The 288,358-nt window shown below is 35.8% G+C and overlaps 1 protein-coding gene across 1 annotated transcript; it reads right to left on the reverse strand.

The window, feature by feature from the left end:
• Nucleotides 1-2,761: 2,761 nt before the first annotated feature.
• On the reverse strand, nucleotides 2,762-148,447 carry LOC150104956 (transmembrane protein 184B-like). Its single transcript, XM_090395435.1, has 10 exons — nucleotides 147,955-148,447; nucleotides 100,771-100,986; nucleotides 86,327-86,489; nucleotides 77,451-77,541; nucleotides 67,570-67,645; nucleotides 52,606-52,697; nucleotides 32,768-32,937; nucleotides 20,504-20,748; nucleotides 9,947-10,231; nucleotides 2,762-3,950 (listed from the first exon to the last, which is right to left on the reverse strand). The coding sequence occupies exons 2-9, from the start codon at nucleotides 100,981-100,983 to the stop codon at nucleotides 9,980-9,982; spliced, it is 1,302 nt and encodes a 433-aa protein (XP_090251561.1). The 5' UTR covers nucleotides 100,984-100,986; nucleotides 147,955-148,447; the 3' UTR covers nucleotides 2,762-3,950; nucleotides 9,947-9,979.
• Nucleotides 148,448-288,358: the final 139,911 nt, after the last annotated feature.

Raw genomic sequence — 288,358 nt, forward strand, 5'->3', positions numbered from 1 at the left:
TACAAAATTCCTATATGTTCCTCTTTATCAATTTACTGGACACACACAAGGGGAGGAGGAAACAACCTCAATGTAGTTGAAAGAAGCAATATTTTCTAAAAAAAAAAAGGTTTCAGCAACATCATAAATTAAAATCAGTAGAGAAAAAGAATGAAAGACAAATTAAAAAGTGGGGGTGGTGGTCAATTTGCCCGATGTAAATATCAATAACACTGCAATTAACAGAAGGAAAATTTCTCTCCATAGTACAGTCAACAGCAACAGTGCCATGAGTAAGAAAAAACTAGGCATGAATTCTAAGATGCAAGAAACATAAGTTCTTCAAACTGAAGATGAGTTAGTTGGTCTATTTGCTGACTGGTTAGCATACCTGCTCTCCAACCAAGAGGCTGTGGATTCAAAACCCACTATGGATATGGTTATTTGTGATTGTCTTCAGGTGGGAGATGAATTCATCAACAGGTGAAAGACCACTGCACCATTTATTGGAAGAATGAAGTGGCTTTTGTGACAACCGTTTGTGAGTGAAAGCAACAAAAACAGAGATGGCAGTGTCTCCTCCCAGAATATTTTTCTTTTTGTAAAATATACAAACTTGGCCAGAAAATACAGATATTGACAGACAGTAAACTAAAGATTAACTGCACTATCCAGTAACAACAGGTTTATGAAAGTCAAGTTTATTTATTGAAACAAGTGTTTGAACCTACTTAAAGGAAGCAGATTTAACTATTTTGTTGCATATGTAAGTTGTGAAATTAATTTAAATGTCTAGTGCACATGTTCCACCACATATTTAACTATCTCAGAAGATGAGATGGGAACTGAAACTTATAAAATTGCTAAGTGCAGAGAAAATATTTGGTAAACACTAATAAATAAAAAAAAAATGGTTGCATGTATCTGTTACAGAAGGAACTGAGTTCCAAATTGGAAAAACACACTGGAAAAACAAATGAGTTGCTGTGGTTACCTCATCTTAAAAAGTTAAGCTTAATGACCTGTCATGGGCAAGTAACTCGACTTCATAAACCTAATGCTCTGATGGAGCAGTTACTGCTACCCGGAAGTGAGGAAGTACTTCATTAAAAATTTAAGAGGCATTGTTTCATGTTGCAAGTTGATTCACAGTATCTCCTTATGGTTTAAAAATCTGATGATACATAAACACTGTTTCCTCTCATTTAAGTCTCTTCTGGATAACTGAAAACTGCTTGCATAATTCCTTGAAGATGGACATCTTTAAACTGATTTATTCAAAAACAATCAGTTTTATCTATTTTGTCAAAGATACGCATTTTTTTTTTAACTATGCACTAGAGACCTGCATTATAGCAGAATAACTGCTCCATAAAAAGCAACAAACAGAACTGAGGTCACTTATGAACTAAATGGTTCACAGAGCTGAATAATAAGATTTTATTTTTTTTCATACAGTATTATTACATTTCATAGTAAGATGGTTATAATAATGAAAATGTAGCAGCAGTGAATGTCATTAAATTAAAAAAATTAACTTCCTATTTCAGCATGTTGTTTGCAAAGAAAGGCACTGTGAAGATACTCAATTAAATATCACTGATTCAAAAATCTAAAATTGCACCTTGAAGCAGATTGAGCTTAAAAGAAATTTTTGAACTCTGGTCATCATTCTCTCTCTATATATATATATATATATATTCTCACAATAATAGAGAAATATGTACAAGATTTACTTCCCAAGAGCAGATCTACTTATCTAGCTCATGTTAGTTTTTAAAGATTCACAGTTCTAAAGCCACAGTAAGCAAATCACTGTCATATAAATGCCTAAAACTATACATAAAAGTTTTATATATGGTTTTAGGTTAATTTACTGTATATCCAAAATAAACAGATTTGGATGTCATTTCATACCACAAATATTATCAAATGTTCAAAAAATGTGTAGAAATAAAATTCAGTTAAACTGTTCATGTATTATTGCTATAGCAACGCTCAAAAGGATAATGGTGCTGAATTACATCTTGCATTTTAAAGATATTCATATTACATTTTCAATGCTAATGAAATTTATGATTTTCTGTATGCTAGAGGCCTATACATAGAGTGAAAGTGGCATTTGCATCCTCTGCACTAGGCTGTGTGAGGAATGACTTAAGTTCAAGTCTAGTCATCAACTAGAGGAGCTTTTCCTAAACCTTTCTTCAACCAGTTCCTTAGTCAATTTCTGGCACAGATAAGCAATGTTTTTTTCTCCCAAAAACTTGTTTTTGTCCTGTAAACTCAAGAAAATCAAGCGTAGAACCCACACTAATTCAGACAATAACACTGTGTTAGGATTAGGAACCATGAGATGGTTCCTTGCCAGTTATCTTATCATCAGATTCCACTTATAATTAGTGATGGTCTTGGGCCAGTTATCTCTGAGTTCAATCAGAGATAGCTGGCCTTTTGGAGACTGAGTGTGTAATTCAATCTCTGGTGGAGATTGAATTACGCACTCAGTCTCCAACAGTTAGATAGGACTAAAATGGCTCGTCTACTCCCTATAAGAGAATAAAAGGCATTAGCTTTTTTTTTTTTTTTTTTTTTTGAATGAGTGAGTTTTTCTCCTTACCTTTTACTGTACTGATGTGCAACATGATCAATAAACCTTTTACTTGCTCTAGGATGATATTCCTATTTAAAACTGTTAAATTAAAAAATGCATTCATAAGATTTAATTGATGTGTTTTGGCTTAATGGCTTAAACACAAATTTCAATAACAGAACTAAAACAGCAAAAATAATTGCTATATATTTGTCTTTCTACAACATTTTTTAATGGTACATTTTTCTCTTTTAATACAGCCTGATCTTTGTACAGCATATACTTGAATATGGAGCTATAATCATCTGCAAAATAAGTACAGCAAAGAAGTCTAAAATAAAAAATTTTAAATACAACCTCAAATAAAATGGAGTAACAAACTTATTAAAGTTACTTAAAAAAATTAAAAGCAACATAAATGGAATTATATTTTTCCTCCTACTGTCCCACTTTCCGAAGTAAATAATTTTCAATTAAAAGTATCTACTCAAAAGCAATGCATCTTCTTCAGGCACTAACTGCCAATTCATTAAATTATTAATATTCATAATTAAGTACTTTTTTTGTGGTAAGAAAATAAGTAGTATGCTAAATTAAATGATAATGCCTTTGTAGGAATTCACATAATAATCCAAGACCATACTTTGTTTACTTTTGTAGGCACAATGTACAACTTCTAAAAATATAAGAAAATGGAAATTATAAATCAAAACAAACAATCACTGATAACATTTCTTAACACTCTTTACCAATTTACATTCATAATGAAACACTGGTATTTCTATACAATATTATTAGAAGCGAGATATAATATATATTTATGCATGTGTATATATTTATATATATATATATTTATTTATTTATTTATTTATTTATATAATATTTTACAACAGCACAAAATACATTTTTCCAACAGTATGTAACACTTTTACAGTCAATTCTTGGAAGATTCAGAAAAATGGTAAAACCTTTGACAATCTTAAACAAAAACTAGACGCAAATTAAGTCAAAGCTGTTTAAAATTTTTCAAAAATTAAATCTTTGAAAATATGCAATTTCAGAACACTGTGCTACACTACTAAAATGACAACAGATGGCGGTATGTTGCTGTGGTTTGCCTAGGAAACAAAAGCAAACAACTAAAATGTAGCAGGCCAATAACTTTTGACTTGGTCCAAAGTTAAGGTATTTGTAGCAAGAGTTCATTTTTAGAGAGCTTGGACTTCTGTAGAATGGCAGAACTATGTCGGGAAATGCATTAAAAAGTTGAATATTGCATTCACATAATTCTTTCAATCACTGGTAGCAGGATACACTGATGAGAAGTAATATCTGCTGTGGCTTCAGTTACCTTGTACCACTGTGTTGACAATCAAAGCTGTAAAATAAAACAGACATGAAAAACTGTGAAATTTTGCCACTTTCTCTACACCATATGTGAAATTAAGTTAAAAACTATTTTTCTTTAGCGTTTAAACAGCATTCTATCAGTTTAAATAACACTGAGATACTACAAAAAAATAAACAATCAAATTATTCAGCATACTTGACTTCATAGTGATGCACACAACTAAGATTATTCAATATTTTATGCCTGTTAACTTTTTTTCTTTGACTAGTTTTTCAGTTATATTGTAGGAAACCATTTTGTTTCCAAGTAGAACTGGTCAACTTACTTTAGTTGAAAAGCACTCCACACAGAATTCAAACCCAGGATTTTCTAGCTGAAAGCCAAATATTATGGTGTCCTCACAACTGTGATATGGAAGTGCTTTCACCATATACAAGAGATATTATAAGAATTTTTGTTTCAGATAGAGTGAAAGTATCAGTAATACCTGTAAATCTGAGTTCTTTCAAATTTGGTGGATGAAAAAAAACAATATACTTAAAAATTTCTATGATTATAATCGAGATATTAGCAATATGACTCAGCACATTGATATTAACACACAAACAATACTATTAAAATATGTGTATATGATTTAGAATAACAATCATAATAAATAGTGGGTGAGAATGATTAGATTAAGGTTAATAAAGGAAAGATCTAACTTTTTTCCCCTCTATTTATCATCATAAAAAGTTGAACGAATTCTCTTTTATTATATCAAAGAGAATGCTTCTTCAACAAGTATCACTAATAATCTTAGGACAAACCTGTTGATCTAAGACCGTTTTAATTTTTTAAATTCTCAAATCATTAGCTCTTTATTAAGTCTTACTGCTTATTAAGACGTTTGGAAGGAAAAAGTGAAAATTTAATTCAATTAAATCCTGTGATTTAAATGAGCTGAAAGATAACACGGTTCAAAACAAACATTAAGACAAGACGAACTTTCATTCACAACAAGAAGTATACTTTTGACCAATAAAATCATGAAAATGAACTGATTTTTCCATTACAAGTATTATTATTATTGCACAGGGACCTCCATGGAGTCCTAAGACTCATTGTGGGAGACCCAAACTATCAACACAATATCTATCATTCCTCTCCTTGAAACCATTAACAGACAACATGCTCACAATTGACTAAGGCAACCCATTCCATTCAATCACCAAGTAAAAAATCTAGTTGGCACGCCTTTGCTGATGACACTCTCACCTGGATGATTCCAGGGAAAATAAGATTCTTAGGACAAATTTAGGACATTTTCCTTGATTAAATCCTATAATCTTTTAACTTAAACATTTCTATCATATCCCCCCCCCCCTTTTACCTATTAACCAAGTTTGCAATCCACAAACCCTCAAGCATTCCACTGACCACTTGCCTCTGGACGTACAAATATCTGTACATCCTCTTCACCACTTTCTCATTTCCGAGAAACTCGAGCGACCATGATTGCCTTAAGGTTTTATAAAGCAGAATGATAACTTCCTTATCTCTGCTTGTTAACTAAGTAATCCTGTGAGCTATCCTGGCAGTAATATGCACTCTAAACTTACCTACTACTAGCCCCAAATCACTGGCTTCAATTTCTTGTCTTGGAGTACAGTTCCCTCAATGTGATACACAGCTTGTAATCTTTGTATCCCAAAATGCATAACTTTACACTTTTCTACATTCAGTTGACATCCACTATGTTTTGCCCATACTGTCAGCTTATTCAAATCATCCTGCAAGCTCTCTACATCTATCATTTTGATTAAAAATTATCCTTTGGCAGCAAGTGCCAAAGAAACAGGAGTCAAAAAGCACACAAACACGACGTCAACATACCTGGAGGTAAACACGTGATGAGTTCGAAAGGCACGCAAAAGTAAAGACAAAGGAAACTAGACACACATAAGGCTCCCAAGCAGTAAGCAAAATTATTACAGGATTCTCAATGCTTACTCTTGCCTGTAATGGCTGACCATCCCTGGTTGACAAAGAAAGAGAAGGCTTCGTGTGTCTGCTTTCCAGATTCTCAAGACGTATCCATGTTTGAAGCATTTTATCATTTGTGATCAAAGGGAATAGAAGAGAAACTTCGCTATTGTCTACATGAAGGAGACTTTATAACAAGACATCTTGTTATAAAGACATCTGTGAGGTGTCAATGCACTATCTCCAAAAAAATTCCGAACCTGCATGCTAGTAATGTTTAAAATTTTTATGTAGTTACCACGACTGACTGAAAGGATAAATTTAAAGTAAAGCAGGGAATGCAAATGCGAATTCAGAAACCTGTAATGTATTTTAAGTCTTACACTCTCATTCTCAAATTACAATCTAGCTGGCACAGTCACTAAACAGTCAATAAACAAATAAATTTTCTAGACTATAGAGCATGAGAGATAAGCCAGAGTAAGCATAGTCTAGTTCAGGGTTTCCCAAACAGTGTTCCGTGGAAAGTGAATAAGTGTTCCGCGAGAAGTTCTCCTGGAATTTGTCATTTTAGTTTTCTAAGCATTTTTCATGAATAAATATTTTATAGTGGAAATATTCTGAGGAGAATAATAATCGTGAATATGTCGAAAAGCTCAGACCCAGAATGCCTTATAACATCTGTGTAGCAAATGTTAGTGACCAAGCCGTGTATTTTTAAATGTGGAAGTATTCATGAATTATTGTTAATTTTCACATATCGAAACCTTTTAACATTTGGGAAAGGGAATACCGATGTTTATGACCAGTCATAAAAATTGCATGCAAGTGGATTGTAACAATGGGAGGCATATCCTCTGTTCTCAAAACTGAAGGAAATGACATCTGCGTAGCAAATGTCAGTGACCAAGCGGCATATTTTTAAACATGGAAATATTCATGAATTTTTCCATGTTTAATTTTTATCGTTAATTTTCACACATCAAAATCTTTTAACAATTGGGAAAGAGAATACTGCTGTTTATGACTGATCATAAAAATTGCCTGCAAGCCGATTACAACAATGGGCGGTGTAGCCTCTGTTCTCATAACTGAAAGAAATAACATCTGTGTTGCAAATGCCAGTGACCAATCAACAAGGAAGTATAAAGAAAATTTTTCCACTAAAATTGAAGATCAAGGTAGTCTGTATCCAGTTCTCAAATCTAGTAATACTGAATACTTTCTTCGCAAGTTAGTATTGTAGGATGAAAGTTTCGAAACCGTAGTGCCATGATTTTTTAAAAGTAATAGGCCTGCAGATTTAAATTTGGTATTAAGAAATCTCTTACTAAAGGATGAAAGTTTCGAAACCGTAGTGCCATGATTTTTTAAAAGTAATAGGCCTGCAGATTTAAATTTAAATTACAAGGGACTTGGTTTAATTTTGGTATTAAGAAATCTCTTACTGAAGGTGTTTGTGACACAACAGATAGTGAGTCATCCACCACCAGGCTACAAAGCGATCTCAAGGATGTACAAAAGGAGGGGAAAACTATCCGCACACAGGAGAAAAAGTCTGCATTCACTTGTAAATACTTATAATGATATAAATTTTTGGTGATCAGAATGGGATATGTCAATGAAAATCAGCAAATTAATTTAATGATGTTAATGTTTAATTGATCTTTAATTAATTAATAATTAATAAGCAATTATTAATTAATAATAAAAAATCAACTAAATTAACAATTAATTAATACATTACAAAATAACCAAGGTGTTCCGTGAAAATTTCAGGATTTGTGAAGTGTTCCGTCGTAGGAAAAGTTTGGGAAATGCTGGTCTAATTCAAGACAAAGACAAGACACGATAGATAGACACGGATAGAAAATAGAGATTAAGATTTTTTTTACAAATGGCGCAGCCGAGGATATAAAATATAACATTTTTTTACTGCTTAGAGTTTCTGTTGCTCAGTCAGTATAGATGAAGCCTTTTGGTCGGAAAGACCTGGGTTCAAAAAGTGAGGAACCTTTATCTATTCTCTTTTGACTAAAGGTGAGTTAGTCAATCTCATGGTGAGGTTTTCCTCATGGGAACTCGGGTTTTTCATCTCTCAGAGCAGGCAAACTGGCCCCATGAACACGTTTCTACAGACAAAAACAAAAACAAAACAAAAACTTTGGACCAACTGTTAAAGCCTATCTTGAGCAAAACAATCTGCCTCTAAAAGCCATTTTAACCTTGGATAACGCACCTGGTCATTCAACGGGCATACAAGAAGAGCTACCAGAGGAATTAGATTTTATGAAGGTGATTTTTCTTCCTCCCAAGACTACATCTCTGATTCACCCTATGGATCAGCTGATAATTGCAAATTTTAAAAAACTTTACACAAGGCACTTTTTATCAGGTGCTTTGAAATGTGCGAGGCTACCAACATAACCCTAAGAAAATTTTGGAAGGATGAATTCAACATTGTCATAGCAATTAGGCTAATTGTAAAGGCTTGGCAAGAAGTAACAATGAAATGTCTCAAAGCAGCATGGAGGAAACTGTGTCCTTCCTTTGGTAATGAAGAAACTTCAGATGAAGGACACAAATTGGTAAAGGATATTGTGGCAACTGCTTATGATCTTAACTTGGAAGTGGAGGAGGAAGATGTTGAAGAATTATTGGAGATGCATAACCGAGAACTGACGAGCTAAAAAACTTTTCAAGCAGCAACGTGAAGAAAAGGAAATGGAAATTTCATCTGAAGATGAGGATGGAGAGAAAGAACAAATTACGACTGCTGAAATCAAAAATGTTTTGGCAAAGTGGGAGGAAGTTCAAAATGTTGCTATGAAATGGAATCCAAACAAATCTGAGTTTATCAGAACTGAAGATCTATTTAATGAAAAGTCCATGCAGTTTTTCAGAAACATTTTAAAAAAGAGGCAGAAGCACTAAAAGCTTAAAACACAAGAAATGAGAAATAACTCAAAATAGTATATTCTATGATGTTATGGCTGTCTAACTGTTCATTAAATTAAATATCCGAATGTAAATTCAGTGCAATGCTAAGTTTGAACAATGCTGGATGCTGTCATGTTCTGTTGTTCACGTTCACATTGTCCGAGGTCTGACTTGGGTATATTTTTTATCAATGATGACCAAACTTGGTGTAGAATTAAGCCCTGGATTTTGTTGCGTTGTGTTGGAATTCTAAGCATGTTTGCAGCTTCTTTATATTTCCTTATGTAACAATTTTTTTCAATGTAAGACATGTTTGTTTTTTGCCAGAGTACATTATGATCAGTGGAAGTTGTATGGTATGCTAGGCCTGATTTGTGTTCTCTTCTTTTTTGCATGTCTTTTTGGTGTTTATGCAGATTTCCCCTGATTTTCCCGTCTGGCCTATGTAGCAGATGCCACAGGAACAATGATTTGTTACATAAGGAAATTTAAAGAAGCTGCAAACATGCTTAGAATTCCAACGCAATGCAACAAAAACCAGGGCCCAATTCTACACCAAGTTTGGTCATCACTGATAAAAAATATACCCAAGTCAGACCTCGACAATGTGAACGTGAACAACAGAACGTGACAGCATCCAGCATTGTTTAAACTTAGCATTGCACTGAATCTACATTCGGATATTTAATTTAATGAACAGTTAGATGGCCATAACATCATAGAATGGACTATTTTGAGTAATTTCTTATTTCTTGTGTTTTAAACTTTTAGTTACCTTTCACCCCTGAAGATGTAAGTCAAATGACTTATGAAACTTGTTGGGTTTGTTTTTTTTTTTATTGTTATTTATCTTAATAAACATGTGGTCCAATTATCGGAATCTTTCTTATGAACTGCTAAACCACAGAAACCTACCCCTACATATTTTGTCTTGTTTTGCTAACTTAAACTATTATGTTCATACAACAAAAATGATAAAATAAAAACTTGTATAAGAATTTTATGCTTGTACTATAGTTGAATATGCAAGATACATTTCTGTAGAATTCACACAGGCAGTACTTTTTAAAAGAATGCTCAATTGCCAATGTTCATAAAGTGCATAAAAATCGACAAACCTCTTTGGCATAATGTGTGGGGCAAAACTTTATTTACTGGAATTCATCATCTGAACTTAACAGCATAATTTTCTCACTGTATGGAGTAGCAGTTGGAACCTGACGATTTGGAGGGTTAACCCCATTTCCTGAGGGGTGATCTGTATGCTCATCATCTACATTTCCAGACATACCAGCATGCAAGTTTGATGCTGGTGGTGGTGCAGTGTACTGAGTGTACTGCTGGTATTGAGGGTGGAAGTTGTGAATAGCATCATTCATAATATCCTTAGGATTCATTGTTTCCTATAAGAAAAATAATTTACTTTTATTGCAAATATGTAGCTTTGCTTTAGATGATACTGCACATAATGGTTTAAAATTTATAGCCTTTATTTATATTTATATAAAATTTATACAAGCAGAAAGCTTTTCTAAAATGGCACAGGGCGCCAAGTTTACCTAGGGTACCATGTACAGAAATTAATACATTATAATTTCCAAAATCCCTCTCAATAATATTTTCAAATTTATTATGAAATATTTTAACATACGTTTATTTAAAGTTTTGTAGTGCACTGTATAATTCTTGGGCACATTTTTGATTAGTGTTAATCTCACTGATGAAATATATTACATAGCTATCATTATGTTAATTCTTTGCTTTTAATTGTTTGTGAGAGATTAAGATATGTGTTGATGAAGAGACCACAGACTTATATACTGAATTATGAATAACAATTTTAATTTTACATTCAACTTTCTTGCAGGTATCAAAAGGGAGATGATAGTAAAATATAAGTTACATTTATTGAAAGATGATAAATAAAATGTTAAATATATGAATAAAATTCCAGATGGAGATCACTAATATGATCGTCATCTGGAATCATATCAGTGATTCATAGATCAAGCAGAAATCTTGTTTAAAAAGACTTGGACATATGCAGTGCCTGAAAATGCATTAAAAAAAGTACATTTATCTAATGGCTAGTCTTAATAAGGGTCAAAGCTGTATGAGAGGAGACACGCCTTTAAAGTTGTGCTCCACCCTGTTGCATGCCTACCTGGATACTGAATGAATGAGGATGGGTTGGCAATTTGGGATTTAGCTAACCAAATTGTATTCTTATTGGCTTAAACCAAAATACAAGATGATGGTAAAACATGACAAAATTTCATGCCAGCTAGGGCATCGCTCGGTTAAACAATGCCCGTGTTGTTTTTGCCAGTGAACCAGGGCGAACAGTGAAAAGTCAGCTACTGGAATAAATCTGAATATACACTACAACTCAACATTGCCAGAGTTAAAGATTGGTACTATCAACATAAGAAGTCTGAATGGCAAAGAAATGGAGCTAACTGAGGAATTAGATAAGTACCAGATCGACATAAAAGGGGTGACTGAAACAAAAAAGACAAAAATTGGTGAGATATTTCTGAGCAATAAATACAAAATGTTATATTCAGGAAATGAAACCAAGGAAAAGAAAGAGTAGCCATAGTATTGAACACTAAATACGAGGTTAATCTTCTTGAATGGCAGGCAGTCTCAAGTAGAGTGATGTGGAAAATATCAGAATGGGGAACTGGACAATGAAACTTATTTGTGCCTATGGTCCCACAGAAGGTTCTACTAAGGTAGTAGTGGAGGAGTTTTTTGATGCTCTAGAAAAAGCAACTGACACAATGAAAAAGGAAAACTTGGTCCTTGTTGGGGATCTGAATAGCATAGTAGGAAATGATTGTCAGACATACAAAAATATTTTGAGGAAATTTGGAGAAAAGAGCAAAGCTAATAATAATGGCAAATACCTGTTGGATTTCTGCTCAGGACATGGACTGGTTATTAATAACACCATGTTCCAACATAAAAATGTGCACAAATTCACATGGAGAGAAGAGGCAAGGAATAAGAAAAGTCTCATTGACTATGTTATTGTTGATAGTGATATTTTATCCCTGGTGCAGGACACCAGAATGTACAGAGGATTTGAAATTGGAAGTGATCACTATTTAGTCTTGAGCAGGATAAAATTGAATATCATATTGAAAAGAATAACATTATTCAGTATTATTCAGCAAGATAAAATTGAATATCATATTGAAAAGAATAACATTATTCAGTATTATTCGTGACACCTCCAAGGAGTCCGAAAACTCATCGCGGGAGGCACCTATTGTACAACTCTCCGTCTCCACCACTACACCGAACCTCTGCTACCAATCATCTACATCAGTACCATCTACTGCCCACCACAGCTAGTATTTTTTGTCTGTAAATTGCATGTGTTCTGAAGGGCCAATTTGTCTGTATGTGGGATGAAAAACCCAAGCTTCCAGGAGAAAAAAACTGCTTCCACCGTATGAGATTGGCTAACTCACCTTTGATTGAAAAAGTCCATATAAAGATTCCCCTGTCATGAAAAGCTTAGGCCTTTTCGAATTGAAGGGCACAACGTACTGCCGTTCTTCAAATTGTGCTACAGAGGCACTTCATGTAAGAAAGGTTTAAAGCAAATAAAAGTTGAGCAGCTCTCAGATGTGAACTGTAGACTAAAATACACAAACATTATTGAAGAAAAAATAAAAGCGTTTCAGAACAGGAACCAAACCTTGGAGATTCAGTGGCAAGTCTTGAAGAAAACCCTGATTCATTCAGCCAGAGGCATGTGGTGAGGTTGTCTGCAAGGATAGAAAAATCAGAACTCCAATGTGGACACAGGAAGTTAGAGGCAGTGAAGGAAAAGAATAAAGCATATCAAAAGTTCCTGGCAAATAAGTAAGAGTTTGCTGTTAGAGAATAACGAGACAAATGTAAGAAAGCTAAACACTGTGTTAAACTCGCTAAACAAAAGTCATGGGAGGACTTTGGCAAGAATAGAGAAAATAAATATCAAGAGGGTGGCAAAATGTTCTGGAGGTTGTTGAAGAAGCTTAGAAAAGGAGCAAAGAGTGCTGTAAAAGGAATTAGAGATGATAAAGGTGACATGAAAACGGGAGAAAAAGATATCCTTGAAGTATGGAGTAATTACTTCAAAAAAATTGCTAAATGAAACAAGCAGTGATAGCACAGTGGTGAAAAACACTCAACAGGCATACAGTCAGGAATACATATCCATACTTGAAGTAGAATAAGCCATCAAAGGCTTGAAATGTGGAAAGGCAGCAGGATTAGATGATATTCAACCAGAAATGCTGAAGTATGGTGGTATAAAAGTCTTGCAGTGGCGCTGCACTGCATAGTGCAAAAAGCCTGAACAGAGGGATGAATTCCTGATGAACGGAGTAGAGCTCTCATAGTACCCATATATAAAAAGGGAAAGAAAACTGAATGTGAGAATTACAGAGGTATTTCCCTACTGAATGTTCCTGGCAAGATCTATGCAAGTATACTTGAGAAATGGTTGAGAAGAATTGTGGAAGAAAAGCTTGGTGAAGAACAAGCTGGATTCAGGCCAAATAGAAGCTGTGAGGATCAGATCTTCACTTTATGATAAATAGTGGAGAAATCATGGGAATATACAAAGATCTCTATTTAAGTTTTGTTGATCTGGAAAAGGCATATGACAAGGTGCCAAGAGAGAAGCTATTCAAAACACTACAGTTATATGGTGTCAATGGGGCATTATTTGAGTTGTAAGTTAGTAGTTAGAATTGAAGGAAGTACAGGAAGATGGTTTAATGTTAAACCTGGTGTGAGACAAGGATGAACATTATCCCCTCTGTTATTCATTATCTATATGGATCACATTATGAAGGAAAGTGGTATTAAACATGATATCAAAATTGGAGATGTTAATTTCAGCTCTTTGCTTTATGCAGACGATGTTATACTTAGCAATAAATCCACTACAAGTCTGCAAGATTCTCTGACTAACTTGAATAACTGTTGTAATAGATATGGTATGAAGGTCAGCAATAAAAAGACAGAGACAATGAAAATAGGTAGAATTGTTGAAAATATTAACTGTGTTGTGAATGGAGAACCTGTGGAACAAGTAAAACATTTCAGCTACTTAGGCACGATTTTTAGTGAAGATGGTAAATTAAATATAGAAATAGACAACAGAATAAGCAAAGTTGGTATGGTGGGAAGTCAATTGAATAAATTCATATGGAATAAGAAAGAAATTAGTTGGGACACTAAATTAGCTGTATACAAGACAGTGTTCAAACCAGTTTTAACTTATGGATCTGAGAGCTGGGTCAGAAGTAAAACACTTGACCAAAGACTACAGACCGCAGATATGACAGTCCTGAGAAAGATTATAGGCGTGAACAGTTGGCATCAATGGCAATATCATATTAAAAATGAGGATATTAGGAAAGAACTTAACATTGTCAGCATCCAGAAATGCATTAGCAGAGCTAATCTCAGGTGGTATGGTCACTTAAACAGAATGGACGAAGAAAGATTAACAAAATAAATGTTCTCTGCCAGGTTGATAGCAAAACGACCCAGAGGAAGACCAAGATATAGGTGGATTGATACGGTACAAAGTGCCTTAGATGATAGAAATATAATATCTGATAATGTTGGAGTCTTGACAAATAACAGACTGGTTTGGAGGAAAATTGTAGATAGGAAGTTAGTAATGATGTAATTTTTTTTCATATAGTACTATCATATCCTGTACACCCCTTGAGGGTACATGGCAGGAATTTGATGATGTATGGTCCAATTAAATATATTGCTTTGATACATTCTATCAATTGTATCAGAACACTCAATTACCTGCCTGGTTAAAGTTAAACGAGTGTTCTGTTCCAAAAAAAAATATATATATATATAGTTACTGAGAATGAAGTCGAGCACTTCTGCATTTCTAATTATGCAGATAATATGATGATTGAAAAATATTAATTATACATCAAGTTCAAGGGAGGAGTTAGGCTAGGAGTGAGGAACCCTTAGGCAGTGGAAGGCACCATATCACTTCATGGATTTCTCATAAGGCAGCACACTTCATATATAATCAAGTTTACTAAAATTATAAAGTGGTCACATGCATACAGTATGAATATCAATATGACAACATTAAAAATCTATTAAACCATTCAAAAAAAAGTGTTTTATTTATTTACAAAATAAACTACAACAGCAGCTGGTCCTGAGAGAATTCCACCCATTGTGCTTAAGAGACGTGCTCCTGAACTAACACCAGTTCTCTATCATCTATTCATTAAACTGCACTCAGCTGGCATCCACCCTCCAGCATGGAAGAAAGCTTATATACAACCAGTTCCCAAAAAAAAAAAGATGATAAATGTTTACCATTAAGCTATTGCACTCATATCAGTTTTGTCTAAAGTAATGGAGAAGGTTATCAACAGTCAACTTTTTCAACACCCTGAGAACTCTAATTAGTGATCACCAGTATGGATTTTGCCATTCTGGATCTCTTTCCCTACATCACTTACATTTGGACACATTTCATGGAAAGGTTTGACGAAAACTGTGATAGTGCTCTTAACATCTCCAAGGCTTTTGATAGGGTCTGGTATTGAGAGCTTCTCAACAAGTTACCATTTGGACTGTCTTTGTTCTTGTGGAAATGGATTGCCAATTTTCTCTCAGATCAATCCTATGTGTAATAATGGATGATGTTCTCTCCTCAGACTTTTCTATCAATGCTGGTGTCTTTCAGGGCTCCATCATTTCACTTACCCTCTTTCTTATGTATATAAATGACCAGCTCTCATTGACTTCAAATCTTATTCATAGTTTTGCTGAATAGCACACTTCACTTGTCATACTCATATGACAAACCATGGTGTTCAAACATCTGAAGCTTCAAGATCATATACAACAAGTGTCCTGAATACCAATTCAGGACACTTGCATTCTTGATCCACAGCATTCTTGACTGGGGTGAAAACAACCTAGTCAACTTCAATGCTTCCAAAATGCAGTTTTGCTTGTTTTCCTATAAAATAGGCCTCAGATCTTCTCCACTTACTTTTGATAATGCTTAGCTCAACAGTCAAGACCAAATTCTTCCAAAAAACTTGGCATCCTTTTCTGGTCAAGATAGTACTTCTCTGCCAAATGGTTACTTTATATAAATCCCAAATCCGACCAACTTTGGAATAATGCTCTCATGTATGGGATGGCGCACCTAAAACTTCCTTCAAAAATTTTGATGCTGTTTAGAAAAACGCAGTCTGGATGATTGATAAGTGACACCTCTCTCAAAGACTCTCTTCAATTACATTCCCATAAAAGTTCGGTTTCTGCATTGTCACTTCCAGGTATTTCTATGGCAATTGTTCAGTAGAACTAGCATCCATTATATCTCCTACTTCTGCTGCAGCTACTAAATACCCTTTTGCAATTGAACTACATACTCACCAAACCTGCAACTCCCAGTCATCTTTCATCCCTTCCACCTCAATTCTGTGGAACAGCCTCCTTCATGAAGCATTTCCAAAGGATTACAATCTTCAGTATTTTAAGAAGAATATCAACAGATTATTCCTAACTCTGCCCTGAAATGGCATCTGTTTGCTATAGGCTCTTCTGCCTTTTGTGTGTGGGATATATATATGTACGTGCGTGTGTGTGTGTGCTATTCTAATAATGCACATGGAGACAACTTGTGACGGTGATTTTAATTGCTTTAAGGAAATGGGAACTACTTAAATCAAAAATCTCACATTTTTGGATTTTTCCTTGTCAATGAGAGCTATGTGCAAAGTTTCAGCTTCTTAGTCCCATGGAAGGTGGGTATAAACATTTTCATCAGTAATTCAATCACTTATAAATATGTTTATATATAAAAAAGTCTGAAAAATTGACAAACATAAATGTAGACTTTAACATATTACAGGTGCAATAAATACAGTATACTCCAGGGTGGGCCAGTGGAGGGAGTTGGTCTTTGGATGAGTTGAGTAAGCTTTTCAATTTTGCAGGAGGTTTAAAGGTGGCTTTGAGGTTGTATTTTTGTAGTATTCTGTTTATTTTATCTGATGTCTCTATAATGTAAGGAATGGTTACAGTTTTATTGTAGTCTGGTTTATCTTTGTTTTTTATTGAGGTCTTGTAGACAATTCTGTTAATAGTCTAGTAGCAAGGCTTATACGTTGGTCATACATAACTGGTAATTAGTTTACGGAATTAACAACGCATATAAAGTATATTAATTAAAGGTAACTTTAATAAATAACTTCTATATTTCGGCAACGTCACGTTGCCATCTTCAGGAACATAAAGATATGGTATGTGCACGCAGGCACTAACAAAAGCAAATGAGGAAGAAAGCAAGAAACTAATATTGTTCCTAAAGTCCTAATGGTGCCCTCTGGTGGGCTAATTTGGTTGACTTGGCAGTTGGGCTGAAGTTCTCAAAATGTAAGTCTCCCAAATTTGGGGTAGTTTCATGCACCCAAATTTGTTGAGGTTAGGAACGTTTTTTAGAGCTGCTGAAGATTCCTTGAATAATCTTTCGTATTTAAACTTGCTGCGGTGTATTATTTTTGTTTTCTTCCAACGAATTCTATGGTGGGTATCTAAGGCATGGTCTGCCAGCCCAGAGCAGCTGTACTGGTGAAACCGGATGTAGTCTTTGTGTTCTGAAATCCTGATATTTGTTGTTCTGCCTGTTTGGCCAAAGTAGGACAATTTGCAGCTGCAAGGGACCTGGTATACACCAGGTAGGTCTAGGGGAAGTGGTTGGTCTTTGGTAGAATGGATAAGGGATGCCAACTTTTTTATATGGTCTGTAACAAGAAGGTCATATTTTCTGAGGATATTGGTTATTTTCTCAGAGTTGCCTTGGATGTAGGGGATGGTGATAGATTTGGTGTAATCTTTATTGTGGAGGGGGAGGGTTGTGGTTTACTGGTTTGAGTATTTTTTGGATTTTTTTGGGGTTATAGCCATTGGCTAAGAAGGTGTTGTGGATGTGGTTTAGTTCAGTAGTTAGGGCCTTGTCATCTGAGCAGATTAATTTTGCCCTGTTATATAGTGTTTTCATAACCCCATATTGTTGTGAGGGGGGGTGGGATTGCTGGTGAATGTATCTGCCAGTATGGGTGGGTTTTCTGTAAACAGAGAAAACCAAAGATCCATCAAGCTGGCAGGTGATTAAAGTGTCTAGGAAGGGGAGGGTGTTGTTTTCCTCTTTTTCTAAGGTGAACTGGACTCTGGGGTATTGGTTGCTTAAGTGTGTTAGGAAGGAGTGGAGTGAGTCTGAACCATGTGGCCAAATAGTGAACACATCATCCACGTAACGAAGCCAAATAGTGGGTTTTTGTGGGGGCGAAGTTTAAGGCTTTCTCTTCAAAGGTCTCCATAAAGAAATTGGCCAAGGGTGGGGAAAGTGGTGAACCCATGGCTGTCCCCCTCTATCTGTTTGTAGAACTTTCCTTGCCAAACGAAATAGCCCGAGTTCATTGTGAACTGAAATAGGGATGAGATATCGGGAGGAAACTTGGCATGGATGAGCTCTAGGGTTTCTTTGAGTGGGACATTAGTGAATAGGGAGGAGACATCAAAACTGACCATTATGTCAGTGTGTTGGAGTGAGAGGTTTTCTACACTGGCTTTAAAGTGGGCTGAGTTTTTATGTGTGATGGTGTGTTGCCAGTATAGTGTGTGAGTGTTTTGGCTAAATGTTTGGCTAATTTATATGTGGGGGAATCAATGCCATCCACTATGGGATGTAATGGCACATTTTGTTTATGTATTTTTGGGAGTCTATATAATCAGGGGGGGGGGGGTCTAGAGTTATAAGGTTTTAGTTTGTTAGTGACTTCCACAGGCCAAGAAGTGACTTTCTTAAGGAGTCTGTGGAGAGTTCTAATCTGAGAGCTGGTAGGATTACATTCAATAGGGAGGTAAGTAGTACAGTCTAGTACTAAAGCATTAAGCTTACCTTCGTAGTCCTTTTGATTTAGCACCACAGTGGCGTTTCCCTTATCCGCTTTGGTGATTACTATTTTTTTGTTATTCTTCATTTCTTGTAGGGCTGCATATTCGTCTTTGGATAAGTTGGTTTTTGGACGTTTGGCTTTAGTGAGAACACCGACTACATCCAGTCTGACGTTGTTGGCGATATGGTTTGGCAGGTTGCGAATCCCACGTTCTATTTGGATCATGATTTCTTTGGCAGGTATTCTTTTAGGAGCTAGGGCGAAATTGTGACCACGTGCAAGTGCGGTGAGTGCCTCAGGCTTTAAAACTACAGACGAGAGGTTGACTACTGTGTTGAGTGGCGGCTGTGGTAAGGAAGTAGAATTCTTTGTCAGGTTTTCGTATTTTTTGGGCTGGCAGACCATGCCTTAGATACCCACCATAGAATTTGTTGGAAGAAAACAAAAATAATACACCGCAGCAAGTTTAAATACGAAAGATTATTCAAGGAATCTTCAGCAGCTCTAAAAAAACGTTCCTAACCTCAACAAATTTGGGTGCATGAAACTACCCCAAATTTGGGAGACTTACATTTTGAGAACTTCAGCCCAACTGCCAAGTCAACCAAATTAGCCCACCAGAGGGCACCATTAGGACTTTAGGAACAATATTAGTTTCTTGCTTTCTTCCTCATTTGCTTTTGTTAGTGCCTGCATGCACATACCATATCTTTATGTTCCTGAAGATGGCAACGTGACGTTGTCGAAATATAGAAGTTATTTATTAAAGTTACCTTTAATTAATATACTTTATATGCGTTGTTAATTCCGTAAACTAATTACCAGTTCTGTTAATAGTGTTTTGGCTATAACCATTTTTTAGAAAAGTATTGCTGATAACTTTAAATTTGTCTTTCAGCACATGTTTATTGGAGCAAATCTTCAAAGCCTTGTTTTTTAGAGTATTAATGACACCTAGTTTTTGTTTTTGGTGAAGCTGGCCTTTCTGATCATGCCCTGAACACTTTACACAGAATTGACTGGAAAAGCACCACTTTTTTGCATCACACCAAAACATGGTATGAACGCAAATTTAAGGAAGCCTGTGAGATTCTTATCAACCACCCCAATCTGAACGATAATGATAGTCTAAAAATCTCAAGCATATGGAAGGCACATATTCTACCCACGGAACCTTTCTCTCTAAGAGTAAACTATAAACAGGACTGTAGATAATCCAGAATCCTAAATCTAAAATAACAATTGTAATGTTAAAAATAGGGCATCATTGTTGCTGAAAGAAGACTATCTATAAGAAAGAAAGAATGTTTTTCTCATGTTATCTTAAATAGAATTTAGTTTTGATGTAGTTTCTAAATAATTAATTAATTCGTAATTTTTTTATTTTTTCATTTTTTCCACTAGAGGTCATGCCAGTAGAATAACCAATGATCAAATCATTGTTTCTTTAGCCTACTGTGTGTAATATAACTCAGCTTGTCCTTGTATATACTCCAGATGATGATCTTAATATGAAGATCAAAACGTCGGGAAATTAAAAGTTATTTATAACACGGTTGTAAAGTCCATAATTTCTAAAATGAATGCTGATCACCGTGCAACACTAAAATAAAGGATTATCAACAATCTTTCAAATATCTCTAATTCTAATTAATTATTTAATTTTTGTTTATACAAGTGGCAATGTTTTATACCTACTTTCAAACTACTTGAGATGCTCTGCATTGTTACGGATCGACCCTGAGCATCAGCATGGAATCCATGCATATAGACCTGATAAGGAAATGCATAACGCAAAGCTAATGAAGCAAAAAACATTTCAATACAAATGAGAAAATTCTGATATCCAGCTGAAACTGTTCCAGCACTTGCTGTAAATATTCCATTTGTAAAATAAATAGGAGAAATTACCCCTGCTTTCTCTAAAATGGCCAGAATGACTCCTAAAAATAAAAAAAAAGAGGTAAATGTTTTAATAGAAATATCCATTGCATATATTATACAATTAGAACTGCCAAATACATAAAGACATACGTTTAAAGGCTACTTTAATCATTTTAAAAGCATGAAATCCAACAGTTGTTAGCCCAACAGCCCAATCAAGCTAGTATGTAAACATTATACAAAATCCAAATATAATTAAGTAGACTTATAAACATTCATAATTAAATTCTAATATACTAGAACCCCCCCCCCTCCCCTCAAAAAAAAAAAAAAAAAAAAAAAAAAAAAAAAAAAAAAACTAACAGACATTTGGTTAAAACTAAAATTATCTACATAGAGATTTAAAAAAAAAAAAAAAAATTAAATATATACGAGGTATGGCAATTAAATAACGAGACTGGTTGCAAAAATGTGGTTTATTATTACAATTGTACAACTTAATTGTTATCCCCTTCAACATACACCTCCTCCTCAATCTACACCGTTGCATACGAATTTTCCATTTTTGGAAGCAGTGTCACAAGTCATCAGATGTTATCTGCTTCAGTAGCGTTGCCATTTTCTTCTTCACGAACAATGCTGATTTTTTATATATATATATATATATATATATCAATGGCATGCTAATGGTTGGATGGGTACCAGAGGGGCAGACAGTTAACCAACATTATTACCTTGAGGTTCTGCCCAAGCTGAGAGAACGAGTGAGGAAGAAGAATGCCTGGATTCTACATCAGGACAATGCTCCAGCTCACAGTGCACTGTCTGTAAAGCAGTATCTGGCTGAACAGAAGATACCAGTGTTGGACCATCCACTTACTCACCAGACTTAGCTCCATGCAACTTTTATTTTTCCAAAGTTGAAATCTCATTGAAGGACATCCATTTTCAGTCAGTGGATGAAATAAAAGAGAAAGTGGCAGCACTACTGAAGCAGATAACACCTGATGACTTGCAGCAGCACTGCTTCCAACAATGGAAAATTCATATGCAACGGTGCATAGATAGAGGAGGGGAGTATATTGAAGGGGATAACAAGTAAGTTGTATAATTGTAATAATAAACCACATTTTTGCAACTAGTCTCATTATTTAATAGCCACATCTCGTATATATTCAAAATATGCATTGTGTAATATTTTCAGACTAGTTCAAGGCACAAGAGTATATGTATATATACAGGAGATTTGAAAGAGGAGCAATCACCATCTAGTTTCAAGTAAAAATGAGTATCACAGAAAAAGAATGTATACACAAGATTTAGAAAAGTCAGAATTTAGTGTAAATAAATTTAAATATAATAAAGTTACTGAGGAAGAAATGAAACAGCTTTTTTTTTTTTAAGTAATTTCACACAAACTTTTTTTCTTCGTGTTAAGTAATAGATTTAAAACAGAACAATTTCTTGTCAAGTATAACTTAATTTCTAACAAACACTTGCTACAACTATCTCCTCCAAAGTAATATAATAACATACTATTTTGTTACTAGGATATGGAAACTATGACTTCTGCATAGATTTAATTCTCGATATCTTCATGGTTCCTGCTTCCACTCACCATTAGTAGACAGAATTCAACTGGGCTCGAGAGAGAATAATTCATGGCAATATACATGTTTCATGTTTGTAAAGGAGTGTGCTGTGTACTATGAGGTAGTGAAGTGATCTGATGTAAACAGCCTTGACATACAAGTAGCCTAGTCATGAAGATACCTAAACACAAACTTTCATTTGCTCATGCTTGGATAAAGGATCAAAACATAGTCTGAGAATAAGAAAACACACCTTGGAGACCCAGTGCCAAAATCTGAAAATGTCCAGTAATACTCTGTACATTCAGAACATGCATGTTGCCCTGATCACTAGATAGTAGTATTGATAAAGCCAATAATTAATTTCCCTCCTCCTTTTCCAAGCTTAATTTCCTATTATGATACTGTGCTTATTATTACAATAAATAATTTAAGGATGACACTTGACAATGATTTACTAGTAGACTGAAAAACAGGAGATTCTTCCAAAGAAGGTATAACAGCATAGAAAAGACTGAAGATAAAGAATAAGACCACTGATGTAGGTGGAGAAGGGATAATAAAGAGGAAGTTCAGGAAAAGAAAAAAAAATTAAGAGAAAATAAGAGAAAGAAAGAGAAAGCCAGAAAGGAGATGCATTAAGAACCAAAAGTAATGGTAGGAAAAGAAAGTAAAGAGTAGAATGAACAGCTTCCTTTTATTTTTTTCCGGGAAGCCTCTCTATCAGTCAATATCGACAATGCGCTTTGGTTGGAAAGACATAAGTTCAATCCCACTTTGGATGTGAATGATACTTTATAAGGTCTTTTCTAGTGAAAGCGAGTTAACCCATTTCATATGAAGGTGGAAGGATTTTCCCTCCTGGAAAAGGGAAAAACTAGTTTCCCCTCTTTATCAACCTGCAAAACAGGAAAAATGGTGTCAGAAGAACATCATTAACAGACCTAAATACACTGGCTTTGTAGCTTAGTTGCTCAGGCTGAAATTCAAAACTCAACTCTTGATTCCTGTCTTTCTCTTCAAGAATCTGTTCTAGCATCCCATCCTCTTTTCACTATATTCTTCAAGAGAGCTTTCTTTGTTTCAGTATCTTCTTCAAAGTCTTCCCTACACCATTGCACTTTCTTCCCACTATCAACATTTCCAGTAATATTTCTGTAATTTTCAAGAGATGCCCTGAAGAATCACTGACTTGCAATCATCTATTAAATAATTTCCCAATGTCTAATTATTAAATTAATTAGTGTAATGGGCAATACAGTATATATAATTTAGAAAATTAAGCTTGAAAAGGGAATATCTCCATTCATCATTATGTTTTACCTATACCTAATTTCCAAAACAAAAAAATAAAAACTTCTGCAAGGATAGAAGCACTAGAACATCATCTGTGAGAAAGAGAAACATTATAACTATGTGGTGGACCTAAAACGTTAAGGCAGTTCAGGAAAGAAGAAATAATGAGGGTTTCTAGAGTGTAAACCAGTATGTGCCAATTCAAAGTGCACGCACACACACATAAAGTAAGAAAACTAAGTTGTGTAAAAGTGACCAAATAAAAGTCATGGAAAGGCTGAGCTCTGAAAAGACAATTCTATAGAAGATCAATACAATAAACACAAAATTCTTAAGGCTACTGAAGCAACTCACAAATGGTAAAACTGACCATAAAAACTGAAGAAAGGGATTGTTTGAATAACTGGATACTTACTTTAAGAAATTTTCAAGTGAGACAACTATTGGCAAAAATATCCAGGAGGAAAGGAGTTGTGAATATAGTTTACTGCTAGAGAGGAGGAAACTTTTTCTGCTTTCAAATATGAAAGCAGAAAAAGTTTTCAGTGACCTACACATTGTAATTCAGAAAGCATTATCCAAAGGTCAAGGATAGAGGAACCTGCTTAATAGAGGAATTTCAATATTGAGTGTTCCAGATAAGATTCATGTAAGCACATATGAAAGGGGACAAAGAAAAATCTAGGTTTCAGATCTGATAAAGTTGTCACCAGGTTTTTATTATCAGAAAATAGTCAAGAAATCATCAGAATATAGAAGAGATCTGTATTTATATGTTGTAGATCAATAAAGCATATAACAAAGTGCCAAGAAAAAAAAAAGCAGTTCAAAATACTGCAATTACATGATGAGATACTATCCCATAGTCCTTAATGGACCGTTGGGTCACTCATGGCTGAGCCATGAATGTCTACTGGGCGATGAATTAAGACAGATGGCACTCATCTTCTCTTCTGTCTTCATCTATATGTCCTATGGCTGTATCCTGTATGTTCACGGTTACGGTTTGCCTGTTTGTGGGATGAAAAACTCCACGATAAACTGGGGAACAAACCTGCTGTCCACGCCCAACACCGGCTAACTTGGCTGAGGAAGATCCTTCAGCTATTTGTGTCTCCGACGGAAATCGAGCCTAGGACACTCCTTCCCCAGGCATATGGTTGCGAAGCTCACAGCCACTAGGCTAACTGCACGGACTTCATGAGACACTACAGAGAACAATTTTTGTATTCAGTTCTATACTAAGTTAGAAGTGCAGGAATACAATGGAAGATGGTTTTATGTAAAATGAGGTATAAGGCAATGGTGCATACTATATTTAATGTTATTCATTATCTACAGAGATAATATAAAGAAAGTGACATTAAATATGATATCAAAATCAGATATATTAAACTTAGTTCTTTATTGCAGATGACATTCTTAGATAATAATTATATTAGAGATAATATAAAGAAAGTGACATTAAATATGATATCAAAATCAGAAATATAAGTAATTTTTGACACAAGTAATGTGGGCAAATATGAGAATGGGGAACTGGACAATGAGACTAATTTGTGCTTATGGTCCCACAGAAGGTTCTACTAAGGTAGAAGTGGAGGAATTTTTTGAGGCTTTAGAAAAAGCAACTGACACAATGCAAAACGAAAACTTGGTCCTTGTTGGGGATCTAAATAGCACAGTAGGAAATGATTGTGAGACATACAAAAATATTTTGGGAAAATTTGGAGAAAAGAGCAAAGCTAATAATAATGGCAAATATCTGTTGGATTTCTGCTCAGGACATGGACCAGTAATTAATAACACCATGTTCCAACAAAAAAATGTGCACAACTTCACATGGAGAGAAGAATTGTGGAAGAAAAGCTTGATGAAGAACAAGCTGGATTCAGGCCAAATAGAGGCTGTCAGGATCATATCTTCACTTTACGACAAATAGTCAAGAAAGCATGGGAATATAAAAAAGGTCTGTATTTAAGTTTTGTCGATTTGGAAAAGGCATATGACAAGGTGCCAAGAGAGAAGCTATTCAATATGCTACAGTTATATGGTCAATGGGGCATTATATCAAGCAATACTTAGCCTTTATTTGAGTTGTAAGTCAGCAGTTAGAATTGAAGGAAGTAGAGGAAGGTGGTTTAATGTTAAATCTGGTGTGAGACAAGGATGTACATTATCCCCTCTGTTATTCATTATCTATATGGATCACATTATGAAGGAAAGTGGTATTAAACATGATATCAAAATTGGAGATGTTAATGTCAGCTCTTTGCTTTATGCAGATGATGTTATACTTCTAAATAAATCCGCTACAAGTCTGCAAGATTTTCTGATTAAATTGAATAACTGTTGTAATAGATATGGTATGAAGGTCAGCAATAAAAAGACAAAGACAATGAAAATAGGCAGAATCATTGAAAATGTCAACTGTGTTGTGAACGGAGAACCTGTGGAACAAATAAAACATTTCAGCTACTTAGGCACGATTTTTAGTGAAGATGGTAAATTAAATATAGAAATAGACAGCAGAATCAGCAAAGCTGGTATGGTGGGAAGTCAATTGAATAAATTCATATGGAATAAGAGAGAAATTAGTCGGAACACTAAATTAGCTGTATACAAGACAGTGTTCAAACCAGTTTTAACTTATGGATCTGAGAGCTGGGTCAGAAGTAAAACACTTGATCAAAGACTAGAGACCGCAGATATGAGAGTCCTGAGAAAGATTATAGGCGTGAACAGATGGCATAATGGCAATATCATATTAAAAACGAGGATATTAGGAAAGAACTTGACATTGTCGGCATCCAGAAATGCGTTAGCAAAGCTAATCTCAGGTGGTATGGTCACTTAAACAGAATGGACGAAGAAAGATTAACAAAACAAGTGTTCTCTGCCAGGTTGGTAGCAAAACGACCCAGAGGAAGACCAAGATATAGGTGGATTGATACGGTACAAAGTGCCTTAGACGATAGAAATATAATATCTGATAATGTTGACAAGTAACTGGTTTGGTTGAAAATTGTAGATAGGAAGTTAGTAATGATGTAATTTTTTTCATGTAGTACTATCATTTCCTGTACACCTCTTGAGGGTACATGGCAGGAATTTGATGATGATGATTTTTGACCCAAGGTTCAAGGAAAGCTAGTAAATATCATTGATTCGTAACATTGTGAAAAGTACTTTTTTTTTCCAAATTTTGTCTAATGATACTGAGTTAATTTATTGTATTTATTCTTTTAATAAGTGAGCAAGATAGACTGAGTTATTTAGACGTAAGTAAAATGTTATATTTCCTTAAATTAGATACTGTTGGTATGGCATCTATGCATAGCAGAATAATGGCAGCGAAGATATCTTTGCTGGGCAAACTATATTTGTGTCATTTTGTGCAGTGTAAAATTGGTGAAATGTATTCATCACGAGGTTGAAAGATTTGTGGAAGGAGAATGAAACTGGTGACAGAGTGCAATAAAAATGCTTTGAAAGTGAATGCAGAGAGAACGAATTACATGAGAGTACAGTGGAGTAGAGTAGAGCATGTTGATACAAGACCGGAAAATGTAAATATTAGTGAGAATACTGAAAGTGCAGCAGCAGAAGTTCAGGAGAACATAGAAGAACTGAATAAAGAAATTGCATGCTTGCAGTTGTAGTCCTTTAGAGGGCAAAGCACGATACTGAAAAGGCTGGGGGGGAAAAACAAAAAGAGAGAGAGATCAGTCGAACTGAAAATAGAAGAAAAAAAGAGGTCTGACACTAAAAAGAAAACTGTAAGAATTATTGAGATAATAAGCAAATGCTTATTTATGCTGATTCTATGATAAGGCGAGTTTTTCAGGAAAGAACTATAAAATCTTGTTTCCCTGGTATGAAAATTAATAATATTAAGAAATACTGTCATTAGTGAGACTTGGCTAACAGCAAATGACATAGTTACAGGGGTAGAATGTGATGGATTCAGTATTTTCAGGAAGGATAGAGTACACAGGACAGAGAGTGGGATACTGCAGATGAACTGCAGCCAAGAAGATGGCTTGGTCAATCTAGTGTGCGATTGAGGCCAGCAGGACAAAATATAAAGCTGGTTGCTGCTATAGGCTGGGATTGCCAGGGATGATGTGAAAGACATGCAACAGCAGATTAATACAATGAATGCAATCTAGTAATTATGAGGAATTCAACTTATTTGACATAGATTAGAAGGAGAAAAGATTACATGGCAGAAAGAAAATGAAATGTATACACTTACTGAGAGATGACTACTTGAGGCAGGATGTGACAGAGGACACTCGTGTATGAGAGTGTTGGATCTTGTTATAGAGGACAGAAGACCTGTCTCTAACTAAGGCGGTTACATTGCCTTCAATTTGGGAAGGTGATCATATGGTCGACTTGGGAGATAGCAAAACATGTGGAAATTCCAGTTAAGAAGGGGGGGGGGGTGTATGTGTGGAACTATAAGACAGGCGACTGTGATATACTTAGGAGGCAGTTTGAATCAGTAAAGGGATAGTCAAGGGATATTAGGTCATCCCAAAAGTAATGTCATTTTTACCATTAAGTTTAGAAAGAATATAAAAGATAAATCACTTGCTAATTTAATCAAGTATATATTCTCTATTTGAATCAATGCTCTTCCAACATTATGAAAGCTTCATAATGACATTTCTATAGAATTCAGGAGGTTTGGAGACAAAGAAGTTGCATAGACTCAATTGCAGTGCCTCTAATGTATCATTTGTTTCTCATTAATGAAATTGCAAACTTCAAAATAAGTGGTAATCTGAAAGTGCAAAATCAGAAGAGTACGGAGGATGTGGAAGGTTTTACCAGTCGAGTTCCTCAAGCTTGTGTACAGGTGATTCTTGAACTATTAGGACATGCGTTACATGGTGAAAAAACAACACCCTTTTGACTGACCAGAGAACGCCTCTTTTCTTTCGGTTTTTCATTCAATCAATCGAGTTGTTCACAGAATAAGTCAGCTGTGATTATTTGGTTTTGTGGCAAGAGTTCAAAGTATATAATACCAACCATATCCCACCAAACATTTAACAAAGCCTTTTGAGGGTGAAAGTCTTGTTTTCGCTGAGGTTTAGCCTGTTCCCCTGAATGAATCCACTGCCTTTGGCACTTAACATTCTTGCAAAGCATCCACTTTTCATCATTGGCAACTACACAACTCAAAACCGGAGATTGAACCTCTCAAGAATGAAGGGCAGTGCAGATGTCGATGAACTCTCTTCAATTGTTGTTTGTCAGTTCGTGAGGAATCCTCTTGTTAAGCTTAGACACTATTCCAATTTCTTGCAAATGCCGATGGATGGTCAATGACGATGAATTAGGATCTTTTGCTAAATCTTCAACTGGTGCATTGGCATTTCTTGCAATAGCAGCTTCCAGCCTATCATTATCAAGAGAGATGGTGCCCAGAGCGAGGGGAATCTTTCAAGCTAAAGTCTCCTTGTCGAAATGTTTAGAACCATCGCTAGCGATTTAGCACATTCAAAACATTATCGGCATACACTTTTTGCACATTTTTTACAGTGTTATCAGCGTTGCCTTTTTTGAACTAAGCATGATGTGTTCTTCAATGACCGCCACAGAATTAAAAGGTTATTTAAACAATAACTTATGATGTTCTTGCAAGGTAGAATTCCTTAGACGGCAGCTGCCTCAGCTTAGCGATACTTATAAAGCTATAAAAATTCATGTTTAGACAAGCTGAGACACATTTGAACAAGTACAATATAAAAAACGACATTATGTTGGGGATAGCCTAATATCAGGAGGAAGCATTATTATGCCTTATGACCAAAATCAGGAGGGTAAATCAGGTAGGAGTTAGATGGATGAGTAGTATTATTAAACATGAGCTGAAGAAAAAAAAAAAAAATGTGGAGGGTATATAAAGAGAAAGATGACCCGCTAGCTCATTAACAACACAAGGATCAGGTAAGAAAGGTGAATAGCATCATAAGGAAGGTAAAATCAGATTATGAGAAGAAATTATCCAAAGAGATGAAAAGAAATCCCAAAGAGTTTTTTCTGACCATTTCTGCAAGGGCATATCATCTAAGTGAAGATACTGTTATGGCAGAGGTGATGGGGACTGATGTAAGAACAGAGGTTGATGAATTAGAGATATTTAGGATATTGCAGAATCTAAATACAAATACAGCTGTGGGATTAGACGGAATATTGGATTGATTTTAAGAGACGTGCAAGAGAAATGATGATGCCTTTGACTCTAGGCTGTTTAATTTAAATCTCAGCTCTAGCAAAATTCCAAGAGAGCAGAAGGAGCAAATTAATTCCTTTGCATAAAGGGAGATCTAAGTCTATGGTAGCAAATTAGAGACCAATCAGTATTTCAGGAGTGGTGGTAAAAGTAGTAGAAAAGTTGGTCAAAAAAAGAGAATTCAGGAATGGGTGGATAGGAATATGATAATACTCTATGAGGGACATCATGGCTTTCTGAAAGGTAGATCATGCCTTAGTAATCTAACTTTTTATAACAGGTTGACAACTGAGTTGGATAAAGGGAATGGCTGCAGGATGATACTGTTGGATTTTGCAAAGGCATTTGACAAAATACCACATGGAACTCTATTATGCAAACTGCAACAAATGAGGATGGTCATGTGGATAAAAAGGTGGCTGATGGACAAATACCAAAACAATTAGTACACAGAGGAGCAGAATCAAGGAAAAGGAAGGTGACTAGTGGTGGGCTGCAGGACTCTTTACTTAGACTGCTGCTGTTTAATTTGTACATGAATGATATAGGAAATAATTTGAAGGGAAATATTCAGTTGCTTGCTAATGATGCAAAGTTGGGTAGGTTAATATAATCAAGGTGATCGTAAAGAGCTTGCAGGATTTGAATAGGCTGATAGTATGGGCTAAACATAATGGATGATAATTTAATGTGGAAAAGTGTAAAGGTATGCATTTTGAGATACAAAGATTACAAGCTGTGTACCACATTGAGGGAATTGTACTCCAGGAAATTGATAAAGCCAGTGGTTTGGGAGTAGTACAGATTGACAGAAGAATAGAATAGAAGATTGCAGAGATCTACAATTTTCTATTCTATTCTTCAATTCTTCTATTCTAATTAAACTACTCACCAACTGCCATCACCTCACTCCTCTCTATACAAAATAATGGATAGTCATTAACAGTTAACTTCTCCACTACCTAGAGAACCACTACTCAACAACACCAATGTGGATTCTGGCAGAGCTGACTTCTTAGCCAATATCAGTTAACACTGGACATATGCCATGGAAAGGTTAAGAGAAACATGTGCTTTAACTGTTGATATTTCCAAAGCTTACAATTACATCTGGCATTGAGGCCTGCTAAGCAAACTGCCATCCTATGGTCTACCTGCTTACCTCTCAAACTGGGTAGCCAGCTTTCTCTCTGATAGCTCACTACATATCACATATGAGGCCCTCCTGCATCGGAGGGCCCCATACACTGCTCTGGATTCTGTTCCATCACATCCTCTTTTTCTACTATACATAAATGGCATACTCTACATCACCCCACTAAGCCTATTCACAGATTTGCTGATGATTTTCTTTTAACAAACCACAAAATGCTCAGACATCCCAAGCTTCCAGATCAACCAGTGCCTTAAACATTGATCTCCATACATCCTTGAAATTGGGCAAGAACAATCTGGTCACCTTTAATGCCGCCAAAACACAGTCTTGCCTTTTCTCTTGCAAAAGGAGATCTCAGCTCACCTACCCTTATCCTTGGTAATACACATATCACCACAAAGAACCAGATCTCTCTCTCTCTCTCTCTCCTTGGTCTAACATTTACTTACAGTCTCTCCTGGCATCCCCATCAATCGCTTCCTCAATATTTAAAACATTGTGTTTCCCACCTATGCCATTTTTCACTCATCCAACTCTTAACTTTATACGAATCCCAAATCTATACATCCTTAGAATACTGCACACATGCTTGGGGTGGTGTACCTAAAACTTCCCTTAAATTCTTGATGTTGTCCACAGGAGAGTAATTTTGCTCATAGATGATTCCTCTTTTACAGATTCACTTCAACTACAGATGCAATGTTTCAGCTGTATGTCTATTCTGCAGGTACTTCAATGATCATTGCTTCACTAACCAGTAACTATCATTCCTCCACTTGTTGGGTTTTAAAACATGAGTAGCAAATGCAATTGCATGGTTATGAGCATAAGTCTACTCAGCTCATAACATTCAATTGCATCAGTCTGTTTTTCAGCTAAATTTCAATCATGAGGAATCCTGCACATATTAAGAAGACTAATGTAAAATTTTTGATGTTCACAATAGCACTGCAGATTGTGTTGTTGAAATCAGTATCCAATGAGAAAGAATGTACGCGTCAACAAGATGAAGACATGTTAGACTACTGGATAAACCTTTTTCACCTTTCAAGATATACAGAATGAAAAAAAGGCACCTGTGTAGCCTGCAGAAATGACTTGTTTTCATAGCACTAGGCTGCCTGAAGAAAGACGTTATAGGTTTGATTCTAATTGCAGAGTAACTAGCTTTTTCTAGGCCTTTCTTTGGACAGTTCTCAAGTTAGTCAATCTTTGGCACGTGCAAGTAAGTTTTCATCTGGGAAAGATAGGTTTTTAATCCTGAAACTCAAAAAATAAATAAAATAAAATAAAATAAATGAAAAAAAAAAAAAAAAAAACAGAACTCACTATTTCAGACATATACCCATTAGGCACCACAAACAAGATGGGGCTTGTCTGCCATAATTTCTCCACTGAAAGTTTTGCTTCATTAATATTCTCACTATCCATGACAACTGAAGAATGGAGATTGGCCAACCGTCGATCTTCAAACAGTTAGTGCAAAAGGACCTTTTGCCTCCAACCTTCAGGAATGAAAGGTATTGGGAGGAACAAAGAGAGCTTTCTGGCTCAATAAAGGAAGGAAGGAAGAAAGAAGCATTAATTTATCCAAAAAGAAGAGAAATTTCACTTTATTGTATCGGAAAGATCTTATAGGCAGGAAAGACTAAACTAAACAATTTTAAATTACTCTATATCATCCATATACAATATTTAATATTACATGAGTTTAGGATGTTGTTAATATGTCTTGAAAAATTTTAGAAAACAGAAATAAAATATAGAACAGCACAATCACCTACCTTGCCAAAATGACAAGAAAATAACAGACTTGATAGTGCAGAATTTCCAGACAGGTTCATATGGGGATAGCAGATCTTTTGTTGCAAAATAAAACAGCAATAATCCATACAAAGCAAATGTGACACTTATGTTATAGATAATAGTAATGTAAAGATATCCACTGTCAGGTCTGAAAGAAATATTAAAACATATTTTAAACTTTCAGTGTACATGACCTTATTCTAATATAAGTTAAACAAAATTAAAAGCCAAATTAAAATTTTTCAGTTGCTTGTGCATTAATAGAGTTAAGAAATGAAATCTTAACATCTGATTAGATATTCTTTGGAAAACATTGCCAAATACAACCTCAAAAATGACTGGATTATTTAGAGCTGTTGTTGTTGTTGGTGCTGCTGCTGCAGATACTATTATCAGATTCGATGCTCTCCAAAATTATCAACTATACATCACAAATAAACCAATAAAATAACTGCAATAATCTGTAATGAGATGATCAATAGTTAACCACGTAGGTGTACTTCTACACAGTTTCATGCTGTAACTATGTATACTTCTACACAGTTACAGCATGACTTGCTCGTGCTATAATTCTGTATGGAAATAAAACAATTAAGTGATATCATACTGAAATGGAAGTGCAGGGGGTCAAATGCAAGTGCTGCCTACAGTGGACAACCCACCACCCTCACTGAATGTGATCATAGGATGCTATGAAGGATAATATATAAAAACAGTCACTCGTTGGCTGACATATTGAATGCAGAATTCTGGGCAATGAATGGAACATGAATTTGCACAAAAACATTCAGAACTGAGGCTCATAACATAGGTTTATACACTGCTTGGAAAGAAGTCAACGGACACCCCCCCCCTTGGGCAAGGTGCATTGTGCCATGTGATGAAGCACGTGTTTGTAGCCAGTATAAACTGGAGAAATATGATGTTCCCAAGTAAGTGCAACTTTGTCTGGGTGAAAGCTGCAAGAAGGAAGCTGATGGAGTTTGAAAGAAGTATTGCATCCTCTTGCAATACTTCTGTTGCAAGCCTATCTGTTCAGCAAATTGTTGATAAATTGGGCAATCCCAGGTCAACAATCAGTGATATCATACTGAAATGGAAGTACAGGGGGTCAATGCAAGTGCTGCCTACAATGGACAACCCACCACTCTCACTGAATGTGATCATAGGATGCTATGAAGGATAATATATAAAAACCATCATTCACTGGCTGACATGTTGAATGCAGAGTTCTGGGCAACGAATGGAAGATGAATTTGCTAAAAAAAACATTCAGAACTGAGGCTCATAACATGGGTTTCCATGGCAGGACTGCAATATGCAAATCCCATATTACCTGAACTAATATGTAGCATCATCTTCAGTTGTGCAAACAACATGTATATACAGTGAGATGTGGAACTTTGAAAAGCTGCATTATGAAGTGATGAATCATGCTACATCCTCTGTCAAGCAGATGGATGGTTGTGGGTGTGGCAGATGCCCGGTGAACGTCTCTTACCAGAGTGCATAACACCAATTGTAAAATTCGGAGGTAGCAGTGTGATGGTATGGTCCTGTTTTTCTGGTTTAACCTTGGACCTCTGTTTGTGGTACCAAGAACGCTCCGAGAGATATCTGAACATTCTAGACAATTCAATGCTTCCTACTTTGTGGTGTTTCTACAGAGCTGACCACTTTTTACATCAGAAAAAACAATGCAATGTGTCATAAGCTGCTGCTGTAACTGCGTAGTTTGTGGACACGAACATTGCCACACTTGACTGGTCTCCACAGAGTCTTGATCTCAACCCTACTGAACCTGGAGAGTCAGATAAGGTTATGGGACATCCACCCAACAGTCCAGGAACTCATTGCATGCCACTAGGAAGAATGGCCTGAGTAGGCCTGTGTAGCTCAGTGGAAGTGGTGCTTCTGTGCCAGGCCACCCAAAGATAGACTTATAGTTCAAGTCAAGTCACCAACTGGAGGAACTTAATCTAAGCCTTTCTTCGACTGGTTCCCAAGTTAGTAGATCTCTAGCACAGGCAAGCATGTTTTTTCCAGCAGAAACTCGGGTTTCTCATTCCGTAAAAAACTCAAGAAAATCGACCGTAGAACCCACATTATTTCAGACAGTAACATATCCTGTTAGGGTTACATACCAAGAGATGGCAGTACTTGTTTGCCGGTCTCTTCATCAGTGACTGCCTATAATTAGTGACAGACATGGACCAGCTATCTCTGATTGACTAACAGTGGAGATTGAATTGCCCACTAGGTCTCCAAAAGCTAAATAGGGTTTAAAGGCCTCGTCTATTCCCTATAAGGGAATAAATGGTGTTAGCTTATTATTTATTTATAGGAAGAATGGTGTCCAAAATTCCTAATGATTGCTATCACATACTTGTGGGAAGTATGTCTTGTAGGACTGCTGCAGTTATCAAAGCAAAAGGAGGTCCTACATCTTTTTAAGGTTGGCACCATGGCTGTTTGTACCTCACACCATGTTGACTTCTTTCCAAGTAGTATAGAATACAGTCAAGACTAACTACAGCAAACACGATTATAAGAATTTGTTCACTATAACAAACCACTGAAAAAAATCCCTTGTTATTATCCTAAGAGGAGACAGAATCTAAACCAAAGGAAATTCACTATAACAAAGTGCCCACTATAAAGAACTATTTTTGTGGTCTCTCTTTGCTACAGTGAGAGTAAACTGTACCTATTTATTGCATGCATTCTTTCCACGGAGTCTGTTCTGCAAGGATAAAACCTCTGTGAAATGGCTATTTAAAAAACATAGATAATTCTGGCCTTTTACCAAGAAAGCTATACAACCATTAGGAATAATTATCATTCCTGAATTTAATGCAATGTTGAGATAAAGAAATAATGAATTAATATCACTCAGATAAATATTTCTTTCAAAATTTTAAACCTAGTATCAAGGCCATAATCAGCATAATGAGAGAGGTTACGACATAGTTCAAAACAAGCACTGATGTTTTAAGTTAAATAATGATAAATAATAAAAGCAAGCAAGCTTGATAGGACTTAAACAGACAGGCATTGTAAGAGACAAACAATGCAAAAAAAAAAAAAAAAAAAAGAGCAGTAATGTTGAGAGTTAAACAGAAAAGGTAGTCATTCCTGTTTAAATTCAGTTTGTGGAGCAGAGAATATACCTCTTTTGGTGTAGTCTACTGAACTTTGTGAAATTTGCCGAGTCTCTTGGTACCCCCCCCCCCCCAAGTGAATCCAGAAGGAAGCTGATCTCACCATTAGGAGATGAAAGTTATCCATCACCCTGATATTTTTCTAAGCTGACAAAATGGTGAGATCCTATGTGATGAATACAGATGATACATGATTAAGATGTCCATTAGTTTGCTCATTTGCCCAACTACATATCTCTAAACAGCAAACTGCAAGCTTTCAGAGCTCTCTGGTTATCTTCTGAGAAAACCTTGGATATAAGGAACACAAGTTATACACATCTTCTTGAGGAAGCAGCAAAAAGAAAATTGTTTCTTTTTTTTCTAAAGAGAATTATCCTAACCAATGTTAGGGGGGTTTCAATTGCTTATTTTTATTAAATTCTTTATTTACATCATACTGTGGTCTCAATATCGGAAACTTCCCACAAATCATCCTAACCATCAGAAAATTATGGATTTGTTGAACTCTAACTCAAGCCTGTAAAAATTACTGAACACGACATTAATTTTTTTGCTCTGATTCAAAATTTCTTTGACCAATTCATTACAAGTCTAGATTATGATAACCACTGACATTTTTTATTGCCTTTTTTGAAGCTTGACTTCTGCAGTCTAAATACCCAAACAGTGAAAACATTTTCCTTGGTAACTTCATTATTCATATACCCAACCTCTCAATACCCTTGATCTCTTTCTTAACCAGTTAAGAAGAGAACATTCTGTTAGATCCTGAATGAAGGAATCTTGCAAAGAAATCATTCATTCAGAATCTAACATACTAAACTACACAGACAAAGAGAAATACCTGCACATCAGCTGAAATTAAAGTGAAACTTCTTCACATATGTATAAAATTGCATTCATTTTATGTACCATGTATTTAATCTATTGTGATCATATTAAGATCAAATTAGAGAATGTCTTAAAAGGAGAATAATTTAACTTATTTTAAGCCTCACTTAAGCTGTATAGAATGACTGTGAGTCACCAGATATATATTAAGTAACAATTCATAGAAGGCATACCCACGTCAAGCGTAACACCGGCGGCAATAGGTTATGCGGAAGGTACGTGGACGTGAATACAAGAGTATAACAGCAAAGGAGGGAGAGCAAGGGATGAACCCAAGGGGAGAAAAGATATATGTCGTGTGCAAAGGGGACTCTGAAAAAAGGGGGCACTCAAATGAAGAATATAAGGGAATGAGCGCTGTATAGGCTCTCTCTTGTCGTATCGTTTTCCTGGTTCATGGTTCAGAAGTTAGCCGGTAGTTCAAGTGGAGGGGGGGGGAGATGAAGCGTCAATGCTATGATGTCAGACGGCAAGTTTTCCTGAGAATGCTGTAGGATTCCATGCAGAGCAGAAGGTGAAATTTCCAGCCTAGCAAAATCGAACCCTCGTAGAGAAGTCCCATCGAAAGGAATAGTGATGTTTCCTAAGACACAGAGAATTGAGTCTGTGATCGGCAGTAATTATGAAGATAGTGTAGCCCCTACGCTGGCATAAGGACAGCCAATAAACAAGAGGTAACCAGACGTACACGCGGTGCTGAAAGACGTCGGAAAAAGTTCAGTAAAGTAGAATTGCTCTATTATGTGTTTAGAATTCCTTAGAAGAGAGAAAATTATTTGTGAATGTAAATTATGAACATTATTCTAAAGAACTTTGTGGACAGACTAATTAAATAGTTAGCCTCTTATTGAGAATAAGAAGAATTGTTTAGAAGAAATCTTTTGTGTTGTATGTGATTGAATTAACATAATGAGATTAGGATTTTAGATTTATGGCAACTGAATAACATTAGAATGTTTGTCATGCCATCTTATGAATAGCTTGAAGAAGGGAATTTTAGCTTAACATAGCAATTGCAATCTATCCCATTTTCCAGTTACTGTGTATTACATGTTTTATAACCTTTGATTTAATTTAGAGATTTAATCTCTTAACTCGAGCTTCCTTATTTAGTATTGTTACATTGTTGCTCTCTGTAATTTATCTATCTTATTCACTCTATAGGGCTTCTAAGGTTATCTACTAACTTGATTCCTGTGAGACACCCCCTTTTTAACTCAGGCAAATTTGTTTCATTATTGCTGCGCCAGCCTAAGTCTAAAGATAGAAATATCTTATCCTAAGGAAAGTTCACAGAGATCAAGTGTCACCAATAATATTAAATTAGATCAGGGAGCTGTGGATACCTTAGCTTTGCAGTTGTAGCCCTTTACTCTTAATTTACTTTGGATATTCCCTGCATGAATAGGTTCGATATTTTATGAGTGGTGAAGTCAGTCAACATGCTCAGAACCCACATAAGTATAAATTAGAAAACATGTTTATTTTACATCTAAAGATTACATAGAAAAACACAATATTAAGTTAAACAATTCTAAGATAAAGAATTGCTTAGAATCTCACGCACAACTCTCTCACTTTAAATATACAACTCATTGTTGCATTAAAGAATCATTGTTAGCAATTCTACATTAATTACACATTCTCTGGTGCATATTTGACACAAAACATTATTCAGGTTCTTAGATCATTCAAGTTCTAATATCAGTTTCATTACAATAACTGCTGTAATCACACAATACTAGGATTCTCAGACAAACAGTCCAATGAGATTTTCGAGTGTCCCTGACTATTTTAAGTCAAAGTTCACTTCCCTTCAGAAAGGATCTAAATTTCTTCCATTCACAAATATCTAAACAATGTAATAAGATATTCACAGTACTTATATACGCTGCTAGGTCTGCATCGAGATCTTTTCGTCTGTCGCTTCTAGTGGAATTTCACTGTTGTTACAACACGCTGCCACGTGAGAATCACATGCACGATACGAATCTGGCACTCGTCTTTGCTATCTAACATCGGCTTGCTCTCGCAGATGGCCCTTGATTTGGATCTGCTGTTATCTAATGCATCGCCTCACCGAGACTTATGATAGTCAGCTATGGGAACTTAGAGACTCGACATCACCACCTTAGCACAATGATATCGCCGGAACAGAGAAATAAACAGGGGGGATTCTGACCTGCACTGCTGTATTTATTTCATTTCTCAGTGCCCTCTTTTCGACTTCGAAACTCAAACACGGATGCCCCCTCCTTCGTTCTGACTGGGTGACATCATTCTGCCACCTAACGGAGTCTTGTATTTTCAGGACGCTTGTCCCCGAATGTCTTCCACGAATTCTTCAGCCTCAGTCGATGCGTTATAACCGTGGTATTTCTGCAACCTTTGACCTTTCGTTGGTAACGTGTTAACCTTCTTGCATGCAGTTTTAATTCTAATGGTTAAGTTTTAACATATATTCAAATTACATTATTCTATTACATCGTTTTAGATTGCATAAAACCTCAGATTTAATACTTCTTCTTCTATCTTATTCTTTCTATGTTAATATGATATTATTTCCTCGGTGAATTTTAAGTTTAATTGCTAAAAGGGGCAAGTATGTTTATTGAGTTAAGCACATTCTGTTAGATCCTATATGGGTGACTCTTTTGTGAATAGAGTTTCCCATTCTTGATCTAACAGTATTGAGATAAATTGAATGTATGAATTCCTTTAGTGTATTTTGCTTTGATATTCCAATAAAAATGTTTTATTTACCTAAACCTGAGTCATGCCTGACTACGATTCTGATTTACCACTTATCAAAATAGAACCTATTTTGGCAGGAAGGAATTAGAATGTGTATATAATTATAGATTTAGGTCACGACTGCAGTCTGAATCTATACGGTCGTGTAAAATAAATCATTGTGTAAGAATGCCTCAGAATCTAGTACTGTCTCCCTGAACAAGGATCTTTTCTGCTGTAGGATACTGGCTGGCACATCATAATATAAATTCGCCAGTATCCGAAGAGGAAACAATCCTAGATGTAAGTATATTAGGCCCAATATCTGAAGAAGTATATTAGCAATTGAAAGATAGAATAGGAAGATATAAATCAATAAAATATAGAGAAAGAAACAACGTAACAATGGTGCAGCCGACAGGATATGATTAGGGCCCCTAAAATTTAAGGTTAATAGGGAATAATCACTATAAGTTGGTCTTGGTTTCGTATCAGACAGTCAGGCATTTGTTGGAATAACAGAGAGTGTGAAAAAAGGGTAAATTATTAAGTTTGTAAGATGAATGCAGGTATGTCTCAACCATCGAGCTCAGATTTAGATGACTCTAAATTCTTTAGGATGATAAATCCTCAACAGGTTTTTCCTCAGTTTTGATGGGAGGAATCTGATGACGTTCTGGCGTTTTTTTGAGTATACAGAAGAACTAAGAAGAATTAGTAGATGGAGTAAGTTCCATCTGCTAATTCTGCTCCGTAGTAAGTTCATTGGGAAGGCAAAAACTTACTTTTACTCCTCGCCTGTCTTAAAAGAGACTCGAGATTACAATAAATTTAAAGAGATCGTAACATCCAAGTTTTCTAAAGTAAGGAATGTGGGACCAAATTTATGGAAGCTCCAGAAGATGGTGCAAAAAGACAAAGAAAGTGTGTCAGACTACCACAACCGAGTCTTAGCTCTTGCCAATACGTTAAGTGTCTCTGACAAAGACCGGCACCATCTTAACTGGGCAGTCTTCAAACATTTTAGGGTGGGATTGAGACAAGAACTGAAGGAAACAGCATTTGGGAAGGACATATCAAATTTAGAAGAATGCTTTACAGCAGTAAAACAAAAACAAATTGGAGACATTTGCCCCGCAGCCTCAATTGGGTCCGTCAATGTCATTAGAGAAGAGAGAAACAGCATTAGGGATCAAGATGCTAAGGTAGAACATCCAGAGAGGAAAGAAAAGCAGAGAGCACAGAAAGGATGCGAAGAAAATAGACGTGAGACAGTCTACCAGGTTGCCACTAGCAGTCCAAGTCTTAGCGAAGTTCGCCCATTGATTAAGCAAGAAGTGGAGAGATTACAACAGCCCATCATGGCGCATCTTGATGCTGTACTTAGCCAACTGATATCAGCTTCTATGACAAACTATAAGAACTCCTCATTACCAGAAGAAAGAATAAATAACTTGATCCACCAGGAAGTTGAAAGGATGTAGACACCACTTCTTGAAAAAAATGGACACAATGATGCATAAGCTATCAGAGCTGTTAGCCAAATGCAGTACCAATTCTCCTTCGTCCCCGGAATGGGGATAATTCTGAAAGTTATTTCCGGGAGCCCCAAAATGCTATAGCTGCAATAAGTTGGGACATCTAGCCAGTAACTGCTTTAGCAAATAGGGAAATTCATAAAAGAACTATCATTTTGAGGCCAAATCACATGTGTGTAGCAAGCAGGAGGAAGGGAAAGGAGGACGAAATCAAAAAAACACACGGAATTAAAGTAGAAGGGAGGATCTGTGGGAGAAACTTTAGGGCACTAATAGACACAGGCTTCTATTATCTCCGAAAACTACTTCAGGGAATATCCTCCTCTATTACCCAAGCTACGAAGTTGGTGAGGCTGAGGGTGAACTTGCCAAAATTTAGAATCCGCGTGGCACAATTTTATAGTCCTGCCGAGGAACTCTCTTCCTCATTTAAGATTGATCCTAGGGAATGATTTCCTATCTAAATTCCGGTTCTCTTGTGATGAATTACACTAGAAGGGAAGTTTGTTTTCAGGGAAGAAAAAAGGTGAACACCGGAGGCGAAAAGGGATTGCAGGCTAAAGGGGAGGAAGACAATTGGGCTTAACACACTCAAAAATCCGAAACTAAGTGAGGTCTCACCATCAAGGATCCCGAGATAATCAAATCAGAGGAAGAAAAGACACAAACTGAAGAAAAGGTAACAAACTGCAACAAGAGTGAGAACAGCAAGGACACTCCAGAAATTAACTATGTGGGTGTTAGGCAGACCATGATTAACCCTTTTGAAGAATTCAGGCCCAGAAAGAATGGAAGGTTCATCCCCAGAGGATTGAGGGAGAAGCAAAAAGTTTTTATAAAAGAATTAGAAAAACTTTTTATAAAAAGGGAGAAGCCTTTGTTAGAGCCTGAATGAAGGAATCTTGCAAAGAAATCATTCATTCAGAATCTAACATATTAAACTACACAGACAATGAGAAATACCTGCACATCAGCTGAAATTAAAGTGAAACTTCTTCACATATGTATAAAATTGCATTCATTTTATGTACCATGTATTTAATCTATTGTGATCATATTAAGATCACACTAGAGAATGTCTTAAAAGGGGAATAATTTAACTTATTTTAAGCCTCACTTAAGCTGTATAGAATGACTGTGAGTCACAGATAGATATTAAGTAACAATTCATAGAAGGAATACAACTACACGTGTCCAGCGTAACACCGACGGCAATAGCTTATGCGGAAGGTACGTCGACATAAATTCAGTGAATACAAGAGTATAACAGCAAAGGGGAGAAAAGATATAGGTCGTGTGTATAGGGGAAAAAAAAAAGGGGGGGGGTGCTTAAATGAAGAATATAAGCGAATGAGCGCCGTATCGGCTCTCTCTTGTCATCGTTTTCCTGGTTCATGGTTCAGAAGTTAGGCTGGTGGTTAGAGTGGGGGGGGGGGGATAAAGCATCAGTGCTATGATGTCGGATGGCAAGCTTTCCTGAAAATGCTGTAGGATTCCAAGCAGAGCTGAAAGTAAAATTTCCAGCCTAGCAGAATCGAGCCCTCGTAGAGAAGTCCCATCGAAAGGAATAGTGATGTTTCCTGAGATGCAGAGAATCGAGTCCGTGATAGGCTGTAATTATGAAGATAGCGTAGCCCCTACGCTGGCATAAGGACAGCCAATAAACAAGAGGTAACCAGATGTACATGTGGTGCTGAAAGATTGGAAAAAGTTCGGTAAAGTAGAATTACTCTATTATGTGTTTAAAATTCCTTAGAAGAGAGAAAATTATTTGTGAATGTAAATTATGAACATTATTTTAGATAACTTTGTGGACAGACTCTAATTAAATAGTTAGCCTCCTTTTGAGAATAAGAATTGTTTAGAAGAGATCTTTTGTGTTGTATGTGATTGAATTAATATAATGAGATTAGGTATAGTTTCTGGGAAAATTCCCATGTTACTCCTCTTAAACACTATTAATATAATTACAGCTATTATAGCCTGTTTTTGTTTAGGAGTGTTCCTTATTTTAATACATTGGCTAACATTACTCAAAATAGGGGTATATATATATATTTTTAGGGCATTATGTGTGAGTATAGAAGGCAATATGGCAGAATAAAAGAGGTGGAAAAAATTTTGTACATACCTTGTTTTTGGTTCTATGATGCCTTCCAATTCCAAGATCTTGCTGAAGGTTGTTTATAAACTGGGGGGGGGGGGATAATATATATATTATTTTGTTTAGGGCCGCATTTTTTATGGGGGGAGGAGGGGGGACAGAGGGGAAGAATATCCTTATGTGGAAACTGGGACAAGGGTTAACATCAACTGACATCATCATCATCATCATCATCATCAAATTCCTGCCATGTACCCTCAAGGGGTGTACAGGATATGACAGTACTACATGAAAAATTTACATCATTACTAACTTCCTATCTACAATTTTCCTCCAAATCAGTCTGTTACTTGTCAAGACTCCAACATTATCAGATCTTATATTTCTATCGTCTAAGGCACTTTGTACCGTATCAATCCACCTATATCTTGGTCTTCCTCTGGGTCGTTTTCCTGCCAACCTGGCAGAGAACACTTGTTTTGCTAATCTTTCCTCTCCCATTCTATTTAAGTGACCATACCATCTGAGATTAGCTCTGCTAACGCATTCCTGGATGCTGACAATGTCAAGTTCTTTCCTAATATCCTCATTTTTCATATGATATTGCCATTGATGCCATCTGTTCACACCTCTAATCTTTCTCAGGACTCTCATATCTGCGGTCTCTAGTCTTTGGTCAAGTGTTTTACTTCTGACCCAGCTCTCAGATCCATAAGTTAAAATTGGTTTGAACACAGTCTTGTATACAGCTAATTTAGTGTTCCGACTAATTTCTTTCTTATTCCATATGAATTTATTCAATTGACTTCCCACGATACCAGCTTTGCTGATTCTGTTGTCTATTTCTATATTTAGTTTACCATCTTCAGTAAAAATTGTGCCTAAGTAGCTGAAATGTTTTACTTGTTCCACAGGTTCTTCATTCACAACACAGTTGACATTTTCAATGATTCTCCCTATTTTCATTGTCTTTGTCTTTTTATTGCTGACCTTCATACCATATCTATTACAACAGCTATTCAATTTAGTCAGAGAATCTTGCAGACTTGTAGCGGATTTATTTAGAAGTATAACATCATCCGCATAAAGCAAAGAGCTGACATTAACATCTCCAATTTTGATATCAGGTTTAATAGCACATTCCTTCATAATGTGATCCATATAGATAATGAATAACAGAGGGGATAATGTACATCCTTGTCTCACACCAGATTTAACATTAAACCATCTTCCTGTACTTCCTTCAATTCTAACTGCTGAATCACAACTCAAATAAAGACTAAGTATTGCTTGATATAATGCCCCATTGACACCATATAACTGCAGCGTATTGAATAGCTTCTCTCTTGGCACCTTGTCATATGCCTTTTCCAAATCGACAAAATTTAAATACAGATCTTTGTTATATTCCCATGCTTTCTCGACTATTTGTCGTAAAGTGAAGATCTGATCCTGACAGCCTCTATTTGGCCTGAATCCAGCTTGTTCTTCACCAAGCTTTTCTTCCACAATTCTTCTCAACCGTTTCTCAAGTATACTTGCATAGATCTTGCCAGGAACACTCATTAGGGAAATACCTCTGTAATTCTCACATTCAGTTTTATTTCCCTTTTTATATATGGGTACTATGAGAGCTCTACTCCAATCATCGGGAATTCGTCCCTCTGTCCAGGCTTTCTGAACTATGCAGTGCAGCCACTGTAAGACTCTTATACCACCATACTTCAGCATTTCTGGTCGAATATCATCTACTCCTGCTGCCTTTCCACATTTCAAGCCTTTGATGGCTTTTTCTACTTCAAGTATGGATATGTATTCCTGACTGCATGCCTGGTCAGTGTTTTTTATCACTGTGCTGTCATCACTGCTTGTTTCATTTAGCAGTTTTTCAAAGTAATTACTCCATACTTCAAGGATATCTTTTTCTCCTGTTTTCATTTCACCTTTATCATCTCTAATTCCTTTTACAGCACTCTTTCCTCCATTCCTAAGCTTCTTCAACCTCCAGAATATTTTGCCACCTTCTTGATATTTATTTTCTATATTCTTGCCAAAGTCCTCCCATGACTTTTGTTTAGCTAGTTTTACACACTGTTTAGCTTTCTTACATTTGTCTCTGTATTCTGTAAGAGTAAAAGCTGACTTATTTGCCAGGAACTTTTGATATGCTTTCTTCTTTTCCTTCACTGCCTCTTTAACTTCCTGTGTCCACCAGGGAGTTCTGATTTTTTTATCTTTGCACACAACCTCACCACATGCCTCTCTGGCAGAATCAATCAATGTTTCCTTCAGAGTTTGCCACTGAATCTCCAAGGTTTGATTCCTGTTCTCAAACTCTTTCATTTTCTTTTCAATAATATTTCTGTATTTTAGTCTACAGTTTACATCTGAGAGCTGCTCAACTTTTATTCGCTTTAAAACTTTCTTACATGTTATTCTTTTCAATATGAAATTCAATTTTATCCTGCTCAAGACTAAATAGTGATCACTTCCAATTTCAAATCCTCTGTACACTCTGGTGTCCTGCACCAGGGAGAAAACATCACTATCAACAATAACATAGTCAATGAGACTTTTCTTATTCCTAGCCTCTTCTCTCCATGTGAATTTGTGCACATTTTTATGTTGGAACATGGTGTTAGTAATAACCAGTCCATGTCCTGAGCAGAAATCCAACAGATATTTGCCATTATTATTAGATTTGCTCTTTTCTCCAAATTTTCCCAAAATATTTTTGTATGTCTCACAATCATTTCCTACTCTACTATTTAGATCCCCAACAAGGACCAACTTTTCCTTTTTCATTGTGTCAGTTGCTTTTTCTAAAGCCTCAAAAAATTCCTCCACTTCTACCTTAGTAGAACCTTCTGTGGGACCATAGGCACAAATAAGTCTCATTGTCCAGTTCCCCATTCTCATATTTGCCCACATTACTCTACTTGAGACTGACTGCCATTCAAGAAGATTAGCCTCGTATTTTGTGTTGAATACTATGGCTACACCTTCTTTTCCTTGATTGTTATTGCCTGAATATAACATTTTGTATTTATTGCTCAGAAAGATCTCACCAGTTTTGGTCTTTTTTGTTTCAGTCACCCCTATTATGTCGATCTGGTACTTATCTAATTCCTCAGCTAGCTCCATTTCTTTGCCATTCAGGCTTCTTACGTTGATAGTACCGATCTTTAACTCTGGTGATGTTGAGTTGGGGTTTGTTTTCAGATTTGTTCCAGTAGCTGACTTTTCGCTGTTCGCCCTGGTTCCCTGGCGAAAACAACGGGGGCCTTGTTTAACCGGGCGACGCCCCAGCCGGCATGAAATTTTGTCATGTTGTACCATCATTTTTTATTTTGGTTTAACCAATAAGAATACAATTTGGTCGGCTAAATCCCAAATTGCCAGCCCATCCTCGTTCGTTCAGTATCAAAGTAGATACCCAACAGGGTGCACCACGAGAAGGTGAGGATTGGACATTAGGTCAGAAGCCCTGGTCGGTTCTCCGCATTCCTTTAAAGGCTATGTGGAGGTCTCCTCTCAGTTATACAGCTTTGACCCTTAAGCACCCCCTATATATATATATATATATATATATATATATATATATATATATAATAATATATATATATATATTATTATATATATATATATATTATTAACATTCTGAACTGATAATAACAGGCTATAATAGCCGTAATTATATTAATAATGAGATTAGGCTTGTAGTTTTATAGCAACTGAATAACATTAGAATGTTTGTCATGTCATCTTATGAATAGCTTGCAGAAGGGGATTTTAGCTTAACATAGTAATTGCAATCTATCCCATTTTCCAGTTACTGTGTATTACATGTTTTATAACCTTTGATTTAATTTAGAGTATGTTAATCTCTTAACTCGAGTTTCCTTATTTAGTATCGAGATAAATTGAATGTATGAATTTCTTTAGTGTATTTTGCTTTGATATTCCAATAAAAATGTTTTATTTACCTAAACCTGAGTCATGCCTGACTACGATTCCGATTTACCACTTATCAAAATAGAACCTATTTTGGCAGGAAGGAATTAGAATGTGTATATAATTATATATTTAGGTCAAGACTGCAGTCTGAATCTATACGGCCGTGTAAAATAAATCATTGTGTAAGAATGCCTCAGAATCTAGTACTGTCTCCCTGAACAAGGATCTTTTCTGCTGTAGGATACTGGCTGGCACATCATAATATAAATTCGCCAGTATCCGAAGAGGAAACAATCCTAGATGTATGTTAGGCCCGATATCTGAACTGATTATTGATTGAAAGACAGAATAGGAAGATATAAAGCAGTAAAATATAGAGAAAGAAACGACGTAACAATCCTCATACAAGTTTCCATTTTCTAATGTCCTTCACTCAACTGTCTCATCAACATGAGGTAGCTCGTGTCCTCTTGCACTACAATGGTGAAAAATAAAAACCATAGTCCTCCATGGTGCTAAAGATTTATGTTTTGTCGGTGAGAGCCAAAAAAAAAAGTGATGACCTCTGTGATTTCCATTTCTCTTTTCTTTAGCTGATTAGTGTTACTCCTGAAGACCATATTTCATTCAACCCAAACCCTACATCCCTATCTAAAGTCTTGGTTTTCCAAAAATGTGCCAGTACTCTCCAAGAAAAACTTCTTGCCTGAAACCAGAACTGTAGCTTCACATTAAACCTGCCCTGAACATGAAAAAAAAAAAAAAAGCTTAGCAGTAAATCCAAATCAGACTTTGAAATGACTAAGTAAAGAAACCTTGTCTATTGCTCAAGAGTCTTCTATTCTCTAAGGCCACTAAGCACAGCTTTTATTCATTTTTTTTAGCTGGATGTGAGAGGTATTTAACCATCTCTCTCATATCCAGACAGTACTATCCTAACATAGGCTCAAGACAAAAGTGACCTCCAACACCATTATCCTTCTCCAACTCTTGCAGATAATCAAGGCAAAGTATCCACTCTACCAAGAACAGTTTACATTGCATACTCCTCCGGTCTTCCACCAAGTCTTCCTTCTCATCCTGATGGTACTCCCCAAACCCTGTTTAAAGTTTGTGCCTCACAATTAACCCTCCTATATATCTTTATAATCCTTCACACTTATTTGGCATCTACCCTCCAGCATAGAAGCAAGAATATATTCAACACATCCCAAAGAAGAAAAATAAGTCAGCCATTAAGCTATTACTCTCATACTCCACTTCTCTCAAAAATAACAGAGAAAGTTATCACCAATGAACTTCTTCACCACATAGAGACTTGCAAATTAATTAGCAACCATCAATATGGATTATACAGTATCTCTTTTCCATTGCCCACCTCGGGTAACATGTAATGGAATGTTGTGAAGAAATTCAGGATTGCTCTTGATTATTCCAGGACATATCAAGTGTTACACAATCTTAAGGTCAACTTCTCATTCTTTGCAAATGAATCACAAATTCCTCTACAAATGTTCACTATGCATCATGGTAGATGAATTTCTCAGACTCTTCTCTAGGGCACTGCATCTTTTCTCATCATTAATGACCTATTGATAATCTGAAATCTTTCTCACTTTTTGGCTGACAACACTTCATTCCATTTCTCTTTGTTCACTTGACAAACCTTGCAGTGCTCAAATATCCCAAGCTACAAGAGCCTAATGCCTTAAATACTATCTTGTAGTTTGGGATATTTCAGCAGTCCAAGCTTAGATCCAACCAATCTTTAAAAACTCTAAACTATGTATTCTTGGAGTTTATGAAGGTTGGTTGGATGTAAGCCATTTGGACTGAGTTGGACTTTACAGATGTCTGTCATTTGATAGGTAGGTTGTTTCCTCTATGGACAGTAAATTGCAGGTGCTCTAGTTTTTGCTGATACAGAGACAAATGTAAGAAAGCTAAACAGAAGTCATGGGAAGGTTTTGGCAAGAACATAGAAAATAAATATAAGGAAGGTGGCAAAATATTCTGTTGAAAAAGCTCAGAAATGGAGGAAAGAGTGCTGTAATAAATAAATATAAATGCTGTAATAAATAAATATAAGGAATAAATGTAATATGAAAACTGAAGAAAAAGATATCCTTGATGTATGGAGTAATTACTTTGAAAAAATTGCTAAATGAAACAATCAGTGATAACACAGTAGTAAAAAACACTCAACAGGCATGCAGTCAAGAATGCATATTCATACTTGAAGTAGAAAAAGCCATCAAAAGCCTGAAATGTAGAAAGGTAGTTGGAGTAGATGATATTTGACCAGAAATGCTCAAGTATGGCAGTATAAAAGTCTCACAGTAGCTGTACTGCATAGTTCGTATCTCCTAATATATCTCTTCATTCCGTACTGTGTGTGAGGCTCAATGATCTGTCAGTCAAGTGAATTAGCTTCTTTAAATATGCAGAATGCTCTGGTCAACCATGCATGTTCTTCTAGATTATCTGCCTATTTTTGCAGGATATAAAACTCAAGTTTCTGGGAGAGAAAACCTTGCCGCATCCATCTTCATATCCTACATGGGTTTTTTGAATTCAATTCCTATTGTTCATTAGTTGTACTGATGATATCTTATGATACATAAGACAAAATATTTACATAATAAAAGAAAGTTATTTACTATAGCATACGTGTTATTCTATAGTTATGTTAAATCAACAGTTAATTATCCCTTTTTTAAAAAAGTATTGTGGCTGATGTCTTCCTCCACTTTATACCTTTTTTTCACCTTTCCATAAATCTTAAGTCTCTTGTAATTTGGGAAAATAATTCCATGTTTCATTAGATATATTAGTTTAGTTTTTAGTTTAAAGCTGCCAAACAATCATTTCAATCCCGAATTATGAGAAGCTCAAATCAATCTGACAGGGAAATCATTTATCCAAGGGAATTTTTCGTATTTCTTTGGTGCATCAACTTGTACCATGGAATCAAATATGCTAACCACAGGATGCAATGGCAAAATGCCAAGTTAATACACACATTTACATATAAACACAAATGTTTATATCTTCATTTGACATTTTCCCCTCTTACCTATAACATTTTTTGGTATATTTCAATCCTATTTTCATCCTTATTTGCCACATCCCTAAATTAAGTGCTAATCTATTGTTAATATTGGAATAACGTTGCTAATCACCCTTCTCCATAAAAATGTACTGATTATAGAAACCAAGAGGCCAAATAATCTAGTATATATACCATGTTATGCCAGCCTGGTTGGCCGAGTGGTTAGCATATCTGCTCTCTAGCCAAGAGGCTGCGGATTCGAATCCCGCTTAGACATGGATGTTTGTGATTGTCTTCTCCCAATATGGACTGGATCACCATGGGAGTAGTAGACCCAAAACCTCCTGCAATGGGAGAGGCCTATACCCTGCAGTGGGAAGAAAAATAGGATGTTAATTTTTTTATCTACCATGTTAAATGCAACAAACTATTTTAACTCACCATGGTGTGTCACATGGTAATTCGTGAGATTCCAGTACATGAAGTATTGAGAATAAATGTATATAGAAACATTTGAAGCAGATAAGATCCCAAATTTCACTAAAAAAGCTCATCATATTTAGAGAAGAAATTCGGATGGCAGTTAGATATCAATCCCAGAAAGAAAGAAGAAGGAAACAAACCTGGTTAAGAATGTTAGACAGATTTCAGTCATTCTTCTGCAATAGGAATATAAGAGACAGAGATGGAATCAACTACAAGAGACAGATCAATGAATTCAAACCTTATTTATCATGGAGGATGAAGAAGATAGGTAAGTAATAGTATCTCTGTAGTTTATGAACATGGCATTCATTGAATTGTCATTACAAAAATGCCACATTTATTTTTTAATTGACATATCAATAGAATATTTAACAACCCTATTCAATAAAATACTACAAACAGGAGAGATCCCAGATGACTGGAAAGATCATCACAATATACAAGAAAGGAGACAAAAGAGACTGCAGAAATTACAGATCAATCAATTGACTCCCTCACACCTATAAAATATTCATAAGAATTATACAAAATAGATTAAAAAACACCTATGAAGAAATGATAGGCATAGAACAAGCTGGTTTCCGAGGAAACTATTCAACAATAGACCAAATTTTCACATTGCACCAACTAGCAGAGCTCAGCTGGGAAGACCATAAAGAACTATATTGTTGTTTTGTGGACTTTAAACAAGCTTTCGATAACATCAACAGAGAAATCCTTCTTAAAATTCTACTAGAAAAAGCAATAGACAAATATATAATACAGTTTCTGATAAAATGTTACTCTAAGACAAATGCAATAATTAAAAAGGACACACTCACAACAGAACCCATAGAGATCCAAAAAGGAGTAATGCAAGGATGCCCATTATCCCTATGCAACATATATCTAGAAGAAGTTGTAAAGAAGGCAATAGACAATGAACCTGGAATCAATGTCAATGGTTTAAACATAAATAATATCAAATATGCAAATGATCTTGTCCTTCTTGCAAGAACCCCAAATGAACTACAAAAGTTGATCAACAAGCTAAACGAAACCTGTAAAACATATGACATGACAATAAATATACAAAAGACAAAAGTGATGAAAATAGGGAGGAACGGAACTACCGTCTCAACCACCCTAAATGGAGAACAAATAGAACAAGTAGACAACTTCATATACCTTGGATCAAAACTAACAGAAACAATAGATGAAATCAAAACAATCAAACACAGAATAGCGATAGGATGGACCACTATGGGAAAATTACAGAAAATCTGGAAAACAAAAGATATCTAAGCAAGCCAAAATTAAATTATATGAAGCAATAATTATACCAACAGTCATCTATGGAGCAGAAGCGTGGACAGTTAAAAAAAAAAAGAGAGGAGAAAAAACTGCTGGCATTTGAAATGAAATGCTTAAGAAAAATAAATAGAACAAGTTGGATAGAAAAGAAAACAAACATCACAGTCAGACAAGGACTATAGTATAAAAAGACAATAATAGAAAAAATTAGAAAACAACAACTGAGATGGTTTGGACACACTGTACGCATGGACGCAGACAAACTACCTAACGTCCTAATCAATACTTTTCCAACTGAAAAAAGAAGACCCGGAAGACCAAGAATTACCTGGCTGAAATTAATAAAGAGCATCTCGGGATGCAGAACATATAAGGAACTTTTTCGAACAGCAAGGAATAGAGAAGACTGGAAGATCCTGCTCAAGAGAAGACTCAACCCGTCTTAGACGGAAGAGAAGAAGACTCTGTGTTTACATTTTAAGGAGTGATCACAGAATCCAATGATGTGCAATGAACAGATTATGATGAAACATAACAAATAACCACAGCTATTCAATTAAAATAAATTTTTAATAAGACTGAAATGTATTTCACTCACCTCCAATCTCCATCTGAATATTTCCCAAATGGCTGAAGAATTAAAGTAATAACAGACATAAGGGGTTTCACAGCACAAAACTGAAGAGTTGCCTATATTAAAATGATAAAAGTTGCACTGTAGTTAGAACTAAAGAAAAAAAGTATTAATAACTTTTGTTAAAAACAATTTATTTTATAAATAGTGACTAATTCACCCAGTGAGTTTCATGCTTTTTAAAGAAATGTGACCGCCCACTTTTCATAACACAATATTGATCTACAGCACATATGGGCAACCCTGGCACTAATCTATTTCAGCGAAGTTTGTCTGATTCATGGTGGGAGAAAACATGGCATGTTCTACTAAGTCACATTAATATGATTTGTGCAGAACACACTATGTTTTCTCCAACCAAGGTCTCTTTCTCACTTTGACTAGCGGCGTGTGTGAATGTGTTACAACGTGTCAGTTCGGTACTTGTGTTGGTGTTGTGCTTTATTTAGTGCCTGCATTGATGTTATGTTCTGTTCGGTGCCTGTGTTGATGTTGTGTTCTGTTCAGTGTCTGCAGTGTAGAAGACAGTTTAGTTTGATAGTTCTGAATATCGCTTATAAATTTGGGACAATGTCAGGGGTTATTGAAAAAAAAAAAACTAGATGCAGAGAATCGTCAATTTCAAGACAACTGGAAGGAGGATTATTATTTTATTCTGAATAAAGGTTTGCCTGTATGTTTGCTGTGCAATAAATCCGTATCCATCAACAAAGAATACAAGTTGAAGAGACACTTTACTTCGAGACATGCGGATCACCCAAAAATTTATGGACAACTATGAAAAGAAGAAATACAGAAGTTGAAGAATTTGGATACCCAACAGCAAATGTTCAACAAGAAAAGAACGCAGCAGTAGAGCATTGTCAAAGCCAGCTTTGTGGTAAGCGAAAAAAATAGCTAAGCATTCTAAGTCATTTGGTGAAGGAGAATTTATCAAAGAATGTCTGCTGGATGTTGCAAGTATATATGTTATCCGACGGATAGAAATTATGGCTGATGATATCAAAAAAAGTTTAAAAGAGAAGATTGCTAGATTGGAAGCATTTTCAATTGCTTTGGATGACAGCATCGATGCCTCCAATACAGCACAACTAGCAATATTTATTCGAGGAGTTGATGCGGATTTCAACATCACAGAAGAATTATTGGCGCTTTGGCTGTTAAAAGGAACAATTACTGTGAATAGTTTTTTTCGAGGATGAAATACAATAAATCAAAAATTCAGACAAGAATAACAGACGAAAACCTTGAAAATTCTATGCGATTATCCTTAAGTAATATTAACATCAATATTGATAGTCTCGTAGTTGAAGTACAAGGCCAATCTTCACATTAAATTATTATGTCGTTCATTATATTATAAAATTTATGTAGAGCTTTATACCAAGGCATTATAATTATAAATAAATGAAATATGAAGTAGCAACTTGTTTTAATTTATTTAATATTAATTTATTATATTTAATAATTTGGTCCAGTCCCTTACTCAAAGAATGATGATTTGGCCCTCAAACTAGGAAAGGTTGCCCATGCCTGATCTACAGTTTTCTTTGCATGCATTTTTCTAGCAGAACTAAGATGTTTTTAAAGTATCTTGACAGTATGCAATTATATTTCAAGCTAACTAAATGCAAAATAGCATGCAGAGATATTTATTTTAAAAATGACAATTTTTATATTTCTTATTCAGATATTAATGACAAGTGTTTTTGATGCTATGATTGACGAATGTTTTGTACCTCCTAAAAAGAATCTCATACCTCCTGGGGGGGGGGGGGGCACATCCCACACTGAGCTAATCACTCCATTTAGCTTACATAATTGGAGTCTCTTGTAATTACTGCAATTAGAAATACCAAATGGTCCAATTACTCCTGACCGGTATTTGGAACCAGTGCCAATGTTGGCACTGGTTCTAACTACTTTTTAACTCTTTCTCTCCATTCTTAATCCTTAGAAGGAGAGTAGCAGCTAATTACATTCAGAGTTTAATTCCAGTTTTAAATTTAGCAGTTAGGAGGTTTGCATTAATAGTTATATCCAAGAAGAGCACTACTAGAATTTCTATTAAGAAATAGTCTTACACCTTGTTGATATTTCTCATCCTCATGTAATGAGTATATGAATTTAGTGCCACACTACTGAATGGTACTATGTCAGGCTAATATGACAGCATACATGATTAAGTTAAAATTATTATCTCTTATTCACAATTTTTCTCCAAATTAGTCTATTAATTGTCACCCTCCAATATTGTCATAATTAACATTTCTTGCTTCTAAGGCACTTCTTCATTGAATTAATCTGCCTAGACCTTCAAGAAAGAAATGCAGAGGAAGACCTTGGTCTTCCTCTGGATTTCTTTCTTGCCATCAAACATCTATTTTACTAATCTTTTCTCACCCATTCTATTTAAGAGGCCATACCACCTTCGATTAGCTCTGCTTACCATTCTTGAATGCCAACATTGTGAAGTTCCTTTCTAATATCTTCATTTTCAATGATTCTGCCACAGTCATTTCAATGATTTCAATGCCATCTGCTCACTCCACTCCCCTAATTTTCCTCAGAATCCTCATATCTGTGGTCTCTAGTCTTTGATCAAGTGCTTTATTTCTAACCCAATTCTCAGATCCATATATCCATAACTTAACTGGTTAGAACACTGTATTGGTATATTGCTAATTTGGTGTTTTGGCTAAATCTTATCTTATTCCATATAAATTTATTCAGCTGATAACCCACTATACCAGCTTCACTTATTCTATTGTTCATTTCAAGATTTAACTGGCCATCTTCACTAAAAAATGTGCCTAAATAGCTGAAATAATTTACAGGTTCTATAGGCTCTCAAATTCAGAAATTTGTCTTTTTATTGTTGATTATCATACCAAATTTGTTATAGCTGTTATTCAATTTAGAGAATCTTGGAGTTGCACCATATGTGTTTAGGAGTGCAACATTACCTGCATAAAACAAAGAGATAAATTTCACATCTCCAATTCTAATGCCACTTTCTTTCATAATGTGATCCATATAGATGATGAATAAGAGTGGTGATAATGTGCATCATTGTCTTCTTCCTGATTTTACAACAAAATCTAACTGTATTTCCTTTAATTCTGACTGCTGACATCATCATCAAATTCCTGACATGTACCCTCAAGAGGTGTACAGGATATGATAGTACTACATGAAAAATTTACATCATTACTAACTTCCTATCTACAATTTTCCTCCAAATCAGTCTGTTACTTGTCAATACTCCAATATTATCATTATCAGATCTTATATTCCTATCGTCTAAGGCACATTGTACCATATCAATCCACCAATGTTTTGGTCTTCCTCTGGGTCTTTTTCCTGCCAACCTGGAAGAAAACACTTGTTTTGCTAATCTTAACTCGCCCTTTTGAGTTATAAGTTGGCAGTTAGAATTGAAGGAAATACAGGAAGATGTTTTGATGTTAAATCTGGTGTGAGACAAGGATGAACATTATCCCCTCTGTTATTCATTATCTATATGGATCACATTATGAAGGAAAGTGTTATTAAACATGATATCAGAATTGGACATGTTAATGTCAGCTCTTTGTTTTATGCAGATGATGTTATACTTCTAATTAAACCCATTACAAGTTTGCAAGATTCCCCAACTAAATTGAATAACTGTTGTAATAGATATGGTATGAAGGTCAGCATTACAAAGAATATGAAAATAGGTAGAATTGTTGAAAATATCAACTGTGTTGTGAACGGGAAACCTTTTAATTGACCATACCACCAGAAATTAGCTCTGCTAACGCATTCCTGGATGCTGACAATGTTAAGTTCTTTCCTGATATCCTCGTTTTTAATATGATATTGCCATTGATGCCATCTGTTCATGACTATAATCTTTCTCAAGACTCTCATATCTGCGGTCTCTAGTCTTTGGTCAAGTGTTTTACTTCTGACCCAGCTCTCAGATCCATAAGTTAAAACTAGTTTGAACACTGTCTTGTATACAGCTAAGTAAGTGTTCCGACTAATTTCTCTCTTATTCCATATGAATTTATTCAATTGACTTCCTACCATACCAGCTTTGTTAATTCTGTTGTCTATTTCCATATTTAATTTACCATCTTCAGTAAAAATTGTGCCTAAGTAGCTGAAATGTTTTACTTGTTCCACAGGTTCCCCGTTCACAACACAGTTGATATTTTCAACAATTCTACCTATTTTCATTGTCTTTTTAATGCTGACCTTCATACCATATCTATTACAACAGTTATTCAATTTAGTCAGGGAATCTTGCAAACTTGTAATGGATTTAATTCATCGTCTGCACAAAGCAAAGAGCTGACATTAACATGTCCAATTCTGATATCATGTTTAATAACACTTTCCTTCATAATGTGATCCATATAGATAATGAATAACAGAAGGGATAATGTTCATCCTCGTCTCACACCAGATTTAACATCAAAACATCTTCCTGTACTTCCTTCAATTCTAACTGCCAACTTACAACTCAAATACAGACTAAGTGTTGCTTGATATAATGCCCCATTGACACCATATACCTGTAGAGTATTGAATAGCTTCTCTCTTGGCACCTTGTCATATGCCTTTTCCAGATTGACAAAACTTAAATACAGATCTTTGTTATATTCCCATGCTTTTTCAACTATTTGTCGTAAAGTGAAGATCTATTCCTGACAGCCTCTATTTGGCCTGAATCCAGCTTATTCTTCACCAAGCTTTTCTTCCACAATTCTTCTCAACCGTTTCTCAAGTATACTTGCATAGATCTTGCCAGGAACACCTCTGTAATTCTCACATTCAGTTTTATTTCCCTTTTTATATATGGGTACTATTAGAGCTCTACTCCAATCATCGGGAATTCGTCCCTCTGTCCAGGCTTTCTAAACTATACAGTGCAGCCACTGTAAGACTTTTATACCACCATAGTGCAGCATTTCTGGTCAAATATCATCTACTCCTGATGCCCTTCCACATTTCAAGACTTTGATGGCTTTTTCTACTTCAAGTATGGATATGTATTCCTGACTGGATGCCTGGTCAGTGTTTTTTACCACTGTGCTGTCATCACTGCTTGTTTCATTTAGCAATTTTTCGAAGTAATTACTCCATACTTCAAGGATATCTTTTTCTCCTGTTTTCATGTCACCATTATCATCTCTAACAACTTTTACAGCACTCTTTCTCCATTTCTAAGCTTCTTCAACAACCTCCAGAATATCTTACCACCTTGATATTTATTTTCTATGTTCTTGCGAAAGTCCTCCCATGACTTTTGTTTAGCTAGTTTTATACAGTGTTTAGCTTTCTTACATTTGTCTCTGTATTCTCGAAGAGCACAAGCTGACTTACTTGCCAGGAACTTTTGATATGCTTCCTTCTTTTCCTTCACTGCCTCTTTATGTCCACCATGGAGTTCTGATTTTCTATCCTTGCAGACAACCTCATCACATGCCTCTCTGGCTGAATCAATCAGGGTTTTCTTCAAGGCTTGCCACTGAATCTCCAAGGCTTGGTTCCTGTTCTGAAACGCTTTTATTTTTTCTTCAATAATTTTTGTGTATTTTAGTCTACAGTTCATATCTGAGAGCTGCTCAACTTTTATTCACTTTAAAATTTTCTTACATGTTATTCTTTTCAATATGAAATTCAATTTTATTTTGCTCAAGACTAAATAGTGATCGCTTCCAACTTCAAATCCTCTGTACACTCTGGTGTCCTGCACCAGGGAGAAAACATCACTATCAACAATAACATAGTCAATGAGACTTTTCTTATTCCTTGCCTCTTCTCTCCATGTGAATTTGTGCAAATTTTTATGTTGGAGTATGGTGTTAGTAATAACCAGTCCATGTCCTGAGCAGAAATCCAACATGTATTTGCCATTATTATTGGCTTTGCTCTTTTCTCCAAATTTTCCCAAAATATTTTTGTATATCTCACAATCATTTCCTACTCTGCTATTTAGATCCCCAACAAGGACCAATTTTTCCTTTTTCATTGTGTCAGTTGCTTTTTCTAGAGCATCAAAAAATTCCTCCACTACCTTAGTAGAACCTTCTGTGGGACCATAGGCACAAATAAGTCTCATTGTCCAGTTCCCCATTCTGATATTTTCCATATCACTCTACTTGAGACTGCCTGCCATTCAAGAAGATTAGCCTCGTATTTTGTGTTGAATACTATGGCTACTCCTTCTTTTCCTTGATTGTCATTGCCTGAATATAACATTTTGTATTTATTGCTCAGAAAGATCTCACCAGTTTTTGTCTTTTTTGTTTCAGTCACCCCTATTATGTCGATCTGGTACTTATCTAATTCCTCAGCTAGCTCCATTTCTTTGCCATTGAGGGGTTCTTATGTTGACAGTACCGATCTTTAACTCTGGTAATGTTGAGTTGGGGTGTGCTTTCAGATTTGTTCCAGTAGCTGACTTTTCGCTGTTCGCCCTGGTTCCCTGGCGTAAACAACGAGAGCCTTGTTTAACCAGGCGACGCCCCAGTCGGCCTGAAATTTTGTCATGTTTTACCATCATCTTGTATTTTGGTTTAAGCCAATCATCATCATCATCATCATCAAATTCCTGCCATGTACCCTCAAGGGGTGTACAGGATATGACAGTACTACATGAAAAAATTACATCATTACTAACTTCCTATCTACAATTTTCCTCCAAATCAGTCTGTTACTTGTCAAGACTCCAACATTATCAGATCTTATATTTCTATCGTCTAAGGCACTTTGTACCGTATCAATCCACCTATATCTTGGTCTTCCTCTGGGTCGTTTTCCTGCCAACCTGGCAGAGAACACTTGTTTTGCTAATCTTTCCTCTCCCATTCTATTTAAGTGACCATACCATCTGAGATTAGCTCTGCTAACGCATTCCTGGATGCTAACAATGTCAAGTTCTTTCCTAATATCCTCATTTTTAATATGATATTGCCATTGATGCCATCTGTTCACGCCTCTAATCTTTCTCAGGACTCTCATATCTGCGGTCTCTAGTCTTTGGTCAAGTGTTTTACTTCTGACCCAGCTCTCAGATCCATAAGTTAAAATTGGTTTGAACACAGTCTTGTATACAGCTAATTTAGTGTTCCGACTAATTTCTTTCTTATGTTTAAGCCAATAAGAATACAATTTGGTTAGCTAAATCCCAAATTGCCAGCCCATCCTTGTTCATTCAGTATCCTGGTAGATACCCAACAGGGTGCACCATGAGAAGGTGAGGATTGGACATTAGGTCAGAAGCCCTGGTCGGTTCTCTGCATTCCTTTAAAGGCTATGTGGAGGTCTCCTTTCAGTTATATAGCTTTGACCCTTATGCAACCCCTGACTGCTGACTTACAATTTAAATATAGACCATGTGTTGCTCTGCACAATGTTCCATTTACCATGTATAATTGTAGTCTTTTGAAAAACATTTCTCTGTCAAATACTTTTTCTAAATCACAAAAAAGGCAAAACAGGAAAAGAAATCATATTCATGATTTTTCAATTGCCGTAAAGTAAAAATTTGATCTTGACAACCTCTATTTGGCCTGAATCCAGCTTGTTCTTCTCCAAGTTTCTCTTCCACAATCTTTCTCAACCTCTTTTCAAGTATGTTTGCGTACTTGAAATACATAAATCTTACTGGAACACTTAGTAGAGAAATTCCTCTGTAATTCTCACATTCAGCTTTATTCCCTTTTTTATAGATGGGAACTATGAGAGCTCTATTCCAATCATCTGGAATTCGACCTTCTCACTAGGCTCTCTGAATTATGCAATGCTAGCCACCAGTGGCAACTTGTAAGGATTTGTAGTGGTGATGGTGGTGGGGCTGCAAAGCTACCAGCCCAAACTGCACATAAATCATGCATTATCCCCACTAGGCAGAGGTTTGGTGCAGTCTGAACTGAATGCAGCTCCAGCATTTAGTATACTAGCCAGTAGTGATACTAGCCCACCCAGCACATTGACTATTGCAAAATACAACTATTGCTACAAAATGAATTATATAAACAAGAAAATAACAGTTTTTAGATAAATATATAAAAATTTAAGAACGGTGATAATTAAACAGGAACTTTCATTTTATACTGGAGGGACTGCAGCCCTGCAGCCCTTATGGATGAGCTACCATTGCAAAACATTTATACCATCATACTTGAGCATTTCTAGTCAAATATCATCTACTCCAGCTGCCTTTCTACATTTCAAGTTTTTGATGGCCTCAGGTACCGATATGTACTCCTCTCTGCATTTCTCTTTAAAAGACTCTAGTATGGTTCTCTCACTGGTTGTTTTGTTTAGCAGTCTTTCCAAGTAATTACTCTAGACATCTAAGATATCCTTATCTTCAGTATTCATGTCGCCTTTATCATCTTTGATTCCTTTTACAGTATTCTTTCTTCCATTTCTAAGCTTTTTCAATGGCCTCCAGAACATTTTGCCACCTTCCTTACCAAAATCTTCCCATGACTTTTGTTTAGCTATTTTCGCACATAGCTTAGCTCTCATACATTTTCCCTTGTATTCTTTTAGGGCATTTGCCAATTTATTTCCCAAGAACTTTCGGCATGCTTTATTCTTTTCCAAGACTGCTTCTGTAACTTCTTGTGTTCACCATGGGATTCTTCTTTTTTTTCTATCCATATGTCTTCTTCAGAGTTTGCTACTAAGACCCCAAGGTTTGGTTCTTGTTTTCAAACTGCTTCAAATTTTCTTCTATAATGTTTGTATAGTCAAGTGTACAGTTTACCAGTAAAAGCTGCTCAACTTTAATTCTTTTTTAAAATTTCCATTTTGATCCTGCTTAGCACTAAGTAATGGTCACTTCCAATTTCGAATCTTCTATACACTCTTGTATCTTGAACTAGCATGAAGATATCACCATCAACAATGACGCAGTCAATGAGGCTTTTCTTATTTCTCGTGTCTTCTCTCCATGTGAAGTGGTGCACATATTTATATTAGAAATTGGGGGTGCTTAAGGGTCAAGGAGTGCTTAAGGGTCAAAGCTGTATAACTGAGAGGAGACCTCCACATAGCCTTTAAAGGAATGCGGAGAACCAACCAGGGCTTCTGACCTAATGTCCAATCCTCACCTTCTCGTGGTGCACCCTGTTGGGTATCTACTATGATACTGAACGAACGAGGATGGGCTGGCAATTTGGGATTTAGCCGACCAAATTGTATTCTTATTGGTTAAACCAAAATAAAAAATGATGGTACAACATGACAAAATTTCATGCCGGCTGGGGCATCGCCCGGTTAAACAAGGCCCCCGTTGTTTTCGCCAGGGAACCAGGGCGAACAGCGAAAAGTCAGCTACTGGAACAAATCTGAAAACAAACCCCAACTCAACATCACCAGAGTTAAAGATCGGTACTATCAACGTAAGAAGCCTGAATGGCAAAGAAATGGAGCTAGCTGAGGAATTAGATAAGTACCAGATCGACATAATAGGGGTGACTGAAACAAAAAAGACCAAAACTGGTGAGATCTTTCTGAGCAATAAATACAAAATGTTATATTCAGGCAATAACAATCAAGGAAAAGAAGGAGTAGCCATAGTATTCAACACAAAATACGAGGCTAATCTTCTTGAATGGCAGGCAGTCTCAAGTAGAGTAATGTGGGCAAATATGAGAATGGGGAACTGGACAATGAGACTTATTTGTGCCTATGGTCCCACAGAAGGTTCTACTAAGGTAGAAGTGGAGGAATTTTTTGAGGCTTTAGAAAAAGCAACTGACACAATGAAAAGGGAAAAGTTGGTCCTTGTTGGGGATCTAAATAGTAGAGTAGGAAATGATTGTGAGACATACAAAAATATTTTGGGAAAATTTGGAGAAAAGAGCAAAGCTAATAATAATGGCAAATATCTGTTGGATTTCTGCTCAGGACATGCACTGGTTATTACTAACACCATGTTCCAACATAAAAATGTGCACAAATTCACATGGAGAGAAGAGGCTAGGAATAAGAAAAGTCTCATTGACTATGTTATTGTTGATAGTGATGTTTTCTCCCTGGTGCAGGACACCAGAGTGTACAGAGGATTTGAAATTGGAAGTGATCACTATTTAGTCTTGAGCAGGATAAAATTGAATTTCATATTGAAAAGAATAACATGTAAGAAAGTTTTAAAGCGAATAAAAGTTCAGCAGCTCTCAGATGTAAACTGTAGACTAAAATACAGAAATATTATTGAAAAGAAAATGAAAGAGTTTGAGAACAGGAATCAAACCTTGGAGATTCAGTGGCAAACTCTGAAGGAAACATTGATTGATTCTGCCAGAGAGGCATGTGGTGAGGTTTTGTGCAAAGATAAAAAAATCAGAACTCCCTGGTGGACACAGGAAGTTAAAGAGGCAGTGAAGGAAAAGAAGAAAGCATATCAAAAGTTCCTGGCAAATAAGTCAGCTTTTACTCTTACAGAATACAGAGACAAATGTAAGAAAGCTAAACAGTGTGTAAAACTAGCTAAACAAAAGTCATGGGAGGACTTTGGCAAGAATATAGAAAATAAATATCAAGAAGGTGGCAAAATATTCTGGAGGTTGTTGAAGAAGCTTAGGAATGGAGGAAAGAGTGCTGTAAAAGGAATTAGAGATGATAAAAGTGAAATGAAAACAGGAGAAAAAGATATCCTTGAAGTATGGAGTAATTACTTTGAAAAACTGCTAAATGAAACAAGCAGTGATGACAGCACAGTGATAAAAAACACTGACCAGGCATGCAGTCAGGAATACATATCCATACTTGAAGTAGAAAAAGCCATCAAAGGCTTGAAATGTGGAAAGGCAGCAGGAGTAGATGATATTCGACCAGAAATGCTGAAGTATGGTGGTATAAGAGTCTTACAGTGGCTGCACTGCATAGTTCAGAAAGCCTGGACAGAGGGACGAATTCCCGATGATTGGAGTAAAGCTCTCATAGTACCCATATATAAAAAGGGAAATAAAACTGAATGTGAGAATTACAGAGGTATTTCCCTACTGAGTGTTCCTGGCAAGATCTATGCAAGTATACTTGAGAAACGGTTGAGAAGAATTGTGGAAGAAAAGCTTGGTGAAGAACAAGCTGGATTCAGGCCAAATAGAGGCTGTCAGGATCAGATCTTCACTTTACGACAAATAGTCGAGAAAGCATGGGAATATAACAAAGATCTGTATTTAAGTTTTGTCGATTTGGAAAAGGCATATGACAAGGTGCCAAGAGAGAAGCTATTCAATACGCTGCAGTTATATGGTGTCAATGGGGCATTATATCAAGCAATACTTAGTCTTTATTTGAGTTGTGAGTCAGCAGTTAGAATTGAAGGAAGTACAGGAAGATGGTTTAATGTTAAATCTGGTGTGAGACAAGGATGTACATTATCCCCTCTGTTATTCATTATCTATATGGATCACATTATGAAGGAATGTGGTATTAAACCTGATATCAAAATTGGAGATGTTAATGTCAGCTCTTTGCTTTATGCGGATGATGTTATACTTTTAAATAAATCCGCTACAAGTCTGCAAGATTCTCTGACTAAATTGAATAGCTGTTGTAATAGATATGGTATGAAGATCAGCAATAAAAAGACAAAGACAATGAAAATAGGCAGAATCATTGAAAATGTCAACTGTGTTGTGAATGGAGAACCTGTGGAACAAGTAAAACATTTCAGCTACTTAGGCACAATATTTACTGAAGATGGTAAACTAAATATAGAAATAGACAACAGAATCAGCAAAGTGGTATCGTGGGAAGTCAATTGAATAAATTCATATGGAATAAGAAAGAAATTAGTCGGAACACTGAATTAGCTGTATACAAGACTGTGTTCAAACCAATTTTAACTTATGGATCTGAGAGCTGGGTCAGAAGTAAAACACTTGACCAAAGACTAGAGACCGCAGATATGAGAGTCCTGAGAAAGATTAGAGGCGTGAACAGATGGCATCAATGGCAATATCATATTAAAAATGAGGATATTAGGAAAGAACTTGACATTGTCAGCATCCAGGAATGCGTTAGCAGAGCTAATCTCAGATGGTATGGTCACTTAAATAGAATGGGAGAGGAAAGATTAGCAAAACAAGTGTTCTCTGCCAGGTTGGCAGGAAAACGACCCAGAGGAAGACCAAGATATAGGTGGATTGATACGGTACAAAGTGCCTTAGACGATAGAAATATAAGATCTGATAATGTTGGAGTCTTGACAAGTAACAGACTGATTTGGAGGAAAATTGTAGATAGGAAGTTAGTAATGATGTAATTTTTTCATGTAGTACTGTCATATCCTGTACACCCCTTGAGGGTACATGGCAGGAATTTGATGATGATGATGATGATGATGGTGCCAGTAATGACTAGTCCGTGTCCTGAGCAGAAATCCAGCAAATACTTACCTTTATTATTAGCTTTGCCCTTTTCTCAAAATGTTCCTATATGCCTGGTGGGATTCATTTCCTATTCTACTATTTAGATCTCCAAGGACCACTTTCCTCATTTTCTTTATGTCAGCTGCATGTTCTAATGAGTTGAAAAATTCTTCCACATTTTCCTTAGAAGGACTTCTGTAAGACAACGGCACAAATAAGTTTTACTGTTCATTTCCCCATTTTGAAGTGTGCCCACATCACTCTACTTGAAACTGCCTTCCAATCAAGCAGTTTATCATCATCATGGTGTTGAATGCTATAGCTACTCCTTCCTTTCCTATTATTTAGTAAGATCTCACTTTTTTTTGTCTTCTTTGTCTCAGTCATGTCAACTATGCCCACATGGTACCTTAACAATTCTTCTGCAAGAATATTAATCTTTCCATTAATATTCCTTATATTGATGGTTACTATCTTCAGTTTTTTTGATTGGTTTATTCATCTTCTTCTAGATGTTGAGTTGGAGCTTGTTTTTCTGTGTGATTTAACCAATAGAGAGAGTACAGTTTGATCAGTTAAGTCCCAAATTGCCAGCCCATCTCCTTCATTCAGCACCAATAGACATCTACTAATGGGGTGCACCACATGAAAATTAGGACTGGACATTAGGTCGCACCACATGAAAATTAGGATTGGACATTAGGTCAGCAGTCTCAGTTGGTTCTCTGCATTCCTGACAGGCATGTGGAGGTTCCCCTCCCAGTTTATCTGGCTTTGACCCTCAAGTGACCTCCTGACTTGTACCTGTGAAATACTTTTGAGGACATCAAGTAATAAAGTTTTGGTTCAATCTTGTGTCAGCCTACCCAAGTCAGTTAGCCAAGGCAAACAGAAAGAAGGTGGCTTCTCTTTCATAAAGGCCTATCAGTGCAGTGTTTATTCCATGTTTATTGGGTATATAATAGTTAATTAAGGTTATGTAGAGAGCTTGAAGGATGATTTAAATAGGCTGACAGCATGGGCAAAACATAATGGATCTCAATTTAATGTGGAAAAGTGTAAAGTTCTGCATTTTGGGATACAAAGATTATAAGTTGTATATTACATGGAGGGAACTGTAATCCAGGAAAATGATAAACCCAGGGATTTGAGGGTAGTAGTAGATAGAGAATTGAAGTTTAGAGGGCATAATGCTAAAGTAGACAGGGTAGCTCACAGGATTACTGTCCGACCACAGAAACGAGAGCTGTCATTGGCAAACTGCCAAGAAGAGTTAATTCATGTTGAAGTGGAGAAAGAAATAAGGCGATGTACGAATTGGTCACCAACACGGGAAATCATGTGCTTTGTACATAAAATTTTCCAACTGTTATACAAGCAAAATAGTTACCAGTTTAAAAACTACGATGATCATAAAAGAGAAGTTAATTTTTCTATGTGTAATAATAAACAACTCATCCCACAATAAGGATGAGTTCTTGGCTATAGGGAGCAGAACAAAAGTCATCCACTCAAGTAAGAGTGTAGTTAACAAGGGCATGAGGACTAAATTTTTCACTTGGAGAGTGGGGAATGAATGGAATGGATTGCCTGAGTCATTTGTGAGTGTTTTGTATGTTAATGGTTTCAAGGAGAGGTATGATAGATATTGTGTTGATAGTTTGGTTCTCCCACAATCGGTCTTAGGACTCCATGAAAGTTCCCAGGTCCCTATGGAAAGAAAAGTCTTGACTAGGTCCATAGAAAATTGATTTTTTGCTCCAAGACCTAACAAAATCAGTCCTTTAATCACAGATATACAGCAATTAACTATCTTCGAGCTCCTTTAGTTTAAACCACATAAACCAATTTGCTAATGACAGGTCAGTTGAAGTATGGTGATACTTCCAAAAGCAGTGGAATCCAAGCATCTGCAATGGCCTCTGTTCCTAATTAGTTACCAGCTGATATTGAAAGAGCATCCTGTGTGTGTGTGTCTACCCAAATCAGGTGGCCAAAGCAAACAGGGACACAAGGTGACTTCTCTCTCACACAAAGGCCTATCAGTGCAGTGTTTATTCCACATTCAAATTCAAAACTATAATCAGATCCAGTTAGTTTAAATGGTCAGGTCGGTTCCCTATGATGCTGACTACTCAAGCAAAGTGTATTAATAAGACAGTGGTAGTTTACATTTTCTTCTACTACAGATATGTTATGCTTATAACAGTCATTCACCCTTTTTGTGATCAAAGGTCATACAACTAGAAGTCAGGATTGTCAAATGGCCAAGAAAAGTTATATTTTGTGCTTCAATGATCTTTATGAGTTCTCACAGAACTCATACAACTGAATGTGAGAATTACAGAGGAATTTCTCTCTACTGAGCATTTCATCATGCCTGAACATCTGTATATGATAATGACTCAATGAGCAAGGTGACATTAAAATTATATATTTATTATAACTTAAAATCTAACAATAATTATAGTTTTTTCATACAAATTATTAAAATCACAAAATCACTTAAGTCAACTTAAAAAAATTATGTGAAACTAACCTGTTTGCAAAATCTAAGGAAACCAATGGTGTAGGTCTTTCCAGCTAAACAGCATGTACCATACAACCAACTTGACCTTTAAATAAATAAATAAAAAACACAAGAATTAATAAAGAGTTTGAATTGATTTTTTTTTTTTTTCCATGACAAAATTTTGCTATATTTTCAAACTGGTATTAATTATTCTACACTGGACAGAAATGAAGGCAATCTGGTATTCAGTATATATATATCAAAATTTGTCAATTCAATTTTTGTTCAACTGGACCATTTGTAATTGAAATATCAGAGCAAAATAAAATGATATAGTCAAAATACCTAAGATAAAAAAAAGGATCGATGATTCATGAAGTAGCTAAAAATTTTGAAAAAATGGAGGGATTTTTTTTTTTTTTTTTTTTTACAAAAGTATCAATATGAAGCTCTTTGACCATAATTATGATAGTTAGTTCAAGTAAGAACAACAAACATATCAATAATAGAAAACTTAACCACGAACAACTTCAAATTGTATCATATATAAACAATTATAAGGGAGTGTGAAGCCTATGCATATTTTGTCATAAGCATATACAGTCATGCAGTTATTTTTATTCTGGATCACTTCTTGAGTTCAATAGTGATTGATGAAAGATTTACTACTACTTATTTTTAATCTGCTTTTATTTATAAAACAACTCAAAATGATGTAACTATAACTAAAATACAGAACTTACATTGGAAATAAATATTTAACACAAGCAGAATTTTTGGTCACATTTCAAAACCATTTTCAGAACATATTACAAAAAAAGTATAACACTTAATCTGTAACTATCAGAATTCAAAGAAAAGACACTAAAATTAGGGTCAAAGCTGTATAACTGAGAGGAGACCTCCACATAGCCTTTAAAGGAATGCGGAGAAGCGACCAGGGCTTCTGACCTAATGTCCAATCCTCACTTTCTCACGGTGCACCCTCTTGGGTATCTACCTGGATGCTGAACGAAAGAGGATGGGCTGGCAATTTGGGATTTAGCCAACCAAATTGTATTCTTATTGGTTAAACCAAAATAAAAAATGATGGTACAACATGACAAAATTTCATGCCGGCTGGGGCGTCGCCCGGTTAAACAAGGCTCTCCTTGTTTTCGCCAGGGAACCAGGGTGAACAGCGAAAAGTCAGCTACTGGAACAAATCTGAAAGCACACCCGAACTAAACATCACCAGAGTTAAAGATCGGTACTATCAACATAAGAACCCCTCAATGGCAAAGAAATGGACCTAGCTGAGGAATTAGATAAGTACCAGATCGACATAATAGGGGTGACTGAAACAAAAAAGACAAAAACTGGCGAGATCTTTCTGAGCAATAAATACAAAATGTTATATTCAGGCAATAACAATCAAGGAAAAGAAGGAGTAGCCATAGTATTCAACACAAAATACGAGGCTAATCTTCTTGAATGGCAGTCAGTCTCAAGTAGAGTAATGTGGGCAAATATGAGAATGGGGAACTGGACAATGAGACTTATTTGTGCCTATGGTCCCACAGAAGGTTCTACTAAGGTAGAAGTGGAGGAATTTTTTGAGGCTTTAGAAAAAGCAAATGCCACAATGAAAAAGGAAAAGTTGGTCCTTGTTGGGGATCTAAATAGTAGAGTAGGAAATGATTGTGAGACATACAAAAATATTTTGGGAAAATTTGGAGAAAAGAGCAAAGCTAATAATAATGGCAAATATCTGTTGGATTTCTGCTCAGGACATGGACTGGTTATTACTAACACCATGTTCCAACATAAAAATGTGCACAAATTCACATGGAGAGAAGAGGCTAGGAATAAGAAAAGTCTCATTGACTATGTTATTGTTGATAGTGATGTTTTCTCCCTGGTGCAGGACACCAGAGTGTACAGAGGATTTGAAATTGGAAGTGATCACTATTTAGTCTTGAGCAGGATAAAATTGAATTTCATATTGAAAAGAATAACATGTAAGAAAGTTTTAAAGCGAATAAAAGTTGAGCAGCTCTCAGATGTAAACTGTAGACTAAAATACAGAAATATTATTGAAAAGAAAATGAAAGAGTTTGAGAACAGGAATCAAACCTTGGAGATTCAGTGGCAAACTCTGAAGGAAACATTGATTGATTCTGCCAGAGAGGCATGTGGTGAGGTTGTGTGCAAAGATAAAAAAATCAGAACTCCCTGGTGGACACAGGAAGTTAAAGAGGCAGTGAAGGAAAAGAAGAAAGCATATCAAAAGTTCCTGGCAAATAAGTCAGCTTTTACTCTTACAGAATACAGAGACAAATGTAAGAAAGCTAAACAGTGTGTAAAACTAGCTAAACAAAAGTCATGGGAGGACTTTGGCAAGAATATAGAAAATAAATATCAAGAAGGTGGCAAAATATTCTGGAGGTTGTTGAAGAAGCTTAGGAATGGAGGAAAGAGTGCTGTAAAAGGAATTAGAGATGATAAAAGTGAAATGAAAACAGGAGAAAAAGATATCCTTGAAGTATGGAGTAATTACTTTGAAAAACTGCTAAATGAAACAAGCAGTGATGACAGCACAGTGATAAAAAACACTGACCAGGCATGCAGTCAGGAATACATATCCATACTTGAAGTAGAAAAAGCCATCAAAGGCTTGAAATGTGGAAAGGCAGCAGGAGTAGATGATATTCGACCAGAAATGCTGAAGTATGGTGGTATAAGAGTCTTACAGTGGCTGCACTGCATAGTTCAGAAAGCCTGGACAGAGGGACGAATTCCCGATGATTGGAGTAGAGCTCTCATAGTACCCATATATAAAAAGGGAAATAAAACTGAATGTGAGAATTACAGAGGTATTTCCCTACTGAGTGTTCCTGGCAAGATCTATGCAAGTATACTTGAGAAACGGTTGAGAAGAATTGTGGAAGAAAAGCTTGGTGAAGAACAAGCTGGATTCAGGCCAAATAGAGGCTGTCAGGATCAGATCTTCACTTTACGACAAATAGTCGAGAAAGCATGGGAATATAACAAAGATCTGTATTTAAGTTTTGTCGATTTGGAAAAGGCATATGATAAGGTGCCAAGAGAGAAGCTATTCAATACGCTACAGTTATATGGTGTCAATGGGGCATTATATCAAGCAATACTTAGTCTTTATTTGAGTTGTGAGTCAGCAGTTAGAATTGAAGGAAGTACAGGAAGATGGTTTAATGTTAAATCTGGTGTGAGACAAGGATGTACATTATCCCCTCTGTTATTCATTATCTATATGGATCACATTATGAAGGAATGTGGTATTAAACCTGATATCAAAATTGGAGATGTTAATGTCAGCTCTTTGCTTTATGCGGATGATGTTATACTTCTAAATAAATCCGCTACAAGTCTGCAAGATTCTCTGACTAAATTGAATAGCTGTTGTAATAGATATGGTATGAAGGTCAGCAATAAAAAGACAAAGACAATGAAAATAGGCAGAATCATTGAAAATGTCAACTGTGTTGTGAATGGAGAACCTGTGGAACAAGTAAAACATTTCAGCTACTTAGGCACAATTTTTACTGAAGATGGTAAACTAAATATAGAAATAGACAACAGAATCAGCAAAGCTGGTATCGTGGGAAGTCAATTGTATAAATTCATATGGAATAAGAAAGAAATTAGTCGGAACACTAAATTAGCTGTATACAAGACTGTGTTCAAACCAATTTTAACTTATGGATCTGAGAGCTGGGTCAGAAGTAAAACACTTGACCAAAGACTAGAGACCGCAGATATGAGAGTCCTGAGAAAGATTAGAGGCGTGAACAGATGGCATCAATGGCAATATCATATTAAAAATGAGGATATTAGGAAAGAACTTGACATTGTCAGCATCCAGGAATGCGTTAGCAGAGCTAATCTCAGATGGTATGGTCACTTAAATAGAATGGGAGAGGAAAGATTAGCAAAACAAGTGTTCTCTGCCAGGTTGGCAGGAAAACGACCCAGAGGAAGACCAAGATATAGGTGGATTGATACGGTACAAAGTGCCTTAGACGATAGAAATATAAGATCTGATAATGTTGGAGTCTTGACAAGTAACAGACTGATTTGGAGGAAAATTGTAGATAGGAAGTTAGTAATGATGTAATTTTTTCATGTAGTACTGTCATATCCTGTACACCCCTTGAGGGTACATGGCAGGAATTTGATGATGATGATGATGATGAGTCTTACAGTGGCTGCACTGCATAGTTCAGAAAGCCTGGACAGAGGGACGAATTCCCGATGATTGGAGTAGAGCTCTCATAGTACCCATATATAAAAAAGGGAAAGAAAACTGAATGTGAGAATTATAGAGGTATTTCCCTACTGAGTGTTCCTGGCAAGATCTATGCAAGTATACTTGAGAAACGGTTGAGAAGAATTGTGGAAGAAAAGCTTGGTGAAGAACAAGCTGGATTCAGGCCAAATAGAGGCTGTCAGGATCAGATTTTCACTTTACAACAGATAATTGAGAAATCATGGGAATATAACAAAGATCTGTGTTTAAGTTTTGTCGATTTGGAAATGGCATATGACAAGGTGCCAAGAGAGAAGCTATTCAATACGCTACAGTTATATGGTGTCAATGGGGCATTATATCAAGCAATACGTAGTCTTTATTTGAGTTGTAAGTCAGCAGTTAGTATTTGAAGGAAGTACAGGAAGATGTTTTGATGTTAAATCTGGTGTGAGACAAGGATGAACATTATCCCCTCTGTTATTCATTATCTATATGGATCACATTATGAAGGAAAGTGGTATTAAACATGATATCAAAACTATACACCCCTTGAGGGTACATGGCAGGAATTTGATGATGATGAGATATTAAGCAGGATAATTTCCCCAAACTGAGGAAGCTTAAAATTTAAAAATTTTTTTTTAAAAAATTCCTTGCTCATGCAGTCCCTCATATTATGGGGACTGCATGAGCAAGGAATTCTGTAAACTCCTGGATAAGAAAGTGAAAGATATTTATCCTTTGGAAAGTGCAAGAATGAATTCAGTTTAGAAACCAGATAGGAGATTTGAAGGTTAATATCGCATAGAAGTCAGGCAAATTTCTCAGACACCTCTGACACATGAAATTGAAACTGTAGAAACTTCTAAGAACTGAGATGAAGGCTAAAACTATCAATAACTTCATGTTGTTCCAAAGTTTTGATATGCCCAGCTCTTGCAATGGATGATGAGAAGCAGCATAATGTACTTGTTTTCTTTTTCTATACAATACGGAAATTGCTATTAAGTTGTCTTTGGATAGAATGAATTAATTTCATGAAGAAAAACTGAGCTCAGATAATAGTTCAGACCTGCAAAACACATAAACATCAGTGAAAGCCATAGAGAAGACTTGGGGAATGGAGGAACTCAAGTATACGTTCTAAATATTCCATAAAATAGTTGGCTAAGGTGAGAGACTAGGCAAACCTACTACAGTTCCTTCAATTTGTATAGTTGATCTTGGCAGGAAAAATATCTTCTGTTCATAGCAAACATGAACAATTTTATAATATTTGGAGGAAAATTGTTATGTAGTATCTGTGCCACATAAAATGTGAAAATACATCTAAACTAATTAAAATATTTGTAGGTTTTAATATAATTCCAGCAATCTTTTTCTTGAAATCCGAGTTTTTAACAAATGTTCGAGAATTTCCAATAAATGATAAGAAAACTTTCGACAGATGTTCTATGTCAGATAAACCTTCAAGTCTCCTTCCATCCAGTTTACAAATTACATTCATTCTTACAATGACCAGAGAATAAATGTAATCATCTTTCCAAGAGTTTATGATGTGGTCTCAATCAATCTGCTTATCGCTCCTTGATTCTGATAAATCAGGTCTTGCCAGTCACACCACGTTTACCAGAGAATTAAATAGAATCAGATTCACATTTCACAAAAAACAGGTTAGCCTCTATTTCAGCATTTCATCTTTGAATTCCAATAGCTGTCCTCCTGCATTTAATATGTATTATACCACACACCCACACACAGCAACTTTCAGCTGTCATTCTATTTTATTTTCTCTTTAATTGTATGTATTGAAAATGAAATGAGATCATATTAAATTTACTTCCAATGTAAGTGAATCCCACATCTTAACTCCTTATAGTTATGTCCACTAGAATACAGAAGTATTCTGCAAAATTCAAAATGATATGTAATAATTCTGCTCTTGCTCATCGGAATTTAATAATTTTTTAGGATCACTTCATCTCGATGAGCCAGTTAAATGGCCAAATTAAGTAAATAAAAGTATTTCTGCTCTCCGCGCGGTTAGCCTAGTGGCTATGCACTTCGCAACCATATGCCTGGGGAGTTAGTGTCCTAGGTTCGATTCCCGTCGGTGACGTGAGGAGCTGAAGGATCTTCCTCAGCCATAGCCAAGTTAGCCAGTCTTGGGCGTGGACAGCAGAGTTTTTTCCCAAGTTTATTCTGGGGTTTTTCATCCCGCAAAGCAGGCAAACTGGCCTTGAGAACTCAACACTACAGGCCATAGGATAAACCGGGGCATAAGGCTGACCACCTTATCCTGTAAACGGAGTGAGGTCCGATGATCAATGGACCCTCGACACCGCAAGGTAAAAGAGGGTATAAGGAAGATGAGATGATGAAGTATTTCTGCAGTAACTAAGACAAAATTAATTACTTTAATAACTGCTACAATAACAAGAATGTTAATACAATATGCGTTTTCATACTGACCACTTCTTTACTTGTTCCAATGAGAGTGATCTTAGCAGGAAGTAACATCTGCAGTAGCAAGAATGATTTCAAAACTATCATACTGGTCAACAAGAAATTTGTAACTGAAATTTTTTTTTAAAAAAAATTAACATTTCCAGTGGATCAGATTTCTTTTTTTTCTTTTTTTCACAAATATGACAAATGACATAACTGGGCATATGACAAATACACTTCTTGGAAAGAAGTCAACAGACACCATAGTATGAAAAACATATAGTTATGGTACCCACCTTAATAAGATGTAGGATAATTTCGCTGCGATGACTGCAGCAATCCTACAGAGTATACTTTCAACAAGTCATACGATACCAATTAATGAGAATTTTGGACCATTCTTCCTGTTGACATATAATGAGGTCTAGATGGTTGTGGGGTGGACATCCCTTGATCTCACCCAATGCTCCAGTTTATATCACAAATGTTCAATAGGATGAGATCAGAGCTCTGTGGAGCCAGTCAAGAAATGACGTTCATGTCTACAAACTAAGTAGTTACAGAACTAGCCTTATGACACAGTGCATTGCAATGCTTCCACAAAATAGGAAGCATTGCATTGTATTGTCCAGAATGTTCAGATACCTCTCGGAGTTCAATATTCGTGGCACCACAAACAGTGGTCAGAAGCCAAACCAGGAAAAAAAAGACCATACCATCACATTGCCACTGCGGAATTTCATAGTTGGGGCTACACACTCTGGTCAGAGACATTTGCCAGGCATCTGCTACATCTAACTATCTGCTCGGTAGTGGTACGTCACTCCATAATGCAGCTTTCCAAGTTTCCACATCCCGCTGTACACGCTCTTAGCACCACTGAAGATGACACTGCATGTTGGTCCGGGTTATGTGGGGTTTGCATATTGTGGTCCCGGCACATTTGTGAAATTACTTGTCTGCATATAGGAATAGAGTAAGCAGCATAAATTCATTCAAGGAAAATCTGTGAATGTTAAATCACTTTAGTAAGATCTCTCAGATGGAGCTGCTAATATTTCCTTTTCACAAATCTTATATTTGCCAATGAGTGCAGGCAGTTCTCACTTTGTGAGTTCTTTTTTTCAAGTATCAAACATCAACAAAATTGAAACTATGTAATTAAAAGAGAAACGCTAGACATTCATAAATTCTTGCTAGGAACAGATTTACTCGTGAAGTCAGCAACTACATATTCACCATTCTACTGTTGTTGTTTTTTAATCATTATTAAATTCTTACCATTATCTACAGTAATTATGCACTACAAGGGTTGTTTGAAAAGTTTGGTAAAAAAATAAGTTAAACACATTTTTTTTGGAAAAAATCATCTTTATTTCTCAACATAGTCTCCATTGAGGTCTACACATTTAGTCCAGCAAGTTTCCAATTTTTTCATCCCATCTAAAAAGTGGGATTTGTCAAATTGTGCAAAATAGTCACTGATAGCCTTGTTCAAAGAAAAATATTTTCCCACCGAGTCAAATTTTTAAGTTTAGGACCAAGTCCGGAGAAAACAGTGGATGTGGAACCAATCGAACCTCAATTCATGCAATTTTGCCATTGCGACGCCCGATGTGTGGGATGGTGCACTGTCTTGATGAAAGAGCACTTTTTTGGAGCACCAATCTTGGCTGTTTTTTCTTCAGTTCTTCTTTTAAACGGTCCAACAATGACACATAACAGACTCCTGTTATTGTCTTATCCTTTTCCAAATAGTCTATCATGATAATTCCTTGGGAATCCCAAAAACAGTGCCATCACCTTCACAGCTGACAAAAACGGTCTTTGCTTTTTTTGGTGCTCTTTCACTGGGCACTGTCCACTGTTTTGATTGCTGCTTGAACTCAGGTGTGTAGTGGTGGATCCAAGTTTCGTATACAGTCATGAATCGATGCAAAAAATCCTGCATATTGCGATTAAACATCGCCAAACACTGCGTTGAAATGGCTTTTCGAATGCATTTTTGATCAACAGTCAACAATCGCAGAACCCATCGCACTCACACACAGCTTTTTCATGTGCAATTTTCGTGCAGGATATTATAAACCTGTTCAGTTAAGATGCCTACAATCTCAGCAATCTCACTCGGCAGTCTTCCATAACGATACCATGGATTTTGTCAATCATTTCCTTCGTAGTTGACCTTAGTTGGGCATCCGGAGCACACTTCATCTTCGATAGACTTACGACCATGGTTAAACTCATTTATCCAAAAATAAATAGTCTTTAATGCTGGTGCAGGGATCTCCATGAACTGCATCTAACTGGACTCTGATCTGCATGGCCGTCCACTTCAAATAAAAGTATTTTATCACTGCACGAAACTCGTTTTTCTCCATTTTTATGAAAAATGCAAACACGGTAATTTTAAATGTTTGCCAAACGAGAACTATGCATTGCACATGGCAAAAATTTTGCCAGGGGGTCATGAAAAAGATTATATGTGCTGATACTGGTACTCTGTCTATTGGAAATTTATCAAACTTTTCAAACCCACATACCAAAAAAAAAAAAAAAAAAATTATCACAACATTAAGTTAAAATATTACTGGATGTCAGTAATTCATTTATCAGCTTTATGACTGTACAAAGCTAAGAAATGAATGTTGCAATTCATGTTTGGTACGTGGGTTTGAAAAGTTTTCCGTTCAACCATAAATTAGTTAAGTGTGAACTAATTCTCAAACAGAAAGAATAAAATAAATATGCTTAAAATGAGAATGCATATATTTAACAATTCAGCCATCAGCAGAGAGCAACACATGCAACTCTTATTACAGCAGTCCTATTACATTTAAGATCAAAAGTGGAATTAACAGCACAGCCCAAAATCAAAGCCAGAAATAAGCAACAGTGAGATAGAATATGGGAAGATTAACTGATAAAAGGTCTAATGTTACATAAATCATAGTATTTTCATCAAGCATTACTCTACAGCAATCAAAAAAATCAATATCATTCTTTTTACCTAACAAACTAGAAATAGGTAGAAAGAAGAATTACAAACATTGATAGTTAACCTCAGCAACAAGGGAACATGATGAGTGTGATACGTTTCATTTTTAAAATGTAAATTCAAATTTACTGGAAAATATAATACAAATATCTATCAAGTTATTTATTAGAGTTGGTAGCTCTTAATACTTACTTTATTGGTTGCCCCCTTATTTCTGCCATTATGTTGCTCTCTCCACCAAGATATTCATAGCACAGACTAAGGAAGTTGTAAATAACAAAAGCTGCAAGAAGTTAGAAAAATGTTATTTTAAGGGCTTCTTCTCTCTTTCTTATATATTATATATATATAAAAAACACATCCAAAGACATATCTAACCTGATTAAGTGTAATATACTCTACTTTCAAGGGGTATAGCATAAAAAGTTTTTATTCATCACTACTGCTTATTCTTAACTATAAGAAACTATTACACACATACAGCATCCTTATATACCACCTGGGGGGGGGGGTGGACTGAAGAATTGGTGAATTATTATATAAACTATGAATCCTTGTTATTCAAATAAGAAAATTTTAGCAAAATGGCTAGCATATTTTCAATGCAGGTTCAAAAGTGCCCATTTTTCAATGAGAACAGTGCATCAATGATTATGTAAGATTTTTGCAATCTTACATAATCTTACAAATCAAAATCAAAGATATTAAACTCAGCTGTTTACTTATGCAGATGATGTCATGTACTCTTAAATAAATCTGCTACAAGGCTTCAGGCTAACACATTTGGTATGAAAATCATCAATAAAAGCTTTTTTTTTTTTACAGCTGCATACCTCCCAGAATCTCCAAATTTTTTGCAGTATGCTGCTTCCTAGAGAAATTCGTATTTTAGAATGCAACACTATTAGCAGGTTGCTTGATCTGAGAAATAACAATTCTTGTTAATTCACAATAACTATCAATAAAACTCTGGCTCTACAATCCATATGGACATGCAGCCAAAATTCATTGAAAAATATGGCAAAATCTAATGTCAAGAAGCAGCTGAGCAGATCCTATTCAACCATAAATACTCAAAACGAAAGTTATAAAAGTTTTTACAGCAGCAATGCTGCATAATTCAGGTGAGTCAGAAGAATAAATTCCAGATGAATATAATAGAACTTGCAGTAAATATCCAAAATAAACCAAAATTAACTAAATGTGAAAATTAGAATGATTTCCTTACTGAATGTTCTAGAAAAGAGGCTAATAAAAATGGAAGCTATTAAAGAAAAACTTGGAAAAAAACAAGCTGGGTTTGGGTCAAATGGAGGGCGAGGAAGGGGAGGGGGTTGTATGGACCAGTTTTTACTTTACATTTAGAAATAATGGAAATATGGATCTGTATTTAAGTTTTGTAGATGTGGGAAAGGCAAAAGAAAAGCTCTTTAAAATGCAATAATTATACAGGTTTTAATGGGATATCATAAAGTGCAGTATATAGCCTAGACTTCAGTAAGTTAAGAAAGCTACAAAATTGAAGAATGTACAGAAAGATGGTTTGATTTAGCATCAAACCATCTTTCTGTACATAATGTAAGACAATGATGTACAATTAACCCCATTATTAATCAACATCTATATAGAAAACATTATAAAGTTGCATCAAGTGCAATATCAAAATGAGAGATATTACTCAGCTGTTAACTTATACAGATATCATGCTCCTAAATAAATTCCTTTTTATTTAGGAGTATGATGCATGATATCTGTATAACAAATCTATCATGAAAATCTGCAACAAAAATACATAAAAAGACAGAAAATAAAAATATAAAATAAGCTAAAAAAAAAAAGAAAAAGGGACATAAAAAAATCTATATGAGTTGACAAGTGTTACAGATCCATAAATTTAATTTATGGATCTTCTTCTTCTTCTTCTGCAGCTTCTCCCACTTAAGTGGGATCACTGTTTGTTATGAGTCTCCTCCACACCTTCCTGTCTTGGGCTGTCACCACATCCAAGTTCTTCATCTTCAAGTCCTCTTCTACCAGCTCCCTCCATCTCTTCTTTGGCCGCCCACGCTTCTGCCTTCCTTGCACATCCATCTGCATGACCCTTCTTCCCACATATTCGTCCTCCCTCCTCATCACATGACCAAACCATCTCAACCTTGCCTCCTGTATTTTCGCTCCTAAGTTCGTAACTTTCACTGTTCCCCTGACATAGTCATTTCTCAGATGATCCTTTCTGGTCACACCGCACATCCACCTAAGCATTCTCATCTCTGCTACTTCCATCCTGCTGATGTTATTTTTCCTCAGGGCCACAGTTTCTATAGCATATGTCATAGCTGGCCTCACTACTGTCCTATAAATTTTGCCTTTCAGATTGATCGGCACCCTCTTATCACATAACACTCCAGCCATCTCCCTCCAGTTCCTCCAACCTGCTTGTATCCTGCCTCCCACTTCCTTCTCACCTCCTCCATCTTCTTCCACTGTCGAACCTAAGTATCTAAAGTCTCTCACCTTCCTGATGACATTTCCTTCCAGCTCCAGGTCTGTCTCCTGGCCACCGCCCACTGTGCAACACATATACTCTGTCTTACTTCTGCTCAGTCTCATACCTCTCTCTTCCAGTACTTTTCTCCATCTTTCCAGTTTAGTTTCCGCTTCTTCTCTTGTATCTACACACAGCAAGATGTCATCTGCATACAACATTGTCCAAGGTGCATCTTCTCTCACCTCCTCTGTTACCACCTCCATCACAATATTAAACAGAAACGGACTTAATGCTGACCCTTGATGCAAGCCAACTGTTACTTGAAAACTTTCTGTCTCAAACAGGTCCGAACACTTGTCTTCACATTTCTGTACATTTCCTGCACCAACCTGACATATTTCTCCGGCACCTTCTTCTCCCTTAGACACCTCCAGACTTCTTGCCTTGGCACTCTATCGTATGCTTTCTCCAGATCAATAAATACCAGATGTAGCTCCCTTTGTTTCTCTCGATAATTTTCCATCATCTGTCGTAACCCAAAGATAGCATCTGTTTTTGATCTACTAGGCATGAAGCCAAATTGTTCCTTTGCAATCTCCACCTCCTCCCTCAATCTACCATCAAGAACCCTTTCTAGGATCTTCATTGTGTGGGACATCAACTTTATTCCTCTGTAATTTTTACAGTCTTGTGCATCCCCTTTACCCTTGTGGATGGGAACAAGAGTACTCTCCCTCCATTTAATTTATGGATCTGAAAATTATTAAAAAATGAAAGTTGAGAAAATTTAGAGAATGAAAGCATCAAAATCATTAAAAATGGAAATATCAAAAAAAGGAACTGGACATTGTTAAAATAGAAGAATGTTGTGTGTGCAGAGATAATTAAGCTTGAACAGAATACATACATAGTTTATTCACAATATGATACAATGAAAAGGGAAAAGAGATTTATGTTAAAAATTAAATATTGCAAATTATGGTCTTCCAAGTCTCTCTATCTTGAGCTAACTGGTAGATGTCAGATGGAATTTTGCAGTTCAGCCTACTGATGGTTTTGCATATGTATTGCCAAAATTGTTTGCATGGGTCTTCCTCTACTGTGTTTGCCATCTTCTGGTTTGTACAGTATGAGGGATTCCAAAATGGGCAAGACTTCAGGAAATCTGAGTTGATGCCCAAGTCATCTGAGTTGTAGTTTTTTTACTATACTGACAAGTGGTTCTTGCTTAGCCAGATTTAGCACAGCAGAGTTAGTGATGCGGTCCATCCAGGTGTATCCAAGGATCAGTCTGAGACATGCAGTTCCAAAGAAGTTAATTAGATCTGTAGTTTTTTAGGTGCTTATTGTCCAAATTTGAGAACCATACAAGAAGATGGATCTACTGGTTACATGGTATAGGTCTTATTTTTGTCTTTAATGATACTAATGAAGATTTCCAGATGGGGCGGTGTTTGTTATGGAAAACTAGAGCCAGCTGTTTACGTTTTCTGATATCATTTTCTGTATTGCTGATGTATGATCCAAATATGGAAAATATTGAAAGTACTTTACTCTTTTTAAGGGTTTATTGTTGATATGAAGTATAAACAACCTATTGAGAATAATTTGGACTTTTGGATGTTGATCTGCAGACCAATAAGTTTAGCCTGTGCCTCAGGTAGACCAGGATGTTTTTGTGCATTTATTGGTTCTGTATCAATAAGTACATCATCATCAGCAAAGCTAAGATCAGTTATTTGCACGGTGTGGGTGGATGGTCTAATGTTAAAACCAAGATCTTCTGTGTTGATGGTCCAGAAGATGTGGTCAAAGAATAAAAGAGGAAATTACATATTTGGTTTAATCCTTTATCCAAGTGTAAGCAAACAAAGTTTGCACCTGAAATATTTTCAGGACTGGGGCAACTCATGGTAAAGGTGGTATAAGTTCTGATCAGTTGCCTTAGTATCCCATAATGCAAAGCACATATACTTATGGGTATATATAATGCAATGCATTATGGAAAGGATCACTACCCAGACTGGTTTCTACCTTTATTGAGGTCTCGTCAGTGGGAGCTAGACCCAGAGGTGGTGATACTAAGGTGGAAGTAATGCAAAAGTATCATCATATACTAGTTGCCAAAAGGTGTCAACACCTCATTATTAAAATTCTCTGGATTAGTGATAGTTGATGGAAGTTTTTCACTTGGCTATGCTACCAATTACATATTTGGTTTAATCCTTTATCCAAGTGTAAGCAAACAAAGTTTGCGCCCAAAATATTTTCAGGACAGGGGCAACTCATGGTAAAGGTGGTAAAAGTTGATAAAGGATTAAACCAAATATATAATTGGTAGAGCATAGCCAAGTGAAAAAACTTCCATCAACTATCTCTAATCCAGAGAATTTTAATAATAAGGTGTTGACACCCTTTGGCAACAGGTATATAGTGATATGACTTTTGCATTACTTCCACCTTAGTATCATCACCACTGAGTCTAGCTCCCACTGATGAAACCTCAATAAAGGTCGAAACTGATCCAGGTAGTGTCCTTTCCATAATTCATAGCATTATACATAAGGATATGAGATACTAAGGCAAGTGATCAGAACTTATACCACCTTTACCACGAGTTGTCCCAGTCCTGAAAATATTTCAAGCACAAACTTCATTTGCTTACACTTAGATAAAGGATTAAATGAAATATATAACTGATTGCATAGCCAAGTGAAAAAATTTCCATCAATAAAAGAGGAAAGGTTAAAAACAGGTGTTTAATTCCTGGATGCCATGAGGAACGAGGGTGGTTTGAAAAGTTCTCAGCCTCGACCACAGATGGCAACACTATCGGCAAGATTTTTTTTCCCCTAAGTTGGTACATCTGTCATAAGCATCCATGTGAAATTGTAAGTCATTCTATCAAGTAGTTTGTTTTATACAGCCGTCTGAAGCAAAAATGTTGTCTGTATACCTTGAAATGGATAAAATTGAGTATCATTCAGTTATAAAATTCTTTGCAAAAGAAGGTTTAACGCCAAAAGAAATTCATTCGATGTTCATAAAAGTTTATGGACACTCTTCTCCTTCATTTTCAACAATTAAGAAATGGGCTGCCGAATTTAAACGTGGCCATACCAGCCTTGAAGATGATCCACGTGAAGTACGTCCAATAAAGTGTAACAACACCAGAAATCATTGATCAAGTGCACGATATGGTATTGGATGACCCGGCGAATCAAAGTGCGTGAAATTGCTGAGACTATAGGCATTACAAAAGAATGTGTAGGATATATTTTGCATGAAGAATTGCATATGAAAAAGCTTTGCGCAAGATGTGTGCCATGCTTGCTCACAGCAGGTCAAAAACATACTCCCATGAAAATCTTTAAACAGTGCTTGCAGGGTTTTAACAAGAATAAAACTGATTTTGTGCATTGATTTATTAGTATGGATGAGACTTGGATTCACCATTACACCAGAATCCAAACAGTCACAACAGTGGACAGAAGCCAGTTGTTCAGCACCAAAGAAGACAAAGTCGGTTCCATAAGCAGGAAAGGTCATGGCATCAGTGTTTTGGGATGCAAAAGGCTTTTTGTTTATTAATTATCTTGAAAAGGGTAAAACAATAACTGGTGAATATTATTTCGATCTTTTAACCAGACTGGATGAAAAAATTCATGAGAAAAGACTCGATTTCCAGAAGAAAAAAAATCATCTTTCATCAGGACAATGCACCAGCCCACAAAGGCGTTTTGGCAATGGGAAAATTAAGGGATCTGCACTATGAATTGTTGAAAAATCCACCCTATTCCCCAGATTTGGCTCCCTCTGACTTCTATCTCTTCCTGATACTAAAACTCTTCCTCGCTGGTCAGCATTTTTCTTTGAATCAAGAGGTGATTGCAGCTGTAGGGTTTTTTTTTTTTTTATACGGATCTTACTAACAACCACTACAGGGACAGGATAATGGCGTGGAGCATCGCTGAAATAAATGTATTGGTCTTAATCGAGATTATGTTGAAAAATAAAAATAATTTTGAAATTATAAATTTGTTTTTTCATTGTTAAGCCAAGAACTTTTCAGACCACTCTCGTATGTAGTATTACCTCACTAATTTGTACACCCATGGAGGACTTATCATTTCTTGATATTTACCATGATATGATGTGTAATGTACATATTATGTCTCAAGGCATTTTCACCAGTCTGAACGTTTAAGGCAGCAGCTTACCTCAACAAGATTAAAACTGCTGCAATGCCTTGACTCCTATGTGATATACATATAGTCTATAATAACATCGGGAACATATATTCACGGTGGGCATTGCACATCCATGGAATAGGAATATCATCGATATTATATTTTTGCATTTATTTCGGTTAAATAATCCCCTAAGTGTTTGCTGGCTTCACATGATTCCTAAAATTAAAACACAGTTACTAATGCTTTATGAAGAGGAGGCATTTCAACGTGTAAACATTGTATCACATTTGCATTAATAGCCCGCCCAGGTATGCGGTCACAAATACAGACACCTTTAAGCCCTTTAAAACAGACTTACAGATGGCACAGTGGTTCCAATTCTTAGTGTTCCAGTGGTTTTAAACCATCCAGAAGGCAAGGCAGGGTGCGTGCTCTTAGACAATAGTAGCCAGAAGTCATTAGCAGCTGTGATTGGTGATTGTTGTAAGCAATCTAATTGAATGCTGTCACTTGTCATGAGTTGCTGTTTTTGTTTTATGAGTTTCATCTGTTTTGCAAGTAAGTTTTTATATATTTATAATTTTATATAAATAATTTATAACTTTTGCTCATATTTACAATGTAACTGAATCCCACATTTTCTCCCGGAGCTTTCGCAGATTATATGATTAATAATCAAAGGAGGTTGGAGAACTTGTGTATGAATAAATAAAAAGAGTTATTTCAGCCTTTCTTTGGTTCAATCCAGATTTTCCAAAAGATTACTTCTGATTTCTGTGCATATTATAAGGCTGTATTTAAAAATCTTATCGCAATTCAAATTATCCTTGTCTCTACTCTAGTATTTGCCAATAATAATCTACTCTTACCATGAAGATAAAATCCTTTGTTCTTCTCACATAAACGGCACGTGTGAAGCATGGCTATGTTCATTTGACCTTCATACTTTCCATATTTAAAATTATATTAATTGATAAATTAAAGTATTTAAAGTTATCCTACAATTAATTGAACTGAACCAATTAAGATGAGCTCTGATATGCTATCCACTCTTAAAAACTTTCATACATTGATAAAAATGTAACCATATGGTCAAATTGATGTGAATTTTGTAGGGTGGATTGCATAAGCCACATGATAGCACATCCAAACTAAATTTGCATGCAATGCCACTGAATAATACACTGTCTTCATGGGCAACAGAGTCCTCTTGATGACAACTATTAATAAAGCCAAAAGAATTCAAAAATAGCTTAGGCAGTATGATAGCAGTTTCTGACACATCTTTGTTGGCGTAATCCTTTTACTTCAATCATATTAAACACATTTGGAATATTCTGGAGAAGCATATGAGACAGCAGGAGCAGCTGCCTGCTTCTATCACTTGTGAGCTATATTGCTGGTAGAGGAATCTTAAAAAGGTATTCATTCTTGTGGTTCCAATTCATTTTTTGTGACATGCAAAGCATCCTATTAGAAAAGGTTGAATATGTTGATTCAGCTAATGAACTATTTGTTATCTATTTCAGTTTCACTACTAGATGATTGACTGGTTCAACTATTATTATTATAATCAGAACTGGGATAGAAACATTGCAATGGTTAGTTCTTTTCATCTACTGACCGTTTTGGAACAGCTCTGCCCTAAACTTATTTATGAACTGAAAAATAATGAAAGTGAAATAATCATAGCTAGTGAAGCAATTTATTGTTGCATCAACCTATACCTATCATTGTAAGACTTCCCAGAGAGTGCACAAATGTATGTTTTTTCTTTTGATAGAAAAAAAAGATTTAACAGAAATTTTTGCATGATCATACAGAATCAGAAGCAACCATCTTCGAAACACTGAAATATTATAAGATGCTATTTGACATCTTATAATATTTCAATGAATTTAAAATGAGTACTTTCATAGTATTTTTACCAAAGACATCATTATGATTTTATGACATGTGACATTAACATACAGTTATCCCCCAATTATCTGATCACATTAAGAAAGCAATTTGCTGGTCAGATTATTGAAAATACAATTAACCAAAGTCAAATGACGTGTTAATCCATTCAAGGGATGGTTAACTGAAGGTCTGTCATTTGATGGTTCGATACTTGAGATCACTGTAATATGTATGTAATGACATACATATTACAGTGATTTTACATATAACTTGTTATATAATATATAACAAGATTTTAAAATATGGTAACTTTATATACTAGTAGCAATCTTATCAAATATAAGTTAAATTCAAAGCAATAACATAACTTTTGTCTATTTTCATGATATTATTATTTAAATTTTTGTTTGATGATGTTCATTCAATGGTTATTAAACACATAACTTTATTATGTTTCAACAAAAATAATTACTTTAATCACATACCTTCATACCAGTTTCTAACACTGTCAAAATATACATAGTAGCTGTCGTGGAAAAACAACAAGCTTAGCCAGGAATCAAAAGCATATATAGGCACAATGAAAAGAATACGCACAATCCACCGTTGTTCAGAAGGTCGAGTATAGTAGCTCAAATGTTGGTATATCTAAGGAAGGAATAATTTTAATGTAATAAATTGAAAAAAATACTTTTTTCCCCCTTAAGACATTTTTTTTTTTAAATGACAATAATTACATTAATTAAAAACAGAAAAGCTGATATGAAGAGAAGAAAAATGAGATAGTTGAAGCAATGAATAAATATAAATGAAGTTACCCTAGTAATTTATCTATATATAATTTGATGCTATACACAAGTTTTAGTAAGGCTTCTTATAAAATATTAACTTTTACCAAGATATATAAAATAAGCACTTAAAATTTAATTGAGTAATGATGAAACTTCAAGAAAATAAAATAATAAAATAAAATTGGATAAATTAAAAATATCTCTTCTAAGCATAAGGTAATAAAAGCAAATATAGAATGGAACAAATAAGATTTATTATCAATATTTTTTGTTGACTAGTTGGTACGACATCACGCTATGGTTATATTTACTGCTGAAAATAAAAGAAAATGAAAAATGGCAGTAACAAACAAGATGATTATCAAAAGGCTTACTAAGCATTCTCTTTTAAGGAACAGCAACTTGTAATTTATTTATTTGTGTATTTAAAAAAAAAAAAATACTCTTTTCAAATTTCAAATTGAAAGAGCAGGTATAACTTAAAGCTGGGCATGAGTAATGGTGATTCACAGGGTCTTTCCAAACAGGGTCAGAAAAACCACTTAGAAGACAGCAGAATTAAGAATAGAAATGGTCAGTGAAAATCAAAAGAAATGTTTGTTCCAGATACTATAACTTCAGTTTACAGTCTTTTGTAGAATCAAACTTTTTTTTTATAATTTCAGTTTGTTTTGCCTAATTCTGGGAATTACAATAAACAGATTTTAACGAAAATTGGGATGGCTCAACAAACTTTAGTAAAGATTGCAAATACCAAATTTCATTAAAACTGTTCATCCAAAATAGAAATGTATATATATACAGATAGATGAACAAAACAAAACGATAGAATGCTTACCTACTTGTGAAATGTAAAATGTCTCAGAATCAGCTGTAGTTATCCAAAATATGCTCAACCTAAAAAACTGTTTCAAAGTTAATGGATGATAACTGACTACATCATGAAACTTAGATGTGGCTATTGATACTCATGTAATGAAAGCAATTATTAAGTAAAATTTAAATATAGAGTTTGATATTTCATCTTGTCAAAGTTCAAAGTTAGCAATCAAAGTTTTACTTTATTTATTGTTTACTTTCATTACATATTCAATATGATGGCCTAATGAAATTACACCCGACATAGCATGCCTGCTGATGGCAAGTTTTGCAAACATTGCTGTCCAAAATTTAGATGTATTGCTAGCATTTTTTTGTTTCTCCTTGACTGAGATGAGCTGATATCGTAACTTATGATTCCTTGAATGGGCTTTTAAACTTTTTCTAATTCCGTGTATAAAGAGGAGGTTCTAGAGCTGATGCATAAACTGAGTACGAATTTGGCAATAGGGACTGATGGGAAATCAGATGCTAAAAGTGTGTTCAGCAGAACTGGCTATTCCTTTGACTAGGCTATATAATTTGATTCTCAGAACAAGGAAGATTCCATGGAGAATGAATGCCAAGAAAGGAAAGAATGCATGGTAATCCCATTGCACAAGGGTGCGGTAAAGAATGTGATCTATCCAACTATCAACTGAAGTGGTGGTGAAGATTTTGGAAAAGTTGGTTAGAGCTACAAAAATGGGTTGACAGAGAAGCTATACTTTGCAATGAAGAGCATGGGTTTACTAAGGAAAGGTCATGTTTGAGAAACCTCCTCACATGGAGTTAGACAGGGAAATGGACAAAACCATGATAATTTTGGATTTGGCTAAGGCTTTTGGAAGAATACAGCATGGAAGACTGCTGCATAAATTGGAGAATATGGGATTGGATTATAAAATATTGGCATGGATAAGAGGATGGATGGATGGATGGATGACAGATACCAGAAAGTGGTATATGAGGGATGAGAGTCTGAGAGAGTTAAGGGAACCAGTATTGTACCACAAGGATCAATCCCTGGTCTATTATTATCAGGTAGAGTAATATGGTTTACATCCAGTACTTGTAGAATGATTTTGATGGCCAGGACTGTGGGCATGTGAATGCTATCAATTAAATGTTGGTAAATGTAAAATCCAGCACTCTGGTGTGATTAGATATCAAGTGCCATATTATATTAGTGGAATTATGCTAGAAGAAACTGAGCAAGCGTAGGGATGACGGAGTTTTAGTAGGTAGGAAGTTCAATGCTGAAACGAACTAGGACATCTATAAGGAGGTCATTTTGCTTCTTTACAAGACCTTAATAAGAACTAGCTTGGATTACTGTGTGTGTGTGTGTGTGTGTGTGTGTGTGTGTGTGTGTGTGTGTGTGTGTGTGTGTGTGTGTGTGTGTGTGTGCGCGTGCGTGCGCGCGTGGTCTCCCAGCTTCTATGATGATGTTCTGATATAGTGTGGAGAGTGTTAAAAATATCAGACTGTAGAATATAGATTATGAAGACAGATTGAGAATTTGCAGAATGTAGACACTAACAAACAGGAGAAAGTGAGATGATATGACAGACAAACTTCTCAAAGGGTTATACAGAATATTAGTAGATGGAATTATTCATTTTATGGAGGGTGAGCAAAGGACAAGAGGGTATCCTTGGAAGTTGAAAATCAAGGAGGAGGTGAGAGCTCAATTTTTCTCTCATACAGTGGTGTGTGATTGGAATGGATGTGGTGAGTACAGGTAGTGCAAGCGAGTTCAAGAACAGGTATGTGGCCTCCCTCAATGAGTCCCTGACTTCCTGGAGGTCTCTCTTAATAATAACTTTCATTTTCTCCTGTCCTAATTCCACATAGTGGATGATGCAAGAAATTACAGCACTTTTTTTGTTTAATCGATGTTTATCAATGTGCCTATCCAAAGTGGAGAACTGGACAAAAACAAGGGATCACTTAAACTTTTAAACTTCATTAAGACCAATCTTATAGCTACACCCTTACTGTGAGGTAGAGTTATATAGCCAATGTAATCATATATGATGAAAAATAGAGAAGTCAGTAAGGTACAAACATAAAATAATCAAAGTGGCTAAAGCAACTCTGCAACATTACAAGAGAATTAGAAGCCTCGGTAACTCAGTGGATATCAATGATGCCCTTTGGTTGGAAAGATCTGGGTTTGGGTCCCATCTAGGATGAAAAGACCCTTTATCAGGGCTTTTCAATTCAAGGTAAGCTAGTCAGTCTCTCTCATACACAGGTGGTAAGGTACTCTCTCTCTTTCTATGCCCCTCCCCACCCAGAAACTTAGGTTTTTCATGCCACAAAACAGGGAAATTGTCCAAAAGAACGCATGCAATTTACAGATATAGTACACCGGGCTCATAACCTTAGTTGCTTTATCCATAAATCCAAAATAAACACTTAACAGAATCAATATTTCCTTGAAGAGGCATCCTCAGTGCAAACTATAATGGTGGATTAAAACAAAGTAGAAGGGGGATAATTAAGTACAACAAGTGCATGCAAAGTATGGAGGAATGCCCAATGCATATTATTATTAAGAGACCTCCAAGGAGTCGGGGACTCATTGAGGAAGGCCACATATTAAATAAACCAACTATCATACTTGTTCTTGAATTCATTCAGGCTGCTTTCACACACAACATCCAATAGCAATCCATTCCAATCACACACACACACCACTCTATGAGAGAAAATTCTATATCTCATCCCTTCTTGGTGGAATTCATTCTCAGACTCCAAGGATGCCCTCTTGTCCTTTCCTTTGAGAAGTCTCAGTCATATCACCCCATTTTCTTCTGTTTGCTAGTATCTACATTCTACAAATTCTCACTCTATCCTCATGTGTCTTCTACAATCCCAATATCATTTTTAACACACTCTGCACTATATCAGAATCACCATACAAACTGGGAGACCAGATCTGCACACAATAATCCAAGTGAGTTCTCATCAAGGCCTTGTAAAGAGGCAAAATGACTTCCTTATCTTTAATGTCCCAGTTTGGCTAAACATTGCAGTTATCATCTGAGTTGTATTTGCTATCTTTGCTGTATGGCCAATGAACTTGAACTTCCTATCTACTAAAACTCCAACATTCCTAGCTTGCTCAGTTTCTTCTAGCATATCCCACTACTTTAATATGGCATTGAATATCTGATCACACTAAGTGTGTGACTTTACATTTACTGACATTCATTTTCCCATACCCACAATTCCAGCCTATTCAAATCATTCTTTAAGTACTGCATATCTGCTGAATTCCTGATCACCATACCTATCTTTGCATTATCAGCAAATAGCTGTATGTCACCTGTCAAATCCCTCCCACTATCATTAATGTACAGACTGAATAACAGTGGACCAAGGACTGTTCCTTGTGGTATACCACTGATTAACTTAAATCTTGCCAGACTCACACCCCCCATATACCACTATATTATCAGAGACATAGGCATAAAGCAGTTAAATTGATGCTGTTGTTTAAGTTTAGTGGGCTAGGAACTTATAGATTATATCTCAAGAAATCTAACAATCATCCCAAATTACTGGATAAAGTACCAGGTGAATTTATTCCTAGAGTAAAGAAATAACAGGATTTTTCTTAATTTCAACAAAGCTCCTAAAATGTATGGTATCCCTAAAGTGTATTAAATAAAGTTCCTCTCAGACCAATTCTGTCACCAGACCTATTTGAAATTAACATCTATCTGTCCATTGCCCTTTCTTTGTAGGTACTACTTCTCACATCAAAAATTTAAAAGATTTTAAAAACCAAGAGACCAAGAGTGGCTGCAGGGGGAACTGTCAAGGCCATGTATGGACAGGACATTGGGTTGCTTCTGTGTGAACAGAAAGTTATGAGTGTAACCCCCCTCACTGCTTTGTTTCTTCCTCACCACATAGATCACAACTCAAGGAAATACAACTTCATTGTAGATCACAAAAATTCTCAAAAGTTCAAAAAAAAAAAATCATTAAAAAATAAAAAAATAAAAATCCATAAAAAAAACCAATTCTTACAAAAAAAAAAAAGTTTCTGTATCCATTTCAGCAACATCATCCATTGCCTAAACAGATATAAACAATGTGCACACCACTACCTACAATCATCTAAACCAGAATTACTATTCATATCAGAACCCTATCTGACAACTTCAACAACCACTGTCCACATCAACCAACATATCATGCCAGAGATTGCACAACCTTGAATCATCCCCCCCCCATATGGTCTGCTTTGGCTCAAACTTCCCCTACCAAACTAACAAGCCCTTTTCATATGCTCTCTCTCTCTATTGCTCTCCAAACTCCATTAACCACTTCTGACCACTTTTCAACTATCTCTCTCTAAAGCTCAACTTTCTACAGTTGAAGTATCCTAATAGTGAAGTTATACTTCTTGTGGACTTCAATGTCTAAAACTCAAACTGACTTTCCTTTTCCAGTTTTACTGATCAAGCAGGCAGGGATGCTGAGGTGTTTGCTATTAGCAAAGACCTATTACAGATCATCAATCCCTACCATAATACATGACAATCCCCACTCCAATTTGTCAATACACTTGATCTCTTCCTAACAAGCTTCCCTACCAAGGATACTGTGGATGCCAGTTCTCTTGATAACTCAGATCAGAAACTCATTCAAGTCTCTTTTGCCACAAAACAACCTCATCCACCAGTTCTCTTGATAACTCAGATCAGAAACTCATTCAAGTCTCTTTTGCCACAAAACAACCTCATCCACCAGTTCTCAGTCTCATGTTCTTTGGCACTGCAAAGGTGCGAAATGGGATGACCTCCATGACTTCTATTCCTCCTTCCCATGGTCCAAAAACTACTTCAGTTCTTCCAATGCAAACACTTGTTTAGAACAAATAACAGAAATCATTCTCACAGGAATGAAGTCCTTCATTCCTTATTCCACTCCAAATTCACAATAACTATCCAAGCCTTGGTTCCCAAAAACGTGTGCCAACACACAAAAGAAAAAACCTCTACATATCACAAATGGTTCAAGACCAAAAAGAATCATCACCAAATCCAAATCAGACTTTGAAATGGATAAATGCTGCAAACTTGCCACTTGCCCAGGTGACAGTTGCTCCTTCTGGTCCTTTGCAAAAGGCCACTGGGCACATCTTTTGCCCACCCAGGTTTTCACCACACATCTGAATGTGTACTGTAGTCACCTTACCTAAAGACAAGGCCAACTTACCAGCATCATTCTTCCAATTTTCTGCATTAATGACATGGACAAAGTTCCCTCCACCAAGAACTGCTCTCTGCATGTCTTCTGCCAGAAAGAAATTCAAAGAATCCTTAATAACCTGAATACAAACAAGTGGTATCCCATCCTATCGTGTTAAAAACGTATGCTCCAGAAACTAACACCTATCTTGTATTGCCTCTTGAATCTATTCTATTCAACTGGCATCTAAAATTCAACCAATGAACTACCATCAAATTGCTCTCACCTCTCTAAAATTATGGAGAAGATCATCAACAACTCTTGCACTGCCTAGAGACCTACCAACTAATCAGTGACCAGCAGTACAGATTCCACAACTCACAATGTGCAGCTGATCTAGCTTTCACCACTCACCTCTGGAATCAAGCAGTGAAAAAATTTGGAGAAACTCACATGGTTGCCCTCAACATTTCAAAGGCATTTGATCGAGTTTGGCACAGGGCCTACTAAACTGCCATCCTATGGTCTGCCTTCCAACTCTGCAATTGGATCACCAACTTTCTTACTAGTCGCTCATTATGTGTCATGGCAGGTGGTTTTTTTCTCCTCAGCAGGAGAAAAGGTTCCATTCTTTCACCCACTCATGAAAATTAGTGTTTTATAGTATATTAGTGGATTTTTGTGTTTCTCGAGTATTTAGTGTTTTAAAACATCTTTATTAAGATATTGCAATATTAAATATAGTTTAAAATGGTGCCAAAAACAGCTTAAAATAGTACCAAAAATGCACAAGAAATGTAATGCTACGAAGAACAGCGAAGTCAAGAACAAGAAGGCTTGCCCCACTAAGGAGATAACTGAACATTTTGAAAATAATTTAATCTTCAAAATTGTGAAGTTAAAGTAGATTACTATACAGACGATGCAGGAATTACAGAAAGTCAAGCAGCATTTAAATGAACATAATGGAGGATAACAAAACTAAGCTGCAAAATAAGAAATAAAAAAGCACAGAATCAGGTAAGTTGGTATGGTGACTATCATAAAACATGCTATTGATGAGCAGGTTACATGCTACACTACAAGGCAGGGAATTATGACCAACTGAAGAGTATGCTGGATTATGCACCATGGAACAGTTGTTAAATGGGAAGGATATTGACAGTGCATGAGCAGAGTTTAAAAAATACCTAAATGATGCAATATCAAGATGTGTCACTAGAGTTCAAAGAATAAATAAGAGTGAAATGAATGTGTAATCTTATCAAGCAAGAGATTCGTAAGAAAAGGATGATGTTGAAGGAATACTGTGTCCATAAGCATGATGTTCATTATGAAAATTATAAGCAGCTGGCCAGAAGAGTAAACTTTGGTACAGAAAGCTAAGTATGAGTATGAAAAGAAACTGGCTCTGCAAGTTAAAGACATTCCAAAAGAATTCTGTCTTTATGCTGCAAGTAAAAGAAAGAAAATATAAAAAACGAATATAAAAGAATAACTCTACTAAATGCAGATGAAGGTGAGAGATGCAGAGGAGGTTGTTCAACAAATTAGTACCCATTTTTCTAAAAGTTATTAACCTGGTGTTGGATTCTGATTATGTAGAGATTAGAGTAATTATTATTTGCTTCAGAATCCAACATGATCTTCCATCACAAAGGCTAGACTTGTAAATATTATTTAATGTAAACAACTTATTTTACAATTTAATATTCATATAACTACCTTTAACTTTATTTAGTATTTAATTATTTAATCAAAGATATATGTATTAATAGCAATAAGACTGTATTAAATATTAAGCTATTTTAATTATTACTATGTTAATATTATAAGAACTTGTATTTGATAATTTAACTGTGCATTATTTGAAATGTAAATATTCTCTATTTATTCCTGTTTGTAAAGTTTAACGTTACTTAATAACTCAATTTTATTATATTTTGTTTTGTTGTCATGGAAACGTATGTAAGTGAGCGAGCACGTTTTGGAACACCACGTGAGGTTTATTGAAAAGAGAAAGAAATCACGAGAAGAATTTAGGCAGGAAGGATGGATATAAAAAGCAAGGAACGCTGAAATTATTAATAAGGAAACAGAGAGAGAGAGGATTAGCATTAGGTTGGAATCGGAGCATTCGGCATTCGGAAATCACAGTACGTTAATAGCGAGTCGGCAAGTCACTCAAGCAGCTAAATAAGCTCTACTAGTCGAGAGGCGGTTAGCTAATAAGTTGTAGAATAACAATTATGGCTACGGAAGACAGCCGAGTGACTACTAAATAGACTAGCGATATTTGAGTTGAGATTTAATTTCAGGGCCGACCTGTCAAGGACACACAGAATCTTGAAATAAAGCATGGAGTTACTAGAATAGAAGAGGCTGTAAAAATTGAAGTTTACCATTAGCTGTGCTTAGAATTATAGTGCCTAAAGAATTAATCGAATGCCGGAGGAATGAACAACTGTGCATATAAAACCTCAAGTTAAGGAATTATTGTGTATTGCCTTATTTCATGAGTGATCAGTAGTACTTTATGCAACAACGTTTGTTTATGTGTATTGCGATGGGTGATTAATTCAGTTACTTAGAAGAATTATTTTAATGAGTGCCGTGTACCATTTAAGTGTTTACAGTTATAAAGTGTTTGTGTGTAAGTTAAAGAAGAAAAAAGATTATCGGTAAGATTATTCCAACCTTTAATAATTCTATACAGAGAAGCGTGTGAGTTTCATCCTAGAAATTCCCTATACTAACAGTAACTGTTGCGGAGAATTAACTGAAGTGTAAAATTAAAAGTGTTTGTTTGTAAAGAGGTGTTACTGAAATTTTATTGTATTTAAAACTTGAACTATGAGATATTGATGTGAATGATCATTAAGGAACTTTATTAAATAGATAAAAGGAACTGTGAGAAGACTGTATTACAGATAACAGAATTACCATTGTCTGAGTTTGCATGACTTTATTATCAGAAAGGCTGAAGTGTTTATAATAACTTATTTAGTATTTTGATCTTAAGTGTATAATTTGTGATTTTAAAATTAAATGTTTGTTTTTGTTTATCTAAAGTTGTATTTTGCCTGAATCTCTTTTACTGCACCATTCATAAAATATTCGGACCAAAGCGGGTGAATTAAGTTAGTTAAATATACTCGGCCAGTATATATATTAACATATTAAGAAGAAATAGTTGAGAGTTGATTTTTCTTCAATTCTTGAACTAATTCAGATATAGAGTGGCGCAGTCTATAAATATACATTTTCTCTATATTTGAATTAGAAATCAACTTACAACTTATCAATCAGTTAAAAACATCGTAATAGTGATTAACATGTCGGATCCAAGGTAAAGATTTAGAAGAAGTAGGATCCAACACTGGTATATGCAACATTGAACAAACTGAATAAGAATTTGGCAATAGGGACTGATGGGATATCAGCACATGGGCTAAAAGAGTGTTCAGCTGAACTGGTATTCCTTTGACCTGGCTGTTTAATATGAGTCTCAGAACAGAGAAGATTCCACAGGAATGGAAAGAATGTAAGGTAATTCCATTGCACATGGGTGGTGCAAAGACTGACATATCCAACTACTGACCAATTACTATCTCAGGAATGGTGGTGAAGATTTTGTAAAAATTGGTTAGGGCTCGCATTTAGAAATGGGTTGACAATGAATCTCTACTTTGCAATGAGCAACATGGATAGAATGTCATAAAACATAAACTAGTAAATTAAACAAATCTTTACATTAGCTATTTATCACAAACTGATTGTTTAATGGTTTTCTTCCTTTGTGTGCAAACATTCATGCATATAAGTTTTACAGTCAAGCTACAGTCTTTATAATCACTGTTATGTTGCTTTTATTGATGTTTGTAATAATAATATTAAGATTCCCTTATAACAATAACATCGCATTAATTTTTTTTCTGTGAGATACTGCATTTATATAGCCTTGATTTATTTTTCAAATAACATTTGTGCCCAAAAAAAGGCTGCAAACTTTTCTAAGTGATCCAGATTAGATAAACTGGAATACTGCTTAACAAATTAAACATGTTTTTTTTTTATGCTACTTCAGACCTCAAATGAGTAGTGGGATGGTGTCCTAGAGGGCATCATCATGTGTCATTTCTATCCAGGTGGTTAACTACCATGATGTGGCTCATTGTTGACTACAGACATAACGATAATGTGGTGAGGACACCATCTCTTCCACACTGTTGTAAGTATTCATGGCTGTAATCCATGTGTGTTCACAGGGCCAGTTTGCCTATTCTGCGGCATGAAAAATCGGAGTTTCTGGGTGAAAAAAAACCCTAGAGGGCATACCTTTAGACAGTACCATCGACAGGGTGTAGCACAGAGGCAGCCTGCCTCACAGCACGGATTAATAAGGGCACTGGTTCAGTCATATTGCGGTAGGCACCGTCACTATGCTAACAATTCCTGTTAGCGTAGCAAGTGCGGAAAGAAGTTTTTCAAAGCTTAAACTGATTAAAAATTATTTGCGAACAGCGATGACCAAAGAAAGATTGGTGGTCCAGCAACTATATTGATAGAGGCGGACATAGTTTATAATTTAAATTTAGAAGAGCTTATAAAACAGTTTTATTGTGCAATATCCCTGTAGAGAAAAAATGTAATTGATATTATTATGTAATCAATTTTGCATTAATAATGCAAAATGTAATAAAAGCAAAATAGCAATTGGAGATTTTCTTATATTTTTGTCTTATAATCCATCAGGAGGGTATATAATTGTTTGCCTCAGGGCATGATTTAATCTGGCGACCGCCTTGCCTTTAGACTTTTCTAAACACATATTACTGAATTCAATTAGATAGCATGTGGGCAGTAAGAAGAAAACCTATCTACTAGCTGCATTAGCAATCACAGTGAATAAAGAGCACAAGTTTCATATTAATTCAAACTGTAGTTAGACAAAATCTGATTCAAAAACATAATGTTCTGTCTGGTAAAGGCAAGAGAGAACATTACATTTTCTTTGGATGGATGAAAGATTTTTTTAGCAAATAGTTTATACCTTTAATGCATTTAATTTTTTTTTTGTTTTGCATAACACACCATCCAACTGTGTTTGAACTATGTCCCAATTGCTGTCTAACATTTTCCTATACTAGGGATCGTTCATGCAATAACAGAAGGTGATAATAGTCATGTTGCCGCCAGTAATCATGTGGTTTTGACATGGAAGGTGCTCAGACAAATGTAAATTTCACTGAGGAAGACAAAGCAGAATATTGAGACAAACTAGTAATCTATCTTGATAAAAGAAATTAAGAGAGCATATTCCTAAAGTTAGAGGGATAAATCTAATGGGAAAGGGGGGAAATGGAGTAATCATGAAATTAATCATCAGCAGAAGAGTACAGTGTGCAGGCCAGGAAAGTGATGAGTGGGCAGAGAGGAGAAATTATTATATAAGAAGAAATTGACAGGGGAAGCCAAAATCAAGAAGCCCTATTGTACAAACAATAGACCAGTTTTGTTTTAGGTATGTCCAGAGCAAGCCTTTTAGAGGAGGAGGAGAACAGTCATATAATACAAAACTGGACATAACAAAATAGAAATTTTTATAGAGAGTAGTATGGTTTGTTAAATAGTGGTCCTGTTTAAGTGATCTGATTAAGTTTTATAGCAAGTGACAATGGTAATGGACAGAGAAGCCACACATACAGTACTACTTTTTTTTTTTTCAGATTTTGAAAAGGCATTTAAGAGAATATCACATGACAGTTATAGATAAATAAATGGGCATGGATATAAGAAAAGATGCAGAGATAGCTGAATAACAGATAGCGTAATGTATGAGGGAGTACGATGCAGCAGAGAAGGATAGCAAAAAATACTACAGGGTTCTCATCAGGAGCCACTGTTGTTTATTTCATATATTGATGATGTAGTTCAAGATATTGGTTTGAGGGAAGATACCATGATTTCTCAACTTGTATAATTCATCCAGGTTCTAAACTACATACTGAAGGCTAAAAGTGGCTTGAAAAAATTCCATGTTTGGCAACTAGAGAAGGATTTTTAAATATATATAACACTTAGTCCACCCACAGTAATAATGAACCATAGATTTTCAATCTATGGTTCATTATTGACAAAATCTATCTTGACATATGGATGAATTTCATATAAAAAAAAAATGCTCATATGATAAACTTATCTTATCATATGAACTAAAACTAATTTCTTTTTTTTAGATATTTCAGTAGTATCAATACCGAATAAAAAAATTAAGACAACTTCTTTGCTTTAGTATACCTTATTTACAGAAATTAGCCTTCTATGGTTCACTAACAATTTCAGTACAATGAGACCCAATACCTTTATAATACTTCACTTTCCAGCATGAATGCGAAGTATTATAAAAATGTTATGAAATGCTTTCCTTCACAAAGATGACATTTTTTCCAGAATGCCTATAAATTATACAATGATTCGCCTACCTGACTGATTAAATGGTTAATGTATTATCTGCTCTCCAAATGGCTGTTTATGTTTGAATTCTGCTATGGGTATGGACTGTGATCATCTTTACATGGGAATGAATTTCATCACTCAGTATGAGAGCCCACTTATTGTAAGTCTGAATAGGCTTGAAAAAGTTCCATGTTTGGTCTCTAGAAATAGGTGTTCACCATTTTGTAAAATTTAATGGAATGAACAGCACAAAGAGAAATTATTAAAGTCTACAAAATACCATGGTGCACCAAATGAAAAAAAAAAAAAAAATAGACAATAAAAAAGAAAAGTATCCTCAACTCTCAGAAGACATAATCTGCTAACTCAATAAGCATATTCATTTTATAAAAACATTATGATTATTACTAAAATAAAGAGCCAAAAGGCTTCAGTTCAGCAATGCAAAAATTATAAAAATCAAGTGGATATTAGATCCAGCATTATTTCAAAGCGAATGTAGAAACTATGAAAGTTTTGTAAAAAATAAGTTGACCAGAGAGCTTACAGGAATTACTGGAATGTGCTGGCAGGCATATTCCCATAAGCTCTTTATTTTTTATAAAACTTTCATAGTTTCTACATTCAGCTTTGAAATAATGGTGGATCTAATATTCCCCTGAATTTTTGCATCACCAAACTGAAGCCTTTTGGCTCTTTATTTTAGTAAATACTTTTACTTACCAACCGAAAGTTCACTTAAGAAAAATACACCTTTCCGACGTTTCAAGTTCTTTAGTATTGAAAGGGAGATTTTGCTCTCTTAAGGTTTCTGCCTGGTCTCTGGCAAGAACCAACCAGTTGGAAACAGCTGTCAGGCCAGTGAAACCTTAAAAAATGGACCAAATTAGAAAGCAAATATATGGATGCCTGGGCAGCATGCATGTTTTCTAAAGTGGTCTGTGCTAAGGCAACTCGTAAATGCCGGTGGGCATATTCCCATAAGCTCTCTGGTCAACTTATTTTTTATGAAACTTTCATAGTTTCTACATTCGTTTTGAAATAATGCTGGATCTAATATCCACTTGATTTTTATAATTATGATTATTATTTTGACTTCTTATTTTCTGGCCACAAAGATCTTCTATGGAAAGTTGATGGCAGCCAGAGACTATAACACTATCACAAAACCATAAAATCAATATAATTTTACCTTCTCTGTAAAAAAAAACATGTAGATGAATGGATTTTTTTTCTCTTTAATTCCTTAAAACTTAAACATCACATTCTCTATATCAATGATGTGTGCTGTGGTTGTCTTTAATTACAAATATTGTTTCAAATTTGCCATTGAGAAACCTTTCTGAAAATATTGGTTTTTCAACATTCCAATATGTCAGATATATCTGAAACTAAACTTATGATCTAACATAATTTATTCTTTACTATATTGATGGAAAGACCATTTATTATTTAGTTATTTACAAGGCAAAACCATACCATTAATTTTGAAATGATTTTAACATGTTTATGAATATTAATTGTATTGAATACAAACAGACCATATTAAGCATAATATGGTCTATTTTGTTGGTTTGTCTCTTGGTCTATAAAGGGAAAAAACTCACTTGATGGCATGTGATAATAAGTGCTGTCCACACAAATGCACCTGAAATGGCCTGAGCTTTAACACTCTGTAAAAAAATGGGTATTTCTATTGGTATCCCAGAAGAATGGCTAGAATTATCCCCAACCAATGCATCCTGTGTACCAGATTTAGTAAAGCTCAGGAATTGTTTTCTGGCAAGGGTTGTTACCTCTAGTGTTGCATTTGACTGCATGCTCTAAAAAATACAATGAACATAATTTAAAGTAAGCTGTTAACACAAAACTTGTATAGTGAATTTCAATACCAAACAGCAGAAATGGAACATATATATAAAGCTCAATAAAAATAGAACGGTTTATATAGTATAATGAAATACATGCAAATGAATCTAAAAATTACAAAGAAAACTAGCACTTATACACGAAAGCATGTTTAGCAAAAATAGTGAAAATATACAAAAATAGAAAGGTATGTACCTCACAGTAAAAATTAACTGGCTTCACAGAAGATAAAGAAAAGTATGGTCAATATGCAAAAATCCAGAAAAGTTATTGAAAATAAAAAAGCCAATTCTTTTTTCTTTGCTTCTATTCATTTAAGAATAAGCAGTTTCTAAATCTGAAGATGAATATTAATGAGGGTATATTTTAAATTCATGAGTTATCTATGGCTGGGGAATATATCAGGGATGTATATTCAGGGTGTGCTATATGTGCGGTGCACACCCACAGAATAGCAATATCACTAGTATTATATTTTTGCATTTATTCTGTTAAAGACTCCCCTAATCGTTTCTTGGCTTCATGTCATCATCATCATCCATATCAAGGATTTAGGCCTAGCATGGCCTGTTCTGGCCTTAGACGTCATCGTTGAATCGTTTAAGAGGACGTCCTGGTTTTCTTTTTCCTAATGGCTTGTTTTGGTAATCTTTCTGTTTTCATTCTTTGAACGTATTCCATCCACTTATGTTTATATTATTTTTAATTTTTTCTATTACTGGTTCTTGGTTTAATTCTTTCATAATTTCTTCATTTCTTTTGTGATCAAATAGGGTATACTTTGCAGTTTTTCTCATAAACTTTATTTCTGCTATTGTGTCTTTGTCTTTTTGTTTTATGGTCCAGATTTTGCTTCCATACATTAAGACTGGTAGGGCTATTTTAGTCTGGTTTGTTTTGGAACTAGGTTTGGTTTAAATATAGAGTTAATTACACCTGTTATTTTTAAATATTTTGCAATTTTTATGTTTATATCTTTTTCATTTTCATATGTGATCATGCATTCTAGGGGGGATCCTATAACCCCTAGACAGCGCGTTCCCTGTGAGCAGATAGGGAAGCCCACTATGTGTGTGTGTGTGTGTGTGTGTGTGTGCGCGCGCACGCGTGTGTATGGTGGGGTGGTCCGAATATACTGAATGACTCATGGACCAACAGGGCCATAAGGGACAATCATCTTGATTGTAAGGAAAGCGGCACTCCCATGGACCCCTAGCTGGATCTATCCTCTCCTTCTTCTACTTTGAGGAAGATCTACTTACTTTAATCTTTCCTATAAGGCCTTATCAACCAACTCTTCTTATTTTATGACCCTTATGCTATTAGAGTACTCAAGGGCCATGGGGTCTTTTCATTTCTGACCTTACAACTATGCCCTGTCTATAAACCATACTATAATTCTTCTACAATCTACTCTTTCCCCCTCCAATATACCCTATTCCTCTTGGCTTCGTGTGATTCCTAAAATTAAAAACAATACATTAATGCTTCATGAAGATGACACTTCGAAGTGCAAACATTCGCGTTAACAGCCCAGGTGTGCAGTAACAAATATGGACACCTTGAACAGATGTACATGGTACAGCAGATCAAATTATTGTATTTCAGTGGTTTTAAACCATCCAGAAAGTGAGGTAGGGTGTGCATTGAGACAACAGTATCCAGAAATCAGTGGTTATGATTGGTTATTGTGTTAACCAATCCATGTCATTTGTCATGAGTTGCTGTTTTTTGTGAAGTGTGAGCTGACGTGTTTAGGACACCAACATAGACAAGTTTTTAATATATAATTGTCTATAAATAATTTATTACTTTTTTGCCCATATTTAGAATGGGAAAGCATATTGACGATCTACTGAATGTCCCATTTTCTGATGTAGCTTTTGCGGATTGTATGATTGCATTCGAAGGAGATAAGCCTTGTCCTCCTCTTTCAGATTTACTATTTTTTTATTGTTGATGATGAGCACTGATGTGCTATGCACTCCTTTCATACATCGACATAAATCCAATCATATGGTCAAAATGACGAATTTTGTAGCATGGGTTGCATAAGCCACACGAAAGCAACTGAAATGGGCATGCCATACCACCGATATAATTATATAAATTCTCATATTAAGGTTACATTTCTTTCCTCTTGAATTCATGATCACAGATAATACTTAATACATTTATAATTAATAAATGAGTCATTATTAGGAGCCTCCATAGCTCAGTCAGTGTAAACCAAGCCCTTTGGTCAGAAACACCTGGGTTCAATTCCTGTCAGTGACATGAGGAACCTTTATCTGATCTCTTTTGACTAAAGGTGAGTTAGCCAGTCTCATACAGAGGTATGGGTTATTTTTTACCGAGAAACTCAGCAGGTTTTTTTGTCCCCCAGAACAGGCAAACTGGCCCCCATGAACACACACATTGACAGACATATGACACATCAGAAGGCATAGGGCCAACCACCTTATCCTCAAGACTGCCACAGTTGTGAAGCCCACAGCTAAAGAACCTCAATGGTTCGTGAAAAGCTTAAGACAAGACAAATGAATCATTATTATAGACCTTCCTTTTGATATCTATGTAGTGAACTACCTACTGATGTAAGATATTTTCTTAAAGCTTTATCACAACAATCAAAACTTGAGTAACTACAGAAAAAAAAAAAAAAAAAACCTCGGTGCAGTACATGAATTACTGTATTTTAAAAATAAATATGCTAGTTTTATATATAAAGTTTTGTTTGACTAAGATGAATGTGATATTATACTTCCATGGCAGCAATATTTCATTTATGCATGCAAAGTGGTGCAGTTAATCAGCAGCAAAATATGAGTAAAAGACATTGCACTGACAAGAACAAACAGCTGATACTTTGGTATACTACATGCACAAAAGTTTTAATTAAGGTGAAGATAATTCTGATTGAAAGGCTTATGTGCTAGCTATTCATAACAATTATTTTTCAGAAAATTACAATGTATACAAAATATTAATTATAATAACTTTAATTAATACTTTCTATATTTTGGCAATGTTACAATACTATCATCAGGGATCACAAAGCAATGATTTGTTGCATGCATGCACTAACACTGGGTAAACGATGCTGAAGAAAGGCAATCGAAGTTTGGTCTAGAATCCTAAATGGTGCCCCCTAGTGGACTAAAATTGGGTGGCCTTGGCCATTGGGCTGAAGATCTGAGAATGAATGTTTCCCAAATTTGGGGCAGTTTCATGCACTCAAATATGTTGAGGTTTGAGAAGTTTCTCAGGGCTGAGAAAGATTCCAGGAATACCCTCTCATATTTGTATTTAAAGCGGCGCAAAAGAGTTGCCTTCTTCCAGCATATCCTGTGGTGAGTGTCAAAAGCATGGTCAGCAAGTCCAGAGTGGCTGTAATGGTGGAAACAGATGTAGTCCACATGTTTGGAAATTCTGATATTAACTGTCTTGCCTGTTTGGTCACAGTAGGATAATTTGCAACTGCAAGGGAGACCTGGTAGACACTTGGTTTTTCTTTCTGATTTTTGTTAATTTTTCAGATATGGAATGATGATAGATTTTGTGTAACCTTTGCTCTGAAGGAGGGGGAGGGGTGAGTTTATTGATAATCTTTTTGATAGTTTATTGATAATTTATTGAAGGTCTTTCCAAGATTACTCCAAAACTATTTGTCCATGGCTCTCCTTTCCCATGTCACTCCAGCAAATTTGATGAAGTCATCAATCCACCATGATTTTGGTTGGCTTAAATATCTTCCATTTATCTTCAGACCTTTCGCTTCCCAATCAAGAAGTTTGAATATTTATTCTAGACATGCTGTGAATAATTTTGGAGATATTGTGTCACCCTGTCTTATACCTCTGTATTTCCACAGGAGAGATGTTTTTATTGAAATGAATTGCTGCTGTGGCATTGGTGTATGTTGATTTGATGGTGCTGACGTATGGCCCCTCCACTTGTTCATTTCGTAATGCTTTAAGTATTGCACAAGTTTTTACTGAATCAAAGGCTTTTACATAATCAATAAAACCAAGCCATAATGGTAATATTCAGTTACCATTATAGCTTGGTTTTTATTAATTATGAAAAAACCTTTGATTCACCATAAATTATACAGGGAACTACCTGTATAAAATATACAGGTAGTTCCCGCATTTACGAATTAATCGGTTCCTGGTGACCGTTTGTAAATCGAGAATTCATAAAGCAGGAGTTTATTTGCCTTAGAAATAATGCTATAAGCGAGAATTACATTCGTAGGAAGGAATATATAAAATATAAAATGAATATTAAATGAGAGGAAAATACTTTACTGCCCAAAGATTTACATATTTAAAAAATAACGTAAGAAAAATTTTTAATTAAAAAAGATTCTTTGAAAAAAAAATTTGCTTATTTCTATATCACTGGGTGAATCGGAAGCTGTCGAGGTAAGAGACATATAGAAAGCTTTGGTACATCTTTTTTTCAAAGAAGGATTCGAGTGTCATATGTTTCATTGACTTTCACTTCTTTTTGTTTAAAATAGCTCGATAGCAAGCAGAAGCATTATTCATTTTGCAGGAAAATACTAAATCATTCAAAGTCTGAATCTTGTGATTCAAAGATTGCTTAAGCTTTTTTTCAAGAAGTTTAAATGCTTCTTCTAGGCCTCTAGTAGTAAGACTTATACGTTGGTTAGACATAACTGGTAATTAATTTACGGAATTAACAACGCATATAAAGTATATTAATTAAAGATAACTTTAATGAATCACTTCTATATTTCGGCAATGTCACATTGCCATCTTCAGGAACATAAAGATATGGTATGTGCACTAAGGAACTAACAAAGCAAATGAGGAAGAAAGTAAGAAACTAATTTTGTTCCTAAAGTCCTAATGGTGCCCTCTTGCGGGCTAATTTGGTAGTCTTGGCAGTTGGGCTGAAGTTCTCATAATGAAAGTCTCCCAAATTTGGGGCAGTTTCATGCACCCAAATTTGTTGAGGTTAGGAACGTTTTTTAGAGCTGCTGAAGATTCTTTGAATAATCTTTCGTATTTAAACTTGCTGCGATGGATTCTTCTAGGCCTTTTCAAGTGAAAAACCGAGCTGGAGCTTCATATTCATTATCTTCTTTGTCTTTTTCTTCTTCGTTTCTTTTTTGTTCCTCTAATTCAAGGAGATCATTGAGTTAGAGTTCTAAAGCGTGAGATTGAAGCAGCTCATTAACATCACCTTCAGAAACTTCCATTTGCAACTAGTTAACCATACCTAAGATCGCTTGAGTTTCAGAATTCACAATCTTTTTTGGGTCTTCAAAGCTTTTGAAATTATCATTAAACTGAGGACAAAGTTTATGCCATACTCCTTTCATAAGATTTTTCTGAAACTTTATGCCAGGCACTCTCTGTTACCCAAATTGCATCTAAAATGCTAAATCTCTTTCAAAACTCTTTGATAGAAAAGTTTCCATCTTTATTAGTTGCTTCTATTAACATTTCAAAAGTCTCTTTGAGATGATGCGCTTTAAACGTCGCAATCACAGTGAAAGGGTTATAGTTAAAAAGAAAACAAAATAAAAAATCAGGTGTAATTGAAGAGAACTACAAATAATACACTCGTGTCTCCAAGGCTCGTGAGTGACCGAGACTCATTCTCACTGATCATTAGGTTCATATGATTATGTTCATATAATTTAAAATAAAAATTCCGATCCAAAAAATTAGTAAAGCGGGAGTTTGTAAAGTGAGAACTACCTGTAAATTTAACATGTAAAGTAAAAATAATTGTTCAGGCTGAAAGAAACAATTACATTTTTGGCTGTTCACCGGATTTAACTGAAAATTCACGTTTTGTGCAAATTAGAAATGAAAAATATGGACATTACCAACATGAATAATAATCGTTTTAATAAGCACAAAAGCTTGAAAATTTGAATATTTTGTCACAACTACTTAAGAGTCAAAGCCAGGTAACTGTAGGAAGACCACCTGGTCTTTATACAAAATGCAAAGAAATGACCAGGACTGTGAACTAATGTCCAATCCTCACCTTCTTTTGGGAGGCATCCTGTTAACAGATACTAACTGGGTACTGAATAAATGAAAATGGGCCGGAAATTTGGTTTTAGCGAACCAAATTTTATTCTGCATTGACTTAAACCAAAGTGATAATTGATAGTACAAGATGAAATGTTATGCCAACTGAGGCTTTGCCCAGTTAAACACCCCCCCCCCCCCCATCTGTTTACACAAGGGAGACTATAGCAAACAATAAAAAGTCAGCTACCAGAACAAATAAAAATCAACCTCTGTGGAAATGAGGACAAGCACCATCAATGTAAGAAATATCAATGGAACTACCACAGCTGGAGAAGTACCATATCAACATAATTGGTGTTGTTGAAACAAACACAATAGTTCCACTGATACTTCTTACATTGATGTGATTCATAGAAATAACTACAAAATGTTATATTCAGATAATAATGACCAGAAAAAGTAGCTATGGCATTCAACATTAAACATGAAAATTCTTTTCATAAATGGCAGACACCATCAAGTAGTTACATGGGCAAGCATCAAAATGAAGAACTGGACAAAGAGATTGATTTGTGTCTGCTAAAAAAAAAAGAAGAAAAAAACTAGAGGAACTTAAGGTAAGCAGCTAACGAAGAAAAAGTTGGTCCTTATTAGACATCAAAACACCCAAGTAGGAAATTGAGAAATAAATGTGATGAAATAAGAAACATACAGAAATGTGTTTGGGAAACTTTGCGAAAAAGAGTAGAACTAATAATAACAATAAGTACCATAACGCCTAGATTTCAGTTCAGGATATGGATTAGTCATTACTAATACCATTTCAACACAAAGATGTGCACAAATTCGCAAAAAGTAAGTGTCTCCTTGACTATGCTAATATTTATAGTGATATCATCATAACACTTCAGCATAGCAAAGTACAGAGGGGATCAAAAACAAGAAGTGATTACAATTAAGTTTTGAGAGAGATAAAAATGAATTCCGTATTGAATTTTATATATACCAAAGTTTTAAAAAAAGAATTAAAGTCAAACAACTTTCAGAAGTGAACTGTATATATAAATATACAATTATTCATGAAAAAAAATGCAAATCTGAAAATAAGAATCAAACCTTATGGATTCAGTGGCAGAATGAGGAAAATACTAATAATTCAACCAGAGAGAGAGAGATATGCAGTGAAGTTGCTGCAAGAATAGAAAAATTAAAACTCTGTAATGGAATCTTACAGTAAAGACATGGCAAAGAAGTAAAGCATATCAAAAGTTCATAGCAAAATAAATCAGCATGCTCTGAAAGAATAGAAAAGTCACAAAAAGAATATAGAAGAGAAAAAAAATATCAGGAAGGTGACAAAATGTTCTGCAAGCTATTGAAAATTTCCAACTTTCTTAGAAATGTAGCAAAAAAAAAAATCCTGAAAAAGGAATCAGATGATAGAGATGACATGAAAACTGAAGATAAAGATATTCTTGATGTCTGGACAAATTACTTTGAAAGATTACTAAATAAAATAAGAAGTGACAGAACAGTGGTTAGAAAAATATTCAAAAGAATGCAATCAAAAGTACATAAACTTAAGACAGAAAAAGCCGTCAGACTCCTGATATGCAGAAAAGTAGCTGGAGCAGATTATGCTCAAGCTAAAGAGATAGTTTAAAGGAATGTCAAGTATGTGGTGCCATTCAGGTTGGGTGGAAGAAGATACTGTCTAATCAACTCATGACTAATAATGCCTGCCCATGTGTTGACGGTGAACTTGTTCTGGAATCCATGATGGTGAGTGACCTGAGAGTTGTCCCCGGATCAAATGTGGCTGTTTTTTTTCACAGTTCCACATACCTTCCATAGTGAATACAGTTTCATTGAAGAGCACCAGTTCCAGAAATCAAGGGTCTTCTACACAACTCTGACTGGACTACCTACAGAACCCAACCCATGGTGCAAATTCAGTTAGGAGCAGTGCATGAACTTTCTGATACCAGAGCTGATCGACATGCAGAGTGCACCAGGTGCTGGAGTGAGGGACACCCATGGCATGTGCAATGCCACGGATACTCGCAGAAGGGTTCTCCTCAACCCAGCAAAGCACCTCCTCATAGAAGTCTGAGGTACGGCGAGTCCTTCAGTGCCAACAAGCATGACTGTGAGCTCCAAGGATCAATTTGCAATTGGAGATGAACAATGTGGGAAACACTGTGGGTACAACCATCAGGTAGCTTTCCCATTATATTGAGCTTCTATTTACATTAACATCATGTTGGCATAGTCAGCATTCATGTAATTTGCCACTGTGCATTAATGTGATGTGCATCAATGCAACACTGCATCATCATTACTAGGGAGAGGATTTTTATGGTTTCATCAAATTGATGAAACAAACTGACTACCAAAACGAGTCAGTCTGATTGCTAATCACCCATTTGTCGTGGTTGAGTACAAGATAAAATTATGTAAACATCCTTTCCCTAGTCGCCACAAACTCCCCCCCCCATGCTAATAGCCTGATCCATACCAGTGGCTGAACTCATGTCAGCACAGACATGGAAACATTTTCGACCCTGTAATATTTTAACAGTAACAGTGCATTTGGGGACATGGGTTGCTAATCAAAACCTGATCCCCTACATGCCCTAGAAGTTTGTAATGGGAATTCTGAAACAACCTGCGTGCGTACATGCACACACACACACACTCTATATAACTTTTTCTTTCTTTGCAGCTCCTACTTAATGATACCGTCCATCTAATTCTTACCTGATCTACACTCAACCCAGAGTATACAGTTCAATGGTGTTCATTCAAACACTCCCTCCCTTCCTTAACCTTGGCAATCTCCCATGCAATGCTGATATGTTTCCTTTGCAGATTCATGTCATGAAATTGCTTCATCTCTTTAGCTAGTTATAATAAACTTCTCTCTGCATTTCCATATGCACTCTGCCCCTTAACTGAAATTTCCACATCTCCAGCAATACCTCCTGGGTGAAGACTATGTGATCAATTTTCTCAACTGCAGACAACCTGATCACTTTGGTTACTGACAAATCCTGCATTTCCTTCATCATGTGTTGTCTCAGGTAATTTTCTTAGCAGATGTATAAATTGCATTTTCTCTTTCCAATATGTCCCTAGAGTTAAACTCACTGCATACTAATTAATCGCAAGGCATTTGTGCTAATTTACCAATGCATACCATCTTCCTCAATGTGTTAGATTCAAGAGCCTGTTATGTTAAGTAACTTGACTAACTAATTAGGAAGGCATTTAATTCTATGTGTTCTTCTGTTTTGCAGAATGAAGTTTCTGGGAGAATGTTTTGTGGCTGCCTGTTGACAAAATAGTTGGTGTATCTACTCTTTAACCATAGGCTCAGGGTTTGAATCCCATTGTACCTAGTCTAGCCATAAATACTGTTACAACTTGAACAGTGCATAAACCTTTAATCTATCAGTAAATCATTTAAGGCTTTCAGCACATACAAACCACATGTATAATGTGCACATAGCAAAACTCAACGTTCGAAATATCTCCCTTTTGCCTTCACAGATGCCCAAAGTCTGAGGCCACACATCGATGGCAGCACACACACACACACACACACACACACACACACACACACACACACACACACACACACACACACACACACACACACACACACACACACACACACACACACACACACACACAACATCCAATAGAAATGCTGCCACTGCTTGCTTGCTCCAAATCCACCTTCATGCAGGTGATGCTGGTGTGTAGTTTCTTGCAGGCTACTACTCTATCTCAAACTCTGGCCACAATTTAAAGTCCAATGGATTCAGATCAGGATTCCAGACAGCCAATCAGATGGTGATATATGGTCAGGCACATTCACCTCCAACCACTATTATGTGTCCTTGCCTTGTACAGGGGATAAGTCTTGTTGGAAGGTCTGCTGCCTACTTTGAAACAAGGTGTTGTTCAGGGGTCCTACCACAGGTTCCGACATGGTGTCTTGATACACTTGGCAGAGGTTTTTGACCCCTTTCTCACAGAAATGCAACTTGGATATCCTCTGATACATCACCCCCCCCACCACCACCACTACCAAACCATTACTGAAGTGGGGTGATGACCTCTCTGAATCCTGGTGCTATGGCATGTGCTGTACAACCATCTGGAGCATATACCTAATATTTTTGGTGGTAAAGGACTCTGAAAATGAAAATTAAATGAATATCTTCTCACCTGTGAAGAGATATCCCTGTGTCTGTTGTTTGCATACCACCAGAGAAGTGCCTTTGATTTTATTATCCTCTGCCACATAAGTTGTGTTAGGAAGTGTCCAGTAGGACAGCATTAGGCTCACACCAACAGGTCATCAGTTAGCACATATGAGATAGTTATCTGTGAAACATTCATCTCTCACTGAGATCACTTTCTGCATTCTCACAGAATTATGGAGGAGGCGTACATTCCAACTTTATGAAGTGCTATTACAGGTACACAGTTCTCATAATCTCTTCACTGCATGTTAACCCATAAAGCTATTCAACTCTCTCTCTCTACTGATACACATGCAAATGTTGGCTGCACACAGTGCAACTAACAGAACTGGACTTGTGAAATTCTGTCAGCAGTGAAGGGGTGTGCGAAGGTTATAACAATATTTATGGCAAGACTGTAGGTATAGATGGTTGTGACTCTATAGATGATGGTGGGAGATTAATTTCACTGCCCTGCCTGAGACTACCACCTTGCTTAGTGGAGGACCAAAGTGGCTTTAAAAAGTTCCATGCTTGCTCTAGGGCAGAGGTCTTCAACCTTTCAGACAGTGCGGGCCGCATTAAAAATTTCAATGAAGCCAGTGAGCCACTAAGCTATACTGCGGTATTTAGAATTGTAAGATGCTCTCCAGATTCACAAGGAATGCTGTGCATTTGATACTTCACATAAAATCCTATAAAAATAAACAAACTCAGCTTTAAGAGCATAGGTAGGAGTCGGGTTCGTGATAAGTAAACAATCAATACTTGAAAAAAGATAATTTAATGAAGAAAACATTCATTTTTTACAATATCAATGGGAAACTTGGCAATGTTTTTCCTTGACCAGCTTGTCGATGTTGGCATCAATGCTGGAAGTCACTATGCGCAGAATATTCTTGAGATGTTGGGCCATAATCTGAGTTCTTGTCTTGGACTTCACGTGCTTCATTCTGGAGAAGAACTGCTCACATAAGTATGTGCTTCCTAACAAACCACATCTTCAAAGCATGCCGGCAAAGATTAGGGAATGCGTTCTCAGAAATGTAGTCTCTGTAAAATGTATGCAAGGGCACATTGAATAATTTTTCTCTCAAAGATGAGTTGTTTTGGAGTTCAAGCAGCTCCATTTGTACTGAGCCTGGCATTTCGGCAGCACCGACACTGAATGGCATTGAAAATAAATCTAAAGAAGACTGTTGGAAATCACTAAATCTCTCTCCAAACTCACTTTGCAACATGGCTAATTTTGTAGCGTATTCATCAAGAGACGAACAGTTGGACTCAGCGAGAAGCTGTAAATGAGTTAAGTCTTTTTTTGCGAGTTGTACTTCCCAAAGTTTGAGCTTGGCCACAAAAGCTTTGATGTGATCAAATAGAGTGTGCACCAGTTGATCTTTGGATTGTAGCCACGTATTTAGGTCATTCATATGCAACAAGATGTCAGTCACAAATGCAAAGTCTGTCATCCACTTTGGATCATTAAATTCTGCAATCGAATTCCCCTTGGTTCGAATGAACTGCTGTATTTTGCTTCTTAAGTCAAAGACTCTTTTAAGAACTTTCCCTTGCTCAACCAACGCACGTCACTATAATAAATCACATCACCGTAACCCGCTTTGCACTCTTGGGTCAAAAACTCTTGGAATTGATTCAATCCTTTTGCCCTAATAATGTTGACGAGAGTCACAATAACTTTCATGACATTCTCAAATCCAATAGCTTTCATGCACAAATACTCCTGGTGGATTGAACAGTGGTAATGGACGAAATCTTTTCCTTCTAGTTCCGGTTCTTTCCATAGCAGTGCAACAAACCCTTTGTTCTTTCCTACCACAGTAGGGACTCATCAGTTACCACACCCTCGAGGTTGGTTAAGTTGAGGTCGAAACACTGGAGCGTTTTCTTGGTGGATTCAAAAATATCAGTGCCTTTCTTCGTTCCCTTCATAGGTACAAGAGCTAGCAGTTCTTCTGTCACACTGAATTGTTGATCAATGCCACGGACAAAGATAGCCAGTTGTGCTGTAATCCTTCACATCTGTGCTCTCATCTAAAGCAAGTGAATATGACGTAAATTTGAACGATCATTTTTTTAAAGTTCTTTGACACGTTGTGCTACAGTTACCCCAGACAAACTCAGTTTTTTAAACACTTCCATATTATTTGGGCACAGAATATCCCCAGCAGCGATGAGACGCTCTTTCACAGACACGCGTTAGCAATTTTTTCAGCTATTACATAACTTACTTTGATGCACACTTCGGTCTCTTCCCTCTGCCTTTTAAACATACCCTGCTGGCATTTTAAATCAATTTGGAGATGGTTCATTTTGTCCACACGAAGCCACCCTTGAAGGTGATCAAAATTGGATGCATGCTTTGTCTCATAGTGTCATTTTATATTGTATTATTTTGATACTGACACTGATTCACAACAAATTAAACACACTGGCTTATCGTCGATTGGCACAAAAAAGTACAAATCGGTCCACTTTCATTAAAAACACGACAAGAAACACTTGATTTATGCTTTTTACTCATAGACGCCATAGTGATGGAAGGTGAACCCAAAAAATTATCCAAAATGTCCATGTAACGGTTATTATCCAATGAATATGTCTCACACTAATGAAAAAAGTCTGGCAATATAAAACCACAATAGGCTATGGCTGATACAACCTGCGCAAGCTTATACACGAATATCACACTTTCACGACTGACTGAGGACGAGATCCTCCTGTATTTATATGAAAATAATGAGGTATCGAGAACCTTCGAGATGTATCTGGAAGGCACTAGACAGCCACTCGAACGAACTACTGCTTCAGCCATCTACCTGCGATGTTAGTAATAGTACTTAAGTATACTGACTGGTGCTGGTAGATGGCTAAAGAAGCATGTCTATTTAATATTTATTTTTATAGGATTTTATGTAAAGTATCAAATGCACAGCATCCCTTGTGAATCTGGAAAGCATCTTGCAATTCTAAATATTGCAGTATAGCTTAGTGGCCTGTGGGCTTCATTGAAATTATTTTTTATTTAATCACGTTTTAACGTTAAGTAGTTATTTTTTCAAAATGGCCGGCAAGCCACGGCAAAGAGCTCCGCAGTTGAAGACCCCTACTCTAGAGAAAGATTCTGGACTATGTAAAATATAAATTAAAAATAAATAAGAAAATATATAAAATTAATAAAACAGAAAAAAAAAAATCCTTAATCCACTAATGGTATAATACACTATAGGTTTACAAAACAAACCTTTTGTGGGCAGGAGTTGCAATAAAAAAATTATATATTTAAATTATTCATGACTAACCTTAATGTTGGTTGAAAAAACAAAATATGCATTAAGAAAAACCAGGGTTTCTTTATATTGTAGGCTATCTGATAACAAGTGCTGACAAAGAAAACAAACATGCATACAAAATACAGTATTATAATAGTCTATAATTATAATAGATGAAGAAGCCAAGATATACAAAAGTTTCTGTATTCACTGCTGTAGTGAATAAGAGAAATGTTGGGCAAGACATTTCCTTCCGCGTCATGGACTATATATTACAGCATCATATATGCATTTTCTTTTTCAGCTTTGTGTTTGAGCTGTAATAACTGGCATTATATGGATATGATTATAATGGTTATGAGAAGGTTATAGAATGAAAGATAATATGATGGGAAAGGGGGTATGCAGCCTGCATATGACGGCGATGAGCTAAGATGGTGAACAAAGACGAATTATCTAGCAGACTGTGTGATGAGAAGAGAGTGCAGTTTGAAAATATGCAGGATAAATCTGAAGGACAGATTGAACTGTATTTGAATGGTTTTGGTTCAAGTTATCTGGAAAGACTGTTATTAGAAGACAAAGTGATGTGAGAGGTCAAAAGAAAATCTGAGGAAAGTAACAAAAGACACAAAAGGGCAGGAAGAGAAGTAAGACTGAAGAAGTGATGAACATGCAGGGAGAGAAAAACAGTGAGATCTGTGAGAAGAGAACCTACAGCCCATTAGTGCATGTGCAGAATATGAGTAAATATTATGAAAGAAGGAATCTATTAATATTTTTTTAAAAGCTGAAGTTGGAGAACACTATGAGGAAAGTTGATGGCACATTTTATTATTATACAGTATCTCCATGGAGTCAGAAGACTCATTGCAGGAGATCCATTATTCACACAATATCATACGTCACCTTAAACTTATTCAGTGACAAAGCACTTACATCCATCTCTAGCAACCCATTAGATCCACTCACCACCCTTCAAGCAAAAAATCTTGTCCTAATACCCTTACTAACCATGTTCTTACACAATTTCCATTGCCGACCCTCATTCTCTCCCTTCCTGCATGTACTGAAGAAAAGTCTTTAGTGTCAATCCAATAAATCCCCTTTAATTGATATGCTTCTACCATATCTCCTCTTTTTTGATTGTCAACTAGTTTTGGAAGCCCACAGACCACCAATCTATTCTCATAGGGAGCATTCTATACACTTGCCACAATCTTTGTCACTCACCTCTGTATCCTCTCCACTTCATCTCCATTGAATCCGGGAGACCACATCTGTGTGCAGTCCAGATGTGGCCTTACTGGAGTTTTATACAGGGGGGGGGGGGAGATAATAACTTCTCTATTCCTGCTTGTCAGTGTGTTCTGCAACAACCACGTAATCTGATGTGCTGTTTATGTGACATTTGCAACATGTCCTCTAAACTTCATCACCCTGATCAGGAAACTGATGAGACCTTGGCCTCATCAGTTTCCTGCAGTTCAGCTCCATCAATATAGTACATAGCTTGTGATCTCTTCTTCCCAAAATGCATCACCTTACACTTGGCCACATTAAACTGACAACCATTTACCTTTGCCCATACTTCCTGCTGGATCTCTGCATCACCTTCATTTACCATTGCTCTTCCCAGATTAGCATCAGCAAACAACTGAATATTTCCTGTCAAATCATTTCCTTTATCATTAAGAAGTATATTACAAATACTTCTGGCATTAGTATATGTAAATTGCAATATTCCTTTAATCCCATAACCTCCTTTACACCTTGTGTTGTTTAGCCCACCAAAGTTAAGCACTTGGCATGCACCATTTAGCATCATGTGATCACTCTCCCAATTACTAACCTCTAAGTCGCCTAGACTCCCTGCTCACCTGCATCTTCCCCCAAACATTCTAATTTCCCTGCATTTCCAAACTCTCAATGAACAATACTTTCTCAAGACTCCTGATCCCAATTTCATTAAAATGCAAGCTATGAATCTACCATATATAAATCCTTCCTTCCATCAAACTCACTCCACACATTCACAAATTCCACACCATTCTTCCTGCACAATCTGTGCACTGACTCATTCACAATCATCACTCTTCATCACAGCTAGCCTATATCATATTGTAGCAACAGACTCACAACTATTACTTCCTTATTCTTCTTTTTGCATGCACTAGCAGCTCTTTCATATCTTCTCACACAACACTCTCCTACTAAACCATTTGTACCAACCAAAATAAACATGGCAAAAAAACTTTCACTCTCTACATCCTTAGAACATCACTAACATCTTAAATCTTGGCACTAGGAAACAGGATTTTGTCACTCTCCTTAAGCACTCCTCTTATCAATGAATCACCATACAAAATTCCATCCTTCTCACACTTTGCTTTCTCTCCCCTTGCACCCCCCTTTTGCTTCTATGTCATACCATCTACCAAATATGTCTCCAACCACCTTCATGTAAGTGCACTACTTTTCCATTAACCATCTGGTCATTCTCTTCATTTGTACTCATACTACTTGTAACACCAATCTCAACAATCACATTATCATGCATTTAGTCTTTCAATGTGCCGCTATCCTTCTTATCTCTTCACTTCACACTGCTGGCATCTGCTCATGAAACACTTATGAAACATTCTCCAGCTTCATTCTCCTTCCAGAAATCTCTCACTGCGCACAGTGCATATACAATAAAACCCCTTTTTTTACACTTTCCAGGGGACTGATGGAAAAAAGTGTAAATAGCAGGAAATGTAAAAAATATTAAAAATAGGCTAAAAGATGATTACTGCCAGTATGCGACTCTACATACAAGATTACAAAATTTAATAACTGAAAATAAACTTACATTTATCTATTTAAAAAAACTTTAATTGTTGATTATTTTTGCTTTTTCTGCACTCTTTATAAGTTCCACCTGCCTCTCCACAGTGTATAAGGCATTAAATTGTAACGATATGGTGTCTGCTGCATTATTGTAATATCTTTATTCTATTATTTACTGATTAGCAGTGGGCACTTTCTCTCTTGTAACCTTTCTCACTTACTCTACTGCATATTATGTTTATCCACCTTTCGTATGCCTATGAACACTGGAAAATTTATTTGTTAGACTGCGCCATCCAATATATCAACATTCGGCATAAGACTCAATAAAACGTCCAGTAGATCTTTCTCTCTCTTACTAGCATAAATTCCTACAACAAAGTTTACATAAACAGTCGTGGTTCTTAAGTAATTAAACTGCGCTTTTAATGCCTTAGTTGTTTCCTGCTCACAAGTCCGATTATTTTTAGAACAGTGCATTGTAAAATAAAAGATCAGGCAGCATTCTTTTAACAAATAATTAAAACACATTTATTTACATTAATATGAAATATACATGAATCAAACGACAGGGAGATTGCTTTCTCTACCCATCTAAAAATCTTTAGCATAAAATTAGAACCCTTTTACTTCAACACTAAATAATCTCTTTAACTCAAAAACTTATTTACTCTCTGCTTACAAATTCAACTTATTAAACTTTTAGTTTACTCGCAAAGAGGTTAGCTAACTCTCTGCTAAGTTATTTTTTACAAATTTGATATCAACTTCTAACATGCCAATTGACTCTCTTATGGACACTTCTTACTACTATTAAACTATTTCTTAACAGTCCATATATAACATATCTCCTAGATTATAAAAGAAATTGTACAAAAGGATGGAACTTACAGAGGCTCTGTATCGCACATTCAGTCAAGAGTTTTGCACTAAAATCTTTATGGCATTTCTTTTCATCTCCGATCTTTAGCTTCCTTCAGGAGTGTCTTGCTTCAGTGGTATCATATGAGGATATTGGCGGGCTTTTGAACTGCAATCTGCAGTACTTGAATAGCACATATAAGAGGTTTCAGCATACAGGCAAATTCTCCTGTGGATCCTACTTCGGGAACTTCTACTTCTAACTGCCGCCACTTCTGCTACTACTTGCGATGACTGTGCCTCTAACTGCCACCGACTATCTCTGGTTCTCTTCGGTAACAGCACTTCGCCTTGCTCTCTCGGCAACTGGATCTCGGCTCACCTCTGTCGGTAACTGGACCTGGACACTCCTATCTCTTAACTGGGGCCTTGCCTCTCTGCCACCACTACTCTGGTTCCAACTGCCTCTCCTCTGCCGACGACTGGAAGTCCCTTATGCTTGGCTCGGTCTTCTTTTATTTTGCGATCTCGGGACCTTGCACTAAGGGTAGTAAACCCCAAAGAATTCGGCATGACTCTTTCATCTTCTTTTAAGTTCGACACGCTCTTTTTTCTTCTCCGTGCACTCTTTTGATCATAATTTGCGAGGCAGCGGAAACTTGTCTCTAAAAGTAGCAGACCTCTTTGATACTTTACTTGTCCTTTTGGGCTGTGGAAACTTCTCTAAACCTAGCGGCACTCTTAGATACTAACTTTAAAGGTGTTATGCGCAGAGCTTGTAAGCAATTTTCTCATACACAAAAACAGTAAACAACTTTCTTATGTTCTTACACATAGCTAAATACAAAGTTCCGATGGCAAAGCATTGCCTTTGTTTTTGACGTTAAAACAGTAAATACAGTCACTTCCCATAGGGTTAACTACATTAATATTTAGCAAAATATACATAGAAACAAACAAGATTATTTACAGTTCTCATGAGACTTGACCTATGTAAAAACTTATGCAAAGTGCTTTGGTATTTTTAAGCTACATCGAATTTTACAAAATGCCCCATAGTCTCCTAATGCACATGCTATATACCGCCTCAAAACAGAGATAGCTTCCATTGCTTCTTTACTAGTAGGGATGGTAGGTTCTTGATCACAGTCTTCTTCACCAAGGTGTTTGGAAAGGAAGTCTTCTACACTTGGTACCATTGATGTGATCACACCAGCATCAACATAGTCTTGAAATGAGGAAGACTCATCCATCACATACCAGTTTTTAGGCTCTGACATATATTCTTCTTCCTTCTGTACTTGTTCCTCCTCTTCCACAAACGTAACTCCTGCCTTCCAGAAACAGTTGGATATGGTTTCAGGAGTAACATGTAACCATGCTTTGGCCACATAATGCATGGCATCAAGGATTGATATGGTCATTTGCTTTGGGTCCATACTATTATCATGCATAAACACAACTTTTTCAAAAAGCAATTTTCTATATTTCCATTTAAATGCATGGATGATGCCCAGATCTAATGGCTGAAACTCACTTGTACAATTAGGGGGAAAGAACACTAATCTAATGTTTCTGAGCTGCAGATCTTTAGGGTGTGCACATTTGTCTAGCAGTAGTGGTATTTTGCAGTGATTTATTCCCATTTTAGCATCCAGAGCAAGCATGGTGGATCTGAAGATGCTGCTGGTCATTTATGTGCTGTTGGCATCATACTTAGCAGGCAGATTTTTCACGTTCTTAAAACACCTTGGCTTTTTAAATTTACCAGTTACCAGTGGAGGTAATTTTTCTGATCCATCAGCATTGACCAGGGGCAAAACAGTTACCCTCTGCTTGCTGAGTTTTCCACAGTGACATTCCTCTCCTTTAAAACATAATGTTTTACTTAGCAGAATGTTATAAAAGAGCCCAGTTTCATCAACACTAAAAATATTTTTCGGTTCTTAATCCTGAATAATAGTCTTTAGTTCATGTTTCCACTGGTTTACAGTTTCCCCTGCAACACTATTACTTTCTCCATACAATTGATTATACGCAATATTGTGACGAGTCTTGAAATGATCAATCCATCCATTTGACACAGTAAAACCATTAATCCCCAACCTCGCAGCAAATTCAAGGGGTATAGTACCATGGACTGGAATACCCGATGCTCTTATAGAAACAAACCACTCCGCCACAAGTTTATCTAATTCATCATATGTTGATGTCCGGATATATTTTCGTTTTTCTGACATAGCACCAGATTGTTTTGCATTGAGTTCAATGCCTGACCTGTTTTTTTAATATTGTTTTCAAAGTGGACATGGAGAGTCCAAGATCTTTTGCTAATTGCACACGTGTTCTGGCATGCCAATCTACACATTGCAGAATTGCCATCTGTTCTTCTACTGAAATACATTTTCTGTCTTTTTTCTCCATGTTACTAACATGGATCATCCACCACCACAACTTGAAAGCAACTAACACACGTGCTTCCGAATTTCGACTACAAACACCAACACTGCAAGCTAGTAAAGCGATATTTCACGAACTGTGGTTTATTCACTGATATCTAATATTAAGGAGTAACAACTATTACTTGGGAGAAGTGTAAATGTGATTTCACAATTTGTGTATGATCCTTATTCATGATTTCAATACAGCACTGTGAATGTGAAATCACATCACAACACGCTACGGGTGCCGCGAGCTACTGACAGTTTAAAATTACTGATATGAAAACTTCACGGTATCAATTCTTACTGCGATTGAAAAATTACAGTATCGCTCATCACTACTGCAAGCGTACAAGTCACCGTAAAAACTATAGCCAAAAGTAATGCCATCTGGGAACAGAAATGCACAGATTTGAATCAATTTGAATGAGAGGAAATCAATTCAAAAATCAGTGTTGCCACCCGAGAAAAACCGCAAATCATGGGAAATAATGTCCACATCACATTGTTAATTGTGGGAAAACAATATATTGTAAGAATAGGCCTTAAGATGGAACCAACGGAAAATCATGTAAATGGCAGGAAAACGTAAATTGTGGGAACGTAAAAACGGGGTTTTGCTGTATTTCACATATACTGCAGCGAACAAAATCATGCACGCTAAAATCACCCACCATTATCTTGTGCATCAGTGCCATGCCTCATAATCATAATACAGCATACAATAAAACAAAAATAAAACATTTTAAAACTACAAAGAAAGTGAGGGAATAATGGATACCAGTTCAGTTGAGCAATGTCCATAGTACCTTAGAAAAGAGCTAAAATAGAAAGATAGCAACTGAAGCGATTAGTGAGAGATGGATCATATACCACCTAAACTGCTCTCTTCTGGACAGCATCAAGAAGTTAGGAAGATTTTAGAGGTATCATTCCAAACATATGAATAGTATTCATTTGTACAATTTTTGTATAGTTTATCTGTACAGAGTTTGTAGGTGAATGGATAAAATGTAGCATCTCGAGTGGGATGAGGAAGAATCATTATATGTTTATGTCAGTCCACAGAGAAATGTCTGATCCTGTTTGGTGATTTGTATATTGCTGATTTTTTTTTTTTTTTTTTTTCCCCAAGAAAGTAGGCAGGATTGCAGGATTAAAGGTGGCCAGGTTATCCTTGCAACATTCAAGCATAGTAAAGAGATCAGTGTTTAAGGTACTAGTTATGATGCATGATCTTGGAGCTTGAAAGTTTATGCACTGCATGGTTCATCAAATGAGTGGGATGAATGGAATATACTATCATCAGCAAATTGTAGATAGGATTATTGATCAATGAGAGTTATTTATGTAGAGGAGAAAGAACAGAGTCCTGGGATACTTCTGCAATGAGAAGCCATGTACAACTAATCACACAGTGAACAACCAGAAGTGAACTGTACACTCTATACAAACATTATTTAAGAAAAACTGAAAGAATCTGAAAACAAGAATCAACCTTGGAGACTCAGTGGAGCATCTAAAGAAAGCCAACTGATAATAGTCAGAGAAGCATGTAATGAAGTTGTTTGTAAGGAAAGAAAAATCAGAACTCCATGGTGAACTCAGGAAATTAAAAAGGTATTTCTCGAAAATAGAAGAAAGCATATTGAAATTTCCTAGCAGTAAGTCAGTGTGTACTCTGAAAGAAAAATGGAGATAAATGCAAGAAAGTAAAGCAGTGTGTAAAAGTAGCTAAACAAAAATCATGGGAAGACTAATAATACAGAAGATAAAAATCAGAAAGGTGACAAAATATTCTGGAGGCCATAAAAGCTGAGCAAGAGTAAATGGAGTCAGAGATGAAAATTGTAAATTATAAATCAAAGGTATTCTTAATGACTGGAGCAATTACTTTTAAAGATTGTTAAATAAAATCAGAAGTAAAAAAAAAGACCAGCTGTAGAAAATGCATGAAGGCTTGTAAACATACAAGACATTAGTAACATGAGTGGCCTAAGGCAGTGCTTCCCAAACTTCTGGATGTTAGGGCTCCCTTTGCAAAAAATAAAATATTTCACGGCCCCCTCGAAACAAAATCGTAATAGAGAGATATGTTATTATAATATTTATTGTATTTATATTCAATACAAAACATACACAGCGAATATTGCAAAAATCAAATGCATATATTACATTTTTTGCCTCTTACCGTTTGGTTCTGAAGACGATGCGGGCTGTTCTGGTAAAATGTGAAATACTGTCCTTTTTTTTTGAGTCTGTTTCTGCTTCTTCTGATTGTTTGCAGGATTTTTTTATTTTTTAATCAGCCACTTATCCATCTCAGGGTTAAATTTTTCAACGTAGAATAGATCAAATAATATCACTTTCCGATACTGGCACACCACAGACTGATAACATGAAATTAGTGAATATTACCTGAATAAGGAAATCCCCGGACCAGGAACATTTTTCTCTTTTGTGACTTTTCTCCCTGTACGGTAATTAAGCCTAACACGAAACAGACAGCAAAGGCAGGTTATTAAAACGTGCATATGATTGGTGCAGTATTAACAAAAGATCGCGCAACCGAAAGATAAAAGCATAGCTGACAAGTTTTAACACTTTTACGAATTTTAACACGTTCGGGTGAATTTTATTGCTGCCTTGGGAAATCGAACTCACACACATCTAATTAATAACAATAGTTTTTAGTTAGATACTGTGTTTGCCCATGCAACATATGGTTTTGTTTCAGTCTATACAGCATAGTTTCTGTATGAGGGGACATGTGATTCATTAATTAGTGTGTTTTTATCCCAGTTGTCTCTAATTGCACTATTTGATGAGAAATATATTACACAGACTCCTCTTACCTTATTCACTGGCATAATAAAAGTACTTATTTTTATTGCCTCTGCAGTATGCAGGCTGTTAGGGAGGGCACTGCAAGTGAATTACTATCTCCCCACACGAACTTGTTTAAGCCTTTTTTCATGTGTGAAGTATATGCGAAACTTCTATTGGTAACAGAAAACTAGCTTGGATGACAGTGATAATATAAAACGAGTTTTGATATGTATATAAAGTCAATATCAACAGTCCCTGATTACGAACACCTGATGGGACAGGAAGATTTGGAGCTTCCCTGGAGAGCATTCGAAGTAAATACAATTAACCACTGCTTTGAAATGAAACATATGAATAAGCAATATTTACTAATATTCATTAAGCGCCGAAATACGCAGGAAGCAAAGTTTGTGAACCAACACCAATGTGTGAATTTTTCCATTAAAATATAAAAAAATAACAAAAAAAAAGAAATAATAAATAATAAAAGTTAAATACGTTTCTTTTAAAATAAAAAAATCTACTTAGTCTTAAAACATTTTAAATTTGTTTGCATTATCTCATGGCCCCCCTCAACAAAACCTACGGCCCCCAAGGGGGCCGCGGCCCACAGTTTGGGAAGCGCTGGCCTAAGGGACAGAAAATCCAGAAACCCTGCTGAAACAAACATGGAACTTTTTATGAAACTAGAAGTGAAATCAAAAGTTGAAAAAAAGAAAAAAAGTTGCAGAAAATATTCAAGAAAAATGCAGTCAGGAGTGCATATCAACATCTGAGGTAGAAAAAAGCCATAAAAGTTTGTAAACATACAAAACATTAATAGCATGGATGGTCTAAGGACTAGAAAACACAGGCCTAAAATGTGGAAAGGCAGGTGTGGTGTAACTGATATTCAAGTAAGAAATGCTGAAATATGGAGGTATAAATGTTTTACCCTGACTTCAAAGGTTGAATTCTGATTGACTGGAGTAGAGCTCTCATAGTAACAATCAATAAAAATAATAATAAGATAAAAATAGAAAAACGAAAATGAATTTGTCAATTAAAGAATTTCTCTACTGATTGTTTTAAATAAACTTTCTGCAAGCCTCATTGAGAAGAGACAAAAAAAAAAAGTTCTGAAAGTTTTGTAGATCTGGAAATCTACGAAACTTTCTGATCTACAGTTCAAAAGACATTTGAAAAGGCACCAAGAAGAAAGCATTTAAAATGTTTTCCTCTTTTATAATTATATGCAGATATTATTATTATTATTTTGGGCAACTCCAAGGAGTCGACAGACTCGTCGAGGAAGGCCCTAACATCATGTCAAGAACAACTATTCGACATTCACACAGTATCTATCATACCTTGCGTTGAACTCATTCACGGTCGTAGCACCCACAACAGACTCTGGAAGCTTATTCCACTCATTCACTACTCTCTAAGTAAAAAACCTAGATCTAACACCCCTGCTAAACCACATTCTTGCCCAGCTTCCATGAATGGCCCCTAGTCCTCCCACCATAAGTCATACTTTCAAAAATATCTTCTGGATCAATCTTATAGAAACCCTTCAGTAATTTGAATGTCACAATCATATCACCCCTCCTTCGTCTATTGACCAATTTCTGCAACCAAATCTTCAACCTATTTTCATAAGGTTCATTCCACAGACCTGCTATCATCTTGGTCACTTGTCTCTGGATCTTCTCCACTTCCTCCCCATCACGAAGAAACCCTGGTGCCTATAACTGGGCACAGTAGTCCAGATGGGGTCTTATCAAGGCTCGATACAGAGGAACGACAACTTGTTTGTCTCTGCATGTTAAAGTATTTTTCAGAAGCCAAGTGATTTGGTGAGCTGTTTTAGTCACTTTTGCAATGTGCATCCTAAACTTCAATTACCTATCCACCAACACTCCCAAATCCCTGGCCTCATCAATCTCCTGGAGTACGGTTCCACCAATGCGATATACTGTTGCTATTCTTTTCACCCCAAAGTGCATAACCTTACACTTTGGCACATTAAATTGACATCCATTTTTCCTAGCCCAGTCCTCCAAACTATCCAAATCATCCTGTAAAACTTTGACATCCTGTGCACTCATAATTGCTCTACCCAACTTTGAATCATCAGCAAACAAGTGAACACTTCCTCTCAAATCCTTTCCTATATCATTGATGAACAAATTGAAAAGCAGTGGTCCAAGAACAGAGCCCTGTGGCACTCCACTAGTCACAAGCCGTCTTTTAGACTCCACTCCTGAATAAACCACTCTCTGGTATCTCTCCTTCAACCACCCTCCTATCCTTCTCACCAACCCTATATCTATCCCCATATGCTCCAGTTTACTGATTAGGGTTCTATGTGGTATCCTATCGAAAGCCTTGGCAAAGTCCAGTAGTATTACTGTAAACCCATTACCCCTATCCAGTCCAGCCCTCACTGTGTTATAAAACATGAGCAAGTTACTGAGGCATGATCTACCCTTCACAAAACCATATTGTCCCCCATACTATATCCCATTTTCATCTATCCAATCCTGTATTCTTTTCTTGGCTAATTTCTCTAAGACCTTGACAATGATTCCTAATATGCTAATCGGTCGGTAATTTACAACAGCAGTCTTGGAACCACCTTTATGCAGTGGAACTATTTTCCCCTCTTTCCACCCCCTCGGGACTAACCCAGACCCGAGACTCAAATTAAACAAAATTGTCAAGGGTACTGGCAATTCTTTAGCTGCTTCTCGTACAACACGAGCTGTTATACCATCCAATCCCACAGATGTATTGACATTGAGGTTATGCAATGGACTACTCACCTCCACTTCATTCACCACAATTCCCGTATAATCTACTGGTACATTCGTTTCTGAAATGTCACCACCTGGATGATATATTCTTGCAAAGTGCTCACTCAGTAACTCAACTATATCAACTGATTCACTTACCTCCCTACCATTGGCATTCTTTAAAATCATTCTGCCATGTACATTTTTCCTTTTACTTGCTACATATCTAAAAAACTGTTTAGGATTCTCTTTAGCCTGCATGACCAATGTTCTTTCGTAATCCTTTTTTTGCTTTTCTTACCACACTCGTTACCCTTCTGGCCTGCGCTTTATACCGTTAGTGTGCCTGCCGGTCACCTTTCTCCTTAAATTCCCTTCATAGCTGTTTCTTTTTTTGCAGCTCAAGCTTAATGGTGTTATTCATCCATTTAACCCCTAGTTGATTTATTATTCGGACTCTAGGTATACAGTCAGCCATTGCTTCATGCAAACACTTCTTAACCACCTCCCATGCACTATCGACTTCTAGTCCTTGCAGTTGTACATGCCACGGCACTGAACCAATCAAACTCCTAAGCTTGTCATACTTTCCAGCCCGATAACTCCACATGTACCCTGTCTTAATTGAAAATTCTACACCTTTAGCCACCTCCCAAGTCAAGACCCTATGATCACTCTCACCGATTGGTGGCAATGTGGTCATATTTGTTACAGCCAAATCCTCAGATGTAATTACTAGGTCAAGCACTCTCTGACCCCTAGTATTTTCCATTACATGCTGTCGCAGATAGTAATCCCTTAATAACCGCATAAAATCCAATTCCTTCCCCCCCCTGTGTCCTCTCCTCACTCCAATCAATGCGACCATAGTTGAAATCTCCCTTAATAATTACCCTCCTTCCACTCATTTCTTCTATTTGTTGTGCATACTGTCACCACCATCTTTTCCCTCACCTGGTCTATAGCAGCACCCAATTGTATATTTAGTTCTGCTAGCCTCAATCTCACACCAAATAGCCTCAAATGTGCTCTTTTCTCTATCCTGCAATTCAACTTCTATTCTCCTTGGCTGCTGCTCATCAGCTATCATCAATAATACTCCTCCCCCCATTTTATTCTCCCTGTCATTCCTGAACACACTATACCAATCACATTCAATCCCACTAGCTATATCATCTACAGTCACCCACAACAGACTCTGGCAGCTTATTACACTCATTCACCACTCTCCAAGTAAAAAATCTAGCTCTAACACCCCTGCTAACCACATTCTTGCCCAGCTTCCATGTATGGCCCCTAGTCCTCCCACCACCAGTCCTATTCTCAAAAATATCTTCTGGATTAATCCTATACAAACCCTTCACTAATTTGAATGTCTCAATCATATTACCCCTTTTCTGCCTATCAACTAATTTTTGCAACCCACAAATCTTCAGTTTATTCCACAGACCTGCTTTCAACTTGGTCACTCATCTCTGGATCCCACAAATCTTCAACCTGTTCTCATAAGGTTCATTCCACAGACCTGCTTTCAACTTGGTCACTCATCTCTGTTCTGCAGGTGCTAATTCAATTAAGGTACCTTGATAATGGAACCAGCCTTTAGCCATATATTCATATATTTAGCCTTTAGCCTTTAATCATATATGCATGCATGACTATTTGTCATTTGTGATTAGTAGTAGTGCTACAAGTAATAACAAATATTCTTTTATTAGATTATTAAAAAACTACACCACATACAATAAAATATATGAAATGTGGAATTCATTTTTTTTTAAAATAAACATATATCAAAAGTACTGAAAAATTCAACCATGAGCATTTTAGAGAAGTTCAAGGACATTCAATGCTTGTACAGATCTAAACTCATTGTGTAAACCTGTTTATGTTGTGACCTATTTTAACATACACTGTCAAACTAAACTGAAAATCTGAAGTTCTATCCCAAAGGATTCATATTATAAATATACACATCTATTTGATATATGATACTTTCAAGAAAACCAACTTAAGAATGTATTTAAAATAACTTTAGCAGCAGAAAGGTTATTGTTATTTTGAATTTATGGTTAAAGCAACTAAAGCTACAAGGTTAGTGTTAGTGTATTTTGTCTGTTAAGTGTGTGTTTACACAGTACAAAGGAAACAACTGTAATAGATGCAAAAATATTTTGCTATTTTTTTTATACATATTACATTTTCTTTCAATTATGAAATGAGGGCATTTTGAAATCCTATCAACCATGCAACAAAAAACATTAACCTTAACTTCATAGTTACACGATGATCAGCATTTATTTTTAAAAAATTATGGAAAGAACTACCGTTATAGTAAAACTTCACTTTAATATAAACCAAAATAATCACCCAACATTTTGCCCTTCATATGAAGGTCGTCATCTGGAGTATATATACACATATATACTTATTGGAGAACTGAAGTGGCTTAAAAAAGTTCATGTTTGGTCTCTAGAGCAAAGCTTCAAGGAGTATGAAAAAAAATAAATAAAAATGCAAAAAACTATATATAAAATTGATAAAAATAGAGAAAAAAAAAATCCTTAGCCTGCCCATGGTACAAAATGTACTATAGGTTTGCAAATAACCTTTTGTGGGTGGGAGCAACATAAAAAAAAAAATATATATATATATATATATATATGGGGGGGGTGAAAACTCGGAAGGGGGAAGAACCCCCCTTTGGAGTTTTCAAAATTCAAGTCATCTGAATTCAAGGAGAACCGGCCTACCAGTCCAGAACTCGGGGGGGGGGGGGGGGGGGGGGGGGGAATCCCCCTTTCGAGTCTTCAAAATTAGTCATCAGAATTCAAGAACCGGCCTACCAGTTCGGAACTCGGGAGGGGGGGAACCGTAGCCATCAGGGAGGGACATAGCCCCCCTAGTGTGTGTGTGTGTGTGTGTGTGTGTGTGTGTGTGTGTGTGTGTGTGTGTGTGTACAAAAAAACAAGCCATTACAATCTACATAGTATGCAAAAGTCACAGTAATTTAGTCAGCTATTAACACTACTGGTGGGAAAAAACCTTACTACATCGAAGCTAGAGTCCTGATATTATTATAATCTGTTAGGTTACAAATCATTAATAGACATATTAAGCAACATGCTCTCACATAATTATTATTATTACGTGATACCTCCAGGGAGTCCAAAGACTCATTGAGGGAGGGCACCTACTCTACAACTCTGTCTCCACCACTCAATCCACCTACTACAACAAACTGCAACTACACCAATGCCATTTAGCACCCACCACCACTAGTACTTTCACAATCACAAACATCTGTGCCCACAGTGGGATTTGAGCCCCCGAAGTCATTTGGCTTGAGAGTGGATAAGGTAACCACTCAGCCAACCAGATCGGTAAATCATGCACAGATAAATTAGAACAAACCAGTATAGATGGTGGCCAATAAGGACTGAAATTATTGTTTCGAGTTCTAAAGTCAGGATTTGCTGGCAAACTTGAAGAACTTAAGTGGGCTGAACGTGTGCCATCCAAATTTTCTTTACTGAACCATTATTGTTTATATTAGGATGGTCGATTAAAATTTCACAGGCTTCTTTAAATTTGCACACAGCATATTTTTGTATGATGTAAGGAAAAGGTACCTTTCTAATCAGTTTGGTGTAGAGTGTTAAGGGCATGGTCAGAGAGTTATGCTTTATGGATAGGAATTGTGCATCTAGTTTCACAAATATAAGGTAAGTTAGGTGCAATGGATTTGGTATACCCAGGGTGGGGCCCCTAGATGTACTCGAGTCTTCTGGTGATTAAACCAAACATTTAATCTAGTGATTAAATGTTTGGTTTAAAGATTTAATATATTATATAAATTAGTGTTTTACAAGATGATGATGGTGCAGTATACAATTTTTTAAATGTAAATTCTACCTATTAAAGGTTGTAAACCAATTGTACATTAGTACTGTGGATGGGCTAAGAGGCTAAGTATGAGTGAGATAATCCAGAATACTTTAAAGTCCAAACATAGATTTTACAAACTGCTTCAAGACTTCAACAAGACTCCAGGTGAAGAAATTCACCTACCACCTTAAGGCAAACATAATGCAGTTAGGTGTTAATGGATGTTAATAGAAATTAAGTATGATCCTAAAATAATCACTGAAAATGTACTCAGAAATTTTAATTTTGATACATGCAAAATAAACTTATTATATAGGTATCTTCGTGGATGGAGTCAAAACACATCACAGGAGACCCACTATTCACATAATACCAATCATACCTCTCCTTAAACTCAATAACTGGCTAACCACACTCTTACACAATTTCCACAGGTGACCCTTTGTTCTCTCTGTTCCTGCCATGTACTGAAAAGTCTTCAGTGTCAGCACAGAAATTGGCTCCTGTGGCAATTCATGGGTTTTGTTTTCCAATCATCATCATCATCAAAGTGTATTCCAAGGGTGAAAAAGCTAAATAAGGCACTGTGGAGCAACATAAGATGAGTTGGTAGTAATAATCAGTTGCATGAAGAGTACAAAGAGCAGACCAAGAAGATACCTCAGTTGGTAAAGACAACAGCAAAAGTGCAGTATGAGTAGAAATTAGTCAATCAAGCCAAGAAAAATCCTAATGAGTTCTTTCAATATGTGGCAAGTAGAAGGAATGACTATGGGAGAATGATGTTAGTTAATGAAAAATGGTAGATTGATAACTGATACAGAGGACATAGTTAAAGTATTCAATGATCAGTTTATTAGAATATTTCATCCTGTGAAGGCAGCAATATCTGAGAAGCTGGAATGTAGAGGTTATGATGGAGAAAAAACAATGGTGAGTAAGCAAGAGGTATATGAGGACTTAAGTAAACTTGATGTTAATAAGGCAGTAGGACTTGACATTATATATATCAGTGCATGTCTCGAAAAAATGCTCAAGAGAATTAACAGCATCTTTGGCACACTTGTTTAACATGAGTCTTGCAAGAGTGTAAGTCCCCAAGGAGTAGAAAGTGAGAAAATTTGTTCCACAAAGGGTTGGGAGAAAATAGGACTGAGGCTACCACAAATTATAGGTCAATCTGTGTCTGGAGTTGTTAAGGTGTTAGGTGAGAGGTTGGCAAGGACTACAATTCTGAATGGAGTGGATAATAGAGGTATTCCCTATGATAGTAAGCATGAATTTGTTAAATGGGAGAGGGTTATGTTTTTAGCAATCTGTTGATGTATACAAGATAATGAATTCGCTGGATAAGAGATGCATACACAGTAGTATACTTAGAATTTTTAAAGGCCTTTGACAGATTGCAACACATGCTAAATTGAGATGGATGGTACTGATAAGATATTAGTGAATTGGATAGTAATCAGCAGGTTGTTTATCAGAGAATGGTATCCTAAAAGAGGAAGGTCACTAGCAGAATGCCACAGGGTCTTTTTTGAGACCACTGTCGTTTAACCTTTATGTTAATGATATTGGGACATGCTTAACTGGATATATGCAGCTGTTTGCCAATGATACAAATTTGGGAAGAACTATAAGGAGCAGAGCAGATGTAGACTTGAAGGAGGATCTCAATAGAATATGTGAGTGGGCAAGTGTAGAATCAGTTTAATGTTACATAGTGCAAGATCTTGAAATTTGGTAGGCAAGGCTGGAATGTAGAGTGTACAATTCATGAGGAAATTTTGAAGGAGGTGAAAGAGATGAGAAATCTGAGAGTGATTGTGGACATACTTGAAATTTAGAGATCACAGTGATAAAATTGTAAGAATATCACAATGAATTATAGCAATGGTGAAGAGGACCTTGACATGCAGAAGCAAAGAGGTTATGGTTCCCTTGTATAAGGCCTTGATCAGGCTGCAAATAGACCACAGTGCACAGATATCAAGGGAATGAGGATTTATTAGAGAGGGTCCAGAAAAGGTTCACTGGCAATTTCAGGCCTATGGAATGTGAGATATGAGAAGGGATATGAGACATAAGTTGGTGAGGGACTTCTTCAAGTATCATCCCCTAGATAGAGGTTGGTAACCATGTCACGGAACCTTTTTCTTTCTTTTTGCTGCTCTGGAACATTTATGGTAATTCAAGCCAGTCCAGTCCTTAATGTCTTCAAACCACATTCTCCTTGATCTACCTCTCCCTCTTTTTCCATCAAATTTCCCTTCTAATATTAATTTCTGAATGCCTTCTTGTCTAGTTAGATGTCCAAAATATTTAAGTTTTCGCTCTTTAATTATTTTCATTAATGTTCTTTTCATTTTTGCTTTCTTTAAAACATCTTCGTTTTTCATTTTCTCTGTCCATGGTATTTTCAACATTCTTCTGATAGTCCACATTTCGAGAGTTAATTTTTTCTCTGCTTCTTTATTTAGAGTCCAAGTTTCACTGTTGTAGAGAAGGCTTGACCAGATATAGCATTTTATTAATCTTTTTCTTGTGTCTATATTAATGTCTCTGGATGTTAGAACAGTTTTCATATCAGTAAAGGCTTTTCTTGCTATCTCTGTTCTTCTTTTTATTTCTTTAAGGGAATTTCTTCTGTCTGTAAATAAACATTTGTCCCAAATATATAAAAGACTGAACCTGTTCAATTTTATTTTTGTTAACAGTTATGTTTAATTTCTTATTTATTGTTCTTTTGATATAATCATGCACTTTATTTTCTTTAGGTTAATAATTAGTCCCATGTCTAAGCTTCTGTTGTAAATTTCTGTGACTAAGTTTTGAACATCATCTTCAGATTCAGTCATCTGCATACCTGAAGTTGTTGAAGTTCTTACCTCTGAGTTTTACACCCTTCAGTTCTGAAATATTTTTAAAAACTTGCTCCTTATATATCTTGTACAGTAAGTGTGATAAGACACATCCTTGCCTTACTCCTTTTTTGATTTCAAAGTTGCCAGAATATGCATTTTTATATCTTATTGAGGCCATTTGATTCCAGTATATATTTGAAATTATACATAGATCTTTTCCTTTTAACCCATTATTCTGTAGGGACTATTACCAGATTAATGTGGAAACTTTTTGTAGAATAGAATGAGACAAAGATAAAGCAGGAAATCATCCTTGGAAGCTATATAAGGAGGGTAAGCATGGGAGTGAGGAGTTTCTTTCCATCCACTGGAGATTGGCAGATCAGTGGAATGCATTGCTTGAAAGTGTGGTGAGTGCAGAAACTGTGAATGTGTTTAAGATATGGTTGGATGTTCTTTTCATATGTGAGTGTGGATTTCCTCAATGAATCTTCTGATTCATTGAGGAAATCCATGGAGACTTGATGTTAATAATTCCTGATATGTAATTTTTTTTTCTGTTTGGGGGAGGGGGGTTACATTGCTATCTATCAACAATTTTCCTCTGAATTAATCTGTTACTGTCAGGACTCCAATATTATCATAGCTTTAATAAATTTAGTTTAATCCTTTATCCAAGTATGTGCAAACAAAGTTTGCGCCTGAAAGTATCTTCAGGACTGAGGTAAGGTGGTACAACACCAGGTGACTCCTTGCAAAGGTGAAGCAAGCTACCAACACTATCTCAGTATCTCCCATAATGCAAAACATGTCCTTGCAGATATGTATGTTATGCATTAAATGGGAAGGGCCACTACCCAGACTAGTTTCGACCTTTACTGAGGTCTCTTCAGTGGGAGCCAGGCCCAAGTGGAGATACCAAGGCAGAAGCATTAGCAAGGTCATCTCCTCCTATAGGAGCTGCCAAACGGTGTGCCACCTTTTTATTACATTACTCTGGATTTAGAGAAAGATGTTGAAAGTTTATTTTTCACTTGGTCAGACTATAATAAATTTAGTTTAATCCTTTATCCAAGTGTGTGCAAACAAAGTTTGCGCCTGAAAGTATCTTCAGGACTGAGGTAAGGTGGTACAACACTGGACAACTCCTTGCAAAGGTGGAGCAAGCTACCAACACTTCTATCTCAGTATCTCCCATAATGCAAAACACATGTCCTTGCAGATATGTATAATGTTATGCATTAAATGGGAAGGCACTACCCAGACTAGTTTCGACCTTTATTGAGGTCTCTTCAGTGGGAGGCAGCTCCTGTAGGAGGAGATGACCTTGCTAATGCTTCTTCCTTGGTATTTCCACTTGGGCCTGGCTCCCACTGAAGAGACCTCAATAAAGGTCGAAACTAGTCTGGGTAGTGGCCCTTCCCATTTAATGCATAACATTATACATATCTGCAAGGACATGTGTTTTGCATTATGGGAGATACTGAGATAGAAGTGTTGGTAGCTTGCTCCACTTTTGCAAGGAGACACCTGGTGTTGTACCACCTTACCTCAGTCCTGAAGATACTTTCAGGTGCAAACTTTGTTTGCACACACTTGGATAAAGGATTAAACTAAACTTATTATAGTCTGACCAAGTGAAAAATAAACTTTCAATTTCATTATCATAGCTTATAATTTCAGTCTTCTAAGAAGGCACTTCTTACTGTATCAGTACGGTATGAAAATCCTATTTTTCAAACATGTTTTTAAAATAGGATTTCTCATAATATTATGACACCATTCTCAAGATTTTTTTGGATATTTCTATTTAACAGATTCTTCTGTTAAACTTTTAATATTCAATTCAATCCACTTTGTAGATTACACATTATATTACATAATGTATTACATGCCAAACTATATGGATTGCTCCTTTATATCTCCTTAATGATGCTGTTTGGCTGGAAAATAATGAATTTAAATCCCAACTAGGACATGAACCTTTAGTAGGATTAATCCCCACCCCATCATGATAGTATTGCAGTTATATAAAGTGCAGGTTCTTGGCTATGACAGGCAAAACCAAGCCTAATATAGCAAGGAAGAAGATATAAAAACTTATCTCAAAAATTAAGATTAATCAAGGACTTCCCCAAAGCACAATTTTAAGTATCATTCTTTTGTACAATTTATCTGGATGACTTCACAAAAAAATTCTAAATACACAAATAAAGACATGAATGTTTCCTTGGAATAAAGATTAAAACCAAGTATAAAATTCATTGGTATCTTTAACATATTATAAACCAAAGGTAAAAAACCTTCTACATTCCAAATCTGAAGTTTACACATTCGCTATTAATAGCCATCTCAGATTTTTTAAATTAAATTTAAAAATCAATAGTATAACAATAAAATTTAACCAGTATCGAAAACTTAACTATAATACCTTAATAACTATACTAGACCTGTGATAAATACAAAATATATCACCCTCAGAGGCAAAAGACAAATAGACTAAAGAGGATTTCTGGTAATGATTGGAAGCAAATGTGAAAACCTTGAATATAACATATATTTCCATAATAAGATCAAATATTGAATATGCCTAACAAATATGGATACAAGCTTCAAAATTTATCCTTAGAAGCAACAGAAATTCAATAGAATGGAGAAAGAATAAATTGTAGTTTAAGAAACACCACTCCAGAAAAAATAGCAAAATTTGAAGCAGATCTAACCATTCTAAAAGGCAACTGAACCTTAGTGCATAAAAGTTACCATAAAATATCAAATTAGCAAATTATTAGCATAATGGCAGCCAATGAATAAAGAGTATAATAAATTTAATTTAATCCTTTATCCAAGTGTAAGCAAACAAAGTTTGGCCTGAAGTATCTTCAGGACTGAGGCAACTCGTGGTAAAGGTGGACCAAGCTCTCATCACTACTTGTCTTAGTATCTCCCATAATGCACCTCAATAAAGGTTGAAACCAGTCTGGGTAGTGGCCCTTCCCTTAATGCATAGCATTATACATGTCTGGAAGGAGATGTGTTTTGTTATGGGAGATACTAAGACAAGTAGTGATGAGAGCTTGGTCCACCTTTACAATGAGTTGCCTCAGTCCTGAAGATACTTCAGGCGCAAACTTTGTTTGCTTACACTTAGATAAATGATTAAACTAAATTTATTATAGTCCAACCAAGTGGGGAAAAACTTCCAACATCTTTCTCTAAATATGACTTCTCCATTGCTTCCACCTTAGTATCACCACCTCTGGATCTGGCTCCCGCTGACGAGACTTCAACAAATGTCAAAACCAGTTGGAAGCTTGGGTGATGAATGGCAATGCTGTAGCCCATGAAATTTTAATTGAGGCTCAACAGCTGCTGTCACCCAGGTCCTGAGTGACAGCAACAGCCAACAAGTGACAGCAACTAAGACAAGTAGTGATGAGAGCTTCGTTCCACCTGTACCACGAGTTGCCTCAGTCCTGAAGATACTTCAGGCGCAAATTTTGTTGGCTTACACTTGGATAAAGGATTAAACTATATTTATTATAGTCTAACCAAGTGGGAAAAAACTTCCAACAAAAATAAAGAGTATACTGCATACAGTTATGAGAAGTAAATACCGTATGTCATGTCAATCCAGTCATTCAATTCTCCTGATACACTAAAGATAAAATTAATTACCATGAATCACAAGGTAACTAGCTCATATGCAACTTGCATATGGATCATATTACAAACCAGTAATTTCCATAATAACTGATTACATGGTGCGCTATCAGCTGTTAGTTCATCATCAGAATGATTGATAGCAGAGATGACCGATGAGCAGAATATTAAGTTCTTAATACCAAGTGATTTGATATGAGGTATGATAGGAATTGTGTAACTAATCTACACAACGCAAGAATGGAAATGGAAACAAACAAGACCAAATGTGTTCTTTTTACTGCTAATATATTAAATAAATTGGCATTGTGGGCAAAGGCTAATGTCAATTTAATGTTGAAAAATGTAAGGTTAAGCACTTCGGGTTGAAAAGGTTGCATACAGTATATATATACAGGGTGTTCGGGATAAATTTGACATATTTATAATTAATTATATTTTTCCGTAAGTTACATGTATTAACACACACTTCTCTTCATTTAAAAGTTTGGACCCTTCTTCATTCATATACAAGATGTCAGAAAGGATGGATAGCTGGAACCCACCTGAATCATGGAAGAGAATAACTTGTATCATGATGATTCGTGCCCGCCATCAAAATAAGGATATTACGACTGCTGCCCAATGCTCCCTGAATACAGTAAAAACAATCAGGCATGAACTAGAGACTTGCAATGGTGACTACGAGGATGTAGCAAGAAGAAAGATCCCTAGCAGACGATCTGATTGCGTTCGTACAGCAGAATTCCTCGCAAATCTGCAGGAACAGGTGTTGAAGAACCCTGGCATTGGAATTCGGGCTTTGTTCGTGGAGTTGCTAACTGTAGTCAAGCCCTGGATAACAAGGGTAGCCAATGGTAGGCCGTATGTATGGCAGCAGGATTCGGCCCCTTGCCACACCTCTGGGAAAAGTCAAAAATGGTTGTCTGAAAATTTCTACGACTTCACCAGTCCAAATGTTTGGCCTCCAAACTCCCCAGACCTTAACCCCATGGATTATTTTGTATGGGGCGCAGTTGAAAAAGACACCAATCGCACTTCCAGTAATACAAAAGCCCAGTTAATGGATAAAATTAAAACAGTTTTTGCGGCCCTTCCCAGGGAGACTGTAGCATCAGCTTGTTCGAGGTTCCGAAGCAGAATTGAAGCTGTGATCGATGCTAATGGTGGTTATTTTGAGTAAATCTTGTTGATAGTATTGTAATTAACTCTGCCTGTAATGTTTTTTTGTCAATTCATTAAATTTAATAGATACAAAGAAGATTTTCTTTTTCCTTACGAAACTGTCAAATTTATCCCGAACACCCTGTATATATATATATATCATACTGATGGTATTTGATTGCAAGAAATTAATGAGGCTAGGGACTTGGGGATAATGGTGGACAGAGAATTGAAGTTCAAAGGGCATATTGCAAAAGTTGGTAAAATGGCTCAAAGGATTACCTGAATGTTGAAAAACATGCTAACCAAAATAAGGAAATTATTATCCCTCTTTATAAGGCTACAATTTGGCCACATCTTTCACTAATGTGCACAGATTTAGTCACTTAGGTTTCTTGGGGACCAGAAGGTGGTAGAGAAGAATCAAAGGCAAGTGACTCAGCTGGTGACAGGTCTGTAGAATGCTCCCTACGAGGACAGGTTGAGGGTTTGTGAGTTACAAAGTTTAGTTGATAAGCAGAAAAGAGGAGACATGACAAGAACCTTTAAGCTATTAAAGGGGTTTATAAAATTGATGGAAAGGAAATTTTTCAATATATATGACAAGTAGTGAGAGAACTAGGGACCATCTGTGGAAGTTGTGTAAGGGTGTGCAGACCAGATTTTTTGCTTGGGGAGTGGTGAATGAGTGAAATGGATTGCCAGAATTAGTTGTGATTGCCCTGACAGTGAATGAGTTAAAGGAGAGGTATGATAGGAATTGAGAGGTATGATAGGAATAGGAACAGTTAGTCTTCCAAGATGAGTTTCTGGACACCATGGATATAATATATAATAATAATGATATAGACAGGTTGTCTATAGTCTGAGAAAGAGAGCACCGCTAGGAAGACCTATGATTAAAGTGTTTAGAAATTCATAGTGAACTGGATTCTGAGGTTCTGGCTGTCAAAGTGAGAAGGAATGACTAATGTGTCTGTTTGGCTACATGGAAAACACATCAATGTATCTTAGCTAGATGGGTATGAGAAGTGCAGTACAAAATGCATGTTTTTTGAAATGCTCTACATAGAAATTAGCTAGGGAAGAGTTTATTGCAGTACCCAATTAGCTAGCAAGGACAGCAACACTGAAGAGATTAGTAATGTCTCAGGTGGAGTGGGGGACATTTTAAAATAAAGTTAAGGTGTCAGAAAAGAGGATACTGGTGAACATATTGTGAGCTTCAACTAGCATCTAGGCCTAATTACAATGAATGGGAAAATATCATGTAAGCTTGTAAACTGTTGATGATAAGGCACAGTATAAATGATAGAACTAAAATTCAAACACTGTCACTATTATTAGATCATTGTCATCACATTCCTGACATGTACCCTCAGGGGATGAACAGGATAATTATGATAGTACTCCATAAAAATGTTACACCATTACTAACTTACGATCAATAATTTTCCCCAAAATTAATCTATTATCTGTCAAGATTCCAATATTATCAGATCTTATATTTCTATCTTTTAAGGAACTTTTTACTGTATCAATCCATATACATCTTGGTCTTCCTCTAGGTCTTTTTCCCTGCCAACATAGCAAAGAACACTTGTTTGCTAATGTTTCCTTTCCAATTCTGTGTTCTTTCCTAATATCCTCATTCATTGATGTGATACTCCCATTGATGCCATATGTTCACTCCACTAATCTTTCTCAGAACTCTCTCATATCAGGTCTCTAGTCTTTGATCAAGTGTTTTATTTCTAACCTGGCTCTTGGATCCATAAGTTAAAATTGGTATGAACAATGTCTTGCATACAGCTAATTTAGTGTTTTGACTAATTTCTTTCTTATTCCATATAAATTTATTCAGCTGACATCCTACCATAACTTACCATCTTCACTAAATATTGTGCCTAAATAGTTGAAATGTTTACTTGATCAATAGGTTCACTGTTCAGGATACAGCTGTTTTCAATGTTTCTGCCTATTTTCACTGTCTGTCTTTTTATTGCTGATTTTCAAACCAAACCTATTTGGTATGAAAATCAGCACTGAACTCAGGAAAAAACACTGAATTCAGAAAATCTTGCAGACTTGTAACAAATTCATTCAGACATATAACATCATCTGCATAAAGTAAAGAGCTAAGATTAACATCACCGATTTTTATATATCAGATTTAATACCACTTTCCTTCATAATGTGACCATATAGATAATGAATAACAGTGGAGATAATGTGCACCTTCAGTCACCCACCTGATTTTACTTCAAACCATCTTCCTATACCTCCTTCAATTCTAACCGCTGACTTAGAGCTTAAACAGAGACTATGTATTGCTTGATATAATGTCCCATGTACACCATATAAAAGACAAAAGCAGTGAAAATAGGCAAAACTTAAATACAAGCCCTTGTTATATTCCCAAGATTTCCCAACTACTCTAAAAGCAAAAGTCTAATATTATTAGTTTAAGATTATTATCATCAGGCTTCCAGGTAGTCAAGAAGTCATCGAGGAAGACCATACATCACCCACACCAGTTGTCATACCTTCTCGTAAACTCATTCACACTAGATGCATTCACCACTTCAGGAAAACTCACTCCTGCTATAAGAGAAAAATCAAGCTCTCACCCCTTAAGTGCATGTACATTAACTTCCACATTGTCCCCTCTTCCACCTCCATATAATGAAAAATTTCATCAAGTGATTTCTCCTATCTACCAGTGTCTACAATCCACATACTCTCAATCTATCCTCATGATAATTGCATAATACAGAACTGTATCTTTTCCACAGCTTTTTTTTTTTCCTTTCTTTTATCCTTTTTAAACCCAGGATAGTTGTGGCACAGGCGAAGGCCATGTCATATCAAGATCTGTATGATCAATTAGAAACAAAGGAAGGACAGAGAAAAATTTTACCAACTAGCGAAATGTAGAAATAAAGCAGCAAAGGACATCTTACAAGTGAGGCAGATCAAAGATGCTGAAGGAAGAGTATTATGGAGAGAGATGTGGACATAGAAACAGATGGAGAATATACTTTGAGGGACTTTTGAATGAGGAAAATGCAAGGACTCACAGAGAAGATGGGCAGCCTTCTGAGGGGATGGTGCAGAACATCAGTAGAGTGGAAGTGACGGAGGCCATGAAGAGGATGAGGAATGGAAAATCAGTAGGCCCCGACAGGATTCCAGTGGAGGCATGGAAGGCACTGGGGGAAGAGGGAATTGATCTGCTGTGGGACCTGTTCATGAAAGTTTGCCAAAAGGAAAATATACCCGAGGAACGGATGGAGAGTACTCTTGTCCCCATCTACAAGGGTAAAGGGGATGCACAAGACTGTAAGAATTACAGAGGAATAAAGTTGATGTCTCACACAATGAAAATCCTAGAAAGGGTTCTTGATGGAAGATGGAGGAAGGAGGTGGAGTTTGCAAAGGAACAATTTAGCTTCATGCCTGGTAGATCAGCAACAGATGCTATCTTTGGGTTACGGCAGATGATGGAAAAGTTTTGAGAGAAACAACAGGAGCTACATCTGGTATTTAATGATCTGGAGAAAGCATACGATAGAGTGCCAAGGCAAAAAGTCTGGAAGTGTCTGAGGGAGAAGAAGGTTCCGGAGAAATATGTCAGGTTGGTGCAGGAGATGTACAGAAATGTGAAGACAAGAGCTCGGACCAGTCTGGGACAGACAGAAAGTTTTCACGTAACAGTTGGCTTGCATCAAGGGTCAGCGTTAAGTCCGTTTCTGTTTAATATTGTGATGGAGGTGGTGACGGAGGAGGTGAGAGAAGATGTGCCTTGGACAATGTTGTATGCAGATGACATCTTGCTGTGTGCAGATTCAAGAGAAGAAGCGGGAACTAAACTGGAAAGATGAAAAAAGTACTGGAAGAGAGAGGTATGAGACTGAGCAGAAGTAAGGCAGAGTATATGTGTTGCACAGTGGGCAGCACCCAGGAAACAGATCTGGAGCTGGAAGTGACAGTAGTGAGGCCAGCTATGACGTATGCTATGGAAACTGTGGCCCTGAGGAAAAATAACATCAGCAGGATGGAAGTAGCAGAGATGAGAATGCATAGGTGGATGTGCGGTGTGACCAGAAAGGATCGTCTGAGAAATGACTATGTGAGGGGAACAGTGAAAGTTACGAACTTAGGAGCAAAGATACAGGAGGCAAGGTTGAGATGGTTTGGTCATGTGCTGAGGAGGGAAGACAAATGTGTGGGAAGAAGGGTCATGCAAATGGATGTGCAAGGAAGGAGGAAGCGTGGGCAGCCAAAGAAGAGATGGACAGAGCTGGTAGAAGAGGACTTGAGGATGAAGAACTTGGATGTGGTGAGAGCCCAAGACAGGCGGATGTGGAGGAGACCCATCATCAACAGTGACCCCACTTAAGTGGGAGAAGCTGCAGAAAAAGAAGATACCAAATTTGTGCACAGCAGTCCTGGTGTGGTCGTATCAAAGCTGTGTAATGAGGCAAAATAACTTCTATATCCCTACATGTCAATGTCTGTTTCAACATTGCAATTACCCTCTAAGATGTATTTCAATTTTTGCTATGCAACTTTTGAACTTCAGCTTCCTATCTACCAAAATTCAAAGATCTGTAGCTTCATCAGTTACTCCACACGTAATCCCACCAATTTTATTATATAATATTATTATTACGGGCAACTCCAAGGAGTCCTTAGACTCATCGAGGGAGGCCCGAACATCATGTCAAGAACAACTATTCAACATTCACACAGTATCTATCATACCTTGCCTTGAACTCATTCACAGTCATGGCACCCACAACAGACTCTGGCAACTTATTCCACTCATTCACCACTCTCCAAGTAAAAAACCTAGTTCTAACACCCTTGTTAACCACACTCTTGCCCAGTTTCCATGGATGGCCTAGTCCTCCCACCACCAGTCCTGTTCTGAAAAATATCCTCTGAATTAATCTTATAAAATCCCTTCAGTAATTTGAATGTCTCAATCATATCACCCCTTTTCTGCCAATCAACCAATTTTTGCAACCCACAAATCTTCAACCTGTCCTCATAAGGTTTGTTCCACAGACCTGCTATCATCTTGGTCACTCATCTCTGGATCCTTTCCACCTCCTCCCCATCAAGAAGAAAGCCTGGCACCCATATCTGGGCACAGTAGTCAAGATGGGGTGTCTTATCAAGGCTCGATACAGAGGAACAATAACTTGCTTGTCTCTGCTCGTCAAAGTATTCTTCAGTAACCAAGTGACTTGATGAGCTGATTTAGCCACTTTTGCAAAGTGCCCCCTAAACTTCAACTCCCTATCCACCAACACTCCCAAATTCCTGGCCTCGTCAATCTCCTGGAGTACAGTTCCACCAATGTGGTATACTGCTGCTAATCTTTTCACCCCAAAATGCATATCCTTACACTTTGCCACATTAAATTGACATCCATTCTACTTAGCCCAGTCCTCCAATCTATCCAAATCATCCTGCAAAATTTTGACATCATGTGCATTCACTATTGCTCTACCCAACTTTGCATCATCAGCAAACAAATGAACAGTTCCTCTTAGATCCTTTCCTATATCATTAATGAACAAATTAAAAAGTAGTGGTCCAAGAACAGAACCCTGCAGCACACCACTAGTCACAGGTCATCTTTTGGACTCTACCCCTGAATAAACCACTCTCTGATATCTCTCTATCAGCCACCTTCCTATCCATCTCACCAACCCTATATCCATCCCCATATGCTGCAGTTTACTGATTAGAATTCCATGTGCTATCCTGTCAAAGCGTCCGTGCGGTTAGCCTAGTGGCTATGCGCTTCGCAACCACATGCCTGGGGAAGGAGTGTCCTAGGTTCGATTCCCGTCGGTGACGTGAGGAGCTGAAGGATCTTCCTCAGCCATAGCCAAGTTAGCCAGTCTTGGGCGTGGACAGCAGGGTTTTCCCCAGTTTATTCTGGGGTTTTTCATCCCACAAAGCAGGCATACTGGCCTTGAGAACTCAACACTACAGGCCATAGGATACACCGGGGCATAAGGCTGACCACCTTATCCTGTAAACGGAGTGAGGTGCGATGATCAATGGACCCTCGACACCCAAGGTAAAAGAGGGTATAAGGAAGATGAGATGAGATGAGATCCTGTCAAAGGCCTTAATCAGGTCCAGCAGCATCACTGTATACCCATTACTTTTACCAGTTCAGCCATCACTGTGTTATAAAATGTAAGCAAGTTAGTGAGGTATGATCTACCCTGCACAAAAGCATGCTGTCCCCCATACAGTATCCCATTTTCATCTATCCATTCCTGTATTTTTCTCTCGACTACTTTCTCCAAAACCTTGACAACGACTCCTGATATGTTGATCAGTCGGTAATTTGAAACAGCAGTCTTGGAACCTCCTTTATGCAGTGGAACTAATTTCCCATCTTTCCACTCCCTCGGGACTAATCCAGACCCGAGACTCAAATTAAACAAAATGGTCAAGGGTACTGACAATTCTTTAGCCGCTTCACGTAAGACCTGAGCTGGTATACCATCCAATCCCACAGATGTATTCACATTAAGGTTTTGGAATATACTACTCACCTCCATTTCATTCACCTCAATTCCCGTATAAGCTATTGGTTCCTTCATTCCTGCAATATCACCACCTGGATGATATACTCTTGCAAAGTCCTCACTCAGTAATTTCACTATATCAACTAATTTAGTTATCTCCCTACCATCGGCATTCTTTAAAATCATTCTGCCATATACATTTTTTCTTTTACTTGCAGCATATCGAAAAAACTGTTTGGGATTCTCTTTAGCTTGCATGGCTAATTTCCTTTCATAATCCACTTTTGCTGTTCTTACCACACTCGTATAACCTTTCTGGCCTGTGCTTTATACTGTTCATGGGCCTGCAGGTCACCTTTCTCCTTAAATTCCCTCCACAGTTGTTTCTTTTTTTTTGCAGCTCAAGCTTAATGGTGTTATTCATCCATTTAACCCCTACTTGATTTACAATCCAGACTCTAGGTATACAGTCAGCCATTACCTCCTTCAAACGCTCCTTTACCGCTTTCCATGCGTTATCAACCTCCAGCCCTTGCAGTTGTACATGCCATAGCACTTAACTAAGCAATCTCATAAGCTTGTTATACTTACCAGCCCGGCAATTCCACATGTACCCTTTCTTAATTGAAAATTCCACACATTTAGCCACCTCCCAGGTCAAGACATTATGATCACTCTCACCAATTGGTGGCAACATGGTCATATTCGTTACAGTCAAATTCTTAGATGCAATTACTAGGTCAAGCACTCTCAAACCCCTAGTATATTCCATTACATGCTGTCTCAGGTAGTTATCCCTTAATAACTGCATAAAATCTAATTCCTTCTTCCCATGTGTCCTCTCCTCCTTCCAATCAATGTTACCATAGTTGAAATCCCCCATAATAATTACCCTCCTTCCAATCATTGCATCTATTTGTCTATGCATACTATCTCCACCATCTATTCCATCATCTGGTCTATAGCAGCACCCAAATGTATATTTTATTCCACTAGTCTCAATCTCACACGAAATAGCCTCAAATGTGCCCTGTTCACTATCCTGCAGTTCAACTTCAATTCTCCTTGGCTGTAGTTCATCGGCTATCATCAATAACACCCCCCCCCATTCTTTTCTCTCCATCCTTCCAAAACACACCATACCCTTCACATTCTATCCCACTAGCTATATCATCTTCTGTCAGCCATGTCTCACTAATGCCAATAACCTGTGGCCAGGAAGAGCCAACTAAGGCCAAAAATTCTTCCTTCTTGTTCTTAATACTCCTGGCATTAGTATACATGATGTGCAGAAGCCTGTTAGTCCCACCCCTATCTTGATGCCTTATACTAACTATCCCATTCTGATCTGTTGTCCTTCGTACCAGCTCAGGCATATTATACACATTCTTATACACTGCCTCCCTGATATCTGCATACCCACTCCCCCCCCCCCTTAATAGCTCTAGTTGCCCTAATTCAGCACATCCACTTTACTCAGCAACACTTTTTCCAGTCTCAGCACACCAAATCCATTCAGATGCAAACCATCCATCTTATATTTATATAAGTCCTTTTGCCCATCAAACGCACTCCATACGTCTACAAACTCCACACCACTCCTCCTGCATAACCTGCGCATAAGATCATTTGCAATTATGGAACTCCTTCTCAATTCTTTTCTGTCATACAACGGCAACAGATTAAATTAATCCCAAATTCACAGCGATTAATAACCTCAGTAATATTTACAGTTGACTATCACCTGTCTCCCTAGCAAATCCCGTTTCCCAGTTTTTTTGACCATTTACTCTATCCTTTATCAATAAATGTTCTAAATGCCAAGCGCCCAATCCATTTAAGTGCAAACCATCTCTCTTAAAATACTCCTTCCTTTTATCAAACTCATTCCAGACATTCATAAAATGAATATTCAGTTTCATTTCATGCAGATGCTTTTATACAATCTTGACATCATTCCATTTACTATAATTGCTCTTCTGTTTAATTCATCACTATCAAATCTTGGTAGCACACTCATGATCTTTCCACTCTCGCTCTTTGCATTCATTGCTATCATTAAATCCTTCAAATCCTGTCTCACAGAAAATCTTTCGCTACCTAGATCATTCGTCCCTATAACTGCAATAATCTCACTCACTGTATCTTTCTGCAATTTCACAGCCTCAGTTATATCCTTAATCTTTGACCCAGGATAACACGCTTTAATTACTCTACCATCCTTCACACCCTTAATTATAGAATTCCCATACAGCACAATATCTTTTTTGATCCTTTTTAACTTGGCATCCCTTACCCCACTGATGCTTATTTTTGTCCCTGATTTTCTCCCACATTCTTTTGTATATTGCTCAGCAATTATATAATAACATTTATAGATAACTAGAAATTTGTATTACAATTTTAAACATAACATAATGAGCAAGCTAGTTTTACTACTGCCAAAATTTTATCATAAAATAATGTAAAAAGAAGCCATCCATTTTAATTTAGTGCATCAACACAAGAACACTTCTGAGCAATGTTTATCTATTCTTAAATAAATGGTTAAGCCTCAATGGAGTAAATAATGACAGAGTTAACAGGCGAAAAAAAGCCAAGCTAGACTTTTTATACATCAAAAGTGTCACTGTATGATTTTTAACTCCTATAATTTCAAGAAGCTTCCTTGCCAGAAATCACTTACTTTAATAAGAAATCCCTACAGTCATCTTATAGAAGAGAACTCAGTTCTCAATAATAACCCTGCATAAAAGAATATATATTTATAGACACAATTCCTGTATATTTATACTGGAATATGTTCATACATACGATTTTTAACTTAGTATTATATACGCTTGAATCATATCGCAACCAATTCTCCTCTGTTTTAATGATTTGCTGTGTTGCACTTCTGAGGTTACAAAATTTTCGGAGATGTTTACATTAATCATACGTATTACAGGGGTAAAAAATTATTTAATTTTCAGCAGGTAAAACAGGTGGAAAATCGTTTTTCGATAGTTGAAAGTAGTCCATTTTTAAGTATAGCGAAGGCTGAGTAATATAAATGTGGATGGTGATATCAATGACTTTTGATAAGAGCAGAAATACATTACAATAATTGAGCTTTATTTAACTTTGGAAATGGGCAATGATGTTGCCCATTTCAATGAGTTGCATAATTTAATGATGTCATCTACATCCTTTTTTGTTTTGTCAAATTTATCAAGTTCGTGAGTACAATTACAAACGGCTCAGCCCGTTTTTACATACATAACTGACCTTCATTTGCATACTCTGATATTATTTGATGCATGCCTGACGACTAAAAATATCAAAATACAATGTCCTCTCAGCTAAGCAATTCAACAGGGGATCAAACATATGATTATTGTCATACATTCAAATTCATCTTAAATTCGAATAATATGACAGCACATTTTGCTTTGAAGAGCTATTCATCAGATTCAAATTAAATAATTATATGCTTACCTAGTTTTCAGAAAAACTAATTCCAATTAAGAAGCAGAAATATCACGATTTATAAAAATATCACTGCTGGCGCTCATATTGAACATGAAGTGTATAATTCTTTTCAACGATGATTTTATAAGAAATCCATATATATTCCATGATTTAAAATAAACTTGGCTTTCACATAATATAATTCATAGATAACATGTCAAGAGTGTCAGTCAACCTCACCAATATTCTTCAAATGCATATGTATACGCTGCATCAGTCGAGCAGCATTACGAAAATTGAAATAGCAGAAAGCAATCCCTAGCGCCACGCACTTGACCACTCCTAATACACTGTAGTTGAACTACGGTATTTTTTGTGTGCATGTGTATCGCCATTTATTACGTCAAGCAAACTTCAAACTCTAAAAACAAACAAAAGTAATTTAAAATATCAGTAAACATATACTATTGATACAGCGAGATTTTAATAGTTCATAAAAAACTAGCCTATTTTGTAGAGAAGATTTGTTACACCATCAGATCAAATTTATTCATGTGCAAATTAAAATCTAACGATCACGTTATTAAACGAAACTTACGGTATGTAGTAAAATATAAAGAGGGCAATTACAAGAGATTATTATCGATAATAAATGAACTTTAAGCAGTGAGATAGTACTAGCTTTGATATCATATATCAGAAATAGATAACAATCCCGAAAACAGAGAAAATACCAAAAACTTCAGCTAAAAAATCAGCTAAACTTGGTAAATCTTATGATAAATTATTACTAGTGGTGGAAGAACAAGAGGTCGACCATGGAAATTAATTAAGAGTGTGGTTAACATGAGTATGAGAACTAGATTTTTCGCTTGTAGAATGGGGGAATAGATGGAATGCGTTGCCAGACTCAGCTGCAAGTGCTTTTTTCTGTCAATGAGTTCAATTAGAGATATGATAGGTATTGTGTGAATAGTCTGGATCTCAGGCGATGAGTCTTCTGACTCCAAGGAGATACCTATATAATAATAACAACAATAATAATACTAATAATAAATGCATATTCTACAATTTCAGAGACTGTTTCACCTTTTTTTAGATATTTTTCAGAACTTTATAAACAAAATCATGGTTATAAAGAGATTATTATTATTAGTATAAAAAAAATCAGCTGACGCCTTTTTATTCCCGTATACGGGGAGTAGGCGAGGCCATTTAGCCCTATCTAACTTTTGGAGACTGAGTGGGCAGTTCAATCTCCACTGGTACCAATCAGAGATAGATGGCCCAAGGCTATCACTAATTAAGCGGTACACAGTGAAGAGAGACGGCTCAAATGTGCCGCCATCTCGTGGTCCCTGACCCGAACACAATATACTTAATGTCTGAAATAATGTGGGTTCTACGGTCGATTTTCTTGAGTTTACAGCACGAAAAACCCGAGTTTCCGGGAGGAAAAACCCGCTTGCCCGTGCCAGAGATCGACTAACTCGGAAACCGGTCGAAATCAGGCTTAGAAAAATTTCCTCTGGTCGCCGACTAGACTCGAAACCAAGTCTTCCTTCGTGCGGCCAAGCGCCGTGGTATGCAAACGCCACATCCACTGAGCTACACAGGCTCTATCATCATCATCATCATCATCATCAACAGTCTTCCATGGAGTCAAGAGACTCATCGTGGGAAATCCACTCTCGGATGCACAGTTCATTGTACCTTGACTTAAATACACTCCTGGGCAATGCATTGAAGTCACCTACCACTCTCCATGCAAAAGTACTACTCCTCATCCCCTTGCTCATACCCCTTATACAGCTTCCTAGGATGGCCTCACGTTCTCCCCTTGTCTCCAAATATTCTATGAGAAATCTCAATCCACGCTAATCTGGTAGCTAACTTATACGAATCAATCATGTATTCCCTCTTCCTTCTATTCATTAGACTCTGTAATTTTCATCCTTTCAATCTGTCCTCATATTCTTGAATAACACCTAAGGATTTCTTTTAGTGTTATTTGTTAACTCTGCTCATACTGCACTTTTGCTGCCCTTACTAAGTGAATCACCTTCCTTGTTTGCTCTTTGTACTCCTCCTGTAACTAATTATCTCCAGTCACCTTGTAATACCTCTACAATGCCTTTTTTCTTCCGGATTGCACGCTTCACTTCTTCAGTCATCCATTTTACAACTACCTTATTTAATCTCCTAAGTTTTGGAATACACTAAGTCATTGCCTCTGCCAGATTCTCCTGAGTAGAGACCAAGCAGCATTGATTTCCATCCCATGCAGTTTCTCATTCCATGATACCGCTGCAAGCTGCCTCCTGAGTTTGCCATAATCACCTGCCTTAAAGTTTCACTTTAAAGTTCTTTCTCATAAAAGTCCTGTTATGGCTGGCCACCATCCAAGTGATCACTTCATTTTCACTTTCACCAACTGAAGGAAGATGTGACACTCAAATTAAAACAATATCTTCTGATGAGATAATCAAATCCATGACCCTCGATCCACGTTTGGCCTGTTACTTAAGGTAGTTATCCCATAAAAATCAAGAAATTTATTCTCTATGGTTCCTGATGGTGTCTCTTCATTCCTGTCTATGTTCATGATAATTGAAATAACCCATAATGATTTTTCTAATTAGCCAGAAAAATGTGTCTAAACATTTCCTTCTCACCGTCTCCCACATTAACAGCTCTATAACAACACCCTACTAAACATTTCATCCTCTCTACCTCCACTTTACCCCATACTGCTTCAAAACTGCTTGCATTTGCTCCTTGCATCTCCACCATAGATGGGCACAACTCCTCGGCCCAAATCAATAACACTCCTCCTCCTATCTGTTTTGCTTTGTCTGTCTTCACAAAAGACACAATATCCCTTCATTGCTATTCTTGTCAGAATATCATCCGCGCTCATCCTTGCCTCACTTGTACCAACAACTTTGGGCGAATGAACTCTAGCTGTCATTTCAATCCCCTTGTTTCGAATACTTCTAGCATTTGTAAATATACACACTAACCCATTTCCGTCCCAAAAATAGCACTAACCTCACTTCTTGGACATGATTCGTTTGCACTCTCCTCTGTCCATTCCTGTCTATCATCACTGATAGTACATCCCTCCCCAGACCTAAATGTCATCCCCACGTCCTTGACTCTCTCTATTCCTTTCTTGCGCCAAGTTTGCCTAAATGGTAGCGCCGGTGTCCTGTGTGAAACAGTGATGCAATTATTGTCGAACTTCACGTCCTACGTGTAGATGTATCACATCAGCACTGTTGTGCTCCAGCACCCTCTTTGCTGCAATTGAGGGATGACGGAACTGCTCAACATGTCCTGATAACGCTCAGCTGTGACCATTCAGGTCACTGGCCTCATTCGATGGGGTTTTTCGAAGTAAAACAAGCCGGTAACGAACTTGGTTACAGTATGGATCGGATTTCTTGCCCAAGTTCGTTACCGGGCTGTTTTACTTCGAAGAAACCCATCGAATCAGGTCAGTGACCTGCACGGTCACAGCTGAGCGTTATCGGGACATGTTGAGAAGTCCGTCATCCCTCAATTGCAGCAAAGTGGGTGCTGGAACACAACAATGTTGATGTGATACCGCTCCACGTAGGACGTGAAGTTCGACAATCATTGCGTCACTGTTTCACAGAGGATAGAGCAATCAGTCACTCATTTTCTATGAAATAGCCACTGCATTCACAAGACCTTAACCACTGTGATTATTTTCTTTATTGTTTCCTCAAAGCATGGTGTATCGGAGCAAAAACTTGTTCATCTGGCAGATTTGGAAAACAAAGTCGCACCCCATGTGCGACACCTTGCGACAAATCAGTTGCGCTGCACTGTCGACCATGCTGTATGGCAGTATCAGCTCTTGGTCCTGCACAGAGGCCAACACATGGAACTGAACGTCACCTCCATCGATTACTTAGCTCTTCTTGGCGGCCCTTTTCCACAAACATGAAAATGCACTTCATCACTCCATTGGACGTTCCAAAGCCAATTCTTGTCCATCTCCATGCGAGCCAGACATATCAATGCAAACGTTTCTCGGACGCTTGAATCTCCCGTTTGCAGGTCTTGGGTATGGCTGAGTTTATATGGGTAACATCGCGACGCTTTACGCATAGTTTTCCATGCTGTTATGTATGGGAAATCAATTGTTTCGCTATGGCACGCGCACCTCATGAACCTATATTATTCTCCTTTGATTGTTAGTAGCAAATCTTTAGTCATTTGAGGAATTTCAAATTTACTTGCTCTTCATGGTTGGACTGTCAAACTGCCTGTTTCTTCAAAATCGACGAACTATTTATCGTCATTTAGGCACCAGCGCTCGTCAAGTGCTGCTGGATCATTTTCCCAATTCCTATAGAAACACTTCACAAACAAGGCACGTTCAAGTAAAGTGAGACCCATCGCGCAAGACGAATGACTGTGGAATCAGTCTCGCTTTTCTTCGTTTATACAGCCTTACAGCTCAGATGGTATGCAAAATTCACTTTTTTCTCACTAAGAGCGCAATATTTTCTCTATCTGACATTTGTGGAATTTTTTTATTGTCAAAATCTCTTCCCCGTGATCTGGTCAGGGTACCCAAGTTTGAGGCTATGTCGTCTACTGGTTCTATCGGCAGATGTCTCTGAATACGGTACTTTAATTCGAAATACGCTGTTTTTATTGCAATGATGACGATTGAAATATTTGCATGATCAGGTGCACTTCAATTCACTGTGTTTATGTATATTTTTATATTTCTTTATGAATTCACGAGTGAAGAACGATTTAGCACATGAGAAGTTCAATAAGCGATTATGGGAAATATTTTCCTAAGTCAATGAGGGGCTTTATTTCATATTCTCTTCTTGTGTGAAATCTACTCAGGAAGGTGATATTTTAACTACAAATTATGCGATTGTTTTCTAGTTGTTCCCATGAACATAAAATGCAGCAATGTTTTATAAATACTTATTTCACACACAGCTGCAATGCGGTGACTTTTAAATTAAAATATATCTTCCAGAAGAATTCCTCATTGTCGTTATCTTTATTCAACAAAAGTGCTGTTAAACTTCATATGGAAGAGTTCAAAGAATCATTAATCTTTAACTCTAATCTTCAATAATTTCTCTAAAAATGCCATTACTTCACTGTAGGAACAAATTCCACCCTTTACATCACGCATCTGGGATTTATTTGTATTACTATTTCTAAAAAAAATAAATAAATTCCTTCTTTGACCTAATAGTTTTCATTGTTGAAAATGAGATCCAAGCAGTTCATATTTGTTGTTCAGATAAACTGAAATATCTAACAAGGTGTTTTCTTCCTTCTGTTCACTCAGAGGAAGGCTGTTGATAACTTCATAAATGCTGTCATCCAATAAATGTCTATCTATCCACACTGGAAACTGAAGGTTCATCATCTGCAGCGCCTCAATATTGTACAGTGATGGCAGAGCAATGCCGGAATATCTGAAGAATGGGGGTACTTGTCTTTTGCGAGATTTCCAGCCTTAGGTATAATGTTAAGTATTTGCTTTTAAGAGAAAATCCAGATACATTAATTAACGAGAAGTAACAATCTATTACATATCTATTGGATCTCATCAAAACAATGGTATATCATAAGTCACAGATTCTTTTCCCCTCAGTTGAATAAAATTATGTCCAAGAGCTATGCAGCAATAAGAAGATATCCACAATTTAATTTTGATACTCTATTTCTCAACCAAACCAATGAAAGCATACATTCCTTAGTGTGAGGTTGACATTTTTCTCCTGCTTTGCAAAATTCTCTAAAATCTTTAATACCCACTCCAAAGATACTGATACATCGATAATCAGACACATTGTTTTCTGACTACACTTGAACATCGGAACTATTTTACATTCTCTCTGTTCATGTGGGATTTTTCCTGAGCTGAAACTCAAATTATAGAAACATATCAAAAATACCAAGACAATTCCGCTGAAAATTACTTTCTCTTATCTGATGATACCTCAACTGTCCATGGAAGCGAATTATACAGGATATGCAATAGCTCTTGATTCACATTCCGATGCATTTCTATTTCTTCATCCAATGGAGTAGTGGTATTGTGCACCATGTTACACATACCTGGCTGATAGAGGTGAGAACTTCTTAAAGAAGTGAGCACTCATTAATTGAACAATATTATCTGCTTCTGACACAAGAGTACAATCTTCATTTAGTAGGTTTCTTATAAATTATTTTGGATTGACTTTAGCCTGCACAACCAATTTATTTATTTTTCATACTCCGATTTAGCTCTCTCTCTCTCTCTCTCTCTCTCTCTCTTTCTCTGTACAACAGACGTACATTGTGTGGCCTGCGCTATTTATGTATCATAATTCTTCTCACCTTATTCTAACGCTATTGCTTAATATAGCACTTTTCAAAGATTCCCATGCATTGCGGATTTCCTTCCAATTCAGTATTTGATATCATGAAATCAATTCCTAGTGTTTTCCTGAATTTTTCATAATTTTATCATTTGGTTCGGGATGAAACCTGTCCTAATTGTAATATCCATGCAGTTATCTACTTCCCAGTCTGTAGAGTGGAGCATGTTCACTAATTTTATCTAATACTCTTTGATCTCAATTTCCTTCTTTGACATGCTGCTAGAAAAATTTGTTTGTCACACCAAACAGCTGAATAAAATTTCATTCATTCTTGTTTTGATATTTCTTTTCTATCCACTGAATGTCTGACAATTTAAGTCAATGATGGCCATTAAGATAATGATTACTCAATACCTATCAGGATAATTTAGCAACGCCTTTCATCATCCCCAGTAAGCGTAGCGCCAGATATGTAGCAATACTTACAATATGTATGTCATCTGTTAACCTAGATTTCATTCCAATATTCTCAAGTTCACAGCTACACAGGGCATTACTGTATTACTGTTAGTGCTTTCATTTCAACCCTAACGGGAAACAAATCATATGATATCATTAGTATTCCCCTCTCCTCTTCTATCTCTTCTGTCCTTCCTAATAATGCTACGAACTTTACATTCGATTGCCGTTTCTTCATCTGACTCTGAAAGCCAAGTTTCACTAATGACAATAATGACAATAATTCAGTGTAACAGGGTAGAGATCTGACAAGTTATTTCTCGCCTTTTTCGTGTTCTTCCATGTAGAGTTAGCTTAGCCTGGTTGCTGGGAGACTGTCTCTTTTTCGTTCCTAGATACAATCAAAAATTTGATCCAAAACGTACATTTCGACATCTTTGTCAGATTCATAATCATGCGCAATGAAATTCATATCATTGTCATATTTGCATGTCATAGCTGAACTTCACACACACACACACGCACACGCACACGCACACACACACACACACACACACACACGCACACGCACGCACACACACACACACACACACACACGCACACGCACACGCGCACACGCACACGCACACACACACACACACACACACACACACACACACACACACACACACACACACACACACACACACACACATTCTTACTGTTCCTCCAATGATGATTTAGTTTTCCTAATTCTCTCAGTTAGATCTCAACCAATAAATATATCTTCTCTGGGCTCCTGGTTCCATATCCATTAACGGGCAGGCCATCCACTATTATGCAAGTCTTTTCTACAATCAAATTTATTCAACAATTCAAATACTACCCATTCCTTTTCTGTCTGTGCATCGAATAGCTTAGCTCCAATTCTTGACTCATTTCTGTCGTATCTCGTAATAGATAGTAGTTTTCATACTTTTCTTTCTCAATTTCGTACCCTTTTTCGTACTACATTTAGAACTAATGATTAAAGTAGTGATATTTAATTTTTGTTGAGGGAAGCTTACAATATTCAGTTTCAATTTCTATCAAAGTTCGGTAAGTGCTTATTCAATGATCATATTGCTTCGTTTTAACTTATGTTCTAATTCATTTGCATTATTTTGGTTATTATTATTCATTGTTACCTTACCTACATCGACGATTTCCTGACACTTCTTATTCTGGTAATTTTTCTTATCCTTTCTGAGTTTCTTTTAAATTTTTTTTAAAATTATGTTTCGACTTTTCCAATTCTCTGGTCGGTTGTCCAATTATTTCTTTTAATAGAGATATTTCTAATGTGAAATTTTCCCCGCTTATATCATCAACAATTGCTGCAATGATTTTGCTTAGCTGGGCAAAGGTTTTGGTTGTCTGCATTTACGTTAACTGTGCTTTTGAGACTGCTTTGTATTTTAATGGTTATTTGGATCCATCAGTAAAACTATCGAAAATGAACAATATTTATACTATTATAAATGAAATAAAGAGAAAATATGAATTCGATATCGATAGCCAACATTTTGACATTTTGCTTGGCGGGTGACCAGATTTTTTGTGTATGAATTGCCTTCAACGAAGCCTTTTCATTGGAGAAAACTGAATTCCATTTAAGATGCAGTGAAACTTTATCTGGATCCTTAAACTGAAAGTGAGTAATCAAATCTTGTGGCAGAACTATTGGGATCAGAAACTTGATTTCCCCCCCCCACACACACCCACACACACACACAAACTGGCCATGAGAGCATAAACATTCTTTGCACTGAAGATTATTTATGTATATGACTAACCACCTTAACTTGCATTTTAGTTACGAAAACCAATTTGGGCAGGTCATCGCATAGATCTTAAAGCCTTCATGTTGTGGAGATTAGTATTACATTAGGTGCCCCGATTCAATACTAGTTCTTGAGACAGTGTTAAAGATAACACAAGTTTACTCTCATTTAAAAACAAAGAAATCTGCTAAAACCTTATATTTTCCTGTAGTGAGTAAACCAGGTCGTTTTAGCCCTATCTAACTTTTGGAGACCGAGGAAAAGTTCAATCTTCACTAGTAGCTAATTAGAGATACCAGCCCAAGACTATCACTGATTATACACAGCATCTTGTGGTCCCTAATCCTAGCAGTATATTTATTATCTGAAATAGTGTGGGTTTTACATCCATTTTCTTGAGTTTTCGAGACGAAAAACCTGAGTTTCCAGGAGAAAAAACCTCGTGTCTGAGCTAGACATAATCAGAAGGAAAATAGCATAAAACATAGTGTTTACTGATCTACATAAAGATCTTACTTCAACCCAACACAACACATTGTATATAAATGATCTGCTCCCCTAGACTTCAAATCCTATCTATAGTTTTGCAAATGATAGTACGCTCTGCTCTTCATTTTCATTCGACAAACCCTGAGTACCCAACTGTTAGAAATCTCAAGATTCACCATGACCAATGGACTGAAATTCTAGTTATATTTTAGTGGGGCACGGTAACCTGGTAAACTTGAATGCCACGAAAACTCAGTACTGTCTAATCTCTCGCCAGAAAGAGCTAACATCCCTTCCCCCTTACCTGCAATAATAACCTGATATCTAAACACGATCAGATATCCCTCCTTGTACTGACCTACACCTCCAACCTTTCTTGGCACAAACGCATCTCAGTCATAACTTCTACAGCCGCAAAAAACAATGTAATGTACTTTCCGTTCAAGATACTATAATTCATACCTGAACAGCCTAACTCTTTACAAATCAAAAATCCAGCCATGGAATATTGTATGCATATTTGGAGTGTTGCAACAAAATCTCTCTAAGATTGCTCGACGCCATCTAGAAGAGAGAGAGAATGTTGGTTTATTAATAATTATCAGCTTCAGTCCTTCTCCCACAGACGTACACTTTCTGCTTTATGCCTGTTCTGCAGATTCTTTCATGGACACTGCTCTGCTGAATTGGTCACTATCATTCCTCCACTTTCTTCTAAAATCATAAGAACAAGAGCTGATACTTACCAATACCCATTTATAATCCAGCTTGAAAATTGCTGAATTAATTTCTTTGCCTTCTCTTTCATTCCATCTACTTCTGTATGGTGGAACAATGGGCATCACTTCATCATGTGGATGTGGTCATACTGAAAGAAAGAGTGGTCTGAAATATCCGATGCATATTTTCGCAGAGTGGTGGAAATTGTGCATATAATGGGGGGAATACAATAAGAACCAAAGGAGGATTATACGCTTTTGAGGTATGTGCAGTTTTATTATTAATTTTTTAAAATACAATGTATAGCTAAATACACATTAATATTTAGAAAGATTATTGTATGACCTTTTAGCAACGTTTCTAGTATCTCAATGCTAGACTCTAGAAGAAAGAAAGAAATACCGTTGTAGATTCGATTCCAGTTGTTAACTAAAGGAATTTTTAAGCCCCCCCCCCCCCCCCAAGTTAGTTGATCTCAGGAACAGTCAAACATAATTGTTTTGCTCTAAAAATTCGCCTTTTGTTTATTATCTCAAAAATAGACTATAATATTCACATTTATTCAAACAATAGGATTAAAATTTTAGATTATCAGATTGCAGTAATTATTTAACGTACTCTTGTGCAGAAGCTTCTTATATAAAATCAATTTTAGCCATGTGCTAATAGTTGGTTACGGTAAAGTGGTAGCTGGCTGCTCAGCAGTTTCCAAAATGTCAGTTTAGGCTAAAAGGGGTTGCTTTGCTTACTTCCTCTTGGAATAAAGAGACGTTAAACGATTATCTTCAGTTATTTTTTTTATTTAGCTCAAACGAAATAAGCAAATCGCACTTAAACTAACAGAAGTTCAAATGTGTCACTGTTTATTACACATCTCTGTTTCTATTGGTGATTATAAGCCCATTTTTTTGCTTAAGAGAGCTCCACACCATACATTAAAGCATATCTGATCAAAACGTTCGAATGTTTTCGCTAATTCTGCAAAGATTCGAGTCTCCATCCACTACAGATATGACATGTTTTTTTTTTTTTTTCATCTGAGGCTAAATTTAATATCTACACGTGAAGGGAATGGTATTATTATTATTATGTTTTAAATTCCTCGAAGCAGGCATAAATGAACTGATGCCCGATGGTTTGCAATTAAGTTATCGCCTTGGCCTTCCAAGTCGAAGATCTGTGTCACGAGAATTAATTAACCGAAGAGTGCTAATACAATTCCTTCCCCCCTGCAGGGATTTGAACTGGGGTTTTTCTAACATAATGGAGATATAAAAGTGTAGCAGTTACAAAAAAGAGCTATAAAGATATCTCTGTTCTTATAATTTTCTTTAATTTTGGCAGGTGTTCTGCCAGATTAAGTATGTAAGATTATACAGTATAATGTGTTTCAACTTCTGTTGTTTGTCTTATGAAATTCTTTGGAAAATTTATGGACATCCTGATCATCGAACGTAAATATTTTTAGATAATCACATGTATTGTTTTTCCCATCCATGTAAACGATTTTTCTATGTAAATTGCACTAACGAAAGAGTACAAACCTATCGCACAATTAGGATCGGAAGTAGCTAAGCCCAAACAGTCCAGAAACTCTTCTATAGAGCCATCGAAAATTTTCAAACCATTTTAGTCTTCAGATGATAGAGATCGGAGCAGAAAAGAATGTATTTTTTATTCTCGCGTTTTTTAAAGATTATTTTGTAGATTTTCGTAATACAAGTTGATATTTAAATGAATTTGTGTATAGAGTATGATATAAATAGAGATGGATAATACTGATTTAAATAAGAGCGTAGTTATCGAAAATGTATCAATGAATTATGTGCGCGTGGTTGGGAAATGTTCCGGAAATTAATATTGATCAGCTCAGTTCCACATGGTCCTGTGCTTGGAACAATTAATGTTTGACGTGCATTTTGAATGATCTGAAAGCTGATATTCAGCGCTTGCTGATGATGCAGAATTGTGAGAGATATAGGGAGGATATAGAGTTTTGTAAGAGCTATTGAAAAGACGAATTATGGGCAGATGAGCGGCGATTATAATTCAGTGTTGCTAAGTTCAAGTTACTGCATTATTGAATGCCGAGAGAAACCACTTAGTATATTGAAGACATTTCTTCAAAAATTAGGGAGGGGAAAAAGCCAAATGTTCGAGAATGGTATAAACAGACACTCTGTTGGTGAGAAAAAATCTACAGATGAGATAATTCTTGAATAAAGTCTAGGAACAAAAGATTGCATTATCAGTGTTCATAACACAAATGTTGAGTTCATTTAGGTTGATAAAATTACGACAGAAACAAATAAGACTATGAAGCCAGTGAGATATGTATGATAATTGTGTCTGCTCTCTAAGGCTAGTGTACCTGCTTTGAGGGATGAAAAAATCGTTTACGTGGACTGGAAAACCCGAATTGCAGGAACGAAACCACCTTTTCCCTCACAAGACTGAAATTTCAATTAACTAACTCACAGTTAATTGAAAGGCCCTTATAATTAATCCTCTCGTACTGAAATGGATATCGAACCTAATATTTGCGCTTCGTTTTCCAACTGAAGCAAATATTGTCGCGTTCTGAAGCGCTTGCAATAATGAAAATTACAGAAATTTCATAATTAAGAGAAGGGATAGTCTGATCCCAAAGTATGAATCCAATCCAGCCATCCTATTCTCGTTTGTTTGAGAAGGGTTGAGTTCCCTGATTAGGGGGCTTTAGCAACCGGCTTGTCATTCCTCTACTGCATTTTTCTCTGTAGATACATGTTCACGGGGCGGTATACGACGTGGGATGAAACACCCGAGTTTCCTGGAAGGAAAAACATTTCCACTAACGGATGACGGCTAACTCACCCTCCGTTATAAGGACCTGATATAGGTTCGTTGAATCCTAGATGGGATTAGAAACCAAAGAGCTTCGTCTATATCAATTGAGCTACGGAGGAATGATGGCGATAGTTAACAAAAACTACAATTGTATAATTTATTCGTGGGTTTATTGTGAAAAATATAATAAAGAATAATAAATAAATTAAGGTGAAACAAAAAAGAAAGTAAACTTAATCTTTTCTTCCACCGTTTTCTTCAAAATGGATACTCAGAAAAGCTAGTAAATAACATACTGTTCTGTAAGAAACCAACTCGTACGATTGCAAAATTTTATAGATTTTAATGATACCATTGCTTACCCTACATTGGCAGAGTTTCAAGATACACAGCACAGTTTCTAAAACAGGTCGATATTAGAATTGCTCTTAGCCTGTGCAGACTCTACAGAATTTTCTACGTTCGCCTAAAGACAGTGTTCCTTTTGAAAAACATCCTGGGATATTTAAGATTCCATGTACCTAAGACAAAGCGTAAATCCTTAAAAAAGAAATAACTGAGCGACGTTGATTATAAAATAAAGGATAAAAGTGGTCTCGATACATAAATTTTCTCAGAACATCACGAAATGTTTTGGTCCTATGCTTGGATGTTTTATCTGAAAAATAATATTTTTTCAAGGAGAATTAAGGAATACTTAGAGGTGATCCGATCGTATGGCATCTTTAACAGAAACTGGGGTCTCGTATTTAATGATATTTGAAAATCTTTTAAAACTTTATATAATAAGAGCTCTAACAGCTCTCTGTTATGTTAATAACCACCTAAAGACTTTGCGCAACTGTCAAGTTTCACACTTCATATGTCAAATGACGTGCATGTTTACTAATCTGTGTTATTAGTAATGTCATACGTTTCAAAACAACTGCTGCTAGAAGGGTTCAGGTTTTTTTTTTTTTTTTTTTTTTTTTTTGTAATCTTCCTGAAGAAACTGTTAGTTAGTAGATGAAACATGTAAAAGTTTAGTTTGTTATTATAGTTATTTACAATAAATCTACAAATAAATCCAGCAATGGTAATTTCTGTTGTATCCTATAGTAATAACTTGCACCACTGATCTGTCTTGTTTACCACAAATTCATATAACTTCCAGGAACAACCTCATGTTCTCGCGCTCCATATATTTGAGTAATTATTTATCGGAAGATTATTTAAAAATGCTTCTGCTTTATAAGTTTTTCAGGCTATATGATGCACGCAAAAACACTGCATAAACATAAAATGATGAATGGTATTTTTTTAATTATTATTTTTTTAATTAAACGATATATATATTCGTAGAAATAATACTCTGGAAGAGAACTTCAAATACTATAATTGGAGTTCCATTACTTTATTATCTTTTTATAATTACTTTTTACTCGATAATATTTGAAATTATTAGTAGTATTACTCATAAGCATTAGAAAACATCAAATTAGGTATTAGTAAATTATAGCAGAAATTATATTAGTACATTATCGATGATTCAAGAAAGAAAATAATCTATTTTCATAGAACGGATTCGTTTTTTAGGTCGAAGGTTTTCTTTCTCATATACTGTTCTTCTCCAATTTCTCGTCACCAAATCCAATTTTTGGCCTAAGAGAGATTTTATCAGCATATAAGAATTCAGTTGCAGAATAAAATTGGATATTTTCAACACACCAGATGTATCTGCAGAAAATAGCTCTGCTTCTAAGATAGAAATACAAAAAAAAAGTTAATCGAATTTGCAGTAATTCCTGTGTAATCCTTGAAAATCAGAACATTAAACTAACCTTGAATTGCATCCAGCTCAGTAATTCCTGAGCCAAAATGGATAACTTTCGAACACCGTTGAAAAAAAAATAAATAAAAAATAATAATACAGCCTAGAAAATGCTCCTCTATTTAGTGACAAGAATCGAAACAGTAAGTCTTAATTGTGCATATAGAAGTCATGAAACACAGAAGGTGGATTCCATGAAGTAAGATTATTATTATTATTATTATTATTATTATTATTAGTAGTAGTAGTAGTAGTAGTAGTAGTAGTAGTAGTAGTAGTAATAGTAGAAGTTTATGATAGCGAGATTTGGGCAAGAATAAAAACGAGATTCATGAGACCTGAAAAATTATTAGACCAAAAAAAAAAAAAACGAACTGAACTGGAGATATTGTTACAACCTGATAACTTAAGAATGGGAAATTTTCAGTTATCATGATGTAACAAGAGAAGAAATAAAAACCCTGTAGAGATAACTAAATAAGCAAGCTTGTTCCTAAGCAGATATCGTCAAGAGCCTTTGAAAGTAACGAATACTAAAAATAAAAAGAAAGAAAACCATGCTTGCATCCAAGTGAAAAATATAGCTGAAATTGTTTGTTGAACTAAAAAAAAAAAAAAGGGGGAAAGGAAATTTATTATAGTTGTGATATGATAAAATATGGTTAAGTAAACCAAAGAAGATTGGTCATAGGATTTTGTATGTGAAAGGCTACGTTTTACACTTGAAATAAGATATTATGGATTCCAATTAATTCTTAGAAAATTTTGGAAAGGGAATTAATTTAGTATAGATGACATAGAGGTTAGCTTAAACAAAAACCAAAGCTCAAGATCATAATTCCCGAATTGAGACTTCGTCACGTGTTAGTCGCGTGCACACGGACCGCATGATGTTTTGGCAGAAAAACGCCACTTTAATTAGTCAGTGAAATCGACTCTAGTAAGAGGGTGAAGAAAGGAAACTGAAGAGGGTGCTGGCAGGGTTCATCGTATAAAAGGGTTAGGAATCCCCCCCAGGGTTTTTTTCTCGGAGTTTTTCTTCACGAGTCTTCGTATAGATCTCACGCGGCTTTCCTGAGTGACGGGTTAAGAGTTTTCTCCATCCGATACAATAAGGAAACAAAGTGTGCAGGATTTCGATTCCGTATTCCTATTGTAAGAAATGAGGGACGCCGTTTAGTTAAAAGGAGAGAAGATAATGTCAGTGTGTTTCATCGTTCAGTAATCGTAATGAGAGAAAATTCTATAAAGGAGTCAGTGCCCACGTGGTGAATTTCACAGCCATAGAATAGATGATCCCATGTATGTCCTTGATTGCAGAATGTAAGGTAAAGATTGTGAAAGCCCATCTTAGTGCCAAAAGAACTTAGGAGTGATAAGTTATAGAAGAGTTCATCCTAGGAAGGTAAATTATCGGAAAAAGGTAGAGACTAGTGTAGAAGACCCAAGTCAAAAGGTTCTGTAAAATCTCACATCAATTCAAATCACATTATTATTATTATTATTATTATTATTATTATTATTATTATTATTATTATTATTATTATTATTACGGGCAACTCCACGGAGTCATTAGACTCATCGAGGGAGGCCCCAAACCATATTCATCACAACTATTCGACATTCATACAGTATCTATCATACCTCGCCTTAAACTGATTCACTGTCACAGCATCCACCACAGACTCTGGCAGCCCATTCCACTCATTCACCACTCTAAAAGTAAAGAACCCAGCTCTAACACCTTCACTAACCACACGTTTTCCCAGTTTCCATGGATGTCCCCTAGTTTTCCCACAACCAGCCCTGTTCTCAAAAATATCTTCTGAATTAATTTTATAGAAACCCTTCAGTAATTTGAATGTCTCAATCATATCTCCCCTCCTCCGCCTATCAACCAATTTTTGCAACCCACAAATCCTCAACCTGTTCTCATAACGCTCATTCCACAGACCCTATCATCTTGATCACTCGCCTCTGGATCTTCTCAACCTCCTCCCCATCAAAAAGAAACCTAGGTGACCAAATCTGGGCACAGTAGTCTAGATGGGGTCTTATCAAGGCTCGATACAGAGGAACAATAACCTGCTTGTCTCTGCTTGTCAGCATATTCTTCAGCAACCAAGTGATTTGATGAGCTGATTTGGCCACTTTTGCAATGTGCCCCCTAAACTTGAACTCCTTATCCACCAACACTCCTAAATCTCGTGCCTCATCAATTTCCTCTTCTTGATCACTTGCCTCTGGATCCTCTCAACCTCCTGCCCATCAAAAAGAAACCTAGATGACCAAATCTGGGCACAGTAGTCGAGATGGGGTCTTATCAAGGCTCGATGCAGAGGAGCAATAACCTGCTTGTCTCTGCTTGTCATCGTATTCTTCAGCAACCAAGTGATTTGATGAGCTGATTTGGCCACTTTTACAATGTGCCTCCCTAAACTTCAACTCCTTATCCACCAACACTCCTAAATCTCATGCTTCATCAATTTCCTGGAGTACAGTTCCACCAATGTAGTAAACAGCTGCCAATCTTTTCACCCCAAAATGTATAACCTTACATTTTGCCACATTAAATTGACATCCATTCTACTTAGCCTAGACTTTCAATCTATCCAAATCATCTTGCAAAATTTTGACATCATCTGCATTCACTATTGCCCTACCCAACTTTGCATTATCCACAAACAAATGAACTGTTCCTCTCAGATCCTTTCCTATATCATTAATGAACAAATTAAACAGCAGTGGTCCAAGAAGAGATCCTTGTGGCACACCACTAGTCACAGGCCATTTTGTGGACTCTACTCCTGAATAAACCACTCTCTGATATCTCTCCTTCAACCACCCTCATATCCATCTCACCAGCCCTATATCCATCCCCATATGCTGCAATTTACTGATTAGAATTCCATGTGGTATCCTGTCAAAGGCCTTAGAAAGGTCCAGTAGAATCACTGTAAACCCATTACCCTTATCCAGTTCAGGCGTCTCTGTGTTATAATACGTGAGCAAGTTACTGAGGCATGACCTACCCTTCACAAAACCATGTTGTCTCCGATACAGTATCCCATTTTCATCTATCCAATCTTGTATTTTCCTCTTGACTATTTTTCTCCAAGACCTTGATAATGATTCCTGTTATGCTGATTGGCTGGTAAATTTCAACAGCAGCCTTGGAACCACTTTTATGCAGCAGAACTATTTTCCCCTCTTTCCACCCTCTTGGGACTGACCCAGACCCGAGGCTGAAATTAAACAAAATGGTCAAGGGCACTGACAATTCTTTAGCCGCTTCACTTACGACACGGGCTGGTATACCATCCAATCCCACAGATGTATTGACATTGAGGTTCTGTAATAGACTAGTTACCTCTACTTCATTCATCAAAATTCCAGTATAAGCTGTTGTTTCTTCCATTCCTGCAATGTCACCACCTGGATGATATACTCTTGCAAAGTGCTCGCTCAGTAATTCCACTATATCGACTGATTCGGTTACCTCCCTACCTTCAGCATATTTTAAGATCATTCTGCCATGAACATTTTTCCTTTTACCTGCTACATATTGAAAAAACTGTTTGGGATTCTCTTTAGCCTGCATGACCAATTTTATTTCATAATCCGCTTTTGCTTTTCTTACCACCCTTGTTACCATCCTGGCCTGAGCTTTATACTGTTCCTGCGCCTGCTGGTCACCTTTCTCCTTAAATTCCCTCCACAATTGTTTCTTTTTTGCAGCTCTAGCTTAATAGTGTTATTCATCCATTTAACCCCTACTTGATTTCTTATTCGGACTCTTGGTATACAGTCAACCAGTGCCTCCTGCAAGCACTTCTTAACCACCTCCCATGCACTATCAACATCCAGCCCTTGCAGTGTTACAGCCATGGCACTGAGCCAAGCACACTCCTAAGCTTGTCATACTTACCAGCCCTGTAATTCCACATGTACCCTGTCTTAATTGTAAATTCCACTCCTTTAGCCATCTCCCAAGTAATGACCTTATGGTCACTCTTACCAATTGGTGGCAACATGGTCATGTTCGTTACAGCCACATTGTCAGTTGCAATTACTAGGTCAAGCACTCTCTTCCACCTTCTATTTTCCACTACATGCTGTCGCAGATAGTTATCCCTTAATAACTGCATAAAATCCAATTCCTTCCTCCCATGTGCCCTCTCCTCTTTCCAGTCAATGTTACCATAATTGAAATCACCCATAATAATTACCCTCCTTCCACTCATTTCTTCTATTTGCCTATGCATACTATCCCCACCATCTATTCCATCACCTGGTCTATAGCAGTACCCATTTGTATATTTTGTTCTGCTAGATTCTATCTCACACCAAACAGCTTCAAATGTGCTCTTTACTCTATCCTGCAGTTCAACTTCTATACTCCTTGGCTGCAACTCATCAGCTATCAACAATAACATTCTTCCCCCTTTTTATTCTCCCTGTCACTCCTGAACACGCTATACCCCTCGCATTCAATCCCTCTAGCTTTATCATCTTCTGTCAGCCATGTTTCACTAATACCAACAACCTGTGGCCTGGAAGTGCCAACTAAGACCCAAAACTCTTCCTTCTTGTTCCTAATACTCCTGGCATTAGTGTACATGAATTCCAGAAGCCCATTAGTCCCATCCTTACTTTGATGCCTTATACTAACTCTCCCGTTCTGATTTATTGTCCTCCGTACTCTCTCGGGCATATTATACTCATTCATACACTCAACTGCCTCACTAAAGTCTGCATATCTACTCTCCTCCCCCCTTAATAAATCTAGTTTCCCTGAGTCTGTACATCCAATTCCACATCATTCATCAACACTTTTTCAAACCTCCGTACACCAACTCCATTCAAATGTAACTCATCTATCTTATATAAATCCTTTTGCCCATCGAACTCACTCCACAGAACCACAAATTTCACACCACTCTCCATGCATAATCCACGCAGAAATCATTGGCAATTATGGCCCTCCTTCTAAACACTTCACTGTCATACCGCAGTAAAATACTCACCATCCTAACTCTCTCAATCTTCTCTTTTGCTACCTCAAGTAATTCCCTCACATCCTCTATCATTTCCATTTTGTCTTCTTTCAAATCATTTGTTCCTGCCACGATTATCATCTCTTTCACCCTCTGTTTTAGCACTCGAATAGATTCGCTGACGTCCTTTATGTTCGCACCCGGCTGGTACGATTTCGTCAAACTCTCAACTATCACACCTCTTAATAGCGAATCCCCATACAGCACTCGCTCCTTCATTTTATTGACGTTTACGAACATTCTATTATTTTTCGTAACAGACTTTCGCTGTTTATTAGTCGGTACGTTCAGCACGCACATTTTTCCATACGCTCCAGTTGTCTTTTTGTTCTGTGTATCGCTCCTTCAAAAGTGCGATTTCACTACTCGCATTTATCTCACCATTTTCATTATCAATCAAATCATCCATTCGCTCTGTATTTCCACCTTCATTTACACTTTCAACAACGCTCTCACACCTATCTGGCACTACTTCGCAATTCTCTATCACACCGTCATTTTCTACATTCTGACTATCGTTAACGATATCACTCTTGCCACCCGAAACACGCTTGAGATCCTCATTCTCCTTACACTTACTGCACATATTAACTCCACTATCACCATCTAACCAGACTCCCACCGCTCTTCGCAAAGCATACATCTCACAGACAGCACGTTGCATAAATTCGTTTACATCAAACTCTTAAACAAACATGGCGACCTGGCCGCCATTTTTTTTTATCGGTGCCATATGTACGCTATCTTATCTTAAAAATAATAATTCGAATAACACAGAAAACACACAAAAATTGCACAAACACACCAAGAAACAAAAAGCAAACAATACTACGTAAAATTCTAGTAAAATTGCCAATGATAACACAAAATACTACTAATCTTTTCAGGAGCTCTCAACAAGCCGACGAGCATATCAGTGCGACACCTAGCGAAACTCAATATGTAACTGTAGTCATTGTTCGATTACTGAACAGTAGAAAGGATTAATGAGAATTATACAAGGCCTTTAGTACATGTCAATCTAAAAAAAGTAAGCTTGTTACTATTAATTAATACGTAATTCATGTGCCTAGAGATTTACGCATGTTCATTGTATTTTAATTAAGACAGGTCAAAGGTGTGTATTAGCTCAGCGAAGGGATAATTTTAATCCATATTGTCTTAGTGAGAAAATTAGAGTAACTGATTATTTATGTCCTAGAAAATACAGAATTATAGTGTGATCAAACCAGTAAGGGGTTAGACAAAGGATCAACTAGTTCTAGAATTATAAATGTTTATATGTATAGAATCTGTTATGGCGATATGATCACAATTCTCATGTAGGATCTTAACCTAATAATTGTGTTTAGCTAGTGAAAATTGTATTATGCATTCTTAGTACTGAATTGAGTTTTATTTGATAAAGAATGAATTGTAACATGTTTAAGAGTTCATTTTCAATGAGTTCATTTTCTGTATTTTCAATAAACTTTTGTTCATTGAAAATACAGTTGAATGAGATTGCCGCTCAATGCACCACTTGTAACAACGTACGAACCTAATCATGCGGGGGGGGGAGAACTTGTAAAGTTACAAGATAAAGGTCACGACGGCATAATAGTTTTACACTCAGACATATTTTGGTAATTGTTCCTTGTTTTTGAATTTTATATCTTAAACTAAATGTCCTGAAAGGTGCAGTATAAAATAAATATTTAGGGACACTAAGGGGAGAAGAAGCTTGAATATTTATATTTGGATGATATCTCGTATATAAATAAGATTTGGACAAGTAGAGTTTCACATGTAAGGATAGTTGAAAGCCTAATAATTAAATTGGGACACAACAATATTTTAAAAGAATTACAAAATAAAATCAGTAGAAGAAAAACTAAACAAAAATAAACAAAACTGGATAGAATATGCAAATACATAAGAAGGTTTAGATCCGTATTTAGTGTTATGATAATTCATACAAATACTTTATCCTTCCTGCAGTGCTCTGACACCAAAGTACACTATTCGGGTGTCGTATTCTTAGAGTCAAATGGCTCCAGGGATTCGCAGTTTCTCTCAGCCTTTTCCCCTATATATGAAGAGCTGCTTCTTTCACTGACCTCACATCTATCGAACAATATATATATATATATATATATATTGTTACTAGAGTTGACTCGGGATGTATACATTTAGAATTGATAATTATACTGACTAGAACCAGAGGAGTACCATAAAAAAACTTAAATGAATCACAAATAGTTTCATCGGAGCTCCGACTTCTGCAGGTGAGTGAGAAATATCGAAACACTTACAAAAACTAATACGGTAAAAATGGGCTTTTCAGTTTAACACAAAAGAGTTAGAAGAATAGCAACAGTCATATTTGAATTAGAGACCGCGTGGCATTATTAGCGTGAATTGATGTTGGGTGATAGCTGATTTTACAGCGTCAGTATTGGATTACTGCGCTATGGGAATCAGGCAAACTGTAACTTAGATTGCTGTTCATGTGTGAAGAATCCAGGAGTATTTCTTTGGATTCTACAATGCGTCTTTCAAACTCATCATTGCATATATATAAATTGGTCGTATGATCCCAATCGATTTGGTGTTGACGCTCTTCAAGATTAGAGTTGGCGGGAAAAAGAACATGACTGGAGAGGGCGCTCGCTCGGGTTCTTTTGTAGGAGATGTCACGTCTGTGTTCCTCAAGACGTAGTGAAATAGATTTATCTGTCTGGACCGAAACAAGGTCTACCACAGTCGCACCAACTTTATAAACACCTGGAAAATATAGCTGGTTGTGTTTTGATTTTGGGCGGCTCAGAAAGGAACGAAGCTTTGGTAGAATGGTATAGATGGTTTTTATGCTGAATTTCTTCAAAATTCTAGCAAATTTTGGGGTCAAAGAGCTTATATATATATGGTAACTGGATGTGGGTGATCGGGTTGGATTCCTCTTCTTGTCAAGGTTGTTGACGTTGTCTCAAACGTCTAGTGATGTTACGAGAAGAATATCCATTATTTAAGAAGGTACGTTTCTGGAAGTTCAGTTCTGTTTGAAGGTCTTCTTATATATATATATATATAACGAAAATTTCCAATATATTTTAAGGTGTAATTCTGCAAAAAGATTTTAAATTTAAATTTAATTTCATTTGATTTTCGTAATGTTTACAATGCATATCGAGTTCATATGCTGCTGTTAAAAAATATTAAAAATATCACTAATTATGTAGTAAATTAATTATTTCACTTATTTCTTTTTCACTAATGTTCCAGTCAGAAAAGTTAAGTTTTTTTTTTTTTTTTTTTTTTTTTTTTTTTTTTTTTTTTTTTTACATATTAACCGTTTGAGATTTTACATTACTAAGCATTAGAAGCTGTCCGTAATTTCGCTCCCTTTTATCAATAAAAGGTGGACAACACTATGTTCTTCTTTCTCTCGTTATCATTTAATATTTTAGGCACTATTTAAATAAAATATACGAAGATATTTAATTAATTAATGCAATTACTTGGTAGGCATCGGCTTGTAGCGAGGAATGCTAAGTGGTTAAAAAAAAAACACTTCCACTGAATGTTAATATCTGCTGAGAAATATGGCTTATTAATTTTATATATATATTTTAATTATGTATCTTTATCCACTTTCATGTGTAATATTGAAATCACAAAACATCGTGAAACGATATAGAGTTTTAAAATATACATAAAAATATGAACTAAGAAATGCTTAATTTTTTTTATTTATTTTGAATTTAAGACTTCCTAGCCGCAATCAAAACGGTGCAGATTTTGTTAAGACTAAATGAAGAATGAATTCTTCAAAAATGCACATCCTATTGCATAACTGCATATTAAAAATAACTAGTTATTATTTATTAATAAGCAGTTATTAGATTGTGTGTTGTCTAAAATTTTCTACTGTGGTATATAATTTGTTTCATAAGATGAACGCTGATAAAATGACAAACAAGAACTGAAAGAGAAAACTACGATTTGTTTATATTCTCTCTCTCTCTCTCTCTCTCTTTCTCTCGTGCAACTAAAGCAAATTCGCGTGGCTACTAGCAAATTGAAACTAGTCAAGCCATTCAGCAACATAGCTCCATGTTGTCCTTGGCGAATGTTTGGATCAATATTTAGAGAATTACTGCAGGGCGACCTAGTTTTTTAATATATATTAATGTATATTTAAAAAGTATTGCCATTATTAAATAAAAACTCGCAGCTTTTTTTTTTCTGTTTAATATAAATTTTTACACACAATACACCTTATTATTTTTAATAGTTATTGAAATGAAATAGCTTTATGTTGAAAAACTTCGAATGGTTGAGTTTCAATCCAATATCCTTGGAGGGTAATGGATGGCAATACTGTAGCCAATGAAGTTCTAACTGAGACTCTGCTATTGCTGTTACCCTCCTGCCATGATCAGAGCTTTAATTGCTCAATAACACCTTATCCATACACTGTCCTCTACAGATAACGGGGAAGATGAAAAGCATTCTTGCTTCGCCCCTTTAAGCCAGTCCTTATAAGGACTTCGAATGGTTGTCGTCTGTAGGCTACAAACCGATAGCTAAAGCACTTTTTACGTGTCGTTGCCGGGATAAGAATAGCCCCAATGCAAATCAAGCATGTCGTAAGAGTCGACTAATTGGACGCTGAGATTCGAGAGTTTGAGTTCACTCTCTTAAAGTTTTTGCCTTATGGGAGCAATTTGAGTCTCCGGAGAAAGTGTTTTCCGGCCCGGTGAGGGGCTTTGTCGGTGAATGCTTTTCTTAGGAATTTGAGCGGTTCTGCTCGGTGGTGGGTGGAAGGCCATCATTGAGTGGAGCCAACGCTGAGATGGACGGTCTTTCGGCCACTATTGTGTGGTCCAGGGATCGTCTTAATTTTTAGAGATTGGCTTTACTTAAGTATCAGTAGTTTTTTGTGTTATTCAGGTTGCACACTTCATAAATAGGCCGCTGCCTAACGATGTCGTTTCTTTCGATATTTTTGACTCTCTCCCAAATCACAATAATAATAAAAAAAAAGTATGTTAATAATACGCGAAGTATTATTAATATGCATGTTATTTTTGTTAATGACAAAATGCATGTAATATGTTAATACGTTTTGCCATTAAAATATCAGATATTTATAATTTCTACATGCGATAATCACGACTCACTAATATCTTTATAACTAGATTTGAAAAGTATAAAATACATCAATGCAAGAAACTGAACTGCACTCGTATTCAGTAATTTTTTGATTATTTTTAAAATATGTTAAAGATGCGATGTTTCTAATTATAAACAGTTTTTTTTTTCCCTAAGATAACGGTGTGCTTTTATTATGGAGTCTTTTCCTGGATATACCAATTACATGATATTCTGAAAACTATTGTCGTTCATCTTCATTAAAACGTGACTTTATGTAAGATATGGCAAGGAAGGCAAAATCAGACTATGAGAGAAAATTAGCTGTGTAAGTCAAAGGAAATCCCCAAAGAGTTCTTTCGGTATACGATAAGTAAAAGAAAGAAAGACTATGACAGAATAACTTTGATTTTGCTGAATAAATGGGGGCTGTTAGACCATCCTTATTGTGATTGTTCTCCAGTGACTCAGACGATTATTCATATTGTGTACGACTGCCCAAGGCACGAATTCCACGGTGATGGCCTACAGGACATCGACAAGGTGACGGACGAGGCCTTGGATTGGCTTTCAAGACTGGACATTGTAGTTGGTATGGTGGTGGTTATGGAGGAAACAGAAGATCAAGGTCTTGTCATATTTGGTGCAGTAGGATGATAATTTTCCCTGGCTTGATTATAACAAACTACTTTTGCTTTTTTAAAAAAAAAGGAAGATTTGGAAAGCAGTTTGTACTTTTTATATAATGAACTTTTACTTGTTAAGATTTTCATCATTTGTTTCTGGAAATTGTACATTTCACTTGCCAGTTTCACAAAGCGATATGCTTAAATAAATAAACTTTTGCTGAATGCTAATAGTAAGGAGGTGATTGAAGCAAATTTATTTAATTCAAGACATGTCATAAATGAAACATGTTTGGCCTTCAAAGTAGGGTTTGTTATGATTCGCCTGGTGTTGAAATGACAATAAATATTTTAAATATATCCACGAAATAAGCATAGAAGGAATTTTAAAATGCGATAGTGAGTGACAGTTATCCAATTAGATAATTAAAGAATGGTAAAATAAAATTTGGTATCTTAGCTAGGATGGTTTTGAAGGGACCCTTTGGTTGGAACGACCTGGGTTTGAATCCCTGCTGTGACATGAAGAAACTTTATCAGGATTTTTCAATCAAAGGTGAGTTAGCCGGTCTCATATGGAGGTTAACTATTAGGTTGAGGAGGAGGAGGAGGAGGATTGACAGTGGAATTTTTCGGTATTGACTAGGATGAGGAACACTAGTGGGATCAAGAGTGTAGTTAGCAATTATCATCATTAATAAGTGGAGAGTGGTGAACAATTGTAATGAATTATTGCCAGAGTCAGTCGCTTGTGTTTGTGTCGGTGAATGAGTTCAAAAAGAAGTAACAAGTGTTGTACGAATAATGGTTTCTGCTTGGTGAAATATTGATGGACCTCTCGCGATGAGACTACGGACTCCATGGAATTGCCAACATAATAATAATAATAATAATAATAATAATAATAATAATAATAATAATAAATTGGTACCTTGTAGTAATAAGTGGTTGCGATCTATAGCAACTTAAAGGAGTAGCATTTGCCAATTAATAGGTTACAAAACCTGTCAGGCGACCACACTGTTTGGCTATTTATACAAAAAGAAAAGATAATTAAATATTTATTTAATTCAAGACGTGTCATAAATGAAACTTGTTTGGCCTTCAAAGTAGGGTTTGTTATGATTCGGCTGGCGATGAAATGACAATAAATATTTTAAATATATCCACGAAATAAGCATAGAAGGAATTTTAAAATGAGATAGTGAGTGACAGTTATCCAATTAGATAATTAAAGAATGGTAAAATAAAGTTTAATATAAAAAACAAAAAAAAAATCTTATTTGGTGGATCTTTTTTGAGGATTAAAATTTTAATCATCATAATTAAATAATAATTTAGAATAAAATTATGGATAACAAGATTTAATACACGAAATTATATTAATGATAAATATTAATATTAATATTAGGTAACATTATATTAATATTTATTAATGACAGTGACATTAATAAATATTAATGTTAATATCATTAATATTGTTAATTAATGTTAATTAACAATATTAATGATAATATTACAATAATAAGCATTTTAATCATCATTATAAAGTAAGAAATATAATTATTATTATTATTGCTCCGGGCAACTCCAAGGAGTCGACAGACTCATCGAGGGAGGCCCTAACATCATGTCAAGAACAACTATTCGACATTCACACAGTATCTATCATACCTTGCCTTGAACTCATTCACAGTCGTAGCACCCACAACAGACTCTGGAAGCTTATTCCACTCATTCACTACTCTCCAAGTGAAGAACCTAGCTCTAACACCCTTGTCAACCACGCTCTTGCCCAGTTTCCATTCATGGCCCCTAGTCCTCCCACCACCAGTCATACTTTCGAAAATATCTTCTGGATCAATCTTATAGAAACCCTTCAGTAATTTGAATGTCTCAATCATATCACCCATGCTTCGCCTATCGACCAATTTCTGCAACCCACAAATCTTCAACCTATTCTCATAAGGTTCATTCCACAGACCTGCTATCATCTTGGTCACTCGTCTCTGGATCCTCTCCACTTCCTCCCCATCACGAAGAAACCCTGGGCACAGTAGTCCAGATGGGGTCTTATCAAGGCTCGATACAGAGGAACAACAACAACTTGTTTGTCTCTGCATGTTAAAGTATTTTTCAGAAGCCAAGTGATTTGGTGAGCTGTTTTAGTCACTTTTGCAATGTGCCTCCTAAACTTCAATTCCCTATCCACCAACACTCCCAAATCCCTGTCCTCATCAATCTCCTGGAGTACGGTTCCACCAATGCGATATACTGCTGCTATTCTTTTCACCCCAAAGTGCATAACCTTACACTTTCGCACATTAAATTGACATCCATTTTTCCTAGCCCAGTCCTCCAAACTATCCAAATCATCCTGTAAAATTTTGACATCTTGTGCACTCATAATTGCTCTACCCAACTTTGCATCATCAGTAAACAAGTGAACACTTCCTCTCAAATCATTTCCTATATCATTGATGAACAAATTGAAAAGCAGTGGTCCAAGAACAGAGCCCTGTGGCACTCCACTAATCACAAGCTGTCTTTTAGACTCCACTCCTGAATAAACCACTCTCTGGTATCTCTCCTTCAACCAACCTCCTATCCATCTCACCAACCCTATATCTATCCCCGTCTGCTCCAGTTTACTGATTAGGGTTCCATGTGGTATCCTATCAAAAGCCTTGGCAAGGTCCAGTAGTATTACTGTAAACCCATTACCCCTATCCAGTTTAGCCGTCACTGTGTTATAAAATGAGCAAGTTACTGAGGCATGATCTACTCTTCACAAAACCATATTGTCCCCCATACAATATCCCATTTTCATCTATCCAATCCTGTATTCTTTTCTTGACTAATTTCTCTAAGACCTTGACAATGATTCCTGATATGCTAATCAGTCGGTAATTTACAACAACAGTCTTGGAACCACCTTTATGCAGTGGAACTATTTTCCCCTCTTTCCACCCCCTCTGGACTAACCCAGACCCGAGACTCAAATTAAACAAAATGGTCAAGGGTACTGACAATTCTTTAGCTGCTTCTCGTACAACACGCGCTGGTATACCATCCAATCCCACAGATGTATTGACATTGAGGTTATGCAATGGACTACTCACCTCCACTTCATTCACCATAATTCCCGTATAATCTACTGGTACATTCGTTTCTGCAATGTCACCACCTGGATGATATATTCTTGCAAAGTGCTCACTCAGTAACTCAACTATATCAACTGACTCAGTTACCTCCCTACCATCGGCATTCTTTAAAATCATTCTGCCATGTACATTTTTCCTTTTACTTGCTACATATCTAAAACACTGTTTAGGATTCTCTTTAGCCTGCATGACCAATGTTCTTTCGTAATCCTTTTTTGCTTTTCTTATCACACTCGTTACCCTTCTGGCCTGTGCTTTATACCGTGCGTGTGCTTGCCAGTCACCTTTCTCCTTAAATTCCCTCCATAGTTGTTTCTTTTTTTGCAGCTCAAGCTTAATGGTGTTATTCATCCATTTAACCCCTAGTTGATTTATTATTCGGACTCTAGGTATACAGTCAGCCATTGCTTAATACAAACACTTCTTAACTACCTCCCATGCACTATCGACTTCTAGCCCTTGCAGTTGTACATGCCACGGCACTGAACCAATCAAACTCCTAAGCTTGTCATACTTTCCAGCCCGATAATTCCACACGTACCCTGTCTTAATTGAAAATTCTACACCTTTAGCCACCTCCCAAGTCAAGACCCTATGATCACTCTCACCGATTGGTGGCAATGTGGTCATATTTGTTACAGCCAAATCCTCAGATGTGATTACTAGGTCAAGCGCTCTCTGACCCCTAGTATTTTCCATTACATGCTGTCGCAGATAGTTATCCCTTAATAACCGCATAAAATCCAATTCCTTCCTCCCGTGTGTCCTCTCCTCACTCCAATCAATGCGACCATAGTTGAAATCTCCCTTAATAATCACCCTCCTTCCACTCATTTCTTCTATTTGCTTGTGCATACTGTCACCACCATCTTTTCCCTCACCTGGTCTATAGCAGCACCCAATTGTATATTTAGTTCTGCTAGCCTCAATCTCACACCAAATAGCCTCAAATGTGCTCTTTTCTCTATCCTGCAATTCAACTTCTATTCTCCTTGGCTGCTGCTCATCAGCTATCATCAACAATACTCCTCCCCACATTTTATTCTCCCTGTCATTCCTGAACACACTCTACCCATCACATTCAATCCCACTAGCTATATCATCTACAGTCAGCCGTGATTCACTAATACCAATAACCTGCGGTCTGGAAGTGCCAACCATGGCCCAAAACTCTTCCTTCTTGTTCCTAATACTCCTAGCATTAGTGTACATGAATTTAAAACCCCCATTAGCCCCAACCCTACCTTGATGCCTTATATTAACTATCCCACTCTGATTTGTTGTCCTTATTCGCTCGGGCATATTATATTCATTCATACATTCAACTGCCTCCCTAAGGACTGTATATCTACCTCCCCCCTAATAAATCTAGTTTCCGATAATTTGCACATCCACCACATTTAGCAACACTTTCTCAAGTCTCCTTACACCGTAACCATTCAAATGCAAGCCATCCATCTTATATAGATCCTTTCCCCCATCGAACTCACTCCACACGTCCACAAATTCCACACCATTCGTCATACATAACCCACGCATAAAGTCATTCGCAATTATGGCCCTCCTTTTAAACATTTCACTGTCATACCGTGGCAAAAGACTAATCATTCTAACTCTCTCACTCTTTTCTTTTGCTACCTCAAACAATTCATTCAGGTCTTCTATCATTTCCATTTTGTCTCCTTTCAAATCATTCGTACCTGCCACAACAATCATTTCTTTCACCCTTTCCTTTTGCTCTCTAATAGACTCAGTTACATCCTTTATGGTCGCACCAGGTTGGTACGATTTTGTCAAATCCTCTACTATAAGATAATTTCAGATTTAATTTAAACAAAACTATTAATATTATAATTTATTAACTGAAGATAATTAATTATGTTATATATGCGCTCTGTTATGAAGCAAAATGGAATAAATAATGCAACACCATTTATATTAATTAATATAGCTTTCTTATATTTTGCTGTTACCCTTCTGCTATGATCAGAGCTTTATATATATATATATTTATATATATATATATATATATATGTATATATATAAGGGGTGCTTAAGGGTCAAAGCTGTATAACTGAGAGGAGACCTCCACATAGCCTTTAAAGGAATGCGGAGAACCGACCAGGGCTTCTGACCTAATGTCCAATCCTCACCTTCTCGTGGTGCACCCTGTTGGGTATCTACTTTGATACTGAACGAACGAGGATGGGCTGGCAATTTGGGATTTAGCCGACCAAATTGTATATTCTTATTGGTTAAACCAAAATAAAAAATGATGGTACAACATGACAAAATTTCATGCCGGCTGGGGCGTCGCCCGGTTAAACAAGGCCCCCGTTGTTTTTGCCAGGGAACCAGGGCGAACAGCGAAAAGTCAGCTACTGGAACAAATCTGAAAACAAACCCCAACTCAACATCACCAGAGTTAAAGATCGGTACTATCAACGTAAGAAGCCTGAATGGCAAAGAAATGGAGCTAGCTGAGGAAATAGATAAGTACCAGATCGACATAATAGGGGTGACTGAAACAAAAAAGACCAAAACTGGTGAGATCTTTCTGAGCAATAAATACAAAATGTTATATTCAGGCAATAACAATCAAGGAAAAGAAGGAGTAGCCATAATATTCAACACAAAATACGAGGCTAATCTTCTTGAATGGCAGTCAGTCTCAAGTAGAGTAATGTGGGCAAATATGAGAATGGGGAACTGGACAATGAGACTTATTTGTGCCTATGGTCCCACAGAAGGTTCTACTAAGGTAGAAGTGGAGGAATTTTTTGAGGCTTTAGAAAAAGCAACTGACACAATGAAAAAGGAAAAGTTGGTCCTTGTTGGGGATCTAAATAGTAGAGTAGGAAATGATTGTGAGACATACAAAAATATTTTGGGAAAATTTGGAGAAAAGAGCAAAGCTAATAATAATGGCAAATATCTGTTGGATTTCTGCTCAGGACATGGACTGGTTATTACTAACACCATGTTCCAACATAAAAATGTGCACAAATTCACATGGAGAGAAGAGGCTAGGAATAAGAAAAGTCTCATTGACTATGTTATTGTTGATAGTGATGTTTTCTCCCTGGTGCAGGACATCAGAGTGTACAGAGGATTTGAAATTGGAAGTGATCACTATTTAGTCTTGAGCAGGATAAAATTGAATTTCATATTGAAAAGAATAACATGTAAGAAAGTTTTAAAGCGAATAAAAGTTGAGCAGCTCTCAGATGTAAACTGTAGACTAAAATACAGAAATATTATTGAAAAGAAAATGAAAGAGTTTGAGAACAGGAATCAAACCTTGGAGATTCAGTGGCAAACTCTAAAGGAAACATTGATTGATTCTGCCAGAGAGGCATGTGGTGAGGTTGTGTGCAAAGATAAAAAAATCAGAACTCCCTGGTGGACACAGGAAGTTAAAGAGGCAGTGAAGGAAAAGAAGAAAGCATATCAAAAGTTCCTGGCAAATAAGTCAGCTTTTACTCTTACAGAATACAGAGACAAATGTAAGAAAGCTAAACAGTGTGTAAAACTAGCTAAACAAAAGTCATGGGAGGACTTTGGCAAGAATATAGAAAATAAATATCAAGAAGGTGGCAAAATATTCTGGAGGTTGTTGAAGAAGCTTAGGAATGGAGGAAAGAGTGCTGTAAAAGGAATTAGAGATGATAAAGGTGAAATGAAAACAGGAGAAAAAGATATCCTTGAAGTATGGAGTAATTACTTTGAAAAACTGCTAAATGAAACAAGCAGTGATGACAGCACAGTGATAAAAAACACTGACCAGGCATGCAGTCAGGAATACATATCCATACTTGAAGTAGAAAAAGCCATCAAAGGCTTGAAATGTGGAAAGGCAGCAGGAGTAGATGATATTCGACCAGAAATGCTGAAGTATGGTGGTATAAGAGTCTTACAGTGGCTGCACTGCATAGTTCAGAAAGCCTGGACAGAGGGACGAATTCCCGATGATTGGAGTAGAGCTCTCATAGTACCCATATATAAAAAGGGAAATAAAACTGAATGTGAGAATTACAGAGGTATTTCCCTACTGAGTGTTCCTGGCAAGATCTATGCAAGTATACTTGAGAAGCGGTTGAGAAGAATTGTGGAAGAAAAGCTTGGTGAAGAACAAGCTGGATTCAGGCCAAATAGAGGCTGTCAGGATCAGATCTTCACTTTACGACAAATAGTCGAGAAAGCATGGGAATATAACAAAGATCTGTATTTAAGTTTTGTCGATTTGGAAAAGGCATATGACAAGGTGCCAAGAGAGAAGCTATTCAATACGCTGCAGTTATATGGTGTCAATGGGGCATTATATCAAGCAATACTTAGTCTTTATTTGAGTTGTGAGTCTGCAGTTAGAATTGAAGGAAGTACAGGAAGATGGTTTAATGTTAAATCTGGTGTGAGACAAGGATGTACGTTATCCCCTCTGTTATTCATTATCTATATGGATCACATTATGAAGGAATGTGGTATTAAACCTGATATCAAAATTGGAGATGTTAATGTCAGCTCTTTGCTTTATGCGGATGATGTTATACTTCTAAATAAATCCGCTACAAGTCTGCAAGATTCTCTGACTAAATTGAATAGCTGTTGTAATAGATATGGTATGAAGGTCAGCAATAAAAAGACAAAGACAATGAAAATAGGCAGAATCATTGAAAATGTCAACTGTGTTGTGAATGGAAAACCTGTGGAACAAGTAAAACATTTCAGCTACTTAGGCACAATTTTTACTGAAGATGGTAAACTAAATATAGAAATAGACAACAGAATCAGCAAAGCTGGTATCGTGGGAAGTCAATTGAATAAATTCATATGGAATAAGAAAGAAATTAGTCGGAACACTAAATTAGCTGTATACAAGACTGTGTTCAAACCAATTTTAACTTATGGATCTGAGAGCTGGGTCAGAAGTAAAACACTTGACCAAAGACTAGAGACCGCAGATATGAGAGTCCTGAGAAAGATTAGAGGCGTGAACAGATGGCATCAATGGCAATATCATATTAAAAATGAGGATATTAGGAAAGAACTTGACATTGTCAGCATCCAGGAATGCGTTAGCAGAGCTAATCTCAGATGGTATGGTCACTTAAATAGAATGGGAGAGGAAAGATTAGCAAAACAAGTGTTCTCTGCCAGGTTGGCAGGAAAACGACCCAGAGGAAGACCAAGATATAGGTGGATTGATACGGTACAAAGTGCCTTAGACGATAGAAATATAAGATCTGATAATGTTGGAGTCTTGACAAGTAACAGACTGATTTGGAGGAAAATTGTAGATAGGAAGTTAGTAATGATGTAATTTTTTCATGTAGTACTGTCATATCCTGTACACCCCTTGAGGGTACATGGCAGGAATCTGATGATGATGATGATGATGATGATGATATATATATAAATATATATATATATATATATAAATATATATATATATATATATAAATATATATATATATATATATATTTATATATATATATATATATATATATATATATATATATATATATATATATATAGTGAAAAATCAACGACCGTTTTAGAATCTCCCCTGGGGGGGGGCAAACAACTAAAACAGGTCAACTGAGGCCTCTTTTACCTATTCTACCACTATGCACTTTATCTTTATTTCCTCTCATACTATCTGCTGACTCTCAGCCTATCTTACTCTACAGGCCGATGATGAAGATTTGTTGAACTCACAAATTATTATTATTATATATATATATATATATATATATATATGAAATATAGTAATATATTTCATTTTTTGTGTTCACGCATACACTTTATGCAGGTATTCGAAACCAAATCTATATCTATAGTGGCTTCTGGCCAATTTGCCTATTTTGAGAGACAAAAACAAAACGATGTTTGAGAGAAAAAATCCTCTTCCTCCATATGAAACTAATATCGGACTTCAAAAATATAAAAGAACAAACTTCAGCAGAGATGGTCATATGAATAAGTTAAATTTATGCTAATCGTATGTTAAGAATATTTTAAATTACCCTTGGCTGCACAGTAGATTCAGTTGATCATAACAGCCGTATATTGCTAAAAGTAATAGCCAAATTTATTTATTTTATTGATCAAGCATTATTTATAAAATGCATTTGCTGCGTGTGGCCATTTGCACCAGCTGCTAAGTAAATATGATGCTAACGTCTCTCTCTCTCTCTCTCTCTCTCCACCCTTTCATATAGAAATTATCTTAAAAACTCATATAATTGGACATTTGGAAACAATACGGATTCACTTCTTTCTCTTCGCTGCCTGTATTTTCACTTCGATTTGATCTCGTGCAAACGTACTCCATGCACACCAAATGGAATTTGCTTTCCGTATTTTGTATTTAACTATCCATGCGACGAACTGTAGCCTAAGGCAGTGATTCCCAAACTTCTGGATATCAGGACTCCTTTTGGAAAAATTAAAATATTTCACGGCCCCCCCTCGAAAAAATCGTAATATAGACAAATAATATTATAATATTTATTAGATTTATATTCAATGCAAAACATACACAGTGCATATTGCAAAAATCAAATACGAATATTACATTTTTAGCATCTTACATACACATTTGACATGGCAAATTATCTCATATTTTTATATAGATAGATGTATTGTTATTGTCATTTGCAGTACAACCACATGAAACGTAAAATGATTAATAATAAAGAAAAAATTAAAAACATAAAAGAAGTTCAATAACAATTTAATGCGATGGATGTGTTCCAATACTGCTACACAAAAAGTCAATATCAGGTGAAATATTTGAAACTGCAATTCTTACATTTCTGCTTTGAAATGAAACTGATATGAATAAGCATATATTTACTATTCTTTATCAAGCGCCGAAATACTCAGGAAGCAAAATTTGTGAACCCGCACCAATGTGTGTTTTTCCATTAAAATATAAAAAATATGAAAAAAGAAATAATAAAAATTAAATATGTTTCTTTGAAGATAAAAAAAATCTACTTAGTCTTAAAACATTTTCAATTTGTTTTCATTATTTCACTCCCCCCCCCCCTCCTCAACAAAATGTACGGCCACCAAGGGGGCCGTGGCCCACAGTTCGGGAAGCGCTAGCCTAAGGGATGCATTGACTATATTCAGTATAATGGTTTTGATATTCTCATCGTACTAACAATGAGAATGGCATGAAAATTAAATGGCTTGTATCTTATGTTCGTTTTTCTTTTCGGAACACAGTAAGGATTTGCATCGGTTTCTCCAAGTCACTGTTGTCCAACTATAGAAACTAGTAATTATGTTTTTTTTTTGTTTTTTTTCACTCTGTCGTTCGATCTTTCTTGGAAGCAGCTGCTTTTATAGATGAAGTTCTTATAGATTGCTAGTATAAACGTTCCATATACACTACGGGAAGAATAACTGAAATCGTCTGTAAGGACGAATAGGACTAGTACAGTAATTTATCATTTGTTCAAAATCAATACCAATGTGCATTGACTTGTTCTGCACTTTTTTTTTTTTTTTTTTGAAGAATGAACATATTTAAAAATATATATAAAAAGTAAGTTTATAAATATTTCTTATAATTTCTATTTTAATTAAAATTTAAGTAAATTTTGATTATGTAAAAATATTATTTTGTAAACAGTCCTCTAAACACCATTTTTTATTTCTTATCAAAATGATATAAATCTTACTAACAATAAATTTTGATGACACCTTGCAGTACAACCTTTAGATTTCTTTCGCTGCTTAGCCGCACAGTAAGAAGTATAAGGACTTCTTACTGTGCGGCTAAGCAGCGAAAGAAATCTAAAGGTTGTACTGCGAGGTGTCAACGAAGGCATTACCTCCGAGGAGATCGCGGCTGACCTTACCCAGCAGGGCCTAACACCTATCAAAGTCAGCCGGATGTACAGATCCGATAAACAACCGATGCCATTAGTATTCGTTGAGATACAGAACACACAAAGACAAATTTATGACATAACTGCGGTCTGTGGACTTAAAATATCAACAGAGCCACTCAGGAAAAGGGCATCAGCAGGGCAATGCCATCGTTGCCAAAAGTTTGGCCATGCCCAAAGACTCTGTAAAGCCGAGTTCAGATGCCTGAAGTGTGGCGAGAAGCATCAAACCATTACATGCACAAAAGCAAGAACCACACCAGCCAACTGGGGAGGTCCCCACCCAGCAAACTACAAAGGATGCAGCCACCATCCCAGAAATCACGGAACTACAAGACCCGTCCAACCTCCCCCAATCTGGACCACCACTCAAAGCATCTCTGCTGCACAGTCATCAAACCATCAAAACCCAATCCATAAAAGTCAGGAAAGGGCTCAACCTTCCACCAAGACCTATGCAGAAGCAGCCCGCCCAACGGACACAATACAAAGCAATCAAATAGGCTCCAACATCACAGCAATACTGACTGCTTCGCTAGCCACTAAGTTGCAGGAATTCAGCAGAACAAACCCAACTCCATCCTCCACAAAGAGATTCCTGCAAGGAACCCATTCCATACTCACAGCACTCAACTATGAATAAAACAAAATTAAAACCTAACTCGCTTCTAATTGCAGCCTGGAATGCCAATGGCCACACCAACAAAACATTAGAACTACAGGAATTCGCACAAAGACACAACTGGGACATAATGCTGATCAACGAGACCCACCTAAGACCTGCCAACAACCCAAAAGTGAGAGGATACACAATATACCGAACGGATAGACTCAGCTCCAGAGGGGGAGGCACTGCCATCTACATCAAACCATAATTCCACCACAATGCCATATCAAACCCACAGACTACAAACCTGGAAACCACAGGAATACAAGTCCACACAAACAATGCTGGAAGCCTCAAGATATTTGCTGCCTACAACTCACCAAGCAATCCTCTACTGACAACAGACCTGGATGCAGTCCTCGGCACCACAGACCCCACCATCATAGTAGGTGACTTGAACGCCAAACACACAGCATGGTTCAGCACCACCAACAACAGAAGTGGTCGCATACTACACAACTATTCAACACTTAACTCAGTTGTGGTAGCAGGACCCACTGAGCACACCCATTACAGCCCTCATGGCAGATCAGATGTACTTGACATAGCTATCCTTAGAAACATCAGTTATCAATACAAACTAGAGACGCTCAGTGAACTATCATCCGACCACAACCCAATCCTGATCAAACTTGGCACGCAAGACCAACTGGCCCACCAGCACACCTTCATATCGTGGGATAGGCTAGCTAAAATCCTACCAGAATACATTGGTCCTGTACCAATCATCCACAAAAAAGAAGACATAGATGAAGCAATAAGCAATTTAACAAGCCAAATTAAAAAAGCACTAGAAGCAGTCACCAAAACTACAACCAACCACCCATCCGGTCGGCTCCCAGAAAACATAATGGACCTCATCAGAACAAAAAACAAAGCCAGGAAAAGATACCACAACACAAGAGCCCCACAGGACAAGAAAACTCTGAACAACTTGAACAATCAAGAAAGAAAAGCACTTCAAATCCACAGGAACCAGCATTGGGACAATAAACTATCATCACTAAACCCAGAAGATCACACAATATGGAAATTTCTGAAGATTCTGCGCACTAAACACAATCCCCTACCGCCCATGCAAACTGCTCATGGAACGGCGCACACTGATAAAGAAAAAGCAGAAGCAATAGCAGAAAACCTAGAAAAACAATGCAGCCCGTCATATGATAATATAAACATCACCGACATATATAAAGTCCACGAGCAGGTCAAGCTTACCTTAAGTAAGTCCGAAGACAAACCAGCCAGCATCACCACCACTACTCCAGTTGAAATAACCAACATCATAAAACATCTAAACAACAAAAAAGCTCCAGGTCCAGATGGAATTACTAACAGAATCATCAAATTACTTCCTAGAAAGGCTATTATGCACCTGGTTAACATAACCAATGCAATATTGAGGATACAACACTTCCCCTCTACATGGAATACAGCAGACATCATACCAATAAAAAAGCCAGGAAACAATCCGCAACTCCCGCAAAGCTACCGTCCAATAAGCCTGCTTTCCAAACTGGGAAAGATTGCTGAAAAAATTATCCTTTCAAGACTACAAGAAAAATCAGACCAATTAGGAATAATTCCAAACGAACAATTCGGCTTCCGCCGTATGCACAGCACAGTGCAACAAATACACCGACTAGTGGAGCATATCACTCAAGGATACACCTGGAACCTTCACACAGCTGCAGTTTTTCTGGATATTGCCAAGGCCTTTGATAAGGTATGGCATCAAGGATTACTCTATAAACTCATTCAGGCCAACATTCCAACAAACCTTACCCGTCTAATAAAATCATACCTCACTGACAGATCCATGCAGATAAAAATAAATGGCACCATCTCAACTAGGCGCAAAATCCTGGCAGGAGTATCACAGGGATCTCTTTTGGCTCCTTTACTTTTCACAATCTACGTGGCTGACATTCCACAGAACCTGAGGACTACCATCACAGCCCTATATGCTGACGACACAGCCATAATGACAAGATCTCTCCGCCCACACCTGGCGATCAGTCGTCTCCAGGATACTATCACAAAGCTAGAGAAATGGTTCTCCGACTGGAGGATACAAGTAAACTCCGTCAAAAGCTCAGCTATACTGTTCACCAGACGCAAAGCCTTCATCCAAGATGATATTGAACTTCTCGGAAAAAAGATACCATGGCAGACAGAAGCCAAATACCTTGGAGTACAGCTAGACAAAAAGCTAAATTTCAACAGCCATATCAAGCTCATAGGCACAAAGACATCCACAACCATAGCCCAACTCTATCCCTTGATCAATCGCAACAGCAAATTGGATAAACGCAACAAGCTGTTATTATATAAGATGGTAATTCGACCAGTAATCACATATGCATCCCCGCATGGAGTCACACATCCAAATCTAACATCCAGAAACTACAGAGGATACAAAACAAATGCCTGCGGATGATCTTAGACGCCCCATGGTTCGTCAGAAACACGCAGATCCACAGAGAAACCAGAATCCCTGACATCCGTTCTCTCCTTCATGACCATGCGGAAAAGTTCTTCAGCAAGGCACATTCTCATCCCAATCCACTAATCAGACAAGCTTCCAGTTATAGTGAACATGACTATCAAAAACACAAAAGACCCAAGGCAATCCTGCTTTCAGCAGAACAGAGCTAACTCCATAGTTCACAAAGTGCAAGCATAAGTCTCACAACCTCCCCCATCAAGCTTCTCCACACAGATAAAGGGGAAAATAAAAAGCATTTTATGCTTCACCCAGCAAGCCAGTAACGTTGTTGTTGTTGTTGTTCTTACTGTGCGGGTTGGGAAAAGTCCTTTTTAGGACTTCCAGGGTAACAAATGGTAATGTTGTAGCCAATGAAGTTTTAACTGAGGATCGGCTATTGCCATTACCCAGCCATGACTAGAGCTTTTTAGCTCAATAACACTCCATTCACACAGATTTACTTCATTCAGATGACGGGATAAAGAGTTACGGACTCAGTCCATCGCCCAGTTCTTATAATTTCTTACTGTGCAGAGATGCCTACAGATGCCTAAAATGCAGTGAGGGTAACCAAACCAATTCTTGCACCAAGCCCAGATCCACACCTGCCTGCTGTGCCAACTGTAGAAGACCACATCCAGCTAATTACAAGGGATGCCTTTTCCATCCAAAAAACCGTGGATCAACAAGAACGAACCACGCTCCTCCAAGCAATGACACCATAAACAACCAAGCAGGTGGCCCTTCTGATCATAATACCTCACATTCAGCAGCACAGTAAGGCACTTGACCTTCATCTATGTCAAAATCATATGTGGAGGCGGTACGAACTCAGACTCCTTCATCGCAAGAGCAAACAAGCTCCAAACTCACGTCAGCTCTAACCTCTTCACTTGCAACAATGCTGCACGAATTCAGCAAAGCAAGCACCTCACCATCTTCCAGAAAGAGATTTTATCTAGAAACCCAATCCATATTAACAGCTTTCTATAATATTTAAAAAATTCAAACCGAATCCCCTCATGATAACAGCACGGAATGCCAATGGCTTAACAAATAAAATTCTTGAGCTGCAAGAAATCGCAAAGAGATGCAAGACATAATCTTCATCAGTGAATCCCACCTCAGACCATCAAACAACCCAAGACTAAGAGGTTATATTCTATATAAGACAGACAGACTTAACTCTAGTGGAGGAGGCACAGCTATTTTTATTAAAAATTATTTGAGCCACAACTCGCTGACCATCCCCCAAACTCTAAACCTTGCAGTCACAGGTGTAGACGAGCACACTAATAACGCAGGCAAACTCAAAATCTATTCAGCGTACAATCCTCCCAGCATTCCACTATTGATAGCAGACTTAGACTCCATCCTCGGCTCCACGGATTCCATAATTATAACAGGAGACCTCAACTCCAAACATACGGTTTGGTTCAGTTCGTCAATCAACTCCAAAGGCTGTACCTTATTCAACTACACGTCACTCAACTCATCAATAGTAGTTGGACCCACTATAGCCCATCAGGAAGTTCTGATATATTAGACATAGTTATCCTCAGAAACATCAAATATCAATACCAGCTGGAGACATTAGAAGAGCTTAACTCAGATCATAATCCCATCCTGCTCAGGCTAGGACTTCAAGATCAGCTCTCTCCCCATCATTCTTTCTTACCATGGGACAAGCTCTTTAAGGTTCTCCCAGTCCACATCGGTCCACCCCTGTCATTCGTAAAAAAGAAGACATAGATCAAGCTGTAAGTTTAACTAGGCAAATCAACACAGCAATAGCATCAGTCACTCAAACCACTGTCTTCCACGCTCCTAACTGGATCCCAGAAGAGATGATGGACCTGATTAGGGTCAAAAATAAAACCAGAAGGCGATATCACAACACTAGAGCCCCGCAGGATAAAACAACCTTAAACAACCTGAACAGACAGGTTCGAGAAGCCCTCCAGATACACAGGAATTCCAAATGGGAATCCAAACTCATGGAAATCAACCCAGATGATAACTCCATGTGGAAATTTGTAAAATATCTTCTCAAAAGACAACCCCTTCCCTCTTTGAAGACCAATCTTGGAATTGCACATGCAGATGAAGAAAAAGTAGAAGCCCTAATTGACAATCTGGAAAATCAATGTAGCCCATCTTACGAAAACTTAAATACCAATCTCATTTACAACGTTCATCGTAAAGTTAGAAAAGAATTAAGACAGCATAAGGATGATTCAGAAACCATCATCGCCACATCTCCAACAGAAATAATAAATATTATTTCCCATCTAAAGAACAAAAAGGCTCCCGGCCACGACGGCATTACCAATAGAATAATAAAGCTACTCCCACAGAAAACCATAATTCATCTAGTTAATATCATCAATTCCATTTTAAGATTCATCTTAAAATGGATTCCCACAGATTGGAAAATCGCTGACATTATACCTCTGAAAAAGCCTGGTAATAATCCACAACTTCCCCAAAGCTACAGGCCCATCAGTCTTCTTTCTCTCGGCAAAGTAACAGAAAAGGTCATCCTATCAAGACTACAAACAGAAAATAATTCCAAATGAGCAACTTGGGTTTCGCAAAGCTCACAACACAGTACAATAAATTCACCGATTAACAGAACATATCAAGCATGGTTTTAACTGGCACCTTCACACTGCATCTGTATTTTTAGATGTTGCCAAGGCCTTTGATAAGGTATGACATCAAGGCCTTATCTTCAAACTAATTGAAAACAATATCCCAATTAAACTAGTGAAACTCATATACTCATATATTAGTGAAAGATACATGCAAGTAATACTCAACGGAATTGTGTCATCAAGGCGCAAAATTATGGTGAGAGTACCTCAGGGTTCTCTTCTGGCCCAAATACTTTTCACAACTTACATGGCAGATATTCCTCTCAATTCAAGAACAACTACTACGACCCTTTATGCCGACGACACCGCTATTCTAGCTAGATCGCTCAGCCCTCGCCTAACAATCACTAGACTCCAAGGAAGTATCAATGAGCTAGCAAACTGGTTCACCAACTGGAGGATTCAAGTGAACCCCCTCAAAAGCTCAGCCATGTTGTTTTCAAGAAGAAAGGTCTGCCACAAAGAAGACATCCTGCTCTCTGCTCAAAAGATCCCATGGCAATCAGAGACCAAATATCTTTGGGTATTAATGGAAAGGAAACTCCTTTTTAACAAGCACATCAATCTCATTGGCTCCAAATCTTCCAAAGTAATAACACATCTCTACCCATTGATCAACTGCAAGAGCAAATTGAACTTACATAATAAATTGCTTCTTTACCGGATGGTAATACGTGAAGTCATTACCTAAGCCTCGCCAGCATGGAGTCGCACTTCAAGATCAAGCATTTCAAAATTGCAGAGAATCCAAAACAAAGGATGATCTTGGATGCACCTTGGTTCATCAGAAATTCATGGATTCACCGAGAAACCGGCATTCCAACATCTCCTCCCTTCTTCTTGATCTTGCATAAAAATTCTTCATGAAGTCAAGTTCACATTCAAACCCGCTGATCGTACAAGCTGTCAATTACACTGATTACTACAAACACAAAAGACCGATTTCTTCTCTCAACTGATCATAGCTAACACTACTGCCCTCAGAGGGCGAGCTTAATTGCTCACAAATCTCCCTTTCCCAAACAACTCTCATTACATATAAAGGGGAATATGAAAAGCACTAGTGCTTCACCCATCCTGTCAGTAACGTTAATGGTTAATGGTTTCTTTGCATTCAGAACTGCGGGGGAAAAAATTCCTTGCTTTCGTCTCCGTTTGACCTGTTCAAGTAAAATAAAATAAATATATTAATTAAACAAAATAAAAAAAATTAAAGAAATTGAATTTTTAAATTAAATTTCTTTAATTTAATATAATAATATAATAAAATAATAATAAAATATGTCACGTTTAAATAAATTAATTAAAGTTAATTTTATTTGAATCAATTAATTAGGATAGCATATTACAAAGGTTTTTGCAACTCAGCAAATATGACTATACACACACGTAAACAAGATGAAATTAAGCGCAAACCTGATGTCTATCAGTTTGTCAAAAAATTGAAAGTAATTGAAAAACTTTATTTAATAAATAAATTTTTCTACCTTATCGGAAGCATTAAAATAACACCAAAAACTGTGCTATTGTAACACACACACACACATATATATATATGTAGAAAATATTTTACCTTGGGTATAATAAATGTTAAAGATACCAAGCTATTTTATATATGTAATATATATATATGTGGTGGAGCCAACGCTGAGATGGACGGTCTTTCATCCACAGTTGAGTGGCCTAGGGATCGTCCGAATTTTTAGAGACGGCTTTACTTATTCATAAGGTCGAAACCGGTCTGGGTAGTGGCCCCTTGCCTTTAATACATAGCATCATACATCTCCTCAAGGAGATAGACCGTGCATTAAGGGTAAATATTAAGAATAGTGATCAGAGCTTATTATAATTTTACCATGAGTTGCCTTGACTTGCACTACTTTGAGGGTCAGCTAGACTTCCAATACGTGCAGGCGCAAACTTGACTTGTTTGGCTATTTGCTTATTTGGGAAATGGAGTAAAACTAGGTTTAAAATAGGTTGGTATCTTTAACACACACACACACACACACACACACACACACACACACACACACACACACACACACACACACACACACACACACACACACACACACACACACAGTATACAGAAATTAGCTTTAAAGATTTCACACTATTTTTGATGTCTTTCCTTAACCGTGATCTATTGCAATAGTTCTTTCGCTTTGTCATTTTTTTTTTATTCCGATTATAAAATTCATGCTCACGTATACATGTAATACTACGTACCACGTTGACATTTCTAGTCTGTTTGTTTCTTTTTGAAATCGGTTACAGTATTACGAAAACAGCGTTATACATAAATTTCGTAATCTTTAAAATGAATTGCTATGGTGACCTAAGTTTTTCCTAAAAAAAATAGTAATTGTTTTGAAGAACTAAATCAATATAGTCCAGTTATACAGCTAAACAAACGGAACTAAAAAAAATCCCGTTAGTAATTTAATAGTAGGTGCAAAATTTGGTGTGGACAAAATTATTCATTTCAACTTCGATTTACATCTCTTCCCTTCGGAATTGCTTTACGGATTACCGCTTTATATTTGTATCATATATCATATGTAACATTTGTATAACATGTAGCAGAATAGCTTACTTAAACTGGCCCATATATAATATATAATATAATCAGTCAAAATATAATCAGACAAAATAATCAATCAAAATAAATTTTTAGCGGCATCTGTCAGTGCATCATAATTACCTTATAATCCTTATAAGGACTGGCTTAAAGGGGCGAAGCAAGAATGCTTTTCATATTCCCCGTTATCTGTAGAGGACAGCGTAGGGATAAGGTATTATTGAGCAATTAAAGCTCTGATCATGGCAGGAGGGTAACAGCAATAGCCGAGCCTCAGTTAGAACTTCATTGGCTACAGCATTGCCATCCATTACCCTCCAAGAGTATTGGATTGAATGAATCAATCACCGCATCTCACGGTCGATTGATTCGCTCCCCTCTTATCATAAAATTACATCTTTGTTTTGTTTCATATAAAATACAGTTATTATTAATCTTAATTGGTGTCTCAATTTTTTCAGTGATCAGTAAATAAAGAAACTAATAAATATTTAATTTTTTCAAGAAATTAAATATTTAAAAAAATGTTATACATTTTTAAATTTCATTTACATTCTTTTTAATAAATTCTATCTTTGGTTACGAAATACCTTTAACAGCCTACTTTCCATTCGCTTTTTCATTGACTATGATAATGTGCTATCCTTGAAATCCATATAATAATAATAATAATAATAATAATAATAATAATAATAATAATAATAATAATAATAATAATAATAATAATGAATGCATTTTTGTTATTGAATTTTTAATTCTGAAGTGGGTAGTCATACATATTTCACAAAACGGAAAAGAATTACAAAAGTACACCCCATTTCTTCTTTTGTTATTTTCACACAAGCTACGTATTGCAAATGCTGCAAACAACAATTGCTCCTTTTTTTTTTTTTTTTTTTGTTACAGCCACCACAGTCTTTTGCAATATCAGAAAAGGTGCCAACACACTGTATACACAACGCTGTTTCGCCATTGTACTGCTAGCTTGCATTCGGTTTGCGAAGTGGGACAAGGTCCATGACCAAACGCACGTATTCTTCATACTGATTATATACATATATATTTGAAAGGATTTCAAATTTTTTTAAGCATTCTTGTACATTAATTAGAGAAAAAAAACTTCGACATGAAATAGATTGCAGTACATTCTTGCCATATTCATAAAAATATACAAAATGAAGCAATCTGCTTATATTTAATTATTGGTGTAAAAAGGAGTTATAAAATTCCGACGACAGATGGCAGCACGTTCTCAACTTTGATATATGCTTTCTTGGATTGTTTGAACGTGTACTTATTACATTAATTATGCTTTTAAATCAAGAAAGCTCTTCGTATTCATTTGTAATCATCATTAGTTTTTACTCTTATAAGCTGTTTCACACTATACCAATGGTCAATTAAAACCAGTTTTGAACAGATTGGCTAGCCCTTATTCAGTTGGTCTGTTATCTGTGAATATTTTGTGGACGTCTGTTTTGTGTGATGGGGAACCTGCATTACAGAAGGAACAACATCACGTCTTGCTTCCGTATGAGCCCAAGCTAATTCACCTTCAGTCGACATTTGAAAAGGCCTACAAAGGTTTCTTCGTGTGTTGTCTTAGACAAGTCTTTAGAGATCTACAACGATTCTTTGCAATTATAAAAATAATCAAATGCTAAACAGTCGATATCACAAGCTGCCTGATTTTGAAAATATCCATCCAGAAGTATTTTTATCATACCCGAAGCAAAAAATAAATAAACGATTTCTGACTTCTGCAAAAATTTGTCTTCACTAACAATTTCATTCCGAGAAGTCATTTGTATCCAGCAACCATTGAAATTCCTAAGTGATATAGATTTCTATGTTACCGTATATATTTGCACATCACGTGACTATGTACAAGTGTCGCAATGCTTTTGGAAATTATATTTCTTAAAAATCAAACAAGTTCAAAGTAATTTTAATCCCTAACTTTCATTTTATCGACGATTACCAGTAGACTGTATATTATCCATCGCTTTGCTTTGGGGTTAGTTAAAAACGCTAAAATGTGAGGATTCACAACACAAAACTTCTGATAATAATAATAAAAAAAAAATTTAATAATAAATATACTGCTCATCATTTTCTTTATGTCTTTATTAAGAAACAAAAATCCGCTAAATCCTTTTATTCCCTGGCGAGGGAATTTTAACACTAACTTTTTGGAGACAGAGGAGAAGTCAGTCTCGATAGCTAGCACAACTATCAATAAGTTTTAGCGGCGTCCAGTGAAGAGACGGCAAACAAGTGCCGCCATCTTGCGATTCATAACCATAACAGAATATGTTATTGTCTGAAAAAGTGTGTATTTTACTGTCAATTTTCTTGAGTTTATGAGAGAAAAAAATCCGAGTTTCCCAGAGGGGGGTGTTTACCTGTGCTAGAATTCGATTTACTCAGGAACCTTGTAAATCGAAGTTTGTCTTCTTTTAGCGACTAGAACTGAACGTAGAACCAGTCTTTCTTTGGCCAGCCTAGCATTATGGATGTTAAAGCCATTTCAGAGGTCTACACGAGTCTTATGTTTATTTTCTTTATTGGTTCTCCATAGAGAAAATACTTGATGTTTTTACTAAAATAAAGAGCCAAAAGGCTTCATTTCGGCAATGCAAAATTATATAAATCAAGAGGATATCAAATCTAGCATTACATCAAAGCAGAATGCAGAAACTATAAAAGTTTCAAATGAAATATGACCAGAGAGTTTACTGGAATACACTCGCTGGCATTTACAAGTTGCCCTAGAGTGAACTTTATAGAAGACATGATTGCTGCTTAAGCATACATATATTCTTCTCCTATTGATAAGGTTTCACTAGCCTGACAGCTGTTTTGAATTGATGGGTTCTCCTCAGAGACCAGGCAGAAAAACATTAAGAGAGCAAAAACTCTCGTTCAGGACTAAGAAACTCGAGGTTTATTTTAGTAAATACTTTATGCACTGACCAAGAGTTTTCTCGAAAAATACACCTATCCGACACTTCAATGGAGTGTCGGAGAGCTGTATTTTTCGTCTTATTTACGCGTGTTGGTAACACGCGTAATCACGTGCGTTATGCATACATTTTTCCAACTGTTGTCCAAGCAAAATAGTTACCACTTTAAATAGTTACCAATTTTCATGAAAGAAAAGCTAATTTTCCGACGTATAATAATAAACACTCATCTCACTAAACGCATTGATTACCCTATTATCGGAATGGATTCGCCTTCTTTTGACATGCGCAGAAGTGTCGAGGTACCCCGTATCTGTGGTCGCACAGTAACAGGAAACGAGTGCACCCCTGTTTCGCATCTCACAAACACAATCAACAAAACATTATAAACACTTGAAAGGAATTTTTTGTTTTTTTTTAAAGTGGTGTATTATCTTGACTTAATTGGATAGTTAAAAATTTTAAATATATATCTCTTTATATTTAAAATACTAATATATGATCTCTGTCAGGAGCAAGCTGGTTTCTTTCTCCCAGAAACTGAGTTTTTTCCCTCCCATAAACGCAATAAAATCGAGCATAAAACACACTATTTCAGATAATAATATATTGTGTTAAGTTGAGGGACCGCGAGATGGCAGCATTTGTTAGCCGTCGTTTTCACTGCATGCTGCTTAAAATTAGTGATGGTCTTGGATCAGCTATTTTTTGACTGGCTGCTGGTGGAAACTGAACTGCCCAGTGAGCCTCCAAATTAGACAGAGCTAAACCGATCTCTCCTACTCATTTTGGACTCGAAATGGATCAAAACTTCATTACGAAATTATGTTTGGAGTGGTCACGAACTGAGAACCAAAGGAAACGTGGAAAGTAGCCTGAAATGAAATTCAGTCTTTGTTCTATGGATATCCAAGAGCTTAAGGTATGTGGAATTCCTTCAAGGATATCAAAGTTAACAAACTTACCTGTGAAAAGTTTCAAAACACAAAAAAATAGAAAAAGAACTATGCAAGAGGGACGGTCCAACAAGACTAATTCTTCACAGACATTGAAGTGGGGGAAGGAAGGGATAAAGAAGTTAAAAGTTCCACCGTAGTCCAGCAAACTAGACTTTACTTTTCTCCCTCTTTGATGAGGAGTCGTCCCATCGAGTTTCAAAACTAGCGGATTAGTTCCCAGTCATTGGCTGGATACTGTAAATAAAAGTTGTCACGTTGCTTGATGTTGAGGGTATACACATCAAGAGGCAGTTATCCCCCCCGTCCCCAGTCAAAATCTCTCATCATTGGCATTTATAGTATAAGAAGGAGCACAAAGAAAATCAGAGAATCATAATATAGTGCAAGAACGGTTGGCTCTGTTGTTGTTATTATCAGGAATTGCGAACGATGCAAACTAGGGCTTTGTAGTGGCATATCAATCTGTTAATTACGCCACACACACACACACACACACACACACACACACACACGTATCAGGAAATAGTCAAGGTTTGTTAAAATTTTCAATCCATCCCATCACACGTCTCTTGGTTTAAACAACATGATGGATATCTTGAAGGATTTTAATAGACATTTCCGAACAAGATTTTTTCTATGTGCTCTACCCAGTTCAAAAAAAGAACAGGTTAGATAATACACCGGACTGAACGTAATCATAATGCTTTACATAGGTTTGAGTCTACAAGAAACATCTATAAAGGCTTTTCAATTTAATTTTCAGTTGACTTAGTCTTATATGACTTGGCAATCAGCTTTATTTTTCCTCCACCGAGAGCCGTAAGCATAGAGAAGATTATAAATGGTAAGGAGGAAGAAGATGATTTTGCCGAAACATTTTTTAAGCAATTCCGTATATCCCCTTTATTTATAGCATATATTAATTTGGTCATACATTATGTCCTTCCAAGAAGCATAGCAGGGTGTGATCATTTGTCAATTATGATAATTAGGAACTTATTATTATTATATTTTATTTTAGTATTGAGCTTTGACACCAACTTTGCTTATTAGTGCAACATCCAAGTTAAAGAATAGCGCGAATTTATTTTATATTTACCAACAGATTTTTAATAATAGATGCAAATTACTATCGAAAATATATATAAATAAAAACACTTGTCCGTTATACCGTGTTAGGATTTAATCATAGCAGATTCCGTTTATTAACCATCTCCTGATGTCTCCTTACTATACTCAGTTGACTTTCTGCTGCTTTCCTTAACACTTATCATTCCGAATTTTAGAAAGAATTAAGAAGTTTTAATTAAAAATTTGGATCTATTGGTATGCTAATATTTAGGCATACCGTATTTCCTCGAATATAACTCGCCCTCGCGTATATCAGGGCACCCCTGATTTTACTTTACCAAAAAAAGAAATGAAAAAGTTTCGCATATAGTTCTCACAAGAAAAAAAAATTAAAACTTTAAGAAATAGATAATGAATGTTGTTATGGCAGTTTCAGATACTTCGGAATTCGGCTGAAGAGATCAGCATTTCAACTCAACAATCGTCGGCTTACCTTTGTCGTTGAGTCGCGCAATCTTTTGTTAATACCGCCAATCATACGCTTAGAGATGGAAGCAACCAGTAGAGGAAATATGGGCGTGAGAGCATTGACTTCTATTCGATCTTGGATTGTGTGGGGGATTAAGATGAAGAGACCATCATTAGAATGTGTAACTGAATTGTGAGAGCTTTGGAAATGATTTCGTCCAAAATAATTTATTTAATTACAGAAGCATTGTCGCTAAAAGATTCAAACAAATCGCGTGATGAAGGTGAGCGGCCCATCGCGTAAATAACGTTGATAATTAAAATTTAAATACACTCATTTTATAAATAATGTGAGCAATTATAAATTATGGTGAATACTGAGGATTCAATTATAAACATCAATTTAGTTTTTTTTTTTTTCCCTGAAAAACTTTAGTTTCCAAAAATCCCCGTATATATCTCGCAACACAAGCTTTTAACTTTAATTTTTTGGGAAATGTGCAATTATATTTGAGTAAATACTGTATTCTTCAACATACGTTATGCTCCTGTAGCTGGAATTGTTAACGGTCATACTTCTGGTATGAACCACAAGGAGAAAATATTATGTAAAAATTGTTAACCATTAGGTTTTCTACATTTAATTAGTGTTTTATTCTTGTAGTTCGTTAGTAGAATAATAGCAAAATGTCCAACATTTCAATTCCTTATTGAATTTCATTGTTTATTTTATTTATGTTTGTTGTCTTCGTCTTTTTTTTTCTCTTTGATTTTCTTAAGGAGAGGACTTACCTTCATTAGATTAACTTTCTCCACTACCCTTTATCAATATATACCACTAACAAAACATAATAAATAGCGAAATTCTTTAAAATGAAAGTGAGTAATGGTATTATTGTTTTGGTGTACTGATGGTTCAGGATGTGATGTGGGGAAGTCGGAGATGAATCCTTTGTGTCCTCCTACGTAATTGGAATTTCAATTTCTTGCATCTTACAATACAGTCTTGACTATTCCTCGGTCTTTAGAGCCTCTTCTCTGTCAAGATGCTTGGTTCCTATATTAGAAAATTCAAATACTTATCTTAAGCAGATAAGTATTTCAGATAAGCGTTCGCATCTTCAGATAAGTGTTTCTATTTTAACGAGCATGCATGCACTAGACATTGTGGACCATCTGGGAGATAAGCATTATCATCTTAATGAGTTTGCTATCATCCGTATTCACTTTCTGCATGTTGTATCTAAGTATTTCTCCATTCATAACTGCTTTTGTTTCGATAGTTTTCAATTAATATTATTTAGAAATTGAATTCAGCTATTGTGGTTTGATTTCCACTTCTTTAACTAAAAATCTTTATAATAATATTAATCTTTATAACACGACTTAGTATTTTTCAGCTGTTCGAACTTATTATTATTATTATTAAATATTATCTTTTTCGAAATAGCTTTCAACTGAATTACATTACAAGTTCAAGTAAAATTTTCTATTTTTTCCCTGGAGAGAGAGAGAGAGAGAGAGAGAGAGCAATTAAAATTGATCGATACAAGACAGATGTCTTTCGTCTATGCGAAGCAAAAGCAAAGTAAGTAAATGAAGCTTGCAAAACGATAATAAAGGTAATTAGCGAATACCGAAGAGGCGGCAATCAAAGTCTCCATCCAGTTGAAATACGAAGTCTGAAAGAGAATTTGGAGCGCAACAGAATAATGTGTTACAGCAAATCAATAATCCATTATAATGACAACACAAGAGCAGCGTATTTAAAACGAAGTACAAAGAACGAGTGAAAGGTAATAGATGCAATGAAGGTTAAACAAAAAAAAAGTGGCGATCTGCTATTAGAAGCCTGAAGAGGGAGAGAAAGAACGAGCTTGACTGAAGAGATAAACCGTTTAAAATAATAATCTTAGTAACGAACTAACCGATTCCGACTTATCAAGGCTAATTTTATCTCTTCAATTAGTAAAGCGAATGAAATTAGACTTTTATTGCAACTCATTAACATATATCGCAGAGAGTTGATATTTAAACTAAATAAGGAATTTTGATTAGTATACATTTATTTCGCTATACAATAAGTAACAGAATATAAAATCTCACATTATATACTTCATTATTCAAGAGTAGAGTCAAAGAATGCGTATTATTATTGATTATTACAAAATGCATAAAAAAGCACGAGGAAACCACTGTGACCAGTAGAGTGCGCTACTAGCTGAATGCAGAAAGCTGGAAGAAATAGTATTCAATTTCAGCAACTTGTTGTTTAATTTGCATATTCCTTTTTCTTTACTTATTTATTACTGTCTATTTAATAAGTTATAATTATTCTTGTAGTTTATAGTAATTTATAATGTTTGAATCTCGCTGATACCAAAAACTGGAACATATCCGTTTTCCAATTTTTTTAACGGCTTCATTACCATATCTGATATAAGATGGCGCCATGTTCGACTTCTGAAAGATTATACAAACAAAATAAAAAGGTAAGATAACATTTCATTCAAGCAAATAGAATTAGATATTTCATATAAAATACAAATAAAATTATATATGGAATGTTATTAAGTAAAACTTGAATAATCCGCTATATAATCTACCATCTTCAATGCGCTCGGCAATCCACCTTCTTGACCATACCATCCAGTGGCGGCTCGTGACTTGAAATCGTTGGGGTGCTGCAACATTCGAAATATACATACACACTGTAAGTACAGTGTATACGTGTTTGGATAAAATATCAAAATTATGGTTAAAAAAAAAATTAAACATGAAAAAATATTGTTTATTATCGATTAAAGTATACAGTTTAGTATAATTCAAAATTACGTAAAAATAAAATCCATTCCTTTAATTGTAATTAAAGGAATGGATTTACAATTTTTGGACATTACAATTAAATCCATTAATTATAATGTCCAAATATTTAAAGAGACGGAGTAAACACGATAAGTACTACGAACACTCTACTACTCGTGCAAACTGCATATAAACAACAATGGAACTGCGCGACGGACAGTGCCGCACGCTAGTAGCTCGCATCTCACTATGACGTGCATATGCTTGGGCGCGTAGCAATATGACACTGTGGTAAACACAGTGCCACTAGCGTCCTTCGCCCTCCTAAATGCTACAAGATGGATTTTTGTTATTTTTTATACAAAATAAGAGAATTGTGTAGGATTGTTGATGATAAAAATAAATATTACAAGCAAATATAAATAAATTAATAAATATATTTATGTATCAAGAAAAATTCCGCAGTGCCTATGCACGACTCGCCCCTGATACCACTATTATGCACTACATAGTATTTTTGTCTTCTTTGGCTGGTTTGCTTATTTTGGAGATGAAAACCCGTTTTTCTGGGCGAAAAATTCATACTATCGCTGTAAGATTGGCTAACTTTGCCTTATTTGAAAAAGCCCATATAAAGATTCCTTGCATTATGATGACAGTGGAACCCAAGTCATTTCCAATCGAAGGGCGTACGGTCTGTCGTGCATTATGGAAATGCTATATGACCTTTTTTTATAGTTGTACGCTTTTTTTACGTGTGGTAAGAGTTAAAAAAATCTGTTGTAGTCGGGTGTCATGACAGTAGATGTTTTATCACTGGTTTCCCCTTTCCTGTCATAAAAGCAGTTGCTATTTATTGTCATCATCACTGAGCTGAAATATCATAATAGAAATAGCATATATATAAAAAAGAAACTTTGAACAGAAAGAATATCCATAATTCAACTGTTAGTTATCTGCATCATTTATTTACCACAGAAGCATAGCCTCCAGAAGAAGCCATCTCCATCCTCAGATAGTGTCGTCTTGTGTTTTATAGTAGAATCAATCATGAACAAAATTTTTAGTTGTTTAAATTTACTCTGTTTTGTCACTTTTATCGTTCTTGGGATGAATGAGAAACAATATGGCTTAATATAACTTTAATATAAGAATATAACTTTTTAAGAAGAATAAAAGTTTATTGCCGTTCGTGTTCCGGTTAGAAGAACGCTTGCAGAATTACTATTTTTTTTTCACAGATACGCGAATTCTACTCACCATAGATCGTAAATCTGTAGTATATAACACTACAGAGATCAGAGGTGACGACATTCATCTAAATACCTAATAACATTCATAACGTCCATATAACAAACATATAAACATTAAAAAAATGAGGTATCCTCCCCAGTGGAGAATCGAACGCTGGTTTATTGCCTGGATACTAACCACTATACTACCTTTATTTTATAAACAACAAAGCATGTATGTACAATCTGAAAAGGAATAAATATATATACATCTATTTACAATTATATACATTTTGTACATAGTATGCTCATTTTAATTGGCATTTTTTCTTTGACATTTCTTTATAGTTTCTTTTTCACATTGTGTCTATTATCTGTGTTCATACAATCTTTTTTTGCATGATAATCTGCTCAGTGCTTTCTGTTTCCTATAGTCCTTATGCTTCGTCGGAGCTTTTGATTTTTTTTTTAATTTAGTGTGTCATACATTCTATCATTCTAGGAGTTATTGTTATCATTTTATCTTAAGCACTCATATTAACATTTTGATTACTATTTCATAAATCCTATTTGTTTCTATATGTAGTTACATTTAACTGTTTGCTGGTAGTATATTACGACTTTAAGTGCTATTTACATATATCATATTTAAACAAATACATATAATTACTTTACATATCGTACATCATTAAAATGTGGTCACGCTCTTCCATTATATATATATTGTCATTGATGTTTTTCAAACATAAAACTAAACTACAATCTCCATAATTGACCATTATTATGCACAAGGCTACAACCAATTATAGTATAAAGCAATTAATATACGTTTTAACAATTGATATGTGTTTAGCAATTAATATGTGTTTCTTTTGCTTATGTATATTTATTTTATTTCTTTGCGTTCTACAAGAAGTTTTGTATGGTTTTGTTTTAAGTTTTGTATTTATGGTGGGTCTTTTATTTCTATGATCTGCAGTTGTTCTTCGAATTCTGAGATGAGACCCATTTGCCGCCATTGGTGTTTGGTTATTTTGTTTCTGTTTATGGTATCTGTGATTGTGTGTTTTAATATGTTGTTTATTTTCCTGAGTATGTCTGGTCCTGTTTCCCTTCCGTAAATTTTGTGGCATCTGTATGTCCATATGGAGTACATGGTTGTTATGATGATGATTGCTTTAGTTGTGTTAATGGTACCTTCGTTTAACCAGAATAATGTGTGTTCTGTAATGGGTTCTTTGTGTTTCATGAGTGTTTGAACGGTGTTCCATATTCGGGAGGTGTGTGGGCAAAACCGAGGGTTTATTTATATTATTTTAAAGTTCTTCTTTATTTATAGCAATATAGACAAAATAATTCAATGTTGAAAATGTTACCATCATCTGTATTAAGCGATGTTTCCACGACCTTCTTAGCAGCCATGAAGCCATAAAGACCTTCTTAGTCTACATATCTAAAACATAACCATTGTAAATAAGTGGCATTCTTCATCAGACGACGATCCGCCATCTTTTACAATGTCCTATCTTTTGTGACATGCGTATTTTTTACTATAACGCTTAATCACTTTATGCATTTAACAAATATTTGTCGACACAATCGATTTTTGATGTTTTTATTGGATTAAGTGAGACAGAACATTTTAATTAGGGACGGACCATAAAACTTTGCAAGTTAAGTTCACGTCTTGCTTTGAAAATTTTTCTTATATTATGAAATTAGCTTTTCGATTAGTTACTGTAAAAATGAATAAATCAATAAGTAAATAACTTTCTATTAATATGAATATTATATATAAAAATAAACATAAATAGAAATTTATTTATTTATTTATTATACTTTTTGAATTAATTCTTCCTCGAAGACATTTCCTTCAAACAAGCAATTTATGTATACTGGAGTAACGTACAGTATTCGGTGATTTTGTTTTGTGCCTCTGAGTAAAAGTAGTTTAGAACGCTGTAATTCAGGCATAACTGATATAACGAATGTTAGCTTGGGGCAAACAGACATCAAGTCAGAAACCTGAAAGTGTTTAATTAGCCACGTAACTTCTGTATACATAATTGCTGGTTTACTGCGTGTTACACTAACATCGATCTTCTAATTTAATATTTCTCTATCCATATTTATTAGCCATTAACTATTCTCTCGTAATATGTTTATTTCACTTTGTATCTTGATATTTTCAACGCGTATACTGCACCTAGAAAAAAAAATAGAATAATTATATAAAATGTCATAAAATTTTAAATAATTATATCTACATTAATTATGAAAATTTTATCGTTTTTGTTATATATGAATAAGTGAAAAGCAGAACATGAGGAGCATGCAACTGTGAATGCTATTGTTCTGAAATGAGATAAAAAAAACAGCATAAATTAAGAAGAAAAATAAATAAAAAATATGATTTAACTTAAAATTTCAAAATAATTTTTGATTTAAATTAAAAAAAAAGTAAACAAAATTAAATCAAGAATATACTAAAACACCATTAATTAGAAAGAATATTATATTTTAAATTAAAAAAAAAAAACTGGAATAATCGACGGGATTGGAATTAATCGACCGTGAGATGCGGTGATTGATTCATTAATGCCCTTGGGGGTGATGGATAGCAACGCAAAGCTGTACCAATGAAGTTTAACTGAGGTTCGGCTGTTGCTCTTACCCACTTGGGCGAGGAGTTTTTGAGTTCGCTCTCTTAAGGTTTTTGCCTTAAGGGAGCACTTTGAGTCTCCGGGGAGAGTGTTCTCCGGCACGGCCCGCTGAGGGGCTTTGTCGGTGAATTATTTTCCTCGGAATTTGAGCGGTTCTGCTCAGTGGTCGGGGAGCCCGTCACTGAGTGGAACCAATGCTGAGATTAGGACGGTCTTTCGCCCACTATGGAGTGGCCTAGAGATCGTCCGTATTTTTGAGATTTCACCTTTACTTACATAGTCGGTGATTGATTTTATTATGAGATGCCCATATAGGGTAACGGATGGCAATGCTGAACCAATGAAGTTTAACTGAGGTCGGCTGTTGCTGTTATCCTGGGTTAATGAGTTCGCTCTCTTAGGTTTTGCCCTAAGGGAGCACTTTGAGTCTCCGGGGAAAGTGTTCTCCGGCACGGCCCGCTGAGGGGTACTTGCCGGTGAATTATTTTCCTCGGAATGTGAGCGGTTCTGCTCGGTACTCGAGTTTCACTGAGTAGAACCAACGCTGAGATTTGGACGGTCTTTCGCCCACGAATGAGTGGCCTAGAGATCGTCCGATATATTTTTGAGATATCACCTTTACTTACACATACGGTGATTAATAATACCCTTGGAGGGTAATGGATGGCAATGTTGTAGCCAATGAAGTTCTAACTGAGGCTCGGCTATCGCTGTTACCCTTCTGCCATGATCAGAGCTTTAATAGCTTAATAACACCTTATTCCTACATTGTCCTCTACAGATAACGGGGAAGATGAAAAGCATTCTTGCTTCGCTCCTTTAAAGCCAGTCCTTATATAGATGGAAGTAATATAATATTTATTTTCTCTATTTTACTGCATTGATTGAAAAGCTTTTTTTAATTGTTAAGCAGTTTATCAATGCTTTCACATAAACATATTACATGGTTTGAAGTTACATTAAATATTGAATGTAAGACATAATTCAGAAGCTGTTTGTTTCATTTCATCTCACTTGGGAACATGTAATAACACACATCAATTGAAAAAAAAAAAACTGAATCTAAATTTAAAAAAAAAAATTTAGGTCACCAAGGGCTAGGTGGCCTACAACATTGTAATGCTGAATATTGTATAGTGTGTATATATGTCATAGCACGTAAACTGGTCGTTGGCTTCATTTGACATGGCACTGCATGGAAAAAAAAGCAATGTAAACTTTACACTTTATATAGATGATAAACCAAGAGAGAGAGAAAGAGAGACTTCGTCAGAAAACATAAAATGATACTGAAGCAGAAACCCATTTTTTATTTACTCGTCTAATTAAAACTAAACAAACAATTCAGCAGATAATAATAATATAATATTGCTAAATGTCTCAGTTACATATAAGCAAAGAATGAGTGAGTCTTTAATAAAAACATAAATGTCATGATGGTTCAATTTTTTTAAACACACACACACACACGCACACACACAATCTCTCATACATGCAGTACCAAAGGAAAGCTCATCCAAATGTTATCAGAACTTAATCCCAATGCATCTTATGTACAATATATCAACTTATTTATCAACTTATTGAAAAACTGTTGGAGCTTCTAGAATTCCAATTTTGGATAACACATTTCATAAATTATAAATGGTGTTCTTTTAATATCTCAGTTTTACGATAAAATTTATTACATTACTAAACTACTAAAATTAGTTTACTATCAAATATAAAATTATTAGTAATTATTAATAAAATAATTATAAAAACTTGGTTTTCAAAACAAAAAATAAAATACTAAAATTTATAGAGTTACTAAAATATTATATATATATATATTATATATCTATATATAGAAGGTTTTTTACCTTGGGTATATATTATGTTAAAGATACCAAGCAATTTTATAAGTTAGGTTTTTTTAATCCTTTTTCCCAAGTAAGCAAACAGACAAGTAAGTCACGTTTGCGGCTGCACATAGTGCAACACTAGGCAACTCGTGGTAAAGGTGGAGCAAGCTCTGATCACTTTTCTTAGAATTTTCCCCTAATGCAAAGCACATTTCCTTACGGAAATGTATGATGCTATGCATTAAGGTAATAGTCACTACCTAAGGAAAGTGATCAGAGCTTTCTCACCTTTACCACGAGTTGCCTAGTGTTGCACTATGTGCAGCCGCAAACGTGACTTACTTGTCTGTTTGCTTACTTGGGAAAAAGGATTAAAAAAACCTAACTTATAAAATTGCTTGGTATCTTTAACATAATATATATAAATTTTATTATTTTATATTATTTTATATTACATATTATATATTATTTCAGTAGTATCTTATACCAAATCCCTCTTGTGAAGATTTTCATATTTTTATTTTGTTTATTTATTTTTGTTACCACTATTATATATGCCAATGATTATGAACTTCCGTGGCGATCGATATATATTGACAAAGAAAGGCGTAATTAGTTGGATAAGCAGCAAATAGTCGTTTAGTCACTAAAGCATTTCGCTATCCATCGCCAGAGTTAATCATACAAGATGTATACAAATAATACTAGTCAAGATTAAGAAGCTGCAATATTCTCTTTAAGCACATCTGCAAGAAATAACCCAATCAATGTGTTGTGTAACCTTTCGATTAATTCTTGGTGAAAAGTTAGTGGGGCTGCTTTATTTCTCGTATGAAGCATTAGTAAGCTCTACTAATGAAGGGGCACTTGTAATAGTCTTAATTTTGAGTCCAAGTTCAACCTACATGCGTTTTCTTCCGTAGGGTTCAGGTCGGGTCTCGATGGTTTTCTTCAAACTGGATGCTCATTATCACTTCTTTGTGACATTCAGCGTTATCATATTGGAATAAGCTGATAACTCATAATTTAGGACACTTATAATAATGTCCAGAACATCAACGCAGAACCAAGAAGTCGTGAATCCGTACTACATGACCATTGTATCTAAGTCAAGCTACGAAACGCAACCTCCATAGTATTACACTGCCACCTGTAAACTTGGCCCCTACGGAGAACGCATTAACGTAAAAAAAAAAAAAAAAGTGTACTGTAGATATTCTTTATACTCAAACATACCTTGACCTATGCCAATGGACAATATACATTCAATGTTGTTAAGCAGGGCCTGTAAACTTCCTTGCAAATTCACTGCGTGCAGCTCCCTACTTGTAGTATTGTCTGTGGCTCCTCACATCGCCGAACACACATTCTCTAGGGCGGGGGAAGGGGGGGTCTGATAACGAAATGGGGTAACAGTCTTTGCAAGTAGCATTAGCTTCTATCAGTCAATATTTCAGGGCTACTTGGTCGTATTTTGGGTTCAGTATCACCTGCGCACTTCCATTTCTCGGCTATGTCGTCCACCATTAGCTTTAGACACCTTAATTGTTGTGCTGTAACACGTACAGACATTTTCTCCAAATGACTTCCGACTATTATTCCTTTTATGTAACGCCGTTAATTCTTTTCCGTACAGATCGTTCGGCATACAAACTCAAGACGACTTCCGTGCTAACCGCTATTTTTTTTTTTTTTTAGGACAAAATTTTATACGTTCCAAATGGATTGTGATTACACGTATACTGTAGTCTTTTTGGCTGGAGAATGGTTTATGTTCATCACACAAAGCGTAGCTATAAGGAAATGACACAATAAACATTATTTTATTGATATAGTCTAACTTCAGCTTTTTCGAAGTCACTTCAGCACTGAAGAAAAACATCGCAACAAACCATTCGCAGCATTTTTGTTAATTTTCATATTTTCTCATTTCAGTTGTTTTTTTTTAAATAGTTCTTTAAATAAAATTAAATTGTGATGAAATATCTATATTAATTATTTCTCTCTTTACTGATAAATAAAAACGTAAATTAATTTTATTTTATAAATATATTTATATATTTTAATCATTTATTAAAAGTGTAGTCAATAAATTAAACTCCATTAAAATTATTTATTTATTTATTTTTCATAGATATAAATTTATATTTATTTTATTTTATAAATATAAATCATGGAAGTAACGGAGTATTTTCTCCCGGAAACTCCGATTTTTCATCACGCGCACAGGCACATCTACCAGAATAAATACGCACAATAAATAAATACAACCAGTAAGCGATAGATGGCGTTGTGTGTTAATGATGGACAGTCGATGGAGGATTAAATTTGTCTCCAGTGTTTTTTCAAACTGTGGGTCGCTACCTACCTTATTTTCAAATTAAATATGTTAGAAAAAATCACAATATAACTCATAAGACATTCTCTTGAAACCACAAATCTCTGACGTGTAAAACATTTTCTCAAATGCAAAGGATTCAACATCAAGTACGACAAATAAACTCTTACCTTTGGAAGAACCTTGCCTGCACCACATAAGTAGGCTTAGAGAAATAACAACAGTCACATGAGAAAAGTAACGAACAAGAAACGAAAAGTACAACGAATACATGAAAGCAATATCCCCAAGACCCAGCTGAACCATCATAGTTACAGTTTGCTGGCCTTGGATGGGGATGGTCAAGTGCGTATCCTGTTTCCAGCCAACTGGCTATGGGTTCGGATCCAACCAGAGGTACGGATGTTTGTAATCATGTTTAGGTGGTAGATAAATTTTAAACCAATCGAGGATGTTGGTCTGGCTTGGTGTGAGACCATCGCCGGCGCTTGCATGAGGAACATCATCCTTATGCACACGATATTCTTTCCATATCATCTTTTCTTATGAATCTCTTGCTTGATAAGATTACACTTCCATTTGACTCCTTCCATGTTTATTCTTTGAACTTTCAGAACACATTCTGATTCTGATTGCACCATTTAAGTACAGGGTCGCCATAAATTAACTTTCCCTCTTTGGAGGTATCTGTTGCTAAAACTCATGCACGGAATGAGACCATTTTATACGGAGACTTTCGAAGGCATGGATTCCGCGAAAAAAAGATTCACAACTGCAAAAGTTGCCGATAGGGGAAATTTTGCCCTGGCGGAGCTGAAAGCAGTCGATATTTGCAGTAAAAGCAGGTAAAAAGGATTATGCAAATTTCACTGTGCGTACGTGACAGCAGCGCCATCAATTTCACTTAAAAAGGGACTGGGAACGTTCAGGCAGTTATTCGAATGACTGACGTATTGTGCTCAATATGCGTCCTACGTTGCCTCAGCATGCTTTACTTGTTAAGTTGTTTTGCTTTAAACAGTGCAATGCCGTCCCTTCGGGAATTTAGAAGGCTTCATAATCTGCGTACAGGTCGTATGTCAGCTGTAGCACTGAGAGCTATGATTAAGAAGTTTGAAGAAACTGGATCAGTAGGAGTTAGACCTGGCAGAGGATGGAAAGCAGTGCAAGAAGAGACAGTAACAGACGTTGCTACTGCGGTGTTCGAAGACACAGGGACCAGTACTGGTCCAAGCGCTCGTGCCATAGCTCGCAAACTTGATATGGCTTATGGTACGGTCTGGGAAATCTTATGGAAAATGATTCACTTCACTCCGTATAAGTTCAGTTGTGTGAAAGCACTAACTATCACAGATTATGATAAGCGCATGATCTTCGCGCTAACTTTTCTTGTCCGAATGGAGGTCGACAATGACTGGCTTTGGAGAACATTGTGGGCTGATGAGGCTCATTTTTATCTGAATGGGTCGGTCAACATTCACAACTGCAGAATTTTGGCATCCGAACATCCTCAAGCGATCCAGCAAGTACCACTGCATTCTCCAAAAGTAACCGTGTAGTGTAGCTTCACAGCCGATTTCATAATAGGACCATACTTTTTTTGAGCGTATTACCCCTACAGATCCTGTAACCTGCTCCATTACTGGAGAGATTTATCGACGAATGCTGGAAATTTTTGTCATTCTTGCATTGCAGCAAAGACAATGTTTGGACTCCGTAATTTTTATGCAGGATGGAGCACGGCCACACATTGAACGTTCAGTACAGCGCCTTTTACGCTAGCATTTCAGTAATGAGAGGGTTATCAGTCAGTTCTCTCCGACGGCATGGCCGCCTCGATCCCCTGATATCACTCCATGTGACTTTTGGCTGTGTGGGTATTTGAAATCCGTTGTGTATGTTGGTGGCGTTCCCAACTTGCATGTTTTGAAAAAGAACATAAAACGGGCTGTTATGAACATCCAATCCGACTCCTTACGCTCAGTATTAGAGCATGTCGCACACCGGATGCAATTTGTTGTACACAAGAAAGGTCAACACATTGAAAATCGTGTATGTGGTCCAGGGGACCCTGATTCTGATGAATAAAACATTATTTCCTATGAGTTCAATCACTACATTAATTTGTGTCTCTCGCAAGTTGTTGTTTTAGTTTAATTATTATTATTATTATTATCATTATAACGGGCCACATATCCAGCTGGAATGAGTGACACGGCTGGCGCTTATACTCGAAATGTTATTATTCCATTTCATTTGCCTTTAATGTAATTATCCGCTTGTTTTAGGCTCCGCCAGCGTCAAAATTTCCCGTCGGCAACTTTTGGTACTGTTTTTTTTTTTTCGCGGAAATCATCTCCCCATTCTTTCAAGAGTCTCAATATAAAATTTGGTCTCCTTCCGTTTATTGGTTTTAGCTACAGATGCCTCCAAAGAGGGAAAGTTATTTTATGGCTACCCTGTATTTTTGAAATACTTCATCCTACGCACTGTCTATATTTTACCATCCAGCAACCGATCCCATTCCACTGAACTCAGTATACTCCTCAGTTGGTCGTAATTTCCTGCTTTGTAGTTTAGCATGAAAACGTAGTCACTTTCTAAGGCAGAATAGTTACATCTTTAACTGAAACACCCTCTGACTCTATCTATAATCAAATTCTAATACTCTTTGATCTCGACTTGCTTCTGTCACATGCTGCTTGAGGAAGTTGTCCCCAACAGCTTAATGAATTCACTTTCATTCTTCTCGTGGGATTTTTCTGTTACCCAATCGATATTTCGATAAGTGAAGTCTCCCATTATGATTACTCTTTTGGCGCTCATCTTTTCTATTTGGTGATGCATTTCTTCATCACTAGCAACCGATCCACCAGATCTGTAACAACACCCCACTATGTAATTGATCTTGTTGAATTCCACCTCACACCAGATGGCTTCAAACTCACTGCCACATGAAATATTATTCGTAGTAGTAGTAGTACTATAATCATAGGTCTCAACTCTAACTGGATTCAAGTCATCCAATATTATTAGCAGCACGCCCAATCCTCTCCTTCCTAAATCCTTCCTTCCTACCGGTTAGTATGTCTGATTATGATAGCTAGGTCTCATTAATGCTTACAATCTGACCAATGCCATATGGACATATTGCTAAACATATTGACCAAGGCAACAAATTCTGCACTTTTGTTTCTCTTACTGCTAGTAAGGGAAATGTATACTCTTGTCTGCAGTCTGCATGACACAGTTAGACAACTTGCAGATCTGTATCCTTCTCTAGTGCCTAATACACGTAGACATCGTTGGACATTTGATGGTGACCGAAGGAACACAAAGTCAAAAGCATTTTGACTTTGTGTTCCTTCGCCACATTTCCATGACAAAGCCCATTCCTTCATTAACACAGTTATATTGTCGTTCTAACACTCACATTCTTACCATTCACCTTTATAATTTAGTTTTCCTGTGTTAGGTGTAATACCTGTTATTAGTTTTTCGAAACTCCTGATGCCAAACGCATTCAGGTGCAGGCCATTCATCTTATACCAATCTAATCTTCCCTCAAACTCATTACACACATCCAAAAACTCGCATCCATTTCTTCTACACGGATTAAGCATCGAATCATTTGCCATCATAGCCCTTCTTCTCAATTGATTTTTATCATATAGGGGTAATATTCTTACTATTTTCACTTTCTCACTCTTCATTCTCGTCTTTTCCAACAACTCTTTCATGTCGGAAAAGGCGAGAGTGTTTCTTATTTTGCTGTTTAATTTTTTTCCCCTCAAAACACCGCTCGACCTTCTGTCATTCTTGCGTCGTCTCTCTGATAATCTGCTGTATTGAAGTAGGATTCAACTCTAACTGGATTCAAGTCATCTAATATGCTTGCCTTAATTATTTGTTTGTATTTTTTATTTTTATTTTTTTTTTTTGTTATTCAGTGCAGTTATTACTGGCTTACTGGATTATAAAATGAAAGGAATAGCACACCTAACCGTAACGTAATACACATATATGCGCATACGTCGAAGAGGTTTTTTTTTAGCATTCGTTAATCTCTTTGTATTTGAACGATGTACATTATTGATGGCCAACAATACAAAGACTGGATAGCACAGTTATTTGAACGATTAAGGAAACATGCCATTTGCTTCCCTTACAACACGTCAATTTTTGCGTAATTAGTGCATTGTTTGAAAAAAAAAAAAAAAAAACCCTACAATTAGAGATATTCTGTTCACTTTTTCTCTGGGTATTGAGTTTATTAAATCTTGAATAGCCACATTTAAATGAGAAATAGAATATATACTGCTTGTTTATAGACATTGGGTAACATGGAATGTTAATTTGAGTTAGGACGAAGTGGGCTTTCCCATTATGCATAATATTATTATACACATTCGAAAGGGTGTGTGCTACTGCATTATGGGATACATGCTAAGGTAATTGATGTGAAGTCATTAGCCTCTATATACAAGTAGCCTAGTCGTGAAGTTACTTCACACACAAACTCAGGAAAAAAAAATATTTTTTTTTTTTGTTATGTGATTTTCTAGCCTAATGAGAATGTGAAAAATAAAAATGATCACATTCTCGAATGGCTAGAAAACACACCACGAAAAATGAGAAAAATCAGCGCTTATGCCTTCATAAAATTGGCTACTCAGTAATGAACTGTGTTTTTTTTTTGTTTTGTTTTTTTAATATTAAAATTAGTATACACTTGTTTCCATAAATTAAGGAACAAATAAAAAAATCGCGATAACTGAGGATGAAAGAAAAACATATGAAAGTCAAGGCACATTCTGTAAAAATAACGGTGAGGATGATTATCGTATACAAGTGAGTGTCATCGACAGTATATGCAAATGAGCCATAGCAAAAACAAGACAATTTGTGATAGCAAATTTCTTGGATTTAGCTGCAAGACACCATTTAACTGAATTCAGGTGGCGAGAGGACAGGAGAGGTAGCCAAATCGTTGCTTGTGAATCGTTCTGTGGTTCAAGACAGTGAAACTAATTCCAACGGTCACATACACCATCTAGGAGATACAGTGAAGGAAGACTAGGAACTACAACCTCAGTGGTGACTGATATCCCCGATTATCGAAACGCCGAAAACAGGAGTGCTACCTCTAATTAGCTACGATCTGACATTGTGTCGGCTACTGGAGCATGATGTCTTCTTCCACTGTGCATATAACGCATCACGAAGGTGGTGTATATGCTATGCGACCGGTAGTCTGCATGACCCCTAGCCCCACGCCACAGGAGAGAACATCTGAAACGGGGCAGACTCCACGTCAACTGGACCCAAGACCAATGGAGAGGGAGTATTGTTTACGGACGAGTCTTGATACGCTCAACAAAGTGATACCAGGTGCTCTAATCCGGACAGAACCAGGGACACTTTATCATCCCTCTAATATCAATGAAAGGGGAACATGGTGCTGCAACTTATACGGACCAACATGCGTCGGCATGTGGATCTATATTGGTCCGTATGCGGGTGCGATAAGGGAGATATTTCTCCTACAAGACGATAATAATAGTCCTCATAGAGCAATGCCCATGGATCATTATCTTCAAGAAGTAACTATCGTACGTATGGACAGGTATGCCGACCTTAATCCTATTAAGAATGTCTGGGATGCTCATAGGTAGACATGTTGCTTCTCTTACCACTCTTCCCTTCCCCTACTCAAAAGGGACTTAGGAGAGCTTTAGTGGGGCGATGGTTATAATTACCAACTGATCACCATTTTAAACAGTAAAAAACATCGCTGTGATAGCTGTATGGCGGCGAAAGAGGGCTGACCAAACTCCTCAATGAAGCACTTGAACAATCTCATTTTGATCTCCTGCCATCAACTATTCCTATGTTCAACCATTGTTCGTAAACCCATTTTATTACTGAATTCACCATTTATTTATAACTTTTGAGGATGTTCCTTTCATATCTCATATCGTTACTGATTTTCAAAGAATTTCGTAAAAATTCATCATAACAATTTTTTGAGTTATCCTGATTTTTCTCATTGTTCCTTAGTTTATGGGCACCAGCGTAGTTATTCGTGTTTTGTTTATTTATTTATGCATATATTAATTTTTAAGAATTATAACAATAGCATGATCCTTCATAGCTCATTCGGTTTCAAAGACCATATTCATGTGGTCAGAGCTGAGTTCGAATCCTGTTTAGGAAACGAAGGATGCTTATTATGATGTTTTAACTGAGTGTGAGTTAGCTGATCTCATGTAAAAATGGCAGGGTTATTTACGAGCATAATATTATTTATTTGCTGAAACAGAACCGAACGTGCGTGTAAATTATATACATATATATATATATATATATATATATATATATATAAGTGAGATTGGATGGGATATCAATATTGTTATTGATATCCCATCCAACTAGAGCTACCACAGTTTTTGTTTCTTGGTCTTTTGGGTAAGATAGAGTGCAGTGTCTGTTATTATCAGCATTTTTCTCGGCATTTTACGTCTTTCTTGAGGTATAAAAATAATCTGATCAAACTAACTGATAGAATAAAAAGTTTTGTCTAAGACATGAAAATAAAGTTTTTCCTAAATTCGTCAATAATCAAAAAAATAATATCTGCAGTTTACAAGATATTATAGTGATTAACAGAATACGATATATTAAAGATCCAAACTTATTTCAAATTCAATTATATGTATATACTCTGAAAACTTCAAACATTTGACTGGAGAGCTTATGAGAACATAGTCCTCGGCATCGAAGTAATCTTAGCTTACACCGTTTAAAAGACACGAGCGCTTCCCAGGCAACCATATATTTGCCTTTTATCAGTGCGTTGGTTAGTAGGTTTCACTGGCATGGCTGTTTCGAACTGGTTGGTTCTCTTCAGAGACCATAAAACGGGAAAACCCCTCATTTTCGAAATGGGGGGTTGCTCCACTTTTGCTTGAGTTGCTTGGCATTGCTAGGTTGAGATATAAAATGTAACTTTTTTTGTGAGTCATGGTCAGGAAAGTTTGAAGAACACTGGTCTAGATCATCGCTTACCAAACTTCTGGATGTCAGGGCCCCCTTTGCAAAAAGTAAAATATTTCACGGCCCCCCTCGAAAAAAAATCGTAATAGAGAGATATATTATTATTATATTTATTGTATTTATATTCAATACAAAACATACACAGCGAATATTGCGAAAATCAAATGCAAATATTACTTTTTTTTTTTTTTTTTTTGAGTCTGTTTCTGCTTCTTCTGATTGTTCGCGGGAATTTTTTTTTATTTTTTATCAGCCACTTATCCATCTCAGGGTTAAATTTTTTAACGTAGAATCGATCAAATAATATCACCACTTACCAATACTGGCACACCACAGACTGATAACATGAAATTAGTGAATATTACCTGACTAAGGGAATCCCCGGACCAGGAACATTTTTCTCTTTTGTGACTTTTCTCCCTTTACGGTAATTAAGCCTAACGCGAAACAGACAGCAAAGCAGGTTATTAAAATGTGCATATGATTGGTGCAGTATTAACAAAAGATCGCGCAACCGAAAGATAAAAGCATAGCTGACAATTGAGTTGAAATGCTAACTCTCTTCAACCGAATTCCATATGTGAAACTGCCATAACATTCATTATATATATATATATATATATATATATATATATATATATATTACTTAGTTTTAACACTTTTACGAATTTTAACACGCTCGGTTGAATTTTATTGCTGCCTTGGGAAATCGAACTCCACACATCTAATTAATAACAATAGTTTTTAGTTAGATACTGTGTTTGCCCATGCAACATATGGTTTTGTTTCAGTCTATACAGCATAGTTTCTGTATGAGGGGGACATGCGATTCATTAATTAGTGTGTTTTTATCCAGTTGTCTCTAATTGCACTATTTGTTGAGAAATATATTACACAGACTCCTCATACCTTATTCACTGGCATAATAAAAGTACTTGTTTTTATTTGCCTCTGCAGTATAGTGGCTCTTAGGGAGGGCGTGTTGTTTACCACTGCAAGCGAGTTACTATCTCCCCATATGAACTTGTTTAAGCTTTTTTTCATGTATGAAGTATATGCGAAACTTTTATTGGTAACAGAAAAGTAGCTCGGATGACAGTCATAATATATATAAAGTTAATATCAACAGTCCCTGATTATGAACGCCTGATGAAAGGGACAGGAAGATTTGGAGCTTCCCTGGAGAGCATTCGAAGTAAATACAATTAACCACTGTTTTGAAATGAAACATATGAGTAAGCAATATTTATTAATATTCATTAAGCGCCAAAATACGCAGGACGCAAAGTTTGTGAACCAACACCAATGTGTGAATTTTTCCATTAAAATATAAAAAATAACAAAAAAGAAATAATAAATAATAAAAGTTAAATACGTTTCTTTAAAATAAAAAAAAATCCACTTAGTCTTAAAACATTTTAAATTTGTTTTCATTATGTCATGGCCCCCCTCAACAAAACCTACTGCCCCCAAGGGGGCCGCGGCCCACAGTTTGGGAAGCGCTGGTCTAGATGACGGACAGCATTGAGAGGAATGGATGGCCTTTTAGCGACCAGGCCTTGGACTGCTCGAAAGGGTTACATAATAATAGTATAAATCACGGGTCTCCATTGCAGATGAGAATCCCAAATATCATGAATTCATCACTGTTAATCGTATTAATTATGCGAGTTTTTTAAGAAATTAATTTCTTGTCCTTTCAGCATTTGTCCTGTCTCCAACCACACTCTGACCTGTTAATTTTTTTTACCAGTAAAGAAACCTATTCTTCATACCATTATTATTATTATTATTATTATTATTATTATTATTATTATTATTATTATTATTAAGCGGGTGTTAATATTATAAAGCTGTAGCATGCACGCTATTTCGATGCCCCCGTATTTTGAGTTGCAAAGTAGATTTTTTCTTGTGAATTAAATTTAAAGTGCATCAGTGAATTCCGTTCTTCAAGACGAACGTATTCACGTAAAAACTGTAAGTATCAGTTAAGTAATAAGTAAATTATAAGTATTCAAAGTTCGAAGTATACGTTGGTCAACTACGCGAGAAGAGAACAAAGGAAGTCGCCATATTAGAAATTACAGCAAGATCGTCAAACAAGAAGTATGAAGTGCTACAAATGCCAAGAAGACTTCACGGGGGAAGAAAACCACATAACATGTAGGAACTGCCAGAGAAACATGCATTTTCTATGATCGGGATTGTCCGAGGTCACTTGGCAGCGAAAATCAAACAAGAAACGTGACGAGTGGAAGTGTCCCCATTGCAGAGACAACAAAGGAATGTCGCCTTCGACCGCAGGCAGGAAACAGCCAATGCAGAAAACAACCGCAGGCTGTAAAGAGCTATTAACAGCAGAGGGAAATGAAAACAAAGAAAACAACAGCAGAAACCCAGGTGAGCCAACTTTAAATGCATTGCTTGAAAATAGATTACAAAACCTAAAAGACTGTTTAATCGATTTTGTTGGAGAACTATTTCAAAAACATACCATGCAGATTACAAAAAATTTCAACCAATATGAGGAATTTATTAAATTTAATAATAACTTGGTAGAAGATGTATTACAGACAGTTAGAGAAATTAAAAACTGCGTTAAAAAGCTAACGGAAAGACAGCATAATCTAATAAAAGAGGCAAAGAAACTACGACAAGAACTAAACTCTTTAAAGCAACATTACTAACTCTTAAACCAACACCAGTACAAAAATGATCTCCTCATAGATGGTCTCCCAGAAATAGCTATGGAACATTCAAGAGACACTGTAATACAACTAAGTCAAAAAATTGGCGCTCCCATTGAATCAAAAGATATGCAGTCAGTACATCGGTTACCACAAAAAAGGAAAAGAAAAAATAATTGCCATCCTCCTCCCGTCGTGGTGCGACTCACCAATAGCCCAACAAAAACTACACTTATAAAAGCTAGCAGGATTAAAAAATCAATAGTCAAGGATCTGAAATGAGACCACTAGAAAGACACAAGATGCAAAACCAATCGAAATAAAATCTGTAGAAGACCTCAATAGGCTTCCACATTAAAAGGAATACTGATGACTCGTAAAGAAGGAACAGCACACCAACCTACATGAACGCAAACCATCAAGCAGATGTCATCACCCCGGAACATGATAATTGCCACATTCTGAAATCAATAACAGAAAGGAAATAAGTGACTATCCCTAAAATACTGGCTGACTCTGCAATCTTATCTGAAGGAAGATATAGACCAGCGCTTCTCAAACTGTGGGCCGAGGCCTTGTATAATGGAAAAAATCACACATTGGTGTTGGTTCACAAATTTTGCTTCTTGCGTATTTCAGCGATTAATGAATATTAGTAAATATATGCTTATTCGTATAAGTTTCATTTCAAAGGTATGGATAAGAAACACAAAAAAGATTACAAACGCAAAATCTTGAATATAAATTGTATTGAATATAAATACAATAAATATTATAATAATATATGTCTATATCACGATTTTTTTTTTTTCGATGGGGACCGTGAAATATTTTAATTTTTCCAAAGGGGGCCTTGGCATCCATAAGTTTATGAAGCACGGATATAGACAACATAGACATTTTAATACTGACTGAAGTATCTACGACAAACGAAGAGGAAACCATCTACTAAATGCCACACTTCCAACAACACAAACACCGCAGACAAACAAAACGAGGCGGTGGTATAATAATATTCACGAAACATAAACTAGGAGTAACAGAAATAAACTATAAATTAGAATACGCAGAAAACATATGTATCGAAATTAAAAACATCAAACAAGAAAACTCCTTGATATTAAACGCAATATACAGCCCACCCAACTTAAGCACCACAAATTTTCTAGATGAACTAAACAGATGGCTTTCGACCACGAAGGAAGGCGCCTCAGAAAAAGGAGACATGAATATAAACATTAGGAATATAAATAACAACCCAGAATAATACCTAGACCTCTTATCAGCATACAACATAACCCCATCCATACACTCGTATACACGGAAAGAGATCGTCGGAAATACGACATCCTCATCCTGTATTGACCATATAAATATACGGGTCCCTCCGAACAGCCACACAGCAGCCGTCATAACATGCAAACTGACAGACCATTATTTCACAGCATTACAGTTACACACTGAACCTGAACCCATAAAACTCACTGAGGCTACAGAACAGTATTATAGCATTCTAAACGAAACAACAGTAAACGACGAAATCAAAAAAACAGACTAGATGCAGATAGCATCTTTAGACTCTGCTGAAGCTGTATATAATAATCTTAAACTTGCATTTAATAAAATATATAACAAAGCATTAACAAAAATAAAAATACGCCCCCAGACGAAACAGAATCGATGGATAACAGAAAACATATTAACAGACATGCAAAGAAAAGATGCCCTATGGAAACAACTTAAGAAGTCGCCAAACAATATCGCTTTAAAAACTGAAGAACAGCAAAAAGAAACCATTACAGCAACAAATTAATAACAGCTCAGAATGACATAAAGGAAACCTGGCATCTGATTAATGAAATGCTGGACAATATACAGAGAACCACTGCCTCAGAAACAATAAAACAAAGCTTTGCTTGTGGCCCCAAATCCCTCAAACAGTTGGCAAACAACTTTAATCAGCACTTCGTGAACTCTATCCAAAAACTACAAGAAACAACCTTTCCTCACACAAACAAACATTCTCCACTATGTCCACGAGCAACCCAGTCGATGTGGTACGCACAGTAACAAAAGAAGACCTATCACTGACAATTCAACAAATTAACCCTAACAAAGGACTGGGGATAGACGGAATCAGACCAAAAGACATCTAGAAACACTCAACCAACCTATGTCCAGTTATACAAAAAGTGTTAAATAAAATCTTCGAAACGGAACACATACCAGAAACACTAAAGATTGCATTAATCACACCCATACATAAACATGGAAAAATAAACATTATAAGTAATTACAGACCCATCGCCACTTTGTCTGTAATCAACCAAATCCAAATCATGGAGCGCATCATGCATCGCAAACTCTTCACGTACATTGAAAAATTTCAAATCATGCCCAAAACATAATATGGCTTTCAAAAAAATAAAGGAACAGCAACATTCCTAGAAGATCTCACAGGCCTAATAAACGCTGCATTGGATAAAAACAAATAACATTAGTCGTATTCATTGATCTAACAAAAGCATTTGACACCCTAACATACACAACCTTGTTAACGAAACTAACCCATATGGAATTGGAGGTCGTCTACCGCAGTGGTTTAAAGCATACGTGAAAAACTGGAAGCACATCACACGTATAGCAAAGAGGTATTAGGTAACCTGTGGAGTACCGCAAGGAGCTGTCCTATCTCCCATTCTATTTAACATATACACGCACGACATAAGCCATTTTCACCTAAAAAGTAAAATCTTCCAGTACGCAACGACACGGCCATAGTATCCATTCACAACAACGCAAATATCGCTTACACAAATATGCAACATGATATCAATCAAATCACTAACTGGTTAACCGAAAACGGCATATATATAAACCCTGGAAAAACAAAGCTAATGATATTCAAAAACCACCAAACCCTGCCCATAGAAACTAAATATCTCACTATCCAATATTCATTCTCCTAAATTCATCCAAAAACCTATGACAAACCCCCACCACTACAAGAACACAAATAAAGAAACACACCATGTTCAAATCCAACCCTACTTGCAAAAAAAAAAAAAAGTTAAACTGTATAATAGCAGTTGAGGTCTTCCAAGCACGTACCATCAAACAGTAAAATCAACACCTGGCTTGCGACCAGTATAGAAACATAACCATGAAACCACCGCCATGTATTATCTTCTTCAGATAAGTTCTGGTCAGCTTCGAGGAAGAAATCAGAAATGCCTCCATAAGAAAGAATATAATACATTATACAGAAAAAAAAAAGAAAAGAAAGAAAAAATTAGTAAGAATTTCATTGTTACAAAAAAAAAAAAAAAAAAAAAAAACCAGAACTAAACTTGTTGTAAATATGTAATATTATATGTTGTAAATATGCAATCAGAATATAGAATCATAATTTTAATAATAAAAAAAAGGATTGAAATCTAAAAAAAAAAAAATGTAATCAATGTATGTATCATATGGAATCAAACGCACGTAATGTATGCATCATATGTAATCAAATGTATGTAAAGTATGTATCATACGTTATGAAATGTATGTATGCAATGCAAGTATCACATGTAATTTGAATATGTAATCATAAATTTTAATTAAAAAATGATTATTATTAATATTATTATTATTTAAAAATATTATTAACTTGCAAGTATCTGTTATTCACAATTGTAATGTATTGTATATATATATATATATATATATATATATATATATATATATATATATATATATATATATATATATATATATATATATATATATATATACAGTATATATATATGGGAATAAATTTTTAACTTGGGTATATTGTATATTAGGATAACCAAGCAATTTTATATGCTTGGTTATTTTAGCTCCTAATCCCAAGTATGCAAACAATTAAGTTTGCGCCTGAAACAAAGTTCAAGTCTAAAGATGGTATAACACCAGGGCAACTCATTATAAAGGTGGTTAAAGCTTTGATCACTATTCTTAGTATTTTCCCATAATGTAAAGCACATCTCACTAGAAGATGTATACTGCAATGCATTATGGGTGGGGTCACTACCCAGACCGGTTTCGACCTTTTTTGAGGTCTCCTCAGTACCATCTTTAGACTTGAACTTTGTTTCAGGCGCAAACTTAATTGTTTGCATACTTGGGATTAGGAGCTAAAATAACCAAGCATATAAAATTGCTTGGTTATCCTAATATACAATATACCCAAGTTAAAAATTTATTCCCATCAATATCTCCTCCAGAGATTTTTATTAAAACTTAATACACCTTGTTGCAACTTATATAGGTAAAGTTGATAAGGCTTTGTATTACTAAAACCTTGGTATTTAGTAATACAAAGTAATCTAGTAAAAAAAAGTAATATTTAGTAATCTAGCTACTCACTGAGGAGACCTCAAAAAAGGTCGAAACCGGTCTGGGTAGTGATCCCACCCATAATGCATTGCAGTATACATCTTCTAGTGAGATGTGATTTACATTATGGGAAAATACTAAGAATAGTGATCAAAGCTTTAACCACCTTTATAATGAGTTGCCCTGGTGTTGTACCATCTTTAGACTTGAACTTTGTTTCAGGCGCAAACTTAATTGTTTGCATACTTGGGATTAGGAGCTAAAATAACCAAGCATATAAAATTGCTTGGTTATCCTAATATATATATATATATATATATATATATATATATATACGTGTATATATAATTATTTCTGATCTATCTATGTAATTTATCTGAGACATAATAAAATGTTTAAAAAAAGTTTAAAAAATTATTATTATTATTATTAGTGTACAGAGCATCAAGTGTCATATGCATTAATTGTAAATATGTAAATATTCTGTACGATGAAAATAGAAAAATTGTTATTTTATACATATGTGTAAACATGCTAAAAATGTCTGTAATAATCATTTATAATAATCATATGTATGTAATTTATCTGAGACATTATTATTATTATTATTATTATTATTATTATTATTATTATTATTATTATTATTATTATTCAAATATTCCGTGTAATCTTCATTGTTAATATCAGAAGAAACACGCGTTGTAAATTTAGATGCAAAAAAGTATGATTATCAAAATTTTAATTGAAATGAAATGTAGAAATTGAATCACATATGCAGTACTTAGTGCTGAATTTTGTATTAATTACAAGTTGGAATGTCACTAAAGATGATTACTGTAACTGCGTAAATCTTTTAGAAATCAATAAAAAAAAATTATTATTATTATTATTATTATTATTGTATGTAATTTATCTGAGACATAATAAAATATTTTTAAAAATATATAATTATTATTATTATTTGGAAAAAGTTTTTTTTTAGAATTACCTATCCTCACATGTTTGCTTTAACCCTTCAAATGGCACCAATGTCTTTAGCCATATTTCAGTAAAGACGTATTTCCACAGTGAAATGTGAAACTAGTTTTCTATTTTCTATTAAAGAAATAAAATGGAAATCTTTATTCAATTTTCACATTTCATTTCTTTTTTATTCCGTGGTTGGAATCAGTATTGATTATTATCAACCACTTTCGTTTAAGCGAATGAAGTGGGACAGCTTAAAGTCCATTTTTTAAAAGCTCACATCAAATACCTAAAGCTTTTCCATTCTCAATACATATTCCCATCATCCTTTTTTTTTTTTGTCTTATACGAACGCTGCCGCAATTCTCTATATACACTTTCAAAAGAAGTTGTTCTAATACGATTTTATCAGATGGCAAGGTAAAATTGGATTAGCTATTTTTTATTTTATTTGTACTTTTTTTTCTCAGCATTTCATGTCTTTCTTGAGGTAAAAAAATAATCTGATCAAACTAACTGATAGAATAAAAAGTTTTGTCTAAGACTTATGAAAATAGAGTTTTGCCTAAATTCGTCAATAATCTAAAAATAATTTTAAAATAATTCCACAAACAGAAATATTTTCGACACAGTTATCGTGATTTTTTTCTCTAACTTAAATAGCCATATATTATCTTAGATATCTGAGAACAGGTTAATATTCGTAATATTTGCTTTAATTATTATGAACGTGTGATTTTGACTTTGTTAAATGTATTTAATAACTGAGTTAGTTTGATTGTCAAAATAAGATAAAACTTTCACAATATTTTAAATATATATATATAGTTTAATATTTCGTATAATATATTTTATAAAAAAATTAACTAATAAATTTCTTAAAATAAAGATTTAAATTGTTTATAGCATTTTTCATATAGATACCATTATAAAAATTATATAGCATTCTTATATCTATTGGCTTGGTTCAACTTCAGTGGGATGTGGTGATTGATTCATTATTCATTGATCCAATACCTATGAAAGGTAATGGGTGGTAATTGCCAGTATTGCCTGTAAACTGTTCCAACAATATGGAATTTCATTTGTTTCGCTGAGTATTTATCTTTTTTTTTCTCGAGTCACGTGATATCTCCATCAGACTACCACACTGCTCGATATCCACTCAGTCAACGAGACTATTAAAAAAAAGCGTTTCCTTTTAACTAGTCTAGTAGATGTAGTAGATAGTCAAACAACTTCCTTCCGTTTATTTAGTTAAATACCGTAGTCATCCCCCCTCCCCTTATCCGCTGTCAACCTCGGTCCAAAAAATATTAAATGGAGAATTCCAGAAATAAACAATTCATAATTACATCGACAAAGTGGATATTAAGTATACACTCATGGGAAACCTCGAGTTGCCTTAGCCTATTTGAGTCGAGTAGTGCAAGCTAAGGCAACTCGTGATGCCGAGGATTGTATTCTCGTAAGCTCTCAGGCCAACTTACGAAGCTTTCATAGTTTCTACAAACATTCGGCTTTGAAATAATGTTGGATCTAATATCCACTTTGCCTACGTAATTTTACATCGCCGAAATGACGCCGTGTTGTTCTTTCTTTTAGTAACAGAGAATTCTTGAGTTTTAAACTGTGCGCCTTTCTGAGTAGTTCTCGGTTATCAAATCGACTGTCGTGGTATCGCAGTGCTGGTGTTCAAGTAACCCTTATTTTACTTAATAATGTCCACCCAAAGTGTTCCCCCCCCCCAAGAGTAGCAATTAAACTTTATCATAAGTATTTATGCATGTATAGGAAAAAACAATATATATATATATATATACTATCCACGGTTTCAGGTATCCGTGGAGTCCTGGAACATATCCACCCCCGCCGGATAAGGGGGAACTACTGTAATTCAAAGCTTTTTCTTAAAGGCTTTTCAGTTCTTTCTGTTATAAACTGAATTTGCATAATAGGACAGTAAACGTATAAAGTTAGATTACTTTAGTCAGGCACCCAATTTTTTTATTTATTTTATTTTATTTTTATTTATTTATTGTCACTATCTCTTCTTCGGTTGCGAAGTCTTCAGAGTTGAGTGCTGAGTCATATTTTCGAATGGACCGATGAGTCCATGAGCTGAGTGCTCAAGGGTCACGATAATGAAAATAATCGTTTAATAATTATTATTCATTAGAAATTTGTTTTCTTATTTATTATAGACAATTGAAAGTACCTATAAAGTCTGGTAAAGTGATAATATTAGCGATTCCTCTGTTTTTGTTTGTTTCAGTTTCTTTGCTTTTTCTTTTTGAAGAACTTTCGGTCTAAACTCGAAATTTTTATTGCTTTGTTGAACATTCAATTTAAAATCTAATTTTTTTTCTGATTAAGTTTTCCTAGTTATTCACAATCAGATAAAAATAAAATTAATTTCATTTGATTTTTTATAAGAGATTGAAGTTTTAGACAATGCATTACTTGACGAAACTTTTCCACAATCTTGGGATAACACTAACCTCAAATCTCTCTTGGCACAAACGTATTACCAATATTGCCTACTCTGCCTTCAAAAAGTAGGTTTTATTTTTCTGTCAAAGTGTTACTTTAATTATAAGCAACTCCTACTAACATTATACAAATCCTTCCGATCATTGAATATTGCTCCCATATTTAAGGTGGTGTCTCGAGAGCTCCCTAAAGATACTGGACTCTGTGCAGAAAAGGGCAGTCACACTCATCAATGATCGCACTCCCCGATATACTTCACTCACTTTCACACAGGTACACAGTTTCCGTTCTTGCGTTTTCTACAAATGCTTCTGGGATCACTGTTCATCAGAATTAGTATCAACAGTATCCCCACGCTCTGTCAAATCAGTTCAAACGCTTGCAGTAACTAACCAACACTCCTTGATAGTGCATCTCCAAACTAGCAGAACAAATTTCTCCTCTTCCTCATTCATCTCTTCCACTGCCGTCCTCTAGAACAGTCTGTCATCTTACGTGTTTCCTAAGGAACACGACACACAGCTTTTCAAGATAAATGTGAACAAGTTCCTTCTTGCCCATCCACGGTACTAGAATACTATGGGTTGACCAACTCTCCTGGATGGGTTCTTCATAAAAAGAAATATACGTTTCATTGATCTATACGTTTCATTGACCTATTTATGACAAAGAATGTGATCTCTGGAACTCCCACATTTCCTGAAAGCTTATTGTTCTTCGAGAATCTTCATCTCGACTTTGGCTTCACTCCAATTCAGGATGCTTTTTAATACAGTCTGGAAGTAAAATAGTTCTTGCAGTCCTTGATATCTCGCTTCTTGTTTAGTGATATGAATAAAAACTTCTTCCAGTCTCTAGGCCATCGTTCTCTCCCCACCATGTTTTTATGATCAATCTATGAAACACTCTTATCCCTCCATCCGGTGTTGTCTCAATTAACTCTACCTGGATTCCGTTTGCAACTGGAACCTTATTATTATAATTAGAATGTTAAAAATATTAAAACAGATTAAAGATAATAGCTCAAATGTATTTTCAAAATATTTTGATATAAAATATCGTCAATATGTTTATCTTTTCTAAGGAGTACGATATAATAACAATAAGTGGTAAAGTACATGTTTACCACTTATTGTTATTATAGGTGTAATAAAAAACCAATTACTAAAAAACTAAGTGTCTTAGGTTACCTACCCCTCGTATAAGCTATTGCTGTCAAGGTAACTGCTAGTTATATCAGACTATTTTGTTAAATAAACAGGTTAAACAAAATCCTCGTTTTTTATAACAGATCCCAAACTACTTTTTTCCAAATTGTCAATTTAGGAATAAATAAATCCTCTATACCTTTTAATTCTCTCATTGGTTAAGCTACACTCCTTCGCATAACATAAGGTCGTAGACAAAAGTGACGCAAGCGTACTACGGGCATCTTCCACCTTCTTCTGTCAGTAATCCTAGCTAGTGTTGGTGTATGAATGCAGTTTGAAATTCTATGGTGAATTATTCTGAATTGCAGGATTCTAACCTTGAGTTTCTTCAGGGAGAGTAATACTTTAAGTACTTATTTGTGTACTCACCCAAAGAACGATAATCGGGGAAAATGATAGATGACTAGCGGAAAAGTTTCGATTTTTATCAGTGTAACGTGCTTCATCCTCCCTTTTTTAATCCTCTGATTCCTTAAACAATACAATGCATGTCTGAATGATTTGATTCAATGATCTTATTATTGTCCACATTATTTAGCGATGTATTCCCCATTTTACGTTTTTATTTTATTTTCATTTTTAACAGTATTCCAAGCAGCTGCTCACAAACCATCCAATCATAAAAGTTTCTCAAATAGATTTCCAAATACAAAACTGGATGTGAGAATTCACATTCTCTTGATCATGGAATATACCTAATGGTTTAATTTAAAATAAGGCAATTTTAGTATAATTAAATTGATATTTACAATAAATAAATCAGCTAACACCTTTTATTCCCGTTATAGGTGGTAGGAGAGGCCTTTAAACCTTATTTAGCTTTCGGGGACTGAGTGGGCACTTCAATCTCCACCGGTAACCAATCAGAGATAGCTAGCCAAAGACTATCACTAATTATAGGCAGCAGCCGATGAAGAGACTGGCAAACAAGTGCTGCCATCTCTTGGTACTTAACCCTAACAGAATATGTCCTTCTCTGAAATAGTGTGGGTTCTATGGTCGATTTTCTTGAGTTTAAGGAACAAAAAACCCGAGTTTCTGGGAGAAAAAAAAAACTATTGCCAGAGATCAACTAAGTCGGAAAGCGGCAGAAGAAAGGCTTAGAATAAGTTCCTCCAGTCTGCGACTAGACATGAACTTAAGTTAATCTTCGTCCCACCTAGCGCAGAGAACAGAAACGCCACTTCCACTGATCTACACAGGCCTGTGACTTTTAATTAAAAAGTTAAGTAAATATCCCTTTACCCATTATAGAAAGGAGGAAACTGTTTCACGTGCATCTTGGTCCAGAGGTCTTCTCTCCTGCACACTCTGAACAGTTTTATGCTATAGAACGTATAAAATCTTGCATCAGTCATTTCGAAGCTTGCAGTGTTTCTTATTAACCAAAGAAGCACACCTTCTATTGAGTATATCATGGAATCGCTTTCTGCTCATGATCGAAAACTGTTTTATTCCTAATTTTATTAATGAATTTAGGAATTTATTTATCTATTTATTTTATTTATTTTTTATTTTTTTCAAATAAGTGCCCAATATAGACTATTTCTATTTCGCCTGAGAATCTCCACATAATCTACACTGGAAAAGCTGCTACCGTTAGACGAGAAAAACTATCTTTTAGAAATATTGAAACCTGATCGTGATTGTTTATTTATTCAGTATGCACACATAAAAGTAATCTGTACGTATACAAAAAAAAAAAAAAAAAAAAAAAAAATCGGAAGCATCGTACAAGAATAAATATTTTTGTAATTTTCAAAGCTATTTTCACTTGTAATTTCACGTTCAACGATCTTTGTAGAGGGCGCAATGTTCACCACGTAAACATTGAAATAAATTCCAGCAATTTCCACGTATTCGTCTAAACGGAAAATGCAGTTTATGGAAATATACAGAACCACGTTGTATGTTTGTTTTTATTTCCGTGCATCTACAGAAAACGAATAAATCATTCACTATTTGTAAGAGAGGCAAAATCTTGTTATATTATGTATGACAACTCTGGCGTGCGTGTTGTATATTCGGACTACCTAGTATTGGCAGAAAATGCGTTCCTCAAAGTTATTTACGCCATTCATGTATTTCTTATGACACATTTCAAAGGCGAAATAGTGTAGCAAAGTTTTTTATTTATTTTTTTATTTTATATTTCATTTTCAAGCAGTTGAAAATGTAAACATACACGCTGTCATTCAGAGACGTCTACAGCAAATTCATATCAATTTAGCTTTATAAGCAACCATTTTCGAAAATCCTTTTGTGTTATTTTATAGCAGAAACATGGACCGGTGTGGGAGTTAAAACTTTTTTTTTCCCCTAAAGGATTCAACCAACAGGAGTAGAATTTTCTTACATTTTTGAAAGGAAGCTTAATTTTGTCGTGAGAGTATTTTGAAATGTGTTTTGCAGTCTTACGAGTTGAGGGATCAGCGTTAAGGGTTAAAAAAACTTACTGCCTAAGGGTAGCTATCGTTTTATGAAGTCAAGAGACCGCCAAAAGGGGGTAAAAAAAAAGAAAAAGAAGAAGCAGGAGAACAGTCAAATCTCTGAAACTTGACGTATTACGACACGGCTTCTTTTAGCAAGTCATCGTGAGGTAGGACTTCGTCATTATTGTAAATGTGTAGGAAGTTTGATGCTTGAAGCGAATTTTGTTTACCAACAGTAAAACTTTGTCCGCCTTACTGGAACAATTTCTTATTTCTTGACAGTTCTTACAACTCAAACAACTTGCAAGAACTATCAGCCCTAAAACAAGTAGTACAAGTTGGAATTAGCATCTAGACTTTTTTTTTTTCCGGCAGCCATATTTGTTTAACGAGAATCTCGTTTATGGAAATAGACATCAATCAGGTCTTATGGAGAGAGCAATGGTTAACAAAATCAAAAAGGGGGGGGGGGAATGTCTACGAATGGAAATTTGTAGACCAAGTATTCACGCGAACATTTTATATATATATATATATATATATATATATATATATATATATATATATATTTCAAACAGTATTAATGGATACAAATCTCAAAATGAACCACAAATGGAAATTTTTTGAAACTAGCGCCTCCATGGAATGATGGAATTTCCTTATTTTAAAATACCTTAGTTTGAATCATATTGGTGGCATGGAACTTTTTCTAAGCCTTTCACTTCATTCTGAATTAACTAGCAGCACATTTAAATACTCGTTAGCACCTGATTACCTCTTCACTAATATTCCTAGCATCCAACGTAAGTGATGTTCAGTCGATGTCATTCAAAGAGATCGTGAGTTGAATGAGTGATTCCTCCAACAATTCTTTCTAACCGAGTCATTTTTCCTTTTCACACAAATCTATCATAACCTTGTCTATAGATATACTCTAATCATTCTCCAGTGAAGTGCAGTGTTACCAAAATAGTCTTATCTTCCTAATGAGAAATATGCCAAGAGGATCCCCTAGATAAGAATCAGATTTCTCTAGCTCTTTCTATAGCTTTTCCTGAAATAAATACATCACATCGATAGCATTATGAGCTGCAAAAGTCTCCTGTTCCTTTCTCGCTTGTATAGTTCCTTAAGCTGCATAAATTTCAAGTTTTTTTTTTGGTAACGCACAAAAAAAAAAAAAAAAACTTTCAAAATGATTGAAGATGTGAAGATTAAGGTTAACTTCACCAGTCTGCTTGATCGACCACTCCTCTCTCTCTCTCTCTCTCTCTCTCCGCCCTTTCTTCAATTGCTTTCTCGCATAGACACTATTTTTGCATTGTCTTTTTATAAGTAATTTCTTGAGTGCCCCACCGAACTGACCACTATTTTTCCTTCGCTTTTATCTAAACACACAGCTGCGTCAACATTCACACAGTTTTCACCTTCAAACTTATTGAACCAATGTCTCATTCTTTCTTTTTCAATCCATGTGCTTCCATTCTTGGTCACAACTTATTCCATAACGTTTCTTCAATGATTACAACTTACAACTGTTAAAAAAAACACATCCACAAATCCATTCTTTCTCAGTAAACAATTGCTCACCTAGGTTAGCAACTGATTATCGAAACTGATTATTTATGTGTATGGAGAACCATTCGGATATAATGTTCATTCATTTTCGACATTATCTGTTTGCAATATGACTTACCCATTACACTTAGATATTTTACTGGAAGATACCTGTCATCCTGGTTTGAACTCGAACCCAAGTATTGTGATTTCGAGTTTGGAGAGTAATACCACAATGATTTTTTTTCTATTTTCCTGTGGGTAATGCTGAAGTTGTCGATCAATGTTATGGTCAAAGTTCACGTTTTATTTCCATATGTCATGACTTGAAGTATACAACTATCGAATATTCTTCAACACACCTGTATTATCCTTCATTTCAACGTAATTCCACCAGTCGACTAGAAACTGAGGCACGTATTTATTATTATTATTATTTTTTTTTTTTTCTAATGTACGTGCCTACCTCGACTGGTTGTTACCTATAGTACATTAGTAAGATAGGTAAGCTAGAAGTTGATAATCGACAGGCACTTTCTTACCTCCGATAAGCAGAGTATTGGTCTTTCAGCGGACGATGCAATTCACCCTCCCACTTCTTAAGTGGGGGGGATGAATTCACAAACATACATATCCGCAGTTGGCCTATAGCTTATTGCTTAGAATGATAGAAGCTATCCACTCTGGGCCTGCAGTAGTACGTAGAAACTACGATATTTCTGATGCATAAATAGCGTTGATCTAAGGCTGTGTTCCGGGAGTGGGTCCAGGACAAGTACGAGAAGGGCTAATCTGTAGTAGAGTCATTAGAACAGCATGCTATTTGCCTTTTGGTGACGAGTTTCATTCCGTTGTCTACAACGCTAGGAATCTTTATGAGGTATTTTCAGCCAAAGGCGAGTTATCTCGTCTCACTTGGAGGTAGAATGCAGAAGAAATAAATAACTAATACAACTCAAACCTCAAAAATTATACAAAGTATACAAAAATTATACTCCAGGGTGCGAAGAGTTATAAATGATTTTAACTGTATAACTGACATGATAATGAATAAAGTCGGTCCATCCATCAGGGAAGAAACAACTACCACAAGTTATGTTCGGAGTTGGATCTCGAAGATAAGTTTGTAACCCACACAGCAAGAGCAGGCATCATCTCGTACAAAAATCAACAAGAACAACCGATGGCTGTAAGATCAGATAGAGTGTATATGCTATGCCCTATGGATTATCTAGAATTCTAGATAGAATTCACATTGAAGCACGTCATACTTTATTAACTGATCACTTATCAGTGATTGTGTAGATACCAGTCGACTGAAATTACTAATATTCTTGAGCAAGGAACCAATATATTATTTAGAATCTTGTCTGTGACCTGATGATATTGTATAACATAAAATACCAAACGAGGCATCATATTATCCCATATCATCAGATCACATTTAACATTCTAAACTATATCGAATTATGTGTGCGATATTTTTATCTTATCTTCATTATTTTTTCTGAGGTAATATATCTTCAATATTTTTACATCCGGTTATTTTTATTATTCTAATAATTAAACCAAAGTCTCGATATTTCACAATCAATTATTTTTAATGCGGTCATAGTAAAAATCATATATCAACTCTTACTGAAACATAACTTCGGTATCAAATCGAATATACTCATCATATAGTAAGTATATTTTCATTGAATTATACGTTCCTATCATTTCAATTTTAACTTCATTTTTTAATGAATGAAGTTAAAGATGAAATCATCTGTTACGAGATTTGTTCTAAAGTACTTATGTTTAATGAAAAATTATTTTACACAAACAAAATGCTGTATATTTAACATACAAATAAAGGTTCTGAACGTAGTCTTCATACTTTTTTAAGCTCTGGTCAGTTATTATAACGATTTTTTTAATATAACCATAGTGAAAACAAATAGGTGTATTTATTTCAGATATGTATTTATAATGTATTTATATGTATTTATTTATATTATATATGTAATTATATGTATTTATTTATATTATATATGTATTTATATGTATTTATTTATATTATATAGGTATAATATGTACTCTTGGTACCTTTTAAAATGCGACACCTTTTGGCAACTCGTATGGGAAAGACAAGACTTCAACAAAGTTCGAAACCGGTCTGGGTAGTGACCTCTTCCCATTATGCATAGCATCATACATGTTCGCAAGGAGATGTGCTTTGCATTATGGAGAATACTAAGGAAAGTGATCAGAACTTATTCCACCTTTGCCACGAGTTGCCCCTGTCCTGAAAAGTTGCTTATGCTTGGATACCCCGAAACTTTTATAGTTTAGTAGTATGGTAGGCACTTCTGAGCAGATCAAGATAAGATAAGGAATCGTGATGTCATTGGTTGACGTCATTGTGGGCGTGACGTCATGAGATTGGAATGTTTGGAATTTCCTTGGGACATATGTGTCAATGGCTTCAGTTCTTGTGTTTTGGTTCGCGTATGGAATTATGAGTGATGGTAGAGATAAGGATTCGTGCTGTGATTGGTGGGACACTTTGAACCAGATGAAGATCAAGATAAGATAAGGATCGTGATGTGGGTGTGTGTTGTTATCAGATGAAGATACGTGACGTCATTTGTTAGTTGTAAATAAGCGACTGCCATTTGTTAGTTGTAAATAAGCGACTGCCATTTGTTAGTTGTAAATGAGTGATGTTATTGTTTTGAATGGAAAGTAAGATATATTAGTGGATAAGAATCGTGTCGTGATTGGTAAGACACTTCTGACAAGATCAAGATCAAGATAAGATAAGGAATCGTGACATGAATGTTTGTTGTTATAGATTTTGGAATTTCGCTGGGGCTCTCGTCTGTCAGTACATCACGTGGTGTTTTTGGTTCGCTTATTGCCTTATGGGTGATATTTAGAGATAAGAATCGTGACGTGAATGTTTGTTGTTATCAGATGAAGATAAGTGACATCATTTGTTATTTGTAAATAAGTGAGTGGGTGATATTTAGAGATAAGAATCGTGACGTTATGTGTTTGGAAATTCACACTTTCGAGGTTTTCTGTATAATTTAATTATATGCTATGTCACTCAAACATACAGTTTTTTTTTTCTTCTATAGGTGGTAGTACTAATTTGCAATACATTTTGGGATATTTCTTTCCTGTTAAAGGGTGGGAGTTCTTAGAGAAAGTCGTGATGGCGGCATTGTTTCGAGCTTTTCTGAATAAATTAATTATATACTGGTGTCCCTCAAACACTCATACACACACATACACATTAGACTTGAAAAGTCGCTAATGTATCCATGTTGATACTCTAATATGTACCCTATGATTATTCTTATGAAAAAAAAACTATTCAGTGTTAGAATTATGCTTACCAAAACATACGAGCAGTGATTATTGAAAATATAATTATCAATTGTTATGTTCAACTTAAAAAAAATTAACTTACATTTCTTTCCAGAATGGGAACATCTTGATACTATCTAGGTTTTCTGAATATTCCAAATTGTTGATTTTTAACATATATTCACAGAACACAAGTACAAGTCTGAAAATGCAGTTCACATTTTCATTATAGGTTACTGTCGGTAACATATATTCACACCACAAAAACACACAAAACATAGGAGTTGAAAGATATTTCTGTAAATAACCAGAAAAGCTAGTTGACTACTTAATTTAGATTACTATCCGATTGGTTCTCTGTATTAATTCTTTCCCACAGTTGCTCATGCTACAGTATGGAATTCTGACAAGTGAAATTATTATTATTTTTTTTTCAAATTGATTGGTTATTTTCTGTATTTTACTTTTAAAATTCATATTCTAAGAGAATAACTGAGCAAAATTAATAAATATATAAAATGTATGTGAATTTATTTTCCAAGACTGTAGATTTCTCATTAAGTCTTATCTTAAAGATATCTCTCTTATCCGGTCGCCAATTTGTTGTTGAGAAATCGTGTGCTAAGGTTCGAACTCTTGGTTCCCGTGGTAAATTATTATTTCTGTAGTAAATTGATGCTTACATTTATTTTTTTAAAAAACCAATATCACTATTAATTTTACCTTCGATTCCTTGTGCTCTTAGCCTATTTCTGTAACCGGGATTTATTTATTTTATTTATTTTTTTCTTTAGCATTAGTAATTTTAAGTAACAGATATGAGACAAACAAGGTTTTGAACTCTCTGTAGCGTTTTTCTACAGCAATCTTTTTAAGAGTTTTTGTAACGTGTCGTTGGTTTAAAATATCTAATGGCTCTGTAAAATAACCAAATTCTAACAGTACTGTGACTTTTCAGGTGAAAAATTCTGGGTATTAATTTAATATCTGATTATTCCTTTTGCTTCCAAGAGTTGACAGTTTCATGAAATATTTGAGGGCTTGCATGAACAAATAAGACTTTTAATTCAATGAATCAAAAAAAAAAGTCTCTGGTTACTTGTGGCATGAAATTTCACAAGGAAAAAAATAAAAAATGTTATCGTCTTTCTTAAATTTGTATAACACATCAACAACACCCAATTTGTCCATTTAAATTTACACACTTTATTTGAATGAAATATTATTTACAAATTGTATTTACTGAATCTAACAATACAGAAAATAAATAAATTGAAAAATACACCAAAGGAGGGTCTTCCCATGCTTGTGGAATTGCCATCATGTGGTTTTTGACAAAGTGACTCTCATCTGAAAGTTAATTTTTCATTTGAGGTGATCGTTGGGAATTTATTACTGTAGTAAAATTAAGGGTTGCATATTTATTTTTTTGGAAACCAATACATATATTTCTGAGAAATATTAAAAGCACAGAATCTTTCGTTATGTTTCCAAAAGCATTTAAAAGTACATGTTATGTTTTCACGTTTTGGGCATCCGATTTCATTTAAATCAAGAACAGGCCTTCCTATTAACCTCGTTAATGTTTTGGATTTTTCTCTTCCTTTGGCGAGTAATATTTGATACTTGCATGTTGGTTCTATCATCCAATTTCTTATTTTCTCCAGAGATAGTGAACCAATTTCCCACTTAAGCTGATGGTTATATTTTATTAACCAAGAATTCTGTTTTTTAACTCTTTCAGGTAATTCTTTCCAACTACAAGGTGATTTTGTCACTGCATATCTTACACTAAATCCATCAGAAATACAAATTTCTTTAGGAAATAAATTTGAACTCTTATTCAAAAAAAATTGTACATCGATTATCCCAATGATAACTGAAAATTCGTATTTTTCACCCACTGTTGATTTTTCATAATCGTTTCCCTTCCTTCTTCTTCTTCGATTACTTCATATGGCACCACAAATAAATAGTTATTTATTATTATTTCACTGATCATTAGCTCTGATCGTATACTTTATGGTAACTTTCGTTTACAAAATTCTGAACAATTAGAACTTTTCACAAAGAAACTTTCAAAGAATTTGTGGCTCACCCATTATTTTTACATTACCAAACACAAAACACCACAACACAAAACAGCAGCTGCAGTGGATGAACGATTACTTAAGTCCAAAGTCACTTGACTCTATGGTATTTTCTTATAGTACTGTTTACACTTACCATGCTCTACCCTGACCTTTCCTTCAAAAATGAATCTTTTGTGCAGATGACTCAATGACATGTTTTCACATGCTGTTGGATATACAGTTTGTGTGTTTTTATCTTACTTTGTGTGGGGAAAGGTAAAATTTGTATATGTGTTATCTGGAGAATACAAACATTTTTTCTATACTACCAAACTTTAAGAGTTAAAGTCACGTTTTGAGTTAATTAGCTGCTCCCTATCTGTAAAACAACCAAATTCTAACAGTTCGGATTTTCGATTATGTGAACAAATTGTTTTCAGATAACTCAAATAATGTCAATAGGTAGCATTAGACAATTTCTAAAATAATCAATACATGGATATTAGTTTTCAACACTTTTTTTACTGTCCTGGTATTAATTTCACAGTTGTGATTTTTTTTTAATAATTAAACAGAATTGCATTAAGAAATGAAGTTGTGGATTTAAATATCAAGTTCTAATTAGAATAACTGAGTAAAAAATTCACTGTGGAAAAACACAACAACAAAAACACACACATCTTTGTTCATTTAAGTTTACAAATGCATATTTTATTTTGGTGAAATACTATTTACAAGTATATGCACTGAGAAAATTCGAAACATGTAATTACCTAAAATTATTTCACAATATTTAGTTTAGACTCTTAACATTTTCCAAAGAGTTCAATGAATAAAATTTTTGTTACTCACTGTTTCTTGGTTACATTACATCAAAATAGCTGGTCATGCAAAAGAGATTTTAAAGCAGGTACCATGGTAACCTCACTTCCATACACTTGATATTGTCAGTCTGGAAATGACACCATGCCTCACTAAACATTCTGTGTATTCTTTTGTCAGCAAATATACACAAACAATTTTTGTAAAATGGTCGTAAATGTCCCAAAATAAAGAATCTTTATTGAATTGGATAAAATCTTGAAAGTCTAATTTTACCATTGATGAATTTAAATGATAGCGATAATTTCCCCCAGGATACGAATAGATGGTAATTCAGTTTCTAAAAATAGTAAATGATTATCAATGTCGTACATTTTTGGTGAAACTCTCTCAGCTTCTTCACAACTAATAGAAAAAACTTTACTTCCATCAGCTCCTGTATCATCAAGTATTAGTTCCCCATCTTGGAATTTCAGAATATAACGCTCAGCAAGATCCATTTCGTAGTCAACTCTTCTTTGCAAGTAGCCGAGGATATCAGATCACTTCCTGTGTAACTTTTCCCAAGTGGCCCCCTGGATAAAGACATCACAATGTATGTGTATTCTAAAATAATAATCGGTTTCTATCCTTTTAGAGCTAAGTGAAGAGTTTTGTCTCATGCTATTTCCTGAAGAGAGAAAATTTCAATGACTTTTGTGGCTCACCCATTATTTTACTTTACTTTCCTGGATACCAACCACCACAACACAATACGATAACTGCACGGGATGAACGAATTGCCGTAACTGTAAAGACACTTGAACTCGTTTATTTTTCCTTATAGTACTTTACCTGACCCTTAACCCTGACCGTTCCTTCCAAAATGAAACTTTTGTGCAGATGATTCACGGACATGTTTCTACATGCTGTTGGATATGATGTTGATGGGAGATTATCTTACTTTGCGACATCATAGGGCAAATCTTATCTCTGTGGCTCGAAGGGTATTCTATATTATTTGTCCTTATTATGTTAAGTATTTTATCCTCAAAAAGTGTTTTTGATGTTAGACCATGTGACTATTTCTCTCACTCATATGTTCGAAATTGTTGGGATGGGGAAAAAAATTGCATTAGGTGGTGGAAGTGAAAAGGTCATCAAGAGGGTGACAGAGGTCTCCCCACCTAACCCCATCACCGCCTATTCTCTCCCCTCTCCTCCAGAAGATGTCTGCTCAGCGCCTAGTGGAGATGAGTGAGCTTATCTTTTGCATATATCTTTTAGTGATGTCACCTCCAACTGATACTGATAACTTTGGAGGGGAAAAAATAGCATTAGGTGGTGGAAGTGAAAGGGTAGTGAAGAGGGTGACAGAGGTCTTCCCTTCAATATTCCCCCTCACCCCCCTCTCCTCCAAAAGATGTCTGCTCAGCCTCGTGGAGATGTGCGAGCTCATCGTTTGGGGATAACTTTTAGTGATGTCACTTCCTACATTAGCGACTTTTCATGTCTAATGTGTATGTGTGTGCGTATGTGTGTTTGAGGGACACCACTATATAATTAATTTATTCAGAAAAGCTCGAAACAATGCCGCCATCACGACTTTCTCTAAGAACTCTCACCCTTTAACAGGAAAGAAATATCCCAAAATGTATTGGAAATTAGTACTACCACCTATTGAAGGGAAAAAAAACTGTATGTTTGAGTGACAGCATATAATTAAATTATACAGAAAACCTCGAAAGTGTGAATTTCCAAACATATAACGTCACGATTCTTATCTCTAAATATCACCCACTCACTTATTTACAAATAACAAATGACGTCACTTATCTTCATCTGATAACAACAAACATTCACGTCACGATTCTTATCTCTAAATATCACCCATAAGGTAATAAGTTCCCCATGGGGCTTGTGACTTGCAGGCACGAGCATGGCTAACCCGGGTTCCCAGAGCTAAGTATGATCTGTTTCAAAGCTTTTGGTCATACTTTTCTCTTACTCTTCCACTTCCTGCTTCTACTCTCACACTAACATTCTTCCTAATTAGGATTCTTTACTTAAAACTTTCTGTCTGTCTCTTTTCTTGCTTACTTACCTCAGGAAGAGATCCTCCATTCTCCCTGAAGCTATTAGAGTACTCGAGGCTAGGGGTTTTTCCTCCTATTTCAACTAACCACCAATAGTAGTGGGCAGCAGCACTAATTGTATTAACCTCCTGTAGCATACACGTTACAATACTGCGATGTGGAAGGCAAGGCGAACCTCCACATTACATTTCCAAGTAAAAGCAGTAATGGAAGTTAAAACTGAAATCAAGATTGGCGATCGAGCCTTCACTGAGGGAGTCATCCCCGGCAGGAGAAGTAACCGGGCTTCTCGGGTCGACAGCCAACGAAATCCTGGTACTTAAATGAAGACAAGAAATAAGCTGAATATTGGAACATGGAATGCAAGAACACTGCAACCAGGTAAAATAGAAAATGTGAAAAAAGAAATGGAAAGACTTGAAATAGATATTCTGGCCATTAGTGAGACGAGATGGGAGGGACAGGGTGATTTCTGGAGTGGAGAATTTCGGATAATATATTCAGGACAAAAGAAGGGCGAGTCAGGTGTTGCAATAATGCTTCATAAAAAAGTTGGAAAGTTAATCATTATATTAATTAACTATAGTGACAGAATCATGGTGATAAGCATTCAAAATGAGCCAGTAAACCTCAATATTATAATGGTCTACATGCCAACATCAGAACATAGCGATGAAGAAATAGAAGAAATTTATGAACAAATAAACATATGAACATATGGAGGAAAATTGTAGATAGGAAGTTAGTAATGATGTAATTTTTTCATGTAGTACTGTCATATCCTGTACACCGCTTGAGGGTACATGGCAGGAATTTAATGATGATGATGATGATAGAAGAAATCTGGAGCAACTTTAAAGACAAAGACAATACAATAATAATGTGAGATTGGAATGCTATAGTGGGAGAAGAGAGCAATGATAATGTTTCAGGAGGATTTGGTCTTGGACGTATGAATGAAAGAGGAAAGCAAGTAATAGAATTTTGTACACAAAAACAGTTAGTTATAGCAAATACACTATTTCAAGTTCCAAAAAGAAGATACATTCTGGAAAGCACCTGGGGATTCAAATAGATATCAAGTAGATTATATGTTGGTCAAGAAAAGATACAGAAACCAAATAAAAAATTGCAAAAGCTATCCAGGTGCCGACATTAGTAGTGACCATAACCTTGTCTTAATGGAAACGGAACTGAAACATAGGAAACAAATCCAAAGATACAAACCAATAAGATGGAACCTTGAAAAATTAAAGAAGTAAAGAGAGGATACCAAGAGGCAACTGATCATAACATTCCAGAAAACATAAATAGTCAGAATAATATCGAAAACCAATGGAATATGATTAAAGAGTTAATTACAAATTCATCAAATCAATTATTGAAAAATGGAGAAAAAGAAAGAAGAAAACAATGGATAACAGATGAACTTCTTGGCCTTATGGATGAAAGAAGAAAATATAAAAATGCTGTTAAAGAAGAAGATGTGGCCAAATACAAATATCTTAAAAATCAAATTACAAGGAAATGTAGACAAGCCAAAAAAGAATACCTGGAAGAACAGGGTAATAACATAGATGAATTATTTAAAAAAGAAAACATAGAGAAAGCCTATAAAGAAATTAACAAACTGACTTTCAAATTTAATAAGAACAGCAAAAACAATGCCATCAAAAATGAAAATGGAAAATTACTAATAGAATCTGAGAATATATTAATGAAATGGAAGAATTATCTTGAAAATCTCTATAATGGCGACGAACTTGGTGTTGATATCAGCATAGAAAATCAAAATGAAGATAATCTAGGGCCCCCCAATAATGCGAGAAGAATTTGATAAAGCGCTGTCCGAAATGAGTAAGGGAAAAAGTCCAGGTGTAGACAATATTCCTAGAGACAAAAACTTTACTCTATCAATTAATAGCCCAAATCTACGATAGAGGAGAAATACCAAAGGAGTTTATGAAATCAACCATAATACCAATCCAAAAAAGAATAATGCAAACAAATGCAGCCAATTTAGAACAATAGCTTTAATCCCACACGTTAGCAAAATTCTGCTAAAAATGATTCAAAATAGAATTTATTCAAAAATAGATTGTCTATTGGATGAAGACCAATTTGGATTCAGAAAGAATAAAGGAACAAGAGAGACAATACTCTGTTTAAGAACAATAATAGAGAGACGATTAGACCTTAGTCAAAATACTTACATTTGCTTCCTTGATTTAGAAAAAGCGTTTGATAAAGTAAACCAGCAAATACTCCTAAATTGTCTAACTAATATCGGCATAGATTTGAGGGATAGGAAAATAATTTATCAAATTTACAAAAATCGAAATGGACGGATTAAAATCAATGATAAGGAGAAAATAATAAATATCAGGAGTGGAGTAAGACAAGGATGTATACTTTCACCATTTTTATTTAATTTATATATTGAAAAGGCCATTCAGGAAACTAAAGATAAAATAAATAGTGGCATAAAGATAAATGGTGAGCAAGTCATGTGTATAAGATTTGCTGGTGACATAACCCTTGTAGCAGAAAACAGAAGAACGTTAAAAACAATGCTAGAATTACTAAATAATAACCTTGAAAAATATAAAATGAAAATCAACACAGATAAGACTAAAATCATTGTTACAGGCAAAATTCCTATCAATACAGAGCATATGGACATCAGCGGGGAACAAATAAAACAAGTGAAAAGCTTTAAATATTTAGGAAGCCTAATAACAGAAGATGGCAGAACAAGAGAAGACATAAGATCAAGAATAAACAACGCAAAAGCCCAATTCTCTAAGATGAAAAGCATTTTAACAGGAAACCTCAACCTACAATTGAAAAAAAAATTACTAAAGACATTGATATGGAGCATTACACATTGATATGGAAATTCCAAACATTCCAATCTCATGACGTCACGCCCACAATGACGTCAACCAATGACGTCATGATTCCTTATCTTATCTTGATCTTGATCTGGTCAGAAGTGCCTACAATACTACTTAGTTTCTATATTCGACACGAAAATCTTCTAGTTTCTATATATTCGGCTTTGAAATAATGCTGGATTCAATATCCACTTAATTTATATTTATAATATTTATAAGAAATATTTGGAATCCAAAAAAAAATTAATAATAATTATTTATTTTTTCATGTTTTATAGTAAATTTATAGATTTTAAATTATATTTAAATGATATCTTTAATAAATTCGTCAATGATACTTCATATTGTCCATTACAAATATCTTGGTTTCAGTGAAAATATACATCTTTATCTATTCCTTCAATGAATCTGTATTACAATGACATCAACCACAAATCACCTGACATTTCTATCATAAAGTGATCTCTAGAAAGCGGAAATTATAGAATTACATTTCTATATTCACCCAAGTCATTGTTAATTTTCCTACATCATGAAACTGCGCAGAACACTTTCTCATTACTTACCTTCAGTAATTTCAAGAACAGCCAACGAAAACTCAAAGAACGAACAAGAAAGGGGGGGGGGAACGTAAATCAGACTTACAAACGGAAATTAAATTCCACTTTTAGCGCGACACAATAGGATAGCAGGGCCTTACTGAAATTTACACAGGAAATGATGTCGCGTAGTTTGACCGTAATGAACTTCTCAACGCAAAACGAAGGGTTGCGTTGATTGTTTAATCCTCCAGATTAACGTGCAGTCATTACAACGATGAATGTTGGTGTATATATCACGTAGCCTTGCTTTCGAATGACAAATGCAAATGACGTAGAATCAACCACCTAATTGGAGTTGGAATTACATGAACTTTCATATTTCATGCTTAAACAGCCAAATTATTTTCCATATGATTATTATTTAATAAAAATGGTGTATATATATATATAGTTTATTTCATTATGTATTATTAAGAAAATGTATTAGAAATAATTTATTATAGCATTTAATTATTTATATATATATATTATTAAATTAAATAATTATTTGTTATTATTTTTTGTGCTACACAAGGCATAAGTTCCCTTTTTACATCGATCCACATTATATTTCTTCTTTGAAGTGTCATGATAAATGGAATGTGTGCAACCATCTTATTGACCATCGTTATGATTTGTGACATGGAATTGTAGTAAGAATGTCTGCGAAAAAGTCATTAATCAATATCGGTACCTTATTGTCTGTCGTCTGCTTTTCGTAACCACTTGATCAGACAGGCCGAATGTCGGAGTCAACAGACGACAAGTGGCCGAAGGATTAATATCTTCATCTCATTAGATAATTATTCATTTTTGAACTGTCCCTTTTCAGTTCGTGGCCAGAAAACTTTTAAGGATCATTAATTGTATAGCGAGGAGTCGACCTTTGTCAAGAGTGACACTAACGGCCTCTAGGGATGACTAATGTAAGCGTCGTTAGTAAACTCTAATGTTCTCTGTCCTGTGACGCATTTCCGTATGTTGGTTTAATGACTTCCACCGGGAATAGACCACACTGTTTCCTTAATGAGAACCAACATCGTGCTCCGGGATGAACGAAAGCTCATCGTTACAGCCAAAGCATTAACTACCAAGTAATGGTAGGAATACCTGCGAGACAGAGGTCAAGATTGCTTAAGCGGCCTCGTGTTTCAAATCTAACCAGAGGACACTTCTGGACACATTATCAGAACGCACGCACGGAGAAGAAGAAAAACTGGAAGAAAAATCTCTTAGGGATAAACGTAAAGCGACGAGAAGGCATGCACACCATTGATCGGGTAGTTCAGAAGGACAAATGATGAAATTTAAGTCGTATTCATGAAACCATTAAATCGTATTGTCCTAAAAATAGACGTCTCCATCAAGATAAATATAGCATAGTATATAATATAAAAGATGATATATAAAGCTGATTCTCTAAAATTATAATTGTGAAAACACAACCGTTAAGGCAGCTCTCTGCCAGCATTCCCAAACAGAAATAACTGTACTTATATACACTATGTTTCAAAATTATGGAACATCCCCATTTTTTGAACACTGCTGAAATGAAGAATAAAATGGCATAGCCAAGTATAAAGATAAGGGATATACGCAAAGTGATCGACAGTACTGGAAATGGAATGTCACCTAGAGTTAAACGTTTTTGGCGATGTACAATGATGCTGCCAGAACCTCTGTAGCTCAGTTAGTATAGACGAAGCCCTTTGTTCGGAAAGACCTGAGGACACTCACCTTTAGTCTCTTTCGACTAAAGGTGAGTTAGCCGGTCTCATATGGCGAATGTTTTTTCCAGGTTTTTTCTTCTGGAAATCGGTTTTTTCGCCCCCTCCCCAAAACAGACAAACCGGCCCCTGAATATTGCCCTTAGGGGATGCAGCAAGCAGTGGCCATCCGGCTGCATTAATTGACTGTAAGCTAATTAATGTAAATTAGCTGTAAGCTCTTTCGGTAGGGGGGGAGAAGAACTCGACCCCTTCTAAGGTGGATGGATGAGGGGATATGATGATGAATAATGCTGCCACATTAATCACAAGTCAGTTTGTGTGACTGCAGTATTAATAAAGCATAACGATGAATTGTGCCCGACATAAAAACATTACAAGACAAAAATCATTGGTTATGCAAAGAAAAATCAAAGAAATAGGCATACTATTTAAACCGACTGAAGAGGATTTCATCTTGTCTTGCATTGCTGAATTTTTTGTTGCATAACGGGGGGAACACATTAGAGCGACATCTGTAAACATGTCCAAAGATAAACCGAGATATTAAGGTTTGTGAAATTCAAGAAGCTAGATTGAGAATAAGTGTTGGATTACTGATTGGCTTCAGGTGGACAAGAATGCTTAGTGTCTCATCTGTTTAGTATCTCTGCTGAGAACATCATGAGTGTAGCACAGGATGAGTTTAAGACAGGAATTAGGACAAGTCTGAGGTACGTTTGATGATACAGTACTCCTTTATAATGGCAGGGAAGAACTAGGCGGAATTCATGACAGAGTTTATGAGATCAGCAAGAACACAAAATTTAAACTGAACTTCAGAAAAACAAACATTACAATTCTCAAAGGAAACAGAGGCTGAAAAGCTGAACGTAATGGAGAAGTACCTGGGAAAAATATGCAAATTTGAGTACCTGGTATTCATCTTTAACCAGAAGAATTTATCAATCTCCACAGGAACAAAGTTGTTTTTTGGATGCAGATCCAAATCCTAATGAGAAAACGACACCGTATTTGAGATGCAGTGGTACATGACAATTGACATTTATGTCTTTAGGGGTGAAGCAAGATGATTTTCATATTCTCCGCTACCTGTTGCGGTTACAGTGAGGGTAAAATTTATGATCAGTTTGCTCGCCTTGATTGGGCATGAAGATTATGCATCGCTACAGGAGGTTAAAATAGCTTTTGGTCTTCTATGTATGAATATGTCCGTTGCTTCGCATGCTGCAGCTTGTTGAACGACGTCTTTAGGAAGAACTTAGTGGCTAAAGATTGTAGGAAAGAGAAAATATAGGGAATATTTGTATCTCTATGAAGTTGATTGTTTCTAACATACCATGGGGCGTTCAGAATCATTCTCAAGGACTTGTTCTGTACCCCTTGTATTTTGATAAAGTTAGTATTAGAGTTGTGACTCCAGGCTGGAGAGGCGTAGGTGATAATAGGACAAATCGTCATCTGGTATAGTTGCAATTTGATTCTATTACTTAGCTTGCTATTTCTATTAATTAGCGGATAGATCTAAGCGATGATTTAGATGCCTTTGCGCACGCAGACTTGATGTGTTGGTTGAAAGTTAGCATTTTGTCGAGAATTACACCCAGGTATTTTGTTTCTGTCTGCCATGGAATTTTGGTATTGAATAGTAATTCATCTCCTGCAGGAGATATTGGCCTTTTCGAGAAAAGAATGGCTGAGCTTTTTTGGGGATTGACTTCCAATCTCCATTTGGAGAACCAACCACCCAACTTTAGAAGGTTTTCTTTACGCTTTCTGGTAATGAAATGTGGTCGGAGAGATCTGGTTAGTATTGCTGTATCGTCCGCATACAGCGCCATGATGAAAGACATCAGATTGTGTGGGATGTCCGCATGTATATAGAAAACAGCAATGGAGCTAATAGGGTTCCTGCGGCACTCCAGCGAAGATATGGCGCTGGGATGAGGTAGAGCCATTGATTTTTACTTCCAATGATCTATTCTGAAGATATGAACGTGTTAGATGAACCATTTTTAGTGAGATACCGGCTGAGATAAGTTTGTGTAGGAGTCCGAAATGCCAAATGCTTTGGATAGGTCTAGAAAAACAGCTCCTGTGCACTGGCGCCAGTTGTAGCTGGTGGTGATGTATTTCACAATTCTGTGGATTTGCTGGGTAGTACTATGGTATTGTCGAAAATCGAACTGTTCTTTAGGGAGGATGTTTAGGTCATTTACTGAGGTTTGGGGTCGTGAGAGGATGACCTTCTCCGCAACATTACCCAGGTTGGAGATGAGACTCATTGGAAGATAATTTTGCGGTAGGTGTGGGTCCTTTCCTTGCTTATGTATTGGGATTACATCAGCCAGGTTCCAGGTGGAAGGAAAATAGTGAAATCTTAAGATTGCATTTATTATAATGGTCAGGTGCACTGCAGCTGTTCGAGACAACAGCTTCATTACCTTGTTTGAAATGCTGTCTGGTCCAGAAGCTTTTTTGTTCTTTAAGTTTTTAATAATATTATATATTTCACCAGGTAATGTGTGTGCAACGTGGTCAGTACTGGTATCAGGAAGTTTGATTGAGTGTCTGACCTGTCTGTGAATTTTATATATGTGATTGAAGTCTAGATTTCCATATGCGGGTTTGCACTGCTCTCCCAAATGTCTTGCCATGGCCTCCACCTTGTCCGCATCAGTGTGTACAAGGCCCTGGTCAGAGAGTATTGGCGGAAGAGATTTGCCTTTGTTTTTGATATTTCTTAGTAATCACCAGACAGAGTGATCAGTAGGTGAGATAGAGGCTAACTATTCTTCCCATAGATGGTTTCTGTGAGCCTTGAGTGCACCTCTCACAGCCCCAGTAAATCTGTTTAGATTTGTTTTATCTTGTGGCGCACGAGTGTTACGAAATCTTTTCCTGGCTCTGTTTTTTTTCCTGATCAAGTTCATAATGTCTTCAGACAAACGAACAGGCTTGTGGACAGATTTGTAGAAGGTGGTTACCGTTATGCCAGAGTTAATTAGTTGGGAGAGGCTTAACTGCAGATTCTATGTCTTCTTTTGTACGTATGTGAGGAACAGGGCCAGCGTTATCCCTGAGCACTTCCGACAATCTTTCCCACGATATATAGGGGTGAGGGGGAGGAGACAGATATTCTTGTCTTCCCATCTGAAGTAGTATTGGGTTGTGATCAAATGACAACTCATTTAATGATCTTAGGTTGTATTGAAGATTAATATCCCGTGGGATAGCTATATCCAGGATGTCTGCAGTTCCAAATGTACTAAGATGAGTTGGTTCAGTGGGGCCTGCCACAACAGCATTGTGTGATCCTATGTAGTTGGAAAGGGTGCAACCGTTCTTGTTGGTGGATCTGCAATTCCATGCAGGGTGCTTGGAGTTCAGATCTCCGTCTATAATGGTGGGTTCTCTGACGCATAAGATGGCATTTAGGTCAGAGTGTAATAGAGTTTTTAGGGGTGGGTTGTAAGTAGAGTAGCTTTTCAGTCTGCCAGCCGAGCGGGTGAACACCTCCACGCCCGTGATCTCAAGATCAGTGATTGGAGGGTTGTTCACAGAATTGTGCTTGATGTAGTTTTTAATGAAGATGGCAGTGCCATCACCTCTGTAGACCAATCTGTCATTTCTATATAGGTGGTAACCCTTATTTTGTGGTTATCTGAGGGTCTTAGATGTGATTCACTGATTAATATAACATCTGGTTGATATCTGTTAGTGAAGTCTTCAGGCTCCTGAATTTTGTTTCTTAGGCCATTTGCATTCTATGCAATGATCTTCAAAGAAGCTGGAATAAGTTTGTTTCTACACCATCAATTAGCGCTGTGAGGATGGCCTGTGTTTCACGGAGAAATCTTTTGGTGGAGGTTGCTGAAGGGTTTCACAAGCTGAAGTCTTGTAGCATGTTGGGTAGAGAGGCTGTAATAACAGCTGTTAGGTTTGTAGGTGCTGATTTATTTATACTGGCCACGTCAGCATAACTTCTTGTTTGCGTTTGGTTCACTCTATCTTTTGAAGGTCTCTGACTGTGGATGCTGAGCCTCTGGCTGTGATGCAGGGGCCTCTGTTGTTCCTGTACTGGAGGAAGAGGACTGTTTGGCTGATTACATCCGTCTATTTTTTGGGTGCCGAATGCATCCCTTGTAGTTGGAAGGATGGGGTGCCACCGCAGTTGGCACATTTAGCCGAAGTTGTTTTCGGCTTTGTGCAGATATTGATTGGGTGGCTGTCCCCGCATTTTAAACATTTTAAATTCAGTTTTACATAATTTCTGGGTATGACCAAACTTTTGACACCTGTGGCACTGCCCAGAAGATGCCCTTTTTTTCGGAGTGGCTCTGGTGTGACAATGAGCCCCGCAGATTGTTTTCAAGTTGTAGATATTTTTATATATGTTATGGATTTCTACGAGGACTAACGGCATGAGAGACTTGTTGGATCTGTACATTCTTCTGACCTTAAGTGGAGTTAGATCCTGTAAATTAAGATCAGCAACTATATCTTCTGTATCAATGTCTTCACAGACGCCACGGAGGACCACTTTTACATTTTTCTCCGAGCTTAGCGAAAAGGTATGATATTTTATACCTCTATTGTCCATTTCTTTTGATAGTCGCCTGTAGTCTATCTCCGTTGTAGGATATATCTTTATTCCTTCATCCACATTTTTGGCCTTTACATAGCCAATATGTAGGTTGAACATTGTTGATCTTAAAGCTGCCCCTCTTTGCTTCTCTCTCAATATAATTGGAGGCACCTTTTCTTTGGGAGAAGCAGTGGGATTCAAAATTTGACCATCTTGTTCAATTGTGAAGTCTTTGAGTGGTTCATCTGTTGTTCTCCGCTTTTTACGTACGCATACTTCTTGAAAATCTGTAGCAGTGGGGATAGCGGATTCTGACTGATCTTCCATAATCTCGGCGTCAACGTCTATGACACTTGCCGGCGGAAAATGTATCATAAAGTTTCATCTTTCTTGGGAAATTTTTGTTGAGTAGTTCGCCCAGTCTGATAAATTTCCGATATATTTCTTCAAACGTTGTCTCGTTTGGCTGCTGTTCCATATCTGTCAATGTGGACTTGAAAAAAAAAACGTTTACCGTGCAGTTGTAGCCTTACCACACTTCTGCAGGACTCTGAACTTTGGTAAGAGCACTAATTCAAAATTGCATGAACTTCAAGACACATAATAAATAATAAACGCTCAAAACTCAATTCAAAATTCAGATAAACACAATAAACTCAATTCAAAACAGTGGAAAAAACCCAATTCTAGTGCTACATGAACGCAGAACGCGACTGTCTATAAGGGTGAAGCATAATGCTTTTAATCCCTGCTATCTGGTAGGTTACTGTGTAGGGAAAAATTTATGAGCTACGTGTTCAGCTCGAGTTGGGCAAATTATAGATCTTGAAAGGGAACTAGGATGGTCTTAGGTCGTCTATATTTGCATAATTCCGATTCATCATAATTTGCTGCTTGCTGAACTAATTCATTTGGATGTGAGGACGATTTTGAGAAGTACTTTACTGCGAGAGATTGCAGGAAAGAGTAGATACAGGGGCTTTTTGTGTTTCGATGAAGTTGAACATTTCTAATGTACCATGGTGCATTTAAGATCATGCGTAAGCATTTGTTTTGCAGTTTAAGGATATTTGAGCTTGAAGTATTTGAGCTCCAGGCGGTGGACGCATAAGTGATAATGGGACGAATCATCAACTGATAGAGGATCAATTTGATTTTAATATCTAGTTTGCTGTTCCTATTGACAAGCGGGTAAAGCTGTGCTATGACTTTTGATGCCTTTGCACATAAGGATTTTGCATGCGGGCTGAAGGTTAGTTTTCCATCTAGCAGAACTCCTAGATATTTGGCTTCGGTTTTAAAGGGAATCCTGATGTTAAATAGAAAGATGCCTTCTTTGGGAGATGTTGAATTCTTTGTGAACAGAAGAGCACTGCTTTTTTGAGGATTTACTCGCAGTCTCCAGTTGAAGAACCAGTGTTCCAGTTTCAGCAGGTTATCTTGTAGTTTCTTTGAAACAAGATGCGCTTTAAGAGATCTGGCAGTATTGCTGAATCGTCGCCATAGAGAGCAATGATAGATGACATCGGGTTATGTGGGATGTCCGTCATGTAAATCGAGAAAAGTATCGGCGCCAGGAGGGATCCTTGAGGCACTCCAGCCAAGATCCACCGCTGGGTAGAAACCTCCCCATTTAGTTTAACTTGCATGCGTCTTCCAGAAAGAAAGGACAATGAGGTGGATCAGATCCAGTGGAATGCCGACTAAAATCAACTTGTATAGGAGTCCAAAGTGCCATAATGTATCGAACGCCTTTTCTAAGTCAAGGTGTATTGATGCTAGTTGAAGCTGGTGGTAATGTATTCAACTAGTCTATGGAACTGTTGAGTAGTACTATGGAGTTTGCGAAAACGAAACTGCTCTATAAGTAGGATATTTAGCTTGTTTACAGAAACTTGAATTTTGGAGAGGATGACTCTTTCAGCGATTTTGCCCAAATTGGAAATAAGACTGATCGGGCGATAACCTTGTGGCAGCTGTGGGTCCTTACCAGAGTTATAAATAGGGATCACATCTGCCAACTTCCAAGCATAGGGAAAGTATTTTAATCTAAGCATGGCATTTATTATTGTTGTAAGATGTACAATGGCCTTTCGGGGTACCAATTTAATAACTTTATTTGGGATGCTGTCAGGTCCAGGAACTGTTTTTATTTTTAAAATTTTGTATCATGTCGTAGATTTCGGCTGGAGAAGTAGGTGTGAGTTGGCTGGTACAAGTATCACACTGTTTTAGCACGGACCTGACGTGGCGGTGGATTTTATAAATATGATTGAAGTTCAGGTTATCATAAGATGGACTGCACTGCTTTTCTAAGTTTTTGACTATAGTTTCAACTTTTTCAGCATCTGAGCGAACTATGCCTAAATCCAATTTGAGAGGAGGAAGAGTTTTATTTTTATTTTTGATATTTCTTAACAGTTTCTAAACGGTTTGATCATCGGGTGAAATGGAAGGTAATTTATCTTTCCATAGTTTGTTTCTGTGGGCCTTCAGTGCATCTCTCAGTGCACTATTCAACCGGTTGAGTAACTTTTTATCCTGGGTAGCCCTGGTATTAAAGTATCTTTTTCTTGCCTTATTTTTCTCCCTGATTAAGTTCATAATATCTTCTTGAAGTCTTTTAGGCTTAGAAGTAGGCGTATTTGAAGTGATAGATGATAAGGCTACATTGATTTGTTGAGTAAATGTATTGATTGCAGAATCAATTTCTTCTTTAGAGTTAATATGAGGAACAGGACGAAAGTAGTTTGGGAGCACATTGGATAGTTTTTCCCAAGGTATGAAGGTGTTAAGCGGGGAACAGTCCCTTCTGATTGCCTAATTGGAGCAGAATAGGATTGTGGTCAGGGGTTAATTCGTCAAGTGAATCCAAGTTGTACTGCAATTTGACATTTTGGAGGACAGCTATATCCAGGATGTCGGAGGAGCCAATTGAACTGATATGAGTTGGTACAGAAGGACCAGCCACAGTTTTCCAATTAAAACTTGAGTAGTTAAACAGTATTCGGCCATTTTTGTTGGTAGATTTACTGTTCCAGGCAGGATGTTTTGCATTGAAGTCTCCAGCGATGACGACCGGTCCTTTTACTCCAAGGATGGCATCCAGATCTGAGGTCAACAATGTTTCTGATGGAGGGTTATAAGCAGCAAAAATTTTTAGGTTTCCAATTGAGTTTGTGAGGACATTAATGCCTGTGATTTCGAGGTTGGTGGTTGTAGGGTTGGTTATTGAATGACGGTTGATATAATTTTTAATAAGGGTGGCTGTACCTCCACCTCTATAGTCAAGTCTGACATTTCTGTAAATTTGATACCCTCTGATTTTTAGGTTGTCAGCAGGCCTCAGGCGAGTTTCATTGATTAGAAGTACATCTGGATTATATCTATTATTGAATTCCTGGATTTCCAACACTTTATTTTTGATACCGTTGGCGTTCCAAGCGATAATTCTAAGCGAATCCGGGGTGAGTTTTTTCCTATGCATCAGAGAGTGCAGATAATATGGATTGGGTTTGCTGTAAGAATCTTTTTGTAACACTTAGTGATGGATTTGAGTTGCTGAATTCCTGCAGCATATTTGCAAGAGAAGAGGTGATAATTATCACCTCTTCTTCATTAATCTATCAGCGATTATAATAGCTGATAGATTAATGTGGATTATCCAGGTTCTGGGTTTGTACTATCTGTTTGGAGCGGGCCACATCAGCATATGTTCTTGCTTGATGTTGAAGATTCATTTTCTTAAGGGGCCCAGTTAATGGTGTGCGAGCACCTGTTGTCAAGTTCTCACTCTTGGAGGACTGAGGAGCCTGAACTTCAGGAACTCTCGCACTAGATGAAGAGGTAGATTGATTATTTGGATCGTTCCATCTGTTTTTGGGCTGATGTATGCACCCTCCATAATTAGCAGGGTGAGGACCCCCACAATTAGCACACTTAGCCGGGTGGATTTTGGCTTGGTGTAGGTGTTTGTGGGATGATTCTCGCCACATTTTAGGCATCTGTACTGGGCTTTGCATAACTTCTGAGCATGGCCAAATTTTTGGCATCTGTGACACTTCCCAGAAGATGCTCTCTTTCTCAATGGTTCTGGGGTGATTTTAAATCCACAGATTGATTTTAGATTGTATATGTCTTTGTAAATATTATGAATCTCTACTAAGACTAGAGGCATAGGTGTCCTATTTGATCTGAACCTTCTAGTGACCTTTATGGGATGTAGATCCTGTAAGTTGAGATCAGTAACTATTTCATCCGTGTCAATACCCTTGGAGACTCCTCGTAGGACCACTTTCAGATTTTTTTCGAAGGCAAGTGAAAATGTGTGATATTGTGTTCCTCTTGCGTCCAGCTCCTTTGTAAGATTTCTATAATCAGCCACAGTGGCGGGCTGAATTTTTATGCCCTCATCTATATTTTTAGCCAATCTATAACTTATTTGTAAGTTAGCCATGGTGGTTCTTAGTGTTGTCCAGCTCTGCTTTTCCCTTAGGATAATCGGTGGCACCTTTTCATTGGGGGAGGCAGAGGGATCTGAAATTGGAGCGTCCTCATCCATACCAACATCATTTGTTGGCTCAGCAGCGAGAGTGTTTCGCTTCTTACGAGCGTGGATCTCTCCTTGATCAGAAGGATTAGAGGCAGAGACAACTAGATTGAGTTTTTCCTCCATTTAAGGAGAGTCTTCATTTTCTTCAACATCGATCTCGGGTGAAGAATATAAGTTTAAATAGCCGGGCCAATCTCGTTCAAATTTTTTGAAAAGCTTTTTAACAAAAGTGAGTGCTAGCCCTTTGTCGAGTGACTCGATAATGATGTCGGGGTCGATCATGCTAGTAGATCATTTCAGCTTGAACCTCTTTTGAAGTTTATTAATGAGTACAAGAGCCGGCTCTTTATCGAGCAAATCAGTGACGACGTCTAGGTCAGGCACGCTCATATCGATTTAATTTCGTCTGAGCGCTAGTACAGGGTGTCCCAAAATTCACGCAAGAGGTAATTTTGATAGAAAACACAGGTTTTTAATTAAAAATTGTAATTTCTTATTGATTCATAAAGTATACAGTATAGGGTTATGCATAGAATAGCATATCGGGTAAATGGCCTCCACCGCTTTGCTGGCACATACGCACTCTTTTGTCGAAATTTTCCATGAACGCACTCTTTTGCCGAAATTTTGCATAAATGTGGCTGAATTTCGTTGATACAGCGCTCAATTTTCTCCTTCAAGGCGTGGATGGTCGTGGGCTTGTTGGCATAAACCTTAGACTTCAAAAAACCCCAAATATAAAAGTCTAACGGCGTTAAGTCACATGATCTGGGCGGCCAATTCTGATCACCAAAACGGGAAATTACAACCAGGAAATGACTCATGCAGTAATTGAATTGTTTCTCAGGCTGTATGTCATGTGGCACCGTCTTGTTAAAACCACATGTCGTCCACATCCATATCTTGCAATTTAGGCACAAAAAACTGGATTATCATGTCGCGATAGCGAGCACCATTAACTGTTATTGCCTTACCAGCCACATTTTCGAAGAAGAATGGACCGATGATGCATCCAGCCCAAAATCCGCACCAAACAGTGACACATTATGGATGCATTTGTTTCTCAGCAATCACTCGTGGATTTTCTGAACCCCCAAGCGACAATTTTGTCGATTAACGAAGCCATCAAGATGAAAATGAGCCTCATCGTTGAAGATGATTTTGTTCAAAAAATAAGCATCCACTTGTTGTTGTTCCATAATCCATTCAACGAACTCTCTTCGCTGTGTATGGTCATTTTTAATAACCCTGAACTGTCAGCTGTCACGCTGTCTTTTTTTTCTCGTTGGCAACACTTTACCGCACAAATGGCGCTAAATTTAAACCTTGCGTGAATTTTGGGACACCCTATAGAAATCCCGCAGGTCTAGAGACCTGCCAGCAGAAATTTTGTACAAAATCCCGCAGCCGCAAAGGACTGCCAGCAATACCAAGCGTAGGCTAAACGAAGCAATAGCAATTAAATTGCATCAAAAATCAGTCTTACCTTGTGCTCCACCACCAGTAATCAGATGAGTCTTTTCATCTTCAATCACTCACTAATTTATAGTACCAATCACTCTGATAATCCTGAAGAAAACATCATTCACTATCATTCACTAATCGCAATGGCCGATGATGATCAGTACTAAGTACTACATGAAGTCCTTATAAGGACTGGCTTAAAGGGGCGAAGCAAGAATGCTTTTCATCTTCCCCGTTATCTGTAGAGGGCAGTGTAGGGATAAGGTGTTATTAAGCTATTAAAGCTCTGATCATGGCAGGAGGGTAACAGCAATAGCTGAACCTCAGTTAGAACTTCATTGGCTTCAGCATTGCCATCCATTACCCTCCAAAGGTATTGGATTGAATGAATCAATCACTGCATCTCACGGTCGACTGATTCCCCATTTTCCCTAAGTACTACATGAAGCTGTTGCAGACTTTATATATAAGCATATTAAACAAATAATAAAGTGGTTAATGTCGTAAACTTTAAAAAATACATTTAAATTTTCAAGTAATAAAATAAAAAGAAAACTAATATTATAAAATTATTTTAATTAAAGAATATTTCATATAACATTTCTATTTTAATTTCTATTTTTTTTATTTTACATTGCAGTTTATTTATAAAATTATAATTAAAATAAGATCAATATATTAAACACATTAATTTAATAATTTATTAAATTAATATTTCATTTGTTTATTTACTGTCTAATAGTGTGTGTAATTAATATTTCTTAGTTTTAATTAATATTTAAATTAATTTATCTAATGTTTGATAATTATTTAATATATATGAAATAGATTGCTGCTAACACAACCTACCATCAATTAGAGGATGCTACCCACTGCTCTCTTAGAATCCATTGGCCTAGTTCCAGTTATCGGCTCGAAGCACATCGGAAACTTGGAAATGTGCTTAGAAAATGCAAATAACAGCCATCGAACCACGGACAAACTCTGATCGACACTCTAAAGAATTTAAAAGCCTTATCCGCTAGATCTAAATAAATCGTATCAGGCATCAGTTCCACAGACATGGGATTTAAAAGATGGACAAGCGATAACCAAAATCATGAATTTGGTCTGATAGTAGTGGGAGAGGAAAGATCACTCATTGAGTACAGAGGATCAGTCATTCTGGTACAGAGTACAGAGGATCAGTACAGAGGATCAGTCATTCTGGTACAGAGTACAGAGGATCAGTACAGAGGATCAGTTATTCTGGTAAATGACCAAGACAGTTCTTTCTTAACGAAAACTCCCTTCTGCCAAGCTAACGAAACATAGCATCATGATGGGACAAAGTCGAAACGTATTTTAACAGTATATAAATTAAATGAATATTAAAAAAGAATGCTACACTCCTCAAACCATATGAAATACGAGTGACTTTCAAACTTATAAAGACTATCCGTCACTTGTTGAGATCTCCGAATGACAGTAATGCCTTCTTCAAATACTCCAGTGTCTATAACATCCCCTGTTCATGTGGTTTAAACTACGTAGGTCAGACTTCAAGAATTTTGGAAATAAGAAAAAGAAAAAGCACTTTGATGATGTTAACAACAACAGGGAAGACAGCTCTGGGTTAGCCCTTCATTTCTCGAGTACGAACCATACCATCGAATGGGACAAAAGCTGTATGACCTATTCTAGAAAAAGAAGATTTCCGCGCCCGCAACATCAAAGAAGCTACAGTGGTCATTCGTTCTAAAACACAGCCTCAACAGAAATCATGGATTAATTCTGGCTAACATTTGGAAGACCCCTCATAAGATCACTCGGTACGCCAGAGTTTAATTTCGCTGCAAATTACAGAACGTATTTACATAACAATAATTGATATCATACACCCTCCATGTGTTTGATGTACGCGTTCTTCTGAATTGGTAAAAAAAAAAACAAAAAAAAAACACATTTGTATTCAGTTTATTCTTTCATAAATTGTTTAAGTTGTTTTGTATCACTCTTGTACTCCCTGACAAAGCCAAACAGCCAAGTTGGCGAAACTTGTCGGTGTTTTTTATTTTTATTGTTATTATTAAAAAATTCTTCGGCCAATATACAACCCAGTTTATGTTCATTTCTTGTATTTAAATTCCACATCATTTCAAAGCCAAAATGATGTTTTGAAATGATGTTCGATTTAATATCCACTTAATTTATATAATTTTGCATTGCCGAAGTGAAGCTTTTTGGCTCTTTATTTCAGTAAATACTTTTACGCAGGACCGAGAGCTCGCTTACAGAAAATACACCTTTTCGACGCTTCGAGTTCCTTAGTACTGGGCGTTTTTGCTCTCTTAGGTTTCTTCAGAATCTAGTTTCCGGTGAGGAGGACTTTGATTTCGGGAAGTTTGCATTGAGAGAGCATTTTGAGTCTCCGGGAAGAGTGTTTTCCGGCATGACACGACCAGTGTGTGTGGGGGGGGGGGGGCTTGTCGGTGAATGCTTTTTCCTGTAATATGACCGGTTCTGCTCAATGGTAGGTTGAGACTGTCAACTGAGTTCAACCAACGCATTGAGTTGGACAATCTTTCGGTCACTCGTAGGGAGTGGTCCGGGGGATCGCCTAATTTTTGAGAAAGACCCTTTACTTAAATAGTGGTCTCTAACGAAAACCAATGAGTTTGAAACAGCTGTCAGCCCAGTGAAACCTTATCAAAATGGACCGATAGGAGGCGAATTATACGGACGCTTTGGCGTGCGTGCTTCCTATTAGGTTCGGCTAGGGCAACTCGCAGTGTGGCGGCGAGTGTATTCCCGCAAGCTCTTTGGTCAATTTTCGCACGAAACTTTTAAAGTTTCTGTTTTTAGCTTTCAAATGATGTTGGATTTAATATCCACTTAATTTATATAATGTTGCATCGCCGAAGTGAAACCTTTTGGCTCTTTATTTTAGCATTTCAACAGTTTTGAAATGCACAGAGCACCATGACGGTATCCAACCACCTAACCTGCTGAAATACAAGGGATTGGAAAAGATACTTAAAAAGAGAAAAGCACCGACAGATAGGATCTATAATGTCTACCGTAGTTACCGCATAAATTTACTTTGCACATAACTGCCATCGATAAATGCAATTCCAAACGCATCATTGCTTGGTGGATCACCACCAAGTCACTAGATTTTATTTAATATATATATATATATGGATAAGAAATTAAACCAAAGTCTCTGACATCATAGGAAGAGTGAAACATCTGAAGTGGCAATGGGCTGGGCATATTGCCCGAAGACAAGATCAGCGATGGACAAAAGAAGTATTGGACTGGATTCCATGAGAGGAAAAACAACCACGACGCCGACCGAAATCACGGTGGATTGATGCTATCATCAAATTTGCAGGAGTAACATGGAAAAGGAAAGCCATGGACAGAGAGTATTGGAGTAATCTTGGAAAGGCCTTCATCCAGCAGTGGATCGATAATGGCTGATGATATATATATATATATATATATATATATATATATATATATATATATATATATATATTATAGATCATCATCATTAGTTAAAATTTTATGTATTTTTAAGAACAAAATTAATTTATATAATATTCTAATATTTTCGAAAGTACTGTAGCATGGGTATACTTAACTGAAAATTCTATTTACCGAAAACACTAAACAAATTAAATCCTATAAATCTAAGCCTAATAGTATGTTTATTTCCTAAATTGAAATGCTTTAATTAATTTGTTTGTTTGCAACAACTTAAACTTTTTGTGTAAAATTAGCCTACTTATCAACACAAAACTTAAACTTATAATGTGTTCTGTATAAATCTGGAAAGCCGCTTGTTAGGCTGGACCACAATTATACGTGAAATGTTTAAAAAAATGTATGTTTTAGAAAATGCTCTATTCTATAATCTTTTGACTTATAGAGTGAATTAGAATTACATAGACAAATTAAATGGACTTTTATAAATACTATAATATTAGACTAGGTTGTTTGCACGACGGGAGTTCTGTTTTTTCTTAGAAAACTGGGGTTTTTTCGTCGCCCAGAACGAGAAAATGGCCCCGTAAACACACACACACACACACACACACACACACACACACACACACACACACACACACACACACACACACACACACACACACACACACACACACAGATCTACAGGTATGAATACTTGCCTTCAGGTACAGACGGATGCATTAATTCGTTTTGACCTATTATCAGGGGACCCTATCCTTCCTAAAAAACGGATGGGTTGAACACCTTAACACTGGCCAAAAATTCACAACTCCACTTCCGTCAGTGCATGGTGATTATCTTTTGGAACAGCAAACGTGTCAATCACTAGGTCTGTATGATGAAAGAGACTGTAAAAAATTCGCTAAACTATGTGATGACATTGAAAAAAGCGAAACAATGAATTAAGCATGTGTTTGCTAAGGAACAGCCATTGTTTTTGCAACATGACAATACGAGGCCTTCCCTAGAATCCGTTAACGTCAACTGTCAAAGAAACAGAATTTTAAATTGTGAAGCATCCTCTTCACAGCCAGACATGGTTCACCATCAGACTTCCGGTGTAATTTGGTTGAGCAAATGGTTCCAAAAACAACTTGAAAACTTTTAAAGGTTTGAAACTCAGTGCAGAAAATGGTATTGAGAGAGAGAAGTTGCGTTGAGAAACAGTGCCTGAAAATAAAGTGAAGACTTCGGATTATCTTTTCATTTTTTAATTTCATTAGCATCTTTCTTTTTTGAGTAAGCAGCTATTGACAATGGAGGGATTACTTTCAGAATATCCCTCAGAAATTATTCTACAAGACTCGGTCATGAGTCTAGTATATTTTTACTTTTTAATAATAATTAATTATTCTTGTTAACTACTTCAGTTTTTCAACCACATCGTATGACTATGCCGGCCTGGTTGGTCGAGTGGTTAGTGTATCACCTCTCTTCAGCTAAGGGGCTGCGGGCTCGAATCCCGCCATGGGTATGGGCGTTTGTGATTGTGTAGGGCATCTGTGACCCCTACCACTTTTTCCAGCAGAACGCATCACTCCCAAAACCCGGTAATGTACGGAAGTGACCATACGCCATCTACGGACGTCAAATGTTATTTTTGTTTGTATGGCAAAAAAAAAAAAAAAAAAAAAAGAGAGAGAGAGAGAGAGAAGAGAGAAAAAAAAATCGCTATTCGTAAACAAAATCTTTTAAAATATCTTTGTGTTTTTGAGTTGAATCATTTGAGCAGTTTTAAAAGAGAAATAAATAATTCAAATACCAATTAAATCAAAATTATAATAATATTTTTTTTTATATTTTGAAATTATTTTTATTAATGAAATATATTAAATTATTATTATGCATTTATTTGCCTCTATCAAGCTGACCTCTATCCATTTATATAAATATGTAAAGAAATATATTGATTTCCGCTTTATATATAATATTTAAATAAATAATTGTACAAGACCTGTTCGTATGTCACATCTGAATAAATCCCGAAACAATACAACTGAGCATAGTGACATTCACAACATTCCCAAATACATCGAGAGAATCATCCATTACTCACTCCCCCCCCCCCCCCCCCAATAAGTGATCTATATAAATCACACCTACGAAAGCCAACCTTATCCCTTGATACCAGAGGGACTGAAATTTCTCGTCATCATTCGAGTAAACAGGTCCCCTTTCAGTTTTACTTGGCCAAGAAGTATTGGAAGTGACACAAAGCTGGAAAATGATGAAGATTAAATGCCGAAAACCGCTACATTATTTTGATATATCGAGTGACAAACGGCTGAACTTTGTGTGGGAATCATCAGTTATAGAGAAATTTAGAGACCAGCGTCGAAAATAAAGCTAGTGTGAGAGGAAACAATTCATAATGCTTAATAATATTATAATAATTTCCACCGTTAACAGGAATTTAAGTGAAGATTAAGTCACTGTTTTCCGATAGGTGGCGTTCGAATGTTTATGATAAATTCTAAGATATTCTTTAAAATGTACTGTGGAAATTCTGAAATAAAAATTACGTAATTTTACAAATCTGTTATAAGATGTCAAATTTTATAATAAATAATTATAGTATGGAAGATGTGCACAAATCATAACCAATACTAAATATACAAGCTCGATAAACTGCGCAAATATTACAGTTTAAATAATCCAGTTTGGACATAATATTATGTTTAACATTATAATAATCTGCATCGCTAACAGAAATTTAAATGAAGGTAAAGTTGCTATTTTCCGATAGGCGGCGCTCGAATATTTATAGTATCAGATCGTAAAAGAGATAATAAATGTTTAAGATATTCTTTTAAATGTACTGTTGAATTATGAAATAGTGCTGTAGTTTCATAATTTTACAAATCTTTTAGAATCAAATGTCAATATTTTATAATAAATAAGCATGGTGGAAAAATTTTAAAATTAATAAATATACAAGCTACATAAACTGCCCAGATATTGCAGTTTATGTAATCTAGTTTGGACTTCATTAATGTACATTTTCTTATTGATGTTGAATAGGAAATAATTGATGTTGAATTTAAAAAATAATTAAAATAAAACGTTATGTAATTTAAGAATACACTGAAGTGTCTATTAAGCATATTTGTCGTTCAGAATATATAATAATTAGTGTAAATAGCAAATGTAACATTTCTAATAATAATATATAAAATTAATATTTCCAGGACTTTAGAATAAATAGTAAAGGAAGGTAAAGCATGCTTGTATTTTTCACGATTTTAACTGCGTGTATTTTTCTCTCTTGGTTTGTAATGTAACATTTTTGATATAAGGAAGCGAGATTGCGTTTTTGTAATTCTGTTTTATTGTGAACTAAAATACTTAACACAAATCCTTCAACAGAACGGATATGAAACAAAAACCATCAAGGGAATCCTTAAAATGCCTCCAACTAACAACAATAAAACAGGATTACAAAACCGCAGTCTCGCTTCCTTATATCAAAAATGTTACAGATAAGCTAGCCAAATTAATGAACAAACACAACATAAAAGTAGCCTTCCTTCCTATGGAAAAAATCTCAAGATTCCTACATCCACCAAAACCACCTCATCATCCTCTTAAAAAACCAGGAGTCGACAAAATCCATTGCTCTTGCGGGATTTGCTACGTAGGACAGACAGGAAGATCTGGAGAAATACGCATGGCTGAACACCAAAAAGACGTACAATACGAAAGAGAACAAAAAACGGGTCTTGCTTTCCATACCACTTCCACTGGATACGATGTACTATGGCAAAAAAACGACGATGTCATACATGGAAAACAACAGTTATACACGAAAATTTAAAGAAGCTGCTAATATGCTAAAAACCCCAACCCAATGCAATAAAAATCAAGGTTTAATTCTCCATCAAGTGTGGTCAGCTCTAATAAAAAATCTACCTCAATCTGAGCTCGGACTGTATGAACGAGAACAAGAACACGTGACATCATCCAATATTGTTCAACGTCAATAACGTTTTATATCTGCATTCTGTTATTTGAGTTTATGAATAGCCAGACGGTTATGATTTGTATTTATTAATTCTCTTGTTTAAACTTTAAGTTATACTATTTACCCCCTGAAGATGTAAATCCTACGATTTACGAAATTTGTTCGGGAACTATTATTTCAGTATTTTGTATAACTGAATAATAAAAAATGTGATGTAATCACCGAAATATATCTTTTTAAAAAGGAAAGCATCCTACCAATTGTGCCGACGAGAAGATAACGGAGTTATCTGGTTAGAATCTTCACTTGCAGGAGAAACCCAAAGAAGAACTTTTAAATTCAAGGTAACTGAACTGAGCTCGTACACAAATGTATTTTTTTCGTTTCTCAAAATAGAAAAACAGTCTAAAGAAATTCACATAGTTAACATACAATATAGCCTCAGTTGTTTCGTTCGTAATTACAGTCTCAGCTCATCTCCCCAGTTTTCATTAAAAAAAAATAATGCCGGTCATCATCAGCCATCTTCTTTACCACTTGAGTAACCATCAATGAAGCATCGACCACCATTATTAATACCGCTTCTCTCGATCCACAGGGATCTCATATTAGATTATATCTTCCACCTCTGGACAAAATGGGTCGTACACCAAAAACCTGCCTAAAACTGATGCCGTATAGAAGAAGGCAGTCGGATTAATTAATGATCTTTCTTTCAAAGGAATTCACCCCAACAATTTTAATAAGTGTTCTCTACTTTATTTGATGCTTTACACACACACACACACACACATGTATTCACATACTGATTACGAATCGTCCTCGTCCTCCTTTTTTATTCCATCTGTCGCTATCCTCTGTGTGGTGTTCTCAAGCGATGCACTCTCCTTATAGCTGTCCAAAGAAAATTATTAATAGGTTTCTAATTGTGTTCTTCAACAATTATCTGCGTACGACATTATGTGGTGCACGTGCTTTTCAGTCCTATGTATGGTTGGATATTAGGAAATAAAAATTAAAAAATCAGATTTTATTTTTGTCTGCTCCTGAATTTTATTTAAAAAAATGACTTTTGATACGAAATAGCCTATTAGCTTGGATGTTATGAACTTTCCTAGCTTACTTATAGTGTTACATGTCATACATACTTCCGATGTTCTAATTATTATTTAAATTGGGACACAATATCACGTGTCCCGATTTAAATCACGTGTGATTACAATATCAAGCACCGAAAGGTATGAAGTAGTATGTTTATTATGTTATAGTAATTTTGTTATAAATTACATCTGTTAGATATAATTTTGGGTTTAATGATAAAAAATATAAAGTATTATTTTTTACATTAATAAAGTAATATACTTTATTTAATATAAATTACATCTATTAGATATATTTTTGGTTTAATAATAAAACATAATTCAAAAAAGAAAAAAAATAGTAATACTTTATTTAACTTTCCTATTACTTTATCTAATTATTTAACTTTAATAATACTTTAACCATGCAACTCGAAAAAAAAAAAAAAACAACTGCAGAAAACACACACTATTTTAGATTTGACACAAGAGAGAAATATTTTTCTCCTGAAATTCAAGGTTTATAACTCTGTTACTCAGCAAACTCCACTTATAAAACCACAGAGCTCATACTGTCATTGAGGATTAGGAACATGAGATGGCGATATATCTATACTTGTGGGTGTGAGTAGAGCTAGGAGCTGCAGTCATGTCGTGTTTTTAATGTTATGAAGCATAAGCATCAACAACATTAGTGTAAATATATAAATAGATAGCACATGCATAAACTCAGGCATCTCGATTATTTTTTCCGTTCTAGATGGGGTTTGAATTCAGGTGGTTTCTTCAATCTAAGGAAACAGTCAATACCAAAATGAGCAACAGGAGTATTTTTTTGTCGTTTCAAATGGACTATTTTGCCAAACTAATTCGGGGTCATACGTACATTGTTTATGCAATAACAGCTTTAGCTGTAATTGTTTGTGAATTTATTTCACTAAGAATTTATTTTCACTAAAATTTCAATATTTCACTAGTGCTATGAAATGCGTAGGACCTTGTGTTTACGTCCCGCTCTTTCAATTCGTATTAAATTCGTGGGAGGAGGGACTGAAATTTCACTAAAAAAGTTACTGAAATGGCTTATTTGTAATATTAAATTCGATGTGAATAATTACGATTTATCAGTATTTTTGTATCAATCACCAGAGTAAATTTTAAGAATATTTTCCCGAGCTTTGATTTAACTAATATTTGTTTGAATGTAGATGCAAACATGAATGAAAATTTGGTGGAAAAGTTATCCGCCTTCTGTCAAGGCAATTGAAAGGGTATTTGCAGAACACTGTGCCAACTGCTACTTCGTCTTTTTATTCGTTCATCCAGCATTAGTATCGGAATAATGAAAAAGAAGAACTGGACGCACAGATTAAAAAAATCAGATTTTAAAACTCGTTAATGAAATGTTAAAACGATGCAAATTCAATGGAGTGTTCTGCCTCATAGCTCTTGTTCTCTTATCTTAAAATGATATAATTTGAAGAATGCCTATTTAGTCATGTGTCGTTTACATACACAGTACGAGACTACCAGAAGGAATATTCATATTAACTTTCTAGTCGCCAAATGGGATTTCATTCCCTCTTTCTTTAAAACTCCAGTTTTAATCCAGAAGCCTACACATCTGACTGAGAAACCGCACTATTTTAAACTTAAGAGCCCTGCTATAGATTAGAGGCACAAGATGACGAGAGCAATCTGCTCTAATTCCCCCCCCCCTCAAAGTACTGATTCACTAATAGTCATGAGCTCAACTGTCAGTGAAAGGCAGAAACCACAATCTTTAAAACGTTAGTGCAAAAAAAGCTCTGCTTACTCCCTTAAATAAAAGGAGTTAAAAGATTTATTCTGTTTATATAATTTGAACTTTTATAGACTTAGAGGGGACGCATACGTTAAGTGATCTTCCCCCCCCTCATGACTGTACGCCTGTTATCTACAACCTTTTACTCACTTTTCCAAACACGTACTCAATTTATTGTTCCTGTAAAATGCACCAAGATCCATGGCCATAAAATTCCTTTCTTTCAGTACTCTGAAGGTGGCGTCTATCTGCACATTTTACCGAACTCCTACCTTCTTAAGTACTCCCATTACTTCCCTCTCCGCACTGTTCCTTCATTCTTCATGCGAGGTGAATAATGTCCTTTTTCACTTAACCCATTTCTTATAATTTTGCGGGGTAATAAAATTTTAAAATATTCACTTGCCAAAACATGCACTTAAAGAAAGGAAATATGATCACCTCACCCACAGGGAACGATTTATAAAAAAAAAAAAAAAGAATAATTATGGAGAAGAAATTACGAGGTAATTTTTGCCAAGTCATTTATTCCATTTCTTTGGATGTTAAGTTCTGTAATTGAATTTGTGGTGATTTGATTCTTTTTTTTTATGAAAAAAAAAACCATTGAAATTAGGAAAATACAATTATTTTTCCTAATTGTAATATTTTAAACAGTTCTCTAAATAACTTCATGATAATCACATAAACAACTTTAATTTTATAAACAATCTTTATTTGAAATTTAAACAGACAATTGTTTCCTATTCTGTCAATTGAACAGTGTGAAACTGGAAATTACGCCATCATGAACTTCATTTCGTAGAAATATCCAACTTAAAAGTGTTCTTCTTGACGGGCGTCGAACAAAGAAAGACATTTTGAAAGTTGGGATCAACATATTTGCACTTATCAACAACATCCTACCAGCGAAATCGCAGTTTGTGACTTGAATTTTTTTACGAAGTATAAATCTTTTTAATAAAATCTTAATTTATAAATTATTTCAAATGTTAAAATCAAAAGGCTAAACTCTTTTTTGCTATAAAATTATATTTTTTATAGAAATCAATAAAATATAACAATCTTTATAATTCAATAATACGATATATGTATTTATTTGGGCAAAATACTGTGAATACTGTGAATTTATTTGTATGAAATTGGTGAATATACAGTATAATCACGGTGTGATTCTGATATATATTGGAGAGAGTACAAAGGCGAGTGTTAAGAATGATATCTGTATTGTGGAATACTGATTATGAAGACAGGTTGAGAATTTGTAGATTGCAGAAACTAGCAAATAGGAGAAAGAGGGGTGATATGATTGAGACTTAAAAACTGCGGAAAGGGTCATACAGGATTTCAATTGATGGGATTTTTCAATTTATGGAGGGTGGGGGAAATGTATCCTTGGAAGCTGAGAATGAAGTCTGCCAAGAAGGGTGTAAGGGCTAGATTTTTCTCTCAGAGGGTGGTGCGTGATTGGAATGGATTGCCATTAGATGTTGTGAGTGCAAGCCGTGTGAATGAATTCAAGAATAAGTACGGTAGCTGGTGTGTGTGTGTGTGTGTGTGTAGTGGCCTCCCTCGATGAGTCTCTGACTCCCTGGAGGTCTCTCTTAATAATAATAATAATAATAATAATAATAATAATTAAACTTAGAATTGAGTAGACAATGCTTTGAAGAATTTTCTTCCAGTAAAGAACCACTAAACTCAAATGATTATATGGAATATTTCTTTCCTTAACTATTAATTACAACTGATATCGCTGCAATTACATATGCAGCTGTACTCTTTATTATTGTGAGTTATGAATCTCAAGTTGCGTGATGAGTAGTATAACACCACTGTAAAAATTAATCTACGTTGCATTTTCCTAAAAATATAATGCATAGAAAATAATATGTACAATTCTAGAAATAAAAATTTATAATTTCTTCATAAATTTCAAAAAAATTTCATAGAATTTATTCACCATAATTAGTTTTATATTATGTTTTATTTGAGACAGAAAATGATCCACAGTCGAGTTAGCAACTCTCAAAATACACAAAAAAAAAATTAATCCACAGTAGATCTAATCTAATCGACCGTTATATGCGGTAAATAATGATTAATTAATACCCTTGGAGGGTAATGGATGGCAATGCTGTAGCCAATGAAGTTTTAACTGAAGCTCGGTTATTGCTGTTACTCTCCTGCCACGATCAGACTTTTAATAACTCAGTAACACCTTATCCCTACACTGTCCTCTACAGATAACGGGGAAGATGAAAAGCATTGTATAACGATTAATTCACAGTAGCGAATAAATGCGAGTGGAACATCCTAGTCCTTTTTAGGACTTCCAGGGTAACAAATGGCAATGCTGTAGCCAATGAAGTTTTAACTGAAGCTCGGCTATTACCGTTATCCAGCCATGACTAGAGCTTTTAGCTCAATAACACTCCATCCACACAGATTTTCTTCATTCAGATGATGGGATAAAGAGTCAAGGACTCAGTCCATCTCCTAGTTCTTTTAAGAACTTATTAATCCACAAGGAGGGAAAATGACGATTCCACCCTAGGAGGGTAATGGATGGCAATGCTGTAGCCAATGAAGTTCTAACTGAGTCTCGGCTATTGCTGTTACCCTCCTGCCATGATAAGAGCTTTAATAGCTCAATAACACCTTATCCCTACGCTGTCCTCTACAGATAACGGGGAAGATGAAAAGAATTCTTGCTTCATCCCTTTAAGCCAGTCCTTATAAGAAATGAATTAATCCACAAATATGTTGGAATGATAACTGGGAGGGTAATGGATGGCAGTCCTGTAGTCAATGAAGTTCTAACTGAGGCTCAGCTATTGCTATTACCCTCCTGCCACGATCAGAGCTTTAATAGCTCAATAACACCTTATCCCTACAGATAACGGGGAAGATGAAAAGCATTCTTGCTTCGCCCCTTTAAGCCAGTCCTTTTAAGGATTAATCCACAAGTTCCTTTCGAATTAGAACAAACAATATAAATGGATTTTAAAGACTGGAGTAAATCATTACGGTAACATTTAATAATCTAAATTTAAAAGAAAAATTCCTGAAAGATTTTTACATACTTTGCAAGAAACTTACAGTGTTCATCAGTACATTTGCTGAGTACATCGATTTTGTTTTGTATTTCACAATGGAAATTTCGAAAGTGTTGCGAAAAATAAAATGACAAGTAAAATTAAGTGTGATTTTTAATCAGAACTCTTCTAGGATGGTCAACTTTGATGTCTTTACAAGTGCATAGTGGGATTTAACTTGAAAACACAGCTTATGAAGGCGGTAGTCAAATGTAAAGATTTCTTTTATTCCACTCTAGCGACCTTCTGACCACTGATTGTAGTATAAATCCATCTCTAAAAAATAGTAAATACAAAAATCTGCTTTGTCATTTACCATAGCACTTCCATAAACCTGACTGCGCTCATATGAATTGAAGGTTTTGTGGTTTTTTTTTTTTTTTTTTTTTGCTGATATCATATACAGAAGTTTTCCAGGCTTGTCTACTATTTTTTACAGGTTGGTAATTATCATTAAAAAAAGATTTTTCCCTAGTTATGTGATTGTTCTGATGCATATTCTTTTTAATGTTCTTCAATGTCTACATTCATACATCGACAACCTCAGCAAAATTGGTAAGCGTCTGGGACACACACAATCTAATGTCTTAATCTGAAGACAAACTAGCCTGTATCATAGGAAAGTGACTGACTTCATTCTCTAGGAAACTCGAATGTTTCATCCAGCAAAGCAGACAAGCTAGCGCCGGAGAACAGGTGCAATTAACAGACACGATATACCACTACTCTCATAGCTTTAATTGTTTCAGCCCTAATCCCAAACAATCAATACTCCGACTACATTTATATACATTAATTCTATCTGCTTATTTAGCCAAAATGTATATATATATAAGGCCAATTGCCAATGAGACATATGGCAAGTACAAAAACAATCATTCAGCTTTAAGAGATTCTAAATATATATATAGGCCAATTGCCAATGAGACATATGGCAAATACAAAAACAATCATCCAGCTTTAAGAGATTCTAAATACAGATTGATTAAGTGCTTTTTTTTTTTTGTAAACAATGCGCATTTGAACCATTTATACATTTATAATAAATATCCATCATCTGAGATGAATATTGCCCAGCAGAAACGCTTCCGAATTTTTGTCGGTTTTAAAAATTTTAAGGGAAGAGCAATTATTAGCACTAGATATTAAAATGGAAGATATTATAGATCCATCCATATTTTATATCCCAATATAAAATTAATTTGAAAAAATTCGAAATTTACTATAAAATGTATTCTTATGATAATGAATTCCAATCTTAAGAATATGTTTTATTCTCATAAACGTTCTACTAAATTTCAAAATTTTATTTTTTTTTATATTTAGCTATAAAATATAGATGGATCTATAATATATATAATTTATTTTATTTTATTAATACAAATTTAAGTCTTTTAGCTTTATGCTTTAGAAATATATTATATGATTTCGTTGCAAGATTGCTATAACGTAAAGTACCTAATATTCTCTCAAGCAATGGAAAATAGCAAGTGTTATTTCAAAGTTACTTGAAAGACTCCGTGCGCGTTGTTGTCTATTGAACTAACTCTAGTCGTTTTTGACTGATTCTTAAGATGAAATTCGTGTCTTATCTTTTCCGTAAAGGTTGCCGTGTTTTGAAAATTACTGGAACCATTCAGTTTTTGAAGTAGTGTGAAGTAAATTTTACTTGATAAAAGCTTTTGTGTGCAGGCGTCTGTGTTACTTGATTAGCTATTATGAAGTTCTTTCAAGAAGAAGCTAATTAAACATTGGAGCACAGTTGCGAGAAATTTTCAATTGAAGTTTTATACGACATTTGATAAGATTAATTATATTATAGTAATTAATTTATATATAATAAGTATTACAGCATTGTAACAATTAAAAAAAATATTTTAGATATAATATATATATATTTTAGATACTGTATACTTTAGTATATATATTTTAGATAATATATACTTTAGTATATTTTAGATAATATATACTTTAGATATATATATTATACATTATAGTATTATTATACTGGCTTAAAGGGGCGAAGCAAGAATGCTTTTCATCTTCCCCGTTATCCGTAGAGGATAGTGTAGGGATAAGGTGTTATTGGGCTATTAAAGCTCTGATCATGGCATGAGGGTAACAGCAATAGCAGAGCCTCAGTTAGAACTTCATTGGCTACAGCATTGCCATCCATTACTCTCCAAGGGTTCCCCACCAAACACCTTAAATTCAAGGTGTATAATTCTATATTATTTATATATTAACCATTTTTAAAAAGTGTAAATATTTCTTAAAAAGTGTAATGACTATTTCAATTCAAATTAAATATTATAATAAAATTTTATTAAATACATGATTTAAGTATTATATATGTCAACTGAATATATCACATATTAATCAGGAATTTAATTATAAATTTTAAAGAATATTTCTATTTAATACAATTAATGAATAACTTAATTATACATGATATTACTATTCACAATTTTACAATTTAATTATTAATTTAATTGACTATAAATATATGTTAAAATAGAATTGGTTAATTTACTAATTTCTATTTAATATACATTTGTAACATACGTTACTGTTTATAATATTTTAATTGTAGATGATTTTAAATTTCAGTATTACGTAATAAGTGATTTACTATTTTACACGTGACTCGCAGACGGAAGGTTATAAACATATCGTAAATTATTAGTACTTTGTATAAGCTAAGGTTTTTGATTAATTTTATTTTTTAAAAAATCAATAAATACTGTACCGCCCAAATGGAATCAAGCGGAGCTTCATAGTTCTCACTTTTTAATATTTTTATTAATTTATTCTATTGTTATTATTTACATAATCTGGAAATTGTGTTCTAGAGACCAAAATGGAAAGTTTTCAAGTTACTTCAGGCCTTCAATACGCTGAAAGACATTCACAAGTCTCCATTGCCTGTGGTGGGATTTGAACTCTCTCAGCCTGCTGGTTATATATATATATATATATATATATATATATATATATATATATATCCAGTCTTTCAACTAAGCCTAATTTAATAATTTTAAATAATTTTGTTTGCTGTTTAATAATAGTATATAATACATATATAATACAGCTTAAATCATCTTTAATAATAAATATATAATAAATAATGTTCAATAATAATAATAATAATAATATTCCCGTGTGGTTGCCTGGATAAGAATAGCCCCAATGTAACTCATGCATGTCGTACAAGGCGACTAAAATGGGTATCCATGGAGGGTAATGGATGGCAATGCTGTAGCCAATGAAGTTCTAACTGAGGCTCGGCTATTGCTGTTACCCTCCTGCCATGATCAGAGCTTTATGATGAGCTTTATATATACGAGGCGACTAAAATGGGTATCCATGGAGGGTAAATATATATATATATATATATATATATATATATATATATAGGAGAAGCGACAGAGGGTAGTAACGGATGGCAATGTTGTAGCCAATGAAGTTTTAACTGAGGCTCGGCTATTGCAGTTACCCAGCCATGACCACACATTTCCTTCAATCAGATGAAGAGATAAAGAGTCAATGACTCAGTCCATCTCCCCCCCCCCCAAAAAAAATAAAAAGAAGATAATAATAATATCAGATATTGCAGTTTGATAATAACAATTGAACTTATTTAATGGTGTAGTAATGTTATTATAGCAGCTTAAATGAATTTTGTTTATTTAATTAAATATTTTATGCTAATATTGAATTCAATTAAGTTTTAAATTTTTATATTGGGAATGTTGTGCATATTTTGCCATACTTCAAATTTTCAGAAAACTTTAATAGTATACAATGGAATTAAAATTAGTTATGTGAAATGGTTTAATTTCGCACAGCGCATGCGCTAATGCATTCAGGAAATGAATTAGTTTTATGCTTTGTAAGAAAAGAATCGTGAAGCCTTACAGACTGTAATAATGAAAACCTTTAACAAAAGGGAATGAAATAAAAAAAACGATAATTCATTAAAGAATAAATTCTGCAGCAACAAAAAAAAACGATGTGATTGGGGAAGTCTCATTAGACTACAATGAAAGCTTTCAAAACAAGAAGCGATTATTTGGTTAGTGTCTTATTTATCAACCGCATTCTTTGTGAATATCTTTCTAACATCTGGCAGGTTGGATGTAAAAGAAAAATGGTAGCCATCACTTAACACCCTTACATTTTCGTGCATCGGACCCAAGGAAGCAAACACGATATCTCCTTTATACATAACAACAAACAGTTCTTTTGTAAATGCTACCATTAAGGGTGCAGTTATCTAGATTGCTGATCGCTTCGTGTGTATCTACGGAAAAATCGATACTACAGTCTTACGGCGCAAACTCCACAACCTGCTCCACCTTCTTGTGTGCAAGTGTGTTAGAGCCTCTCTGCTGGCACGTAACTCCGAGCACATGCTATGTAGAAGCCGTATAGTGAACATGGACTGTACTAGCTTAATGTAAGACACTTGCAGTTTATATATGCAAAAAGGAGGTTCCAGATTGAACCCTCTGCCGTCAGCGGTCTCGTTTTCGTTTCCCTTTCATGAAGCAATCATTAGAAGCTCCTGTACCCGTGCTTCAAACCATGAGGAGACGCTCCATTGCCAAACGTTAATTAAGCTATTGGTTTCCACAAGTAGAAGTGCACGTAATTGAGTCAATCTATTGGTTGAGTTCTCCCAAAACGACAACACGTCTTTTAGAATAGGAAGAATCACCCGACGGACCGTTTCTTCATGTTATTGGACCGCATTCCCGTTTGGTTCGTCAAAGATGCTCTTAGCGCCTTCGGAAATCCATTTCATCAAAGATACCACCAATGGCATTCTAACTCCCGATCGAAGGACAATTGCTGATTTAAGTAACAAGTTTCAAGAGAGTCGAGAAAAAATTCCCAAGATTCAAGTGGTCGAGAAGGATGGCTCTTGGTTTGCACTCAACAATAGTTATTTACACATTATTCGGGAGTTGGAGAAACAAGGAAAGTGTCCCCAGATTAGGGTGGAGGTGGTCCCTCTGAGTAAAGTACCAGAGAGCGTACAAAAGGGGATGGTCGTAGAACTGGAAGAGAGAACTCGATGCGATGGAGAAACTGGAGCTACTTCCGCTGTGGCCGTGATTGAGGAAAGGGCAGTGCTGAAGGATGGGGAACAAGGTATTGTGATCTTTTTTAAATCTGTTTTTTTTTCTAATTATAATAATTTCGCATTGAGAGTTACGTTATATATTTTTTAAATAAAATAATTAAAATCATAATTTTTTCTGTCTTAAAATTACAAGGGGGTAAATTTTTATTCTGACCCACAAATAAAACGAAATTTTTAGTTTGTTGGTGAAATACTCGCCTATATTTCTTTGTATTACATAATGATGAACTGAAATATCTTTAAAAAAAAAAACTAAAGGGCGGCAATTAAGAACTTTGTATATAATATTGTTGTTTACGTAAACACGTAAATATTTTTGTTTAATAAATCCTCAATCCAAATGAATTTTAGCTCTTTATCAGTAAGATTTAGATCAGACTCGTGAAATATACATCCCCCCTCCCCCCCAAAAAAAATAAACAGGTGGTCATAAAGATAAAATTACAGATAAAATTATTCTTGTGTATAGCATCAAAGTTTTTTTAAAAAAAACTATTGGCTACTTAAGTGGGTGGTAATGTTTTATTTCGTCATTACATTTTTAATTCCTAGGGGGGCCCTACTATCTGTTCCGCGCTTAATCCCCCCACAGATGACTTGTTGCTTCCGAAGATAGATCTGTGATCTATCTTCGGAAGATAGATTCGAGAGCTACTCGAATCTATCTTCCGAATCTATCATCAATGTCGATGTATACGAAGAATAACTATAAAAATAGTTATTTAGGTTACGTTTTATTATTTTTTTCCTTATCGTTGATGTTCATGGCTGAAATATGGCAGCGTTTCATTAATAATGCTCTCTGAGCACGTGGAACTTCGTACCATATGTACTTTAGTGCAGTGATCTGCGAATCTATGTCATCCTTACTCGTATCCGAAGGCAGTCCTGGATATTTTCATTATACACAAAGAGAGAAGATATGAAATTGTATATTATTATTATTCGTGTATTACAGGCTTATCACTCATATTAAGTAATACATCAAAAATTAAATCAGAGAACCATGATTTTCAGAATTTTCTTTTTCACTAATACGATCTACTTGGAATAAAACTGAATCCCTGATTGAGATGAATTTCGTTGAATTCATTTATTTGAATGAGTCATGAGGCTCACGCTAGGAACGAAAGGGTCCATATAGAAATGTAAGTTGCAGATATTAGTCGCATTTTATAAATTAATACTTGGCTACTATTTTCTCACCCCGTCAATGCAGTGTTATAGCAGTTGACGTACATATGATTATATAATTAGTTATGGCCGTAGTTATTCTGGTTTGTTCAATGGATCTAGGAGTTTATTGGCATTGCAATTTGAAAGATAAAAAATGTAGATAAGGCTTTAGTTAATTCTGTAGCACAGAAACAAAAGTTTTCACTGTAGACAATGGATATATCGTTCTTTAGATTATTATCAATGGTCATTCTATTTATTTAAAAAAATAACGTCATCATCATTTGTTGCTATTTTTGTTTTATTTATTTGAGGTCTGTGTAATCTCGTGGTAACTGCCATATTTATTTATTTTATTTTTTAAACAATAACTACAATAATTATTTTTTTTCTTTTTATTCGAATTAGCGTACCACTGTGAATTAAGTTACAACATGGAGGCTTGTGGGCCTGTTATCAAAACTGGGATTGGAGAAAGGATTTCTGTGTGTGTGTGTGTGTGTGTGTGTGTGTGTGTGTGTGTGTGTTAGATAGTTGTTTCTGTGTACAATTAGCTAGGATTTTTTTTTTAACTTTTACTTCCGGTAACGCCAGTTCCGGTTGAAGGGTTTTCATTTTCATTACATTAATCTTATCCATGTAAACTTAGAAATCAATAACATATTTTAATTTCCGTGGTTAAGGGTTAAATAATCCCGAAATGCTCTTCTAGAGACCAGATATTAAACATTTACAAGTCACTTCAGCCACCCCCCCCTTCAATAAACAGAATAGCGATCTCACACAATAGCGATGAAATGAAGAAAGAAGGTAAGGAAAGAGGGATTAGAATCTTCCTTTATGAATATCGTAAATTATAATTGTGGAATTATAATCCTAGTAATGTATGGCCTACTTTTATAAGTGAACTGCACGTTATTTTCCTTATTTCTTTCTTTCATGAGCCTAGCACTGCGTATTTGGATAGGCTATTTACTTTTCTGTGAGTCTGGACAAAGCAAATTGGCAAATTATTTGCGATGTGTGAAAAGGAGCTAAGTGACGTGAAGAAGAGGCGAATGTCTGTAGTAGACACGTCGATTGGTATTGGTTGTTTTTCTTTCTTTCCTTCTTTTTTTTTTTTTTTTTTGATCCACAGGGAGGATTTGATATAACACGTCTCTTTTAGAAGAGAAAGTCATGATTTTGAAATGGTTTTCAGTGTCATCTTTCAATTTCTTGTGGTTTGAAGTTCGATTTTCATGCTAATATCTTGTAAAAGATTGTTGAAATTGTAAAAAATTACTTTGATAAACGGTTATATGGTGTCTAGCATTTTTATAGTGAAATCTGATAGTCTTCAGTACGTTAGACTCAATTGAGATATTAAGGAATCTTGAATTCTTTCGTCTATTTGGGTAATTTCGCTTGTCATCTTTCATAACTAACAATATCTAATAAGACATAACGTTAATACTTGCTAGATTTCTTAATCATTTTTTCATGTGAATCCAAAACGTGAGGTTATATCTGTAGCGTATTAGCATCTTGATTAGTTAAAGATTAAATGATAATACGGTAATCTAACTCCGAATCACCGAGTATGCAATGTTTTCAATCCAATACAGGCCGCTAATAAGTAAAGAGGTATCTCATGTATCTGAATAGATCCACAAATATCACAGAAGAATTCGAATTTATTGCATTGTGTAAAAGGAGAGATTGCTGACGGAACAGTTGACACGCCGTCCACTCAGTTCTTTTTAGCAGTTTCTATTTTGAGACTCATTCCATAGTCCAGAGCGTTTATTTTTGTGTTTTATTTCCTGATTTCCTTTATTATTCCTCTGGGATCTAAATGTTTATAATGTCACGCAATGACTTTATGTTTTATCATAATTTGCATAATAGAACCTGAATTGTTTACTCCAAAAATCTTTAATACAGGAGGATTTATTCTTATCAGAATTGGACTCTAAACGCTTGATTTTTATATACTTCTTTTTTTTTTGCCTAATTTTCAATTCTACTTCCATTTTATTTCTATATTTTATTCAATTCAGTTTGGTTGTTGTTTGCTGTAACTTGCAATTGTTTGTTATCAGTTTAGAAATCATTATGCAACAGTTTTTAAAATGTACATACGGAATTAAGTAAAAATATAATCGAAACGAATAGTATCTAATTCGATTTATAAAGTCCTTATAAGGACTGGCTTAAAGGGGCGAAGCAAGAATGCTTTTCATCTTCCCCGTTATCTGTAGAGGACAATGTATGGATAAGGTGTTATTGCGCTATTAAAGCTATGATTATGGCAGGAGGGTAACAGCAATAGCCGAACCTCAGTTAGAACTTCATTGGCTACTACAGCATTGCCATCCATTACCCTCCAAGGGTTTTAATCACCGCATCTCACGGTTGATTTTCACTCTCACTAATTCGATTCCTTATAGTCCTTATAAGGATCAGCTTAAAGGGGCGAAGCAAGAATGCTTTTCATCTTCCCCATTATCTCTATAGAGGACAGTGTAGGGATAAGGTGTTATTGAGCTATTAAAGCTCTGATCATGGCAAGAGGGTAACAGCAATACCCGAACCTCAGTTAGAACTTCATTGACTACAGCATTGCCATCGATTACCCTCCAAGGGTAATGGATGGCAATGTTATTAATCACCGCATCTCCTACCACTAATTCGATTCTTAAAAGAACTGGGCGATGGACTGAGTCCTTGACTCTTTTTTCCCGTCATCTGAATGAAGAAAATCTGTGTGGATGGGGTGTTATTGAGCTAAAAGCTGTATGGCTGGGTAACGGCAAAGCCGAGCCTCAGTTAAAACTTCATTGGTGATACGTAAGTAAAGCCAATCTCTAAAAATTCGGACGATCCCTGGACCACTCAATAGTGGCCGAAAGACCATCCATCTCAGCGTTCGCTCCACTCAGTGATGGCCTTCCACCCACATACCACCACCGAGCAGAACCGCTCATATTCCGAAGAAAAGCATTCACCGACAAAGCACCTCAGCGGGCCGTGCCTGAGAATACTTTCTCCGGAGACTCAAATTGCTCCTTTAAGGCAAAAACCCTAAGATAGCCAACTCAAAACTCTTGAATAGCAGCGCCCCAGGGGGATAACGGCAACAGCCGAACCTCGGTTAAACTTCATTGGCTACAGAATTGCCATTCGTTACCCTGGAAGTCACTAATTCGATTCCTTATAGTCCTTATAAGGACTGGCTTAAAGGGGCGAAGCAAGAATGCTTTCATCTTCCCCGTTATCTGTAGAGGACAATGTAGGGATAAGGTGTTATTGAGCTATTAAAACTCTGATCATGGCAGGAGGATAACAGCAATAGCCGAACCTCAGTTATAACTTCATTGGCTACAGCATTGCCATCCATTACCCATCATCTAATTCGATTCTTAAAGTTCTTAAAAGAACTGGGCGATGGACTGAGTCCTTGACTCTTTATCCCGTCATCTGAATGAAGAAAATCTGTGTGGATGGAGTGTTATTGAGCTAAAAAGCTCTAGTCATGGCTGGGTAACGGCAATAGCTGAGCCTCAGTTAAAACTTCATTGGCTGCAGCATTGCCATGTGTTTACCCTGGAAGTCCTAAAAAGGACTTTTTCTTCCCTACCATTATCTCTATCTAATTCGATTGTCATCACTTTCAACTATATTAGTTTAAAATATTCATTATTATTAATTGGTGTATACTGTCATAATATATAAATTTACTATTAAATGTAATTTTTATCGATTTCTAGTATATCTCTATGTTTTCTTTTAGTTTCTCTTTTATTGTTTATTGTTTACTCAATTTATATAGTATATACAGTATATCTTCACTTGTTTACATCTGCCTGGGCACAAAGCCTGACATCGCGATTATTTACCCTCTTTTGCAAACGATTATTCAACTAGCAAAAACGAAATTGTAGGTGACCTACTTCACTGTTACCGATGAACTGCAACTGGTTTCGAAGAAGATATTTTTTATGTGCTATTCTAAAAATAGAGTAAAAAGGACTGCAGTTTTATGTTATTTAAAAATAAAAAATAAAAAAAATTCGCGATGTATAAGTGAAGTGTGTGTGTGTGTGTGTGTGTGTGTGTGTGTGTGTGTGTGTGTGTGTGTGTGTGTGTGTGTGTGTGTGTGTGTGTGTGTGTGTGTGTGTGTGTGTGTTCGAATCAAATAGTAGTCATCAAAGAATTTGTAAGAACAAATGGGTTTATCGATTTTGATTACTGGGAAGGCCGTACTTATTTCGAAGTAAATAGCTTTCACTGGTAATGCAACGTTATGATTGATGCAGCAGGGAATATATTGCTTCAACTCTTGCAATTCTCAATCTTTCTCTCATTGTTTCAGTTAAAGGCATTTTGTATTAGATTTGTTTTTCCCTTTTCAGCATGATTTCTTTATTTATAATATAAATTTACTTCCCATTTTTAGTGTAATAGGAGTCATAATAATAAGCTAACCGTATTTTTAAATTCCGTATGTACCAATACCCTGATTATCTTTAGCGGGATTTGACAAAACAAATTCATGATTTATATAATGTCACTGTTTATTATTCCTGAAAAATCTTAAAACTTCTCTGTAAAACATAAATATTTTCATGTAAACTAAATAAGTCAAAATACTTTTAATATTTATTAACTAAAAGTGATTAAACTTTAAAAAAAAATTTGTTTTGAATTAATACACCTTATTCTAAATATAAAAGTAAACCTTTAATAATGTGCTGTAAGAAATTCCAGTGGGTAACGGTAGGGGATAATAAATCAATCGACCGTGAGATGCGGTGACTGATTCATTCAATCCAAAATCCAATGTCCTTGGAGGGTAATGGATAGCAATGCTGTAGCCAGTGAAGCTCTAACTGAGGCTCGGCTATTGCTGTTACCCTCCTGCCATGATCAGAGCTTTAATTGCTCAATAACACCTTATATTATACCTACACTGTCCTCGACAGATAACGGAGAAGATAAAAAGCATTCTTGCTTCGCCCCTTTAAGCCAGTCCTTATAAGGACTATAAGGCTCCAGTGGGTAACAGATGGCAATGCTGTAGCCAGCGATTTTAACTGAGTCTCGGCTATTGCTGTTATTGCCGTTACCCCCCCCCCCTCTCATATTCCCCGGGTAACAGATAACGGGGAATATGATATGCATTCTTGCTTCACCCATGTAGCCAAAAAAATTCATTTATTCGCTGCTACGTTGTCTGTGATGTTAAGTACAGTGAACCCTCGATTTAACGGACAAACGTTTCGTTCCATATTTCACAATGTGAAACATTGTTTATTTAAATATAATTAACAAAAATCTAGGGAAATAGTAGAACCAGAACAGTTGAAATCAGAATCGGCAAATGAAGAGGCACTCCCTGTACTAAACGCCGGAACGGTCACGACAACGACAGAAAACCCAGCCGCTGGCATAGAAACCTCAGCAGTGGTAAAGGAAAAGAATGACCACGGCATAAGAGAAGATTCTAATGCAGAAAACATCAAAGAAGACACAGAAGAGGAAGGAATGGAGATCTCTACAGTCGCCGCTACAGAAATGTCGGCACAGAAAAACAAGAAAAAAAAAAGAAGCGTAATAATCGGGAATCTAAAAAAAAAAAAAAGGAAGAAGACACAGAGGAAATGGAGGCTACTAACGCCACAGAAAAGTCCCATAAGCCCAGAGGAAGAAGATAAAAAGAAACCAAAAACAGATAATATAACCCCATCGGACGAACCTGTTGAAGAATCCAACCCTCATAAAGACAGGCATATAAATGGAGGTATATTATTAAGAAGATATAGGGGACCCATAGAAGCTGCAGAAAACCTGTTCATAATAATGCACCACATAGGAATACAGCCAGCGTTCACCCTTCACGACAAAATAAGTTTCGGCTGGTTAGACGTCTACATTGACGACATCAACACAGCCAGGCCAGACGAATTAAAGGGTCATCTGAAGAAACTAAACGAGGAAAGAAAAACTCAGCTATGTCACCTTGAACGGACTGAACAAAGATGATATCCTGGAGGACAGTGCATGGATCCTCATGAAAATCAGTAGAAGGCTTTGGGGCAATAACTAGCAAGACTACAAGGATTTGCCTTTTCGTTCGAATCGTTTTATATCTAGTTCACACAGGAGGGGGTAGGCCTGATAAAACCCGAGCTGCGAAGGCTTACATCGAGGCGGTGCAGCCTCTGGTGGGCTGCATCACTCGGGACAGGCTCTTCCCCCCAGTTTTACAGTCCATTTGTTTCTTATTTTTCCCGAAAATTATACCAGTTCTCCTTCTGATTTACTCCAGAATTTATTTGTCTCACTTTTTGGTGTTTTTTTTGTGTGTTGTTGTTGTTTGTGTAGGGTTCTGTTTTTATCTGTCAAACATCTTTTACGATGTTTGACAGATGAAAGCTGTAAGAACAGACGTCAGGAGATGATGTCGGCAGATCTGTTTGCCCACAACCTCTAGTAGGTTATCTAGTTAAACAGATCGATTGAGGCCTCTTTATTACCTACCGCTATCTCACTCTACTTTTATTTCTTTCCCTCTCACTACCTGCTGACCCTCAGCACATCTTTATACTCCATAGGCCGATGATGAAAGACATGAACTCCCATTCTACCTACTCACTGATGAGACCTCAAAAAAGGTTGAAACCGGTCTGGTTAATGACCTCTCCTCATAATGTAATTACAGTATTACATCCCCTAGGGGCTGTGTTTTTACATAATTACAGTATTACATCCCCTAGGGGCTGTCTTTTAACATTATGAGAAAATATCAAGGATAGTGAGGGAGCTTGCTCCACCTTTGCTTCGAGTTGCCTTGGTGTTGTACTACCAAGTGGTCATTTACACTTGGATTCGCCGATAGTTTTTCGGTATATATGAAACTCATGGATTCGTAGTTCTCGATCTTAGAGTTTTGCTTACTGGCAGTTGAACAACAAGGGATTTGTATCCTCTTAATTAGAATTGGAAGTATATTTACATTGAAAAAATATATTTGTTAGTTGTTTCTACAGTTAATTATGTTAGTAATAGTAATTATGTATTATTAGTAACTATGTATAATTACTTTGCATTACTTAAATAAGGGAAGGTCATGTTTTAACAACTTGTTCACATTCTATAACAATGTTACCATTGAAGTAGACAAGGGGAATGGATACACCCTGATACTTTTAGATTTTGCTAAGGCTTTTGTCAGAATATAGCATGGTAGACTGTTGCATAAACTGGAGAATATGGATTTGGATCATACAATTTGGCGTAGATAACAGGATGGCTGTCTGACAGATAGTAAAAAGTGGTCTACGGTAAATGTGAGTCTGCAAGATTTAAGGTAACAAGTGGTGTACCGCAAGGATCAGTGCTTGGTCCACTGTTATTCAATCTACACATTAATGATATTGGAAAGGATTTGACAGGCGACATAGAGCTATTTGCTGATGATTAAAAGATAGGTGGGATCAGGGGAGTGCCAGTAGTGTCCGTCGCCTGTGTGCAAAACTTTAGTTGGCACCCCTATCTCCCCCTCCAATAAAAAATCACTTTTAAAAACTTTTTTTAAGTATTTCTTCCTCTTTGGCGCCTTTACTTTCCTGGCGCTTGTGTGCGTTACATTGCACATATGGCCGGCGCGTCCCTGGGTAGGGTAATCAGGAATGCTGCTGATATGCAGTACTTGCAGAATGATTTCAATAGGCTGCAATTGTGGGTATGGGAAAACAGATGTTAGTTCAATTTCAATAAATGTAAAGTCATGCACTTCGGCATGATTAGGTGTCCAATGTTGTATTATATTGATAGGATTATGCTAGATGCCATTTTGCCTCTTTACAAGGCCTTGATAAAACCTCACTTGGACTATTGTGCGCAAGTCTGGTCTCCGTTATGATTCTGATATAGTGGAAAGAGTGCAAAGGAGAGTGTTAAAAATGATATCAGGATTGTAATATACTGCTTATGAAGACAAATTGAGAATTTGTAGACGGCAGACACTAGCAAAGAAGAGAAAAATGGAGTGATATGATTGAGACTTACAAACTTCTGAAATTTCAGTTGATGGAATTTGTCACTTATGGATGGTGGGAAAAGGATGCATCGTTGGAAGTTGAGAATGAAGGCTATAAAGAGGATGAGGGCTAGATTTTTCTCTCAGAGGGTGGTGCGTGATGGGAATGGATTGCCACTGGATGTTGTGAGTGCAATCAGTATGAATGAATTCAAGAATAAGTATCATAGCTTGTACGTGTAGTATATGACTTTCCTCGATGAGTCCCTGACTCCCTGGAGGTCTCTCTTAATAATAATAAGAAGAATAATAATTAGCATCTTTACAGTAATTATGTGTTATTAATAATTATTAGTATTAAAATATTATTAGTCATTAATTTCTGTTATATAATATGTTTCCGTTAGTATATTGGTAACTGTATTCTCTGTTAGTCGACGATTATAATTATATCAATATTCATCCATTACATTTCCAGGTGTTTCAAAACATCCCTGATGGGTTCCACATTCCACTATTTCGCTATATTAAGTTATCTCGCGTGGCCGTTTTCCGCACTGTACTAAACCATCTCGTGTATTTTTCACTGCACTGTTAATGGACCGTGTTGTCTGTCCTATTTGCCTCGTTTGCGGGACGAAAAACTTCGAATTTCCAGGAAAAGAAACAGTATTGACTCTATCTAGACCTGGTTATTTAAAATAAAGATTCCTTGCATCACGACAAGAATGTCGTATCTTTCTTCCAAGAGTTATGTCAGCGTTCTTGTTGAAATTAAGCTTAAATAATTTGCTGTTGGTTTGATGAAATTAAATTTAACGTTTAATTAATTAATTATAAATAATATCAAATAAGTATATGTAGATTAAGTTAATTTAAACTTGAGATTAAGCGGTTTTTTTAAAGGCTCGGTTAGTTTTGGCAACTGCTTCGAGAGAAGATGTTAGATTTGCGTTTATCGTTTGGTCAAACGTACTCGAGCGCCTGCAGGAATAAAAGAACACGTCAATCACGTTTTCTGCGCATGTGAACAATTGGTTATTTTCTACTGTCAGAATATTTTGATTTCCTTGTGTTAGTAGTGTTTTTTTTTTTTTTTTAATCTGGTACTTTCTTTAAAGGATGAGGATAAGGAAATTTCAGAATGTAGATCAAATTTCTAAATCGTTATTTTATTTATTTATTTTTCTTATAATTAAAGGATTGTTTTGAGTAATGATAGCTTATTGAACTGCTAACAAAATGACGCAAGCTTATTAATAGGGCGGATTGAACTAAACTTGAAACAGATTCAGAGTTTACAGAATAAACTTTAGCTGATGATTCAAAAAAAAAAAATATTAATGATTTGTATTAGAAATAATATTGATTATAATCAATGCACTTTTGATCATTTTTAATGAATCCTATTACATAAAATTAATTTAAACTTGAGATTAAACGGTTTTTTAAAGCTTTTTTTATGTTATCAATAATAACAAATGATGACTTGCCAACATTTGTTATTATTGTTATATTGAAGCTAGGTATAAAGTAAGACTTTTGGTAATTCGTGGAGTTCGTAACCTATTGCCAGTGTATATGGACATTCTTTCAAAGACTATTCTTAGATTTTTTGGGTAGCATTTCAATTGTGTAAGTAATAATAATTCATCATTTTCATACTTCCTTTTTTTATTGGAATGCATTTTATATGAATCGTGGCCTTGAAAGGTTATGGGTTGGAGAGTGGATACCGGAAACGCAGCTAACCTGATTGGTGTTTAATTAAAACTTTCTTGTCAAGTATTTTCATATTATATTATTCACTATTTTAGCTTTATAAGTTAAATTTAATAAGTTATAAAGTAACAAAAATACGGTATATTTAATAAAAATATTAATATAGTTTTGAAATAATACTTATTAAAAATTATAGGAAATAAACAACACCTAATTAAAAATTATAGGAAATAAACAACACCTAATTAAAAATCAAATACTTTTTATAGTTATACTGTGGATTAAATTTTTTTTTTCAGTTTCCTAGTCAAATTTACTGTAAGTTTCATAGCAATGTTAGATGCAAATTTACTATATATGCACATTCAAGGCCAGCACATCTAATCCTTGGTGATTACAAATGAATTAATTTTCTTTGTCTTGCTGAACTGCGACAAACTTAAAACTTCATTAGAGCGATGAAGTTGTATAGAATTGCGTAACTTAGAAGTGTTCGGGTTTCTCTGCGTCTATTTATAAAGGGATCTGAGTAGAAATCCTGTTATCTCAGATACGCGCTGGTCTTTCAAGAGTAATTATTTATTCCAGAGATTAATCTAAGACAACTTTGTATATCAAAGAAAATTCTCTAAGATCCAATAAAATAGTATTTAGCAGACGTGTATTCTTAGAATACGATGTTCTTTTTTACTTTTATAGCATATTATAATTTTTCATGTTATTCATAAGTATTAAACTGCTTCAATAACCTTCTAAGTTTACCCATATACGGTACTAATGTGCTATAGATTGATTAACCAACCAAGTGTATGAACTCAACATAAAAATAAATAAATAAAATTATCCAGAGCTACTGTTTCATATTTTATATGAAAGATATAACTGGCAACCTCTGAAAGTTTTTCAGTATTATTTCTAAATTGACATATTTTTCTATGCCATTAGCAGTGCATGATAGATTTAAAAATTGCGTGCGTGCGTGCGTGTGTGTGTGTGTGTGCGCGCGCGCGCCAATAGAAGTATACCTTACTATTGAGTTGGATTCATTGAGATATATTGTATGAGTATAAAATACTTGGCATAATGACGCTTTTTTTTTTGAAATCTTTTTACTGCACACAAAAAAAGCAGTCAGTACATTTTGTTCGATATTTAGATACTCGCAAGATTTTAATGATTTAACAGAACACGCGCTGATGGAGAGAATCCGATTATATTAAAAAAAAAAGTAGGTAATATATATATATATATATATATATATATGAGTTTCGAATTCACTATTACCGCAGAAAAAAGTCACACACACACAGCACTTTCCGCCATATTTGGATGGATAGTCTTATGATATTCAAAATAGCAAATAACAAAGGTGAACGAAGAAAATTTATCTGAAAAAATTTTCTTTACATTTTTATCATCTCTGTAACTGTATATTAATTATTAATGGTAATTTTCTTAATTAATATAAATACTATTCAAATTGTAGCATTGAATATTAGACATTTGTATTTAATGTTAGAAATAAACAATATAACTAACTTCGAAAGTTTCACACCAAACTACTAACTGCATCGCACGAAACAGTTTTGTACAATACAAAACCATGAGAAAGCAGTTCGCCAACAGCGCAATGAACGCGACTGCTCGACTGTTTTAGCCGAATTTAGGTGATTTATATTTCTTTCTTTCTTTCTTCTTTTATTTACTTTTATTTATGAAAGTCTTCCTTTGAGGTCAATTTTTTAAACGAGAGAGAGAGAGATCAATAAGGTATATTGCATTGATTAAATACTTAAATATTAAATCACTAAAGATTTGGACACCTTTTTATTTTTCCAATACTGCTTATACAAGTGAAAACCACACGACTCCCAGTAAGAATATACCTCTCTTTTAAATTTATATTTATTTAGGAGACTTAAAGCAGGGATTATTAAATTAAAGCATTATGCTTCACTCTTATAGACAGTAACGTTCTTCGCCACTAAGAATCTGAGTCCTGCTGACAACCCCAAATTCAGAGGGGGAAACCAGCTTTACAGAAATTACACACTTGAATATGGAGGTGGTGGTACAGCCATCCTCGCCAAAAACTACAACCATCATTCTGTAGCCAACCACTAATCTCGAAATCACAGGTATTAATGTCATCACAAACTCAGTCGGAAACCTACTATCAAAAACATTGCTGACCTCAGATCTGGATGCCATCCTCGGAGTTAAAGGGCCGGTCATTATCTCCGGAGACTTAAATGCAAAACATCCTGCCTGGAGCAGTAAATCTAACAAGAATGGCCGCATCCTGTTTTACTCAAGTTCCAATTGCGCAGCTGTGGCTGGCCCCCTCAGTACCAACTCATCACAGTCCGATTGGCTCCTCCGACGTCTTGGATATAGTTGTCCTCCAGAAGGTTGAATTACAGTACAACCTGGAACCACTGAAAGAATCTACTGACCACAACTCTATTCTACTCCAACTGGATAATCAGAAGGGACTGCCCCCTTCGCCTCACACCTTGGGAAAAATTATCCAAAATGCTCCCAGACTGCATTGGCCCTGTTCTTCATATTAACTCCAAGGAAGAAGTCAAATCTACAGTCAATAAACTTACTCATCAAATCAACGCAGCCTTATTATCAGATTCAATATCAGATGTTCATTCAGATTCTTTTTCAGAATCTGAATGAACAATTCAGATTCTGAAAAAGCCGAAACTATAGTTAAAAATTTAGAAAAGCAGAGTAGTCCTTCTTATGATAACCTAAACTTCAATCATATTTATAATATTTACCACTACGTTAGGTACGTGCTACAACGGTCTGATACCTGTACCAGCCAACTCACACCTACTTCTCCAGCTGAAATTTATGATATC

Source organism: Typopeltis vanoorti, chromosome 7, assembly GCF_054136105.1.
Source record: "Typopeltis vanoorti isolate ZY-2024b chromosome 7, IOZ_Tvanoo_1.0, whole genome shotgun sequence".
Lineage (NCBI taxonomy): Eukaryota > Metazoa > Arthropoda > Arachnida > Uropygi > Thelyphonidae > Typopeltis > Typopeltis vanoorti.

Bases quoted from the DNA above. Each gene is read 5' to 3' on its own strand.
- LOC150104956 (XM_090395435.1), bottom strand. From the start codon at position 100,983: ATGCAGTCAAATGCAACACTAGAGGTAACAACCCTTGCCAGAAAACAA. The intron at 32,938-52,605 runs GTGAGTGAAATA...TATTTCTTTCAG, and splicing joins TATTCAGATGGAGATTGGAG to ACCTGACAGTGGATATCTTT. The intron at 10,232-20,503 runs GTAGGTATAAAA...TTTTTCTTATAG, and splicing joins GCATCTCAAGTAGTTTGAAA to GAAACAATGAATCCTAAGGA.